At 42.5% G+C, this 269,095-nt stretch overlaps 1 protein-coding gene across 4 annotated transcripts; it reads right to left on the bottom strand.

Moving 5' to 3' along the window:
- Positions 1 to 56,636: 56,636 nt before the first annotated feature.
- Positions 56,637 to 231,164, bottom strand: PLEKHM3 (pleckstrin homology domain containing M3). Of its 4 annotated transcripts, none has more exons than XM_032859945.1 (8): positions 231,070 to 231,163; positions 208,227 to 209,150; positions 192,040 to 192,975; positions 165,620 to 165,765; positions 153,873 to 154,066; positions 128,753 to 128,816; positions 80,537 to 80,694; positions 56,637 to 56,857 (listed from the first exon to the last, which is right to left on the bottom strand). In XM_032859945.1, the coding sequence occupies exons 2-8, from the start codon at positions 208,825 to 208,827 to the stop codon at positions 56,680 to 56,682; spliced, it is 2,277 nt and encodes a 758-aa protein (XP_032715836.1). In that variant the 5' UTR covers positions 208,828 to 209,150; positions 231,070 to 231,163; the 3' UTR covers positions 56,637 to 56,679. The 4 variants fall into 4 exon arrangements, with proteins under 4 accessions (XP_032715836.1, XP_032715837.1, XP_032715838.1 ...); XM_032859946.1 differs by having other exon boundaries at positions 231,099 to 231,120; XM_032859947.1 differs by lacking the exons at positions 56,637 to 56,857; positions 80,537 to 80,694 and adding an exon at positions 112,354 to 112,416 and having other exon boundaries at positions 231,070 to 231,164.
- Positions 231,165 to 269,095: the final 37,931 nt, after the last annotated feature.

The following is a 269,095-nucleotide window of genomic DNA, read 5'->3' as shown; positions in this document are numbered from 1 at the left end:
CTCTGCGCTGTCCTCGTACCAGGTGAGCTCACGCTGCGAAGAGCGAAGGCTTCTTGAGCCACTACTGTATGTCAGCGCGTTAATCGTTCGTATGTCAGATCTTCACAGTTCTGTGACACAGGTACTCCCTACACAGGTGAAGGAGCGAAGGTTTTAAAACTTGACCGAGGCAACCGAGCTAGTACTTTCCCAAGAAAGCCGCAACAGAGGCAATCTTCAGCCCGGTACTCCGAGCTCCTGGCACACAGTAGGCGCTCAAACGGCAACTCGGTATTCGAACCCACGCAGCTACATCCCAGTGTTAACCCCCACCCACCCCAGCCATGCATTCTCCGTATCCCCCGGTCTTCAACCTTTACTTTAGCATGTCGTCACCAAATCTTACTGCGGTAAGAACGTGATTTTCTTCCAGTCTTAGGAAGACTCGAGAGATGGTGTAGCCCTTTATCAGTCGAAGTTTAAAATCCCAGCCAGTCCCGAAGTCTCCTGCAGGGAGAAGCGGCCGTGGCTCCCGGCTGGGTAATGGGAGGACGCCTGCCCCCCACCCCCCACCCCCGGGGACTGCCTGCTGTTGAGCCGAGCTCCCGCGCGCCTCTGGGGAGCCAGGTCGCAGGGAGCAGCCCCGGCCGGCGAGAAGACCCGCTGGGTGCCCCCGCTGCTGGAAAACACAGTGGCGCTCTCCAAATAGGTTATTATGCTGCAAGTTTTAAATGTCCTAAAAATGCCTCTTTTCTACGTGTTCTAATTAGGTTGGAAGACTGAGGTGTTTAGCATTCTTGAAATTCATTCACACACTTACCAAGAAGGTTTGAATTGTTTCCCGCTCCCCCACCCCTTCCTTCCCCTGGGAAGAAGGCGGAAAAAAAAGCGGGAGGGCCTGGGTACTTCAGGGAGTCAGGACTGGGCTAAGCAGCTGAGATAGATAGACCAGAGTCATTGTCGGTCTCCTGTCCTGGATCCTGTTTGTACAGAGACTGAATTGAAGAATAACCTTCTCCCTCTTGCTCATCAGCAAGGCTTTGTGGACAATAATGAAGAATATGTGCATTAATCCCAGACTCAAAGTTTAAAAGAATAAATACAATTGTTTCACAAGCATCAAAACTATGAATAAATATGTTTACAATGCACCTTACATCTTTCAGTCCCTGAAATTCTACAGGTGTTCATATTTAACCTCTTTTGTGTTTTGGAAACAATTGGCACTCTGGGTCAGCAAACATCCCAGGGTTGAAAGTAGTGGGAGTTGAAAAGCTATGGAATAGCAATCAAAAAGAAAGGGAAACCCTTAGTGGAAAGTATGTGCAGACTGTGAACATGCCAAGCAAGTGCTGTCTCATTCTGTGCCCTTTATGCAACGTGTGTATTATTGGGGATGGACAAGTGGTGGCTAATAATAAAAATTATTTGAAGTTGGAGAATGTTAATCACTCAGGCTGGAATTTGGCCAGAATACTTGTGTTATTTCATTTGGTTCTGATTCAAACAGTGTTATCCACTGGTCTGTAAACCTCTCTCCTCTTAATCAAGAGCAAAATGTTATTTTTGCTTGGAGGTCTCTAATAATGGTAGTAATAACAGCAGAAGACTTTCCCAAAAGAGACTTATTTTGTATTGTGTAGTTTCTTGGTATCATTTAAATTTTTGGCTTTTTACATATATTACTTCAATTTAAAAGCAGTTTAAAATATGCTGATTGTTTCACATGTGTTAGACAGGCTGCTAAGTAATTCATTTACATTACCTCATTGAACCCCTCACAACAATCAGAGGGAACCCGGAATCATAGCAGCTTGCTTGAGGTTGCCTATCTAGCCCATTGAAAGGATAGAAATCAAAATGTTCTCCTGAGTCATAATTTATTATTCAACAAGCTGGAAAAGACTACATGATCTTTTAAAGGTGCAGTTTGTTAGCACCTAGAACGTTGCCAAGCATTCTCTTCTATTCATTGACCCATCTGTCCTTTCATCTAGCCATTCATCTATCCATCCATCCATCCATCCATCCATCCATCCAACCATCCATCCAAGAGGCCAAATTTCTGAGTTGAAGACACAGCTGCCATGTTAAAGAGGTTTCTACAAAGCCAAATTCATGAAATTCAATTTAAATTACTGTCTGAGTTATGTTTATTAACTGATGAAAATACAGAGGACATTGCTAAACATTCCACCAAAGAAGTGTGTAATGTTCCCAAAGTTTCGAGGTACTGGCTTTGGATTTGGTTATCAGGGAATAGTTGGAGCATTTTTAATATTACTAGGTTTGTGTTCCTTCTATGAGTATTATTCGGTTGAGACACTTGAGAGTTCAATGCTTTAGGAAAGATAGGTAGACTTTGTGTACTCTTCAGTGTCTTTGTAATCAAGCCTGGAACAGTATGCTGCACATAGAGCCCTCAATAAATATTTATGAAATAAACTGGGGTGCCTGGGTGGCTCAGTGGCTTAAAGCCTCTGCCTTCAGCTCAGGTCATGGTCTCCGAGTCCTGGGATCGAGCCCCACATCAGGCTCTCTGCTCAGCGGGGAGCCTGCTTCCCCCTCTCTCTCTGCCTGCCTCTCTGCCTACTTGTGATCTCTGTCTGTCAAATAAATAAAATCTTTTTAAAAAATTTATGAAATAAATGGATGAGTGACTGACAACATGAGTGAGATTAACTTTCTAAATTTTAGTAACTGGCATTGAATCCCTATGACCTCTGTCTGTGAGGTTGACCATAACCTGTTAAACGCAGCATGAGTCCAAACCTTGTCTCTGCCTTTACTAGTCGAACCACCTAACAGCTCCAAGTGCTCTTTCCTTCCCTGTAAAATGAGATACAAATAGAGTTGTAGTGAGGGGTGAGTGAATTGATACGGTGGAGTGATTAGACCCTCGTCTAGTACCTGGTAGCTATGTAATAGGTCTTAGCCATTATTATTAGTTTCTACTATGGTTTATTCTACTTTTCTATTTTCCCAATCTTCTATATTTTCTTGTGTATATTAGTTTAATATTGGGGGAAAAGTTACACTTTTTAGATGTATTTTATGTATGAGCACACTCTCAGCTGTTACCAGCTATCTCCGGTACTTAGACATTAGCTAAATTTTTGCCAAAGCAGGGATCATTTCACTTGCCCTGAATCCAAGCGCGACCAGCCGATGAGTGTGCGAACATGCACAGGGCTGGCCCAGGAGAGACCCCGCCAGCCGACATGAATCCCACACAGGTGTTTCCAGACTAGCTCCTTACCCATCCTAGCACATTTCTGATCACTTCTCTTAGCAGATCAGACACTTCTAGATGAGAAACCACGTTATTGACCAGAAGATTAACAGGATGAGTCCTTTCTCCATGTGCATAATGAGAGTGTCTTGTTCACATTATAAGTGGAATAATTCAATGACAATCTTTAGTCCTTCCTCCTCCTCCAATGGTGGGGATTATAGCAAAGTAAAAGCTTTCTCTGCCCCCAGAGGAAATGGAGAAGTACTAATCTTTCCCACATTGAACCGTGGCTCTCAGCAGCAATTATGAGCATGTAGGGGAGTTTTAAGAAGCACTGATGCTTGGGCCCTATTAAATAAAAATCTCTAATTCGGGGACTTCTGAGATCTTGTTATTTTGGTTTTGTTTGTTTATTTATTTTTGCTGCTTTGTTTTTAACTCTCCAGGTGATCCTGATTTTCGGCTAGGGTCAAGAACGACTGACATAGATGGTTCTGTTACCTCCTCAGTGTCCCCTCCCAAGCTCATACCCAGTGGGATCTTCTGCAGAAGGGGTTAATCACATCCGTATGTAAATGGAACTCCTCGGGAGAAAGTGCCATCTAATTGCATGTGAGTCTGCCTGGGCTGTAGGCAAAACTGGGTGAAGCAAGAGGACTGTGATTTAGTGATGAGACCCTTAACAGCAGTGAGGACTATAATAACATTTTTACATATATAATCTCTTTTACCCCCAGGAAACTTGTACGGCTGATATTATTATTTCCATCTGATAGATGAAACTGAAGTTAGACAAGGAACTTGTTCTATAAGATTACACACCTTCCGACTTAGATTTTCCCAACTCCAAAGCCTCTGCTGCCATCAACTGCAGACCGCAAGTTAAGCCCAGCAGAGACGGTCCAGAGAACCACCAGAAGGTAAATCTTGAGATAAGCAAGTTCCCTTGTTCCTTTGCACCCCTCTCCTGGGGACCAGGATGAATCTTCAACTCTGGGGTGGTCTCTTATGGAGGGGCGCCGATGTGTGAAAACACGGAGGGCTCTGCCTTCATCTAGAATCCAGTGTGAATTGAGAGCCAACTTGTTCTTTGGGCTTTGCAGCCTAGGCATAAGGTGGGATGCCCTTTAGACTAGAACCTTCCTGGTACCTTGGCAGAAGAAACTCTGGTTCAGTAAATACTGATGGGGCACATGCTGTGGGCCAAGCATACGTGCCAGGGTACAAGGATGAGGAGGTGTGGACTTTCTAGGTAGGGCATGGTGGAAGCACAACAACATCCCGACCTGGTAGCTCAGGGAAGCCCCAGGCTGTGCCTGGAAGGCTGCATATGAGTTAGTCAATCTATCAGGCAGGGTTTGGCACAGGAAATAGAAACACTCTAGGTATTTGGAGCAGAGGAAGACAATACTGAGAATCAGCAGGGTCTTACAGAATTGTTGGAAGGGCTGGAGGGGCAGAAGTCAGCAGGCTACCTGAATTACGGGGTTCCAGGGACCACTGTAGCGGCTGTGTCCCAGAAGTGACAGGACACCGATTCCAGCATTCAGTGCCTCCGGCATCACCTCTTAAACTCTTCTTGCAGTCAGTGGCAGAAGCAGCATGGTGCCTTCTCCTCGCATCTGCCTGCAAGATCTCACCAGGACGCATCTGGTTGATGGCACCTGTTTCATATGCAGACCCAAGTTGCAAGAGAGTCTGAGAAATGTAGTTTCGAAGTGTCCAATTTCTCCAACTAGAAGAAAGGTCTAACAGAATCAGTTCCCAGTATCTGCTACAAGGGAAAAAACTGAGAACTTCCTAGACAGAGGAATCAGCACAAGGAAAGGGCATGAGGCCATGACAGAGCACGGCGCAAGGGACTTTCAGGGAGTAACAGAAGCACCTGAATCACAGTTCTTACCTGAAAGCCCATTCTTGTCTAATCAGTGGTTTTAAACTTAGATCCCTATGTATACTCTACATGTAGCACGCTTTCATTGCTATAGTACCTGACTTATTCAACTTACTACTAAAGCAGAAGGAGAAAGGAAATGAACTGAAAGCACAAAGAAGAAATAAATGAAAGTATTAGGCGGTGTTCATGCACAAAGAAAACAGAACCTTAAGCTTCTCCAAGCTTACGGTTGCAAACACTGTTGCTGCTTGAGGGCCCCTCCTCTTTCTCTTTCCTAACAGGACCCCAGGTTTTTTGTTTTCTTTTCTTTTTAATCTTTACTCTTTTGTGCCCAGCCTCAAGAAGTTACACGTGATTGGTCCAGCTGATTATGCTGCTGATCGATATTTAGGTGACACAGGTGCACAGGGCACAGTTCTGGCCAGTCTGGGAGTGGCCAATGTGCAGCAGGCTTCTCTCTATTATTTTGTCTGCAGGCAATGCCTGCCACTGTGGGCACCATCTCGTAACCATGAAAGAACTGAGCAGACACACGGGAGGGATGACATTGGAGCTGCCTGAGCTGCCTGCCTCCAGACTTCTTCCTACGTGATGGAACACACTGCTAATTTTTTTTAAGCCTGTTGAGTCAGTGTTTTCTATCACTTACAACTGAGAACAATCGTGACTACTCACACACAGTCCGTGGGTTTAGGATGAGGATCTGCCCACTTAAACTTGGCTAGTAGAAATCTCTAGAGGAGATTTAAGGACAAAAATTTATTCCCCCCACTTTTTTCTTCTTCTTCTTTTTTTTTAACCAGGAAAAACTATTATTTATCCTTCAGAAAGTATTCGAGACCCACTCAGATGTCATTCCTGTCTGGCTGAGTTATCATAGCCTGTATTCCCACAACCCTTCCACCACCCTGCTGTTGAAACATTTTACTCCTTCTCTTTTAACAAAGAGTTATGGAGTACCTGTTACAGGCTTGGTCATCTTCTAGGCACCGAGGATACCGCAGGGAACTAGAGGCATGGAGATTCTAGTCTAGCAGGAAGCAGAAAATGACCGAAAACATTTAAATGTCATAACTCTTATCAGAGGGGGAAAAATAATTCCATGGCAGCATTTAGAAGAGGAGGGGCGCCTGGCTGGCTCAGTTGGCTAAGTGTCTGACTCTTAAGGCTCCACTCATGATCTCAGGGTCTTGGGATCAAGCCCCACCTTGGGCTCCTTGCTGGACATGGAGCCTGCTTGGGATTCTCTTTCTTCTTCTCCATCTCCCACCCTCTCAAATAAATAAACAAATATTTAAAAAAATAAGTAAACGAGGAGGAAATAACTACACTGAAGTTTATTTTATCGTGCTGTAATTATCTGGTCATGAATCGGTTTTTTCCCACCAGATTGCATGTTCTTACAACCTCGTTCCTCCTCACCCCTTCCCTGAGAGATTGTGTTTTCCAGAGGTGGCTGCAAAAATATCTCTCATTCCACGTGTTCTGCGGTGTAAACCTGCTATTCCCCATGGGGAGGGAAGTAGGAGGTCCGACGCCCCCTCCCTGAGTCTCAGTGAGCTTGCGACAATTTTGACCAGCAGATGAACTTGGAAGTGAAGCTGCGGGACTTCCACGGAGCGGTCGTAGAAGACCATGCAGCTTCTACCTGCTTCTCTTGGAGCACCTGCTTTCTGAAATGTTCCTTCTCTGGAGCACCTCCTCTTGGAATCTATATGTAGATGCTCCAGGTGACAGTCCCAGCTGAGTGAGCATTCAAGTCATCCCAGGCCAGGAGTTGGGATACATGAATAAAGGAGCTTCCAGATGACTCTGGCCCCGAGCCTCAACTCCTCCCCAGCGGTTCAATTTTCCCAACGGAGGCCCCAGGTATCACAAAGCCGACCCAAGCCATCCCCGCTGTGCTTTCTCCTAACTTGTGATCTAGAGCTTCCATGAGCCTAATAAAGTGCATACTGGTTTACACCCGAGCGTGGAGGGCTTTGTTATACCGGGACGATGACTGGACTATCCAAACCTGCCTTCCTGTGAAAGCTTCGATGACCAAGTAGACAACTTTTTTCCTTTTTGCCTGACCCAGCTGGTGATCAGCTTAGGCACTGAAGCTGGAGAACTTTCATCCCGCTTTCATCCTGTTGAACCTCGCTGTTGATGATATGCATGTGAAATGTCTAATCTTTTAAAACACAAATCTTCACCATTGATCTTAATATCCTGCTGCAGTGAGTTCCCCAGGTCAATTGTGTGTAGTGGGGAAAAAAGTACCTGCTTTTATCCATTTTAAACATGCTTCCTTTTCATCCCATCTTGTCCTCTTGTTCTTCCCCAAGTGAAGATATTTCCATTTGGTGGCTACCTAGACACAGAGAACTGAGTTGAGACAATAATCTTGCTTTGAGGTGGTCACCCAGAAGGCCTCGGGTGTGCGGCAACATGGAGCAGTGGATTCTAGCTTGTGACTTAAAGGTGCTGGGGCACTCCATTCTAATTAGTCATAGGTTTAGTGCCAAGCTTTAAAAAACTAGTCTCTTAAAAAAAAAAAAAAAAGTCTCGGGGCACCTGGGTGGCTCAGTTGGTTAAGTGTCTGCCTTTGTAGGGGCACCCGAGTGGCTCAGTCCGTAAGTGTCTGCCTTCTGCTCATGTCATGATCCCAGGACCCTGGGATCGAGCCCCTCTTTGGACTCTCTGCTCCATGGGAACCCTGCTTCTCCCTCTCCCATTCCCCCTGTTTGTGTTCCCTCTCTCGCTATCTCTCTCCTGGTCAAATAAATAAATAAAATCTTTAAGGAAAAAAAAAAAAAGCCTCTGCCTTAGGCTTAGGCTCAGGTGATGATCCCCAGGTCCTGGGATCAAGTCCTGTATCTTGCTCCCTGCTCAGTGAGGAGTCTGCTTCTCCCTTTGCCTCTTCCCCTGCCCCCCCATAAATAAATCAAATCTTAAAAAAAAAAAAAAAAAACCGTAAATAAAATAGTCTCTAAATTCTGCTAGAGGCAACGGGTACCTTGTGGGGCTGGTAAACGGAGCACAGTGTAGTGGGAAGAGCATTGGCTAATACATGTGGCTAATACTTGTGAGCCAGCTGTGTGTCCTTGGGCATATCACTTAACCTCTCTGGACCTCATGTCCCTCAACTACAGAAAGAGAAATTTCAACCAGAGGGCTCTGCCACACCCTTTTGCCTCCAACATTCAATGAAGTCTGTGTTTTTGCCAGTCATTCTGAACCATCTACATGAATTCTTGAGAAGAAAAAGTCTGTACTCTCAACAGTTTTTCCTTTTTCGTTCTAAAGTGGGGCTGGGAGGACCTCTGTTCCCCCCGCCAAAAAAATCCTCCAGTTTTTGGAGAACGCACATTATCTTTTTCCAAAAACAGAATCTGCACTAGGCTTCCATGACCAAAAATAGATTCTTCCTGTATGGGATAAGCGACAGCTCCCTCAGCCCGCGTCCTCGGGGTGTGGCGGCCAGAGCGCCCCGAGAGCCACCTGCAGGCTTGCTTTCCAGGAGCCTGGCCAGTCTCACAGCTGCAAGCCGGTGTTGGCGCGGGCACAGCTTCATGCCCAGTGATGAGAAGGGATGCATGGGCGACGGCCTCTGCTGCCTGACCACCTCCGGGAGGAAAAAGAATATTGTCCAGTGAGCAGTGTAGTAGGAAAGATTCACGTGAATCCCAAACAATCTGAGATCTCTTCTTTCCCCAATCCTTTTTTCCATACAGAAGGAGGAAGCAGTCACCGTCTGGGGCGAAGGGGAAGGCCTTCCATCTCACTCAGCCTGGACTCACTGAGCTTCTTTTCTGGTCTGCAAACATGTCTTCAACAGCTGGAATACTTAGAACTTCATGGGCTCCAGCCCACTTCTTCAGCTCTGCATCTCATTTTCTCTTACTGAATGCTCACTTGCCAATCTCAAGTGAGGGGAACGCTTCTCATTGCTGATTTTTAAATTCATTTCAGAATCACCACTCTTTTTTAATTTTAAGATTTTTATTAATTTATTTGACAGAGAGCACAAGCAGGGGGAGTGGCAGAGGGAGAAGGAGAAGCAAGCTCACCAGTAAGTAGGGAGCTCGACGATGCGGGGCTTGATCCCAGGACCTAGGGATCATGACCTGAGTGGAAGCCAGATGTATAACAGACTGAGCCACCCAGGCGCCCCCAGAATCACCACTCTTGAAGGGCTACCGGGTTGGGAGGACAGACTGCTTCTCGCTGTTGGGTTGGCAAACTCTATCAATAGCAAGGAGCATCGTGAGAAGGCCCTGCTTATTTGCAGGGTTATGTAACCCCTGAGGTCTTTGTAATTCATGGGGTGTATAGACTCTTAGGTTTAGGGTATAGAGTCTTAGACTCTTAGATTTCAAGTAACAAGTAGCAGAATAACAGCAGTGAAAGTGATAAAATAATATATCTAATTCCTAGAAAGACTTTTTAAAAGTGTGAATTCTAGGGGCACCTGTGTGTGTGGCTCAGTCAGTTAAGTGTCGTCTGCCTTTGGCTCGGGTCATGGTCCCAAGGTCCTGGGATCCAGCCCAGTGTTGAGCCCAGTGTCAAGCCGTGCTCAATGGGAATCTGCTTCTACCTTTCCCCTGCCCCTCCCCCTCCACTCATGCTCTCTCTCTTGCTTTCTCTCTCAAATTAAATAAAATCTTCTTAAAAAAAAAAAGTATGAATTCTAGGGGTCCCTGGGTGGCTCAGTGGGTTAAAGCCTCTGCCTTCGGCTCAGGTCATGATCCCAGAGTCCTGGGATCAAGCCCCACATCAGGCTCTCTACTCAGCAGGGAGCCTGCTTCCCCCTCTCTCTCTGCCTGCCTCTCTGCCTACTTGTGATCTCTGTCTGTCAAATAAATAAATAAAATCTTTTAAAAAAGTATGAATTCTAAAGAAAAACCCTCCCCTATCTTCCTTAGTAACGTGTCTCATGTTCTAAATGATCACGCATACCCCCTTCCTGATCATCATCATAATCTGCAAGAATGTTTTGATGTTTTCATTAAGACCATGAAGGAAGACTTGCAAACATCCCAGCAACATCTATGCCAACACTCTCCGTTGTACCCGTGAGAAAACTGAAGATCATGGAGGATGCATTATTTGGCTATTATTTACTCTTAGGTTATTTGGCTAGACCACATCACAAGTGTAGCTGTTTCTTAGAATAGTGCTACCCCTGCTAGGCTGCCTGGGTGTGCCCAGTGACTCCTTGGTTGTAGCTAAAAGGGGAACCTAGTGTATCCAACACCACAGTCTGTTCCCCCTTCTGCCTTCCTACACACACTCTAGCTAGGGGATGACTTCGAAGGCTTGCTGGCGTCAAAGTCCTTCAGCCCAGATGGGCTAGGCTGCACCATTGCTTGCTGCTCAAAGACACACTGCAAAGATGGGTTCCTGTTTAAGTAAGCGGTACCTACAGAGCTGCTCAAACAGTGGGCTGCATTTTTTTTTTAACTAATAGACTTTATATTTTAGAGCATTTTTAGGTATACAGAAAATTAAGCAGACAATAGAGTTCCCAATATCCTCTCCTCCCACTCACAGCTTACCCTATTGTTAATATCTTGCTTTAGTGTGGCACATCTGTTACACTGATGAGCCAGTATTTATATATTATTATTCTAAGGTCCATAGTTTACATTAGGATTCACTCTTAACAAAACTAATGGGAGAAGATATTTGCAAATGACATATCTGATAAAGGGTTGGCATCCAACATATATAAACAGCTTGTAAAGCTCAACACCCAAAAAACAAATAATCCAGTTTAAAAATGGGCAGAAGACATGAGTAGACATTTTTCCAAAGAAGATGTCCAGATGGCTAACAGACACATGCAAAAACACTCAACACCACTCATCATCAGAAGAATACAAATCAAAGCCAAAATGAGGTGTCGCCTCACACTGGTCAGAATGGCTAAAAAGAAAAACACAGGAAACAACAAGTGTTGGCAAAGGTGTGGAGAAAAGGGAAACTCTTAACCTGTTGGTGGGAATGCAAGCTGGTGCAGCCACTCTGGAAAACAATAGAAGTTCCTCAAAAAGTTAAAAATAGAACTACCCCATTACCCAGCAGTTCTACTAGTCAATGTATGCAAAAATACTGATTCGAAGGGACACATGCACGCTGATGTTTATAGCAGCATTGTCAACAATAGCATAATTATGGAAAGAGTCCAAATGTCTATTAACTGATGAATGGATAAAGAAAATGTGGTATGGGGTGCCTGGATGGTTAAGCATCTGCCTTCGACTCGGGTCATAATCCCAAGGTCCTGGGTTGAGCCCCACGTTGGACTTTCTGCTCAGCAAGGAGTCTGCTTCTCCCTCTGCCACTCCCCCTGCTCATGCTCTCTCTCTCTCTGTCTCCCTCTCAAATGAATAAACAAACTCTTAAAAAAAAAAAAGAAAAGAAAAAGGAAAGAAAGAAAGGAAGACCCTGTCCTTCTTTAGGAAAAAAAAAAAAAAGATATGGTATATATGTACAATGGGATAGTATTCAGCCATCAAAAAGAATGAAATCTTGCCATTTGCAATAATGTGGTTGGAGCCAGAGAGTATAATGCTAAGTGAACTAAATCAGTCAGAGAAAGACAAATACCATATGATTTCACTATTATGTGGAAACAAAACAAATGAATATAGGGGAAAAGAAAAGGAAAGTAAACCAAGAAATAGACTCTTAACTCTAGAGAACAAACTGAGGATTACTGGAGGGGAGGTGGGCAAGGGGAGGACTAAGTAGGGGTTGGAGATTAAGGAGGGCACTTGTGATGAGCACCAGGTATTTTGTATAAGTGATGAATCACTAAATTCTACACCTGAAACTAAAAGAAGGAAGGAAGGAAAGAAGGAAAGAAGGAAGGAAGGAAGGAAGGAAGGAAGGAAGGAAGGAAGGAAAGGATTCACTATTTCTCTTGTATAGTTCTATGGGTTTTGACAAATACTTTTCATGTATCCACCATTATAATATCGTACAGAACAGCTCCCCCACCTTAAAAATCTCTCACGTTTCACTTAATCATTACTTGCCCATCACCCACCCCCAAACTCTGATAATCACCAATCTTTTTTACTCTTTACAGTTTTGCCTTTTCCAGAATGTCATATAGTTGATCATATAGTACATAGCCTTTTCAGAATGGCTTCTTTCCTTTATTAGTACACACTTAAGTTTCCTTCATGTCTTTTCCTGGCTTGATAGGGCTAGAAAGCTTATTTCTTTTCTTTTTTTTAATATATACTTTTGGGGTTTTTTATGTTTTTATTTTATTTTTTTACTTTTTTTTAAAGTAGGCTCCACGCCCAATGTGGGGCTTGAACTCACAAACTCACACAGAATTGTGTGTCCTACTGACTGAGCCAGCCAGGTACCCCCGGTGTCTTTTTTTAGAATAGTTGTAGGTCCACAGCAAAAGTGAATAGAAAGTACAGAGGGTTCCCATCTACTTCCTGCCCCCACAGATCCACAGCCGTACCCATTATCAACATCCCACACTGGAGTAGCACATTGTTACAATTAATGAACGTACCTGACACATTCTTATCACTCAAAGACCATAATTACTTAGGTTCACTGATGGTATTGTACATTTTATTAATTTTGGAAAATGTATAATAATATGTATCCGCCATTATGGTATCGTAAGGAACAGCTTCAGTGCCCTAAAGATCTGCTATGCTCCACTTCTTCATCTGTCCTTCTCCCCAAACCCTAGCAACCACTGATCCATCGTTTTGCCTTTTTTCAGAATGTCACAGTTGGAATCATACAGTATATATCCTTTTCAGATTGCTTCTTTCAAGTAGTAGTATACATTTTATGGTTTCTCCATGTCTTTTCATTGTTTGACAACTCTTTTCTTTTTGGTGGTGAATAGTATCCCATTGTCCATACATACCACAGTTTACCCAGTCACCTACTGAGGGACATCTTGGTTGCTTCCAAGTTTGGGGAATTATGAATAAAGCTGCTATCAACATCTGGGTTCAGGTTTTCCTGCGGACAGAAGTTGTCAGCTCCTTTGGGTAAATACCAAGGCATGAGCTTGCTGGATTATCTGTATGTAAGAGGATGTTAAGTTTTGTAAGAAACTTCCAGATGGTCTTCGAAAGTGGCTGTACATTTTGCGTCCCCATCAGCAAAGAATGAGAGTTCCTGTTCATCTACATCATAGCCATCCTTTGGTGTTGGCCATTCTAACAGACATGGGATAGTTCCTCATTCCTCTAATTTGCAATGCTCTAATGACATATTGTATGGAGCATCTCCTCAGATGTTTCTTTACAATCTGTGTATCTTCTTGGGTGAGGTGTCTGTTCAGATCTTTGACCATTTCTTTAAACTGGGTGTGTATGTGTGTGTGTGTTTTTTCTGGGTTATAAGAGTTCTTTGTATATTTGGATATAAAGCCTCTATCAGATATGTGGTTTGCAAATATTTTCCCCATATCTGTGGCTTGTCTTATTCTTAACTATGTCTTTCACAGAGCAGAAGTTTTTAATTTTTTTAAAAGATTATTTATTTATTTATTTATTTGACAGATCCCAAGTACACAGAGAGGCAGGCAGAGAGGGGGGTGGGGTGGGAAGCAGACTCCCTGCTGAGCAGAGAGTCCAGGACCCTGAGATCATGACCTGAGCTGAAGGCAGAGGCTTAACCCACTGAGCCACCCAGGTGCCCCAGAAGTTTTTAATTTTAATGAAGTCCGACATGAATTTTCCTTTCATGAATTGTGGTGTTTTATCTAGAAAGGTGTTTTAATGGCTGTGAAACAAGCCCTAAAGAAATCACTGGACTCCATGAAGCATCTTGAAAAATCTTGGGAGAGACATTGTAAGCTGGCCTTCTAGCATTTTGAGGTGACTCCTGGCTCAGCATCAGCCTTAACCAACTATGGCCAGACCTTCCCTGCCTCTCAGTCACTGACCGTGCCACTGCTAACTTCTCTCTCTAGCATGTGTGGACTTCAGCTTGGATTTTATGAGGAGGACAGATTTCAATTGAATTTTTGGATTTACCATTGCTCCTCCATCCGTGATGATTTACTAAATAAGTGATTTTTCTGAAGCTAGCCAAGTATTCAAATCTCTCTAACAAAATTATTCACTTGATCCCATCTTTCTGACACAAACAAGTCTAACTTATTTTTAAAAGATGGAAAGTCACTTCCTTTAAAGAAAACATTTTTGACTCTAACATAAGCATGAAACTTTAAATTGGTAGTGACATCATGCAGGAGAATGAGACAAAAATAAATAGTTGTAGCAGTTTTGTGGACAGTTAGATGATCGGTAATTTTCCAAGTATCCTTATTCTACAGTAGACCCAGCTCTTTCCTATAAAGCAACTTTGGCAGTTGTCACTTGTAGAATTTATCTTCTTGACCTCACATTGCTGTGGTCTGCTTATTTGCAAACTATACTGCAGAATGTCTGATAGCCCATTTTGTGCCAATATTATTATTTCTTAATAATTTCTTCAACGTGGGCCACTCTAAGGCCGTAATCAATGGTGTTCACAACCCAGCCCAGCCCAGAATCTTCTATGTAAAAAGCCTCTATAAGTACTCGTTGAATTAATTTGTTAAACCTTTATCCAATAATACTTACTAAATTATACTTGCCATAGTACTTATTCAAGAGAATTATATATATTTTATAATTTTATATATGAGGAACCACATATATAAAAAAATTTTAAGTGAACAACATTCAGGAAAACAATCCTAAACTCCTGAAATGTTAAAATATAGAACAAAGGAGGAAAGAAAAAGAGTATATTAATGATGTTCAAGTATATGAAGGAGTCATGTTGGGCAAGATCGCTCTTTATTTCCCCATAGACGAAGAGAAGAGGTAGGTACAATTGCAATAAATAAAATGGAGATTCAGGACGCATATAGGGAACAAATTTTTTTACTCTAAGATTCCTGGAAACTTGGTGGAGGTAAGTAGAAAGCACAGAGAAGAGAAATCAGTGTCTCCTCCAAAGGGATGCAGAGCCGAGTTGACTTAGGTAAGCCCCACCCAGATGCTGGAGACAGGGACGGCCAGTTTCCCGTCCACATGCGCTTGGTCTTCGCACTTACAAATTAATGTGCAACAAGCAAGTCATGGATTGCAATAGGAACTCAAATCAGTGCCTCTTCCTTCCTTATTGGTCCAGTACACGAAGCTGAGTGGTAGGAACAATAGTCATGAGAACATAAAAGTACTTACTGGGAGCTCTGCTGGGAATCAAAGGCAAAGACAAAATGGCTTTTTTTGGGGGGGGGGGGTTTCTTGTAAATTTGCAACATCTTGTAATAATAGCTTATTTATGGAGCCCTTGACATATGGGAGGACAGGGGGTGGACACCGATGTGAGGTAGGAAGTCCATTGTGAGCGCCAGTTAACAGGTGAGGAAGCAGCAATTCTGTGAGGTTATCTATGTGACTAGCTCAAAGTTTCTCAACCAGTGAGAGTGACAGAGCTGGACGTTGAACCGAGAGGTCTATCCAGGTGTCCCTGCTGTACTGCCCAGTGACCTCTGGATTTGGGACCTCCCTAAACAAATCCCAGGCCAGTCCCACCAACCCCTGGCTACTCCACAGGGCTTTCTGCTCTTAATGGCAATGCCAATTCTGAGACCCGGGCCCACTGCAGCCCCCAGGACCTCTGCGGTGTCTCTTAATTGAGGCCGCCCATGGCAATCACCTGGGAAGCTTTACAAAAATGTTGATTGCAGGGTCCCGCTCCTAAGGATTTTGCTTTAATTGCTCTTCAGGGCAACTTCAGCAAGGAGGTTCCTGTGTAACGTTTTATCGAAGTATATGGTGCATGTAGAAACGTGCACTGCCCTAAGTATACAGCACAGTGAGTTTTTACAAAGCACAGGCACCTGGGTAACCACCACCCAACTCAAGAATCGGAATGTCAGGATCACCTGAGAAGCAGGCCGGCTCCGGCCCCCAGCTCACCCCGCCCCCGGCAGCTAGCCTGCCTTCCGACAGCACGGTCCCCTTCTAAGCAAAGTCCCTCATTTATAAACAAGTTTGCTCAGCATTCACTTCTTAGGGCAGGAATGCCTGCCATCCTGAGGGCTACCGAAGTCACACTTACAGACCACGATCAAACACTGCGTGGAGCGCTTCCTGTGGACCCAAGCCCCTGCCTGACCGCTTTGCACACCCTCCCGCCCAGTCCTGGGGACACCCAACGCGCACCTTCTCGTATCCCCCCCCCCCCCCCGACTTTACAGATTGGCAAACGGAGGCGCCAAGAGATGACATCCGTCGCCTGCGGGCACACAGCTTGTAGCTGGCAGAGCTTCACAGGCAGAACCTTCTCGAGCCATCTCTCCGCTCTGGTTTTTATTTTAAGTATCTGTACCAACCGTCCTCTGCCCCTAAATGCCTGGACAGAGTCACGGCGCACTGGTCGCTCTCGTTCGAGGTGCAAGGAGCTGGGAAGGGAAGGAAAAAAAAATCCTTGAACCACCACAGGTGCTAGGATGAACGCTGACCAGGGTGTAGTCTTACCTCCCTCTTTTACTTTTTTTTTTTTTTTTTTTTGACAGAGGGAGAGAGAGCACAAGCAAGGGGAGCAGCAGGCAGAGAGAGAGAAGCAGGCTACCCACTTAGCAGGGAACCTGACACGGACTCGATCCCAGGACCTGGAGATCATGACCTGAGCTGAAGGCAGTCGCTTAACCAACTGAGCCACCCAGGCGCCCCTCCCCCTCTTTTTCAGAGGAGGAAAGAGCCCAAGAGAGATTTGGGGTGCCTTCAGCTGAATGAGGGAAAATTCGCGAGAGCGGGAAGCCTTGAGGCCCTGGCTGGGCAGCGGGGCACCGACTTCTCCTCCGAGCCCCAGATGCAGGAGTGCGCAGCCCTCGTTGGTTCCCTCTGCGGCCAGGGATGTGAGGTCACCAGCACGAGTTAACACTGGCCACAGGTTCGCGGGGAGTGGTGGTAGCCATGCAGCTAGCACAGTCCGTGCAGCGAGCTTCTAACCTAAACGAGACGGAGAACGGATGAGCACAGAGCAACTGTCGGAGTTGGAAACGGGGTCCTCTCAGTGTCCCCGCTTGTGCTCACCGGGTTTGGATTGAGCGAGGGCGCTCCTGGCCTTCATCCCGCAGGGGAAGGGGCCGGGCGCGTGACGCAGCTCCGCCAGAAGTTCTCCTTGAAAACGTGGTGTGCCACGTAGGCCTTATTCCTCGAGCACTCCCAGAAAGCAAAACAAGTCTCAGAAAACGTGGGCTTGATTGCCTTTTTATGTCCCTCCTCTAAGATGGCTTTGGCGTTTCTTGCAGATTTGTTCGCCAGCGCACGCCCCCAGAGGCCACGTCCTCCCGCGGGTCCCCACGTCTCCGGACCCTGCGTCTGGGTCAGTTGCTCTGGTCTTTGGACAGGAGACTTCCTTGGAGCCAGAATGCTCACTCTGTTGCTCTCTAATTTTTTTTTTCTTTCTTTCTTTCTTTTTTTTTCAGAGAAAGTTTTCCAATATAAATTACACCCTCAATTACTTCTCTCTTCCTAGAGCAGTGAATCACTCTCTGAGAGGCTGTTAGGGTGGGGACAGCTGGAGACAGAGCCCGGAGGTTCCAGCCAGTGCCTGCTTGTCGCCCTCCTTCTCCGCTTACCCTCCCCCCAGCCCCCACTCCGCAGCAGCCAGTGCGGCCTCGCACTGAAGTCACCAGCGACAGAAGCCCCTTCAGTGGGCACTCCTGCGCCCCCCTGTGCTCTGGGCACCTATGTGAAGGGGAGGTTGCTGCTTTAGGGAACTGGCCTCTGCTTGGAGGCAAGAAGAAACATCCTAGCTTCACTAGGATGGCTTGATATTTGACGGCCATTGTAGACTGCATTAGGGCCTCCAGGCCTTATCCCTTCCTCCGCAAGTATGCTCTGCCATGTGCCTCTGCAGCTCTTCCCATCAAGAGATGAGGATGCTCTCTGACCCACTGATTCTGCCCATAACACCTGCTTTGGCCAACAGGATGCCAGCAGATGGGTGCGAGCAGAGGCTTGAAAGCGGGCTTACGTGGTTGAGCTAGCTCTCCTGCATCTCTGCTCTTTCCACGACAGGCGCCTGCCTGGGCTACGCCACTGGTCCCAGGAGGGAGATGAGAGATGTGTGGAGCAGAGCTGTCCCAGCCGGGCCCGCCCCGCCCTGCCCTGCCCAGAGCAGTCCAGCTGCCCCCAGATGCTTGAAGAAACCCAGCCAAGATCAGCAATTCTGCCTACCCAGCCTTCACAGGAGCTGGAGAGGTGGGAGCTGGAATAGGAAGTGATTGTTATGGTAAGCCTCTGAATTTTGAGGTGGTTGGAACTCTAGCAATAGTGATGAGGCCATACCCTGTGAGACGATGACGATGATTATATGAGAAACAAAAGGACTTTGCAAATGTGAAGCCATGAGAAGTGAGCAGAGGGGAGAAGAGGGCTGTTGAATAAGCTCTGGGCCCCGAACCTGAAGACCAGAGTTAAAATCCACTCCCCTCCCGAATTCACTCTGTAAACTTGGGCAGATCATTTCAGGGTCTAATCATCAATTACAGAGTTGGCTTGCAAACTATGAGGGCTTGAGAAAATGTTGGAAAACTGATATGGGCCCTAGAACTTCATTGGTAGGGAGATAAGAGAGGGATGGGGAAGGTGGGAGAGAGGTCCCCTGCCCAAATGAAAGGGACAAATCTATTGAGATGGAAATTGGATGATTTTGGAGAATATGTTTGGTCTAAGCCTGGGAGCTAGATTTGGAGCCTAGATATAAAGTCTCATTTCCCCAGAGACCGAAGACACTGGGATACATAAACATTCCTGAAAATGGGGGGCTCTTGGGTGGCTCAGAGGGTTAAGCCTCTGCCTTCAGCTCAGGTCATGATCCCAGGGTCCTGGGGTCGAGCCCCGCATCGGGCTCTCTGCCCTGCGGGGAGCCTGCTTCCTCCTCTCTCTCTGCCTGCCTCTCTACTTGTGATCTTGGTCTGTCAAATAAATAAATAAATAAATCTTTTTTAAAAAATTCCTGAAAATGGGTTATAGAAGTTGACTTCCTGACAGATCGTCACTCAGAACAAAGCAAAGTTGGGGACAATTATGGAGTCTTTGGTGAGATGGAGAAGTAATAGGCCAGACTAGCAGTTAGATGTGCCTCTGTGAGCTCTTTTCTTGGCCACTTTAACTTTTCTTGGTTGTTTATTATCTGACCTTTGACAAGTCACGTATCCTGTGCACAAGCAGATGAAATGCAGGTCATTCATTTGTTATGTATTGATCACAGGCTACATTCCAGGAACTGCTCTGGGCACTATGGATAAATCAGGGAATAGGACACAGTTCCCTGGCTGACCACCAGCTCAGGCTGGATGAATTTTTTAAACATTCATTCATACCAAACATAGAATACTAGATCCTTTTTTGGAGGGGAAAATTATAGCTCAGAGAGATGAGGTGGCTTGTCCAAAAATCAGACAACTTGTAAGAAAAAGATGAAAAATGACACTTTAACCTTAAATCTGTGTCGTTTCCATTCAACTATGCTGACTCTTCCAGTTGGTTGTTTGATTTTATTTATAAAATACTTTGTGTGTGTGTGTGCACCTGTGTGTGTGCTATGTGGCTCAGTCAGTTAAGCATCTGCCTTCAGCTCAGGTCACGATGTTGGGTTTCTGGGATTGAGCCCCACATCCAGCTCCCTGCTCAGTGGGGAGCCTGCTTCTCCGTCTGCCTCTGCGGCCTCTCCTGCTTGTGCTCCCTCTGTCTTTCTCTGACAAATAAATAAGTGAAAATCTTTTAAAAATGTTATTTTTATATACTGTTTTAGAAGTACATCTCTGTATATGAAATAGAGTTCGGTGCTTGGATTTTTGTTGTTCTGTTCGAATTCTCTTAGTTTCCAGGACTATGAAAGTAGGTTCCTGAATTGAATAGAGACAAAGCTTAAATGCATAAAAAATAAGGGATGGTTTAATCAAGTGTGTTCTGCTCAATGGTTTACTTTGCAAACATTAAATGGGATGGCTATGTCTCAAACATTATAGGTGAGAGTTTAAATTGTTATGGTTCCTCCAGGCAATGTGAAAATACATATCAAAACTGCAAATGAATATGCTTTTTTTTCTAACAGTTCTCGCTTGAGAAAGTTGTTCTATAGAAGTATAGATCATGGATGTATGAAATTATTCAAGCAGCATTTTTTTTTCTAGTAAAATACTGGAAATAACTTGAATCCTTCTAATCAATCTGTACCAGCACTAATTGACTTTGTCTTATTTGGAAGGTGATCAGATATATTTTATAAAAGATTTAAAATGACACGTGGGAAGGTCCTTCTCATCTAGTACGGTCTAGTTGGGGTATACTAATCTTTCTATATAAAGACAGCCAACCATCAAAACCATCACATGATAAAGACTGAGTGTGGAATCAACCTTATGTTAGGATGAGGAGGAAGTGTGGGCTTGAGGGACTCAGAAGTCTTCAGGAGAATTTCATTTAAGTTAGGGAAGGGTTTAGATAGGACCAGAGGATTGCGGGAGCCAGGCAGGAGGCTCTCTTCACAGAGGCAGAGTCTGGAATGAGCAAGGCAGACTGGGGGCAAAGAGGACCTCCTTGGTGGAGAGGGGAAGATGAGCTTACAGAGTGACTCGGTGGTAAGACCAGAATGGTGAGTTGGGGCGAAACTGAGGAGGACGTTGGACGCCAAGATAAAGATCTGGAATTTTGTTTAGGTGTTTGAGCCAGGGGCAACATGCACAAAACAGTGTTTGGGAGAGCGTAATTTGGCTACCTGATACCAAATGGATTGTAGCTGAGTGTGTCTGAGGTTAGCAGACTCCTGGAGACCTCAAGCAGGAGTCCAGGGACCGGGAAAGGAGGCCCAAGCTAGGTTGGGAGCCGGAAAAGTAGAAAAAGGAAGCAGACACTAAGGTGTTACTCCTTCACCTACCCTGCCTGGACTTGATTTTGACATTCCCCTGGCAAGTCATAATTACCGGGACAGTTATTATCTTGGGTTTTACAGGTGTATAACACAGGCGATTGTGTAAGGATCTGAGGGTTACGGACCCAGCGTTCAGCTGCACGACTGGCTCTTTGTCTGAAGACTGTTAGGGATTGAAAACTAACATGGAACATGTTAGGCACCTAGCTTGCTGCTCAGAAAAACCATAAACACAAGTCCACTTCCCGAAAGCCAAGACTACAGGGTAAAAGTAGTTTTTAAGAGGTATTTTTCTAGTATTCAATCACAACTTTAACTGAGGTTTTCTTTTCTTTTCTTTTTTTTAAAGATTTCATTTATTTATTTGAGAGAGAGTAAGCTAGAGAGAGCATGAGCAGGGGCAGAAGGAAAGGGAGAAGCAGACTCCCCACAGAATAGGGAGCCCAACACAGGGCTCGATCCCAAGATCATGACCTGAGCCGAAGGCAGACACTTAACAGACTGAGCCCTCGAGGCGTCCCTAATGTTTCCATTTAAAAAGGGGGTTGCTAAAAGAACCTGTAGCTCTTAAAAAATTAAGTAGATTTTGAGTACAATCATGTAAAGAAGTCCATGCTTCATCGTTAGCTATTGGAAACTGCCTCCTGACAGTAACATCACACACTGCTCCTCCTAAAAGCATTGTATCTGTTTTAAGTGTGACGCCTGAGAGGACACCCCCCAGCAGGGGCACAGGGGATGTGGTGGGGGAGGGTGCAGAATGGCAAAGTCGCTTTTCTGCTTCTGAGTAGTTACAGTATTTTACAAGCAGGTTAGGGCTTGTAACGAAAAGACTCCTGCAGACATTTCGTACACCCCAGAGACGCACAGCTCCCACCTGCTCCCAACTATTAGAGGACAACAGACAAAAATGCTAGTGAGGGAAACAGAGGCGGGAGAGTGATAGTAAAAGTCTTCCTTGATCTGACAGATCACTTCTCCAGGGTGACTCCCCAGTAGAGCCTGGTGTGTTTCATTGAGCAAACTGTGTCCTCTAGGCTTCAGTTTCCTTAGATCTGAGTGAGGATGTTGCGATCAAACAAAATAAGATACATATAGCATTCCTTCACACACTGTGGCCATCTCTAAGCTTTTAGCAATTACTGGCTATTGTTCTTCTCCACTTGGCACCCCAAAAATCTAAAAATGACCTTGTACTTTTCCTTGACTCTTAAGTTATTTACTTGCTTGACCCATGGCCCCTACTAAGAGGTGCACTCCTTGAAGGTAAGGTGCTTAATTAACAGTTACTTTAGAGACTCCTGGGTAGCTCAGTGGGTTAAGCATCTGCCCTTGGCTCACGTCATCACCCCAGGATCTAGGAATCGAGTCCCACATTGGGCTCTTTGCTCACTCACAGAGAGGAGTCTGCTTGTCCCTCTGCCTGCCACGCTCTCTCTGACAAATAAAATCTTTTTAAAAGAAATTATTTTAATTGTTTTTCTTCCCTGCTGAAAAAAATAATATATTACTATGGTGTTGGGGGTGGGGGGCAACAACTAAAACTCTCCCTTCATCTCAACCCTAAAGACAATCATTGTAGACTCCTTTAGATATTCTAAAGGGTTGGGACAACACTGAGGCCCCATTACGGTAAAGGGCCAGAAGGTAAATACTTTTGGCTTTGTGCCCATAGGGTCTCTGTCACAACAACCGAGCTTTATCCTTCTAGCGGGGAAGTAGCCACACACAGGACCTAAACACATGGGCGTGGCTCTCTTCCAGTAACACTTCATTTATTAAAGCGGGCTTCAGCCCGATCTGGCCCCAGGACAATCGTTTGCTGCCTCCTGATCTAGAAGACTGCTTGCTCTCTGATAGAAATATAATGTGAACCACACACACAATTGTGCATTTTCTCATCGATATATTAAAAACAATTTTTTAAAAAGTAAAATCAATTTCAATAGTATGTTTTATCAAACCCAGTATATCCAAAATGTTATCACTTCAACATATGATCAAGATAAATAATTATTGGGGCGCCGGGGTGGTTCAGTCAGTTGAGCATCTGACTCATGATTTCGGCTCAGGCCGTGATCTCAGGGTCGTGGGATCGAGCCCTGTGTGGTGTGAGCCTCTGTGCTCAGTGGGGAGTCTGCTTGTCCTTCTCTCTCTGCTTCTCCTCCTGCTCCTGATCTGTCTCTCTCTCAAATAAAAACCTTTAAAAATAAACAAATATTAAATAACTATGGAAATATTTTGCATTCCTGTTTTTGTACTAAGCCTTTGAAATTTGCTGTGGATTTTGTACTTACAGCACATCTCAGTTCCAACTAGTCCCACTCCAAGTTTCATGGCTACCATGTGGACAGCTCATGAATCTAGACAGCCTTTGTATGTATATAATTACATATATTTAAGAAAATAAAATTAGTATGATATATAAGCTTTTTTTCACTGAGTAATCTTTCTGGATGATCTTTCCTTATCTTCCATAAAGATTAATCTTTTTATAGAACTATCATAAGATCCAGCAATTCCAGTTCTGGATATTTATTAAGAAGAAAATGAAGGGACACCTGGATGGCTCAGTCGGTTGTGGGGCTGCTTTGGGCTCAGGTCATGATCTCAGGGGCCTGGGATCAAGTCACGTGTTGGGCTCCTTGCTCAGTGGGGAGCCTACTTCTCCCTCTGCCAGTCCTTCCCTACTTCTTTGTGCGCTCTCTCTGAGAAATAAATAAAATCTTTAAAAATAAATAAAAAGGAAAAAGAAAATGAAAACACTAATTTGAAAAGATATATGCACCCTCATGTTCATTATAACATTATTTACAATAGTCAAGCTATGAAAGCAAACTGTTAATCAGTTGATGAATGGCTAAAGAAATTGTGTATATACACAATGGAATATTACTCAGTCATAAGGAGAATGAAATCTCACCATTTTTTTAAAAGATTTTATTTTATTTATTTATTTTTAAGATTTTATTTATTTATTTGACAGACAGAGATCACAAGTAGGCAGAGAGGAAGGCAGAGAGAGAGGCGGAAGCAGGATCCCCACTGAGCAGAAAGCCCGATGCAGGGCTCGATCCCAGAACCCTGGGATCATGACCTGAGCCGAAGGCAGAGGCTTTAACCCACTGAGCCACCCAGGCGCCCCTAAAGATTTTATTTGAGAGAGGGAGAATGAGAGAGAGCACACGAGTGGGGAGGAGAGGGAGAAGCAGGCTCCCAAGAACAGGGAGCCCGACACCGGGTTAGATCCCAGGACCCCGGGATCACAATCTGAGCTGAAGGCAGACGCCCAACCGACGGAGCCACCCAGATGCCCCCTAATTTTGAATTGGTATTTAAAATAGTTCAAGAATTGTCCTTTTACATAATAGTGTTGGCACCTGTCGGGTATATCTTTAAAGTAAATTCTTGGGAGTTGAACTGCTAAATTGAAGGCTCTGATGACATTTAACTTTCAGTAGCGGTTGCCGGGCAGGAAAGCTGTTGTTCTATCCTGTTTTTCTCTGTCTCTGGCATGTCGGCATTCAGTGAATAATTGTTAACTGAAGGGATATGTTAAAATCTCACACCATTGAGAGAGAGAGAAAGAGAGAGGGCAGAGGGAGAGGGATATTATGGCATAAAGTGGGAACAGTCAGTTGCACATTAGGGAGACAAGCGGAAACACGCTGACCTGGTATAAGGACCGGCGTTTGTGTAAAATTCAGTTAAGCTCCTCAGAACTCAGCCCAATTCCTCTGTCTTAGAAAGTCTCCAAGCCTTGGGACTTGGGCTCTGGGACTGTAGGTTTCACTGGGGAACTATTCCCTGCGTTTGCAGGCCAGTGCGAACCCCAGTCTCCCTGTGGTGGACAGGACAGAGTTTCTAGTTGAGGGTAGGGGGTGAGGGTGGGAGGTGGTTAAAGGTGCTACTTCCTCCCAGGAGTGTTGGGAAAACCCCAGCTCTTCAGGGATGGGACACGTTCCCGACATTGTGGAGTCCCCTCTGGAAATCTCTCATGCCAAACCCACTCCCCTTCTGGAATGAGAGGAGGCTGAACAAGCTGGTACCAAGGAGAAAATGAGGTTCCACCCTCCAATGGCCAAGGGCAGGCCCAGAAAATTTACGAAAACCTGAATTTATCTTGAGATCTTCCCTGTCCCCCTTCCTGCTAAGAATTCTCCTCTGGCCTGTCTCCCAAAGCAGCCCTCCGGCCACACTCACAGCTCTGCCTGGCCTGCCTGCCCCCACCCAGGCTCCCTTGCTCTCTGGTTCATCCAACCCTCCTCCCCACCCCGATGGGCAACCGCATCCTAAAACCTGCCCTCCGTAGCCGTCTGGAAGGCAGAGTCCAGCTTCTTTGTCTCCCCAGGGGCTCGCATGGTGCCTGACACACAGTTGGCACTTAATAAATGTTAGTTGAATAAAAAGACGAAATAGTCTCTAGACTTTTTAGTTTGCCGTCCATGGCATTTGGCCTTCTGTATGGAATAACTCACTGCACAAGCGTTGATCAGGCACCAGCCATATGCCCAGCCATATGCCAGGCATGGGGACAGGTGAAAACATAGGGGTTCCAAGTGCACGGAGCTCATGATCTTGGATCCTTTTTTGATTGTGTCTGACACTCCATGGCTCCCCGGACACCCACAGATTGTTCTGTCCTGTTATTTACTCACACAAATTTGTTTGAGCACCCATTCTGTTCTAGCACCATGCTATGTCCGTACTCTTTCATTCTATGTCCAAGACTCCTCCAAGGAAGGTAACACTAGCCCCATTTTATACACAAAGAAAATGAGATGAAATGATTCCATCAGTCTGCATATGCCCAGGAGTGAGCGGGACCAGCGATCCACACCAGGCGGGCTGTGCTCAAGGGCCACACCCTGTTTGTCCGGCCGCCCCGCAGCCTGGCTGGGAAGCAGTGGGCCCCTCAGGGAGGTGGGAAGAGCCCCTGGAGACTAGCGGGAAATCCCTATATGCAGGGGTGGGGGGGGTGGCCAAGGGCTGCTCTTTTTGCCTGGGACACCAGGCAGCAGGACAGGGAGAGACACCCCGGAATATACTGAAAGTCACCGATGGAACAGTTCCTTCAATTGCTTCTCTTTTCATCCCTAAACCTTGGGGCTCAGCTTCTGACTGTAACTTCTTCTACTTCTTTTTTTTTTCTTAAAGATTTTATTTATTTACTTGACAGAGAGAGAGCAAGAGAGGGGACACAAGCAGGGGGAGTGGGAGAGGGAGAAGCAGGCTTCCCGGGGAGCAGGGAGTGGGGCTCAGATCCCAGGACCCTGGGATCATGACCTGAGCCGAAGACAAATGCTTAACAACTTCTAATGACACACTTTGTCTTTAGGTCTTTACTCCAAGTTTCTGAGGGGACGCTCCCAGCTGGGAAGGCAGTTGGTTGTAGGGCGGCAGGACAGGGATCCAAAGAGCCTCAGCTCACTTTCCAGGTGATATTGGTCTTTTATTTTGTAAAGCAAAGTGAAAGTCAGTGGTGCTATGGCTGGTTGGGGGCTGTCCTCAGAGGGCACGCTGCGCTGCGCCATTCAGGAGGGAGAGGCAACCGATCTGCTCCTAGGCCTTTGCCCAGCACACAGAGGCCCAGCAGCCCCACAGGCCTCCTGCTCCCACACTTCTCACAGCTGCCAAAACGCCTCCCTCCCAAGGCCATGCTTTCAGGAGCAAAGGAAAGAAAAACAAGAGTAAGTCATTTTGATAAAATAAGACCTAATGGATCCAGGGAAAATTATTGTAATCAGAGCCACAGGCATGGCACCGGCCAGGAGGGGAAAAAAAAAATCTGTAAAATAATGTTCACATTATCCTCTTTTTCTCCCCCCTCCCCAAAGTTCTGCTTTGAGTGGTGTACTTTTAAACATCCTGAAGATGTTTAAAATCCTGCCAGAGGCAGGAACACAGAAGGGAAATATTCCTGCCTATAAACAAAGGGGAAAGTTTCATGCAAGGGACTGAGAATTTTGAGACTTAACTTGGAATTGGCAGTGGGAAAATGTAATGCTCTGGAAATAATGATCCCAGCATTAGGTCACTTGGGCAACGCAGCCGTCCTGCACAGCCTTAAAATGTGGCCTCAGCCTCTTCCCAACGTGAAGCTACAGGAAGGACGGGTCAACTCCTTTGTTCAGTGGTCAGTGGTCTCTGATGTTTGCAAGGACCTGGGAGAGAGTCAAAGTGAAAACACAGCTCCCCGGAGCTTCATACCACCTCACGTGAGCAGTGGGGAGACGTGTGTTGCCGGAGTAACTACAAGGTCGGGGGTGGTAGTGATGGGGAAGCCCCGGGACTGTCTCTCAGCCTGCTGGGCTGCTCCCCGGCAACCTCACGGATGGAACTCCCCTCTGCATGTGCTCAAGGGCCTCCCTGCTCCTTCCCACAGCACAGTCCTCTCCCACCAGCACGTGGATCTGGGTTTGGACCCCCGCTCTCCCGGATTATGGAGGAAGGAAGAAGAGGTGCAGAACCCAGGAAACTGGCCCTGGGAAGCTACGAGCTGGAGACCATACAGCACTTTCTGCAGCTGGTCCCTCATTCATTCTTCCCCAGCTACATCCGGAAAGCCCAGCACGTCACTTACGCTCAGTGATGGGGGTGCTGGCTGTGCTTTCCTGCCTCGAAGTCAGGGCAAGAGGTCTGAGAGTGACCCACCTACATTCTCGAAATCATCTGTTTCCACCTTCCATCTCTTTGCGTGATTGCTGCTGTTTTCTAGGGAGGAAACCGGGCCCCCAAGGGACTGATTTGCCCAATCACAGAGAGCTGGCTTGAGGCTGAGGCTTCCAAATCAGAGTCTGTGGCATCCTCTGTTCTAGAATGCCACATCCTCCCCATTCCAGCCCTACCCCCACCTCTCTGCTTCCAGTTCGTCCTGATCATGAGGTCCTGAGTAAGAAGGTGTAACATGTTCAACTATAATCCAGCATCTCTGCTCCCAGATATTTGCCTGTGGGAGAGAACACTCCTGCCCTCCAAAAAGCTTGGACATGAATTTTTCTGCACCTTTATTCCTAATAATAAAAAACTGAAAGTGGGCACCTGGGTGGCTCAGGCGGTTAGGCCTTCCGCTCAGATCATGATCCTGGGGTCCTGGGAGTGAGCCGCATGTCAGGCAGGGAGCTGGCTTCTCCCTCTCCCTGTGCCTGCCACTCCCCCTGCTCATGTTCTTTCTGTCAAATAAATAAAAATCTAAAACAAAACAAAACAAAACTGAAAGCCGGTGTTCATTGACAGACGACAACACAAACCGGGGTAGGTCCATGCCTTCGAATGTTGTTCATCAATAAAAAGGAGCAAATTGTTGATGTTATCCCAGATGTTATGCTGAGGGAGAGAAGCCAGACACAAGTACCTGGTGTATGATTCTGCTTATATAAAGTTCTAGAACAGGCTAAGCTGGAAATCAGATCTGTGTTTGCTTGTAGGGGCTGGAAGGATAGGGAAATGGAAGAGGTTGGGGAGGAGATTAACTGGGAACGGGCATGAGGGAACTATTTGGGATGATGAAAATGTTCCATGCCTTGGCAGGGGTCTGGATTACATGGGTACGTACATTTGCTGAAACTGATCAGTCAGTATAGTTAAGATCCGTGCACTTCAGAACTATAAGTTATGTCTAAATTTAAAAATAGGAAAAGAGGTAGGTAGTATGTGATTGTTGCAAAAGTTTATAAAGACGTAATGAAACAAGCAAAAACTTTTCTTACATCCAAATCTCATACTTCCGGGCTAACTGCTATCATTACATTATGTAACCTTCCAGAGACTCTTTCTGGGCAAAAGTGAGCTCCCCCTGCCCCTGTGTCCCATGACAATGTGTCCAGCTGAAGGAAGGCCTTCCAGCGAAAAGACTGAAACGGGTTATTTCTGAGTGTCAAACTGTTTCATGTTAAAGATGGTTTTTCCCCAGTCAAGAAATGGGCAGAGGTCATGAACAGACATTTCTGTAAAGAAGACATCCAGATGGCCAACAGACACGTGAAAAAGTGCTCCACATCACTCAGCATCAGGGAAATACAAATCAAAACCACAATGAGATACCACCTCACACCAGTCAGAATGGCTAAAATTAACAAGTCAGGAAATCACAGATGCTGGCGAGGATGCGGAGAAAGGGGAACCCTCCTACACTGTTGGTGGGAATGCAAGCTGGTGCAGCCACTCTGGAAAACAGCATGGAGTTTCCTCAAAAAGTTGAAAATAGAACTACCCTATGACCCAGCAATTGCACTACTGGGTATTTACCCTAAAGATACAAACGTAGTGATCCGAAGGGGCATGTACACCCCAATGTTTATAGCAGCAATGTCCACAATAGCCAAACTATGGAGAGAATCTAGATGTCCATCAACAGATGAATGGATAAAGAAGATGTGGTATACACACACACACACACACACACACACACACACACAATGGAATACTATGCAGCCATCAAAAGAAATGAAATCTTGCCATTTGCGACTATGTGGATGGAACTAGAGGGTATCATGCTTATCAAAATAAGTCAATCGGAGAAAGACAATTATCATATGATCTCCCTGATATGAGGAAGTGGAGATGCAATGTGGGGGGCGTGTGGGTAGGAAAAGAATAAATGAAACAAGATGGGATCTGGAGGGGGACAAACCATAAGAGACTCTTAATGTCACAAAACAAACTGAGGGGGGCCGGGAGGGAGGGGTGTAGGGAGAGGGTGGTTAGGTTATGGACATTGGGGAGGGTATGTGCTATGGTGAGTGCTGTGAGGTGTCAACCTGGTACTTCATGGACTAATAATACATTATATATTTATTTAAATTTTTTTTTTAATTTAAAAAAAAAGATGGTTTTTCCATGTTATCTTGCTTAGAAACAGTTTGTGGATACCATGAAAACATAAAAGAATGTCTTGGTGACATCGTGTTTTTCAAAATGGTTTTTCTTTTGGGGTACCTGGTGGCTCAGTCGGTTAAGTGTCTGCCTTTGGCTCAGGTCATGATCCTGCAGTCCTGGGATCCAGCCCCATGATAGGCTTCCTGCTCAGCCAGGAGTCTGGCCCCCCACGCCCCCCCAGCCCCTCGCCTCCACCTGTGACCACTCACATGCTCTCTCTCAAATAAATAATCTAAAAAAAAAAAAGTTTTTCTCTTCAGGGAGCCGCATTCTCTTAACCCTCCTACCACTGGTCCCAGACTCCCCTGGCCTCATCCTAGTCTCACGCTCTTCTGACCTCTTAGGTGGTGCTCTTTAACACCTTCTGCCTTTTTTTTTTTTTTTTTTTTAATATTTATTTGTTTGAGGGCGTTTGGGTGACTCAGTCGTTAAGCAGCTGCCTTTGGTTCAGGTCATGATCCCAGCGTCCTGGGACTGAGTCCCACATCAGGCTCTCTGCTCGGCAGGAAGCCTGCTTCTCCCTCTCCCATTACCCCTGCTTGTGGTCCCTCTCACGCTTTGTCTCTCTCTGTCAAATACATAAATAAAATCTTAAAAAAAAAAAGATTTATTTATTTGAGAGCAAGCGAGCCAGCAGGAGGAGGGGCAGAGGGAGAGGGAGAGAGAAACTTCAGCAGACTTCTGCACTGAGTGTGGAGTCTATCTCAGAACCTGATCCCATGACCCTGAGGTCATGAGCTAAGCTGAAACCAAGAGCCGGAAGCTTAATGGACTGTGCCACCCAGGCGCCTGCCTCTTTGCCATTTCAACTATGCAAAACACAGTCATTTCCATGGGCTTGAGCCCACCCCCCACCCCCCGGGTGCGTGGAGAAAGTGCTCCTCTTTCATAGTCTAGATGTGTGCTTTCCCAAGTGTGAGGACCCCTTCTTAAAGTCTAAACGCCCCAGAGAAATTCCCTATGACACTTAATATTTATTGAATGAGAAAGCTCATGGAAAGGAAAAGCTATTGACTAAATAGATTTGCATTTTATCAATGACGACAGCGTTTAAATGCATTAAAATAATAATACTAATAAGCAGCTAATATTTCTCGTGTACTTGTTATGTGCCAGGTATTTTGCTAAGTCCCCTATACAAATTGTCTATAATTCACCCCCCAACCCCATAGGTAGAAATCACTATCACCCCGCGGCATACATAAGGAAACTGAGGCTCAGATAATGTAACTTGCTCAAGTTCATACTGCCAGGAAACAGGCTGAGAACCGAGCAGGCCCCTTGATCTTGCCTCCTTTATTGACTTACTCTGTGCACAATGCTGGTGTGCCTAGGAATTCCCTAGCCCCGGGTTACGCTGGGGGCCTCCTAGGAGCGGAGGGAATCAGGAGGGAGGCACAGGCTATGCGGGGCACTAAGGCAGGTGCATTGTGCTTAGCCTGGACTCGAGGGCCGACGTGTTTGCTAGCCCGGGCCCTTCCTGAATCCAGCCTCATTCAACCCCCTGAGCAAGCCGTGACCGAGTTGGCATCTGTCCGGTCTGGCTTGTCCCCGGGTCCCCAGAGGCTGGAGGGGTTAACAGTTGAGAACCTGTTTGCAGACCATTAGAAACAATAATCACCTTGCCAGTAACCTGATCTACTTCCAAAGAAGGGTCTCGGTTTTAGCAAACAGATTAAGTGGCCCCGTGAAGTGGAGGGCGCGCCCTCATCAGCTGCCTAGACGGCATTTCTTCTGGGCCCTTGGAATTTGTGCGGCGATCAAGCCAGGCCCAAGGGCCATCTCTGGACTCACACCCTTCTGGCTGCTTCTTCCCCTGGAATTCTGAAAACTCTGAACTTCCTCTGGATCTGACACAAGCCCCCACGGGTCTGTTTTCCAGGCCCAGCCATGGGAGCAAGCAACTCTAATGAAGGCCCCGAGATCGCGTGTGTGCACTGAGTCCTCAAGGTGCGCCCCCCCCCCCCCCCCCCCCGGCCCCCCCCCCTCCGCCGTGGTCTTCCCTGGTTGGTGTGTCCCCTCCTCCCCCACTCTGCCCAACCCCAACAGAGTCTTAGCGCCCTGATGCCTCCCATTCCAGCGGAGAGACAGAGGGACAGCTGTGTGCAAGAGCCCGCACTGTTGGTTAAACCTTCAGGAATTTGGCAAGCGAGCGGTTAAACGTGGCCATCATTAACAACGAAATAAACCTATAATTACATAAATTATATTTAAAACAAAGGTAATAAGTACTCGAAAGCCATCACTTGCTAATTGCTTTCTTATGTTTCGTTGGTGTCTGTGTTTTGGGGTTATTCACGTGGGTTGTGTTGGAATAGCGGACATTCTGTGCTGCAGTGTGCTACCCGACGCGCGTCCAGGCCCTCCGTTTCCAGACAGCGTGTTGGTCCCTTGAGATCGGCCACAGCGGGGGTGTTGACGCCACAGAAATGGGCAAATGTACAAATCAGGGCTTGCGTTTCCCCCACGGCCTCTCCTCCCTCGAGAGCTGGTGGTTAAACATTCACCAGCGTCCCTGGGCTGAGAGAGGGTGACTAACTCGGCAAGGTCACAAGCCTGCCCCTGGACCCGAAGCTCACCGCCATGCTGCTCTACCTCTTAAAAAATAATAAACATTCTTCAGCACGTTAATTGCAAGAAAATAAAAGGGTTGAAGGAGGATTAACGATTAAAGATGAAAAAACGTAAAAACGTAATATCCCACAATCACAATATGTACCTTATTTGGATTCTGATTAAAATAAACTGTAAAAAAAAAAAAATGATGGCATGCATGAGGCACTTGGAAATTTGGGCCCTGACTACACAGTTGATGATATCCATGAATTATCCTGACTTTTTGGGTGTGATAACATCATCATTTTTTTAGAACACTGAGCATTTCAGATGAAATGACATGCGAGGCAAGATTAACTTTAGTAATAATAAAAAAAGGGGCACCTGGGTGGCTCAGTGGGTTAAAGCCTCTGCCTTCCGCTCAGGCCATGATCTCAGGGTCCTGGGATCAAGCCCTGCATCCGGCTCTCTGCTCAGAGGGGAGCCTGCTTCCTCCTCTCTCTCTGCCTGCCTCTCTGCCTACTTGTGATCTCTGTCAAATAAATAAAATCTTTAAAAAATAATAATAATAATAAAGTGAGTGCCTTATAGACTAGTGGTTCTCCATATGTGGTTCCCAGACCATCAGCATTGGGGAAAATGCAAATTCTCCCTCCCACTCCAGACCTACTGACTCAGAAATTCAGTGTTAACAAGCCCCCAGGGTGACTCTGAGGCCAAGTCCAGTTAGAACGACTGGTTTAGATGAAACAAGATTCACCTTGAGTTGATGATCATTTAGACTGGGTGACACGTGGAGGGGATGGGGAGTCGTATGCACAGGCAACATCTTCTCTAAAAGTTTAAAGAATTAATAGACACAGGGAGCATAGGTCTGACGGGGAGGGGTCAGGGTTGCACGAGACTAATGGATTCTCTCGGATGCCTTCACCGGGTCGCATTGATAGGCGCGCCTTTATTGTCTTTTGAATTAAAAATACAGGTTAATGGGTGCGTGGGCTCAGGGCTTGAAGCTGCCTCCTGCGGGCCCTCCTCCATCCAACCCCGGCTCCTCGGGTGTCTCCCACCTGTCCCGCCCCTTCATTTGAAGCTGTCTTGTTAATAAGGTTTGATCCTGAAATTTCAGATCTCTCAGCGGAGCAGCTATTTTACTTTTCAACTTCCACCTAAAGCTGTGTGACTTGAAAATCGCCCCCCTCTAGGCCTGCTTTATCAGCTACAGACGTGATGCAATTAATTAACTATATGCAGCCTCTGACCGTGCGCGCTGCTTAACTCCCAGCCCATTGTAGCTCTGGTTTACTTAGCAGATAGGGCCTAAGAGCTTGTGACTGTTTACCTCCCTCTGGAGGGCCTGTCCTGGGCAGACGAATTCATTAGTTGGTGTTTGCCAAGCGGCAGGAAACTGCCCCCCACCCCCGCCCCAAAAGCATTAGGTGAGTTTTTATTTTTATTTATTTATTTTCTGTGTAAAACGTTCCGAGAAACTGAGCTTACATCCAAGTTAACGTTGCTGTCTACGCTGCTCCGCTTGCAAACTCCTCCGTCCTCCCCCCACCCCACCCCCAGCCTCCCTTTCCTCCAGCCCACTTTTTTTCCTGTCTCTCATTTCCGCTATTTCTCCAACTGGAAAACTCTTTGGATTTTGTCCCAGAGGATGGAAAAGGTCTGCCTGTCCATTAGATGGGATATTTGAGGATTTTTAGTCTTTTTGGTTTAAATACCAAATGCCTCCCAAATCCTCGGCTTCCTGGTACTCTCCCACCCGCCCCGCCTCCAGGAAACTGTCCTTTCCTCCGCCCCCCCCCCACTTTACCTTTCCTCTTTCCCTTCCCTCCCCTCTATTCTTTTTAAAAAACAGTCCTGTTGAGGCTTTGTCAAGAAATAAGCACATTTTTTTCCCTAGGAACTGTGCTTCCCAAAACTCTGGAGAAGGACAGAGAGAAGGAGTGGCCATTTTCTTGCACACATGGGTGCAGAAGCAGAAGGGGGGCGGAGGACGTTTGGGAGCAGGGAGGACGTTTGAACTCTGCCTCACCTTTCTCAATTATTACTCCTAGAACAGGATTTCTTAAGTGCACTCTATAGGGCGCTGGCGGTAGAATGCAGTTTCCTGGGTCACACTCCAAGCCAATTGAATCAGTTTCTGGGAATGGATTCTGGGCATCTGTATTTCTTTTTCCTTTTTATTTTTATTTTTTTTAAGATTTTATTTGGGGTGCCTGTGTGGCTCCGTGGGTTAAAGTCTCTGCCTTTGGCTTGGGTCATGATCCCAGGGTCCTCAGATCGAGCCCCGCATTGGGCTCTCTGCTCAGCGGGGAGCCTGCTTCCCTCTCTCTCTCTCTCTCTCTGCCTGCCTCTCTGCCTACTTGTGATCTCTCTCTGTCGAATAAAGAAATAAAATCTTTAAAAAAATTTAAAAAGATTTTATTTCTTTATTTGACAGAGATCACAAGTAGGCAGAGAGGCAAGCAGAGAGAGAGGAGGGAAGGGGAGCTCGATCCCAGGACCCTGAGATCATGACCCGAGCCAAAGGCAGAGGCTTACCCCACGGAGCCACCCAGGCGGCCTGGGCATCTGTATTTCTAACAAGCTCCTCAGACCACGTGGGTTTTCACTGACCTTTGAGAACCCGGATCCAGAGGGGAAGGCTGGGGGGTTCTGTTTACCGAATGCTTTCTGGATATCACGTTCTGCACAAGGGAGAGAAATAGCTTGGCTTTTTGAAAGGGCAAACTCCAGGTACCCTTTTAAAGAAATGAGTATTTTGTTATTTTGTATTCATGGTATTTACTGGGTGTTTGGTATATGCCAGATGCTTTATAATCCGCACAACCACTCCCTATCTGTATTCTTGTTGTACCCATTTTACAGATGAGGAGAGATGTGGAAGAGGTAAAATAGTTTGCCTACCTCACGCCAATAACCTGTGGTGTCTTTCGACTCCTGTATTTCCGGCTCAAGGCTGAGTTGTCCCCTCCCAAGCCGAACTGCTGTGGCCCTATTTCCCACATGGGAAGCTGAAACTCACGACTTCACAGGTATGTTTTTATTTTTACTGACAATCGTTCGTAATACTCGCGATCTGAAAGGTCTTCTATCCTGGGCATGCGTTAGCCTGTTCTCCACCTTGTAGCATGTCCTTCCGGTCAGACATGGCGGCAGGCCTGGGCCCTCACTGCTGAGCTGCCTGGCAGGAGACTCCAGCCTTCCTCCCCTGACACTGGGGAGTTATGGACCTATTTTAAAGTTATTCCATGACAAAAGTTAATCACAAGTTCCCATTTACTCCCCCCACCCCCATTCTCCTCAGAAGCAAGTTCTGTGATCAGTGTAGGGTGATTCCTTGGAGACCTTTCCCCGGCTTGTGCACGTACGATAGATTTCTTTTTCTTAACATAAGTGGAAAGGTATTGTGTACAGCAACCTTTTTCACATCTTGACTTATCATAGACTTCTTTCTTTGCGTCCCTCGTTCTTCTAAAAATTGTTTCTTAATTTCTTAAAGGCTTTATTTATTTTATATATTATACACACACACAGAGAGAGAGAGAGATGGAGAGAGAGCACGAGTGATGGGGAGAGTCACCCAGGTGTCCTGCATTTTTTTAAAAAAAGATTTTATTTATTTATTTGAGAGAGAGTGAATGAGAGAGAGAGTGAGCACAAGCAGGGAGAGAGAGAGGGAGAAGCAGATTTTCCAATGAGCAGGGACCCGGACAAGGGGCTCGATCCCAGGACCTTGGGATCATGACCTGAGCCGAAGGCAAGATGCTCAACCGACTGAGCCACCCAGGCGCCCCACCCCTCCCCTGCATTTTTAATAGTAAAGGCACACTCAAGAAGTTCAATGACAGGGGTGCCTGGGTGGCTCAGTGGGTTGAGCCTCTGCCTTCGGCTCGGGCCCTGATCTCAGGGTCCTGGAATCGAGTCCCGCATCGGGCTCTCTGCTCGGCGGGGAGCCTGCTTCCTCCTCTCTCTGCCTGTCTCTCTGCCTACTTGTGATCTCTGTCTGTCAAATAAATAAATAAAATCTTAAAAAAAAAAAGTTCAATGACAGGAGGAGAAAGAAGGGTATTTTTAAGGCATAATTAGAAAAAAGAAGGATGATGGTGGGTTGTTTTTTGTTTGTTTATTTTGTTCTGAGGGAGAAAGAGAGCAAGGGAGGAGGGGCAGAGAGAGACCTTAAGCAGGGTCCATGCCGAGTGTGGAGCCCCACTTGGAGCTCAGTCTTACCACCTGGAGACTATGATCTGAGCCGAAATTAGGGGTTGGACGCTTAACCGACTGAACCACCGAGGTGCCCCTAAAGATTTTATTTTTTTAAGTAATCTCTACACCCAACATGGGGCTCGAACTTACTGGAGATCAAGAGTCGCACACTCCCCTGACTGAGCCAGCCAGGTGCCCCTAGAATGATAGTGATTTTTGAATCCAAGTTTGGAAATAACTCTTTTTTTAAATTGTGGTTAAATATCCATAACATAAAATTGGCCATTTTAACCATTTTTAGGTGTCCAGTTCAGTGACATCAAGCACATTCACATTCAATCACTGCCCCCTCCATCTCCAGAGCTCTTTCATTTTCCCTCCCCGCATTCTGCACTCATAACAGTGAAACAGGAGCTCCACCTCCCCCCCCCCCCCCCCGCCCCGCCTGGCACCAAACCAACCCCACCCCGTCCCACCTCTGCCCTGGCAACCACTCTTCTACTTTGTCTCCCTGAATTTGATTGCTCTGGGTCCTCCTCTGAGTGGGATCACGTGGCATGTGCCTTTCTGTGTCAGTAAATTGCACTTAGCATCATGTCTGCAAGGATCATCCCTGTGGTAGCATATGTCAGAATTTTCTCCCTTTTTAAGGCTCTCAGTCCCTGGTATGTATACACCACATTTTGCTTTCCCCTCTTCTATCAACCGTTCCCACCTTTGGGCTGTTGTGACTGATGTAACCATGAACCTGGGTGTGCAAAGGTCTGCTGGAGTCCTGGCTATCATTTCTTCCGTCGGTACCCACCTGTGGAACTGCTGGATCATAGGCGATCTCGTCCTCGCTCGTTCCTTCTAAGACCACATCCCATTCCACTGTATCTTTCCTGTGTTTACTGGCAACTTAAATTCACTTTTCTATACACTGCCCACAGGTATGAATTTTAATGGGATTTTAGACAATCTTTATGTAATTTGGATGTTTATTCTTTTATCTGTTATACACCTGGCAGAATTTTCACATTTAAAAACATCGTTCTACATCCTTCCAGATCCGAACACTTGTCCTTATCTCTGATTATTTAAGAACTATTTATTGATGAGAATTTTTATTATTTTAAAGATAAGAGCACACAGGTGGCCATCTGGACGAAGACCAGGCCTGCCTCACGGAAGGTGCTCGGTAAATGTTTACTGAACGACTGAATTACTTTTGGACAGCTTATGGTTCCATCAGTTTCTTTTTAAGGATTCACTGCAACCCATCCGATCCAGAAGCTCAATGAAATCCTTCATGATGACTCCTAGCACAGCTCTCCTTAAGTTAAACCAGTTCTACCAGGCTCGGGGGGCGGGGGGGAAAAACTATTAAGCCAAATTGCTATGAAAGTCACAGATCATTCAAGTTTCTGATACTTGAAAAGCACGGCAGGGAGTCGGTCCTGGGGTGGGCTTTGTCAAAATGAGGATAGTTAGTGATCAAATAACCCGTAGACTAGAAAAGCGTGGAAAAGGGACCGTAGCTCTTCACACAGCCCTCCTGCCTCTTCTCCAGAAAAGATTGGTATAGGCTTAATATGTACCAAATAATTTGCCGAACACTGCACATCTGTTCTTTAATCTTTAACATAATCCTGCAGCGGAATCGTAAACATGCACGTTTGACAAATGTGGGGTAGGGGGGCTTTGCTCAGGAAGGCTGAGTCACTGGCTGGAGAGCTCGTGGTCAGGAGTGGAGCTGGGAATTCATCCCTGTGCCTTTGGTGGCAGGTGCTGAGGTCTTGACCATTTTTTCATCTGTGTCCATGGTACTCCAAGACCGGACCAGGGTTCCTACTGGGAACCATGGCCAAGAGTGGGCGACCTTGCCGGGAGACATGCATGGAACAGGAGCAGGAAGATTTGCTCGTGCCCCTTGGCAGGCTGTGGAATGCAGGTTGGGGTGACTCTCTCCGTGGACCTCAGAGGGCCACAGCTTCCCTGGCTGACCCCTTCCCCCTACTGAGACTGCTTCCCTGAGAGGCTGCCAGGTTCCTGGGGTCGGAGGGGCCTCCAGGATGCAGCATGAACGCTCCAACTTGTCATCCCTGGGGAATGGCTCTGCTCGTCTGTGGGGTGACGCTGCTTCCCAACCATAGCCCTTAGAGATCCCTGCCTTTTGATCCTGAGCACGCAGGGAGTTTGCGACTCCCAGCTTCATACAGGGGTATGTTTGCTCTTGTATTGCTTCTGAACTTTGTTTCCTGTCGCACCAGACAAACGGTGACATCTCCAGGGCCAGAGGCTCTTCTCAAATATAGCACTGGACCCAGGTACTGACTGATAAAGTGTGTTTTCAGTGGACAACATTTCGGAGCCTCTGAGACCTTAGCGTCCACTGCAAATAAGTGGTATGAACAACTGTTCTCAGAGAAGAGAAGAAAGATTGAATTTTAGATTTCCGGAAAGAATGCCATGTGCCTGTTTGTGAATGCCATCAGTCAGACTTTAAGGGGAGACCCCCCCCTCAAAGTTCCTGCTGGTCTTTCCCTCGTGCTCATCCCAACATCCGGTCTTAAGTGTAGCTCTTTTCTAGAATTGCCGGCTCTGGGGCCTATTAAGTAGGAAGCACCCCTAGAGAACCTGGTGAGAGTGGAGGCAGCCAAAGTGAGAAGAGGACCCCCATTTTACTTGAAGGCATGAGAAAGTAATCTCTCCTTTGGATGACAATTTAAAATAACATTTGGAATTATCATTCCTACAGGGATATTGTCTTTTCTTGCAAGAGTGTGGATCATTTTATTTATTTATTTTTATTTTTTAATTTTTTTTAAAAGATTTTATTTATTTATTTGACAGAGAGAGACCACAAGTAGGCAGAGAGGCAGGCAGAGAGAGAGGAGGAAGCAGGCTCCCCGCAGAGCAGAAGGCCCGATGTGGGGCTCGATCCCAGGACCCCGGGACCATGACCTGAGCCGAACCATGACCTGAGCCGAAGGCAGAGGCTTTAACCCACTGAGCCACCCAGGCGCCCCAAGAGTGTGGATCATTTTAAATGCCAAGACACTGTGGGCTCACTGGTCTGTGATTCACCTGCACCTTCCTGATTCCCCACCGCCCAGATCTGCTGTGAGTTCTACTCCCCCAGCTGCTCTCATCTTTGAAATTGTCCCCGGGGGAGCTGCCATTACCTGCATCAATTACAGAGTCTTCCCTGAAAGAAACAATGCTCCTTGTAGATGGAAGCCTTTCTCTCTCCCTCTCTCTCACTTCTCTCTCTCCCACTCTCTTCCTCTCTCCCTGCTTTACTTGAAGTCTTTAACACACCAGCCGTCAGATGACCCTGCACTGGTTCACACCCAGACTGTGACCTTGGCCTTGTAGGCTCCTCCGCGGAGAGCCCTAACTAATGTTAACTGGAATCCTTTGACAACTTGGGAGGAAAGGAATGTAGACTCGTCTTCTTGCCCTGGGTAACCATCACAGAATCCCTTGCCTGGGCTGGGCATTCCCCTCCCACCTAGGTGTGGAAGGCTTCTCTTTCTCATTTTGGGGTAAGACCACATGTGGCTACTCCAGGGAACCCCACATCATGGTTGTCAGCAGAACGTGCATAGACAGAAGTTGGTGGTTTCCATCGAGGGAGACAGAAAAGCCTGTTTCCCCTTTCATTGGAAATCTTCCCCCTGAAGTGCTCAAAGACTATCATTTGCACAGATGTCCTTCTGCACAGACTTGCTCCTTGGCCACGGCAGGGACTGAGAGCATGAGGGAAGGCTGTGCTGTCCAAGCGACAGCTTCAGCCACCAGTGGCTGTTGAAATTTATACTATTTGAAATGAAATAAGGTTAAACATTCCTATTGGTAGTTGCATTGGCTATGACAGTTCAAGTGCTGGTGGCATCCATACGGGCCTCAGGACACTCCTCGCATTGCAGCAAGTCCAACTGGACCGCAGTACTCTAAGGCACGCCACTTACCAGAGGCTGCCCTACTGGTCCCAGCGGGGGTGACCTGCGCTGTGGTCCTGAGGGGCCCGCGTGACGCCGGAGTGAGGAGTGTCACCGTGAGAATGCACACCGAGCACGGTGTGGTCACTAGAGTAAAAACTTAATGATACTTTCAATCAATGTATTTCTTTCTCTCTCTCTTTTATTTTATTTTTTTAAAGATTTTTATTTATTTATTTGACAGACAGAGATCACAAGTAGGCAGAGAGGCAGGCAGAGAGAGAGAGGGGGAGGCAGGCTCCCTGCTGAGCAGAGAGCCCAATGCGGGGCTTGATCCCAGGACCCTGGGATCATGACCTGAGCCGAAGGCAGAGGCTTTAACCCACTGAGCTACCCAGGCGCCCCTCAACGTGTATTTCTTAAATACAGCACTTCATTTAAGGTTGCGCAAATGAGCATGGGAAATCCTGACACATTTCTGTTGCCTTGGAGTTCATTCATAATTTACATTGACTGAAATGGCCTGGAAAGAGGGCTAAAGACAAGAGAAGTGACAGAGGGACACGGAAGAGATACGTGGCGGTGAGCTTGGTGAGGGGACTCTGACTGGACAGCATGTGGGGTGTGAGGTGTGGACATGAACTCTGGAACTCATGGTCTTCAAGCTCTAAGTCCAAGTGGGCTGTCGTCCACTGACCACTCTTACGCCTCCTCCTTGGAAGGTTCTGAAATCCTGGGCTCCCGTTACCCCTCCCAGAGCACAAGGCTGAGGGTGGAGGGCGAGTGCCACCAGCTCCTCACCCAGAATACTTTCAGGGCACACTTTACCCTTCTTGCCCTCCTCCAGGTCTGGGGGACCTGAACCAGCCCCCCTCTCTACCCTAGAAGCAAGCCCTTAGGAGGCTCCATCCTCCTTTGCTCAAGCCTCCCTGGGACTTGCATTTCCTGACCTGCGTGTGTGTGACATGGCATGGGCCACTATCAGAGAATTTCACTTCTCATTTCCTGACTGAATCAGGACGTGTCCTTTTTGCAGGGGAGGGAGGTGAGGGAACCAAGACATCCACCCAGAGCCCAGAATAGTCCCCACGGCACAGCAGGGAGAGAGGAAGGAAGAACTAGCACGAGGGCACCGTGGGCAGCTCTTCTGCCCAGCAGACAGCGGGGAAGGAAGCCAGTGTGTGTTCAGTGCCAGGACTCCTCCCTCTGGATAGGATCTCTCTTCTAACCCTGCCACACTCGTCACAGCACCTTAGGGCCAGCTTAGTAGCCCCTCGACACACACACACACACACACACGCACACACACGTACACACGCACAGTGAGCTGGCCCAGGTCTACAGCCACCTGCCCCTGGCCGCTCCCATCACTGGGGATGTGGATTAGAACTCTGGTCTTCAAGTTCCTGGACATCCCTCCCACCAACCCTTCCATCCCAGGTAAATGCTTGGGAACAGCCCCTGGTTTTTTCCACTTCAAACACGGAAAAGCCAAAAAGAGGAGGCAGACTGGTTAGACAGTCCTGGGTAAATTCTGAAGGCTTCGTTTCTAAGTGGGGGGGGGGGGGTTGCGGGGGGAGGCGATTTTATTGAAACCTTGCATGGAGCGGAGGTCTTCATTAGCTTATTTAAAATACATTAATCGGAGTCTGGTCTGACCCGGGGCAAGGCAAAGGGGAGGCCGATTTAATGCCTTTGAAGGGAAATAACAAGCACGAATCCCAGAGTGAAGTAGGTACAAGTTATGAGTTGACTGCGTCTGGCTTCGTTGTTCCAAGAAAACTGTTAAAAAGTAGTAACCCGTGAATGTGCTAGTTCCCTGGCAAGTCCGACTGGGTGAGTCTTTGCACATTCTAGAAAATGTGGTGTGGGCTAGGTGGGAGATGAAAGGGAGAGAGAGGGGGAGGGAGGGAGGGAGAGACTGTGAATATGAATGCGAATGAACTTGGGCATTCAGAAGACCAGCCTAACTTTAGGGGGGCTTCTTTGTCTCAGAGAACTTTCCTTGTCCCTCAGCTCTTGTAAGCACAGAACACTTCTGAAGGTTTTAGGGATCAGTGAGGGGGAAGAGAGGGAGGAAAAGCCAGTGGGGGGGTTGTATGATCCGCCCCAGAGCATTCTAGCGCGGGAGTGAAGGCTGCTTTCCCAGGTCGGTCCTGGGTTTAAACTGGGATCTGAATTTTACAAGCAGAAAGGGCTCTGGACGTGAGTTTGGCTGACAGGAAAAGTCCACAGCCCGTGGGCCCTGGATGGAAGGGCTGGGCCTCTGGGGGCATCTCCCCGGCTGCAAAAAGGACTGGGCTGCCTGGAAGGCCCTTGAAACAAATAAAACAGTGACTCTAAAATGTACCCATATGCCACGTTCTTACAGAAAAATACCCTCTGTAATTAGTTACAAGCTTCAGAGAACAAAATCCAATTTACCTGTCAAAGAGAAAGGCTGAGCTGCACCCCTCCCAGGCTGCTGGGGCGGGTGGGGGGGGGCCGGAGTAGGGGGGGACACGGCTCGCAGGCCCTTCCCTCCCCATAGCCCCTGCTTTTCTCCCCCCGCCCCCTTCACTTGTGAGGACTGGAAAAAAAATAGGAAAGTTAGAGAAATCTTCTAAAGACACACGGTGTTCCAAGCACAATCAGGCCACTAATTACTGTTAAGCCCGAGCCCCTTTTTGTGTTCCAGGTTGGGGGGGGTGGTTCAGCGTGTGGCAACCACTCAGGTCTTTCATGAGTTCAGGCTAACTCCTGAATAGCAGATTTTTTCCCTTCTCTTTTCAACGTTCGCTTGCTGCCCTCCCTTCTTTTCCTAGGGCCTTCATCTTCAACTTCACATTCTCCTTCTGTTCTTTCTCTCTCTCTCTCTCTCTCTCTCTCTCTCTCTCTTTTGTGTGTGTGTGTGTGTGTGTGTGTGTGCTTTTTCCCCCCTCCCCCCACCACCTCCCCTTTATTCTTTTTGCTTTTCTGATAGCATTTTTCTTCTGGCGTGGTGTTTTAAGTCTCTAAATGAAACTTGACTGCCCCCACGGCCGGCTGGAGAAGCACAAAGGCCTCCCATTCCACTGGCTACAGTAACGCCATTGTGTGTCCTAACAATGCACTAATTGGTGGTGACAATTGTGGGGCTGGGAGGAAGAGGGGGGGCGCTCTTTTCCAATCAGTGGGCCACCAGGATAAAAGGAGAGGAGAATGAGGAGGAGGACGGGAGGCCCCAGGTTCCTGGTGAGAGGAGGGGGGACAGATCTGCAGAGGGGGCACACTACTTGGGGCTCGTGTTGGGCTTTCTAAATTAAAAATACAAATGAAGGAGAAAATAATTGTTATGGGAAAAAAGTAGACTTTGCCTCAGACAACTTCAGGGTCCTGGTGGAAGAGTGGGGGACAAACCCCCCTCAGGTCAACTGTGGGAAGGAAAATGAGCTGCCCCCACATCTCTGTCCAGTGTTCCAGCGTTTCCACTAATGGATGGAAAAGTGGGAGAGGCAGGTGAGAGAAGGCTCTGGGGGAAGCTCCGCATGGGATGGTCGAAAGGTAGGTGTTGAGGCTGCTGTGTGATTACCTCCCGTTTCCACCACATTTCTCAGCGAGGGGAGGAAACCAGAAAGGGAGAAGGCTGAGCCATTTGCCTACTGGTGCATTAGATTCTCACAAAGTCCGGGAGCTCTGGATGGAGACTCTGACCTTTAAACTGGTCCAGAAGCGGAGTTGGCCAGGATTGTAGCCCAGAACACAATGGTTGCCAAATGATGCTGCTGGAGAAGGCGCGAGAGGCCCCAAGGTGTCCCCCAGAGCTTGCAGGAGCCTCCCAGACACCTGGCTCCTGCCAACACCCTTCCTTTGCACAGAATGACTCACCTTCTGACACCAACGTCAAACATACCCTCTCCCGGAAGCTCCTCCTGGCCAGGTGGGGCCGGCCCACGCCCTCTTTCATGCTCTCGCCCTGCACCCTGAAAACCACAGGGCCTGACCTCTAGTCCTCTTTTCTGTGTGTGCCAGGCCCAGGGCTAAGTGCCCTTATCCACATCATTTCACCTAAACCTCCCAACAGCCCCAGAACTGGGGAATGATTTTATTCCATTGAGAAGGCAATGGGGAAACTGAGGCCTCTTAGCCTCCGTAAGAGGTTGACGCTGTCACCCAGCGTCAAAGCAGAGAGTCCAGGAGTCTATCTAATTGTTGCAACAACTGCGCTGGCTCCCAGGCCTTATTTGCTTCCATGCTCTCCTCCCCCGGCCCAACACCTCCCCCCCGACCCGCCACACTGGTCCCTGGAGGGTGGAGCCTGTGTCTTTGGTGTCTTTGCACCCCCAGTACCCAACACCGTGCATGGCATACACAGGAGGCCTCCAGAAAGGTTTGCTGACTGAAGGGGGAGGCAAGGAGGGCTGAATTTTTGGCGGACCTCCTCGAGGTTCCCTTGGGTCTCAGACTTCAGCCTGCATCAGAATCTCCTGAGTGGAAGGTTGCTCCAACACAGAGCCCTGGGGCCCAACCACGCCCCGCCCCCAGTCCAGGCAGAGCCCGAGAACTGCCTTCCTAAGGGCTTTCAGCTGCTGCTGCTGGTCCAGCTGGACAAGGGCTGCCCCAGCTCCAGCGTGTGTGATGCTAACTCTGCCACCGGGAATCCATTCCTTCCATTATCTTGGTCTTTTTGTGGCTGGAGACCAGAAGTTTTATTAGGGAGAAACTGAAGTTGAGAAGTTTTGATTATAATAATCTTGGGCTTCTGCCTGCTTTAAATAACGACCTTATCAAGTAGCCATTTATATCTGATGACAAAAACAAAAATAAAAAAGCCATGTGCTTAACCAACCACACTGCAGATAGCGGCATTTCCAAGAAATCCGGACTGAGGCTTTTATTGGGAGTGGGCCTCCTCACACGGCCCATCTCTCCCACGGGTGTTTTGTGCCTTTAAATTGTTTTTCCCCTGGTCTCTTATGCTTTAGAGCGAAATGCTCATCCAAGGGAGAATGGAAGGAGGAGATTTGAGCTCTTGTCTTTTTGGTGAGGGCATCAAGGGGTCAGGTGAGGTTTGAGGACCAGAGTGTCAGGTCAGCCCAGGAGCCAGAGTCTTGGGTCTCAGCATGTGCTGGGAAACCACAGATGGGGACCCTCTGCCACCCCTACAAGTCAAGGGTTCTTTCCAAACCAACCCTTTTCCTTGAGCTCATCGTTTCAGTTAGTCCGTTCCTCAGACCCTTGGTAAGCCACTAGCATTGCGTTGGGGATCACCTTCCGAACACAGAGGACAGGGATGGTGGCTCCTGACAGGTTTGTGCTTGTGTGTTCACGCTGCAGCCTCGGCTGGGAGCCTTGGCTGGGATAGGATGGCAAATGGACCTTGGAAGGGGACAAATTGTGATGAGCCGTTGTGTGGGAAAGGCATTGAGTGAGAAACCAGCTCTGGCTGACTTGAGGAGAGAAGCCATTGTTGCATAGTTGATAGAATTTAAGGAATAAAAACCGCCAGGTCTTTGGAAGAGCAGAGTTCAAGGCAGTTTCAAGGGAGTTGGATAAACAGAAAGCCCTTTTAGTGGTTGTCATCCGCAGGCACACTCAGCTCCTGTCAAGTTCACACTCCGGCTGGCCCAGCTCAGGCTCCGGGTCCCAACAGTCAGACTCTGACCGGCCACCGGGATGACCTGGAACGGAGAGTATTTTTCTCTGAAGGAAGACGGGGACACCCGTGCCTTAAAGAAGGTGGAAGCGAGGCACCTGGCTGGCTCAGTCGGTAGAACGTGTGACTTTTGATCTCGGGGTTTGTGAGTCTGAGCCCCACATTGGGTGTAGAGACTACTTTAAAAAAAGAATAAAATCTTAAAAAAAAAAAAAAAAGGCAGAAGGGAAGCTGAGGAGGAACCAGAGCCTTTTACAATTATCAAGCCTTGGGGCGGGGGCACTTCACGATCTTATCTTTATTTTGTAAAAGCTTTACTGTTTGAACAAACAAAACAACAAAAGATGTTTTTGAGATAATAAGATGAATTCGATTTGAAACAGTATCAGATACCAAGAAAACATTGTTAATTTTTTAGGTGTATAATGGCAGGTAGGCTCTGTAGAAAAAAATACACTTCTTTTTTCTCTTCTCTTCTTTTCTTTTCCCCTGCCCTCCCTGCCTACCTCCCTCTCCTCTTGTCTTTTCTTTCTTCCTTTCTTTCTCTCTCTCTTTTCCTTCCTTCCTTCCTTCCTTCCTTCCTTCCTTATTTAGAGAGAGTAGGAGAGAATCTGAAGCAGACTCCCTGCCGAGCACAGAGTCTGACTCCATGTAGGCCCAAGATCTTGACCCCAGCCAAAATCAAGAGTCAGATGCTCAACTGACTTAGCCACCTACGTGCCCCTAAAAATACAAATCTGTTTTAGAGGGGTACTAAGCCATGTGGGTGATAAAATGCCATTATGTCTGGGATTGGCTTTGTGATAGTTCCTCAAAAAAGTGAAAAATGGAAAACAAGGCTAGGTGAAGCAAACAAGGCAAAATCTAATAATTTTTATCTTGAAAATGTTTATTTTTATCTTTGAAAATCCTCATTCAAAGCATTCTGTGGTGGGCTGCGCGTGAGCTGACTGTTGGGTGCCAGGGGACTGGTGTGGGGGAGACTCAGGCAGGGCTCACTGTCTGTGGGACCACACATTGACACGTGATCATGACAGCTCTGGCACCTGGTGAACACTATCAGCCAGTGCGTGGCCTCTGCTTTCCCCTTTTCACCTTGGCGTGGACTTGAACGTCCGCGCGTGGGAGTACTTCCCGAGACACCTGTCACTGGGCATCTCCTCTGGACACTGGGGCTGCTGATGCTGCTTCCTCTGTTGCCTCGGTCAGAGGCAAACATCAAACTGAGCATTGGTGAGAAAGCTATCTGGGGAAGTTAACCCAGTTTAGAATTCAAATTCACTCCCTTGCCTATGCAATGGGGATTTATTTCCTCGCAAAAGGCTTGAATCTCAGCGCAAAATGCCTCTCGCTGGGCTTGGGTATGCGTGTGGGGATCGTCATGGAGAAAGCTCCTGGTTGATTTTCCTAACAGTGTGTACCTCGCGGTATCCTCGGAACCTGGCATTATTAAGAGCGTGTCGTCACAATACAGTACAGAAGCTAAGGCAATTTGGATGTCCTTGGGCCCCAAATTAATATGTGCTTTGTATAGTCTTGTAATTTGGGAGGCAATTTTCCGTAACACAGTGAGAGATGCTCCTTCATACATTTGAGATAATTTAGTTCAATGTTCATCTGAAAAAATTACTGTGCTAATAGCAGCTCTTCAGCTTCAGAACAACAGACCATCCTGGGAGAACAGGGAAGTCACTGAAAGTGATTCTCTTATCAGTCTGTCTGGGAGCATCAGCATAAGAGCTGTTGGAATTTCCCCCTGACCTGCAGCTGTCTGAGATTGTACAGTAGGATCGGAATTGTGGCATGAACTCCTGAACCCCAGCTGATTTGCATAAAACCAGGGGAATAGGAAATAAAGGTGGAGAAATGAGTTTCCCTGTTGTCCAGGTAAACTGGAAGTCACTGCCCATAAATCAGAATTCTTGTACATTCAGCTATGGGAGCACTTTATTTTTCCCGCTGGACATTTCTGCTAGGCTGTGAACAAACGATGCCAACGAGAAAGCATGAACTCTGTCTTTCTGCTGGGTGTGTTTTGCCTTGGGCTTCCTGGTTCTAGGTACCAGAGGCCTTTGTTATCCTGGGGGAGGAATAATTCTCTATCCCCAATCAGAATCCAATACAATATTAAGAGATAAATTTAAGACACCCCCCCAATCAGGAATGTAGTTTCTAATGATGCTGCTTTAGAACGAATCCCAGATAATGCCCTGGCAGACCCAAGTTCATCTCTAGTTGTACTCCTGCCCCATAGCACTACTTGCAGTCTGTAGTTGATTTTGAATTAAGTCAATGCTACTCTGGGTGTTTTCCATTTGATAACCATGGGCACAGAGGAGATGATAATTGTTGAGACCCTGAACCCTTTGGAAAAAATTACGAATGAGGAATAATTGTCATCAAAGTCACTGACTGCGTCCATTCACCTGTAACTGGCAAATAAGGCTGAAATTTGTCAGTTTAATAGGTGCCTGCGTTTGGAATGACTCTGGTTCATTTTCAGGTCCAGTCCTTCTACTGAACCAAGGCAAATTGGGACACAGCCTCCGATTTCATGAATTTCCCAGATCTTTCTGGGCAAGAGGCACGTGGTGCTTTTCCATTTGAAACACCACTCTCAAGACTTGTGAGGTCAAGTTCGCTGGATGGGCCTGAACTGGGAGCAGACTCTCACACGCATGTGTGTGAGGATAAGTGCAGCAGAACCAGGAGGAGTGAAAAAATGAAAGGGAGAATACAGGCTCTCTTTGTAGCCTGCTTAGTCACCTGTGGCCATAACCTGGCCACTTCCATTCACCAGGCTGTCTGGCGAGAGTATATACTGGAGAACTAGGAGCTCACCACACCCTGGAAGAAAATAAAGGGGGTATAAAGGTGAGGTTTTATGGAAACGATTGCAACCCCTGAGCGGCAATTCCGAAGTACTGTTCTCCTGTGTCTGCTGGGAAGAAGGGCGGCCACGGATGTTAGTTAGAGGGGAACTAAGGCCGTGCAGTCCGTCCACATCCCTGTGCCGTCCTTCCCACTGCCGACCACCAGGATGCCAAGCGAATGTTTATTTCAGGGCAACTTGCTTCATTTCATCTAGTGGTTCTTAACTTGCAGAACACACGAGAATCCCCCAGGGAGCTCTTGAGAAATAAACACTTGGGCCCCATCCGGAGAGACTCGGATTCGGTTGTCTGTGATGGGGTCCTGACATTTTGCTTTTGTTTTTGTGTTTCTGATGTGGGACCCGCTGATTAAAGCCATCATCTTGAGCTGTCATCAAAGGACAGGACAGGGGAAACAATGAGGGGAGGGAGATTCAAATCATCATCTCCTGGGGTGGGGACAGAGGAACAAAATAGCATCTCTTTCCATCCTTCTGAGAACATCTTTGCATCTCTTCCCTCTGATAATGCCGAACTTCTTGGAGTTCCCCGGCCTCTCCAGTTTACAGCTGGGGAAAAGCTAACCAGTGCCATGAATCCAATGAATCCCAGCTCCCACTAGATCGAATGTTGGGTTTGGCTCTGTGAAACATTAACTCATTTCTCTATCGCCGATTGTAACAGGTTTCTTGTGAGGATGAAGTCCAGTCGTTCCTTGGACAGAAGGGGTGTGAGCCCCAGTTGGTTTCCCGAGGGAGGAGGCAGAGAAGCTGGGTGTGAACAGGGTTAGGCAGGTCTTGGGGAGTGAGGCTCCGGGTTCACCTTTGGTAAATGTTTAACCAGAAGCACCTTTACTAGTCTTCACTGTCTTCGTGAAAGTGAGTTTAAAGGGCGTTTTGAAAGTCTACTAGAGGATAGCTGTTCCACTCCATGGCCTTTGTGGTGGCAAAGCAAGGGAACGCAGGGACTCGCAACCGCGTCTCAACACCAGAGGACGGCTGTCTTTCACATGAACACGACTCTGCTTCTCACTCTTTGCCCCCCAGATATGGTCTTTAGGAAGACCAGCATCCTTGCCTAGTGGCTCACTGCCTGCCCCTGGTCCGTCTAGGTGGCGAGATGAAAGCACGTCAAGGAGGCTTGGGGCGGAGGTACGTGTGGTAGGAAGACCTTCCACCATGAGCTCCGGAGGGTTTATCTCAGACCTCATGGAAATCATGCCATTTTGGCAAATAAGAACCATAATACTACAACCACATTTTTAAAAATTACACTGTATTCGTCAGAAGCAGAGGAAGGGCTGATGAGAGTATTGTGAGTTGATGAATTTAGAAAAAAGCAAAATCTGTAAGATTAATATTAAGATATTAATATTAAGATAATATTAAGCTCCTTTCAATAAAACTTAACTCTTCACTTTGAATTAATATCCAGAGCTCATCTTGGGCTTTCACCACCCCTGTGAAAACAGTATTTTAATGAAGTTGCTACAAGAACAGAAAGTACTTTCTCTATTGTTTATTGAGAGAGCGGTAACTTTATACATTAGGAACTGGTGCACTTAAATTATATGACAGATGACCATAAAAACTCGGGCTCTTGTCAACAACACAACTTTATCTTATATTATTACAGTTACTGATACTTAAAAATGATATAAACAAAAAGATGGATAAGTTATTCCAAAACAAAAGGCAATGAATTCCAGAAAACAGAAACAACATATACGTGTGTGTGTTTGTGTGTATGTTAGCGCATTCCGCTATTTCAAAGAGCTCAACACAGAGTGATATAATAGCCCAAACCCAGAACCGTAATTAATTCTGTACCGCGTGAGCAGAACTAAGGGAAGATGACACGGATCTGATCCAGGAGCCAAGCAACAAGCGGAACAGAACTCTCTGCACCCCGTTCAATGCTCTTCGTTTGCAAACAACATTTTCCCTTTTACTATTCCTTAAAGACGGATTTTTTTTTTTCCCCTCCCTAAATCTTGTATGGTAGGCTTCTGGCTATTCAAAATAAGATTGTGGTGGGTGACTGAAATCAGAACCTAGGCCTCCAGCAGCAAAAGCCAAATTTAATAGCTTGGTGGACCGGCCACGCCACCCAGAAACATTTTTATCACAATGTGTCCAAGAGGCTTCCCACTTTCTACTTGGAAAACAGGTGGCGAAGGAAAAAAGAAAACCTTTATACAGTGAAAGAAAACTCTGTTTCTGTAATTTTTTAACCTGAAAAAGGCTAAGTTCACTGACTTTACAGATTCAAATCTGGAGAACTGGTTTAATTCCTCTACGTGTTGGCCTTGGTGACATCACGACATACATTCCCCTGAGTTTGGTTAATGAAAGCAAGCAAACAAATGAAGAGTGATTTAAAAAAAAAAAAAAATCCAGCATTAAACAAAGTTAAAACATTATGTGGTTGTGTCTTTTGTATTTCCTGGTATAAGTGTCCACGGAGCTAGGAAGCCCATGTTTACTTTAACAATATGTTCCCAAAGGAATCTTTCCCTCTCCAGGTTAAGGCACCAGGTTAAACAAAGGTGAAAGGTCAGCCATGCTTGTGGAATGTGCGGTTCTGAGCGCATCTGTACAGAGTGGCCAGCAGGGAAGAAGCAAAGTGATCTGTGTTTAGGCAAAGGGCTTCCAGTGGGTCCACGGAGGAGACGAGAAGCACGAGGCAGTACTGTAAGGCACTCCTATGGGGAGAGACAGGCAAACCCAGCATGGAGGACGAGCGCAGGCTCCCGCGGTCTGCCTCCGGCTTTCTGGCCAGGAGGCCTGACACCGGCTCGGGAGGAGGGCGAGGAAGATCCAGGGGAATGGGAGAGGCTGGTCGACAGCGCGAGGGTCAGGAGAAGGGAGTCTTTGCTGTGCTAAGAGTTGCTGTAGCACCTGCCCTGGGCAACGACTGTGGCTTCCTTCCACGCCTTTCTAACAGGGTGGCATCTCTTTCCACAGGGAGGAACGAAAGCGAAATAGCAGTTGTCCCTTTCTTCAACCTGCACAATGCCTTCCATCACTTTGGAGGCCACTTGGCGAGGAAAGTGCCCCGTAACACGATCACTGGGAACCCGTTTTAAATAAAACCCCTGACAACCACGGTTGTGCTGAGGAGGGCATTCCACACTTCCGACTTTTACCTAGAGTTTAACAGTGACTTAGACTTGACCTTGGCCTGCACCCACTAAGACACACCAAAGAAGACCCTTCAAGTCAGAGGGTCTGAATACAATATAGAATTGTCTATCATGGGGAATTGCTGGGTGCTAGGCCTTAACTGTGCCCCATGCCAGAAACCAACACTTGTCTGCTTAAATTAACCGAGTGGGGCTTACTCACCCACCACCAGGCTCTACCTAGAGCAATGAGTTCTACTAGACGCGGGGTTAGAAGAATGGTCCAAGGTACACAGCACACTAACACCCAGCTGTTAGCAAGTACCAAGGGAAGGAAAACAGTACCTCTACGACTCAGTTCATGTCAAGGAGAGAGTGTTCATTTCATTGTGTTTCACCCTAAATTCTCTACTTTCTGCCATTATCTTAGAGTAACAAACGTATTGAGACAGAAAATTCAAGAAATAAGGGGGAAATTGTATGCATCTCTCCTTACTGGGAAAAGTAAAAAAAAAATAAATAAATAACCTCTGTATTGACTCTTGGCAGTATTAGAATCAAGAGCTGAAGACTGACATCCTAATCCAGTCACTTCAATAAAATGTGGTGGAGATGAATAATTCTGCCTAAACTTACGGACAGTGGCATTGGCTCCACCCTCAGTTGGGAGCAAAATGTATCTCGGCTTCCTCAGATAATGTCTCTCTTTGCATGAAGTGTTCAGTGGGGCATCCCGTCCTACCCCAATACAGTAATTTATGCATGGCGGGTTTTTTTGGCCAACAGGTAGAGAATAAACCCAGAGGTTTGGAAGCCAAATCTTTTCAAGGAGGCACAGGGAGAAACCCTCCAGTGTCAGTGTGCAGTGTGTACACACGCAGCGACAAACCAGAGGCCAGACCTCATCCAAGTGGACTCACTCTAGCTTTGCCAAAGTGAGGTCAACACCAGGGTTTTTGCTGCAGCCGGAAAAAGTCATGGCACAGTCCTTTTGCAGGAGCCAAAATACCACTGTTAGTTGGAAACCACAAATCCCCAACACTACCGATACTCCCTTTTTGGTGGAAACCTAGCCTAGTAGAATCAAAAAGCGATTCCCCTCTCAGCGAATCAAGCGGGCAAGCTCCAAACAGTATTACCCTGTAGTACTACAGATAGGAAAATAAGGGTAATACAGTGCCCTGAAAAGCAGGGAAGCAAAGGGGGATGACGAGTGTTGACATGGTTTTCATATAAAGAGGCTTTCAACGTTGGGGAAAATCAGCGCTGGAAAGAACACGATGCGATTCCAGTTGACTGCTCTTAAAGTACTTTGTGGCCTTCCCGCAGTGGTGCGAGTGAGGTCTATTTTGGGAACTGGCTTCTCTACTGCAGGGTTAGATGCCAACATTTTACCAGGGTTGGACGGTCTCACACATGTGTTTCTGGCACCGTTAGGAGGGATTTCCTCCAGTGATCCACCGGGGAATGGGCCTTTTAAGTGAAAAGTGGTTCCCCGGAGTCGGCCGCCAGCTCTAGGAGATTAATTGGCCATTTTCTCGGGTGTTTTATGTGCGAGTTATTTAATATGGGATGAGAGAGGGAATGTGAGGGGAAAGCAGGTATTAGCTTGGTCTTAGGGAGGTGGTAATCCACGGATTTGCTTTTGTTTCGACAGTTTCTAAGCAGTGGAACAATTACCTAACAGTGCACCAAGTCATTTGTTTGGGTGGAAAACAGTAAGGGTGTTCATGGGCTCTAAGGCGTTCTGGGTTGGAAAACGGCAATGTTGAACTCATGACGACCCAATTCCGAAGCTGGCTCCGCTCTGTCCTATCAGATTTGGGTGGTGGTGGCTGTGGGCCGTGTAGGGGCATACAAAAAGCAGAGAAAAGAGAAGTAGCCAGGAAGTAATTCTGCTTCTGGGTAGCCAATGGTGATTATATATATATATATATATATACACACACACATATATATGTATATATATGCATATATATGCATATATATACATATATACACACACACACACACACACATATATATATATATTTATTTTTTTTCTCTTCTAAAAATAAGCAGAAATTGATGTGGATAGAAGGTTCTCCTTAGGAGTTCCCAGGGAGGACCATATTTAGTGGGACCCTCTCCATGGGCACCGGTGAAGACAGAGGCCTTCAGAATAGGGATCCAGAATCGCACCCCCCTGGCCGCTCGGACGCTAGGTGCCTGTGAGGTGGGACAGGGGATTCTGTGCCGAGAGCCAGCGTGCTGGGAGGGGCGTCTGCACTTTGGGGCTCCAAATGCAGGGTGCGGGGGGACTGCCTCGCTGACAGTTGGGATCACGGATACATTAATTATGGTGAAGGCAGAAGTAAGCTACGGTGACAGGGAGCTGGGGGCGGAGGAAAAAGGCACTTTGCCATCGGAGCACATCTGTTTTATAATAAGCAGGTCTATAATTCTCTTGTGAAAGATCATGTTCTGCTATCTTCTCTGAGGCTGGAAAATATAAATACTGTGTTTCACGAAGGGGAGGAAAAAGGAGGAGAGGATCAAATTTGTTTGCCTGTTTGCCAAGTGCTTGTTTGAGATTTTTCCACCCTTTATCTTTTTGTGTGCAACATTCTCTGTAACTGGGGTGGGGGAAAAGTCAACCTGCTTTTCCAAGAATAAAAGGCTCCGTAAGGTCTCCTTGTGAAGGGAGCCTTGGCCTTTTAGCAAGTTTTTATGCCCTCGGTTACAGCTGCTGTAGGATCGGAAAATAAATGGAGCTTGTGGTCTGGGGCCCAGGAACTGGCAGTCTGCACAAGTCTGTCTGAAATGTCTGGCCTCTAAGTGGACGGAGGTATCAAGAGTTAGGATCTGGAGGGAGCAGGGTGTCGGGGCGGGGGGAGGGGGGCAGTGGCAATGGGGTTAAATGTATCCTGTACTTCCTGAGCCACTGAGGCTCTAGACTCTAACAGCAGTGAAACTACCAAACCTGGAGGGCACTGGAGGCATCTGCTCGGTGGCAAGAGAGTCTTCTTAGTCGCCTGAACATTGTTTCAGGATCAGTGTATCTTTCTGTTCTGGAAAGAGTTCTGGCGGGAGGATGGGAGCCATGATTTCCAGCGCTGTCCCATCTGGCATTCTGGTCACAGCCACTGGAGGCGGCTCCTGGGAGGGCCCCGCGCTGGGGGCGCACCACTCGGCCAAGCGGGGAAGCAGTTTCTTAGACTTCCTACTCCTGTGATACGATTTTAGCACATTCTGTTTCACTTTAAGGTGGCGATTATATGTGCGATTCTATATTTATTTAGACAATATTATTACATTGAATTCATTATATTTATAAGTTTGACACTATCTTCATAATCTAGCGTGGGGGTTTTGAAGTCCCATGTTACTTTGATTTTGTAAACAATTTTTAAAATTTAAAAGTGAAAGTGGAAGTGACAAAGCAAAGGTCCAAATGAAAGTGCAAACACGAACAATGAGAAATAAAGCATTTGAAATAAATGGGAAATGCCCACACAAGATTCTGTGAAAAGAAATTGAAGACCATCTCGTAGAAGGTATGCATTATCTCCGCCAGTCTGCAAACCGATGTATTTAACCACAGTCACAGGGAATCTCCTCAGGCCAGCACCATTACGACCTCATCAGTATTACCCATGAAACCCCGGGAAAACTGCTCTTCAGAAAGCTACGTTTTCAACCGACTACGGCGGGGGGCCAGCGGCATCAGGGGGCGCTGGGATTCATACCCGCAAACAGACCGACACATGCGGTCATTGGTCTCTGAGGTCTTTTTTCTCAGGAAAAAAACGGAGATGAACCTCAAACCCAAATCTCCTCATAAATTCGGGGGTGCATGCTTTCTGTCAGAGGGAGCACACATGCCTCATCTCTGAGCCGCGTGGCTCAGCTGAGGTGATCCCCACCTGTGTGGTAGAAACCGAGGTGACGGCTTCAGGGACACTGGGTCCTGGAACGATCCAGGCGTCGTTCCTGTGTCCTGAAGATTTTCATACAAAACAGACGGTGATGAGTATTTGCCTCAGTTACTCCGTCCTCTGCGAAGGCTAAAAATAAATAACATGAAAATAACCCGAAGTTCTGTGGTTCTGTAGGAGATGCTTCTTCCTGTGTCCTATGTACTAAAATGGCCCCTGAGAGCCAAAAAAAAAAAAAAGTCTGGACTCTAAAGCATTGGGTGTAAACCACGTTTTGCTTGGGAGCGAGCTGCTGAAATTCAAGGCTAAGTGTAATTCAGCTACTGGTAGTGTTCTGGAGCCACGGAGGCTTCACGACCTCTTGGACAGCGATTTGCACAGAACATACACACGGGACGTACTGGGATGCGTGGATATGCATGGGAATATACATCTCTATCTAGCGGAAGATGAGACATCCTCCTCTTCCAAAGGGATCTGGCTGGCTAGCTAGGAAGCCGCTGGCTCGGCGAGAGGTCAGTCCCTGGCCTCGGGCCCCCGCTGAGTCAGGTGTTCTGGTAGGACAGCTCGAACATATTGCAAGCCTCCTCCAGGCTCTCGTCCATGTTCAGCCTCCGCCAGAAAGATTTCTGCTTCTTCTGCAGCTCCCGGCGGACACACCTCGGGCAGGGGACAGACTTCTCTTTGCATTCGGAATGGAAAACGGCCCCACAGCTTTCACACCTGCAAAAGCCAACCACAGAGACGATGACCGAGGCGGGAATGAACAAGACACAGACACCTGACATCCAGTGGCCTCCGTGCAGCTCAGAGGACATTTGTTCTGGGGAGCCCTGCCACCGGGAAGAGAGATGACTCGTAGAAATGGGCTCTTTCCTTTTCCAAGATGTTCAAGATTGAATGTCACTTGAAAAAAAAAAAAAAAACAGACCTTTTTTTTTCTTTTTGATTAGAACTGGCTAGGGCGAGGCTTATGGCTTACAGTGGAGAGCAGTCAGCAGTCAACTAGCAATGGTGTGATCACGGGGACAATGGGCAGATCTCTGGAAGCTCTGTGGGTTAATTTCCCCTCCAATGGCCCTGGGGTAAAGGGGCAGAGAACGGGAGTGCTGTGTTCCACCAACTGCAAGCGCTCTGAACACCAGAGACAACCCCAGTGTGTGACCGCAGTGAAAATGTAGCTCCCCACTTATGTAAACACGGGGTAAGTGGGTCCCTGTCACTCCTTGCCCTCATTTAACAGTTTGGAAAGATAACAGGACACATTTTCATTTTCTGATTGTTATCCTCAGGTCTATTGTCCTTCTGAGTTTTCTTTCTTTCTTTTTTTTTTTAATTGGGAAAACCCCCACCACTGTAAGCCCATCTTTATAGCACAAGTGTGAAGGGTAAAGCACGGGAAAGTTGCTTAGAGAATAGTTTTAAAACACGCAGATACTGTAACTTATAGAGAGGAGGCATTCCAGGTGGATGACTAGTTCGCTGTCTGGCTTGGTGGAAGCCTGTGCAATAGTCCAAAATGGCTTGTTTCTGCTGCGGAGTCTTTAACAATGAGGAACTGACAAGCACAACGATGGCTGCCCAGGGGGTGGCTGGCCAGTGCGGATTACGGTGCCCATCCTGCCATCGCAGAGCGGCAAGCAACTATTCCCTCACCTCAGGAGCCCAAGGAATTGGTTTGACCAGCAGCAGTCCCAGGAGGGTCCAGCACTAGGCTGGGTTCAAAGACGACTATGCAGGAAGCAGTTCTCATGGCTCAGCTTGTGCTCCTGTTGCTTTTCCTCTGGCACCTTGGGCTTCCGTCCTGGGCATAAGATGGTCTTTGGAGCATCCTTCTCTAGTGTGCAACAGACTTAGCCTTGACATCATTTAGGATTCAGAAAGTTTGATGAAAGGAGGATCCTCCCTCCCACCTTTGTACCCAGGGAGTGAGAGACACTGGGAGTGGGGTGGCGTAGGGAGAGGCGCAGGGAGGAAGGCCATATTGATCAGCTGAGAGACCAAAAGACAGAAGCTTCACTGTACCCAGTAGTCTCTGCCCAACCTCAGCTTTCTGGGCAAGTAAAACAGAGAGGCAGTATGAAAGTAGGCATAGGGTTACTTGGCCTGACTTCAAATCCCACCTTCAAATCACTTTCTGGCTACATGACTGCTACGGACTGAATTGTATGGCCACCGTCCCACCCGGCCACTCAAGGCCTATGTTGAAGCCCTAACCCCCAGAGACACTGCCCGTGGAGACAGGGTTAAATCAGGTCAGGAGGGTGGGCCCTGATTAGTGTCCTTATAAGAAGAGACGTTAGAGGGCTCTCTCTCTCTTCTCCCCCCATGTGTGCACCCAGAGGAAGGGCCGTGTGAGGAGCACAGCAAGAAGGTGGCCATCTTGCAAGCCAGGAAGGGAGCTCTCGCTGCAAACCACGTCCTGCTGGGTCTTGCTCTGGGACTCCCAGCTTCCAGAACCATGGGCAGTAAATATCTGTTGTGTGAGCCCCCCTGGGCTGTGGTATTTTGGAGGACAGCCTGAGTAGTCTGTGACAGTGACCTGGAGTAAGTCATTTCACCTCTCTGCACCTCAATCACCTTGTCTTAACATGCCCCTCAGAGAGGTCGTGTGAGGCTCAAAGGGAATAACAAATGAAGTGTGTAGCGGAGTTCCTGCACAGGAATACAGCTAAAACTGCTCCTTCCAGGGTGAGCAGCCGCCTCCGGGTGTCTTTGGCGACTCTTCCTGCAGTCTGATGGCACCGATGTCACCACGGTGACCTGAGGACATCTTGGATCAACCCCCTCATGGCACAGATAAGAAGACTGAGATTCTAAGAAGGCTAGTGATTGTCTCGTGAGGACACACGGAGTTAGGTTGTGACTAGAACCCGGGACTCCGACAGCCCAACCGTGGCTTCCACGGAGGCCGAGTCATGTGAGTGAGGGGAATGCGCCATCCTGGAGGGAAACGTGGGCTTCCAGTCAGAAGACTCCTGTTCCGATCACAACCCTTTCTTTGAGTGACCTTGGGCAAGTCACTGACTTTCTCTGGTCTCATTTGTAAAATGCTGCTCACAGTGACCTCCTTCCTACTCACTGGGCTTCTGTGGGACACACATAGGTGACCGTATGTGGAATGAGCAGGTGAACGCGACATCACCTTTCATGGTGACTCTTGTCCCTGACTTCCTCGTGCTGGCGCCACACCGGTCAGGATAGCCGAGCTGGCAGAATCTTCTCCCGCGTCTCCCGGCTCTCAGCCCCTCCCTCCTTCCAGGCGGATGAAGGTTAGACCCGCGTCTCCTCATGCCTCTTCTCTGGGCCAGCTCCACCCCAGTGGCAATGGCTTTGTCCTCCCTGGGTCACACCTCTGTACCTTCCTGTCACTGAAGTGACACTAATGGTAGCCTTATCAAGTAAATTTCCTCCTTCTTGCCCCTTTGCCCTGCTGAGTAAGTGATTTACACACCTAGGGATATTGCCCTAGGGCAGTGATTGATAAGGAGAAAACCATGGGGTTCCTTCAGTACCACTCCCTTATCTCTGCTGATACTGGCACCCCCCACCCCTGCACCCTGCTCCGGTGAAGAGGTTGAGTCTTATTGGGTATTTCTGGTGCAACAAACACTCATGGGGTGGCCTAGGGGCTGAGTACACCTGCTCTTTCTAGCCAAAGGTCAGTAACTGCAAAAAAGTCCAAGATAAAAAATTAATGATTTCAGAATGTACCCAAGTCCTATTTTCTAACCATTTGTAAGCCAGCAGTCACTTTTGAACTGTATAATGGACAGACTGATCAATGACCTTCCCAAATTCAGACAATCTATTATTAACTTTCCCCCTGATTTTTTTTATAAATGAAAAGAATAAGGTCAGGAAAAGGAAGGAGGAAGAGAAACTGTTTCTTACATAAAAGTTATGGTGCTTTGTAAGAAAAATGTGCAGGAAAAATAAAGTGTTTGCCTTAAAAAATGCAATATATAGGCATGCTCCTCTTTGAGAATATTTAAAAGGCCCTTTCACTTTAAAAGAATTCACTGGCTCTTTAGTGTTTACTGAATTTCCTGACTGTATTTAAAATATGATTTTACAAACAACTTTTCAGGAACATAGCTTATATATAAGGTAAATTTACCAATGCAATCATCCATGCAGAAAATTTCAACAGATAATGAAAGAGAAATGTCCTTCAGTGTTCCCAAGTGATAAATCAAATGAAAGCCAGCCAGTTTCATCTTCATTTCTGAGTTCCCCACGCCCAGCAATCAGCAGTTTCGCTGCCTTTCTGCTGTTGGTTGTACACCACAGCGAACAAAGACCGAGGTCTTCCTTTCCAGTGTCCCAGAGAACGCAACTACAGGGAGACATATATTTGCTACTGACCAAAGCCATCCAGTGGGTTATTCCTGAAAACGTCTGTTGCTTCACTGAATCCAGGGATCTCAACCTCATACTGTTGGCATTTGGGGCCAGAGAGTTAGTTCTCTGTGGTGCAGGGCTGCCTGGCACTGCACGGTGTTCAGCGGCATCCCCGGCCTCTTCCCAGCAGATGCTGGTCACGATCCTTCCCCACCCAGGTTGTGACAACCAACGGTGTCTCTGGACACGGCCACAAGTCCAAATGCCCCCTGGGAGGGGCAGGGAGATCATCCCAGTTGAGAACCATTGACCTAACCTATCTGGAGAAAGCATCGTGGAGGAAGCACCCCGGGGGGACTGAAACAGCGCCCCCCACTCCCGGTGGAATTCGCAAGTGTCAACTGCTAGCTTATACCAACCAATAAGGCCCAACACAGTGTTACGGATTCATTTCATTTTCACAAATATATATATTTTTAATACATCAATCGGTTAAAATAGCTGAAACTCACAGGTGTTAACCACCCCATGGTTTTGAAAATTAATTTAGAACATCATATAAGAAGTCAATACCCACGACACAATTCTGTGCATGCCATGGGAACCCTTGACTTTCTATCAAGTCACTCTGATTTTCTGGTCTTCCTCAAAAGCCATCCTGGTGGTTGGCCCTCAGTCTTATTTATTTACTCCCTGGCCAAGAATACTGGGGCAGTTTCTCTGGAGTGGTCTTTACTTTGTTATGTCCTATGTAGGCCATCTAGCAAATCTAAACCAAAAACTTCTACTTGCCCCACAAAATAAATTGCTTTTATGTAACTGGGAAGCAGTTAGGTTCCAGCAACATCTACAATGAAAAGGAGGCCAGAAAATATTAAGGAGGACACTTACTGCAGAGAGGAGGGCTAGACTGGAGTGAGGAACCCTGAGTTCTTGGCCCAGGCTGGCCCCACTGTCCCTGGGGCCTTGGGTAAGTTACTTCATCCCTGAACCTCTCGTTCTCCACAGAAGTAAAAGGGGAGGCTGGATTATCTAAGGTCCTTCCAACTTGCAGATTTTGTGCAGGGCAGGGGTTTGGGGCAGGGAAAGGCTGTTCTGGGTCTTACCCTTCTCTTTTCACATTTTCTTGCCCCCAAGTCTGTGGATGGATGAGTGGGAATTCAGCCTTGCCGGCCACTCCTTGGAAAGCCTCAAACTGACAAGCTGGGACTGAATGTGAATGTGAAGTGAAGTGAAGAGCATTACTTTAAATTGTATTTATTTGCGGTGGTTAATCAAACCATGAAACAGCTTACAGACTAGTACATACAGCTCTGGTTATCAGGAATTTGGCTAAAAGGAGCTGACTCTGCCTCTTTCTCAGAACACCTCAATTAAACATTAAGGATTCCTTTTTAGGGATTTTCCCAAACCTCATCAGCACCCTCTCTCCCCAAGGAAAAAACCCAGAAGGGTTCAGCGCTGTGGGGTCTTTATTTTGGGGGTGGTATGGACACTGGCTAGAGGCGGCAGTCGTGTATCGCTCTATGCGGAAGACATCTTGTGTTTTAACCACTGGGACAGCCACGCTGGAGCCAACAGTATGAATATCAGCACCGCGCATGCCATATGACGTGGGATAAGGGAGAAGGAACTCTAGGTCTGTCTCTTCTGAAGCCAGGAACTGTCCACGTGTGCCCTTTCCTAGGGCTCAGGGCGGGGGCGTAGCACCACCACTGTGTGTCGGAGGGAATGCAGATCTCGTTCTCTTAGTAAAGGCATCATCACGTGAGGCTCTATACATTTCATGAACAGTCTTTGACCTAAACATTGCTTATTGACCTATGGCAAGTGACAGAGAGGTTCGTACCCTAGAAATCTAATAGCCACAGGCACAATGGTCTTACTCCAGCTCTCAAAACCGAGAAAACGAACCTGCTGCAAATAGAGCTACATATGTGCAGGGGAAAAGGGTTGCTTCTCTGATATGGCAAAGCGGCAAGAATTCCCGGCTGCAGACAGTTTCCTGTTCTGGAATGCTGATGATGTGAGACCAATTACAGACAGGCTCGATGGCTTTGTCTGTGTCTTCCAGATTCTAGCTGCACACAGGAGGGTCACAGGAAGCTGCTAAAGGCCCCTGCCCCAAGTTGAGGTCAGTGAAATGCCTCTGCTCTGCTCATGTTGGATTTTTCTCCTGCTGCATTTTTATTTTTGGCTCAGGCAATGACCTCAGATATTTCATTAGATTGAAAGTCAGCCTTGAATTTGGCTGGATCTCTGACAAGTGGAAGGACAGGCCTGCAGAGCAGGGCAGAGCTCTGGCTGATTTCCACTCTGCAGAGCCCACAGCGACGAGGGCGGGGTGCAGAAATCAGTGTACGCGATCAGGCATGCGAGTGCGGTGGGGCGTACGGCTACTATGTCAGGCGCCCCACAGAGCCACTAGCTATTACTGGTTTTTCCAAGAAACCGAGATGGTTATTGAAATCTCTTCGCTAAGGGAGGTAGTTATTGGGGCTGGTTATTTTAATGTTTTGGGTTGGTGTTTTCCCCTGTTATTGGGAGTGAGTGAATATAAGCCAGTAACTTATAATTTGCTTCCATGGGAAATCACATAAGGTGTATGTCTGTGTATGTTCGTACGTGTTATGTATGTACTTACTGTGTGTACACAGGTATGTATACTGTTTGGAAGAATACCCAGAACATGTAACTCAGCTTTCTAGAGTGAAATGAGTTAAATGGGACATAGTTGAACAGATTCTTCCTTTTGTGGGGAAACAGGGTTAAAATAAAGGATGGTCACACACAATCTCAGGCACGTGCTGATGGCTGGGGACGGTCCAAGTTTCACAGCCTCTGCCCGGAGCACCCCTTCCGGTGAAGTCTTCAGCCAGGATAACTAGAAATCTACACACTCCAGATGCCCCTCTCTTCCACCCCAGCGGAAGCAAGTGGAATGGGGAGGAAGAGAGCAAAGGGTCTGGAAATGTTGGATTACGGAACTGTTGTGGCTCCACGCAGAGTGAGAAATGGGACTACATTTGGGATTATTCATTGTGGATTTTTTTTCTTTTTTCGGCTGGGGGTAGGGAGGTGGGGGACCAAAAGGTCTCCATGTGATTTGATTGGAATTGAACGAGACTGGAAAAGATCTATCGCTCCTTTGGCCAAATGTCCGGTAGATTTAGGTGTGTATGTGCTAGTATGTAAAGCTATTCCAATAGTTTTGAATGGTAAATGCAAATACAGCCAGACTGATGTTGGACATTTAAATTAGGCAGCATCTGTATGCCTTTTGCCCCTGTTTTTATAGAAATTATCCTTATAATACCTCTCTAAGCTAGGTACTATTTGTTTTCCCATTTTTAATAAGTCAGTCAATAAATGGATAAAATGAAATGGGATGATAAAGTAACTGGTGGCTTCTTAGGTCCCTAAACTATTAAGTGTGTGATCGACTCTGGCCTTGATTCCAGCCTCCTGACTTGAAATCTGGCTCTCCTTCCCTTTCAGTTACTCAGCACAGTCCCAAATGCTTGCTAAGACTCAAATCACGGGAAGAACAATTGGTATGCCCTGCAGTGATCTTTTTATTTACCTTTTAATCCCCAGAGTTAATTAAGGAAGAGTTTTTCCCTGATTGCAGACCACAAAGCCTTTGGCTTTTACAAGTCTTGCACTTTTAGTTTGTAAACCAAGCTCAGTTAATAGCTTTAACAAAAGCTTTACTTAAAATCTTGGCTTTGAAAGAGAATGTAAACAAGGGTTAATTAATTCATTTGTTAATTTTGCTATCCCATTGGGAGCAGTAAATCACATTATCTTTAGTGCCAATGCTTAATAAATGCTTCTTGCTAATTTGTGGATGGTGACAAGAACTTCTCATTAATACTCTATGTATATATATGAAATCTTACTAGATTTGATCTGAGTGAAATAGTTATTTGGGGATAGGGAAAAACTAGTATTTCTGACACTTCTCAGTTTTTTTGTTGTTGTTGTTATTGTTTTTTATGGTTCATCTGGCTGTTAATATAATTCTCAACAAATGTCCATCTGTTCTTGGGTTTACTTTAGGAAAATCTCATTTATTATTAGAGAAAATAAAGAAACTGCAGGAAGATTTAAGAATTTTCTGTAATTTCCAGAAAAAGCTAGAACATATAATTGTAGCCATGAGAGAATCTTAAGTAGGAGCAGTGGCTTTCTGTAAAAATTTCTAAAGTAGTTCAAAACACCTAAGAGCCGAAGAGATGTTTAGCAATGTCTTGCTACATCTAAGACAAAGGTAGTGAATATAATAATATTTGGCTAATGTAGATTTTTAAAAAGCTTAGCTTATATATGGACTTCCACTAATCCAACAAGTCTACCTTTTTTATGTAAAACTGAAAAATTCAACTGTCAAGTTTTTGAAGTAAGCCTCTTTAGAAGAAATCATTTATAAGGATGATATGTACCTAAGACTCTGAATGGGATTTACTTCTACTTAACATATTACATATCAGTTCCTCAAAGTACTAAGACTTCTAATGGAGCTAAATAAAAGACAGTTTCGGGGATAGGTACAATGCAAAAAATTCAGAAGGTAAATCATATCTAAATTTATGAACATGATTGATTACTTAGGAATAAGTTAGTGATGTAAATTTAGAAGGAGAAAGACATTCAAATGAAAGACCCAAAGTGTTTTGTCATTACTTTTCAAATTAGCTCCCCTAATTTGTCTCCTCTCACCAATATAATTTTCTTAACGAGATGGTATCACATCATTTTCTAATACTCGATGTGTTCTAGGCCAGTAGTTTTCAAAGTGTGGTCCTTGGACCAGCCAGACCGGCATCCCCAGAGAATTTGGTAGAAATGAAAATTATTGGATGCCACTCCAGACGTACTGCATCATAAATTCTAGAGTGGGACCTGGCAATCTGTGTTTGAACAAGACCTCCAGAGAATTCTGATGAATATGAAAGTTTGAAAACTACTGCTCTAGGCCAATTGTCTCCAAAGACAGCAGGGCTGACATATGAGATAGCACGGTTATAAATATTTAGAACAAAAATATGGACTTTGCAAAATTAAAATGGAAAGTGGTATTAATTGTTTTTATATTGGGCTTTGCATTTCATATCTATTAATATTTTCTCATAGCTGATAGGTAAGAATCTCATTTTACTTTCTTTAATTGGAAGTGATATTAAGCTATTCAGATACAGGCCATTTGCATATTTTTCCAGTAAATCAGTTCATGTCCTTTGCCCATTATTTAATGACTTTTACTTACAGAGTTTTAAAGATTTTTTATATTCAGGAAATTAATTAATACTTCTGTTAAATGTGCTAAAAATATCTCTTCAAGTTGCCTGTTTACATTTGTCTTTACAGAACTTTAAGCATTTAACTTTTAAAAAATATATTTAAAAGCATTTTGCTTGGGGCACCTGGGTGGCTCAGTTGTTAAGCATCTGCCTTTGGCTCAGGTCATGATCCTGGGGTCCTGGGATTGAGCCCCGCATCGGGCTCCCTGCTCCTTGCAGGAAGCCTGCTTCTCCCTCTCCCAGTCACCCTGCTTGTGTTCCCTCTCTCATTGTGTCTCTCTCTGTCAAATAAATAAAAATCTTAAAAATAAAATAAAATAAAAGCATTTTGCTTCCATGGCTTCTGGGTTTGTGTCAAGCTTAGAAAGACCTTCCCCACTTAAGATTATAAAAATATTCACCCATCTTTTCTTCTAGCACTTCATGGGTTTTATTTTTACATCAAAATATTTGATCCATCTGGAATTGATCGCGATGTGAAGAGTATGGTAAAGTCCGGCATTTTTTTTCTTTCTCCAAATGGCTGTCCAGTTCCCAGTTTCTTTTAAGGAATGTTCCATCTTTTGTTTTGCTAATTTGCTGTGCATCTTTATCATGTACTAAATTCCCATATTACTTGCGTCTGTTTGCATACTTTCTGAAATCATCATGTTCCGTTGATATGTCTGTTTCCATGCCAGCACTGTACTGCGTAGTATATAATACATTTTTATAGCTAATGAAAACAGTCTCCCTTCATGTAAACAACTTTAGAGGTCAAATTCTATATTGAATATATTAGGAAAGTTTACTGCCACCCATCTGAATGTTAAATAAAAATTTTTTGAAATATAGATAATCAACTAATTTTAAAAATTTATAGTATAATTTATAAGGTTTATCTAAAATGAAATGCACCTGTGTAAACATCTCAGGGGGTCAAGGACTAATCCTGGCTTTAGATATTTGAGTTTTAATTTTTTTTCATCATTATGTAGTGATAAAGGTATTGTATAACTTTGGGAAGGTAAACTAACAGGCTGTTTACATGTTTATAAAATTAGGAAACACGATACAATTGTTTAACAGTGTATACACTCTTAGTAATTAAAATTATCCTACTTTGCAGGAACCTAGATATATTATCTTGGAAAAATAACTTAAAACATGGTATACATTATCATTGAACAAAGGAAGATGTGAAGAACAATGCATGTTTAACGGTCCCTTTCATTCAGTGTGAACATTATTTAGAACATTTTTACTCTGCATATGAGGAAAAATTGGATAGAAATGATAATCATGCTAAGAAAATAAGTTATGCTATCTATGTACACAAGCAACAAAAGGAGACCTTAACTACATTGTCAGGGAAGCTGAAGGAAGGAAAAGTCATCTTTCTTGCTAGCTGCTTTGACATTCATTTCTGTCCCTAAGTCCCTTGGCTTGTGCCTCTTTCAAGCATTGTATGAAAACCACGTTTCCCCTGAGGTTACCTCAGGCCTCACTATCGTTCTCCCCCCCACCCCCCACCGTCCTGCCCCCACACCTCCCCCATTGCCATGGAAAATTTGCTTATCTCTTTTCATTCTCAATTCTGAAATTTTTCTTTCAAATCGGTGATGTAAGCTGCTTTCCAGCTAAGTCTTTTAATTTAAATTTCCTTTCTCTCCATCATCAAGGATTCTTTCTAGAAAAAAAAAGTGTTAACTCCTCTTAAGAAGGGCTTTAATATACTTAAGGTTCCCACCTCTCAAGGCCAAACTAGATTTTTCAGTTGAAGTCAAGTCAGCTTAAGTTAGTGGCTTCCAATGTTGTCTTTGAATCAGCCACTGGTTCATGACTTACTGGTTTTTATAAAAGGAAATTCCCACATTTCTGTTTTTCACATGAACTACTACTTTTTAAATGCTATCTTTTTCTGTTTTCTCATCCAAAGTTTACAAAATTCTTCCCATTATTTTTGTTGAGAACCTCTCCCCACCATCCTACCTCCAACCATCACCAGAAGTGAGACTAGTTAAGGGTATGTGGTATAGACTTTTGCCCTCCTAAGGTTAGTTTGTGCATTCCCTCAAATTTTAGGCTAGTGCTGTGAGGACAGGGAGAGGCAGAAAGGGGACTGTACTGGAATTCAGCAGCCTGCATCTCCCATGAGCTATGGCCCAGGTGTTGGGTGGGGATGAGGGCTTCCCTGGGGAGGGTGAGGGGAGGGGGTGTATGTCAGGGGGTGGGAGTGATGGGCAGATGACTGCTAAGCTTCTCTCTTACTCTATACAAGGTCTATGCTTAGACTCAACATAATTGAGTCCAAGCGGCAACTGTGGTAGAGAATGAACATCTACAGACTGCCTTTTCTTTATTTTAAGCACTTTGAAAGCATTAGGAACTGGAAGATGATTATTAATGATAGGTATGGATAGCATATGCCAATGATTCCTGAGGCACCATTGAGTGGTTTAATATTCAGAATACTGAAGCGGTTTAATACAGACATGATAATATATATTAGTTGCCAAGATAAAAACCAAAAGAAATAAAGGACTTTTTTGAAGGCCAGTTTAACAAGATCTTGTTATCTGTAGTCCCATAATTCGTTAGGTGAAAAAAGTCTCACAGTATCGAAAACATATACTGCAAAACCAAGTTACTATTGTACCTTTTGTAATTCTGAAGCATAAAACAGTTCATTTCAGAACATACAGCTCAGGCTGCAGAGTCAACATTTTCTGTATGGAAAGGTAAATACTCCTGTCTTCCCTATTGTGTATTCAGGTTACTTATTTACAGTCACATGGGGAAAGAAAAAACACACACTAAAAAAATGACCAAAAAGTTGTTTTGAGAGCTAAATGATCTGAGTGGCTTAGCAAGACTCAAGTTTTTGACATGAATGTTTTCACTGGGCCAGAAAAATACATCTATCCCTAACATATGATAGAATGCTAGCTATCATTCAATGAAGTCATCTATCTTGGTGATGTCTACATTTAAGTAGAGAGTTTCCTTGAAATTGGTTTAAAAGTTATTTAAAATAAAAGAAAATACATGGAAAAGTGCAGATTTGAAAAACTAAAAATAAAGGAAACTTCATGAATTATTTATTGAGCATTTACTATGTGCTGTTCTAAATGCAGATAATTGAGCAGTGAACAAAATAGAAAAAAGTCCGTTTCCTCATGGAGCTATTATTTCAAAGTGGTAGACTGAATCACAATTTGCTTTTATATCTTAATCCCTATAGGTAAATTGTATCAAAAAGAGTCAACCTTGCTGAAAACATCATGACAAACTAGCAAACAGACTAATATAAAATGCTAAGCAAAGGAGCTGAATGAAGTGAAGTACTAACTTCTTTGTCAGTAAGAGCTTAAAACAGTGTCATATACCAGGTAGGCAAACCCAGAGGTGGAGGGTGGCTTGTCAAAGGTCACACAGCAAATCAGGAGAAGAGTTAGGGATGACATCTAGATGTTTGTATTCCTACTCCAGTGATCTTTCTATGGACTAGTCTGCCTCTACTTTTTAAATGGATCTTAATGATTTTAGAACCAATAAAATTTTCTTCCTGTTAAAGTAGCTGCCAATAAAAATCTATCTCTAAACTTATTTTGATATGATGTGATAAAAAAGCTGGATATAAAACTATGTATTTAATACATTGTCAATTTTTTTAAAAAAGTAGACATGCATACATATGTATGGAGATTCTTCTTCTTTGTACTTTTGGTGTACTCTTCAAATTTTCTATAATGCACATCAGCTTTATATGGTCAGAAAATTACAACATGGGTTAAACAATGATGAACATTACCGCCTCTACTCAACAAAAAAAGTTTGTCTGAACTGCTTAGCGATAAGATGATTGCACAGTATTAACCAGACACCTAACAAGAAGATTGGTAAGAAATGTGTCTAGGTGGAGATGACAGCCATCTATTCAAATGACCAAGTGACTTCAAGAAACAATGGCAGCAGCCTCACTGGTGAGGACTGTGTTTATAAATGCGCTGTATTTATAAAGGGATTTAATGGCATAAAGGGTCAGGTCAGCCCTGAGGGTTTCGCACCAGTCTTGACTGTGTTAGCAGACTTTCTGAAACATTTTGACATGTGAATATAAGAGCCACAGGCCAAGGTGAGATGTTATTTACCAAGTTACTCTTTGACCAAAGTTTAAAAGCCAAAAAAACTAGCATTGTGTTTGAGGGTTTTTTTGTTGTTGTTGTTTTTTGAAGTCAAGGAAAACCTTCGTTGACACAATAAATACATTTAAGAGCAGGCAGTCATAGAGCCCAAGAGTAGAACTGCTTCTTGGTAAGTCACCACTCTACTTCTGCTGCTCACAAAACCCATGAGCTTGACGGGCTTGAGTTTTCCTGCCTCCCCAAATGTCCGAATGTTCTCCACAGGCCTTTCTATCTCTGTGAATTGATGCTTTTAGAACACAGGCAGGGATCTCATCCTCTATCATCAGTGTCAGAGGACGTGGAGAAAGTTCCTCTTCAATACCACAGAGAGGAATGAACAATCATCAGATGGAGATGAATTGTTCCTCAGCGAAGGTACCTAGAAGAGGAGTCCACACTTTCTCTAGCTGTTTCAGGAATCCCACACCTCATCACAATGCGCACTGAGTGGCTGCTTCCCAAGAAAAGCCACAGAAAGGAAATATCATTAAGAAAGTGTCTCTGCCTTGGGGGGAGCTGTTCCCTTCCCTTAAGCCCGACCTCGCCAAGGCTGTTGTCTGTTGTCGAACAGGATGGAACAGGACTGCCAAGCGCGGCCCACAAACCTGCTAATTAGGTGCACTGACAGTGTTTGTTTTGGAACCATTTGCCAACAAAGGAATGTGTCAGGCTGATTTTAGTGAGAAAGGGGTGTGTAATGTGTGCGTGTTTGAGTCCAGATGAGGGAATAATCCAGGTATTTAGTCTGTTTGTGCAAGGACTGACAAAAACGAAGTCTGAACAAATAGGACGCCACAAGGCAAGACCAGCTTCTGGGCAGTGCTGCTCTCTCGTTCTCCTCTGGAGTTCCGATCTGCCCCCCAACCCCTGCCAAAAACTTCCTGCCTAAACATGAAACTCTCTTTCAAGACATGACAAACTATAATTGGTGCCTCGAAAAATGGAAGAGTCTTTGTAAGGCTGCTGGCAGATCTAGGGTTCGGTGAGTTTCTAGGCACCTAAGTAAGCGACGACTTTGGGCAAAGCCATCTCTGCTGTTTATCCTTCAGGGACAAATCAAAGGGAACGAGGGCACAGAACACACAGCTCTAAGTGGACTGCTCAAGTCGTGCTGAGAAGAACCATGCATCTCCGCATTTTCTAGGCAACAGGTGACCCATATTTTATAATAAAGCAGTTGCTTTCTCTCGTTTAAACAAACCTTTATAAGTTTGAGGACAGTTAGCGGTTTGGAAACTTCGTGTGTGCGTGAAGTTTCAGAAGGACAGACGTGCCATGGCAAAGACCAAGGACCAGGCTGCAATAAACTGAGGGGCTCAGGGACAGGGTTGTGTGGACCGCCATGAAATGTAAAATGACACAGCCCAATTCACAGGGGTTCTGGGACCCTGGGAGGAAGGAGCCTATGTTCTTCAGTACAAGCTGGGCCTTTCCGAAATTTGGCCGGGTGGATGAAAGCAACGGGGCTTGGGAAGCCTTCTTTTTCAGTAAGTTAATCTAACAAAATCGGTTTTTCAAATGAAAAAGGGGAGAGGCCCTGGTAGAAATTCACCTGCTATGGGTTTTCTATGAGGCCAGTGTTCATTCTCAATAGACATATGTAGGAAATGTTCTTGAAATGTGTGCAAATTGGACATGGTGTCAGAGTATGTGAACGCAACCGGTCTAAGAGTTTGGTGTTGATAATAAGTTCAGGGTTCTGAGCGCACTTATTGTTTCTTGGAGGAGGGCAAGGAGTGACCAACTACTGTATACAAAGAAAAACTGGCAAGTTATGCTCATTCTGCTTCTCCAAACCTTAGTGCTTCAAAAAACACAGAACCTTTTTAGAAGAGTAACCTCTGAGCTACAAATGACCTCCCCTCAATAGAAGAACACTTCCCCTGGATGCCTTCCCTGGGGCAAGTGCATGTTGGGAACCTGGACAGGCTGATGTTCACACACGGAAACACTTTCAACAGTAGGTCAGTTGCTTCAAGTTTTCAGGTAAAGCTTACGTATAACGTAGTGAACCCAGATTTTCACTGTACTCCTCTATCTTTGCAGTATGTCCCCTCAGTTTTATTGAGATATAATTGACGTTTAACATTTATTAGTTTCTGGTGTACAACACGATGAGTTGACAGGTGTATATATTGTGAAATGAGGACCACAATGTTTAGTTAACATCCGTCACCTCATGTGGTTAGAACTTTTAGGATCTACCACTGCTTTAGAAACTTTCAAATATATGATATAGTACGTTATCTTAAGTCACCATGCTGAACATTACATCCCCAAAACTTATTCATCTTATAACTAGATAACTATAACTTTTTACCTTTTGACCACCTCCACCCCCTGCCTCTGGCAACCACAACTCTGTGTCAACGAGTTTGGTTTTTTTTTTTTTAATTTAACATATAAGTGAGATCGTAAAGAATCTTTCTCTATTTCAGGTGGCGCAAGTATTTTAAATTTTCTTAACTAATCAGTTTATTTAAAAAACTTTGCCAGTGTTCTTAATGAATGCACATGATATGGTAGGGAGAACTGAACCAAACAGTAACCATTTATGGAATGCCCACTATATGGAACACACCAGACTCAGCGTTAAGTATAATCTTTTTACAGTATACCTACATGTAAATACAGCCCCAAATAGTATAGGGGTCATAAAGTCTTGAAGGGCAATATTTTCCATATTGGAAAGCTTGTGGGGGTGATTTGTATGTCACATGGAAGAATTAACAAAGCCAAATGGATCAGACAGAAAGGATGGAACTGATTTATGATAGTTGGTATATTTTGTAAGTTCCACGTTAAAATGCATGCCCAGTGTTTTTAAGATAAAGTATTTATGTACTTGTGATCTGGAAGCATTTCAGGATTCAGGAATGGCATCTTCACACAAATGTGTGTAGCAGGATGGTCTCTTCAGCAGCATTACGTCTTTAATAGCCAGAGAAGATTAGTGATATGCAGAGATGTCAGAAAGAAAGCTGGAGAGGAGGCAATTTAAGGGTTTAAAAAAAAAAAAAAATTAAGTCCTGGGTCACCATGTGGATATATGCGACTTTTTTGCTTTTATATTCACTGCTTTCCCTTAAGTTTTAGAGTGGTATCAGTCTACTCTGATGATTTGTAATTCGGAAGTTAGAGCTTTTATTTCTTACTCTCTATCAAGGAGGGTATGTGGAATTTTATTGCTGTTTTAACAGAATGTTTGTCTCTCTGAAAGCTGTGCTTTCTTTTTTCTAGGAGTGTAAATGTTGGATTAGGCTTAAGTTCTGTGTTCCTGGATCTTACTATTGTATTTAAAATCTTGTAACTTGGATTTTAGTGTTTTCCTATTTAAATCAGAGAAAGGTATGTGATTAATTTGTGTTGAAGAAAGACTACCTCAGTGTAAAACTGTGGGCTTTATCGTCTGAATGGAGGAGGTGTGATGGAGGTCTGCCTACTCAGCCCGAGTTAGGCACATTGTCAGCTCCCACAGGCACCCCTGGGCCTCGTGACCCGCCTAGCAATGTACAGAGTGGGGAGCTCCATGTGGTCTCTCCCCACACACCATCGGCCATTTTATCAAAGAAAGGCGTAGTATCTTACCCCCACCCTAATCGAACTCTGTCCTACTGCTCCAAGTGTAAAAACTTTCAGGATGGCACATATAGGGAGAACTCAAAATAACAGTTTGGGGGAGCCTTCTTTAATGACAGAGGGACGTAATATCTTCACAGTCTTTTAGGGGGTATACTGCAAAAACGGTCTGAAGACTGTAGGTACAGAAGAAACTGTGATGGCTAATGGAAAAAGCATGGATTTTAGATTCAGATGTATCTGGGTTCCAGTTTTGGCTTTATCTCTTGGGTCAAGTTCATTGCCTCCTCTGAACCTAGGCTTCCCCATTATCAAATGGAGGGGACAGGAGTCCCTCAGAGGACCGGCCTGAGAATGAAAGGATGAGGTATGTAAACTGCTGGCACCAGGACCAGTACATATTAGCGCCACGTCCCTTCAACCCCAACACTGTCTCTCGGTCTGTCAGAGACCATGCTCTAAAAATTAATACTAGGACTCTGTTGTTAAATGACATATTTATGAAGCTTCCTCCTGCATAACAATTAATTCAATAAGGAAAAGAAAGTCTACAGAGCGGACCTGTGTTTGACACATGGTCATAATCAATTATGCATGTTAGCACCCAGTATATTCTAATACTGAAGTATATAAATCAGTGCTTTCAAGTTCAACATAGAGCTCTCTCAGAGTTTTAGAAATCGTGCAACTGCTTTCTCACCTACAATGTCCATGACTCCTATGGGCGATGCCCCTTCTTGGAGATCCAGGTCCACCCCCTAGGCCGCGGCTCCTCCAACACTTCCACACAACTACCTAATGGCCCAGTGTCTCTTACTAGAGACTCACAACTGCTTGTGAGCGAGGAGCAGCCATGTTCACTGTGTGTCTCCAGAGTCCAGCCAATGTACAAACACAGCATGCTCAATACATCATTTATTCAAAGAATGGATAGTTCCAGTGCTTGTGGGTTTTTTTTTTTTGTTTGTTTGTTTGGTTTTTTTTTATCTGAGTAGCAGTTATGCTGCTCGAATGGTATTTAAACTTCTGAGGACACAGAGGTGGGTGTTGACTTTAGCAAGGTGGTCGAGGATATATGGTGAAGAATACACTAAATACATCGTATCTAAGATTTTTTATCGAAAGATTTTTAAATGTAATAATGGAAAATTTCAAACATATTCAAAAGTAGAGACACTAGTATAATAATCCCTGCATAGCTATCACATAGCTTCAACAATTATCTTTCATTTATATCTATTCCCTCTTCTCCACGGTCACATTATTATTTTTTTGCCACCATCAGATTATTTTGAAGCAAATCTCCGGTTTCACATTACTTTACCTATAAAAATTTCAGTTATGTGTAAATTTAAAAAATTACCCCATTATTCACATTTATTTTTATTTATCACATTTATTTATTCAGCATATCTTTATGGACATGTTTTTAAACTGCAATTTGATTTTTTTTTTTTTTTAATTGGAGTGGGCAGGGCAGAGGGAGAGGAAGGGAGAGAATCTGAAGCAGGTTCCACACCCAGTGTGGAGCCCACATGGGGCTCAATCTCACAACCCTGAGATCACGACCTTAGTGGAAATCAAGAGTCAGACACTTAAATGACTGAGCCACCCAGGTGGCCCTGCAACTCAACTTCTGATTAAAGTTTTCCTTTAATAAATCTTTTATTAGTGTTTATTTTTGTCCTTTCCCAGAGACTTGCATAAACTGTTCCCGGTATTTAACTGGAAACTGAACGCCAAGAGAAAGATCAATGAGTTCCTGGAAAGTATTATCAAACCTGGAATGCCAGGGAGGCTGGTGAGGACTCCTTTGCACTTAGACATTTGTCCAAGCTTAGAGAGCTGCATCTGACCAAGAGAGAAACAGAACATTCTAAACAGCTACATAGTCCTTCCTGCTCGGTAAAGGGTTCCCTGAATCCACAGATGTGCTAACGTGGTCATTCTGATAATAAGAATCTGGCACCTCTGCCTATGGTCATAGCTATCTTAGAGGAGTGATTCTTCTGGCTGTGATGGGGAATCACATGCGGGCACCTTTGAAGACAGATTCTCAGAGTATTAAAAAAAAATCCAATAAGTCTCACAGGAGATTCTGATATGTAGTCAGAGGGAAGCATCTCTCCCTTAGTCATGGGATGAATCCTGGGACCGAGGGCCTTGAAAAATGTGTGTGCAACCCAGCAACTCATGTTGGTTTCATATTCTCCAATAAAAGGAACCTGGGCTCCTTGGTGAGATGGCTACTTCTAGGATTAGGGCAAGAAATATATATGATGAGGCTGGGCCATCTGGTAGCACGAGAAGTACAGAAATGATCAAAATAAAAAACCCCACAATGATTTGAGTATATCAAAGTGATGCAGGAGCCAGCTATAAGAGCTGGATGGCCAAAGCTGGAATAGTCTGAGAAACAAATTAAGTAATCTTGGATTATAACCCAAAATGGAAAATAAATATGCATGTGTCCATGCTGGTACAAATAAATACTTCGAAAAAATAAATGGGAAGAAGAGACAAATCACACGGGCAGAATTCCAAATAACTTTGTATAAACTCCACTCCTGAGGGAACTGAAGCATTACCTTCACTCTTTAAGTGCTGGATAATATGGAAAAGGTTGGGGGGAAGAGTTCCTACCGTGGAGACACTGGACACAAACACTGCAGTGGTAAGTCACACTGACAGTATGTGCCCGTGGTCTGATGTGATGAGAACGGCACTTTGCGTCTGTGGTCTTCCTCCCCAAGCCCGTAAAACCCAGTCTGTTCATAAGAAAAACATTAAGTCCATCCCCACAGAGGGATTCCACAAAATGCTTGACTAGTCCTCCTCAAAACTGTCAATGTCCTAACAATAAAGTGTGAGAAATTGTCACAGTTAAGAGGAGCCTAGGGAGATGTCACAACTACATATAATGTGGTATTCTGGAACAGAAAAAAACCAATTAGGTAAAAACTAAGGAAATCTGAAAAAGCTATGGACTTTAGCTAATAATAATGTATCAATATTGATTCATGAATTATGACAAATATACCATGTTAATGTAAGATGTAAATGGGGAAACTGGGTGTGGGGTATATGGAAATTCTCTTTACCATCTTTATGATTTTTCTGTAAGTCTAAAATTGTTCTAATAAAGTTTACTAACATTGATCAGCTTTGGTATTTGAGTCAACTGTTCAGTTGAATGCATTGTGGGTTTTTTAATAGACTTTATTTTTTAGCACAGTTTTAGATTGACAAAAACGAGTAGAATAGTACAGAGTCTCCATATTACTACCCTCACCCCTAGTTTTCTCTACTATCAAAAACTTGCATTAGTGTGGTAAATTGGTTATGATTAATGAACTAATACTGATACATTATTATCAACTGAAGTCCACGTCTAAGGTTCACTCTGTGTTGTACAGTTCTATGGGTTTTGACAAATGTGTAATGGGAAGAATAACTTCACTGCCCTAAAATATTCCTGTGCTTTACCTATTCATCTTTCCTTATGTACTCTGGAGCCCCTGGTAATCACTGATTTTATTTTATTTTTTACTGTCTACGGTTTTGCCCCTTTCAGAATGTCATATGGTTGGATTCATACAGTAGGTAGCCTTTTCAGACTGGCTTCTTTCGCTCTGTAATATGCATTTCAGTTTCCTCTGTGTCCTTTTGTGGCTTGACAGTTCATTTCTTTAATCGCTGGATAATATTCCATTGCATGGATATACCAAAGTTTATTTATCCATCCACGCATGAAAGACATTTTGGTTGTTCCCAGTTTTTGGCGATTATGAGTAGACCCACTATAGACATCTGTGTGCAGGGTTCTGTGTGGACATAAATGATCAATTCATGTGTTATTTAGAGATATACTGTTAACCCCCAAATACGCTGGAATTTTGTAGGTATTGTTCTGTTACTGATTTCTAGTTTAATTACATTATGGTCTGAGAGCATACTTTGCATGATATCTATTTTTGTAAATTTGTTCAGATGTATTTTATGGCCCAGAACATCTTGTTAAATGTTCGTGTGAGCTCGAGAAGAATGCATATTCTGCTGTTGTTGGATGAACAACACGAATTGGCAAAGAAGTCAGTCAGAGCCAGTTGATTGCTAGTGCCTTTCAGTTTAATGATAAGCTTAAACCGATTTTCTGCTGCTGGATCTGTCAGTTACGGACAGACGGGTGTCGAAGTCTCACTAATAGTGGAGATGTATGTATAGTTGTGGGTTTGTCTGTTTCTCCTCGTAGTTCTATTGGTCCTTTTGCCGCATGTATCTTGACTCTGCTCGTGCACGTTGACTATTGTGTCTTCTTGGAAAACGGACCTCGTTATCATTAGGTAATGCCTCTCTTTATCCCTTTGTGAAGGATTGGTATTATTTCTTTAAATATTCAACAAAATTAATCCGTGAGGCCATCTTGTTTCTTTATGGGAGGATTTAAAAATGACTAATTCAGTTTTTACTTGTTATAGGGCTATTCATATTTCTATTTCTTCTGAGTCTATTTTGGTAATTTGTCTTTCTAGAAATTTACCCATTTCATCTAAGTTGTCTAATTTGTTGGAATAAAGTCATTTATGCTATCTCTTTATAATCTTATATAATGTATATAATATAAAATATAATCTTATATAATATAATCTTATATAATTATAATTATATAATTTTCCTTCCTGATTTTGAGTAGTTGTGTCTTTTCTCTTAATTTCTTGGTCCTAGCAAAAGAGCTATCAATTTTGTTGATTCTTTCAAAGGCCAACTTGTGGTTTCATTGATGTACTCTTTTTCTATCTTTCATCTCATTGATATCTGCTCTAATCTTTAGTCTTTCCTTTCCTCTGCTTGCTTTGGATTTAGTTTGCTCTTTGTTATCTAGACTCTTAAAGTGGATTTTTTTGGTAATGGATTTGAGACCTTTTTTCTTTTTTTTCCTGACATGTTTTTCATGATATGTTTATAGCTATAAGCTTTCACTCTAAGTACTATGTTAGCTGCATTCCATACATTTTGACCTTTTATATTTCATTTTCATTCATTTTAAAATATTTCATATTTCTCTAATTTATTTTTTCTCTGACATATAAGTTTTTAGGGTGTATTGTTTAATTTCCAAATATTTCTCAGGGTTTCTCAGACTTTTTTCTATTGAAGATCTGAATTCAATGTATCAGAGAATATACTTGGTATGGTTTCAATCTTTAAAAAATTTATTGAAAGTTGTGGGGCACCTGGATGGCTCAGTTGGTTGTGTCTGCCTTCGGTTCTGGTCATGATCGCAGGGTCCTGGGATCAGTTCCCAAATTGGGTTCCTTGCTTAGTGGGAAGTTTGTTTCTCCCTCTGCCCCTCCCCCATGCTTGTGATTGCTTGCTCTCTCTCTTGCTCTCAAATAAATAAATAAAATCTTCAAAAAAAAATTGAAACTTGTTTTGTGACCTAGCATATGGTTTATACAGTTGGAAGCATTTTTTAATTTAATTTTTTTTTTATTAAACACTGATTGCAATATATATATACCATATATATAGACCATAAAATTCACTCTTTTAAAGTATACAATTCACTGATTTTTAACATATTCAAAAGACCTTGTAACCATCACCACAGTAATTCCGGAACATTTTTGTCCCTCCTAAAACAAATCTGTACCCATTAGGTACAGAGTTACTCTCTCTCCTTTCCCTGATGTCCCTGGCAACTACTCATCTACTTTCTGTCCCTATGGACTTGGCTATTTGGGACATTTCATATACACAGAATATGAAATATGTGGCCCTTTGTGTCTAGCTTCTTTCACCTGGCGTAATGGTTTTGAGGTTCACCTACACTGGGGGCATGTGTCAGTCAGGTTCCTTTTCGGGCTGAACTGTATTCCGTTGTATGGATATATCACATCTTGTTTATCCATTCATCAGTTAATGGACATTTATGTGGTTTCCACTTTTTGGCTATTATAAATACTTCTCTGAACATCTGTGTACAAGTTTTTGGGTGGTGTACATTTTAAAGACGTTTATAATCTCGAGGCTATGAGTTGGGGACCTGTATTCAGGAAATGAGGTTGGAGTGTGTGTGTGTGTGTCTTTCTGTGTGTGGGGCCAACCCAAGTTCCTGTATGTTCACAAAGAGTCTTTGGGTTTACGAAGAGGCCAGAAGGGCTGAGTCAACTCTTAATATCTCCTCTTTACCCTACATGCTTCAGCCCGCCCTGGCTGTGTGCCTTCCCTTCTGTTCCGAACCACAGTGTCAGTGAGCCCTGCTGGGTGGGAAATGAGGCATGACTTCATGGCCAAAGAAGCCAGTGCACAGACACCTAAACAGTATGTATTTCTAGGATGCTTTTGGAATGAAGGGAAAAATGATATGTATCATTTTGTGATTCAAGAAAAGCAACAGTAAAAAACCCCACTCTCAAGTTAATGGGGGAAGAAGATCATCCATCAATCAAGGAATGTGATGATGCCCAAATATTACTTTGGTTAGAAAAACAATCCCACACAAACTCCCACTTCTCTCTCCTTTGGATCCTAAAACTTTCATCACCACACTGCAGCGCATCTGTGGAGAAAAGCATGTGGTGAGCCAGACAGCTGTTCCCCAGTGTCTTGTAGTTTTATTCCTGGCGGTCGGTCCAGTTTTAGCCTGACTCTAAGACTGTGATTTCCCATGGCCTATCACTTAGCCCTGAAGTGCTGTGAGGATTCTTCCTCCCTGATCTTCATTCTAGAAATGAACCTGAACACGCTTCCTTACCTAAGAAGGCAGAGATAGGTGACGTTTCTTTGTAACTCTTCTCTCATTCTGGATAAAGATAGCGAGGTGAGCAGGGAACAAACAAACATAGGAAACCAAAGGGTAAAAAATGTTCTCCAAGAATAAGGGAAATCGGCTACAAGGTAAGAGACAGAGATACAGTACTTGACTGAACGTTGTTCTGATCTGACCAAGTAAAACAGCATGTGACACATTCAGGTGTACTTTTGTAAGACAAGAGATTCTGTACCTGCTTGTTGAAATATCTTCAAAAGGGTAGAGGATCTCTCCATTGTTACAGATTTCACAGATGAACCCCTTCTGGCTACAAAGACTGCAGCTGTACACGTGTGAGGTGGCAAATTTAATGACCTTGCCCAAGAATGGAGCCAGCTTCCCCTCTATCACCTGCAGAAAGAGAAATGGGACAGGGAAGCAAATCCATTGAGAACCGAAGTCTTGTAGACACAGGAGGACTGGAATTCCTTTCCTTTACACAACAGGAAAACCTCTAATTATAATTTCTCAGCAACTGTGAGAAAGAAAAGACATAGTACTTTCACTCCAAAAGAACTGTCTGGTTTAAACCACTGGAGGTTGGAAAATGAAGATGTTGAAACTTCTGTATTCCTCTTTCTCTATAGTGTGATACAGGGAACTGAGGACAGACAAATGGGGAACGCTACTTTATAACCCAACTTACCGTTATGGTGAGGTATAAGTGGGATGTGGTGGATTTCCCCAAGTAGAAAACAGACAAGGTAAATATTAATGTAGAATTTTATTTTGTAAATTCAATAATATCTATCTTCTGATGAGTTAACAGTACAGCTTTTTTACCATCTCCCCTAAAACATGTAACAAATGTGGAAAAATAGGTTTCCTTTGCTGCTAAGTATGTGAAAATAAAGAGGCTGCGATCTGACAGTCTGAGAGCCACATTGAGCCTAAGGTTTTTTGTTTGTCTGTTTGTTTTAAATCTCTCAGTGTTTTAGAAAATGAGCCAATTTGATAATTGGGAGATTTTACAGAAACATTTAGAATTTTGGCTTCTTCTGAAAAATCATTAGATTTGACGAAAGTAGGCCTGAATTCCTGTATGCTGAGGATCCTGGCTGTGACTAGGGGCTGCTTGCTCCTACTAAGGCACAGGCTCTAAAGTCCGCCGTTGTCGCTTCTAGGTCCTGCTGTTTGGCGTCTGCCTGCCTCCCACCATTACCATGATGGAACCAATGGCTAGTCAGATCCCGCCTCACTTAACTAATACTGAGTAGGCCTCCAAGTCTTCAGCAGTTCAATACTAACAAGAGAAAAAATCTGCCTTCTCTCTCATTCATGCATACACGTATACATGCCGATTTTGGTATAAAACAATGAAGATTAATTTGGAAATAGCTGGACATAACTGGTAATATAGCTGGATACTTTCAAATAAATACAGAATTAAAATGACAACTTTACATAAAAATAACATCTGAGAGAAATGTAGTAAATCACACTTAAAGAGAAATTACGATGTCAAGGTGAATAACTAGCAGTAGCCGATAAAAAGACTATAAGGAATGTAATAATGTATTTTGCAAAAAATGAAGCTATACATAATACTGGAGACAAAAAACTCAAAGTGGTTTTTAAACATCATGGAATAATCTTACGATGTTTTAAAAATGAATGTAACAGCAGTTAACTCTAAGGAAGGGAACAGTTGGAAAACCAAGTCTTTCACTCTATGTATGTGTATGTATATAGCTTTTTTGCATTTTAAAAGTTGGTTTTTTTCAAACATTTTTGTATTAAGATGCAGAAAAATAAGGTTCACTGCTTTATAAGATTGGATTTTTTTTTTCTTAATAAAGGGGGTGGAAAGTATGCTGGCTGTTTTTTGAATCAAGCAAGTGCATTTTTCACCATTCTTTCATTTCATCTCCTCTGCACTTCCTTCAGGAAGCCATAGGTTGACCTGCTTTTATTTATCTTTTCTTAAGAACAATTAACTTCAATAAATCCCAGTAACATGGACTCCTAATACCACCACATGATACACACTTTCTAAGAAATAACCACTACCAAATCTTATACCAACCCCCGGTAAACACTTTCCAGTGTGTCATAGGGTTATTTCTAAATTGCGGTAACAATAGTGCAGCTGGGTTTGGTTTTACTTGTGTTACTCTTTCCTAAACAACCAATGTTAATGACACATGCTGAGATGCACTAACAAAATACAGTCCATTTAGAGGAAAACATCAGGATATAGAACAGTCCGGAAACCAGGTGAGTAACAGTTGTTTGGAGGAACTGAGGGTGTAAAGGGAAGACGTGGAGGAAGGCATGAAAGTTATCATCTAGGATCTAAAGGAGAAGACTGGTCATCTTATGCACAAAGGTTTTTTCTTCTTTAAAGATTTTATTTATTTGAGAGAGAGACAGAGAGAGAGGAGGGTTGAGTGAGAGGGAGAAACAGACTCCCCACTGAGTGTGAAACCCAATGTGGGACTCGATCCCAGGACCCTGAGATCATGACCTGAGCTGAAGTCAGATGCTTAACCGACTGAGCCACCCGGGCATCCCATAATTTTTTTTTTCTCTATTAGAGAACTTCTTTTGAGATAAAGGCCATGAACAATTTGAAGGCTTTTGAAATATCTCACCAAATTTATACTGACAGAAATGTAAATTTATTCTACCTGGAGACTTTAGTAAGCTTTAAAAAATTAATCTGGGTGGCTCAGTTGCTTAAGCATCTGCCTGGGGTTCTGAGATCAAGCTCTGGTCTCTCTCAAATAAATAGAAAAAATCTTTAAAAAAATTAATTTGGGGACTGGTATCTTTATAATATTTATTCTCCCTATCAAAGAACCTCACCTATATCTCCATTTTATTAAATCTTCATTTGTTATTGCTTAATAAAATTTTGTTTTTTTCCCCTCATATAAGCCACTCACACTATTATTTAGGTTATTTCAAGGTTAAACTTTTATCTAACATTTTTTCTTATTAGCTATTGTTGATATTTACAATATATTGACATTTGTGTATATCTTATATATATTACTGAATTTTCATGAATGCAAATTATTTTTAGGTGACTCTTTTGGGTTTTCTGAATGTAATAACTTGGTCCCTTCCTTTCTAATATTATATCTCTTACTTTTTTTCCATGGCTTTTTTCATCATCCAGTGATCCTAAAATAATTTTACGTAATAATAGTGTTAGTGGATATTCTTACTATTTCCATGAGACTCAAACTGGAAATTACGTAGTCTACAGTGAATGGTTCATTTTTCTCCATCAAACACATATATATTGTCATTCACCATATTTATTAATTCCCTCTCCTTTTTAATAACATCTTTGAGATATAATTCATGTGCCATGTAATTCACCTATGTAAAGTCTACAATTAAATGGTTTTTAGTATACTCACAGAGTAGTGTACCATCATCACGGTCAATTTTAGAACATTTCATCAACACTTGCAAAAAACCCTGTACCTATTAGCAGTTACTCCCTCTTCCCCTGTAACCTGTCCCCCTTCCCCCAAGCCCTAGGGAACCAGTAATCTTTTTTTTTTTTTTTTTTTTTTTGTCTCTATAGATTTACCTCTTCTGGATATTTCATATAAATAGACTCATACAATATATGGTTTGTTTGTGACTGGCTTCTTTCACTCAGCATAATGTTTTCAAGGTTCACGCTGGTTCTCTTTTGAATATCTCTGGTGCAAGTCTTTTCTTCCTATCTTGCCCCAGCTATTATCACTCCTCTCTAGATTAATGAAATCATCTTCTAGTTTTATTTTTGGATGCCAGTCTTTTCCCTTTGGCCCATCCAGCATATACACTAATAAGCTTTGGATATCATTTTTATCAAGTATCATCTCTTTTTTCGAATCTTGGGGAATTCTTATTTTGTTATTAGTAAGAACGCTTCACTCATTCATTTCATAAAATGCTATTGAGTGACTATGTCCTAGGTACTCAGTGTACGAGGGGACTGGACAAGACCTGAGCTTCCATTTTTGCTTGGTGTGCAAGTGTCTCCGTAAGCTGATTCTATACTACTTATCCAAGCTTATTTTCCATTTCTTACTATGTATCTTCCATTGCGAGAAAAATTTTCCCTGTATAGAATATGCTTCCTCTTTCTCCTGTGCCTCCAGTCATGTCATTTCCTCTATCTCAGGTTTCATTTAAATTTCACCAAGGCTTCGTGGCTCAGATCTAGTCAGCTTGATCTGGAAAGCCGTCGTTGGCTACTTCAGCTGTTACAGATCTCTTGTGTTTCGTATGATTTACTTTATATCATATAATTTAACACAGAACTTGATGCTGTTTTTACTCTTTAGTATTGTTTAACATGTGATTGTTTTGCTTATCCAACTAGACTGAACATAAAAAAAATACGACCTATAAAATGGTGATTTTATACGGAGCAGTCTAAGAATGTAAACTACTTGAGGGCAAAGACGGAGTCTCAGGCTTATTTTCAGTATCCTCTCTCTGCCGCAGACACGAGTTCTTGCTGACTGACCAGAGACGCCTTCCTGTGTTTCTGCCCGGCAGTAGCATTTGCGTGATAGGGCTGTCTTTGTGTCACAAATATTTTCAATCATTCTGCTGTGTGACTCAGAGAGGAGCATAAGGAGTGCGTAGAGCTGGTGGCTGCTCAGCTGTTCAGGAATTTCTTTCTTTCTTTCTTTCTTTTTTTTTTTTTTTCTGCTTATAGTTGATTAATTGTTCTTCCTATTTGTTAGCTTAGGGTCATGGCCATGTGCCAAAGAGCTGAAGATGCTGAAAGCTTTTCCTCCAGAAAAGTGAGGTAATAGTCTGTGCATTTATTTTAGAATTTATGTACAATTCTTTAATATTATAGAAAAGAAAACTTCATACTTACAATTTTCCAGAGGTACAGATAAATTTAGGAGGTTTAGAGCCTGTCTTTGAATAGAACTGCTAACAGCATTGGAAATAGAGACACTCTTCCGGCTTCTGGTCTAAAGGTTTCATCACTAAGAGAAGTTAAGGGCTAGGTGTGAAATCTCCTAGAGTTCTTTTTAAAAACTAGACATTATAGGGGCACCTGGGTAGCTCATCCAGTTAAACTTCTGCCTTCAGCTTAGGTCAGGATCCTGGAGTTCCTGGATCAAGCCCCGTATCGGGCTCCCTGCTCAGCGGGGACTCTGCTTCTCCCTCTGCCCTTTACCCCACTCTCGTGCGCACCCTCTCTCTCTCTCTCAAATAAATAAATAAATAAATAAAATCTTTAAAAAAGTGACCACATCCTTTAAAAAATAAAAATCAGGTATATCTTTGTTCTGGATAATTGCTTAAAAAGAAATCAAGTGTCCTGCCTCCACCACCTCCTGCCTCCGAGAGTCTTGCAGCTCTCACTCCCAATTCCTAGCCATCTTGGTGGGGGCTTGAGGTTAGGGACATATTCCATAAACATCACGAAGATGGTGGCCTCAAAGAAGACCAAAGCCTGAGGAGCCACTACCTTCAGGTTCCAACTGAGAACAACGTAGAAAAGAGCTGCCAGGTCGCCAGTGGACCTGGAAAATGACTATGGGTTGGACGAAGTCCAATGTCCAACAAGCCAGCAAGTTGGCCAAAAAGGGCAAAGCCTGAGAGAAGTCAGACATGAGAACTCTTCTATGTCAACCCCCAACTGGAGCTCCTGCCTAGGCAGTGTTACTGCCTTGAGAAACAGCCATCGTCGTCGTCAACAGGGCCCAGCAGGGTAAAAGTTCTACTAACTGTGTATTCAGATCAGAGTTGATCCAGGGGATTCTGATATCACTGAGAGCAAGTCAGGACTGATCAGGACAAAGTAAACCACAGAACTGCTTCCTTAATAAAACCGGCCAAAGCTTGTTTAAAAAAAAAAACAAGACAAAACCAAATCTGACTATCGTCGTTTTTGCTTCTTGACAGCTTGGCTGTATTTTCTGGTGTGTGGTAGCTTGATTCATCTCTCCCAGAGAGGCTGACATTACAGAGTTTTCCATACTGCCTCAGAACTTAGTTGTCTCTGGGTACTGGGAAGCAGCAGAGTGGAAAAGGCAAAGCTGATCTGAGTACAAATTCTAGTTCATCCGCCTTCCAGCCACGAGACGTTGGCAAGTTACTTAACCTTTTCAAGCCTCAGTTCCGCAACAGAAAAATTAGGATAATATCTACCTTGCAGGGTTGAGGATGGATCAGATCTAATAAAATGAAAGCACTGGACACAATGTCTAACTTAGAACAAGTGATTAATAAATAATTGCTTACGATTAGTTTATCTTAATCTAAACAGAAACTTTTATGATTTAGATTCATTCCTTCTTTCAAACACTTGAGATTTACAGCAGAGGGGAGGACAAATGGCCTTTTTTAAAATATGTCATTTTTAAAGGCTTTCTTTATTTACTAGAAAGAGAGAGTGCAAGTAGGGAGTGGGGGAGGAAAGGCCAAGGGAGAGGGGGAGAGAGAATCTCAAGCAACTTCCATGCCCAGTGCAGTCTGACCTCACAACTCTTGAGATCATGACCTGAGCTAAAATCAACAGCCACTTAACCGACTGAGCCACCCAGGCACCCTGTATGTCATTTTTAAGGCATCAAAGTGTCTTTCTGTTTGGATGGGTTCAGTAGAAATTAAGGTAAAGAGGTCAGTTCCATTCCCTTTAATACTGCTATGAATAAGAGAACGGGGCTTATATGGCAGGCAGAATGCTGGGGAGAGACATTTAACACATCTCAAGCTTGAGCTGAATCACTCACATAACAGAACACCTTAGCAACACTGGGAAACTGTCCTTCTTAATCTTTTCTTACTTGTAATTAGCACGGTTAATATAACTTTATAATAATCTGTCAAAAGTCACAAGGCCATTCCATGTTTAGCATGACAAAGAGAGTGGTTTTAGTTAACCATGTGGTCATTTCAGGATGTCAGGAGTGAAGGTGAACTAGACTGACATGAGGCTTATTTATCCTTCCACTTACTTTGCCCAAGTGGCCAGTCTACGTGAACAAAATCATGACAGAGTAATTAGCAGAAAACATCTGTAGCTCTTCCCACATCTCCCAACCCCTTGTACTTCTCCTTCGCCTTCTTCATGCCAAACTGCCCCCTCTGCTTGAGAAAAGGCAGATGCCCCAAAGAGGCAAAATGAGTTTGCTTCTGTTTTCCATTACGCTTCATTTCTTGTACTAAGGAGGGTACTAAGTCTGACTGACTTAGTTGGAGGGTGTGCATATGTGATTATTTCAGAGGCATTTTACTGGTCAGGTAGTCGAAGAATACACACTTTCATCTGTGATTTAGAATGATGTGTCCTCTCATCACATGCAAGGATAAGGACAAAAGGCAACAACATCAAGATGCTATCTTCTGCCTCATTTTGCTATTGTTTACTTTTGCAATCTTTCTATAAATTCTTTGCATGCATCATTTCAGGTACTTCTAAAACTCAGGGAGCCGCCCAGCGTCACTTTTCATCCTCCAGCTGGCTGACCGATATACCAACTATGCTGACCCTTCTTGTGTGACTGCAGCCCACGGAAGCGGCCTGCTTGAACTTCCAGCTCAGGGATACACACATTTTCCCCCCTTTCTATTCTGGTCAAGATGGTCAGCATTGGAATTTGAGGCCTATGGCTTTCTTGCAGACTAAGACAACAGACTTTATTTGATTTACTTTCTTGCAGACCAATCAAAAATTACAATTAAGTTAAAAAATAACCTAGTGCTGCCTTCTCCAAACCACAGTTTCAGAAACAGCTGCTTATTACTCATGTGTGGCACCAGGAAATTGCAGTGTCATGTTCAAGGTCTGTGGCCAATAGAGATCTGTGGGATTGGCAAAAGGGCACAAATGATTCTTTTATGTCCGTTACCTTCACTCCCTTGGCACCACCACACCATTCAAAACCTACGGGGGGAGAGGGACAGACCACTAGTAACTTGGGCAAGAAAAAAGAAGAAACTCTTTCTCATTGAATTTCTTTATGCATTGGCTCACTCCTTTCCCCTGATTTGTCAAGTTACCTTCCATTTCAATACAAGCATTCCTCAGCCATTGTGTAACATCTAGATTCTGGGCAACTGTTGGGAATACTGTGATGAAGAGGGCCGTTGCACTTGACAAATGGCCCCTCCGTAAAAATCGAACCAGAAGACCCCATTCATGGTAAGCAAAGCCACCTGCCACTCACTAGTAACAAGCTTGATGAAATGGAAGAACCAAAACTGTTACACACTATAAAATGATTTCAAATATAATTTAGTTTGCATATGCTCGGCCAGAGGACCGTGAAAGGTTGTGGTCACTATTTTTTCTTTGAGTGCCATTTCTCAGCATTAACACGTGGGTACCATGAAGTCTGTGATCTCGGTCAGGTGAGTTTGTGGAGAGCTAGGAAAAAACAGTCCATAGATTCTGCTCAGGTTTGAAAACCCTAACACTCATCTTCATTCAATTTCAAATTTTACCATTCTTTTTTTTTTTTTTAAAGATTTTATTCATTTATTTGACAGAGAGAGATCACAAGCAGGCAGAGAGGCAGGCAGAGAGGAGGAAGCAGGCTCCCTGCTGAGCAGAGAGCCCGATGCGGGGCTCGATCCCAGGACCCTGAGATCATGACCTGAGCCGAAGGCAGTGGCTTAACCCACTGAGCCACCCAGGCGCCCCTCAAATTTTACCATTCTTAATCATAAGTCCTTAAACATAGAAAATAAAAAGCATACCACCATATTATTTTTCTTAAAAATAGAAAATAACCAGGGGCACTTGGCTGGCTCAGTCAGATCATGGGACTCTGGATGTCAGGGTTGTGAGTTCACCCACATTGGGCGTAGAACTTATTTTAAAAAGGGGAAAAAAAAGAAAAGAACTAGTGTAATATTTTCCTATCTCAAAAAGTTTGTTAAAACCCCATTTTCCCATAACTAGCCTTTGAGCTCCTTTTGGTTTTCTTTCTAAAGAGAGACAGGGACAGCATGAGTGGGGTAGGGGCATAGGGAGAGGACAGACTCTGCTGCTGCGGAACTCAGAGCCCGACGAGGGGCTGGATCTCACAACCCTGATCATGACCTGAGCTGACCCCAAGACTGGGAGGCTTAACTGACTGAGCCACCCAGGCGCCCCTGAGGTCCCTATAATGGCTCAGGGCTGGAGGCTGGGGCGTAAACAAAACTCTGATCAGCTGTTCCCCACCCCTCTCACAGGACAGAAACTTTGGCTCATCAAGCACTTCACTGCAGGTGGATTAGGAGGTTACCAATTAGCTCTTATCTGAGCCTCTCCCAAACGGGACAGTTTCTACTTAGACTTTGTAAACTACGTGACAATTTAATCTGGTTGATGTAATTGGGTAGATTTGTGAGTGGTCATCATTTCCATCAAATCGCATTCTGCCTCCCGCTGGAAACAGTCTCAGGGAATAAAAGAAAAATAATTTCAATTTCATTTAATAGGTGAATGGCAAAGATGAATCCAAGAACACGAATTTCTTATTCATAAAAATATACGGGCTGGGACAGAGTTTTTCTGCACCGGGTAACGTGACTCCAGGGCCACTAGCTCGAGAACTTCAGTGGAAGCATCTGCAAAGGGTGAGTACAATTATGTGGTCCACGCGCCGTGAGCCCCAAGACAGGTCATGTGGTCTGACTGAGGTACACGTGTATTTATGAGGAAAATAGATTAAAGAATTTTTTTTAAAGATTTTATTTATTTATTTGACAGAAATCACAAGTAGGCAGAGAAGCAGGCAGGGGGGGGGGGGAAGCCGACTCCCTGCTGAGCAGAGAGCCCGATGTGGGGCTCGATCCCAGGACCCTGGGATCATGACCTAAGCCGAAGGCAGAGGCTTTAACCCACTGAGCCACCCAGGCGCCCCTAAATTAAAGAATTTTAAATTGAGATAGTCTCAGAAAATTCTCATGGTATGGTCAGCAGAATTTTGCTTCCCTATTGAGTTACTTAGTTGTATGTCTGAAATAAATTATATGCAGGTCTCTAATGTTCATTTTGGCTCTAGTTAAGATATTACTAACTCACTGAATAGTAATAAGGAAAAGCCCTAAATGGTCTTTTAAACTCATCTTCCTTACTTAATATCTGAAAAAACTGCAGCCCTGTGGTGATGTGAGCTGCACGAGATCACTCTGCAGGTTGGTGACAGATTCAGATCCCCCTTCCTCAAGGACCTTTCATTACTCTAGGAAGGGGCCTTTCTAAGGGCATCCGAGGTCAGACTGAAGCGTCTAGGTTTGGTTCAGCCTGGGAATTCTGAGGTCCCTGGGTGCCTACTGACCCACCATGTAGAAACAGAGGATTTCTAAATGAATTCAGGCCCGGCCTGGAAGCAAGATGCGCTGTCTTATATCTGCATCAACATCTACCCACAAATTTGAACCGAATTGGATCTGCCGCTGGTTTACAGGAAGATTTTTTGGTCCAACATATTCGCTCCCTGTATAACGGTATTTGGTCACATCTTGTGTTGTTCTCTGAATATGGAATATGATTTTAAATATTACATTATTCATGGTTAAACTATTGGGAAAATCACCAGTTAAAGCAGCCACCAAGTTCTGTGACAAAAATGGACTTAACATCAACTTAAAGCCTAGCCTACTTACCAAAACTAGAGAAGCAGCTTCGTAAAAGGAGAAGCAGCTACAGCTGGAAAAAGCAAAGCAAAACAAAACAACTCCCTCTATGCATGAACTGTGGGAGAAATAAGAGAAGGATGGCTTTTCAGAGAGACCACTATAAAACATCTTACCAGAAAACAACAACAGACTCCACATTTGAAGGGATACAGAGACACCGGGAGAAATAAAAGCAAAATTACCTGATCATGGAAGGATAGGAGAGTCAGAAAAGGCAGAAAGTAAAGAAGGGAAGGAAAAGTAGGGAAAGGATGGAAACAGAAAAGAAAAACAAAAATAGCAAGGGCAAACTGAAATGCTCACAGAAAGAACCAAGGACAGCGCTGACGGAGGGCTGAGCGGGGAGTGAGGCGTCCGGGCTTCAGTCCCAGCCTCGGGGCTGGTGAGCTGCCCAATACGTTTTGTCAGTCGCTTCACTTCTCTGTGCTCAGCCCCTCATCCACGGAATAAAGGGACGGCACTACGTCATTCGAAACTGCAGGATCAATCAGGATCCCTCTCAGTTTGAAGATTCTATGATTTTGTGATTAACCAACAGGGAAAACATCAAAAGGAGCTTGCTGAATGCCCCCAGGAATGTAGAAAAGGAATATCTGGGGAGAGAGATAAAAGGTGAGTTTAACCAGACTAATTAGAAGATAGCCAAGGAAATTTTCAAAAGAAGTGAAATAATGTCACCAGCTTTTTATTCCTCTGCTTGCTGAGTGCCATTCAAAGAGGGAGTTAATGCTTTTTAGGAATCATCCCCTCACAGGTGTGCAACCAGATATCAGTTTTCCTGAAGACGTCTGCAAATCCCTTCCTTTCATCAATGCATTTAATTAGTTAAAGTTTAGATAGCACTTACGGACTAAAAGCACAACGTAAGTGCTCACCATTATTATTACTTAACAGCTTTTATGAGACCAGCAATGCCTAAGATTAAATGAGAAACCAAAATGAGTTTTTGGGTAGAAGGCTGTGATCTAGTAAGCGGCTGGGTTACTGGCGTGAGGAAAAACAACCCTGCATATAAACCGAAGGAGGTGCTCTTTATTGGCTCGCGTGCCATTGTCTCAAGACGGCTGGTAATTTCTCTTCTTTGCCTCAAGGAGTCAAACAAGCAGTAAACCACCACTCACGGCACAGTACTTATTATGATTTCAGACATCCTGTTTTTCAAGAATATTATCTGCTGTGTTTGTGGCGTCCATATGCTGGACATCTGTATACCCAGGATACGGATTCGAATATACATGGGAACATACTATACAATAGAAGTGGGGAAAGAGAAGTTACTTAATAAATGATCCTGGGGTAACTCGTTAGATATCGTGGAAAAAAGTAAAACTGAATCTCTAACTCGTTCCATAAAAAAATAGCTGCAGATACACTGAAGATTTAAATGTAAAAAGAAAGCTCTAAAAGTATTTTAAAACTACAAAAATATTAGAGAAAAATGTGAGAAAAAGATTTACATGGGGCAAATATTTTATAATCTTAGAAGCCCTAGAAGAGAGAGAAATGTGAATAGATAAAATTTCAAAATTAGTAAAATACAAAACACCACTTACAAAGTGGCACGACAATAACAAACTGGGAAGGATAGTTCCCATCATTACAAAAAAGTGCCAATTTTCTTAATATAGAAAGAGTTCTTTTAAAATAATAAGAAAAACACCAATAATATAATTTAAATACAGGTTAATGAAATAAATAGGCAATTTATAAAAACTACAAATGGCAAATAACATAAAAAAGATGCTCAACCTTACAGTGGAAAAGCATACAAATTAATATAATAGTGTGAAGTTACTTTTTATCAGATTGGCTAGGATTAAAAAACTGTTGATTTAGACAATGCAGGTGTAGGAAAACACTCAAGATACTAAATGGAAGTAAGAATTGGTTCCACCTTTTCAGAAAGCAAGTGGCAATACTTCTCAAACTACAAAGCACATCTACCCTTTGACCTGGCAGTGTCGTATTCACTAATTTACACTACAGATGGAGTTACACAGGTGCTCAGGGAAATATATGAGGTGTTTACTGCAGTACTGGTTCTAGTAGAGAAAGAACGCACTGGCTAAAGACTAAGATAACTCTGGGTGGCTCCGTTGATGGAGCATTGGACTCTTGATTTTGGCTCTGGTCCTGATCTTGAGGTTGTAAGGTTGAGTCCTGCAGTGTGGGTCCTGTGCTCAGTGGGGAGTCTGCTTGAGATTTCTCTCCCTCTGCCTCTTCCCTGCTTGGGCTTTCTCTCTATTTCTCTAAAATAAATAAAATAAATTTAAAAAAAAATCAAGATAACTCTATACTATGTAGCCGGTTAACCTTTATCTACACAATGTGCACATGTGCCTAGAAGTCCACAGGATACTATTAAGTGAGAAAGGCAAGATGCAGGAAGGTAATATTACTTGATCCCATTTGCAAAAAAAAAAAAAAAAAAATTAAATTGAATTAAAAATTAACATTTGTAATGTGTAGAAATGTCTAGAAGACAGACCAGCTATAGTTAATGAAAGCTACCTCTACAGAGTAGTATGTTGGGGGAGAGAAGGGCAGACTTTAAAAACAGAAATCTGTAATGAAATATCAGAAAGGGAAATTAAGAAAACAATCCCATTTACAACTGCATCAAAGAGAATAAAACAGGGGAGTCTGGGTAGCTCAGCTGGCTGGGCCACTGCCTTCGGCTTGTGTCACGATCCTCAAGAGACCCAGATCAAGTCTTGCATCAGGCTCCCTGCTCAGTGGGGAGTCTGCTTCTCCTGCTGACCGCCCCCCCCCCCACATGCTTGCTCTCTCTCACTCTCAAATAAATAAAATCTTAAAAAAAAAAAGAATAAAATACCTAGGAATAAATTTAACCAAGGAGATGAAAGACTACACACCGAAAACTATAAGAAAAACTGATGAAAGAAACTGAAGACACAAATAAAGGGAGATACTCTGTGCTCACAGATTGGAAGAATTAGTATTGATAAAATGTCCATACTACCCAAAGAAATCTACAGATTCAGTTATATTCCTACCAAAATCTCAATAGCACTCTTCATAGAAATAGAAGAAAAAATCCTAAGATTTGTATGATAGCCAAGGCAAATCTTGAGAAAGAAGAACAAAGCTGGAGGTATCATGGTCCCTGATTTCCAACTATATTACAAAGCTATAGTAATCAAATCCATATGGTATTGGCATGAAACAGATACATAGATCAATGGCACAGAATAGACAGCCTGGAAATAAACCTACAGGTATATGGTCAATTAATTTATAACAAAGAAGCCAAGAATATACAATGGGAAAAGGACAGTTTCTTCAATGCATAGTGCTGGGAAAACTGGGCAGGCACATATAAAAGAATCAAACTGGACCATTATCTTATACAATGCCAAAAAGTTAACTCAAAATGGATTAAGGATTTGAATATAAGACCTGAAACCATATAATTCCTAGAAGAAAACATAGGTGAAAGCTCCCTGACATCAGTCTTGTGAAGATTTTTTTTGGATTTGATACTAAAAGCAATGGCCACAAAAGCCAAAATAAGTAAGTGGGACTACATCAAACTAAAAAGCTTCTACACAAAAAAGGAAACCATCAGCAAAATAAAGGGACAACTAGTGAATGGGAGGAAATATCTGTAAATCAGATATTTAATATACAAAGAATATAAAGAACTCCTACAACTCAATAGAAAAAAAAAATCTGATTGAAAAATGGGCAGAGGTACACCTTGGCCAGGGGCTGCACTGCCACCCTGGGCAACTCTGCCAAGGCTACTTTTTTTTTTTAAATTTTTATTTATTTATTTTTTTTTTTTTTAATTTGTCAGAGAGAGAGAGAGAGAGAGAGAGAGTGAGCACAGGCAGACAGAGAGGCAGGCAGAGTCAGAGGGAGAAGCAGGCTCCCTGCCGAGCAAGGGGCCCGATGTGGGACTCGATCCCAGGACGCTGGGATCATGACCTGAACCGAAGGCAGCTGCTTAACCAACTGAGCCATCCAGGCGTCCCTGCCAAGGCTACTTTTGATGCCATTTCCAAAACCTATAGGGCTCTCGCCACTGACCTCTGGAAAGAGACTGTGTTCACCAAGTCTCCCTATCAGGAACTCACTGACCATCTTGTACAGACCCACTTCTATGCAGAAGACCCAGGATCCAGCTGTAGGCATCACATAGTTTTTTTTTTTTTTTTTTTTAAAGACTGATTGATTTCAGAGAGAGAGAGAGAGAGAGAGAGAAGAGCACATGCACATGCGCAGGGGGAAGGGCAGAGGAAGAGAATCTCAAGCAGACTTCCGGTGGAGCCCAATGAATGGCTCAATCCCAGGACCCTGAGATTACGACCTGAGCCGAAATCAGAGTCAGACGCTCAACCAACTGAACCACCCAGGCATCTCACCACCACATAGTTTTATACAAGAAAAACAAAGTGAATTAAAGCTTGTTAAAAAAAGAAAAATGGGCAGAGGATCTAAATAGACGTTTTTCCAAAGAAGACATACAGATGGTCAACAAGTACATGAAAGGTGCTCAACATCCCCAATCACCAGGGAAATATAAATCAAAACCACAGTGAGCTACCACATTGCATTTTTTAGAATGGCTGTTACTGAAAAGACAAAAAATAACAAGTGTTGGCGAAAAGGAGAACGCTTGTACACTGGTGTGGGAATGTAATTTGGTGCTCCAGTTGGGGTCCGTTATCAAAGGAACGATACTGAGACAAAGTGAAAGTTATGCAAAAAGCTTTATTCTATGCCAAGCATTAGAAGTCAGACTGACCCGCCAGGGCCACCTCTGAGGAGAGCGACCCCCTCCCGATCTCACAGGCTGGTTTTATAGGGCATAACCGCAGACCCAAGGTACGTGGCTTCTATTGTTAAGGCGTTTACTCCCGGAATCGATGCCCGGAACCGACACCAGGAACTACTGGGGCGTTTATTCCCGGAATGAAGTCCATGGATGTAAACAACAATAGGGCTACCTAGGCAATATGGAGTCGCTCTAGCTAAGCAGGCCCTAATAGTTAAACAGCTTTTAACATTAAATCGTCCCTGACACTCCCCCTATGGAATATGGTATGGAGGGTCCTCAAAAATTAAAAATAGAACCACCATGTGATCCAGCAATTCCACTTCTGGGTATTTATCTGAAGAAAGTGAAAATACTAACAAGAAAAGATATCTGCACTCCCATGATCACTGCAGCATTATTTACAATAGCCAAGATACAGAAACAATCTAAGTGTTCACCAATCGGTAAATGGATACAGAAACTGGGACACATACACAGAGGAATATTACTCAGCTATAAACAAGAATGAAATCTTGCCATTTGTGACAACATGGCAAACCCAAACCAACTCAGGCTCACAGATATAGAGAACAGGCTGGCGGTAGTTGCCGGGTGTGGTGACAGTGGGGGGGGGGGCGGTGGTGATCAATGAAATGGATGAAGAGAGTCAAATGATACACACATCCCGTTACAAAATAATTAAGTTATCGGGTGTAATGTACAGCCTGATGACCATAATTAACACTATACTGCATATTTGAAAGTTGCCTTATAAGAGAGCAGATCTTAAAAATTCTCATCACAAGAAAAAATTTTTTTATCATCACATTTTTTTATCATCACAAGAAAAGAAATTTTATTGATAATGTATGGTGATTTATGCTGTGGTGACCATTTCTCCACACAGCAGCGCATCACGTTGAACACGTGAAGTGGATATAATGCCGTACGCCAATTACACCTCAGTAAAAAAGGAAAGAAATCTATCACAGACATTCAAAGGTGATAACTTCTTAGAAGTAAAAGAGGGATAGTAATAGTAGAGAGGGAAGAGAAATTTGGGTGGTAACACTGGAAAAACAAATTGGTGACTGTGTAGATGATGTCTGTAATACAGAGTTAAATGTTACTTTGATGTTTGCAAACAGCTTTAAGGTCCACACCTGCCTCTTCTTGTGCCCCCACACCTGGGCAAGCTGATGGACAGCCCAAGTGTTCTCGCTTTAGCACCTGCAACAGATTCAAAACACCCAATCTCCTGCTTCCTATGGGAATCCTCTCCCAGGCCCACCCCCCAACCACAATAAAAGCCTCAAGTCAGTCTGCTTTCCTTTCTCCTGCCATTTTGGACGCGTTGGAGGATGCTCTGCTTGTCCCCGAGGCCTCAATTTGTAAGTAACTAGCCTTTTCATACTTTCAACATGTATATATAGATAAAAATTCTGTTTCTGGATGTTTAAATAACACATGTGAGTTAACATTTTATAGTAAATGTTTAAGTTGGTAAAAAAAAAAATTAGTGACAGCTATATAAAGCATGGCTTTAGAAACATATAAAGGAAATTTGCATATGCGTATACATGAACATTGTAAAAATGTAGAAGACCTTCCTTTTTTGGTTTTGTATGGCCTGTGTTTTAACTTGTCTCCAATAATACGTTCATTTTCACAAAAGTTCTCGAAAACTGCCTATCAGGGAAACTGTCATGACTGCATTGGATTTAAAGCTTGTATCTAAGGAGACCTGTTTGTCTAATCAGAATGTTCCCTGACTTACAGGTGTTTTTAGGTTTTGGAAGGTAACACTGCCCCATTCAATTAGAATGACTTATAAGATATGTGGAGTGTCAATAGCCCTATCTAATACCAGGCAATTTAAGGTCAGGTTTTTGTTTACATAATTATCACTGAATTCTAGACATTTAATCTTATCTCCTTAAATACCTAACTGGGAGTTAGCAGGTAAGCAATCAGGATGCATACTGTGTTTTTGACGAATCTCACTTAAGTGTTTTCAGTGCCCTTCTGCAGCTCTGCTTCTTCCTTCCTGCCCTCTCAGAAACGACCGGACCCCAGGGCTCCCTCCCCCGAGGCACATTATTTGATCTTGATCACCAGGCTGGTCCCCAAACTCTTATAGATTTACATGGGTGTTTTTGTAGTCAATAGAAGGAGAAACAGTATTGATATCCTATTTTTTTATCCACTCCCCAGACATTCAGAGGTCACAATAATTTCATACCACCCAGGGCACTGTGCAGGGCAAGTTTGTCACCCAATTTGAACATTTTTATCATGTAGTTTGGTGTCAATCCAAGCAAAAATCAATGAACTGACTAGCCTGCCTTAGACTCGGCCTTAAACAACAAAATGAAAACTGATTTTACAACAGGTCGACATTTAGAGATAAGATCAGGCTCAAAGAGAAAAGCGTTTTTGAATGGCAGGCCCACATGTGACATGTTCAGAGTTACGGCAAAATCTAAATGGAAATGGGTCCTAAGAAAGGAAGGCCTGTAAGGAGCCAATTTCTCAGAGGGATGTGGGCAGACTGTCTGTGATCTGGTCCAGCACCTAACCTCCTTCTCCACACCAGTAGTCTGCCTTTCTCCCTTCTAGCATCTCTATGCCACTGGGCCAGAAGAGAGACGACTCTGATAGTCATTTGCTACAGCTGGTAGCTTTAGCCAAGGGAAAACTATCAAGCAGGTCATAGTTTTGAATGAGTTGTAGAGGTTTTGCTTTTCCTTAGGCTTTCTGTTCTCCGGGAGCATGGGTAACTGAAAAAGGATTTTACCTCATTCCCTCAGTCACTTTTATTTCTTAAAATGTATTTATTATTTTATTTTTAGTGACGAGCACTCAGCTAATTGGAACTCCAGGCAATTGTAGAGTCGCTTAGGTCAACTGTGAGAAGAGGCTATCTCTCATACATATATTTTAATTGAGGTATCACATATAGAAGATAAAGTGCACAGATCTTAGGTACAACTCAATGAACTTTTAAACATGTGTGTGAAACTACTATTGTCCTACCTGCTCTCCTGGTCTCCAGCCCCAACCACGCCAACCCATTCTCTACACCATCATAAAATACAGATTTGACCAAGTGATAAAAATGATATCAGTCGTTGCACCACCCCCACAGCAGTGACTGACTGTTGAATCTGTGCCAGTCCCCACCGAAGCTTTTTAATTCATTTTTTTTCTTTAAGCTAATACAAGTCAAGCACTTGGAACATTGGCAGGCACACAGTGAGCATTAAATAAGTAATTATTATTACATACAAGAACCTTAAAAGGTCAATATTTTTCCCATTACCAATTTGTAGATGATAAAGCTGAGGCTTAAAAGGCTTTAATTCATTTGCCCAAGGTCGCTCAGCTTAGATGTGTAGAGTAGGGAGCTGGACTCCCAGAGCCCAGTTGTAAACACTATACTTCAGTATGTTCTAGAGCTGGTCTGTCTTTCTTTCCTTCCTTCCTTCTTTCTTAAGATTTGAGAGAGAGTGTGTGTGTGTACACGCATACACATGAGTGAGGAGAGAGGCAGAGGGAGAGAATCTTCAAGCAGACTCTCCACTGAGCATGGGGCCCAACATGGGGCTCCATCTCACAACCTTGAGATCATGACCTGAGCCGAAGCCAAGAGCTGGACGCTTAACTGTCTGAGCCACCCAGGCTCCCCCAACTGGTATTTCTTTAATGAAAACCCCTTGAAACTTCTTCAGCCCCTACAAGGTAAGTTCTCAACTCCTTAGCATGCCCTCCAAGGTCTTCCCACAAGCTAGGTACATCCTGTCTTTCCAACTTGCTTCTAGTTTCTATCTACTGGGCATCCATCTCCTACTCTCCCGATGCCAACCTACCTTGTCATTCCCTGAAGAAATTTTGCTCTTAATAACTACTATTTATTGCTATCATCATGTATGAATTCTTGATGTTTTCTATATTTACCTCCAGTTCTTACTGCAACTGTCCAAAATAAGTAGTAGGCCACTCATTTTACAGTTAAGTAAACGGAGACAGATTCAGGGTCTTGTCTTGGGGTCAGAGAGCCAATGTGCACCAAAGCTGGAGTCTGAACTCCAGCCTGTATGATTTCAGGGCCTTGTCCTGCTCTCCTATGTGGCCAAATGTCCCCTAGTATCTAGGGCATTTTTGATTCTAGCTACCACTTAACCCCAACTTGCTCAACTGCCTTCCACAGATGTCAACAGATCACTTGTTAAGGAGGTTAATGCTCCATTTCCACTCCGGGCCTTCCCAAGTGCATTCAACCTTTGCATCCTAAAAGCTGAAATGGAATATTTCTGGAATATTTCTACTGCAGGCTCCAGGGCCAAACATTTCAATGGCAACTCTGCCCAAACAGAATGGCAAGTCTGTGACCAGATGAGGTTGTGGTTTAATGGCAAGAGCCTAGAGGGCAGAGGAGCTGCTGCCAGTTAAATACCACATACACTTCAGCACAGCCTCCAGGGGACATGTGACTCATGAACTCCCGGGACATGTACAATTCCTGAGGGATGAGCTAGTCAGCTTTCCAAACATGAGGACAATGGAGGATGGATTCTGTGGGCAGCCAGAAAGGCCAGACTGGGCAATTTTTGAACTGATCTTGAAAAGCATTTTGTCATTGGAATAGCTAACATTCTTGTTGATTATGTAGAATAAAAAATACTGAAGCATTTGAACATTTGGTACATGCTCAGCCCCTTCTGTACCTCAAAAATGAATATTAATGCGCAGTCTGTAAAAGTCTCATAACTTGACAGGAAGTGGCTGGCTCTGCAACTGTCTCCTGACAAGTTCTGGCCGCATTTGCTGGGAACATTCAATCATACTTGTATTTAAGATGATAAAATAAGGTAATTATTTTTTTAAAGAAACTATTTGTTTATTTTAGGGAGGGAGGGGCAGAGGGATAGGGAGAGAGGGGCTCTCAAGCAGACTCCGTGCTGAGCATGAAGCCTGGTGCCAGGCTCCATCTCACTACCCTGAGATCACAACCTGAGCAGAAACCAAGAGTTGGACACTTAACTGATGGTGCCACCCAGGTGCCCTTAAAATAAGTTAATTCTTTAGCTGATTAATCTTACATAAATTTAAACTACATGTGTTTCTTTTCAAGTCCGGAGCTAAGAATTCTCACTGTTAAGAAAAACTACAAAAATTCAACTTGGAATCAGTACAATTATAAAAGTAATTTAAAAAGTAAATTGAGTTGACAAGTTAATTCCAAAGTTGATCTGGAAGGACAAAAGGGCAGGCATAAGTAAGACAATTTTATAAAACAAGAATATGAGGATATATTTGTGCTACTAGATAGGAAAATATGAAATTCACATGACTGATACTGGCGATTAGACTTGGTACTGAGGAAATAGGAGTGATTGCTCAGAAACAGACCCCAGGATACACATGTAATTAGATTACAAAGAATATGGTATCAAAAGTCAGGATGGAAAGGACAGACTATTTAAAAAGGAGCTAAAATGACTGCTTAACCATTTTTGGGGGAAAAAACCCTTATAACCTCACTTATAGCATGAATAAAAATAAATCCCAGAAACATTAAATTATTAAACATACAAAATTATTTTAATAGATAAGAAAATGCAAATTATTATTTGATTCTGAAAGGCTTTGTGGGATTTAAAGCCACAGAAAAGCATCACAAAAGGGGAAAGTGGACAGATATGAACTCATAAAAGTTGAAAACTTACTTTTATCAAAACATCACATATAAAATCCAAGGGCAAACAACAAAACTAGGAAAAACAGGACACCTAATGTATAAGGAACTCATGCAAACAAACTGAAAAAATAGCCTGTCCCAAATGGACAAAAGATGTAATCATTTTTTTGGGTAAGATTTTATCTATTTATTTGACATACAGCGAGAGAAGGAACACAAGCAGGGGGAGTGGGAGAGGGAGAAGCAGGCTTCTTGCGGAGCAGTGAGCCTGATGCGGGACTCAATCCCAAGACCCAGGGATCATGACCTGAGCAGAAGGCATATGCTTAACAACTGAGCCACCCAGGCATCCCAAAATGTAATCATTTTTTAAAATGTAGTAATAGGGCGCCTGGGTGGCTCAGTGGGTTAAAGCTTCTGCCTTCGGCTCAGGTCATGATCCCAAGCTCCTGGAATGGAGCCCCACATCGGGCTCTCTGCTCAGCAGGGAGCCTGCTCCCCCCCCCAACCCCGCTCTCTCTCTGCCTGCCTCTCTGCCTACTTATGATCTCTGTCTGTCAAATAAATAAATAAAATCTTAAAAAATAAATAAATAAATAAATAAAATGTAGTAATAAACACACAAAAAATGTTTAGCTTTCCAAATAATAAAAAAAAAAATAGATCTGCAAAGTCAAATAATGATGAGGAACCTTTTTTTGGCCTCTAAAATTATCAAAGATCGGTGCACACGTGGTGTGCGCGCGCGCACGTGTGTGTGTGTAAAATAACAATGGCTGGGGCACCTGTATGTGCCTTAGCTAGTTAAGCGGCTGCCTTTGGCTTGGGTCATGATCCTGGGGGTCTTGGGATTGAGCCCTGCATGGGGAAATCCCTGCTCAGTGGGGGGCCTGCTGCTCCTCCCTTTCCCTCTTTCTTAAAAATAAATAAATAAATCTTAAAAAAAATAAAATAACAATGGCTAATGCTGAGGGGAGAACTTCCCATGTTGGCAGGTATTGATCTAGTAAACTATATCCAGAACTTTTAAAAAGTTCAAACCCTGACCATAATAATTCCTCTTCTGAATTTATCTTAATCATAAGCTAAATGATTTTATACAAGGATGTATATCCTAGTGTTATTTATAATATAAAATTGGAAACCCCTAAATATCTAATAAAAAGGAAAAGGCATTAAACTACAGCAATGGAATCCTCTACAAGACAAAAGAATTAGTGCCTCTGAAGATTATTTAATAAGTTAAAGCAAGATTAAAATTTATATACTGTAAAGAATGAGCCATGTTTTATACCTAATACATGCATAAAAAAAACTAGCCAGATGTATATATAATTATTAACTGTGCTGGTGGGCTAATAGTAATTAGTGATAGCAGCAGCAGTATCTCACCTTGGCTAGGTAAGTGATCTCATTTAACCCTCACATCATTGTGAGATCTTATGTCCCCTCACTGCATGTGAGGATGCTGAGCAGTGGACCTGGAACCCAAACTCTGGTCTGCCAAGGGCTAGGATCTGAAACTCTCGGCCATGCTGTCTGATGGTTACCTTCTCCCTAGTACTTGTACTTTCAGATTCTGTGACATGAATATACTTTAATAATCTGGGGGAAAACACAACTGTTAAAAAAGTGAATTAGGGCCAAGAAGCCATTGGAAGTCTAGTGTTCTGTGACGGCCTGTGGTATGGGAGACTGTGCCACCAGTGAGCCCTTCCACTCCTGCCCTGGGCTCTGAGTGCTCTCTCTTCAATTTCCTATCTCTTTCTCCTGCTGCTCTTTCCAGTGTACATCCTGGAGTCATTTGGTGATGGTGGGAAGCCCTTGATGTATGGTGATGCCATCCCAGAGCTGGTCTGGCCTAGTCCTTTTCTTTCTTCTACCTCTCTCTTTTCCTTCCCTTCTGCCTACCCTTAGACTTCCTAGCAGCTCCTGGGAATAAGCCTGGTTCAAAGTTCTGGTTTAACAAAACAAAACAGGGCATCCTGGGGTTAACTCGGCCTTTCACAGTTCTATGATTAAATTGCATTTTTCAGTGGTTCTGCCTTTAAACTCAAACCCTTTTAAAGAGAAATTTAAGGAGAGCAAAACATAGGAAACAGTGCCAAATGCCAATAACATATTTTAGTCGTTTGGGGAATGGGCAGCTTTAGCAACCGCAAATTCCCACTTATGCAAGGGCTACTTGAGCTTTTTTCTTTATTGCTTAGTGACAGAAGCCTGGCTTTAGACCATGGTCAGAGTTGTTCTCCCTTGTTTTCTTTGTCTCTCTTCCTCTGAAAACAGTTATAAAAAGCCCGAGTTATCACAATGAGAGTTGCCTAAGCCTAAAGCTCTAATCAAATAACAAAAATCATTTTCCATTGATGCAGTTAGTTTAGAGGAAAAGGCAGATCGGAGTCTGTCTTGGTACCTGTTATACCTGCTCAACAAGCTGTCCTTATTGAACCCTGCACTCTAAGCTTGGGAGGCTTTACACACATGACTTCACCACCAGCTGGCAAGGCTTTGGTACCATGTGCTCGGATAGGTGTTCGTCTCCTTTCTCCCAAAGAAAGTGATGAAAGGGGAAGATATGAATATTGTTTTCTGATTATGCTGTCCCAAACCATAGCTGGCACAATATAAAATGGAAAGATATCCTGAGAGTTCCCTTCTGTGACTATCAGGGACTGTGAACCCAAACATTAGAGTCCAATGTCATCAGAGCTAGATTATGGTGTGGCCCAGCCAGTGCCAGGACATGAACTGGTAAGTTGTATTACACTTGGTCACCAAATAAATTGGAAATAAGGTGCCAGTGAGCTCATGTTTCCATAGCTACTCCTTAAATTACTGGCAAATGTGAACTAGTCCCTCTAGAGAATAAGTAGATAGCAATGGAAATTTTAAGGAACTTTTAAAAAAAGATTTTATTGATTTATTTGACAGAGGACACAGCAAGAGAGGGAACACAAGCAGGGGGAGTGGGAGAAGGAGAAGCAGGCCTCCCACCAGGCAGGGAGCCTGATGCGGAGCTTGATCCCAGGACCCTGGGATCATGACCTGAACCGAAGGCAGACACTTAACAACTGAGCCACCCAGGCATCCCAAGAAACTTCTTTATATATTAAGTACTGAGCATTTTGGTGGTAAGCACATGTACAGAGAAACTGTAAGCTAGGGAAAGCATCCTGGAATGAAGCAGCTCATAGTCATCTGAGCAATCAATCAATACGGGTGTAAGATATTAGTTTCATTGCATAAAAGTCCGTCAACTGATTCTGTAAAAATTGCAAATAAAAATAAGAATTAAACAGTTGGAAAAAGATATAAATATCCTCAAAAAAATACTAGCCAGAAGCGCCTGGGTGGCTCAGTTGGCTAAGTGACTTTTGATTTTGGCTCAGGTTGTGATCTGAGAGTTGTGAGATCAAGTCCTGTGTTAGGCACTGTGCTGGGAGTGGAGCCTGCTTAAGATTCTCTCACTCTGCCTCCCACCCCACACCGTGCTCTCTCTCAAAACAAACAACAACAACAACAAAAAACCTAGCCAACTGAATCTAGCAACATATAAAAAGAATTAAAAACTGGGGCACCTGGGTGGCTCAGTGGGTTAAAGCCTCTGCCTTTGGCTCAGGTCATGATACCAGGGTCCTGGGATTGAGCCCACATCGGGCTCTCTGCTCAGTGGGGAGCCTGCTTCCCCCCACCCTCTGCCTGCCTCTCTGCCTACTTGTGATCTCTGTCTGCCAGATAAATAAATAAATAAAATCTTTAAAACAAAACAAAACAAAAAAACCCCCAACCTATGAGCAATTGGGATTCATCCCAGAAATACAAGGTTGGTTTAACATCTAAAAATCAAACGATGTAACAGACCATATTAATAGAATAAAGGACAAAAACAACAAGATCATCTCAGTAGATGCCCCCCCCTCCAAAAAAGAAAAAAAAAAAAAGCCTTAGACAAAATCCAACCTCTCTCTGTGATAAAAAGCATTTGACAGACTAAGAAAAGAAGGGAACTTCAACAGATACAGGCTATCCATGGAAAAACTCCGTCAAAAGTACATTTAATGATGAAAGCTCAAACGTTTTTAAGATCGGGAACCAGACAAGGATGTCTGTTCTCAACGCATCAATTCAACATTTTACTGAAAGTTCTAGCTAGGTCAAGTGGGCAAGAAAAAGAAAAACTGATAAAGATGACAAGATTTGGTATACGAAAAAATTGAAAACATTTTGCTGAGATGAAAGCCAGAAAAAAAAAGTACATTTTAATCAAGACTTTGTAATTATATCCATGTATGTTGCTTGTACTCTTGGAGGGGCTGTGACTAACATGAACAAGTTCAGAGTTACGGAAACATTTATCAGGAATCCCATTCCAAGTAAGGTAAAAAGGTAGTGCTGGTGTTAGAGCATGTAATAAATACTTCATTTCAAAAGCGAGAAGTATAATGTATTTTTATTGATAATGAGTTTCTCTCCCTTTTCCCTTATCTACTAAATATATTAAATACTCTGAGTATATACTCAAAGCATGTTGAAAGAGTACCAATGAGTAAGATGCCAGGATATTAGCCTGCTTAGGCATCCACATATTTCAGTCTGGCCCTGCTTTCTGCAGGTATGCTGGGTCATGGCTACTCCCAAGTGGAAAAAAGAGGACATTAGTCTGATAGGTCTGGTCCAGGTCTCCCTGTATTGGATCACGAAAGACTCCATATGGATATGGGACTTAGCATCAGATCAGATCAAACCATTGCCCTCTGCTGCTGAAACTGAGGTCCTTGGGCACATGAAGATGAGAATCTGGCTGTCTTTCTACAACAATTCTTTAAGGTACAAGCAAAGCCATATAAGGGACAGGGCTACTCTGACATCTTAAGAGTTCGTGAAGTAAAAACATGAAAGCCAGTAATATTCACCAAGTCTACAGAGTGATCCAGAGGCCTCAAACTGTCTCAGGTCTGAGAGCTCTCTAACTAGTTTATTTTCTTCCTTAGAGCACTGACTATGGCAGCTATCATGTTGATTTCAGGTTGCTGGCCAATGCTGGCTTTGAACTTGCCAGATCTCCCCTGGCTAACTCAGACCTATCCTGACAAATCATCTTAAATTTTGCTGGAGTCTTTGAACTTTGCTTCTTGTCTGTGCTTTAGCCTTACAATTAACCCTTCCAACTCTAGTCTCCTTGACATTGGGCATTTGGGGCCTCCTCTCCCTTTTACAACACTTTCTGCATCTCCAAATGGCTTCCTTCTAGGTCAGCTCTGAAATCTCAGGGTAAAATAATGTGTTGGTCAAAGCATGATATGAAAAAACAGAAAAATGACTTTTCTTCTTAAATATGTCCAAGATTTTTAGCTTCTCCAATCTCCTGAGTCCCAGAAACAACGGCAGCAACATTAAAGAAAAACAAACAAAAAACCAATGACTATTCAAGTATTTCTCAGTTGTGCTCTGAACTTTCCACTTTGGAAGTGCAAAATGAAATAAACATTTTAGCAAATATAAGTATTTCAGCGGATTGGGTGCTCATACTATTTCAGAGATCTCTCATCTTTGAAAAACTATTTTATTAATAATTAGCACTGTAGTCTTGATATGAAAACTATAAACCTGAGAATAGACACAAGTGAATTTCATAAGCAGGATCTCTTTAATAATTTCCCTGAAGAAAATGCTTGAAATTCCCTTTAGAAAGAGCTTGGCATGATTCCATATCCCCCTTCCTGAAGTACTCGAGACTGCTAGGCAATGAAGAGGAATCCTACCATGAATGGTGACTGAGCAATAGCACCCAAATTTCATGTTTTCTGGATCAGCACAACTTTTTTTTAAAGTCTCGAATTTTTTACTTCTTCTAAATAAGGATTTTAAAGACAAACACTCTCTTGACTATCACTATCATTTCACGAGAAAGTAATGGGATTTTAAAACTAAAAACATAGATATAGTATGATTTCAGAAAAAAAAATTTTTAGCCCATATGGTGGTATTAAAAATACCCCACATTATATTATTTTTCTCCTTTCTGTATGATCTAGTGAAAACTCCCCCCCCACCCCCCCCCAGATGAGCCCTCAATCCCTAGAGGGAAGGTGGGGATCTTTTTGATAAGAGCAAAGGAATCTCAATGTTTGCCAAACCCATTGCTTTAAAGTTAACTTCAAAATAGAAGAATCAGGACAGTGCTTCCCAAACTTCAGTCATGTGAAAATACTTTCACAAACGTTGTCATAGCTGCATTCCACCTGCGATATTTACTTAATGCTTTGTTTAGATGGAGTCATTTGTTGACTCAAGAAAGTTTATTTAAAAATGAAAGCCTTATATGAATACCATAAATGGAAACCAGTATCCCTTGAAATAAAATCAAGATAACACAACTGGCTGGAAGACCCTGAGCCTCCTGCCAACTCTGTTAAAAAAAATAAATAAATAAAAGATTAGCAGGTGTTAAGGGTTCAAGTCACAGCAGCAACAGAATAAATCTTTAATTTAACCTCAAGGACAGAAAGAGAATTGAAGGGAATAATTTTCGCATAATGCAATTAAATGTCCTTTAATGCCATGTCCATGTACTGTCTGAAGCATCTCTTGTACCAAGCAATATCGTTTTGGTAGAAATTCCATGGAATTAGAGGTGTCCTTGCACAGTAATTAAAAGCACTGGTTAAACTGGCCTTCCTGAGTTCAAACTCTAAGACTTTTCCATGTACTAACTGGTGACTTTGAGCAAGTTATTAACCTGCTCTGCCTAAGGTTTTCATCTAAGAAATGGGCTTAACCATAATACCCACTTCACAGGCTGGTTGTGAGGGGCAAATGAGGAGACACATGTAAAGCTGGCAGAACTGTAAATAGCACAGTACGAGCTCAAAAATGTTATTCTTTTTTTTTTTTTTTAAAGATTTTATTTATTTGAGATCTCAAGTAGGTGGAGAGGGAGGCAGAGAGAGAGAGGAGGAAGCAGGCCCCCCCCACCCACCCCCGCTGAGCAGAGAGCCCGATGCGGTACTCGATCCCAGGACCCTGGGACCATGACCTGAGCCAAAGGCAGAGGCTTTAACCCACTGAGCCACCCAGGAGCCCCCAAAATGTTGTTCTTAATATCTCACACTTTGAGGAATGCCAAATGAGGATATTGAAGGCCTATATTAAGTTGAATCAGAAATATAGTAATATAGCAACGTATTTCTGGAGAGAACAGAGAGCTAGGGAATAAGAATGACCATTCTTTAGTAATTTGGATTAAAAGAATAACTCTGTACACATGCATCTATGGTAATTTATTGCTCATTTGGCTTGTTTCCCTCCATGCCCCATTTTCTTGGCCAAGAGCACTGCTGTGTGATATATTTTTGCCTTTAAGGAATAGTACACAATGCCTTTGACACAGAAAGGTCACGCCACACAGAAAGGCTTTCAGGATCTTAACTGTAAGTCGCTACTTAGGTAAACAAGGTCACCTAAATATATGAGGCTTTTAATTATGAAATCAGTGTCCCCTCTATTTGGTGTAAACAATAGAATTAACATAGGATTTAACCCTCAGAGTGGCTACATGTCATGATTTAATTCGTATTGCGAAATATAGTGAGGGAAGACTTACTCATCAGTAAATCATCAAATAAATAAGCTAACATCAAAAAGCAGTCATTCTAGGGGGCTCTGAAGATGGATTAGTTGGTCCTGAACAAGAAAAGACCTATATTAACATATCCTAAGCTGTTGCCTTTCATGTGTTTCATCCCTTTTGTCCCTGGAACTATATTTAGTACAGAGGGAACAACAGTGCTGCCAGGGCAGTTGAATAGAAAGAGAGGGTATTAATTTAGTAGCTCTTGGTCAAGGTTAGGTAGGGCAAGAGATAGTGGACAAGTACATGTTGAGTTTGTTAAACTACAAGATAAGGTCATTTGGAAATTTATAGCAATCTCCAGACCCTGTGTTGGGTCTACCTTGATGGTGGCCTCATTTGCAAGGATCTGGATTTAAAAAATACCTGTCTGCTTCAGTCCCTGTCCACTTCCCAGGGAGGAACTGTTTCTTCCATCTCTAGGACCTGCTTCTTGATAACGCCTTTATTGCCCTTCCTCCTCTCCATTCAGCTCTGTTTCTTCCTCCAGTGCCCCAAGCTGAACGTGTCAGGTTTTTCCTTTTGCTGTCATCATCCCCCATTTGTAAGTGGCCTCCCTTTTCTCTACAGACCTCTGGATTGTTAGGTTTCTTCTGATCAGGCCAAGTCCTCATCCTCATTTCTTCCGCTTTTTCAGGAAGGTTGCTCAGCTTTTCTATTGAATTCTGCATCAAATGTTAACTATTCTTTCTTAAAAATGTTATCTGTCCTTTCCCACTTCTCTTCTTCCCACACTGTCGATGACAATTTTTGTAAATTCCTTCACTCTACTTTTATTATGTCTGTAAGCAAGAGAATGTTCCAGATGCGGAAGTGGAATGAAGTCACATCTTCTAATCTCTCCTTGCACCTTTCCCCTAGGACCTACTCCTTTTAGAAAGCTTGGCTTGAGTACTTTAGGGGAGACCATGAAGAGCAGAATAAACTCCACTGCAATACAGTAAATTCCTTTCCCCTTCCTTTACTGAGTTTGCACGGGTCTGGGTGTCTAATCGAAAAGTGCCCGGGGGCGCCGGGCTGCCTCAATGGTGAAGCATGCAACTCTTGATCTTGGAGTTATGGGTTCAAGCCCCACGCTGGGTGTGGAGATTACTTAAAAAATAAAATCTTTTTTTCCTTCCTTCCTTCTCTCCCCCCCCACCCCTTTTTTTAAAAGAGTGCCCAGGGTTGGAGCTTGATAAACCTTAACTACTAGCAGTGGCTCTAACTTTCAGTGAGTTATACACTTTATCTATAAATGGTCTCTATGTTCTGGAAATGAGCTATTTGATTATAATGATCTGAATGGCTCATTTATGAAAATATAGTAGTGTCCTAGAAACGTCACTTTACCACCAAAATAAGGAGCACAATTTCCACAGACATTCATGCAGAGTCTGCAACATGCCAGGTGGAGTTCAAGCGCTAGGGGTACTAGTGAACGACTTGGGCAAGGCCCGGCTCTTCTGGAGCAATGACTTCCTGTGAGTATTTAAAGGCCAAGGAAAATGATCGCCATTGTTGGTCAAGGAAACCAGGTTAAAGCCATCCTATTAAGAAGGTCCTTGGTGGATATGCCACTGTGTTAACAAAAGCTCCATCTCCCTGAACTAGGATACACATTTAAGAGTGGGCAGGTTTAAAAAAAAAAAAAAAAAAAAATCCTAACCCAACCCAAAAGATAATGGGAATCATCTGTTCTGTTCTCATGTGCAAACCTATAATTTATGGAAAGATGGGAAAGAGAAAGTCCCTGAGGAGACCAGGCCAAGTTCTGTGGTAAAAATGCAACTGTATTCAAAGCTCAGACTGGAAGAGGCGGGTGGATAGGAGCAAGAAGCCGCAGTAAAAATAACATGGCTGCAGGCAGTCAGCTCCCTTTCTTCTCCCTGTTTTTGACGCCATTCCTGGGCCATTCCTGGGCCATTCCTGGGCCAAGCTGCCTTCCTCCCTTGCCCCTGCCACCCCAGCCCTTCCCCATTCATAGGTTATTAATTTTTCCTCTGTGTTTTTCATTCATTTTTAAAGAATTCCGAACAAGCTGCAGTAATCACAATTGTCACAAGGTAATGTCAGGGGTATAAATTACAGGGCATCTTAGGAAGCAGGGAGTTAACATCACTTGAGAATATGTGTTAATGAAATGGAGTCACCAGGAATTTTCAAATTATGAAAAGGAGACCATTTCCCTAAACATATCACCGTGTATAATATATATTTGTACACACTTACATATAAAGTAATTTACTACCAAGAATATGCTATAAGACCTGATAATAGAAAAGGCTAACATTCTTAAGTGCAATGTTACTGGCAGTATCATTCCACCAAACTCAGATTTTTTAGTTTTATCTCAATGTCACAATAGCTACATGTTGTCTTTTTTTATACTTCTGTTGGCTGTTATCATTTTCACTTTAGAAACCACATTATAAAGCTATGAGTACTAATAAATCAACTATTTTATTTTTTATTTTTTTATCTTTAGAGCGAGGGAGAAAGGCAGAGCGAGGGAGAAAATCTTAAGCAGGCTCCACGCCCAGCTCATGAGTCCAGTGTGGGGCTTGATCTCAAAACCCTGGGATCACGGCCTGGGCTGAAATCAAGAGTCAGACTCTTAACTAACTGAGCCACTCACGTGCCCTCAATTACTATTTTAAATGTATTTTTTTAAATGCCAGTATTGGGGCACCTGGGTGGCTCAGTGAGTTAAGCCTCTGCCTTCGGCTCAGGTCATGATCCCAGAGTCCTGGGATCGAGCCCCACATCGGGCAGAGCTAGGCAGGGAGCCTGCTTCCCTCTCTCTCTCTCTGCCTGCCTCTCTGCCTACTTGTGATCTCTGTCTGCCAATTAAATAAATAAAATCTTAAAAAAAAAAAAAAGATAAAATGCCAGTATTAGTGGTTTCTGCTGGGCCATTTGAAAAGGCATTTTTATTACACTATTTAATATGCTCACATACTTCAATAAAAGTTCAATATATATATTTTTGATTGGCTCCCTTATCAGCCATGGAAGGTAAATTATTATCCATGTCAGAGAAGGAGAAACTGGGATCATCTAAACTAGAAAAGATTGGTGGTAGTGGTGGAAAGAGGATGTGAAATGTACATCAAATTGTCCAGGCAAGGAATTAATTCTTTCTTTCTTTCTTTCTTTCTTTTTTTTTTTTTTAAAGATTTTATTAATTTGTCAGAGAACGAGAGACCACACAACTAGGGGGAGCAGCAGGCAGAGGGATACGCAGGGAGCCCGACGTGGGGCTCGACCCCAATGTCCTGGGATCATGATCTGAGCCATCCAGGTGCCCTCCTTTCAGTTTCTAATGTCTGTTGAAGTGTTCTTACTATTCATGGATAGCTTTAACTGCTAGAATAAAACAGAGAAAGAAAGCACCCCGGACAGGGTGCGTGATAAAGCCTCATTACAGTGTGTAAATCAAGTGAATTTTGTTAATATGACTGAGGGACTTTTAACAGCACCCCCAGAGTACTCACTAACCACCAACCATTCCTCAGAACACTTGATGTATCTGGGACTCCTTTAATCTCACAATCTTATGTGGGGAAATACTTTAATAATCCCCACTTTATAGATAAGGAAACTGAGGCAAAACAAGTTTAAGTTATTTGCTCAAGGTCACACAGCAGGTAAGGGGCATGGCTAAGATACAAGCCCAGGCTCTTTGGCGCCAGACTCCACGCCCTCAACCATTACAGTACACTGCCTTTCAAAGCACATGCTTCAGTCCTCCAAACTCAGGACTAACCAATCCTAAAGAAAAACAAAAGATCAATTTAGTGAGCTCTTCAGTTCACAAATGCTCACGTATGCAGTAACACAGCTTGAATTAATGCACAGCCCCTTTTGAGCCTATTCTCATCCTTGTCTTCCTCTTCCTGTAACTGATTTATTCATTCATTCTTTATTTATTGGGCACTTCCTCTTACCCAGGTATTGTTTTTAGTAGTGGAGTCCAGGATGAATAAAGACTTGCATTCAAGGTTGAATTTTCCACTTATGGACTGTTTTTATTTTCATTTATTTAAGTGTGCAATACACCCAACATGGGGCTTGACCTCACAACTGAGAGATCAACAGTTGCATGCTCTACCGAGCCAACCAGGTACCCCTTGTGGATTATTTTTAAAGGTGGTTACAAGCAGGCCTAAGAACAAAGTCAGGTAACATTTTATTGGGGGGTGTATAGCATAGCCTTGGCAAGAATCTTACAATTGCACCCTGTCTGCTCCCAGCCTGGGAACTGGGCAGGCACCTCCATATCCTGGGTAGGAGGGGTAGCTCATTTTCTCCTAAATACATATCCTGTCCACTCAGAGGACCCCTTCAGCATACTGCCCACCTGGAATGTGTGTCTTGTCTTACACATATTTTTGAATCCACCATATCACAGCGCATAGTACCTAGCACTTACAAATACTTAGAAGGTCATGAAACACAGTCCAAGTCAAGAAGTGCTGGTGCTTTCCTGTGGTGCTCATAATCATTGTTTTTGAAAGAGGATAGCATTCTTTTTATTGTGGTAAATATAACATCATTTTTAGGTCTACCTCCTAATTCCTTTCGGTTGGTTCCACTTCACTGATTTCAGCTTCTCCTCTACTGGTAACCATTTCATGGGTAATAAAATCGCAACTGAGGCAATTAGTTGGTTTTCCTAAATAGCATATCTGGCCCCATTAGCACCTTGGGAAGAGATGACTTTAGTCCTTGTGTGTCCCCCCCTCCCCGCCCTTGATGGATTCAGAAGCTAGCTCCAAGGTCTGAAGTTTCTTTGCCTTCCTCATCTTAAGCAGCTGAAGCAACTTGTCTCTCCTCCCCTTTCGTTATCCCCTTCTGTCCACCCCATCAGTGGGGTGGAGACTCACAGCTTCTAAGTGTGCTGAAGAAAACCCCAGAGGCAGAAACGAGAATAACTCGCTCGTGCTAACAAAACTAACCAGAATACACAGTAGGGGCCAAGACCTCACAGTAGCTGAGTTCCAAATCTTTCCTTATCCCAAGGAGACAGACTGCCTGCCTCTATTCTAAGCTCAGGCAGTGTGGCTTAAGCAAACTCCTAGAAGGAATTCAAGCCTCAAGATCCATTTTCAGCTTTTCCCAGATCCCCATGTGCCTTTTTATCCTCGCTCCATCTTGTCCAGCCAAACGTGAAAGCTTGTGTAAAGACCATTACACGTTTCACTTTGAAAGGACTTGAATGCCCTTATGAACTAGCTTCTGGCTAAAACCTTTGGTCCCATGGAGACACAGAAAGCAGCAGCCAGTTGGAAAACAAAAAGAGTTGTTATCTTTATGTCAAATTAAACTCAGATCTGCTTAATATCTTGGCCAACTTATGCCACAACTATCTTGGCCCTTTCCGCTACCCCAAAGCCTTTTGTGGCCAAAATGTACCATTGTGCTGCTGTTTGACGCTGTGCCAGCAGCCTTCTGTGCCAAAGCCAAGGAACACCCTTCCTTCTTTGGGTTGTGGGGTAGCAGGGGAGGGTTTCTAATTCCTTTTGTGACCACTGACTAAGAGCTGAGCGGTCAACAATTTGGTAAATTATATACACACCTAAAATGTCAGCTGCATCAGATTTTTGTTCTCTATTCTTCCAGTAGCTGAAAGGAACCTTTAGGCTGAAGGCAATTCTAGAAGAGTTAGGTTTTCTAACCACATTCTGTGGGGGGGATGCTAGCAGAATTCCAGGCACACAGGATCTTGAGCAGCAAAGAATCACTGATAAGGACATATGCCAATGATTTAAACCAATGCCAAGGAATGGGAATTAGCCAGTTATGAACACACAAGTGCACACATACACGCACACAAAGAGGAAAAGATAGAAGCTCTACCACAAAAGCCCTTTTTGGAAGCAGACTAGCTATAAATATATAAACACCACTGACACAGGTCAGCCATAGCTATGGATCTAGAGTATGCTAAGTCCAAACTTTTAAAAAACAAAAAGCAAATTCATAGTGTCATAAGTCCATATGTAATTAGTATGCTTTCTCTTTGGGACTATAATACATTCTGTGTGTTATCCAGTTCTTTGTTCTGGAATTTTGCTGTTTTTGATGACTACTGGTCACTGGGCTGGAAAGAACAAAAATATCTTGACCATCATGGCAGTGGTTAAAACTGGCCTGTAGAAATTTTAGGGCCTAAGGACTATTTGGGGGAATCTGGGTAGGAAGCTGGGCCTGACCACTATGATTGCAGCATCTGTATGGACTCTCCTGGGCACTACTCTGAGGCTAGTAATGGGTGCATTTACATAGTTTTGTTCCCCTCTTTGCCTTCTATTCCCTCCTATCCAGTGGTAAGACCTGCCAGAGCTTCAGCAGTGGTACGGCTTGGCCTTGATGACAGGTGGGTCTGGTACCAGGATGCCTCTGGAAATAATGTTAGTGCTGGTGGGAAATAGTACAACGGCGTGGGTCAGAGTGTGTGCCCATTGGAGAAGGGGTCCTTCAACTGCGGGGGTAATCAAGCAGCTGGTCATAGTTGTTATTCTTTGGTTAGATAAGTCTGAAATATTTCCTACAAAACTGACACAAAAGAGGAAATGTGCTAAAATAGGGCAGCTTGGGTTTGAATTTCAGTGCCTCCACTTTAGATGACTTTAGGCAAGTTCCCCTCATGTGTTCAGGATGGGTAATAATAGTACCTATCTCAGAGGGCAACTGGGATTAAATGAGATAATCCATGTAGATTTAGAACAGTCTGGCCTAAAGTAAGCACTCTGTAATAAAAGTCACATTTTTTGAACATGTAATAAAAAATAGCTACGATTAATTAGTACAATGTTCTCATTTTATAAAGACTAAGCACCAGAGATATGTGACTTGGTAAAGGATGAACTATGGTCACCGTGGGTCATAGGTTTTCCCTGTCCTCCCTCCTTGACCAAGTGCATGAAATGAAAGGCCCCTTGCCCTCAGTGAGGCTGGGCCGCAACAACTCGGGGGTGAGGCAAGCGGACTGAGAGTCCTGGCCTTTTCTCTCTCCTTCTCTCTGTCCGATGATCAGTCCCTGCCCTCCAGCTGGCAACTGGCAGAGAAAGGAGAAAAAGATGAAACCCAAATCCATTGTTTTACTACCTGGGATTGCCTAGACCTTCTCTCTGCACCCTGACCTCTGCTCCAGCTGAGAATCCATTCAACAGCATCCTTCCCCAGATTCCCTTTTTCTTTCTCATAAGCCTTCCCTTATGACACCCAATTCTTCCACTGTCCATTATCTGACTCTACTTGTAGCCCTGACACACACGCCAATATCCAGTTCACCAGATAACCTGACTGATGTGCGCATTTTAGGAGCAAAGTCACTAGATGGCATATTACCTTCTGCACATTTTTACTGGCCAACTTTTGTGTGCTGGGCACTACTGTGCCACGAGATGTTAAGGTATTAGGAAGTTAATTTGTCTTTAAGGGCTATATACAATTAGTATATTTCACTTGTTTTGTAGGCTGTCCTTCAGATCCTATTTGTGAAAAATGCTTAAGACTGCTATTTAAGGATCTTTCGCAAATGGAAATCCTGACATTTATCCCTTGGAACTGAAGGAGCGGATATCTAGCTTTCATTCCAGGTTTCTTGTGATGCCCAGAGCCCAGTTATGAAAACTGGCAAGGAAGTCCTAGAAAGTAGATAGGTAAATGTAGAGTGGCTCCTACAATTTAATCACTTCTCAAGGATCATGCAACTAGGGTCCCAGAGCTGGGAGGGGCTGTTAAAATTGTTTAATTCAACCTTTCCCTTCACAAATAAGGAAAGTTAGGGCTCCAGAAATAAAGCAGTAAAGAGTATGAGATCCTCTTCCGAACAGATTTGTGCAAAGCCAAAGCTGGAGGAGAAAAGTGGTCAAAGTTCGATGTCCTGTGTGAAACTGTTATTTAAAGATGCCCTATATCTTTAATACATGGGTTATAACAGGGTTGAGAATAATCCCTTCAGGGGCTAAAAATCCATTAAAAAAAAAAAACAACCAACTCATTTTTGTAAAGCCATAAGAAGGGACAGGGATGGGGATATTTTCGGAGTTAAGCTGCGTTTTCACTCCTAAGATTTAATGGAACACATGCATCCAGGGAGATGCATGGAATTTAAACACAATTCAGCATCAGTTAATTCTAAGAGTAAAGGTCCTTCAGCCCGCTCTCTTCCACCTGCACGTTAAAGGAAGCTAGAAAGCCAATTACACTCACAGCAGGGCCTCTCTCCAACTGCAAAGGAAGAATGTACTGCAAATTCTCCATGTGCTTTACAAGCTAGTAAAACTATAATTGCAGGTGGGAAAGAAACATGGTTCTCTTCGTTTCTGCCAACAGCTTGGTCTGCTAAGCTCCACCCTCCTATAGCTACAGAAACTGTGGACTCCGTATTTTTTAAGCTCAAAAAGTGTATGTTCTATGATTCTACAAAACTTAAAGAATGAATTTTGTTAAAAGTGAAAAGATAATCTGTGTACAGCCCACCAAAATGGCATGCAGTCTTCCAAGAGACAGGTGCTGAAGGTGCCTACCTTTGGGGAAGCCAAAATTCAGCTTCTGGTTCATGTGCTAAAGGCCTCTTAGCAAGACCAAAGAAAGCTGGTGAGGCTAGACCAGCATGTGATTCTGACTTGTTCTATCTAGTCCAGCCCTCTAGGGAGGTCTCACCGCCTGGCCAGGAAAGGAGTGGGGGTGGGAGGCTCTGCAAGAGTAGTTCCCCTGTGGGGCCACTGGGGAGGTCCTGTCTAGGACCACACTGGAGGCAGGAGCAAGCCCACCCAGGCTTCCTCTGCTTTCCCTATCAAGGTGCTGGTCCATGCAGTGACTGGCTAGCTGCCGCTACAGCAGGACCCGTGGCTGAGTGCCCATTCAGGATCGGAGAGGCTAAACAGGTAGAGCAAACAGGACTTCTGTGTGATGGCTGCCTTCTAGTGTCCACAGATGTGGTGACTTGGTACCGCCTGAGAAAGCCACAGCGAGCCATTTACGAAAGGTCGCCATCTCCTAGCCAACGCTAACCCCAGCACTTGTGCCACTAGTGAAGCTGGTCGCTCCTAAGCTGTGTGTGTCCGTGTTTTAAGGGCTTTACATGTCTTCACTCCTCTAAGCCTCCGAGCAACTTTTGGGGGAAGGTACTATTATTATCCCCGACTTTGGAGGTGAAGCACTTCTTGAGCTGTGAAGAGAAAGGACTTGTCCAAGGTCAACTAGGGAGTCTGGAGAGAGCTGGCATTCGAATGTGGGCAGCCGGGCTCCAAGTAAATCACCCTGTACCATCCAGCCCCTCTGCAGTGCCCAACACCGGGTATCATCCCCCTTTTGGAGACCTTTGCTCCAGGCAGAAACTTCATTCTCCGGTGGCCTCACACTGGCCTGCTGGTCTCCTAAAGGCTCCTGACAGCCATCTTAATTCTGATTTCTATTTAATTTTCCACCTCACAAAGCAGCACCAGAGAGAGGGAATCTGGTGATAGCTTTTGAATATGATTTATGAACCAACAGCAGAGGAAATGGAGGGCCTCCTTGCTGCCCCCTGACCTTTGTCTTCGGCCTTCCTAATGTTTGCATTGCTGCCCTGACCTTGCAAAGTGACCTGGAATAGCTCGCCTGTTTCCTTGTGTGTGTCTACTTTCAGAGCCCAGCTGTCAGCCTGTGCAAGTCTGTCAGTTAGCATCTCAAGGGTTTAGGATGGGGTCTGGAGCCTTTTGAGAAGCACAATCTAACACCAACCTCCAAATTCCTTCTCGTAATTGAGCATTCATTAGTTTTGACGGAACAAAAGCAGGCATTCTCTATTATAAAGCAGAGGTCAAAACCAGTGGCTGTGTTTTGTTTGGCCTGCAGAGTGTTTAAATATTGAGAAATTTCACATAAAAATACGGATTTCCGGCTTCTCTTGGAAAATGAAAGAGATGACAACTCTGGGGCTACTGGAAAACAGCTGTCCCCTTCAGAGGGGGATGCTCTCTAGTTTCTCATCACGACCTGAAGTCTCCAGTTGGGCCTGCCTCGGGCAAGGATGACACTTGCCTGGCCCCTGCAGGAACCCTGTTCGAAAGCCATATGGGTCTCCTTTAAATGCAGAATGGCATGGTTAGGCTGCCCCACAATGTGCTTGGCATACCAGTACAGAACCAGGAGAGAATGTTCTCAGAGGGCAGGCGCTTTAATCCTGGCCCCAGCCCTGGCACAGTAAGTGCCTAGTACATAATATACCATTTATCACTGGCTTCTTGTATGGACAGATGAATGAATGGCTCTTGGGAAAGAACTGAATTTCTGAGTGACAAGAAACCTGTTCAACAGCTAACAGAAGTCTAGGCTTATTAATGCTTCAGCAGCTTTCTGAGTGACTTGTACTGCTCCCTGTACCTTTCCTTGATTGGTTGGGCTATAAAGATCTCCCCTGCTGTCAAAAACGATTTTAATCTTGTTTAAAATTCCCGGAGCAAATGTGTTGATGGTTCACTAGGATTTAGCCAGAAATTTAAAAACAAACAATAACAGAGGCCGCCCCAGTTAGCCTTCTAATTTTACCTCAGAAAGATGGAGGCAATATCACTTGAAAAGCACCAAGTTCCAAATGTAGACCAAAGTGCAGGCCGTGGTCACATGCGGCCAATGGTGTCGTCAAAGACACGTGCGCTAATGCTGTCTTGGGAGTCTGCCATCCTGCTCCAGCTCTGCAGCAACATCAAGTGAATGGACTTTGTGGAAATGCCAGAAACCTCCTTAGCCTTTAACACCTGGCTAGACAGCCTTCTCATGATCCCTCTGGGCCCTCGAGGACCAACTACAAATGTGGCAGAGTGGTTGGCATCGGGGGGCATCAGGGGTAAAATCCTGCTGGATGTCTTTAGGTTGAGCACAGTCATGGGCAGCCTCTACCAGAAGTTCTTGGCACAAAGACAAAGTACAAAGAGTTTGACCGTAACCAGGAAGAATCACTAGTCTTTTTCTGAGAAAATGAGCTCCCTCAACTTCAGGGCCAGCATAGCTCTGGGCACCCAGTGTGTACTTCATTAACATCTGAATGAATGAATAGGGAGGAGACACCCAGCCAAGCCTTTGGTGACTGAGAATTTGGCTCATGTTTCAGGAGCACAGGTGGGATAGAAAAATTATAAACTCCACACTCTGTGTAACTCTAGCCTGGAGACTCCTTCACAGATTTTTTTCCTTACATTCATTTCTGAAGAAAGTGATTCCATCATACTCATTCCACAAATGTTTGTTGAGACAATTTATCAAAATAATCCTGAAGCATGCAGACAGAACGTTCTTCAAAAATGTCAAAGTCAGTCATGAAAACTTCCTGCTTTCTTCCATGACAGAAACACTGTAGATTAGGTCGTTGCTGGGTTTGAAACTACCAAGGCCTAAAAGTTCTCTTCCCATTTTCTTCCCTCCATTTCTGCCTATAGGCCCCCACATTTCAACTTAGATCACAGCCTCTAGGAAACCTTCTAACAGCTGAGTTACTCGTGTTCCAGTAACCACTGTTGCACAACAATGTACCCCAAACCTAGTGGTGTAAAACGATCATTTTCTTCTCCGATTCTGTGGGTCAGAAGTTCAGGCAGGATGTAGTAGAGATGGCTTTGCTCTGCTCTGTTCCTGTTGCCTCTGCTGAGAAGACTTTCAGCTAGAGGTGGGAATCCTTTGAAAGTATCTTCACTTCATGCCTAGTGGTTGATGATGGCTGTCAGCCTCTCCTCTGGTCTCTGTGTATGGGCTGGTTTGGGCTCCCTTAAAGCATGGTGGCTGTTTCCAAGTGTGAACAGCCAGGCTGAAGCTGTATCACTTTTTATGACAGCCTTGGAAGCCACATAGCATCCTGGCATCGCTTCCATGGTTACAAGCCCGGCCAAATTCAGGGAAAGGGAACACAGACCCCACCTCTCAATGGGAGGAATGTCAAGAGTCACGATGCAAGGAGGGCATACGGGATGGGAGATGCTGTGCAGCCGTCTTTGCAAACTATGACTTACTTCAAATGTGAGAGAATGTGGCAGAAGTGATGGCTCCCTGACCTGTGTGCGAGGCAAAGACCCAGCCTGGCTTTCACGGGCTCAGATAGCTTACAAGGCAGCCTGTGGCGACGCCCAGGTGAGGAGAAGCAGAGGCCTCCCACCCACAGCCAGCACCAACTTTTGGCCACTGTGGAAGTAAGCCACCTTCGAAGCAGATCCTCCAGCCCGAGTTAGGGCTTCTTCCAATGACTGTAGCCCCGAACAGCATCTGGACTACAGTCTCCTAACGGAGTCCAAGCCCAAAATGCCCAGTTAAACTGCTCCCAAATTCCTGACCCACAGAAACCGCGGGGAAAAAAGGGTTTACTTTTGTTTCCGGTTACTGAGTTTTGGGGTAATCTGTTATACAGTGACACATAAGCACAGACTTATGCCCCACTGAGCAACCACCGGTGTGACTTCTCTGACCACGTGGCAGCTTAGCTTTGCTGCCAGTCCATTCTTGCCTGTTCCTAGGGACTAACAACATTTGTGTGTGAACTGGCAGGCTGCAGGGCTGGGCAGGGAGGGTCTAATTCCACCAACGGTAAAATGGACACTAACCTCACTCTATGTCTTTAAAATGTCTTTGCAAGTAGGCCCTTGCCTAGTCAGTATTCTAGCTGCATTTTTATAAATGGGAAACAACAACAATAATACAATCCCTAAATCAGCAACAACCAAAAAACTCGGATGGTTGGAAGCCAGAGTAGAAGCAGGGCCAGGAAACTGGATTCCAGGAAAGTGGTTTCAGCACAGACTGAGCACCAACCAGTTGTGCGGCTGCTACCTCATCTATTATCATGGTGTCTATGCTTAAGGGGCTCCCCTATGACTTCTGAAATCCCATCTCAACCAAGCTCTTTCTCAACTAGAGCATGAGAGTCTCCATCCAGTACTTACAACACACGGTTCTCTTTCTAGCCTGGGTTCCCAAGAAGAGCAAAACATTGCTTTTAGCTACCTCCAGTTTCTGCACAGCCCTCGCCCTGCCTACCTTCCCCCATGCTTTACTGTGTCTGTGGACCAGGTGTAGACAAAGACTAACCAGCTGGCATAAAGAGCAACTGTACCACCACCTTGTTAAGCACCTGCTTGCCTAACTGGCCCCATCACCAAAACCCCAAAAAAACAGCAGTCAAGACTCCAAAGACTGAAGGCCTCCTGCCGAGGAGTCAGAAGAGCCGGGTTCCAGCCCAGGCACTTAAGCAGCAGTCGCCACTTCCCCTTCCCCCGGGACCCGGACTGAGCACGAGGCCTCAACTATTCCGCAGCTGCTCAAGATACACCTCTCCGGAGAAACCTCGACTTTCCATTTGCTCTGGTGCCGGCCTGCCAGTTCTTCAAAGAAGAACGTTCAATTCCTTCCCTTTACCCCTGAAACACACGCTCACTTTTGAAAAATCTGCTTATTTAAAAGGCATGATTTGTGGCCCCCACCCAATAACTTATGGGCCTCTTTTCTAACTCCCTGATAAGAACAGCTCTGGCTAAAGTAGCTGAAAGAGATTTAGTGAGGTTTTAATGGAGGCCTCATTCCTACCTTGCCCCAGATTACCTCAGAAGTTTCTGAAGGCAGTGACGGCTGCGCCGGACACAGGCCTGGGCCATGGAACAACACAGGCAAGCTGTCACACTTTGTTTTTCTGCTTGTTAAGTCCGAATGCTCCTAATTAGTTACCCTGCCCGCTAACGCCTGGGTGGACAATGGCGCAGGGATCAGGGGTGCTGAGAGGCTATGAATACAAGTTCCTCGGGCTGCTGAGGCTTGGAGACTGGTGACTCGGTTGTGGGCACCGAGGCGCTGTGTTCCTGTGGACTGTGGATTCAAAGATGTCAGCCTCGTGTGAATAAAGGTCATCACCTGTTGCTTCTTCGGTGAAAGGGCAGCTGTGCTGGGTGCCCACTTAGGCTCGGCCTTTGTGTGCTGAGTCTGTGAATAGTGTCCACAGAGAATGACTTTCTCTGATGGTTTGCTTGGTGGGGCAGGGCTGTGCAAAATTGCTCACATACTTCCTCAAAGAAGAATTCAGCAAAGTCTGTTTTTAAAAAGTGGCCTTGAAATCTCCTAAGCATTGCCTTTTGGCGATTGTATTCACTAGCTAGAAAACTAGCTAGATAATCTTCATGGTGGGACCACCATTTGTGTTGGTTTTTTTTTTCCCGGTGCCCATTTTGATAAATGTGTAGGTCCCAGAGATGAAAACTTCTAAGTCCTATGCGTGTGAGGGACTAGTGAAAAAAATGAACTGAAAAGTTGGCTAGCTGTTCAGTACTATTTAGTGTTCGGGAAGTTTGCAACGATGAGCAATAGGACGTTATCCCAATATATAATAAGTGTAGATCTTTAGCTTTAGAATTCTGTGCATTGCTGTTTTACAGAGAAGCTCTTCTAATGTTGTGTTTAGGGGCTAACATTAAATTAGTTTGTTTTTCTTGGGGAGAAAGTGTGCTAATAACTTTGGGACAGTGTATGTATTCATCCTTACACTGAATGTTTACATGCCCAGTTGCTACGTGTTTACTGCTTTAGCATAGAACAAGCAGTTCAGACCATTCTAGGCAATTCTAGAAAGGTGGTACGCATTTGATTTACTTCTCTCTTTCTCTGTGGCTCTTGAGTGCTATGGGGCCTCCTCTACTAGCATCCTTCCCACTTCACATCTCGTAAGTACTCCAAATTCCAGACTGTTCCATCTTCTTTCATCATCACGTCTGTTGAAATTTATCTCCCCATGAATACCACCCTGGGCTTCTAACTTATTAATAAGACAAAAGAATTTGTGCCAAAATAATTTATTCTTCTCAGGTAGTATTTTATATTAACTGGAATCTAAATGCCTTAGCTGGAAGGTAAGGTCTAGTTTGGAAATTTAGGGCCCAGAGGAGGTGACTGTCCCACAAGACGGTGTGTATGTCGGGAGGTAGGTGGCAGGCGGTGGAGGCGGTGGCTAGGAGGGGCTACTCAAAGCAGCCATTTCACCCATGGGATCATCCAGTATCCTTTCTCATGAATCACATACGAATGGAATCATTCAATGCTTAGCTTCCATATGCCCCAAAGGTGAGTAACACCAGAAGATTTAGTCATTAAAATACGTTTTAGGTTTTGTCACAAGAGCACAGGTAGCCAAAACTAAGAAGTTAAATCTGACCTTTCCTTTCAGTAAGTAGAGGGAACTTGACAAGAATTCTCCTATCACTTACATAGTCTGAGGAATGAACTGTTAAACCAGAGTTCTGATTTGCTCCTTAAGAGCAACGATGACCTTTTGAACATTAACTTACATATACTAATGTATTCTACTGGTACAATGTGGAGTTTTCTTATCAGCGATGTAAGTAAGGAGATGCTTTGTCACATACTTCACAGGGAAAGGAGAGTGCGAATACAGAAAGCTGGTGTAGTGAGAGTTACGGTACTGTTCCTACTGTCCCAGTGGGGCTTATCTTTTTTATTGTATTCCTATCTTAAAGTCTTCTCGTGGATTTGTGATTAATACTGGATAATGAAATAACAAGACACAAATTCTATTGTACTTCCCCCTCCTGAAGTATCAAAGCAGGAGAAAGCTTATAAAAAGTGCCTCAGTTTCCCCGTTCAAAACATGCCTCAATACTGTCCGTTCGTTCACAGATGCTTAGTCCTTGTCTGCCATATCCTTTAGAAAGAACTGCTCTGTCAGTTACAAAACAAAACATTGCATTCACACCTCCTCCTCCAGAAAGTTTCTGCTTATGATTTTATTTTGTAAAAATTCAGTATATTAGATTTACATTCAAAGAGCATGGATTGGTAAGTTTTTCTAACAGTATCTACTGTGCTGAACAGAAATTCACCTGAAATTCTAAACTGAAGAAATAACAGGCTCAAGTCTGTGCCCCTCTGAGCTCCTAGGGCGTGGAGAGCCTCTGCTGCCACCTTTTGCCTTCTTTGGACCCGCTACGAGGCAGAAGGAGTACTTGGTTCTGTCTTAGGTGTTACATGTTATAATGCTGCTAACTGATGATAGGCAATGACTGTGTTGTTCAACTACTACCTTTATGAGGAGCTGATAAAACCCAGCGAGCAACTCAATGACCGGTGAAATAAAAAGACAATTAGGGACTCGGCATCAGCATCAGCTACAAATTTTGCCAATCAATGGCGCTCTCTGGCTAATGGCAGGCAACTACAGCTCCCAGAACAACAGGAGGGGGTTCCTTTTGCTAAGCATCATCTACTACTTGTTTCCTTGCGTCCAAGTGGACAAAAGCAAAGGAGAACACCTGCAAAGGGGCCAGTAAATTCAAATAATGAAAAGTGAGGAGAAAATGGTCTTGAATGTACCATCAGAAACATGAGGGTAGCTTGGAATCTTCAGCCAAACTGTTGAATCGGGCCTATCTCCCAAACTTTGGGATTGTCACTTACAAAAATGACAGCAGACATACAAGAAGGGAGCAATTTTTTTGGTATCAGAATTTTTTAGCATCTTTATCTTAGGTATTATTAGTGTTTTGTGTACCATATTACTTTAAGATTATTATAAATCCCCCTTTACCATGTGTAGTCAATTCTTACCTTTTTTGATTTTTGGAGAGGAAGAGGTCTACGTTTTGTTTTTTAAATGAAAGCTACTGGGAAAAAATCCAGTTTACTTAAGAGGAATTTGTAGAAAGCAATCTACTGCCTTTAGGAAGGATATTTATACTATCATTATTCAAGATCTATAACTCTTCAGTTACTTGTGTTAGCTTATCTTCTACTCCCTTGCAAAATTTATAAACAAAATTTATAAATTTATTTTTCTATAGTTATTTTATGTGATCTGTTTTTCTAGAGACCTTTATTTTAGGAGTGTGGAGGGCAATGAAATGGGGGTAAATAACTTCCTCTAAAACTCCTGAAGCTGACATGAAAGCGGACAAACCAGTGGTCAGACATTGGCCAAAATGGTACACGACAACACGGGGCCGGCAGCTGACTCCGTAAGTCAGGCTGGGCTGCCTGCTGTCATGGACGCGCTGTCACAGAGCAACAGTATATTTTTTTCCTCTCATGCTCCCTTCTTCATATTCACAGGAACAGTTCAGACTCAGAAAACATGCCTGACATTTACTCAGAAACCAAGGGAAAGTGGGGTGGAGGGGCCCTTCAGTACTGATAGCCTAGATGCAGACAGATCAAAAGCTAAATTCAATTTAAGCCACCTCGGGCAGAAAAAGTAATTGAATTAAACTTCCTCTAAATATGATAAGTTTGGGGGATCTTAAAACCAGGCACAAAGAACCAGGTTAGAGTGAGCTGTTGCGTATTAAATGAGTGCACCGAGCTCTAGCCGGTCCCCCTACCCCTGCCAGGGAGTTTGATGAGCTGCTGATTGCCTCTATCACTTTACTACTGAGGCTGAAAACTGCTTAAGCTGCTTATGGGGCTCCAGGGGCTAATGGGCTGGCCCACCAGGAATACTGCTGTCACTGACTTAAGGAAGCTGCGTGGCATATGGGGTTTGATTATTACAAGGGGGGAAAAGTCCGCAAGGCATAGGAAAGCTTTAAAAAGCAGGATTTATCACACCAAATGGATACACTACTTTGACACCCTAAAATGAATATGGAATTTCTCTGATTCTTTCTCTTCATCTGGCATCAAAACTCATTTTTGAAAGGCTTTCTCAAAGAGTACTCACTTTGGACCCCACCCATTCTGTTTGAAACCACCTTAAAAGAATACATCCATGCCTTTAAACATCTCAGGTGGGTCCTCAGATACTATGTCAGGTAGAGTCCTAGAAAATAGGTGAGTGTCTAATGGATATTTTAACTGAGTCTTCTCCTTGCATGCCACTGGGCAATAGTAATTAAAAATAAACCTTTCGGGGCGCCTGGGTGGCTCAGTGGGTTAAAGCCTCTGCCTTCGGCTCAGGTCATGATCCCAGGGTTCTGGGATCGAGCCCCGCATCTGGTTCTCTGCTCAGCAGGGAGCCTGCTTCTCTCCCCTGCCCCCCCCCCACGGCCTGCCTCTCTGTCTACTTGTGGTCTCTGACTGTCAAATAAATAAAATAAAATCTTAAAAATAAATAAATAAATAAATAAAATAAACCTTTCCCCACCCCAGCCAGCAGATCATTGCTGCTTGATTATGTAGTACAGGGTATGCGGGACTGGAGAAGTGGGAGGAGCTGATGTGTGCAAACACGTTAAGCCTGATGCACATGAGAAAATTAAAACACTACCGTTCTCTCAGACCTTTCCAACTAAATGCCCTAAAACCACTTGTACCATTTAAAATAACTTTCCTCCCTCAGGGTGTACAAAGAAAACACAAGTCTTAAGTTAAAAAACAACACTTAAAGTAGTTTTAAAGTCTTGAAAAATGACTGAAGCATCTGAAGAGTTTTTAAGCTGACCTCATTTCCCCGGGCAAAACAACCAGTGAGGAAAACAACAAACAACAGCATCGGAGCAGTAGGAGATACTCTGGAAGTTGCCACAATCGTTTTTTTAATTGACTCTTGAAAGAATAGATACATGGAAAGTACTGCTTTCATTTAGTGTCTAAAAGCTTCTGAGGGAGGGAGTTGTTGATTTAAATGATTAACCAAAGCTTAACATATGCAGAACTTTGGGCTGAACAGACAAGATGTTGGTTTTCTTCTTGGTTGCTAACCTGGTCAGTCATTAAAAGGACAAGCACTAATACAAGTTTTAAAAAAGGTGATTTTGACTCTTAGATGCTCTCTTATGTTTTATTAAACTTTAAAGTCCTCCAACTGTTTGACTTAAGCACAAGTCAAAGAGCTTCCTAGAGTCACTGCCTTTTAGATCTTTTTCTCCTCGTACAATTTTCCTGAGATATAATTCTCGTACCATAAAATTCACTCTTAAGTATACAACTCAGTGGGTTTTGGTATATTCACAGTGCAATGTGCACCCAGTGTGCAACCATCACCACCATGTAATTCCAGGACATTTTCATCAGGCCCAAAGGAAACTCTGGGTCGTTAGTAGTCACACCTTATTCCCTTGGTCTCCCCACATGCCGGCAACCACTCAGCTATTTTCTGTCTCTATGGGTTTGCCTATTTTGGACATTTCATTTAACAGAATCATAAAACATATATTTTTCTGTATGGCTTCTTTTGGCTTGATGTTTTCAAGATTCAGTCATGTTATAGCCTCTATCGGTACTTTGCTCCTTTTTATGGCCAAATAATATTCCATTGTCTGGATATACAAAATTTTGTTTATCTGTTCATCCACTGATGAACATTGGGTTACTTCTACTCTTTGGCTCTTATGAGTATAACTGCTCTGAACATCTGTGTACAAGTTTTATGTGGACACAAGTTTACAGTTCTCTTGGGTATACTCTAGGAGAGGAACTAATTACTGGTTCATATGGTAACTGTTTAGCTTTTTGAGGGAACACCAAACTGTTTTCCACGGTGGCTATACCACTTTACATTCCCACCAGTAATGAATGACAGCTCTAGTTTCTCCACATATCCTTGCCAACATCTCTTACTGTCCTATAGTATCTTTTTATAATAAGGTTTTCCCCCATTCTGAATAGAAACTGAGTATCCGGTCTTCTGAAGAAATTACCCCAATGATGGCAGAATTCAGTGCCTAGACCATAATCAACTAAGACACTTTCCCAGTGAGAAAGCAGAAATGAAATGGCCCTTCTGAGCACTCACCTGCTGCAGATCAGCGAGGGAATACAAGTGGATCTGTTGAAGGAGGTATTCTCTGGGGAAAATTCTGAAAACAAGGACAGAAACATAAATGAACTGCGGTGCTGCCACAAAGCAAGTTTTGTCTCTTTCAAGATCCCTTTCCACCAATACTTTTCTTCCCAGCATTCTCTGAGAAACCTGTTAACAACACCCCTTTTCTTTACACAGATACTAAGATGGAAATAAAAGTTTGATCTTTGACTTTTTTAAAAAAATTCCTAAATGAGTTTATTTCAGGACAAAAAGGAGCAATGCTCTGTTTTGTTGTTTTAACTGAATGAAGTTGACATACAATATTCTATTAGTTCCAAGGATTCAACAAAGTGATTGAATAGTTATATACATGAAGTGAACACCAAGATTATCATCAGAGTTGTAAATTAGCTATATTCTCTATGCTGTACACTGTATCACTGCTTATTTTAGAAGTTTGTATCTTTTAATCTCCTTCCCCTCTATTATCCCTTACCCCATGCCACTCCCCTCTGTCAAGCATCATATTATTCTCTATCTACGAGTGTTTTATTTTGCTTTCTTAGATTCCACATGTAAGTAAAGTATTTGTCTTCTCTGTCCTATTTCACTTAGTATTATACCCTCTAGATCCATCCATGTTGTTGCAAATGGCAAAGTTTCATTATTTTTTTATGGCTGGGTAATATTCCATTGTATGTATATGCTACCTCTTCTTTACCCATTCATCTACTGATAGATATTTAGGTTGCTTCCTATCTTGCTTGGTTATTGTAAATAATGCTGTAATGAATATAAGGATGCATATTCTTTTCAAATTAGTTTTTTTCTGTAGATAAATACCCAGAAGTGGAGTTGCTGGATCATATGTTTTTAATTTTAATTTTTTGAGGAACCTACATACTATTTTCCATGGTGATGGCAGCAAATTACATTCCCTTTTCCCCACATCCTCACCAACCCTTGTTACTTGTCTTTTTGATACTAACCATTCTGATAGGTGTGAGTGATATCTCATTGTGATTTTGATTTACATTCCCCTGATGATTAGTGATGTCAGCACCTTTTCATGTTTCTGTTGGCCCTCTATGGAGCAATGTCTTCAGATCCTTTGCCTATTTTTTTAATTGGTTTGTTTTTACGATATTGAATTGTGAATTCTTTATATATTTTGGATATTAATCCCTTTCAGTTATGTCATTTGCAAATATCTTTTCTCATTCAGTAAGTTATCTTTCCATTTTGTTGAGGGTTTTCTTCACTGTGCGAAAGCTTTTTACTCTGAAATAGTTCCATTTGGTTTTGTTTTTGCTTTTGTTGCCCTTGCCTGAGGAGACAGATCAAAGAAATACTGCTAAGACCAATGCCTAAGAACCTACTGCCTATGTTTTCTTCAAGGAGTTCCGCGGTTTCAGGTCTTACATTTACATCTTTACCCGATTTTGAATTTGTTTTGTATTTGATATAAGAAAATGGTTCAGTTTCATTCTTTGGCATGTAGTTGTCCAGTTTTCCTAACATCATTTATTGAAGAAATTGTCTTTTCCTTGTTGTATATTCTTGCCTTCTTTGTTGAACATTAATTGAACATATAAGCATGGATTTATTTCTGGACTTTTCTATTTTGTTCCATTAATTAATGTCTGTTCTTGTGCCACTGCCATAGTGTTCTGATTACAATAGCTTTATAGTATAGTGGGAGATCAGGGCATGATACCTTCAGCTTTGTTCTTCCTTCCAAGATTGCTTTTGCTCCTCAGGGTCTTTTGTGCTTCCATACAAATTTTAGGATTAGTTGTTCCGGTTTTGTGAAAAATGCCATTAGTATTTTCATTGGGATTCTGCTGAATCTATAGATTGGAGCTAGTAGATTTGGATAGTAAAGATATTTTAACAATATTAATTCTTCCAGTCCATGGTACCTCTTTCCATTTATTTGTGTCATCTTCAATTTCTGTCATCAGTGTTTTACAGTTTTCAGTGTATAGGTCTTTCATTTCCTCAATTAAATTTATTCCTAGGTATTTTATTCTCCTTGATGCAACTGTAAATGCAACTGTTTTCCTAATTTCTATTTATGATAGTTTTATTAGTGAATAAAAATCCAAGTGATTTCTGTATATTAATTTTGTATCCTGCAACTTTACTGATTCATTTATTCGAATAGTTTTTTAGTGAAGTCATTAGGGTTTTCCATATATAGGGTCATGTTATTTGCGAAGAGTCACAGTTTTATTTACTCTTTCCAGTTAGGATGCCTTTTATTTCTTTTTCTTAAATGTTTTCTTGAAGCTAGGACTTCCAATATCATGTTGAATAAAAGTGGTGAGAGTGGGTGTCTTTGTCTTGTGCCTGATCTCAGAGAAAAAGCTTTTAGCTTTTCACCACTGAGTATGATGTTAGTTGTGGGTTTGTCATATATGGCCTTTACTATGTTGAGGTATGTTTCTTCTGTACCCACTTTGCTGTGTTTCCATAAGTATATGTTTAATTTTGTCATCCTTTTTCTGCATCTATTGAGATATTATATAATTTTTACCCTTCTTTCTGTTGATGTGGTATATCAAGTTGATTGAGTCTGTGGATATTGAGCCATCCTTGCATTCCTGGAATAAATCCCACTTGATCACTGTGTACGATCCTTTCAATGTATTATTGAATTTGGTTTGTTAATATTTGGTTGAGGATATTTATGTGCATGTTCATCAGCAATACTGGTCTGTAATTTTCTCTCTTTTTTTTGGGGGGGGGGATGTCTTTGATTTTGGTATTAGGCCAATGCTAGCCTCACAGAGCGTATTTGAAAGTGTTCCTTTTCCTCATTTTTTTTTTTGGAATAGTTTGAGAAGGATGGGTCTTAACTCTTCTTTAATGTTTGGTAGAATTCACCTATAAAGCCATCTGGTACCGGACTTTTGTTTGTTGGGAGTTTTTTGATTACAGATTCAATTTCATAATTGGTCTGTTCAGATTTTCTATTTCTTCTTGATTCAGTCTTGGAAGACTGGGTGTGTCTAGAAATTTATCCTGACCTTTGATTCAAATATAATACAAGGTGCTATGAGTACCACGTAGTGGCCCAGGGATGAGGACCAGGGCATCAGGTTTCTTGCACCAGCTGGGTTCCTCACAAGCTGTGTCATCTCAGGCAAGTGCTTTCATAGGGATTCTGCTGAATCTATAGATTGGAGCTAGTAGATGTGGATAGTATGGACATTTGAACAATATTTTTCCAGTCCATGGTACGTCTTTCTATTTATTTGTGTAATCTTCAATTTGAATTATTTTGTATTTGATATAAGGAGCTAGTAGATTCAGCTTCTAAACTGTTTTATAAAGATGAATGAATACAATGTCTTCAAATATCTTTCCAGTTCTGTGCCTAAATTAACAGATTTTGGAGTTGAGAAAATTGATTGGTGTGGCAACCTGTGTATCTTTGTCTAAAGGCTTCTATGGCTTTCATTAATGGAGACAATGATGCTGAGTATCCCATTAATGAACTATCCTTTTACATATATAGTGATGAATTTTAGGATAGGTACAGATGGGAATAATGGGATGAAATATTTACATTGGGAGTCTCTGACAAAGTCTAATATCTTTAGCTGCTGTCAGTTCACAGCATCTGGATAAATAACACTGAATAGGAAACAATGATGAATTATGGGCAAGGAGATAGGTACCAAAGTGTTGACGGTCAGAACCTTCCCCCACCAACAGACATACATTCCCCAAACAAAACTCATGATGCTTGCTAGCATTTTTTTTCTGTTTTATATGGTACTATGCAATCTTCCTGTACTCTAAAGGGAAGAAGCAACCAATTTATTCAACTAACATTTATGACTGTCCACTATATACCAAGCACTGGGCCAGGCACTAGGTAGATAATTAGGAATAAGATAGTCCCAGTACTATGTTCAAGGACCATTAAGTCAACTGAGGAAAAGGTATATAAACTGATAACTGAGAATGATAAGTTATGCACATGATACATACTTTTAGAATGGTTTAGCATGTTGGATCCCAAACCTTGGCTGTCTATTAAAATCACTTGGGGGTGCCTGGGTGGTTCAGTTGGTTAAGTGTCTGCCTTCAGCTCAGGTCATGATCCCAGGGTCCTGGGATCAAGCCCCACATCAGGCTCCCTGTTCAGCGGGGAGTCTGCTTGTCCCTCTCTCTCTGCCCCTGCTACTGCGCTCTCTCTCTTGTGCACTCTCAAATAAATAAAATCTTCTAAAAAATAAAAAAATAAAATCAGGTTTTAGAAGATAACAGGGTATAAGCATGGGTAGAACCCAGAAATTAGTTGTTAAAACAAAACTTTGCTGGTGATTAGTGCAGCCAAGGTTGAGAACCACTGACCTAATATCTAGCTCATTGGGCAATTCAGTGTTTCAGTTCAGTATGCATTATTGGACAATCCCTAGAGACTAAATCATTCATTCCTCCATTCATCTTTCTATCCATCCAATACAGATTAAGCACACCTATGTGCCACCCCCTGTACTAAGCCACGGAAGAAAGGGCACTGAACCTATTAGATAAAGTCCTTCCCCCATGGACGCCTGGTGTAGGCATATGCTAGTTTGGAGTTCTCCTGGGAAGTATGACAGGCTCTGGAGAATTCTGCTGAAAAGCCCTGTTTCATCCACAGAAATGAGAACAAACCGAGTGGCAAGGCCCTTATACTCTGGGAAATATGGTACAGTACCAGGCTGGGCTCCCTTCAACTCTGTTGCTTCAGGGCCACACCTGTGGCAGGAAGCGGGCGCACATTCCAAGCCCAGCTAGGCAGGTTGTAGGGCAAGTGTCTACTCTTCCAAGTGAGAATAAGCTTCCCTACCACAGAGAGGCTCTCTGTTGTAGAAGGCAGACCACTTCCTTTTTCAACAACACACGTGTAAGACAGAGATGATCGAGAGATCTGTTCCTCAATGGCATCCTATAGTATTAAGCATCAGTAATAGTAATGGAGCCCACTGTGGGCTGGGCACTTGACACATCATTTCATTTGATTCTCACAATTGTCTTGCGTGTTAAGTACAACCTCCATTTTACATAAGAAAAAACTGATGCTCAGAGGCAAAGACTAATTTGCCAAAAGTCACAAAGCTGGGATTCAAGGCCAGGACTTCCTGCCTCCAAAGTCCTGTATTCTTTCCAGTTTCTTGAAGGTGGGGGTAGAGGAAGGAAGGAGGCAGGCTGGCCATTTAATTTAGCTATACGATGCATATCTCTCCCAGGTAGAGGTTTATATCTGTTTAGGCCAGGAGCAATATAGAGCCACTGGTGCTTTTTAAGGCAGGAAAGTGACACTGATATACTTTGTCATGCCCACTTTCTGAAGGCAACGAGAAGGTGGACAGACTCTAGGCAGGGATAGTGCTGACACGTATCTGAGAGTCTGTTCTAGGGTAACCACAGGAGGATGGTGAAAGGAGGGGAGGGAATAGATAACACAAGAGACCTTTTGGAAGAACTGACAATGTTTAGAATTAGTGAAAGAGGGGATGACTGGGGGGCTCAGTTGGTTAAGTGTCTGCTTTCGGCTCAGGTCATGATCCCAGGGTTCTGGGATCGAGTACTGCGTTGGGCTCCTTGCTATACAGTAGGCAGCCTGCTTCTCCCTCTGCTTTGCTGTTCCCCTGCTTATGCTCTGTCTCTCTCTCACTCTGACAAATAAATAAAATCTTAAAAAAAAAAAAAAAAAGAATTGGTGAAAGAGGAGAAAGGAATCAAAGGTGACTGAGATATCTAGCTTAGATGACAGGATGGTGATGTCAGTGGCCTACATAGGGCAGGCTGTCAGGGAAGGGGATAAAGAATTGAGTTTCATGTGTGTTGACTATGAAGTGCTTGTATGAGGGGCAGGAAGTATGGCCCTTGGAAATAGGGATGGAGAGATGTAGAATACTCAGGGGGCACTTCTGACATCAGCACAAAGGTGACAGTTAAAGCTGTGGGAATGGATGGGATGGACCTAGGAGGGAGCAGGAAGGGGGCTAAGCAGGGACAGAGGTTCTTTGTTGTTATTTGTTTACCTTGGGTTGCCTGGAATTCTCTCAAGTATACACTTTGGTGTTCTGCAATTTTTCTCCTGCTTGAAAAATTCTTGTTTTGAAAGTAACCAGGATGTTCACATGTACTTGGGTTTCTAACATTTCCTCTATTTGTGAAATGTTTGTATCCTCATACCCTTCACTTGGTTACCCCTAATGTTAACATCTTACACAGCCCACGGTGCACTGACCAAAAACTCAAAAATGAAGCATTATATAGATTATGGACTTTCTTCAGATTTCACCAATTGTTTAACTAATGTCCTCTCTTTTTATTTTTAAGATTTTATTTATTAATTTGACAGAGAGAGAGAGATCACAAGTAGGCAGAGCAGCAGACAGAGAGAAAGAGGGAAAAGCAGGCTTCCTGCTGAGCAGAGAGCCCAGGACCCTGAGATCATGACCTGAGCTGAAAGCAGAGACAAACCACAGAGCCACCCAGGTGCCCCTGTCCTTTTTTTTTTTTTTTCTTTCTATTCAAAGATCCAATCTGGAGATTTTATATATATATATATATATATATGTATATATATATATATATATGTACAATTTAAGCATTTGCAAGAAATTGAGTTTGTGCAGAACATATGTGCAGAATAGGAAACCTAGGGGAATCTTCGAGTAGGGCACCAAGGGTAGCAATGTACGATTATCTAATATGGGGACATGGGACATGTGAGAATGGTTTAGTGGGAGGAATAATCGTCCAACCACAACTCCTTAATAATGAAATCCCTTAAATAACGTACAACAAAAGCAATTGTGGCAGAAAAGCGCTAAGAAATGGAGACAGAGGGGGTGCCTGGGTGGCTCAGTGGGTTAAAGCCTCTGCCTTCGGCTCAGGTCATGATCTCGGGGTCCTGGGTTTGAGCCCTGCATTGGGGAGCCTGCTTACCCCGCTCTCTCTGCCTACTTGTGATCTCTGTCAAATAAATAAAATCTTAAAAAAAAAAAAAAGAAATGGAGACAGAGTGAATCAAGTAAGTAGGCTGGAAAACCATTCCAAGATTAGCTTCTGCCTCTTCTGCTGGTTTGTGCAGACGGAGGTCAGCTGGACACTGAGAGAATGAAAGCGACTGAAATGGGCTGCAGGAGGAACAAACTCGGGGTAGTTCTCGTAGGCCTCTGCCTCCTAGTTCTTCCTGCTCTAAAGTCCTAAAACCTCTATCACAGAGTACACAGGAGATAAAAAATAATTATAAATTTACAGACCAAATCACACTGGTACGCTCTTATTAGAGTACTACAGCCAGTCAGGTATCCAGTTAACATTTACTGAGGGCGTGAAATAGGCCAGGTGCCGTGCGAAGCGCCGGAGATGACCGCGTCAATGAACATGGTTGACGAGCCGCAAAGACAATTTCCAGATGCTCCTTACTAGGCTGGGTCCTTCCTGCTTCCGAACACTGTTCGTTAATTAACTCCTCTTCTCACAATAACTCACCAACTTTGAGCACAGTCTGCTAATGTTATCTATGTATTCATTTCATGTTTCTGCTCAAAATTTATTTCACATGTTTCCGCTGCCCCAGGAAGCACCTTATCTCTGGTCTCTCTACCATTTGTCCGTGTCTACCTCTATAATTTACAGGAGGTTAGTCATAAAAGACACAAAGAACTAGAAAATGCAGTATGTGTAGAAAAGATAAAGGAACTGAGCTTAGTGTGTCTGGAGAAGATGCAACCAGGAGATAGGGTGATGGCCCACCAGTACACAGGCTTTTAAGATTGGATAATGCCAATCAGCTTTTCTTTCCCCTGAGGATGGAAAGTGTAGCACAAAAGCACTGAAGTCAAATACGATAGTAAGTTTCCTGAGAGGGAAGACTGAGATATATTAAAAGGTATCTCTTGTAGGGATGCTTTTCACTGAAAATAAAAAAAGAAAATATCCTTCTCAGCTCTTTAGAGGTAGCAACACACTGCTTAGAGGAGGTGAGGGTTTTGGAGGCAGGGACACGCGACTTCAGGCTTATTTCCTGCCCTTGGTTAGCTCCTCTTTCCCACTGCCTGCCATCCTCAAGGCAGAGTTTGTAAGACCCTCTCCTACCATCTCCTTTAGGCAGACCATCCATAGCAGAAGCACAGGGTAAATAACATAAAAGCCAAGCCCAGGAAAGCACCTGCAACTACTCATCTGGCTGACGCCAAGGGCTTTTCCCTGCTGTGGTGGAGATGCACAAGTTGGCTCCTCCCACCAAGCTCTTTAGGAAATGGGGGAAACAGCAGGAACTCCCCGGGCAGTTCCCCTTACACGGTAAGTCTTAAAAGGGGTTGTAGAGAATCTGCACGCCCAATGTGTGCTCAGGGAGCACTAAATTGCTTCAGGCAGGACTGGACTCTGCAGGGGATGCAGAGAAGAATTCACAGCTACTCCAGGGACCGCTGGGGGTGCCATCTGTCTGGGAGGCGAAGCCCAACATCCCTTAAGATAGTCATGTCAGCATTCCTTTTATTAGTAATGTATTCAATAAAGAATAAATTATTTGCATTTTGTCAGAAAACACAACTTGTGATCAATGTATGAATTTAATGCAAATTAATGGATTTAATGCAATGAATTTAATGCAAATGCAATCCAACCTTCCCACCTCTGTGGCTCATCACTGTGGTAAAAACCTAAAATCAGAACTCAAATCCTGCACGTATTTCATTGCAATAAATAGTCACTGGGTCCATAGCATGTGACAGGCATTGTGCTGGACACCGGCGCTTTGGAGAAGACATGGTTTTTTAACATCAAAGAATAAGCAGACAAGTGGGATAAGCAGGCAGTGCGAGTGCTGAGATCTGCAGACACACACAGGCAGAGGTGAGGGAAGTCTGCAGAGCACGTGGTCAGGAAAGGCCACCAAGAACTGCCCAGATGTAATGTGAAGAAGTGGAAGGAAGGGTGTTCTAGGCAGAGGGAGCAGCATGCATAAGAGCACAGCGGCTCAGGAGAGTACCGTGCTTCTAGAGGACCGGCTGTATGGGCAGATGAAGAGAGCTGTGCATGTGTACAAATATATATATACAAAAATAGGGACGCCTGGGTGGCTCAGTCGATTAAGCAGCTGCCTTCGGCTCAGGTCATAATCCCAGTGTCCTGGGATCGAGTCCCACATCAGGCTCCTTGCTCAGTGGGGAGCCTGCTTTTCCTTCTGCCTCTGCCTGCCGCTCTGCCTGTGCTCGCGCTCTCTCTCTCGCTAACAAATAAATAAATAAACTCTCTTACAAAAAGAAAAAAAAAAAATATATATATATACAAACATATAGCCAGGCATGACAGGTCTTGAACGCCTTGCTAAGCATCTATTACAAAAGAGATGGGGTGCTGCAGAAGTGTAGGAGGAAAACATGGTTCCATCTGTGACTTAAAAAGAACAATGAAAGCAGAAGGCGAAGGGGGAAGAGGCAGAGGGATGGATCACTTTTTTGGTCAATTAGGTGAGAAAGGATGGGGGCTGAAGAGAACTTAAATGGTTCCTCTGGGGTTGTAGAGAGTGGGCCTACCAGGAGATCGATTTCTGTAGCAGAATCCACGGGTGATGATGACTAACAGGAAGTGAAGGCCAGGAAGGAGCTTGGGATCTTTCAGTTTCCAGCTAGGTCAGTAGGACAATGGCAGTTCCATTTACTGGCATAGAGAATAAGGAAGAGGAATTATCTTTGGGGAACAGGGACTTCAGCTGGGGCAGAGGACTGGAGCTGTCCTGGTAGAGTGTCCCGGTAGTCGTCTGTGAGTCCAGGTGGGAGATCTGTGTGCCCCTAGCCCACAGGTGTTAGGTGAAGCCACTAGAATGAGTCCTCGTCTGGGACAACACACATTAGCAAAGGAGAAAAAAACGGGACCCTGGCAGAACAGTATTATTTAGGGAGTAGATGCAGGAAGACAGGGAAGCAGCAGCTGATAGGTGGGAGAAACAGCAGAAGAGCCAGCATCAGTGAAGCCAAGGAAGGAGAGAATTTCAAGAAGGAAAAAGAGGGTCCATGGCATCCAAGGCAGCGGAGAGGTCAAATAATATGAGTATGGCTGTCACAAAGCCTGAGATGTTTCTTTTGATTTGGAAAAAGGGCATCATTAGTGACCCTGGACAGGATGATTTCAGGGGAGGAAGAGGAAAGCCAGACCACAGAGGGGTGGAAGACCATGGACTACTCTTTAAAGAAGTTAACCTTAACAAAGGAGAGGAATTGGGCCATGGCTAAAAAGGACTCCCTACCCCTTTTTAAAAATAAGAAAATGTACTATTTCAAATAAACTTTTTAATTGTAGTTAACATATAGTATCAGTTTCAGATGTAGGACAAAGTGATTCAGCCTTATATATGTCACAAAATAAACACTGCAAGTCTGGTCCCCATGCATAGGTATTACAGTACTGACTACTCCCTGTACTGCTCTTTATATCTCTGACTTCTTTGTAAATGGCAGTCTGTACCTCGTAAACTCCTTCACCTATTTCACCCGTCCTTTGCCCACCTCCTCTCTAGCAACCACCAATTTATTATTTGGGTCTGTTTTCATTTTTTTGTTTGTTCATGTTTTGTTTTTTAGATTCTACATACAAGTGAAATCCTATGGTACTTGTGTTTCTCTGACTTATTTCACTTAGCCCACCACCCTCCACATCCAACCCATGTGGTGACAAATGGCAAGATTTCATTTTTGAAATCAGGTTATGGCTGAGTAATGTTCCATTGTGTATATTTCGATCTATATGTCAGTTTCTTTAGTCATCCACCAATAGACACGTAGGTTTCCATATCTTGACTACTGTAAATAATGCTGCAATGAACATAGGGGTACTTATATCTTTTTGTGTTAGTATTTTCACTTTCTTCAGATAAATCCCCAAAGTGGAATTCCTGGATCATACGGTTTTTATTCTATTTTTAATTTTTGGAGGAACCTTTATACTGTTTTCCATGGTGGTTGTACCAAGTATGTTCCCCCCAGCAATGCATAAGAGATCTCTTTTTTCCTACATCTTCACTAACACTTAATTTCTTGTATTGATACTAGCCATTCTGAAGAGCGACCCATCTTACATGGCTTTGGTTTGCATTCCCCTGATGATTAGTGATGTTGAGTATCTTTTCATTTGTCTGTTTGGTTTCTATCTTTTAGAAAAAAAAATGTTTAATCTAGGTCCTTTGTCCAGTTTTTAATCAGGTTTTTTTTTATTAGCAATGAGCTTTTTTATATATTTTGAACATTAATTCCTTATTGACTATGTTATTTTTAAGTATCTTCTCCCATTCAGTAGGTTACCTTTTCATTTTATTAATAGTTTCCTTTGTTGGGCAAAAGCTTTTTGATATTGTCCTAATTGTTTATTTTTGCTTTTGTTGTCCTTGCTGAGGAAACATCCAAAAAAAATTTCTTCTAGTGTTGATTATAATTTCTCTCATTTCTGATTTTACTTATTTGAGCCCTCTCTCCTTTATTCTTGATGAGTCTGGCTGAAGGTTTATCAATTTTGTTTATCTTTCCAAAGAACCAGCTTAGTTTTTCGATTGTTTTCTTAGTCTCTATTTCATTTATTTCTGCTGTCATCTTCAATATTTCCTTCCTTCTATTGAGTTTTGCTTGTTCTTCTTTTTCTAGTGTCTTTAGGTGTAAGGACAGACTATTTGAGATTTTTGATTCTTGTGATAGGCCTGTATTGGTATGAACTTTCCTTTTAGAACTGTTTTTGCTGGGTCTCATAGATTTTGGAACATTGTTTCCATTTTCATTTGTCTCAAGGTATTCTTTAAATTTCCTCTTTGGGGGCACCTGGGTGGCTCAGTGGGTTAAGCCTCTGCCTTCGGCTCAGGTCATGGTCTCAGGGTCCTGGGATCAAGCCCGCATCTGGCTTGCTCTGCTCTGCTCAGTGGGGAGCCTGCTTCCCGCTCTCTCTCTGCCTGCTGCTCTGCCTGCTTGAGATTCTCTCTGTCAAATAAATGGATAAAATCTTTAAAAAAAAAATAAATTTCCTCTTTGGTTTCTCTACTGACCCATTGATTGTTTAGTAGCATGTTGTTTAGACTTTAAGTGTTCATTTCTTTCCAATTTTTCCCCTTATAATTGATTTCTAGTTTCATATTATTGTGCCTGGAAAAGATGCTTGATAGGATTTCAATCTTGTTAAACTTATTGAGACTTGTTTTGTGGACTAACATGTGATGTATCCTGGAGAATGTTCCATGTGCACTTGAAAAGAATATGCATTCTACTGTTTTGGGATGGAATGTTCTATATATATCTGTTAAATCCATCTGGTCCAAGATGTCATTTAAGGCCACTGTTTCTTTATTTTCTGTCTGGATGATGTATCCACTGACGTAGGTGGGATGTTAAAGTCCCCTACTACCACTGTATGACTGTCAATTTCTCCTTTTGTTTGTTAATATTTGCTTTATATACTTAGGTGCTCCTATGTTGTGTGCATAGGTATTTACAAGTATTATATCATCTTGTTGGGTTGATCCCTTTACCAATATGTAATGTCCTTCTTTGTTTAAAGTCTATTTTGACTTTAAAAAATTAAAAATTAGTCTATTTTGTCTGATACAAGTACTTGCCACTTCAGCTTTCTTTTTGTTTCCATTTGCGTGGAATGTCTTTTTCTATTCCTTCACACTTTCAGTTGGTATGTGCCTTTAGGTCAGAAGTGAGTCTCCTGTAGGCAGTATACAGATGGGTCTTGTTTTCTTATCCAATCAATTACCCTTTGTATTGTGATTGGAGCATTTAGTCTATTTACATTTATTCATTTATTTAGATAGATTTATTTGTTTTTAAAAATATTTTATTATTATTTTTTCAGTGTTCCAAAATTCATTGTTTATGTACCACACCCAGTGCTCCATGCAATACATGCCCTCCATACTATCCACCACTAGGCTCACCCACCCCCCACCTCCCTCCCCTCTAAAACCCTCAGTTTGTTTCTCAGAGTCCACAGTCTCTCATGGTTTGTCTCCCCTTCCGATTTCCCCCAACTCACGTCTCCTCTCCATCTCCCAGTGTCCTCCGTGTTATTCCTTATGCTCCACAAGTAAGTGAAACCATATGATAATTGACTCTCTCTGCTTGATTTATTTCACTCAGCATAATCTCCTCCAGTCTTGTTCATGTTGATACAAAAGTTGGGTGTTCATCCTTTCTGATGGAGGAATAATATTCCATTTTATATATGGACCATATCTTCCTTATCCATTTATCTGTTGAAGGGCATCTTGGTTATTTTTTTTTTTTTTTTAAAGATTTTATTTATCCATTTGACAGAGATCACAAGTAGGTAGAGAAGCAGGCAGAGAGAGAGAGGGAAGCAGGCTCCCTGCTGAGCAGAGAGCCTGATGCGGGGCTCGATCCCAGGGCCATGACCTGAGCTGAAGGCAGAGGCCCCAACCCACTAAGCCACCCAGGCACCCTGGGCATCTTGGTTCTTTCCACAGTTTGGTGATTGTGGCTATTGCTGCTATGAACTTCGGGGTACAGATGGCCCTTCTTTTCACTACATCTGTATCTTTGGGGTAAATACCCAGTAGTGCAATTGCAGGGTCATAGGGTAGCTCTATTTTTAATTTCTTAAGGAATCTCCACACTGTTTTCCAAAGTGGCTGCACCAACTTGTATTCCTACCAACAGTGTAAGAGGGTTCCCCTTTCTACACCTCCTCTCCAACACTTGTTGTTTACTGTCTTATTGATTTTGGCCATTCTGACTGGTGTAAGATGGTATCTCAATGTGGTTTTGATTTGAATCTCCCTGATGGTTAATGATGATGAACATTTTTTCATGTGTCTGTTAGCTATTTGTATGTCTTCTTTGGAGAAGTGTCTGTTCATGTCTTCTGCCCATTTTTTGATGTGATTATCTGTTTTGTATGCGTTGAGTTTGAGGAGTTCTTGATAGATCTTTAAATATCTTTATAGTTCTACAAAGATTTATTTATTTTAGAGAGGGGGAGAGCATTCTAGGGGGAGGGGCAGAGACAGAGGGAGAGAGAGAATCTCAAGCACACCCTGCTGAGCATGGAGCCCGATTCAGGGCGTGATCCCACAAACCTGAGATCATGACCTGAGGCAAAATGAAGAGTCAAATGCCCAACCAATTGTGCCAGCCAGGCGCCCCAGTCATGTACTTATTACCATTTTGTTAACTGTTTTCTGGCTGGTTTTTGTAGTTGTTCTTTTTTCTTCCTTCTCTTGCTCTCTCCCTTTGTGATTTGATAACTTTCTATAGTGTTATGTTTGATTCTTTTATCTTTGTTTTTTGTGGATCTATTACAGGGTTTTGGTTTGTAGTTATGACGGATTTCACATATAACACTCTTGTATATGGCAGTCTATTTTAAGTTGATTATCACTTAAGTTTGAACATGTTATAAAAGCACTACATTCCTACCTCACACCCCCATGTTTTATATACCTGATATATATATATGTTTTGCATATTTTTGTGTATCCCTTAATAATTATTGTATATACAGTTGATATTACCACTTTTGTCTCTTACGGTTTATACTAGCTTTTTAAATGGTCAACCCACTACCTTTACTATGTATTTGCTTTCACTAGTGAGATTTTTTTTTCCTTCATAATTTTTTTTTCTAGTTACGGCCTTTTCCTTTCCACTTAAATAATTCTCTGTAACATTTCTTGTAGGATTGTTTTAGTGGTGATAAACTCCTTAAACTTTTGTTTGTTGGAAAACTCATTATCTCTTCTTCAATTCTGAATGATAAACTTTCTGGGTAGAGTATTCTTGGTTGTAGCCTTCTTCTTTTCAGTTTACCTGCCTGAATATATAATGTCACACCCTCTGGCCTGCAAAATTCCTGCTGAAAAATCATCGGATAGTTTTATGGGTACTCCCTTGTATGTAACTGGTTGTTTTTCTCTTGCTGCTTTTAAGATTCTCTCTTTAATATTTGACAGTTTTAATTATTATATGTCTTGGTGTGGCTCTCTTTAGGTTCATTTTGTTTGGGGCTCTCTGTGCTTCCTAGACTTGAATGTCTGTTTCTTTCCCCAGGTTAGAGAGGTATCAGCTATTACTTCTTCAAATAAGTTTTCTGCCTCAAAAAGATTCTTAAAGTTGAGAGAGACTTGGGCACATTTACATGCTAAAGTGAATGAGCTAGTACAAGAGAAACTATAGATACAAAAGTAGGGATGACTGACAGAGCCTGGCCCTGGAATGGCCTAGAGAAAATGGGATGTGGGCCCAGCTGAAAGCTCTTTCCAATATACATATCTGCACACATATGCACACACACACACCTCTCCTGTATTTTCTTAATTGAATAGCTTCAGGTTTCTACTAAAATGTTATATTATAAAAGGTAGTTACTAATTTCTCCAATGTTCCCTCTAAAAGTCAACATACTGGGAACCAAATGCTACAAACTACCTGGAAGTAATCTAATTTAGCAGTCCTCTGGTAGACAGAATCTTTGCTACAGAAGGGTGCTGCCTTCAGCCTTCCGACAAGGCTGCTGTGTTTAGGGTTTTCTGTGATTAAGTGACCTTACTGAACTGCAGGGCTACTGACCATCAGATCTGACATCATTTCTCCAGCAAGCCAACCATCAGAAGAGCGCCGCTCATGCCAGTGCAAGTTCATCTGGTCAGTTCTGACATCAGAGCCAAAGGACGAATGTGTTAAGAGAGTCCACTCCACACTTCACTCATCCATCAAAGGGAACGACATCACTGGCAGGTAGCACTATCGAAATTCTCAGATACCAAAGAACAACGAAGAAACCTGCTAAAGAATCATGGAAATCAAGTAGCACAATCATTTCTATAATGCCAATGTTTTCTACTTTACCAAGAAGGTAACTTAGGCTTCATTTATAGATTGCTCAAATGACAGGTGAGAAACAGTGAAAATTTAAAAAGGAAAAAGTTCCTATATGATTCAGAGTCCTTATATTACGCAGCTGGTAGGTAGTTGGGGTTAAAAATGCAGAGATAATTTCCTATGAAATCAAAGGCTATAGTCTTTACAAAAAAGGTAGGGGTCCTCATTCCATTTTGTACTTAGGACACTGAGTCAAATAAATCAAGACTCATTTAACCCAACTAATTTCTGAGGACTTCAACTCAGCTCCCACCAAGCTCTGAGGCTCATGAGAGACGAGGGACTAGGTCAGACTCTGAACTAAGCAGACACTTTCCAGGATTTTGAAAGATTTAATAATATCACCATTTCCCTGAAGCTCAGTTCTTGGAGGCGCACAACTGGCATTTAAAAACCCAGTGACTAAAATGTGAAAAGAAGTTTATAATGGAAATATGTTAACACATGGAAGAGATAGGTTTGAAAGACCCACCTACACACACACACACCTTGATCACTGAAGGAAATCCTCCAATTTCAATTCTAACTAATAACTGTCTAAATGAAGAATATGGATAGAAGTACATAAAGAATAACTTTAAAAAGAAAACCATTTATTCATGCAGCGTTACTGTGTTTTCCACAAGATGTGGTCTGGGTTGGGTAATCTGCGGTGAGCTGACAGGCTTGCAGTAGCACCCACACTGAAATCAGTACAAAGCCCCGTGAAGCATCCCCGGGGAGATGCAATTTGGTGTTCTTGATATGAGCTGCAAACTCGTCCTGAAATCATTACATTAGGCTGAATGTGGACAGGAATCGTGTGTCTAGCCATGCTCCCAGCTAATGGAAAAACAATTTTAAATCAAAGGCAGATATTTCGATAGCAACCCATGTGGAAGAAACAAGCTTCAGTCATTTCTCTAGATACCTCATTTTGCTAATCTCATTGGCTGGAAAAGTAGGGAGATTGCATCAGACATTATATCTTGGCAGATAGTTATGAGAAATAAGGGCCTCTTTTACCTGCTCATTCAAAAATTGTGCTTAAGTTTCTTAGTAACAATCTAAAGCCCGGAGTAGGAATACTTGTGAAGTAATTTTGGTTGTGATTATTCTGAGATCTGATTGTAAAAGTGACAGACTATATCACAGTTACAGATCCTAGCTGAAAGTCTTACAGTATTTTTTAACAGTTCCAAGAACACAGAATTTATCTAACTGCACGGAGTTTTATTTTTTTGTTGTCCCTTAGAAAGCGATAATAGCCTTGTATTTAGATAATAGCCGTGTATTTCATTTCCTCTCAGAATAAAATCACTTTTTAATTTTCTGAAGGATTTCAGTAAATAAAAAGCTATATGTACATTATAATAAAATACGTAGCTTGCCAGAATTCTTTTCACAGTTATTAATCTGTTTAGTTCTGAATGACACTGTCTTTTGCAGACAGTCTGTAGCTCCCTTTTAGACTGCTGATATTGGAATATAATTTGCTAAATAAGATCTCTAAGAAAATGAGGGAAAGGGGAGCAGCTATTAGAGCAGGAGATTAGATGACCTGAAAACCTTAGATGTTCCAGAAGTCATCCAAGAGAAGGGGAATTCTTAAAGTAGAATGAGAACAGCCGCTTTCATGTGTTTTAGTAGTTTTGAAGTCCTGATAGATTCACAATTTGTTGAAACTAAAGCCCCAAATGCAGCTAATGACACTTTTAATCAGCTAAGTTGAAAAACAAAGCCACAAAATCTGGCTAATATTAAATCTTACAGAGAACAAAGAGCCATATTCATTTACTGAACCTAAGTGCTATTTATATACTTACAGTCCTGATAATGCTTATTCTTCTAAAATTCAAAATTAACTAGTCTTTGTTGGCTATCAATTGTACAATTAGATCTCAAATTTTGGTGACAGTCCTCACATGGAAGAGACATGTCAAGTCATGCTGTGTAGATTGTGTTTTAAGAACTAGCCTCCCCTAAGAGATATGTCCTAATAAGCCAGCCTCCTAAATTAAGTGTATTCAATTCCCAACAGCATGCAATCTTTTCTCTTTGTAACAGATAACCCCTACACCTAATATGTCTGATTTTTTGAGGGGGGAGGGTAGGGGAAGAGGATGCATTGCTATGAAATGATCTCTCTCAGCTTATTAGTTTATGCATGCTTTTGGGTACACCAAATAATATCCTCATTTACTTTTTCCAAGATCAATGGTACATAGGTATGCTCACACAGCACAGCACCATTTTGTTTAGTGAATCATGCTTAAGACATGCATAAGAAGATGTTCACAGTATAACAAGTGCAATGATTGGGTTTTTATGAAACCATTTTAATGGGGAAAAAATAATCTATGGAGTAAAAGGTCTGAAAAGATATGTACCAAAGTGGTAAGATAATGGCTGGCTTTCTTATTTTTGTTTTTTATACTGACCGATACTTTTTTGTAATAAGAAAAAAGCTAATAAAATAAGTTTGACCAAATTAAGTGGGTGGAATCTTGGTAACACTATTTTATTCAATAAGCTAATTTAGTCCATAAATATTGATTAGCCCTCGCTATACGTCAGGTCTAAGCCCTGGGGATAGAGCAGTGAACAAAACAGATAAAAAGCCGTGATGTTTTGTAGCTTAGATCTGGTGGGGAAAGCAGGCCACCGCATTCGGCTACAGAAATGGAGCAAAGCCCAAACTCCATATCCACGCGTGACGGCCCGAGATGGAAAGAGACAAAATACCATGTCATCTGGTAATAAGCAAGAAGACAGGAAGTGTGTGGGGGGAAGGGAAGTAAAGGATACTTCATTAAGGTGACAGTTGTGTAACCACCTAGAGGAGGTAAGGAAGCAACCCTGCAGTTACTGGGGAAAGGAAAAACAAGGACAGAAGCTCTCACAGGAGCCTGCTCAAAGACCAGAAAAGGCCGGTGTGACCAGAACAGAGGAATGAAGGGACAGGCAGTGGGAGATGAGGCCAAAGTGGTAACTGGGGAGGAGACTGCACATGGCCTTGGCTTTTACCCGCAGTGAGAGGTGAAGTCATTCCGTTGGATGAGGGGTGACGTCATCTAATCTACATGTTAGCTCTAGTTGTAGTTTGAGAACAGACTGAGGGGGGAGATCAGTTCCTGCACTAAGGCAGGGGAAAGAGGACAGACCTGGGTGGTAGCAGTGGAGGTGGTGGCGAGTAGATGTATTTTGAAGGCAAAGCAACAGGATGGCTAGAGGGGCGGGGGGCCCCTGTCAGCTAGATGCGGAGGTCTGCAGCAGGGACAGCTCGCAACAGCAGTGAGGGCAGGAAGATTAGTGCCGCTTTGGGTCTATGAAGTTCACGATGCTGGCAAATGGCCAAAGGACCTTTCATCCTTTGTATTTAGCCTCCCCTCAACTCTCTAGAAAGACCGCTTTCCCCGGGATTAACAAAGGAAGGAGTGGGAACAGAGTCTTGGTAAATCAGGTGACACTGATAGGAGCTGGGCAAACTGCTAAATCTGGCAGTGCCAGTCTGATAGGATACACACCCATACACTCATTTTTTTAAAATAATGTTAACAAAAATGAGATTCTTTATGATAGAAATTTCTCACTTTTTGGCAAAGCTGAAATCTCAATGAGAACTAATGCTGAATATAATTATAATTTCGAGGAAATGACCAAAGACCAGAAAAGGTGGCTTAAAGGTAGCAGAATCACATTTGGTATTCTCTTAATACTCTCAAGTTGAGCTGTTTAAACAAGTAGGACCAAATGTTCCATAATTCTGCCCTAAACAACTGGGAGAACAGGCACACTGTTCCCTATTGACGTCAACTAGTGTTGGAGAGAAAGTAGTTTTAAATTGGTATCACAATAGGAACTTTGGGTGCACTAGGTATCCAAGTCTCCAAATCACATTTTGATGATAGAGAATGGGAAACACTCAGATATCCACATTAATTTTCTAGAATGTCTTTCCCTGGACCGAATCGTGTACTTTAACTTCACTCAGAAGAAAATACAGGACTTAAATTTCTGAAAATCGAGTCCAAACAGCTGGTGTCAGTTTGATGTTTTTAGCAGTCTAAGGTAAAATAAGGAAAGCGAATAGAATGACTTTTAAAATCTATTTTTTAAATTATTTTTAAAAAAGTTGTTATTTATTTATTTGTCAGAGAGACAGAAAGCGAGCACGAGCAGGGAGCCTGATGTGGGGCTTGATCCCAGCACCCTGAGATCATGACCTTAGCTGAAGGCAGATGCTTAACCAAGTGAACGACCCATACTGTTTTAAATTTACAGGTCTGTAAAATGGGAAGGTCTAGCAAATGCTGACCTCGAGAAAATGTACTTGTAAATGTTAAGCCAGCTGTCAGGATGACTGAGCCACCATGAGCTTGGGAGTGCCTGTGTCAGCAGCCCCACCTTCTCCCTCATGGGCCATCACCATCTGCCACCTCCCTGCCTGCCTTTGCGCTCTTCTACACGACCCCGATCAAAGCTTTAGGAGAATTCGAAGTGGTTCCTTCTAAGAGTCTAGAGACCTGTGGCCATCACCACTACCAACAGCAAACGTGCTGGGGAAAGCGGCAGTGACCTGGTCCCGCGCCGGGACTCTGCTGCTAACCAGCTTTGTCACCTCGGGCCCGTCACGTAGCAGCCCAGAGTCACGGCTCTTTCTCTTCTTCCTAAATACCATCTGTTTTCCATCGAGAAGGACTGCTGCAAAGAACAAATGATATATTTTTTAACTGATAAAACCATAATTCTCTTACATGGGCCCAGGTACCACCACAAATAAATGAAAGGGGCTGGTGAGAAGCAAAACAGGGCCACAGCGTAATCTCCACTGAATGACCCTGGGTTTGGGGAGAACAGGAGCAGGTCAGACTCTGCGAAGTGGAGCGCCCGCGATCTAGTGCTGACTGCTACTAGCTGGTAAGGAGGGAGGCCCTGTGTCATCAGAGCTGCTGATTTCCTCAGCGACACCACGGAGCTTCACTGGGTACACATGAAAGCTCCTGGTTACTCAGCTGTTAGCAACTATTTCACAACTTTAAAAGCCAGGGGACCATTCCTGAAAGGCCAAACGAAACATGTCTGAGGGCCAAATTTGGCCCCGAGGTGCCTGTTGGTGACATGTGATATACACACACATCCTACTGTTCCTGTGTTTCAGAGGGATATATAGGGCTGGGACCCCCTACCAGTTCTTCTCAGTGTCCTTCCCAAAGACTACCCTATGGCTGCTCCTCACAGTGCTAAGATTTTCCAGAAAGTTCTTCATGTACCTTCATGTGTGGATACTGTAAACAACTCTTCTTGTGAAAAGTTAACTGGGCCTTGAACCAATCCAACAGGGTCACCATCTGGGAGTCCTCAGGAACTGAATTGTCAGTACTGTAAACATTTTAGACTTCATGGAAGACACTGACTTTTTCTAAACTAATCATCCCTGCCAGTCAAGATTTGCAGTATGGGTTCAAGAACAAGGCATTCATTTAACAACAATCACAAGAATATTGAGGATGAAGACTGGGCGGTCATCATAATGAAAGGCCTAAAAGCAAACTGTGACTTCCCAAATAAGGCGACGACCAAAGTTAGCTCTCTGGTGGGGAAGCACCAATACGATTAATCAGTCTGTTTTCAGTTTTCTCACGACAGCAATATTAACAGTTTGCTTTATTCTGTTTATATGGTGCTGACAGGTCTTCAGCACGTTGGGCCTACTTGCTGGGGATTAATGGCTACTCCTATACGGAGGTAAAAACCAGGCAAGGAGAAAACGCCTTTCACAACTAGATAAGAACTGGCTTCCCTTGCTCTCTTTTGTTCCCCTGCTGCACATCAACTCCTCTTTTAATTTCTATCAAGGTTACATAAGATGTTCTATCCAGTAGGTTCTTGTGTTTAAGTTTTACTTTAAATGTTGAGTTCCCAAGTGAGACAAAGGGAACCTTAAATATTATATCTAAGTTCATCATCTCTCCTATCAAGGGTGCTGTTGGCTAATTTTGTTTTTAAAATGCCAGACTCCTTATAAGGGTAAAAGGTAAGAGATGGCCTCTGGTGACAGGAATTTTAGCATATTTGGTGGGTAATGGTTCCCCTTTGACCTAGGGTTATTTAGTGCATACTTTAAGGCAGCAGAAATGATACTAAGTACGGCCCAGCTGTAAGAAGTATAGGCATCCCAGAAATAGTCCTATTTCAAAATAAAAAGATTTAAAATAAGACCAGCCCCGTATAAGTACTGCTTGTTATTGGTATCCTTTTCTCTGTGCCAGGATGGGAAGACATGGTAAACCCAAATGTTAACACCATACAAGTATAGAGAAACTAAGATAACAAATTTCTTAAAAAATCAATGTGCCTCCTCTAGGGTTCTGTAGGAATCTCATTCTTTGGTCTTAAGGAACCTCCTGCCCCACCCATTTTTATGCAACAACTGAATGAATAAGTATGCATCACATACCCAGGAACCTCAAGCCCTGTGGCCAGAGTGAGCTCTCTAACCCACTTCCTCTGGCTCACTGCTCTCCTGACCGAGGAACAGGAAAGGGACTGATTCTAGTCAACAGGGCATCAGCGGAGGCTTTTTTTTTTTTTTTTTTAAGATTTTTATTTATTTATTTGATAGACAGAGATCACAAGTAGGCAGAGAGGCAGGCAGAGAGAGAGGGGGAAGCAGGCTCCCCGCTGAGCAGAGAGCCCGATGCGGGGCTCGATCCTGGGGCCCTGGGATCATGACCTGAGCTGAAGGCAGAGGCTTAACCCACTGAGCCACTGAGGTGCCCCAAGCGGAGGCTTTTGAGTGGAAACTTCTAACTCAGACTTTTAAAGCCGGAGATAAGAACATTCTAGGATAGTAAAGCAGTATTGATAATAGTATTTATTGAATGCTTACTATGTATAAGCACTATTGTATGCACTTCAGTTGTAAAAAAAAAAAAATTTTAATTCCCACAACAGAATGCATTAAAGTAAGTTAAATCGTGTTCGAAGTACAAGATATTTGACAGGAGACCAACATACTGGAGTAGATTTGCATAGATCTTGAGTTCCGTACTTGTACTTAATAATTTACCTGACATGAAGATTCAATGAGGGAGGGAAGAAACTGACGTGAGGCTAGTTGGAAGGATACTGCAATAGTCCTGAGACTCCAAGCCAGGGTGTACATTGAAAGTGAAAAGGAGAGGAAAGATTTGAGACTTATGCCCCACAACCAACTAAATTTTTTTTGACTGATTTGTTTTTTAGTTCATCTATTCATTCAAGAATTATTTTTGAGGGTTGCAGATGGGTCAGACACTGTGTTAAAGGACATCTAAGGAAGAAATAAAATCCAAAGACTGACTCCCTCCTCAAAACTGGGCTATTAGCCATCATTCAGTGGTCTCAAGTGACACACAGTAGACATTTGTCCATCCCTCCCTCCTTTCCATCCTTCCATTCAAAACTTACTGAGTTTTGGTCATGAACAAGTGAGGAAAGAAAAATGAAGGAAAGGAAAGGAAAGGAAAAAAGACTGCTATCTTCCTTTTCATAGTCCTAGGAGTATCTTCTTTCTAGAACTTCCATTCCTTTTCTGGTGGTCTGGCCATAAGGCAAAACACAGTGGTAAACCACCAGACTTTGGGAACAGCATAGGTATTCTTAGTCATTCAAATGAAGAGAGGATCTACTTACTTTCTAAATGTATTCGCTGAAGTGGCATATTTATTCAAAGCAAAACATTGTGTCAGAAAGATATCTAGGGGCACCTGGGTGTCTCAGGTCAAAATCTCAGGGTCTTGGGATCGAGCCCTGGGGTGGGCTCCCTGCTCAGCAATGATCTGCTTCTCCCTCTCCCTATGCTTCTCCACCCGGTCTGTAATCACTCTTTCTTGCTCTTTCTCTCAAATGAATAAATAAAATCTTAAAAAAAAAAAAGGGGGAATTTAATATGATTCCCATGTGTAGATTTTAACACTGTCTAGAAGTATAGGCACAAGAAAAACTAGCTCTGAGCAAAGCCAAAAGTGAATAGAACAAACATACTTTGAACATTAAAAATCTTGTATCTCATTTAGTTGGTAAATTAGAGACATATAATCCTATTGCCTTCCAGGGAAAGCCCTGATCTTTTAAAATTAAGATTTGCCTAGCCTTTATAAGAATAAATCCTCAGCAATTTCTAATGCATTCTGAAAAACAACTAGGTAATAGAATGACTACCACTGACAGGTATTTTGTTTTATGGCAGCTGCCTTTTCATTACTATTTTATGAGAGCTTGTCTAGATATTATGTATTCCTCACTATCTACATTAAGTTCTTTTTAAAATGTCTTCTTCAGATGGCTGGAGTTATGTCAGTTTCTTTGGATCTAACCAGATCTCAAATAACAAACTATATCACTTTAGTATTTTCCAAAGGTTCTTTTGCATGTAGGCTCAACTCCAGAAACCATGACTAAGGTATGCTTTTGGTTATTTCTATTAAAACATTAAAAGGTATTTTTAGGGACCCATGAATACCATCAACAATTATTTCAAGTGTAAGCTCGTTCGTATATGCCAAGGGTGAGACTTGAAATGCCCATAAAATCTAACTGTAAAAGAAGGAATCTGATGAGAGCAGGCACATTTTAACTTCAGTTTTATGCTGAGGATCTGAACCTGGTAGGGACTTGTGTGTTCTACGAACTCTGCGACGATAACGAAGCTACGGAAGAGCAGCCTGCACGGATGGGGACATGAAAAGGCAGAATCCTGGGCCTGTGCACCTTCATCCCAGCCTCCACCGCCCACGCCACTTCCCATGCCAGTTTCTGTATGGAAGGTAAGAACTAAACCACCACCCACTTATTTCCACTGAAAGATGTCTTTAAGTTATGGTACAGTTCAAACACGCTCATCTTACAAATGGAACTAGGAAAAGTGTAAACACTCCGGAAGTGATCAGTGAGGACCCACCTGTAATTATCTTCTCAAGTGAACCTAAGGGGAAGAGCAGTTGTCACCGCTGTGGGAAACTAGTTCCCTGCATGACAAGCCTTCAGTTATGCTGAGATAATTACCTTCATTTTTCTGGGCTCAACCAGAGAGGACTTTGGAGGAAAAAAGTCAAAGATGAGCCCAGAGGGAGAGGCGCAGAACTCGAGAGGGTGCACACTGGGAAGGCGGGGAGATGATCTGAGCGCCGTCCCCGAGTGAGAGGCAAACCCAGTGGAACTGCCTGGCCCGGTGACCTTACCTGCGGCGCAGGTCCTCGGCCACGGCGGCCCGGCAGCTGAACAGGTAGGCTCGCAGAGATTTCAGCCGCTGCCGCAGCCGCACCACGGTGGCCAGTGGCTCGGCGTGCCGGTACAGCATGGGGTTCTCCTGCTGGATGTCGATCAGGGGCTCTTCGTACACGTACTCCAGAAACTCTTTGGCCTGCTTCGATACCTACGAAACAAACTTCCTCAGTCAGTCTGGCAAATCATCCATCTTGCCACACCTCCTCCAAGTAGGAACCAGAGTTTAAATATCAAAGGCACATTATTTTCTGAACAAGCCAAGAGAAAAAGCCCATAATTTAACTAAATATGAATTGTGTCTTTTCTTTCTCTCTTCCGTGAACTTGTAGAAGTAACCTTGGCATGGAGAAGAATTCATTAATTTTGAATCTTGATTATGGTGGTGATTACACGAATCAACATGTGATAAAATGACACAGCACTATATAGACCCACGATACCCATGGCCACTTTTTTTTTTTTTTTGGATATTGTACCATAAGTGATCTAAGATGTAACCAATTGGAGAAACTGGGTGAAAGGTACACAGGATCCCTCCTTATCTGTGCAACTTCCTGTGAATCGATAATCATTTCTAAACACTGCTGTTAAGAGTCTTTTAATTTTTCATTTTAAAAACTACACACACGTATATTCTGTACTACTTTTATAAGTAGCCTTTTTTAAAAAATAGGTAAATCATGTACATATTACAAAATTCAAAAGGGATAAGAGGATCGCTTAAAACAATCTGCAGAAAACAGGCTGAAAAAACACACTTTGGTGAGCAGAAAGGAGTGCTCTTAGAATGACATTGAGCCAGGGTTGACTGACTAATCTATCCATCCAATTCTATATCCACTTCTGGGAGTAAACATCAAGACTATGAAAAAGTGAAAATGTCATTGTCATTAGAGTAGAAACACAATGCATCTGAGATACAGAAGGAGTAGCTTAAATAATATGTAACAAGTAGGGAATTTGGGGGAATCTTTACATATCAATTCACTGATACCAGATGTGGATTGGCTAATGATATGTAGATTTGGCTTAGTTTCTATTTAGGGAAGGTAAAGCCTCTCTAAAAAGTTTCTACCAAAACTGCTGTAGTTCTGGGAGTAATGGTAGAGTTCAACATTAAAAAAAACTTTGCTTATTAAAAAGAAAATTGAAAATCCACTATGCCTTACATTCCAGGCTAGAAGTATATTAATGAAGATAAATAGGATATAGTCCTTACCCTTAAGGGACTCACTATTTAGTATCAGAGATAAATATTTAAAAGAAAAACTGCATGTAGCACATAGCCTGGCCTCTACTACAGAAGAAATACGGATGAGGCCCTCTGGTAGCTTAAAGGAAGGAGAAATCAGCTCTCTTGGGCAGAAGGGAGCCCCTGGCAAAGCAGGCTATACTGCCTCAGGGACTCGAAGGATAAACAGAAATTCACTTGATGGGCAAGGGTGGGACAGAGGGGATGACCACTAGCAGATCCAACCAGGAGAACCCTTCGATATGAATAGGTGATAACTAAATGTACGGCTATCATATGTTGATTAAAACACATTTGTGTAATTTAGTATTTTGTAATATAAAATAGAACTCATATAAAAGTTTGTTATAAAGAGATACAAAAAAGCACTGTTTTTTTTTCCGTAATAAAAGTCACGTTTTTTTCTTTATTAGCATTTTTTTTTTTTAAGATTTGACAGAGACACAGTGAGAGAGGGAACACAAGCAGGGGGAGTGGGGGAGGGAGAAGCAGGCTTCCCATTGAGCAGGGAGCCCAAAGCGGGCTGATCTCAGGACCCTGGGATCATGACCCGAGCAGAAGGCAGACGCCTAACGACTGAGCCACCCAGGCGCCCCTCCTTATTAGCAATTATTTTTGAGGTACCTGTTGTGTGATCCTTTGGGGGTCCTGCAGTTATGTAGGTGGTGAAGTTTACAGTTTCTGAAAATCAGCTTACAAAAAGGCACCCAGAATTAGCCAAAACCTTCCACTACTTAACTGGACGGGAAGTAACTGTTGGCAGGGATACATAATGCCTCACTCTGAAGCACGGAGACACAGGTACATGCCACATAGATACGACAGCAGGCATCAGTGGAGAATAAAGCAGTCATGGCCCTCTCCTCATGTAGCTCAAGGTTTGGTGGAGAAAAACAGAATTGGTTCAAATATTTTATCATGGCTAAATATTTGCTATATTTAAATATCTTAAGTGGGGGGGAAAAACCTGATGGTGTTCTGGGAAATGAAGTACAGTCCACTTGAAACTGTTGCTGAAAATGATGTATTGTACAATTCAATTAGTCTTTCTAGCTCTACTGAGCAGTGTTTATACTGAGTCACGGCCCTGCTGAATTAGGTTAACAATACTACCTTTTAGTAGGTGAACAGAAGGACAAAGGGCACCGGCCAGTCTCCCAGGCCTGAAAAGGCTTCGCTCTCCAGGTGGTACTTAAGCGCAAAAGGGAAAAAAAAAAAAGTCTTTTTCAAAGACAGTAAAAGCAGTGAGACAAATGGGACAGCAGCTAACGACATCAGTGTTTATAAGGTGAAATTACTAAAAACAAAAACAGAGCTAGTATCAATAACGTCTACGGCTCTGCTTCACGAAGTTATTACCGGTGTTGAGAATACAGAGCATACCGCGACCGCCGCGGCCGCCGGAGCGGGCAAACAAATCCTCGCAACACTGAGCCATGTTTTTGGCAACACGGCTGAGCACATGCTCACTTTTGAGAATCCACCACTTACAATGGTAAGAGAATTTTTGACAGAGCTAAGAATTTGGCATAAAATGCTATTTTTGCAAAAGAGAGTGCTGTATCCTCACTGATTTCCTAAGTTCTAAATAACCCTGCATACTGGTATAAAGCTTTTTAAGAAAGATCACGTTAAAACATATATAGATACTTAGGGAAGGAAGCCAATGATATTCTTAGGTGATAAAGTTTATATGAGAAACTTTCTTTCCTGTTAACAGAAATATTACATAAATTACATAAATTATATGTGAACACCAAATATATTCCACCTAAGAGCTACTGTCCTATTTTCTGCCAGCCAAATTATGAAAACCCTGAAAAGCCCAAGCGCTGTTTCGGATGTATATAAAAAGTCAGCTCACAGGTGCAGGTAGATGGACCCAATACATCTTAAAAAATGGTGTTGGTTGGCATTCTTTTCCATGATCCCACTCCACATCAGAAACAACTTTTGTAGGGTCAGTAGTTCATTTTTCAAACCTACTCATCTCTCGATATTTTACTAACACTTAATGTTTATTAGTAATTAATATAATTTCTTACTATAGCTTTTTTAGCTTAAAAACAGACTAAGCTATAAGAACTCAAGTCTGTGACTTGATTTTGCCAGTTTGTGAACTGGTGCCCGCTTCACAGCGCTGCAGTCTGTGGGATTCAAGAGTTGAGGAGGAGGAAGTCAAGGCAGAAAGCGGCTCCTCCACACCTCACACACGGGTGTCGTCGTCGGAGGAAATAGCAAGTGGGTTATAATCAGCTTCAAATTATAAGGACCAAATGTGCTCTATAAACATATGTATTTATAAGTAAACATATTTGTTATTTGAGAAGTAACCATCATTGGTACAGATTTAAACATAATACATCTTTTGTTAAGCTGGTGACAGCTACCGCTTAAAAACAGAATTCTCAAATGTTCAGGTTTACGTAATTCTGAGAAAGAGGTTCTGGAATGGTGTCCTGGTATGTTCCCCCACAAAAACAGCCCCGGGGGAGAAAGCAGTGGAGCAAAGGGAATGTTTAAGCAGAGAGGGCAGTTTGGAGATGATGTGGTGGGGGTGGGGAGAGTGAGGACTTCAGCTGTTGTAAGGAAGGAAAGAAAATGCATTAGAATAAAACAGATGAGACCATAATTTTAGAATAACAAGAATTGGTGCAAATAATCTAGTTCCATTTTTCTCAGCCTGTGTTCTAAGGAATACTGGTCCCACAAAAATGGTGCTCTGAAAATGCCACATGCCACATTCTTCGCTTAGTGATTCAGTGCAGCATGTCCGCCTACGAAAGCCTGCGGACATGCTGTCTGCTTCGCCTGCTTAGCCCAGCAATTTCCCAAACCTAGCTGCAGACAGGGCAGCTGTTCAGTGTTGTGCGGGCCTTGGGCAGGGGGCGGTGGGGGATGAAAGTCAGTTAGAGGCCCCTACCTGTCTGGAGGTAGGGGCCTCTAACTCCTTCCATCCTCTTGCCGTGAGCTGTGAGCTCCCAGGGCTGCATTCTCTTGAGGCGTCCTGTTCCAATTCCAGAGGCTGTGACCCTCCTATAGAACCCTCTTTTTGAGCAACACCTATTAACAAACATTGAATCCAGAGAGCTTAAGGAACTTAACTGCTCAGATCTCTGGATACTCTATTCTGTGCTTTTTAGCATTTACATTCACAGTGTTTTGTATTCTTTAATAACTCTACCGTAAACTACCCATTTGTTTACTTGTCAAAAGAGGTGATCCCTGTCCACGTTCTGTCCTTCCCTTTCCCCAAATACAAAGGGAGACTAACTGATGATGTAATTTGGCAGTATGCTGGCCATTTGATTTGAACTATGAAACAAAAATTAAAGTCCAGTAAACCATCGTTTATCCAGAAGGTACTTATTTGTGTATTTGTTTATAATCTTTCTCCCTCCGTTGGAATACGAGCATTCACTATGTCCCCACTGCCTAGAAGAGTGAGCGTGCTGGGTGTTCGACAAACACTTGCTGAAGAAATGTACAAGGGCTTTATGATGCTCTGGCTGTGACTCTGAACCACACACTCTTACTTTACACAGACTTCTAAAGGCTCGGCTGTTTGTTTCTAAGCTCACCACATCTTTAGAGTTGAGAGAGTAGACAAGGGGAAGGACAGCACAGTCACACCAGAAGTGACAGCAGGAATCCTGGTACCAAGGAAGAAAGGGGCCTGCAAGGAGCTACAGGTAAAAGTGCAGCACACGAAACTGACTGAGGACAATTTAGAACGTGCAGCAAACTCAAAAATGTACAAATCTACATCCAGGAAGGTGTCCTCAGTCTCACTCGTGAATGAAAGAACGTACATTCAAAACAATGTATCAAGTTATGCATTGAATCATTACCTGTAATAGCAAAAGACTGAAAAGAAAAAAAAACAAAACCAACAATCCATCCAAGAAAGGACTGGTTAGATTGTCATGTGTGTGTAAAAACGTGTAAGATTCATGGTGGAATATGGAGTGGCTGCAGAAAAGACAAAGCAGGCAAGCCCTGGAAGAGGGATGTGATCGAAACGGAGGGGCGAGCACTCCAAGAGCAGTGTGTAGAGACCACCTACCCTCACTGCTGTGTGAATAAGCACACGTATGTAAATTACCTCTGGAAAGCCGGGTAAGAAAAGCGTAATCTAGTTGCCTGTGAGAAGAAGAAGACAGGTGGGAGGAAGATTATCTACGTATGCATGCCCTTTGTACTTTCTGAATCTTGAAGTTTGTGGAAGTATATTATATTTGAAAATAAAGAAAGAATAAAAGTATAGCACTGCAAGGCAGCTTCCTTTGGAAAAAGTAGCCTCCTATACCACATTAAACCACACCGAAGTAATCACAGGACAGAACAATCATATTTATAATTCTGGGGCATTAAAAAAGGCAAATTCCTATACATATTTTCTGAAATAGAATATATGGAGCTAAGTGACAGTTAACAATTTTAAAAATAATAAAAGTAACAATCACATTACCAAAAATTTGGAGAATAAACATCAGGAAAGAAAAAAAAATGTATCACAGTCTTACCACAGTAAAATAACCACTTACTGCTTTGGTATAATGTTTCCTTCCCTGTATTGTCTCCCCCCGCCCCCGTGTTCATTGTGGAAAATCGTGGCAAAAGTCTTACTAAAATCAATCCCAAGCATAATACTTCTTGATCCTCTTAAAATAGGCAGTGGGGGCTAACGGAGGAGGAATCAGGAGATCTTAAGGTTAATTGCAGTTTGTTCACAAAATCTCCAAATGACTCTGAACAAGTGGTTTTTCCCAACAGTGAGCTGCTCTCCAGCTCTGCGAGAGCAGTACAGCTTGCCCTGAATGCCTCTCAAGATGTAGAGATAGGAAATAGTTTATGTAACATGGAAAACCCCTAGCTAAATGGAATGTGAATATTCAGGCTAGGACATAAAAATATTTTTTAAAAGCACAAGAGAAGGGAACTATTTAGGAAGATCTGAGGCCAAGTCTGAGGTCCTCACCATCTCTTTGTCATGCTTGATACTTCTGAATGGGAGGATGGAGAGTAGGGGGAAAGTTGTCTTCAAAGAGTTTCATTAGAAAATGGCTATAGAACTCAAGGACAAGGTTTAGGTGCTGTGTAATCCTGGAGCTCAATTTAATTTGCGAGATGCATACTGGAAAATGGATGAAATCGTATTTTAAAAATAATTAGGAGTATTATTACTCCAGAGAGCAGACAAGGAAACACTTCAGATGACAGATTTCAATCTGCTCTGCAAAATCATTTTTTCACTCTCTTAAATGGATATTCAAGCCAGTCACGTACTTATTAAGGATAGGAGGCAGATCTAGCAGAATGAGGTCTGGTCTTGGAAACTGATCAGTCTGAATTGATCCTCACAATTAGAAACATTAAGTTAAATGCTGGTGTCTGAACAAAGACAGACCGACCCTGGACTAAATGAAATATAGTTACTTAATGTCAGCAAGAGATGATCCGATAAAATCGACCAGCTCTGTTCTTGCTTTAAAATCTTCCCTGGTCCACTGACAACCTGGGAAGGAAGGTCTGACAAAGGAGATTCTCCTCATGTACAACGTGGATGAAGCAAGGGTACCCAACACGTTCAATCAGTTACTTACCCTCTCAGCATCAAACCTTGTCATTTGAACGATCAGCACGGCAAAATGTCTGCTCTAGAGAAAAAGACTGCAAGCATCAGTGATGGTTAAATTGGTGGCTTCAGTGGCTCCCTGCAAACAGATCTGGATCTCCTCCAAGTCCATCTTTGTCAGCCACGCCCGGTTCTCAGACTTTCTTTCTCTGGTGCCACCTCCTCTGTTATAACTCCCCAGAGTGCTGCATATTCTGCTGGCAGGTGCCACCAGCCTAAGCTCTGGGTGGGCGCGGGGCCGGGACTGCCCCCCTCACTTGCTCTCTGTACACCTCTCTTAGCTGTCAAAGCCCTGCTCTAAGCAGATTAATCTAAATAATCTAAACCAAACTCAACTCTAAATACACTTTTATCTAATACACACATGGCAAATATATTTATAGCCTATATTCAGAGTGTCATGTACAAGATGCAGAGGAGAGACTGATAACTGTCTGGGAGAGGGGAAGGAAAGAACTGGCAGAGGAAGTGAGGTTTAAGACAGGCTCTCTTAGGGTCTGCTTTGCTGAGTGAGGGCAAGGGGACGATGAGAGGTGTGAAACAGCACGGAAGGACTGAGGAACAGGAGGGACTGTGACCTTACTGAGGATGCTCATGGCAGGGGGCATGAAGGGACTAGAAGAGCAGGGACCAGAGATCACAAAAGATCCTAGTGTCAGGTCAAGAGATTTGTGTTTATCTTCTATATATTCATAATAAAAGCTAGCATTAACCAAGCACCCGTGTGCCAGTCATGGTGCTAGGGGCTTTCTGCGAATCATCCTTCTAGGGCAACAGCCATCTGACGGAGCAGTTGCTATTATTATCATTACCACCTCCATTCTAAGGGTGAAGAAACAGACTGAGGGCACAAAATTTACCCACAGTGAGATTAGGGTTTTCTGAACCACTGCCCGGGCAAGACTCGCAGGCAGGAAGCACAGTTAGGAGGCTACCAAACTCTGTCATGGGAGTGACGCCCAAGGTTTGAGTTTGTGAGGTGGGACGGCAGGTGCAACAGCGTGCAAATCCCGTGGTTGGGTTTTGCTAACTGATTAGATGGGGTGGGGGTGGCAGAGGGAAGAGCCCAGGCTGTCTCCTGGCGCTGGCAGTGGGGACTGGTGGTGCCACGGACATTCCAGAGGCACAAGTGATGGGGGTGATAAAGCCAATTTGGGAGTACCAAATTGGAGGGGCCCATTCCTTACTGATTCAGGATATATTCTTGTTACCTACTATGCACCAGAAACTGTGCTAAGACATGTTCCCTGTGCCCAGGGAGCTCACAGAGAGGGGCAGCATAACTATGTCTTAGGCACTATTCTGTTTACTTCACATGCATGAACCCATGTAACTGCCAGAGGTCCTATGAAGTGCTACTGTCCTCATTTTACAGATGAGGACACTCAAACACAGAGACACTACATAACTTGCCCCGGTTAGACAGCTATTAAATGACCAAGACAAGACCCGAACTCAGGCAGTCTGGATTCATTTTACAAATCAGTAAACAGGTTCAGGAAAGTTCAAGTGATTTGTTTCAGCAAATCAAGCCCCAAATAAGAGGTGGAGGTGGATAAATACCTGTTTAACCGCAAGCTCCTACTACTTACCCCTTAAGTAAGTCTAATTATAGACACACACACACACACACACACACGCACACACGCGCGTGCACATACGGCACGGTGGCGGCACGAGGGAGAGAGCCAGCAGTGCAGCAAATAGGGTAGGGTGGGGAATACCAGAAAAGGTGTTGCCAACGAGGATATGCTTTTATCAGCTCTGGAAGAATGAAGAGGGGCTCCCAGATGGAGAAAGGTATCTATAGTACATGTGGAAGGATGATCTCTAAACAAAAGAAAGGGCTCTTCTTCCTATGATAAGAGGGGAAGCAGTAAGCCCAGGTACAAATATAGATACATTTGTAGGAATTCATATCCATATCTTACAGTTTCAGTGTTGTCCTTGAAGTGGTGGCAAGGTCATATGCTGAGAAGGATGGGCATGAGGCACCATGAAGACAGTCAAGATGTGAATGGTTATTGGATTGACCAGGAGACAGACCTACCCAGGGATACAGAAAGGTACCAGCCAAATGGCCCCTCACAACTTTCGTGTTTGTTTTAGACTTCAAATATTACAGGTAGGTGACAGTTTGGGGTCCCTTGCCCAACTACCTTGTTCCCAGGTGATACAGTTACATTGACACCAAGTCTCAGACACCTATTAGCAAAGAGGTACAAAAGCAGTCTTACAGACTATGTTTGGACAAAACACTTTGTGTGGAAGGTTCATTCAAGGCAGATGTGACAGCATTGTGGCAGAAGGGTCAGAGAAGCTTCTAGTCACTCAGGTACCAGAATTTTCTGTTCTGGCAGAACACAGGACCATAAACGAATCCTAAGCCTAGAGTACTTCAGCGGATTAGATTCCCCAACTTGCCAAATCCTACCGCAGGACAATCCCCATATCTTGAAGACTATTAGGTTGAAACCAGAGCTAAGATGCCATTTGGCAGTTAAACCCACAGATCTCCCTTTTAGTAGCAAAAATGGAGCTGGAGATAAGCGTAGGAATCATCAGGGAGTTGAAACTAATGAAAAGAAAGAGAGAATGCAATAAAGTGGGAAGAGAAAAAAAAAAAATGAAGCGAAGGAACTGCAATATTAAAGGTGTAGGCAGAGGACAAAGAACCAGGAGTGACCGAGGAAGAAGAGAATTTGGAGAACCAGGAGTGACTGAGGAAGAAGAGAATTCGGAGAACCAGGAGTGTGCCTTCCAAGTCAAGGCAGAAGAATTCCTGGTCCAACACTGTATTCCGGAGAAGTCCAGTAGAATAAGAAACTGAAAAGGGTCAATCAGATTTGGCAAAACCGATGGAAGAGCTAATGAGCAGAGGCAGAAGAACCTTCTATAGGAGGAGTGATGTTTCTTCTCTGGGTGGAAGGAGGACAAGGAGGATGGATGTAGGCGTAGACAAGTTTATAAAAGGGCTGGCAGAATTATTGCCTAATCACTCCTATATCTCTATGAAATAGAAGGTAAAGGCACTTCCCGAGTGACCAGGGCTGGGTCTTTAATCTCATTTTAGAATCACAGGTGCTGGGGTGCCTGGGTGGCTCAGTCATTAAGTGTCTGCCTTTGACTCAGGTCATGATCCCAGGCTCCTGGGATCAAGCCCCACCTCGGGCTCCCTGCTCTGTGGGAAGTCTGCTTCTCCCTCTCCCACTCCCCCTGCTTGTGTTCTGTCTCTCTCTGTCAAAAAAAAAAAAAAAAAGAATCACAGGTGCTGAAATAAATCAATATGATGACAGCTACTGATATAAACGGAAGGGAACTTCCCTAAGCTACCCACTGGCACCTATACCCAGACTGTGCCTTTTCTCTTACTTCCTGCTCCAAGCAAAGGCCAACCCCCCACCTACATGATTCTTTTCACTCAACCATATCATTCTAGCAATTCTTTCTCTCCTAGGTAGTTCACATCAACATAGAAAACATGCTGTTATTTCTTCCATTAAAACAAAAATCAAACTTCCCCTCTGGTTACTCCCCATCTCTCTCTCCACGCCCTTACAGCAAAACTTCTCAAGAGTTCTCTGTTCTTGTCACTTATTTCTCTTCTGTTCCATGTCAAACTCACTCCAATCAGACCTTCTCTCCCACTGCTCAATTCAAATTGCTCTCATTAAGGTCACTCATTACCTCCACATTCCTATAGCCCATGATCAATTCTCAGTGCTCATCTTATCTGACCTACGTATCAGCTTATGTCAAAACTGATCTGAAGACACATTCTTTGTGTGGCTTGTTGAACACACTAGGGTCCTCTCCCTCACTATGCACTCCTCCTCTGCTGGTTGCTCCTCCCCTCTCTACCCTCTTAGGGCGAATGCCCCAGTGCTCAGACTTCCTCTCCTCCTCGGTTGACTTGCATTTTTATAGCTACCAAGTCTGCTATTTGTACTTCTGGGATACCCTGCTAGGTTGTTAGCAGTTACTCTGCAAAGCGTGCTTCTCTCTTCCTTCCTTTTTAAAAAATAAAGAACAGTCCAGCTGAAGGTCTAAGGGTGGCTCAGTGAACTGCTCCTTGGTGTGGCCATGCACCCAGAAATCCCCTTAGCTTCTCGTCAGCTTCTAGTTACAGGAGAGATGGACCTGCTGGAAGACTGACCTTCACATGAGTAGGAGTAGTCCTACTCAAAATAAGAAATACCTTGATTACATAAGTCCTCTCCTTCAAAAGTCACTAGTATGCCTGTGCATGCGTTATTTTCCTTCTTTTTTTTTTTTTAAGATTTTATTTATTTCACAGACAGAGAGATCACAAGTAGGCAGAGAGGCAGGCAGAGAGAGGGAGAAGCAGGCTCTCTGCTGAGCAGAGATCCCAATGCGGGGCTTGATCTCAGGATCCTGAGATCATGACCGGAGCCGAAGGCAGAGGCTTAACCCACTGGGCCACCCAGGCACCCCTATTTTCCTATTTTTACCCTCTGAGAATATTGTGATTTTGGAGGTAAGAGCTAATTAAAAAACAATGAGACCTCTCTATCTATCAGAATTCCTTTTTAGCACCCACAGTTAATTATCAAGGCCCAGAAGTAGAAACTGCTATATTATCTTTTTAAGTGAGGAAATTAATAAAAAGTCGTAGTTAAGACGCCTTTAAATGTGAGATATTTAAGAAGCATTAGTTAAGGTCTCGTAGCTTTTATGAGACTACCTAGTCAAGGCTGCTTAAATTCTTAACACCATTATTTCTTAATCCACATTACAACAGCTGAACACCCACCCTGTGATTATGAGGTGAACTCAGACTCTCTGCTTACCTTGTATTTTGAAGTATCCCAGTTGTGGACTATGCGTGCCGGGATGAGAAAACTGTCGTCCACATGGCAGCCGCTGCAGTAATACCACCCACTGTAATTGCACACCTTGGCCTTCCCATTGGAGAGACCTATGGATCGCTGGCATCCTGTCCAAGCACAAGAATGAGTCTCTGATTAGTGTTGTACTTTTTTTTTTTTTAAGATTGTATTTATTTATTTGACAGACAGAGGCACAGCGAGAGAGAGAGACAATAAGCAGGGGCAGTGGGAGAGGGAGAAGCAGGCTCCCCACCGAGCAGAGAGCCCAACGCGGGACTCGATCCCAGGACCCTGGGATCATGACCTGAGCACAAGAAGGCAGACACTTAACGAATGAGCCACCCGGGCACCTGTAGTGTTGTACTTTTAACACCACAGAACAGGTTACACAACCCTCAAACAAAAGTCCGCAAAAGGAAAGAAAAAGAAAAAACTTCAGAGAATACATGTATAGATGTGTCCTTCTCTTCCTAGCCCTATATCCTCAACCCCTTACCTTCTACGGGGCTGCCATAACTGGAACCTAATATGGTCCGGTTTCCGGTCTCTTCTGTGTCTTCTGCATACAGTAGTCAGAGATCAGCCTCTCTACAACCCCACTACTAGCACTTCACTTGTTCCTCATAAGCTCTTTCCACCACCAGACATTTTGCTGGGGACTACTCATAAAGGATCTTATTTAACGTGTACAACACATCTGTGAGATGGTTTTAGCCAATCTCAGGTCACCGAACCTGGAAGAGGTGGAGTCTGGATTCGGCTCTAAGCTTGTCTGAGTTTAAAATGATTCTAAAAACTGGTACGCAGTCTTCCTTTACTTACCTAGTCAATGAATCCCCCGACTGGCCCTATATCACCTTTCCAACTCTCTACTCCTACTACTCTCCAATGGAAATATAACTTCTTTACTGCAATAAGAGAACTCTCCTTGCTATTCCCCAAATAAACAGTGTGCTCGCTTGACCCTCCACACGTTGGTGCATATTACGTCTCCTTACACAAAACCCTCTTCTCTGATTTCCACTTTGCCAAATCCTGCCCATTACTCAAGACCAGTGGCTGCTGGCAAGTCATTGCTAAGGCCCGAGGAAATCCATGTCCAAGGAAATCCATGATTCTGCGAGCATTGTCCTGGGACTCTCGGGGGGACTGGTAATAATCTAGGCCCTGTCACAAAAAAGCCATGCTTTTTCTTCAGGTAGGAGGCACTACATTCTCTTGGTGAGTACAGAAATCCCATCAGAACCCAAGGAACTAAATCAGGGCAGCCCAGAACAGGTAATCATGATTATACAAAGAGCAACATCATCCTGGCATTTCTGATCAACCGCTTTCATTTCAGAAATCTATTTCTGGATCATGGCTGGATCAAGAACTGCACTGACCAAAGAAATCTCACATTAAGCCTATTTAATGATAACATCATCACCCCCCTCCTCATCATCATCACCATCACTGTGGAACCTCATGTCCATTAAAGGAGCTCTGAACAGTCTATTTAACAAACTGCTAACCTAAGAAAAAACTAATTCACATGAACTCCATGAATGAAAATATCACAAAAACTCAAAGGACTTTAGTTTTCATCACAAATAAAATGGTATCAGTAATCAAGCAGTCTAGCTATGCATTCTCCGGGAAGAGAATTAGATCCTATTGCTTTAAAGACAAGAGGTACTAAAAGATAGTACGTAAGGGCATAGGTATTACGCTTCAAAGGCTGCAAATTGCTCCTTCCTGGAATGGCTGTTTCTTTACTGTTGAGTAGCAGCAAAATCAGAACAAGCTCCTGTTTTTCGGACGGGCTGAGCAATGAGATGTGTGCGACAGACAGAGCAGCAGCAAACACACATGCCGCTGCTGTCACTGAGGGGAGGTGCGGTCGGTCACAAGGAGCGGGCTGTGAGCTCTGGAATGTGTTTGCTGCACTCATTGCAGTACTGTGCATCTGGCATTTAGCACACGCTTCCGGAAACTACTGTGCCTTTTTATGTGCTTGTCCAACAAGAACCACACTAGAAACTCCTCAAAGCAATTTCTTATCCTCAGTACTTAACACAGAGCTTTACATACAGCAGATCATCAATAACTGTTTATGCAGAAAGGATGGTAAATTGAATATTACTTGGGCACACATACACCTGGATATAAAGAGATTCTAATTTCTCAAAGCTCTTTCAGAACCAATTCCCCTAACCAGGTCACCTGCCTCTTAAAACAGCATTCTTTTGTTAATAACCCCGTGAAAAATATGTTGCCCATTCTAAGAATTACATATTGCTCATGTGATCATATATGGACTGTGGAGCAGAATTCAGTGGAACTTGACACATCCTAGACACTGGGATATTGCTGTTTCCAAAAATTCGCTGATGGTCAAATTGAACACTGAAATGACGATGAATAAAACTCAGTCTTTTCTAAGGATTTAGAAAGTGATCATGGTCCTGCAGGAATTCCAGGTCATCACTATAGTTTAAACTCACCACAGAATATAGCAAAAATAAATTTGGGTCACTTTAGCTTTTTGGTTGTTTGAATTTTAGATGTACTTAACATTAGCAAGCATTTGCTGGATATTTATATATGCTTTAGTGGGTACTATTGTGTATATCAGTCTATAGTTTTTAATGACTTTATTATAATTTTTAGATGTAACATACATAAGCAATATTAAAATACACAAATACGCATTTTTAAGAAAGTATATGTTCTAAAAATGTGTATCTTAACCAGGCACGCAAGTCCAAAGCCTAACACACTGGGGGTTCAACTACACGGGCTAACTAAATTAGCTAAGCATTCTTACCACCTGTGCACTGGTCTCCAGGCTCATCAAAGAGAGAAGGGCTGACAGAGCATGGCTAGCGCTCACTCAGGCTTTAGGTTAGACAGAAGCAACAGTTCTTGGGTGTCTTTACCTTCATACCTTATTTAGAACGATGCTCTCCTACTTGCCAAGCTGAAATCACCTCTAATGATCCAGAAGTAGGTCTGAACCTATTTGCATGCTTAGGACTGTTTTGGATACATGGTGTACAGACAAGCACAAGTCCAAGTTAGAAAGCCCATTCTTGCCTAGGACAGACTGTGAATTTGACCCATCAAACTCTCTAAGTCTGCTTTCCACACTGCAAAGGAAGGGGCCATCCTAAATCAGTGGTTTGCCAAATTCAGTGAGTGTCAGAATTTTCTGAAGAAGCCTGTGAAGGGGCACCTGGGTGGCTCAGTGGGTTAAAGCCTCTGCCTTCAGCTCAGGTCATGATCTCAGGGTCCTGGGATTGAGCCCCGCATCGGCTCTCTGCTCAGCGGGGAGCCTGTTTCCCTCTCTCTCTCTCTACCTGCTTCTCTGCCTGCTTGTGATCTCTGTCAAATAAATAAATAAAATCTTAAAAAAAAAAAAAAAAGAAGCCTGTGAAAAATGTAGACCCCTCCCCCACCCCAACTCCCACCCATAAGACTTTGATTCTGTAGCTCTGGATTAGGGCCCAGGAACCTGTATTTCTCCCCAACCCGCCAACTACCACCAGAGACACTGGTGGGGGAAAAGCTGAGGATGGCTCCCTGGTTTCCAGGTGGCTGCTAAGGCCCCTCCAGGCTCTAAAATTCTAATTCTATTCAAGCGCAGAGGGTGTGCAGCCCCTCAAATGAAAACCTTGTAAATGGTCATGTAGTATACTCTCTCAGCTTCCAAAATCAACATTTCAGGTTCCCAGTCAATTTCTAAAAATCTGCTATGTAGAAACAACCTGAGTTCATTTTACCAGTGTTTTCCCACAGCATTCACGGTCTCCACTAAGAAGCATCTTACTTGGTTTAGAATTAAAACTTTTAATCTCCAAATTCAATGTAGTATTTGTTATTGAAAGAACACAGGATGGTCAAAGAAGATTAGAGGCTAGTGGCCTAATGCAGATTCATTTTCTAAAAAACACCACTTACCATTTATTTGAAGAAGGAAACACCTATTTTTTCAATTGATTTTAAGATTCCTTCTTTAATATCATACTAGCAAATCAGAGACTAAAAATGTCTAAACAATTCCCCTAAAGCTATATGATCTGGATTTTACTTTATCATTGTGATGTTTTCAACAGAGCAAAAAATGTGTTTTCGTAATAACGACTATGACAAAAACATTTTTGAAGGGTGCCAAAGCTGGACTCTGACAAGAGACATTATGGGGAGAAAAATAGAACCGCAAAGCAGAGACAAAAAATAATTAATTGAAATAACTAATTAGAGCTTATTTACATATTATATTTTTATGTACTTTCAAACAGACTTTTGAATAATACTTCTAAATTAAGGGGTATTTGTAGTAGGGAACCCTCCACATATTGGATCAAAGCAAATACATTCTTTCCAGTCTCTTTTTGAAACTTTTCAGAGGGTGTTCAATTCATAGGAACAAAAAACTATCTCACAAGAGAACTCACTGGCCTTTTTTTTTTTTTTATTGCTTCCCACCCCACTTCAAATCTTTAATGAACACATGCTCTGAAGAGCTTAGCTTCCCCCCTGGTACTCTTTTGGAAACAAATGTTACCATTTAACTGAAATCCTATTTGCTGCATGTACAGTCCATTTCCCAAATGGCCTTTCACTAAAGAGGACCAAAAGAATCTGTTGCCAGGGGTTGAAGCAGAAATTTTGGCATAATTCTCCACAAAGGCACAAGCTTTCTTCTAACAAGTGTACCTAGTTAGCTCAACTGGCGGCAATGTGGCATTATTGAAGCCGAGATCTTGAGGAGAAGCCAACCACCTTCTCACTGCCTCATGGCTACCAAATCTGCCCTCCTTCCCCTGACCAGCAGCTGGAAAATTCATGGGCATAAGAGGAAAATGACATGAGCTGTGGCTAGATCCAGGTGGATCTCCCTAAGGAAAGAACTCACACAATGCCTTCTAAGTGTGATCAGCCACACTACCTCCTTTACTCAGTTTGGCAAAGTAAATTTGGTATTTTGTGTTTGGAAGGTAGAAAATTCTCTAAGAAAAAAAAAAAAGGCAAACAAAAAGAAAGAAGAGAAGGGGTCTTTATAAAAAAGGGAGGAAAAGAGGTAAGAGTAAGAGGATAAATTTCCATTTTCTCTGTTAAAAGTGAAAAAAACTGGCAAGTTTCATACCCTCTTTTACTGTATGCACACAGTGGAGGGAGAGGTGGCCACAGGAAGGGCGAAAGGACTGTCCTTGCCCCCTCACCCCTGCTGTCCAGTGCCCTGGTGCGGGACAATGACCTGTGCTAAGCACTTTGTAAAATGGGGATTGAAGGCCTGGACTTTGTCCATGTCCAAAGCTCTACAAACCAGATTTTCCAAAATGAAGGAAAACAGAAATGTGGGGGGCAGGTTTTCAATGACTTGCTACTTTATAAGAATCAGCAGGAAAAAGGTCATACAGAACTCTGTTTTCCTAGCTTACAGTCTACAACCATTGACTCACTGTTGACTGAAAATACAGATAGCACCCGGCAATCCCATGCAGCTGTCTCTCGCTTCCACAATGTTTGCATGAAACAGAGCTGGGGACTACCCCTTCTTTCAACCTCCAACCACCCCCAACCTCCTTCCCAGGTGCAACCATCCTTTCTTGACCATCCTCTGCCTCTGGGACCAGCCAACACTGTTTTTTGTGGTTAGCTCCTTACTTCCCACCAACCTTGAGCTCCTAGATTCATCAGAATTATTTCACCAAAGTAGAGGCTGCTGTCAACTTCTGGGTCAACCTACATCTGCAGGCTTTCCACACCTACCTCTCTTTGGGCTTCTATTTTTGGCCGCAATGATGTGGCTTGTGCCAGCTCTTCTGCCAGGTTGCCCAGGGGAAGCAGGAGGGTGCCCAGTGTCTCCTGAAGATGCAAAATCAGGGCAGAGGAGAACTGACCTGGGCCCTTTAGGATCATCAAGGCGGTTCTACCCGCACAGACCTCCATTTCTATGACTTCCTGGAGAGCCACTTCCTAGATGAGGAGGTGAAACTCATCAAGAAGATGGCGACCACCTAACTTCTGCAGGCTGGGCTGGACCAGCATCTCCTGTAAAGACTCACCCTCAAGAAGGACTAGGAGCCTCTGGAGCCCAGTGGTCTTTGAGGGGTTCCTCTGTATTCCCCAGGTGCCAGGGTATCTGTTTCCTGCAGCCACTAAGAAGTTTCTTTAACACCCTGAAGCCCCCTCCTCGGCTGTGGACCAAATGGAAACGATAAAGTTTTTACAGAAAAAAAATAAAAAGAAAACATAAAGCCTGTCTATGATGGATAAAAGCTTTAATGTTTGTTTACTCTTCATAGAATGTTTTACTAAGATTACAAATCATATGAAATACATTAATAAATACCAAGTAGATTCCAACTCAAGTTGAGAAGTGTCAAGATTCATTGGTCTTTCAGGTAAACAAGATTGAGAGACTAAAGTCAATATTTAGTCAAAATTTATCTTGAAAGGCAATAAATCTTGATTTTTGCCAAGGCAAGTAGGTAAATATGTGCACTATTCTAGAGATTCTGACTGCTCTTCTGTCTACTAAATAGCTACACTGAATTAAAAGTATCTGTGACACAGATTTTCACTTCCAAAGACATGGTTTGGAAGATGTTTATGATACGGTGCGTCAGTACCAATATTATGGTAATGTAAGGTCAGAGAAGGTTAACAATGAAATTGTTTCTCTATCTAGTATATTTAAATATTTAAATTAAATCTATCTAGTATATTTAAATATCTAGTATATTTAAATTTAAATCTAGTATATTTAAATTAAAAATACTAAACTTAGTATTTTTTTCACACTTGTTTTCTTAATAGTTTATGACAAATTTTCTCATTAATTTCTGTGCCTGTTGGCTCTTTACCCAAGACTCTCAAGAAAACAGTAAGTAATTTTAAATGGAAATAATAAATAGGTAAATGGATAAACAAATACATAGTACTTACTATATGCCAGGCACAGTTAAAAGTACCTCACACACACACATATTAATTATCAATTCTACAAGGTAGGTATTATTCCCATTTTATGGATTAAGAAACTGAGGCAGAGTGTGATAAAGTATTCTGTCCGTGGTTAAACAGTTAAGAAAGAAGACAGAGCTTAATAGAAGTAGCTGATGTGGTACTTGATGAGAAACGCTAATATATATATGGATGAATTTCCATGTAGCTATTTCCTATATATAAAAGTATTTAAAAATGATCTCTTTGTATATGGCAATACGATAAGTACAGGAAATATAAATCAATTATACAAAAGAGCATAAGTTACTTTGTCAATGAATTAGCCTAGGACCTCACAGCATTAGCATCACCCTGAATATGAAGGATGAAGGGGACAAGAGTACAAATCTAGATGGTGGAAAGCTCAAGATAGTAAGAGATAAGCCAAGGAGGAAGCAATAGCTCTAATTGTGGAGACAGGGAAAGGCTGTGCAGGCATGGGGCATTTGAACTGGGCCTTGAAAAAGAAGAGATTTTGGAAGATGACAGCTCAGAAAAATAAGGGCATGTTTGGAAAATGTTGATTACTCCAGATGTCTGAAGCTCCCTGTAATGAGAGAGGTGTTAGGAAAAAAGAACTTGGAATCATAAACTATAGCTGGAACCTAAGAATCCTGAATGTTTCGGAGGAGGAATCCTTACTAACCAATAAGATATAGGAAGAGCTAGAGTTGTTTGAAGTAATCTGAGCTTCGGAAAGATCAACTGGTAAGGAAAAAAAAAAAAAAAAAAAAAGGAAGGGGACAGGACAAGTTGATAAGTTATTGCACCAGTCTGGGCCTAAGTAGGCAGAGAGCTTGGGAGCAGGAAGGGGAAAGAGAAGGAGATACTACGGAGATGAACTGAAACATTTTTGGTAACTAATGTGTAAAGGACTGGGATTGTCAAAGATGCCCGTGATATTATATGAGAAATCCATCAGTCAGAAGGGGCAGGTGGTTTCAGGGAGAAAATGCTGTTTGTTTGGGGCGTTAAGACCAAAAGACAGAGTGCAAAAATTTTGAGCTACCAGATCTTCTGATTCCCAAAGCTCAGCTGACTGAGATTCATTCCCCATTACTGTACAAACCAATTTGAATTTGATTTTCTGTTATGTGACTGAGAGCATCTGATGTATTTGATACTGAATAATGGCTGGTTAAGAGTTCTCTTTATGTAACCTAATATTTTTACCTAGAGCTACCCATTAAGATGCTAAGGTCTCATTATAAACCATTAGGTGGTGCGATATAATCCACATGCATTTCCATAGAAGACATTTATTTCTTTATAAAGAAGTAAGTAAAAGACAAGTGAGGAAGAGATGACAGCACAGTGGTTCTCAACTTTGTGACAGCACAAAGGGCAAAATAAGAGGTCCGAATATGGACCCTATTAAATCACTTTTCCCTGCAAGTAACAGATACATGGTCTATCATGGGAAGGAGGAAAGCCCTTTCACCAGCTCTACTTTCTTAGCCGAAAGAAAAGATTAGTGCCACTACGTTCGTTTAGAGTAGAGAGGTATCAAAGAGAAGCCTTATCCACACTGTACCATCATCTCCTCGATTACCTGCCAGGAACACTGGCTCTTTTCTTCATGAAGTAATCCTTCTGGTGAAATACTTGCAACCAGTAACTCTTATTTGGAAAACTGCAGAAAGGGAAAGGGCTGAACTAATCTGATTATTTTAAACATAAATGTGGTCAGCAGTGGGAATATTGTCCCTCTGTCACAGTCTACTTCCCGCTGCCAGTTGTCTCTTAAACACAGGAGTAGCAGGATTCCCCATATTGTACCCTGCAACCCCAGACAAGGAAGGGAGTTCAGCCTCACCATCCTTGTAATAAAGCAAATGCTGGTCTGGGCTACTTGGAACTTACACACTGAAAGCTTTGGGGAAAGTTGTCTTACTTAATCAACAGTCTTGGGTGCTTGGGTAGCTCAGTTGGTTAAGTATCTGCCTCTGGCTCTGGTCATGATCCCAGGGTCCTGGGATTGAGTTCCACACCAACCTCCTTGCTGAGTGGGAGTCTGGTTCTCCCTCTCCCCCTGCTCATACTCTCTCTCTCTCAAATAAATAAACAAAATCTTAAAAAAAAAAAAAAATCAATGGTCTTACTGGAATGTTCCTCTGAACCAGTGCCAAGCCATATACAAACCCGAGACAAAAGAAAAATTCAGTCATACTGATCCTATCTCTAAAATTTTACATTTTATTCATCATGGATTTTTTTGACATTAATTTAGACTTTTAAATGATGTTACATGTAAGATATTATTTATCTCAATACTGAGTGGTTGGGGGAGGCATCCTCTTAAGTTGTATGCCCAAAGCAATTGCCTCACTACCCCTACAGGGTTCAGCCCTTTACTGAACCCTTTTGCCTCACAGAGTTTGCTGTGTACCCCAACGATCGTCTTCCTACAGTGATTCTCCCTGATCTTTAACATTCTATTATTCTATTTAACATTCTATAACTCTCTTTTTGTGGCACAGCACTTTATAAAGAAGTGAGGAAACCTGAGTGAGGAAGAGAAGACATAGTTGGTAGGCCATGTTTCTTGACAGCACAGTGGTTCCATCTCTATTTCAATGGCTTTGAAAGGTCAATAACCTCTTACTGGCTTAGAAGTTCAGATTATCTTTTTGGTTTCCCTGAGAAGCAAGCTGTCTTTCTTTGGTCTTTCTCTGGAACCTATGTTTCCTTCCGGCTTATACGCAGAAGTCTCTGTGTACACCAGCCTCATCTAGCCTGTCGCTTCTGTGACAAACACTGTCCCGGTAGGGGCTCCTCAGACTTCTCTTTCACGTTACTCCCCACTCTGAATGCCTGCTCCTCTTTCCTTATATTTTTTTGTGAGTCTCATCCCTTTGAACTTTACAGGGTCTTTACAACACAACCTTCCCTCTTCTTCGCTAAAACCCTCGAAAAACCCTGACAGCATCTCTTAGAGTAATTTCTACTTGAGCTATTTTAGTAATGACAACAATTTGATAAAATTAAAGTCATGAGAGTGGATCCAAGTAGTACTAGGAACAGTCTCAAAGTGAAAGATATCACTTTCATCAGCTTCCCTTAAACCCATGCTTGATTTTTTTCCATTTTTACCCAAACCAAATTCTTTATGTTCTAGAAGATTTAGGGACTGCCTTGGTGTACTCTCTTCCTTGACCCTTTTTCCTATGCCTTTTTTGTCTTCTTACCAAGCTTTTCTGTCTTTCTAAAAGCACAGATTTGTTACCACCTCCAAAACTAACTTTCAACTGTATGTGTAGTATCTGAAGATAGACTGCTTGAAGCTAGAAGGCAAGACACAAAAAGACATCTACAAGCAGGAAACTCCCATTCATTGGCCCTCAAGTTCCCATTTGAAAGGAATTCCCTAGAGGAGTATTCCCAGCCATCTCCCCCCTTTGCTTATCTGGCCTCCTCATAGATGGAGACATCAGCTATCTGACTGGTGACTTTAGAAGAACCCTGGCATGTTCAGTCCAGCCTTCAGGAAGCAGTTTTCCTGTCTGCTGTGGCAAGAAGACATGGCCTTTGGGACTCCAGCTGTGACCATGCGAGTAAGTCCCTCTAATGTAAAGGGTCCATTATATAACAATAAGTGTGATTGATATGCAATGCCTGTGATGTTTTGATCTCCATCTTCCTGACCCCTGGGAGCAGAATGAAGAGTTATGATACTTAAACTCTGTAAAGCCCCTATCAAGATGATGGCTCAGACACATAGCATCTACCAATAGGAGTGGGAAGGAAAAAGGAAGGCAGTCAGGCAACACATGGCAGTGGGTGACGAGGATCATACAGGAAAGCTGGGCTCAGCGTCTTGCAAGGAAATCCTTTGCATTACCGGGCACCTTTCATTCAATTAGAATTCTTCATCTTAACAATGGATGAGAAACATCATTTTCCTAAAGGTTTCCCATCTAGTATTAGGCCTCAATAAGACTTCCACTCATCTAAGAACCTCTTGCATATGTTCTGGGGGGAAAATGCAGTGATGTACAATATTACTGAATTAAATTTGGCACTTTTGGTTCTGGTGGTATTTTGTAACCTACGAACTGCACACAGTCAGCAGTTTAATCTCCCTCAAGTTCGAGTGTCGAAGATGCTGGCCAGCAGGACGACTAGTGCTGGCCGCGGCCCTGTAACACATCCGTGGCAGGGCTGCAGACAGAAGACCAAGCTCTTCTGCCCCTAATGCATTACTTAGCCCACTGAGTCTACACACTTCCCAGCCACCAAATCATGTGTATCTATTATTCTGTCTGGTCTCTAAAAGCCTGGGGGCTAAGAAGAGTATCTTTATTGATAAAGATGGAGGAAGAGGGGTGCCTGGGTGGCTCAGTTGGTTAGGCAACTGCCTTCAGCTCAGTCCATGATTCTGGAGTCCTGGGATCGAGTCCCACATCGGGCTCCCTGCTCAGCAAGGAGTCTGCTTCTCCCACTGACCTCTCTCCTCTCATGCTCTCTCTCATGCTCTCTCTCTCTCTCAAATAATTAAATAAAATCTAAAAAAAAAAAAAAAAAAAAAAGATGGCGGAAGAAACCAAGACTTTCAAATTAAGTCTGTCCTCTGTGTCAGAGGTAGAGGCTTGGTGATTTGACAGGGAAACGATTTTCAGTAAGGCTTTTGATTTAGCCCCACATGATTTACTTACTTCACTGAAAAAAATCAGCAAGATACAACCCTTGGTATATTGATACATACCTGGCCAGAATGTGATTTTCAGCACAGTGACTATATTCAACAATATTCTATTGTATACCTGAAAGTTTCTGAGAGTAGATCTTAAAAAGTCTCACCACCCACACTCCCGATTGGTAACTATGTGAGGTGACAAATGTGTTAACTAACCTAATTGTGGTAATTACTTTGCAATATATATGTATATCAAATCGCCACACTGTACACCTGACATTTATACAATGTTGTATGTTAGTTATATTTCAAAAAAGCAGGGCAGGGGGGAAGTGAATAAATTCTGGGGATCTAATGTACAGCATGGTGACTACAGTTAAGAAAACTGTCTTGCAGGGATGCCTGGGTAGCTCAGTCAATTAAGCATCTGCCTTCAGTTCAGGTCATCGAGCCCGGCATCAAGCACTGCATCTGGCTCCTTGCTCAGCAGGGAGCCTACTTCTCCCTCTGCCTGCCGCCCCTCCTGCTCATGCTCTCTCTGCCTCTCTGACAAATACATAAATAAATATTTTTTAAAAATACTGTATACCTGACAGCTGGTAAGAGAGTAAATCTTAAATGTACTCACGACAACAAAAAAATGTGAACTGTGAGGTGGTGGATGTCTTTACTAATCTTAATTGTGGCAACCATTTCAAAATATATATGTATACCAAATCATCACAGTGTAGACCATAAACTTACACATTATTTGTCAATTATATCCCAATAAAGCTGGGGTAAAATAAAAGAATGTGATTTTCAATCTTCTGGAAACTCACACAAGCCTCCATGTCCTTGGTTTTGGAATCCTAGTTCTCTCCTAGAAGTGGTATATAACATACACTAAATTAGCTAAAGCTAATAAATGAAATTAATTTTCCTGGTCACCTTTATAATATCTATTTAAAAAGAAACTATTTTAAGCCAAGATTTGAGAGTATATCTGGGTCAGAGAGTGGGATCACAAAGTCACTGGACGTGCACATCATCCCACCACTGTGAGGGCTCTCACCGGGCTGGGCAGACCAGGGCCAGCTTCCTGGCTGCTTCTGAAGCTGCTTAGTCCCAGAAGACCTAGGAAGATACCACTAGAAAGCTCCCCTCCCGAGTGAGTGCAGTCAGTGCTAGAAGGCACCCACTAGCAGCAGACTGGAAATGAGAGAACAAGGTAAACAGGCCAAGGCCGCCTCCTTCTCTGAGGGGCAGCCATATTTAGCACTTTTCCTCCTTTCATCTGGATCGCATTTTTGCTGTCTGTACTGTTGTATAATAGAGAATTGTCTCATCTTTCTCCCTCACTCTTACCAGGGAGTTTCTAAAACTCTTGGAATTTCCTGAGTGATACCAGGGTCTTTATTATTCTTGAGCCTCCTGGATCACAAGTGACCTTATGCTACTGAGGTGGCTTATGGTGGGCCACCAAATAGCTTCGGATAGAGGGTGCTCACCAGAAGGACCAACTAATCACTTGATTAGAGGGTTTAGACTTTGAGCCAGCCTGACCTCTCAAGAAGGAATGGGGACAGGGACACCTGGGTAGTTCGTAGGTTAAGCATTTGCCTTCGGCTCAGGTCATGATCCCAGGGTCCTGGGATCGAGTTCCACATTGGGCTCCTTGCTCACCTGGGAGCCTGCTTCTGCCTCTGCCTGCAGCTCCCCCTGCTTGTGCCTTCTCTCTCTGACAAATAAATAAATAAAATCTTTAAAAAAAAAAAAAGGAATGAGGGCTAGAAACTGAGTTCAATTACAAGGTCGATAATTCAATCAAGCATGCCTATACAATGAAACCCTAATAAAAACTTTGGATACCGAAACTCTGTGGAATGATTCATGAACTGGTTCACGAATAAACTGATATGCTAGGAGGGTGACCTGCTCTGATTCCATGGGCAAAGAACACAGAAGGTCTGCATTCGGAACCCTCCCAGACCTTGCCTTCTGAGTCTCCTCATTTGTATCCTTTCTAATAAAATAGTAATTATGAGTACAGCACTTTCTGGAATTGTGAGTTGTTTCAGCAAATTATTAACCTGAGAGGGCTGTGGGAACCCCCAGCTAGTCAGTCAGAGGGTGGGTGGCCTAGGGACATCCTGAACTTGTGGCTGGCATCCGCAGTGGGAGCAGCCTTATGAAGAACCAAGCCCTTCACTCATGGGGTTTGCGCTAACTGTGGGTAGCTAGTGCCAGAAATGAACTGCAGTACACCAGCTGGAACTGAAACAATATGAGCATATGAGAGGAAACGCTGACGGTACAGTGCCTGGAGTAGGGGTTCGCACCATGTGTTTGAGGAATCCTAGTCCTACAAAGAGGGGGTCAACTAAGTTTAGAAATGTTGCATATTTATACCTCATGTCAGTACAATAAAGGCTCTAAAAGGTTACATAGTAAGAAAAAAATTTTTTTCTGAGTCTTATTTATTTAAGTAATCTCTACACACAACTGTGGGGCTCAAACTCATGACCCTAAGATCAAGAGTCACACGTTCTTCTGACTGAGCCAGCCAGGCACCCTGTAGAGTCAATTTTTTTTTTTTTTAAAGTCCCTGGAAACCTTCAAAATCTTAACTGGCTTTCCAAAAGGGTAATGATTAGAACTGTTTAGTGCACACCTACTATGCACCAGATGCAGAGCCAGGGAGACAGCAATGAATAAGACAACACAGGCAAATACAGCACTAGCAGTCAAGGGGAGGAGACAGGTATTAAATGAACAATTACACAAATGACACTATAACATCAACTATGACAAGTGCTAGAGTAAGAGGTACTAAACCAGCATTACAGGGGAGAGAACTAAATAGGTCCCAAGTCAGTCTGGGGGATTGGTTGGAGAAGGTGTTCTAGAGAAAGTAATGTTGAAGCAGTGATCTGAAGAAAGAGTTGGGGGTAGAGGAGATGCTGGCAATATTCCAGGGAGAGGCAATTGCATGTGCGAAGGCTCTGAGGGGAGTGGGAAGGAAAGGTATATTAGAAGAACGTGGTGAAGTCAGTATGTCTGGGACTTGGTGTGTGGGAGGAAGTGTCAAGAAGAGCTGAGGGTGAGGAGGTGGGCAGGAGTCAAATCATGCGGGGTCATTTCAGGGATCCTGGTCTTCATGCCAAAAGCTGTGGGAAGCTACTGAAGGACTGTAAAGAGGTCTACCAGGATCAATCTGCAGTTTAATAAGATCACATTCACTACAAGACAAGGTTGGGAAAGGTTAGAATGGAAGCAAGAAAGAAGACTGGTTGGGAGGTCACTGTGGTTGTCTAGAGGAAAGATTACTCTGCCAGTAGCAAAGAAATGAGGGAGGTAAAGGCTATCTCAAAATTCAAATACCAAATATGCTTATCAAGTATAAAATAGAATCTAGGCATAACATTAGGATGTACTAAAAAAGATGCCAGAATGGGAGTAAAAATCTTGAATTATCTCTTTCTTCATTTGTATTCTTCACTAAATAGAACCCTGTTAGAACACCATGGTAGTTTCCAGAATGTAAGGAAGACATGGAAACCTGGGGATTATCAGCAGTTGATACCTCAATGGTTAAAATGCTGGACATATGTAGAAGAAACAGCTGAAAGAAATGCACTTAAATAACCTAGAGAAAACTGAAGTATGGCTTGATTCATTCACTAAAAACATTCTATGGGTTAGGGCAGTGGTTTCTCAAACTTTGTATACATGTAAATCAACTGGAAAGTCTGTTAAAATCTCCAGACCCAATTCCAGAGTCCTGACTTCAATAGGGCTAGGGAAGTGTCTAGCCATGTCTCCCCTCACCACTCTCCTGATTCTGATGAAAATGGTGCTCTGATCACTCTGAGAAGTGCGGGGGTCCTGCTTTCAGAAAAGTCAGGCACACATCATGGGACCATGACAAGAGTTCAGGAGACTGGGGTCATGTAGGAAGAATGTTCAATTCTACCTGGGGGATTAGGGTAGGGTAGTCAAGGAAGGCTTATAAAGAAGTCTTTAAGAGTATAAAGGATTTTTTACACTCAAAAAGTCTTCAATAAAGCGTAATACAAAACTGTACCCAGAACACTGCCTGTAACTCGATATCGGGGCTCACTATTTTGCAGGCCTCCTCCATTTTGCTTCTGAAACATGGAAAGGAGTTTTATGCTCTTCATTTCTTATTAATGTGATTTAACCAAAACATTTCCTGTTGACATATTTCAAGATATAAGCACCGGCATAAGCACTATGTTGTCCACCTGAAACTAATATAACATTGTATGTCAACTGTACTTTAATTAAAAAACAAAACAAAACCTGCATATAGTCATATTTTCTACTGCTAAGATTAACTTTTTATTTACCCCCACACCTCAATTTCTGGAACTGTATGTGGCCCATGTCTGTTGAATGAATGAATGATTGGATGAAAATAATATTGCAAGAAATAAATTGGTATTATTCTATTACTAGATTCCCTTACCGAGGGATGCATTTACTCATTTCATATGTTTCTGCTTTTAGGCAGTATAATGAATTTTAGAAAACCTCTCAAGTTGCTCTTACATTTAGAGGAGTCCATGAAAAACTTAGTTTTTCCAGGAACTTAGCTAGAAATTAAGAATACAGACCTATCCCTAGGTAGGATATCCCAGCCTATCCTAAAATGACACTTAGACCAATTTCTGTCCCAAAGCAAGGTCAGTAAATAGAAACTATTAATTCAATGCACAGTCTAATAGTACATTAACACTCTCTTCAGAAGTTTAGCTGGAAATGAACACATGATGAGAACAATGTTAACCATAAAGGGAGCTACAAAAAGGGACAAGAACTTTCCAGACCAAAGTATAGCAACAAAGACTGGGAGAAATGAACAGCTTTAAAAAAAAAAAAAGAGAGAGAGACAGCACAGCTATGGCCTATGAAGTTCAGGAAGGTCTATCAAAAGATCCGTATCTTCTGAAATTCAAAATGATTTTATTCTTCTGAAACATATCAAAGACCAACATGTGACTTCTATGATGAGATACCAGGAATAAATCAAAAAGCAAATTTATATCCTATAAAATCAAACAGCCTACTTATATAAAGTGATCAAATCTCTCTGAATTTTAGAATGTGAAATAGTTCAAAACCCAAACTATAGAACATTCTTTTTCCATAGTCATATTACTACTTCGGTGTGTATTCAGATTCCCAATGTACATTTATTTTTATTCAAAATCATTTCCTAGACCAAAACATTCAGACTGCAAAAAAGGGTAAAAGCAAATTCATCCAATGATAAACATCAGAATCAGGAAAAAGATGCCTGTCTCCTGTCTTCTTAGTCAAGTGATATTTCTACTGGTTTAAAATATCTTCCCCAAAGGAAAAAGGTATTGCTTATTAAATGAGGTTTAAATGAAGGGACCACATTAATCTAATTTTCTCTAATCTTCTATAGACATTCAAAGAACCACAGAATGAGAGATAAAAGGGACCACATAGAGCAAGACTGTTCCCTCTAAAATATCTCAGACAGATGGAAGTGTTGGAAGGAAATTCAAAGACCTTTGAGTTCAACTATCTGCTATAATTACTCATTTGTCTGGCCTCCAATTTTCAATTTCTGTGAAGGCAAATAATGGGATTATTCTGTTCACCAAGGATCAAGCACAGTACTTAGAGCATAGTAGGGCTTCCACAAACAGAAGAGCCAAATCTGTAAATCTTTCTTTTGCAGATGAGAAGACTGTAGCTTAGACAGGTTAAGTGTCTTGCCTTGAGGTCACAATTCCAGTTCTTCCAGTCTCACTGGCCAGGGCTCTGGACACTCTACTAATTTTCACCTATGGCCATCAAATTTTAAATAAGGGAAATCCATTCCAATATGGACATATCTGTTCCCTTCATCTGGTAGAGTTACCCAGAGTAAGTCTATTTTCTCTTCTCAGTGGCAGCCTTCAAGAACATAGGGACAACCACCTGTGTCCTTCCTATTCCAGGTTACGCGCGCATGGCATGGTTCACTAACCTACCACATGTTGATAGATGTAGTTGTTCGTTCTTCAAGAGCAGGTGCTGTCAATGAAACTTCCAGATGTGATCTGGCCAGCACAGAACACAATGAGGATATAACCTCTTCTTTCTGGACTTGTTTCGTGAATGCTTTTGAAGTAAACACAGAAGCATAGATTCTGGTCTCCCATTGCTTCATTTGTACATTCACATGAGCTGCTATTAGATCAAGCGTCCTGTGCCTTCTATCTTTGTAGTTTGTTTTCCGAATATAAGCATGGGACTACCTATTTATCCCTACTAAAGTCACATCTTATTTGGCCCATTCCTCTAGCTTGCATTTCAGAATCTGGATTCTGTCATTTAACATATTAGTTGTCTAACCTAGTTTTGTGCGAGTTGCAAATCTGATTATGTATGCCTATGTTATCTTTATCCAGGTAATTATTGTCGTATGTAGACAAATAATAAAAGGAGCTACTCCTTATATGCACTTACTATGTGCCAGGCACCGTTCCAAGCCCTTTTACCTCATTTTATTCTCACTACAAACTGATGAGGTGGATGTGATTGTTTTCTCACATCTGAGGTTAAAAAATGGAGATGCAGAAAGGTTAAATAAGTACACAGGGTCATACAGTGAGTAGCAAATCTGGAAAGCCAGTCTGATTCCGGAGTCCTTGATCTTAACCGTTAACCACTAAGTGAGGCTCATTCTCATTATTATCATGCACCTTTACCAACAAACAATGCTCTAGGCTGATCAGGATCCATTAGTCAGCAATCCTTGCGTAAAGTTGCCGATCATTCCCAAAATGACTGAAACATAATCTCGGAAAACTCATGCTTCTCTGTCTTAGGGATTTTGCCAAATGCTCTTCTTTTTTTAAAACTTTTTAACAGAACCAGCCTTTTAATTCTTTTTACTCAAAAAAGCTTCATTTTATAAATTGAGCTTTCTACTCTGTTCTGTGCCTTCAACGATTCCACAATTTTCTGCTCCCCAATATGGAAAGCATGCTGGATCCTGTCATGAACACACTTAGCACACATGAAACCACCATAAGCCCTGCTGATGTATTTTTTTTCATTTTAGAAAACCTCCTAAGAACTGTAGATCTCACAGCACGAACTTCTCAGTCAGCCTGGGCACATACCACAGGTGGAATTTGGTGCTTTCCCAACCTTCTTCATATAAAGCTAAACGATTCTATTACCAGGGGTTTCGGACAGCCTTGTCGGGTTTGAGGCTGTTTTTATACATGGCAAATTCTGGACCATTGTGAATACCTATAGATGCAGTCCCCAGAAGAGGGGGGGGGGAATAAAGCCCAGATAATGTTCTGAACATTGTCATATGGCATGGACCTGACCTGTCTAGTAACCCCTCATTTTCCTTTGTGCATTCACAACCAGACTATAAAATGCAGGGGGTCCAGACCATATCTATGCTTCCCTTGTATCTCCCACAGCACCAACTACACAATGAGTACGCAACAGAAATTCAAGTTTTATCTTTGATAGACGGGTAGTAAAAGCCAAGGAGATTTCCCTGAGTTTAATTCTATAGGAAATCTCAGGATGAAGTTTGGAATGGAGAAGTGGGAAGACACAGTACTTTAGCTCTTTAGCTTTCAAATTCTCTACAACAGGGATTCTCTAGCATAAGCAGAGAGGGGATGTACTGGTCTCCAAGCCAGGGGCCACGACAGCCCAGCCCCTTACCTCCCAGTCCCATTCTCCTACTCACTCTCTTCAAATTCCCATATCCTCTTGGAGGGGATTCTGTAAATCTTCCAAGAGCACAGCCCGCATAAATTATCCCTAACTGTGCATCCCGAGATGCCTGGCAGAGCATGTGTGTGGCACACATGAGGGGCTTAATAAAGGCTTGTAGATATGAACCCTCCACCAAAACTCCACTTAAAGATTTTACTATCAACAACCCCTCCATGGTCAAATTCAAGGTTGGGGAAATAAAACTTTGCCTGTCAGGACACACACACACACACACACACACACACACACACACACACGATTTCTCCTCTGGGAGACAACAACCCAATACACTAAGAAACAAAATGACAGACAATGCAAGGTAAGAAAGCAACAACAAACTAAAATATTCTCTCTTATTCAAGCTGTTTATATGTTTTGAGGGGAATATCTAAGTTTTTCTTTATTGTCCTATTCTCCTCCAATTGGCTATCTGCTTATTCTTAACTCAAATAAATCTTCACCTTATTATCATTCCTAGCAAGTGAAAGACAAATTTGAAAATAGTACTAAAGATAGGAATTGAAGATGTCAAGGAAAGTCAATCTTTTTATTTCTGTCTCTCTTTTCCTTAGCAGATACTGTAACTTTGGCTACTAGAGGATCCCCTAATTTTCCACATGAGAATCAAAATAGATTTTGACTACGCTAGAAGTCACACCCCCACCCTCCCAACCCCAGAGCATAATATATGACTTCTCTTCTTGGCACTTAAAAACCTACATATCTTTCTTTACCTACACTCATATGCATAATCAGCTCCCAAATTCAATTTCTCCTCTTCTTAAGAATTGCTATTTTGTATGATTTACTTTAAGGCCAGTAAGTAACTATGCCTAACCCAGAAATATTTCTTACTTCCAGAATGGCAACTATTTAATGAATAATTAACCACTCCATACTTTCTATCAGGAATGCTTGCATTACCAGGGTAAAGGTATCCCTTATGTCTAAGCGATGTCATAAAATAGGCCTTTGCCAGAAAGACACCTTCATTTATCATGCGAAATGCCATGCGGTAATTAACAAGGTCGATTCTGTTTGTTTAATATATTTTGCTTTCAGAGGGGCTTGAAATGATTTGTTTTTGCAGCTGTAACGGAATTAAATTAGGGATTTAGCTTCTGCTCAGCTAGTTGAGCATCTATAACCAACGGCTATTAATGATCTGCCGCTAGTCATCTTCCCACGACTTTCAGAATTCTGGGGGTACTGAGTTACACCACCAGCAGCCAGAGTTTACCCTTGAATAACCAAACCTGGCTTCTCAGAAACTGAGGGAAGATGAAATCTTTCAAATTGTTATTTCTTACTCCACAACCACCCTCACCCCAACATGTAAATGTTATTAGTGCACAGATTTTTAAAAAGTTGGGTAAGCAATTTAACTGAAATATCTTAGTTCATAGACTAGTTTCAGACATCCATCCTCACAAAATGAGAAACAACAAAAAACTTTTGTGATCCCAACGTGCCAATAATCAGCCCCTTTCCCCTTTTCTCTCTTCAAACACCACTGTTTTGTCTTAAGTAGAGCAGGGGGAGAGGAAGTTTGCTCCCAAGATAAACTTGTCAAACGCCTACACTAGGATTCTAATTCCTCTCTACCTGTTTTTATCAGCTGGGAGCAGCCACTGAAAAGCTCTGAGGGAAAAAAAAGCAAGGGGAGAGAGGGGGAGAAGGGGAGAAAAAGGGTGGGGGCAGAGAAAAACTGGAGTGCAATTCAAACAAAAATGAAATCACGCGCATGCACACACACAGACACAGACACACACACACACATACACACACTCAGACACACAAAGAGAGGGGAAAAAATGCTCCCCCCCACCTCAGGTCCTAACAACATACTTCTTTATCAGAGGTTCATTGTCAATCAATTAGCTGAGGCAGCAGGGGTCCGTGAGGTGGGGGTACCCAGGGAAACAATGGGCAGCCCTGTTGTATTACTATTTAATCACTTTTGCTAAATAAATAGAACAGCCCCGAGGTGCTGTCATGTCAAGGGAATTTATAACAAAAAAAAAAAAAAACTTCATTTCTCCTTGGTCATTCCTTTTTTTCCCTTCAGGACAAGAGAGGGTTATTACTGTAGCCTTAAGTTCCATCTTTGTGTTTCTTGCCTTTGATTCCCACTCGGACCCTGCCACTTTCTGGCACTAATTTGTCAGGCTGAACAAAGAGAGGATTTGTACCTCCCGTAAGGTCTCAATTAGGAGTGGCTTCTGCTGTATTATGTGCCATTCAGGAAGGACACAATGCCGGTAATTACAGGAATTTGCACTAAATGGCTGAAGAATTCACAGCAAAACTCCCCCCCACCCCTCCTTGGGTTTACTCCTCCCAAGGACTTGGGGGGAAAAGGAAAGCAAAATCTCTTAATGCCAGAGAGATGTAATTACCAACAGCAGTCCCAAGAGGTTAAACAGCAGCCAAAGGAGTAAAACCATAAACCTGACAGTGTGAAAATAATAGAGGGGATCCCCTCGGCTCAATATGTTTCTTGCTATCTCTTCTGTTAGCGTTATTCAACTTCAGTCCATAATCAGGAGCACCGTCCCACAGTGGCCATCCGATAGCACTCCCAGATTACAAAGCAGGAACAGAAAGAACGCTTTAAACGGTGAGCTTTGCAGCTCCCTCAGCACCTAAACGAGGCCCTGAGCCTTTTGATTATAGTACTCAATTGGTAGGTTTCTCGATTGCCAGGAAATTACAGGAAAAACAGCTGTATGTACTTGTGCCAAGAGAACCATGCATCCATCTACTGAAAGGAAATAGGTATGACACATATCTAATTCCAGAAGAAAACAGGACTGCTGCCCTGTGATATAATTTATACAGCATTTTGTGAGCAACTTAATTTAGAACAACTTACAGGTATATACTTCATAAATATTTTAATAAGCTGCATAATCATTTGTTTTAGTATTAATTTTTAATTCCACAGGTGCCCCATTGCCAAACCAAATTTTGAATCCCAACCAGTAACTTCACTAGAGAATCGGACCTCATTTTCTTCCACAGAGGTGTTCCTGAAAAGCTGTACTAAAGCAGCACCAAATTAATTGTTCTGAAATACCAATTGCATGCATCATATGCTCTCTCTGCTCAGGAACCTTCTGTGAGGGGCACCTGGGTGGCTCAGTCGGTTAAGCCTCAGCCTTTCGCTCAGGTCATGATCCAGTGGTCCTAGGATGGATGCCCCCCCCCCATTGGGCTCTCTGCTCAGCAGGGAGATGGCTTCCCACCCCCACCTCCCCACCCTTGCTCCCCCACCCCCGCCTACTTGTGATCTCTGTCAAATAAAATAAAATTAAAAAAAGGAACCTTCTGTGACTTCAGGATCACATGTTCAGTTGAACCCTATCAAACTCCTTTTGCGGGTCAAAAATGACTAAATAGCTGCTATTTCATATAGTTGTATTGCCACCACCTAACTCTGTCACAGTGGCCATCTGACTCATGACGTGCTGCTGTGATAAATGTCGGGCTCCCTGAGTAGACTGTAGGTTCCATGAGGGCAGGGACCACGTCTGCTTTCTTGTAGCACAGACTTCTCCAGATGCACCTGGGTTTTTGGCACATGGGAAGAAACTCAGCCCGTGATAAACAGGAGAAGGAAGGAAAGAACTTCATTTCCAATGGCATGTTTTCAGGAAGAAGGAATGCAAGTGCAAAGGCCCTGGAGGCAAGAATGACCAAGGTAGGTTCCAGAACAACAAGATGACCACTGTGGCTGTGGCTTCCTAGCATGAGGCAGCCATGGAGCTGAGAGGAAGCCATGGAACAAACCACACATCATCAAATACAACTATAAAAAGTTCAAGCACATGTTAAGAAATACACAGTTATATATAAGCATGTATTTTCAAAACCATAACCTCAGGCATTTTGGGATGGTCGTGGTCCATTTTCTCTGCAGGGGCTCCTTAAGTTTCCAAAAAGGATATCAAAAATTCTTCACCTACAGAAAGAATTTGGTGAAAGAAGGCCAACTGCACTATAATGTAGATTTAAAAGCCAACATTTGTAGCTCGCCCAGATAGCAACCGAATGACATCATAATAAAAAGCTGCTCAGGGCAATCTTCCACTTCTTAAGTTTTTTCCCCAAATATATTTAAAGGGAATAAATAAATAAATCCCCCAAAAAAATATTTAAAGGGGGAGGGACTAAGTGGACATAAAAACTTACATTCTAAAGACACTCATTACAACTGTGAAATACTCTGAATTAGTTTCTCCTTAAAATAGCAGATAATGCCAAGTTCAAATAAAAACAATTTAGTTAGCATTTTGATGCTTTTAGAAGGTAAACATACTATGCAACTAGATTTTTCACCAAATGGGTATTTTTGTAAGGATGAAAAGTTAGGGGGCTCAAATACTAAATGCATACAACAGCTGGTTTAGATTAACTGTGTCTGTGAGAGATCAATTTTTAAAGTCCCATCTGCTATAATAATCTTTAATATAACGAACAAGCTCTCAAGTAATTTTAAAAAACATTCAGAGGTTTGCCTAACAAGTTTTAGCCTTTTTCTTTTGAGACTCTGCCCCCTACAGGAGATGAAGTATTCCTACCTGGGGTAGGAAACCAGTATTCAAGCTGCAATTAAGGAAAATGAAAAGCGACCATGTGTAGCACGAAGCAATTGAATGTAGCATTTTCCAATGGAAGGGGTACTAAAATGAAATTTAAAAATCTCTACTTTGGAATCCACCATACTACACAAATTAGGACTGACCTCTCCCCACCCCAGATTAGAAAACTACCTGCGCCTTACAGAACTCCAAAACAGAGCATGAAGGTAAGAGCTGAGCAGAGCAAATGAGTTTTAGATTTCATTTCTCCTGCCTCCTGGGTTCCCTATTACCACCCATCCCCAGCCAGGCCAAACTGAATGAGGACATTTAGACAGCAAAGGGAGATACCCTACCACATGGAACCTAAAGCAGTAGCCAAAAAGTTCTATCCCTGCCCATTATGTAATCCTTCCCTCTTTTTCTCTACTTAGTTTCCTTCTCCCTGCCTCTTCTCACCTTTGTCTTCTTCCTGTTTTCATTTCTCCAACTGCTAGTATGTGATGGACCTGCTGAATGCTACCTCTACTTGCATTTCTCCTTCCACTGAGGGCTAGAAACGCTGCTAATGTAGTCCAGAATGTGGGCAGTGCACACTCCATCAGGAAGCAAACTTATAAGAGCAAGGTGAATTAGGGGTCAACTATGTGACAATACTTGTGTAATCCCTGAGACTTTTCTTCCTCCTTTTACTAGACAGTTTCCCAATTCAGCTATTCCAGTCTCTGCTTTGAAAACTAAGCAGAGCTATTTATTCTCCTTGACTCCAATAACACAACGGATTTGTTGACCCTATCAGCAATCCAAACCCACAGAAGTGTATCATAATTCCAGAATCTTCACAGAGTCAGCATCAATAAATTATTGTTGGATGACTGAACTTTGAAATATATGCACTGATATAAGACACTAAAGGAGAGCCTGGGTGGCTCAGGGGGTTATACCTCTGCCTTCGGCTCAGGTCATGATCTCAGGGTCCTGGGATCAAGCCCCATATCAGGCTTCCTGCCCAATGGGAAGTTTGCTTCTCACTCTCCCTCTGCCTCTCTCCCAACCCATGCTCTCTCTTGCTTTCTCAAATAAATAAATAAAATATTTTTTAAAAAGAACACTAAAATGTCAATAATTTCTAAAAGCTGTGGTAAAGCTAGTATTCCCTTATTTCGAAAAATTTTGCAAAAGTAGCTGGCTGACTTATCACAAGGTCATTCACGCCCGCAGATACATGCATATCACCTAGGAAGGCTTCTTACCAGCTCAGAGTTGCTGGTGTCCCCTACCCAACTCTGCAACTTTCTGCTTCATAGTAACTGCGGCCATCCAGAGAACGCACGGATGATCCGCTTAATTGCCTCTTTAGGTATATTATTTGTCAATAGAAAAGGCAATCATCCCAAATAACCTAAACTGAAATTTGCATCGTGCCACCACTATTTGGGTTTTAACGCAGAGACAAGCAAAAACTGAAAATTTGGTCTTGGCTGGTGGTGAGCTTCCTCTTCTTTTTTAAAATAACATAATTAAATCTGATACACTTGAATTAAAATCTTCCAAGTCAGGTTTCCAGTTAAATTACCTTCGTGGCAAATTTACCTTACAGATACACTTCTTGTCCAAACTGTGGGGTTTACTGAAAGCAAAATAATTTCATTTAGTTTATAGTAGATATATAGATTTGGTTTAGTGAGGGTTTTATTGTCTAGTTTACTGGTTGGGGGAAAAATGAAAGGAATGGAAAGTAGGGGAGAGAAGCGATAATAGGGTTTTAAGAAATAACAGATGACTGGCCGTGAACTCTACTTTGTGCCTCACCCTTCCACAGCAATTCTAGAGGCCCTGGCTTCCCCAGGATGAGGTACAGGCCTACCGTGACTCAGAGGTCATCTACTGAATCATCATCTACCCTGCTGTTAGCCACCTCCAGATTTTCTGTCAAGGCTGACTCTAGATTCTACCTTAAGAGGATTTGACAAGGTCATGATCAATGACAGTCACCATGAACATTTTTCTTCCCTAAGGAGTGTCAGCAGACAGCTTTGGGCCTGGATATCTCCTTTGAGACAATTTGTGACAGCCACATTCCCTGTGACCTTTATTTAAGAAGACAGAGGAAATGGAATCATGGCAGACACAAGAAGCCTAAATTCTAGGCTGATTATACTTCAGCGAAGTCATTTTGACTCAGTGGGGTATATCCTATCTGCTTCTACTTACGTCACCAGATGGCATAAAGATAGATGTTTTGATGTAGCGAACTCCTTGAAGGAGATGCCTTTTAAACAAGAGACCCACTGAGGGCTGTGACTGGCCCACTGAGGGGATTTCTAAAGTGAATTCCAATGGTGAGATTCAGGATTGTTCTTTAATAAGCTTTAGACTAAACCTTTGCGTCATACCTGCACATTTGAAACTCTGAGCAGTGAGTCCTCGCTCCAAAGACAAAGTTGTGAGAATGCTGAGGAAGCTGGTGGTCACAGACTGACGTTTGTTCTTCCTGAGTTCGTGCCCACCCATCTGATCCTTGGGTTTGCTTCTCAGGGTGACTTGCAGGTTTTGCTCTGAACTCCTCGCCACATTGGCTGCTGTTTTCAGAGCCTCCATCCACTCCTCGGCCCTCTGCCGGGTCTCTGCGCGGAGGCGGAGCACATCTTGAGGGAAGATGACTTGAAAGCAAGAGTCACAGTCGTCCAGGTTGTCCACCTGGACAGCCAGACACACGTCCACGTGGTAGCTTAGCAGGGGGTCCTCATCTAGCTTGCCGGGCTGGAAAGCCATAAGGTAGGCTCTGCTCAGCACGAAAGTAAATGCCTTCCAGTTGTTCTGGACAGTGAGCCTGTACAGCGTCCCTGACTTGACGATGTTTTCGTATTGTCTGGGGCTATCCAAGACAGGGGATGGTGCGAGCAGCTCACTGGATTTCTTCTGTAAACAGTGATTCTGTGTACAGTCAACGTGATGACCAAGTCCCGGTGAGTTGGCCGGCTCATCCTGCCGCCCTACGTAACCAGGCACGGTGGCGTGCACGACTTCCCAAAGCTTCTGCCCCCAGTCCAAAGCCTCCCACGGTGATTCTGCCTTTAACTGCAGCTGGGTGTTGTCATACAGAACGGTATCCACCAGCCTGGCCTCGAGGCTGCCCAAAACAGATATGCTCTGGAAGTGTGAAAGCTGGTAGGTGGCACAGAGGGCTTGATTGCCACTGCTGTCAAGGCTGTAGAAGTACAAGTTGTAGGGGGAGAGCTCTGCGTAACAGCTGTGCCAGTAACTGTCATGGTCCTTCCTAATCTCCAGGTACCCCTTCTTCAGAATGTTTGGGAATGCCTGCTTGTGTTCTAGAAAGGAAAAAAAAAACAAAGAAGCAATGTGTAGTAATTTATGAATATGAATGAACTCGATGAGATGAAAAAGCAGGCGCCAGAAACTAAAAAGAGATAGGAGAAGGACATCTTTCTGTTTCAAAGCAAACACAGTAGAAGCAGTACAATTTCAAGATAGTACAACTGACAAGCTGTAATTGGGGGGAAATTTCAGGTCTAAAAAACTTCACAAAGGTGGAAACTTGAAATTTAATTCAAATGTTACAATGAGTGTAAGATTAAGTACAGAGGGGGGTTGGTTTGAAATATCAGTGTGACATGCGGAGGTCTGTGTGGAAAACAGAAATACAGGAATAACTAGGATTATCCCCCATGGGCCCATGAAATAACTGTACTTCCCCAGGATTCCATGTTTTCTAGGAAACATTCTACAGAGCACCAAATACATAAAAAGGACATTTCCTCCTGTCACTTGACCTAACCCCTTGCTAATATTCCCATCTTTCTTTGGGTTAGGAAAGCCAGGAAGGGTCAATGGAAAGGACGGAGTGACAGAGCAAGAAGTGCACCACTGATAAACTCCTGTTTCTCAGACACCCCATTAGTCCTCAAGGCCAGTTCATGAGCCTTCTGTCTTATAACCACCTCCCCAGGCTTGACTCAACCGACTTGCTTTAGGTCTCTGCTTACATAGCAGTTCTCTCTCACCTCTGAGCCTGGATGGGCTTACACGGTTCCTGCTGCTTACAGTGTTCCTTCCCACTGCTTCCCCCAGCTACCACACACTTACCCTTCATCACTTAGCCATCCTCTCTTTCAGGAACAGAGTCTGTCCTGACTCCCCCAATCCCTCACCTACAAACACACAGCCCTGGGTCAGTAACAGGTATCCCTATCATTCCTCTCCGATGGGTTCCTGTCAGGCTGTAGTATAATAGTGTATTTAAATATCTGAACAATTAAAATGAATTCTGAAGTGTTTGAAGAAGCCTGTCCTTCCCACTGGACTGTAAGCTCTGCTGAGGACAGAGGAGATGTTTGTCTTTCAACCTTATTATCATAGCACATAGTACAATGCCTAGTATACAGGAGGCTCTTAAAAAGTACTTGTTGAATGAGAATTATAGCTCCTAGCACAATGCTCAGCATATAGTAGGTATAATTTCTTTCTCTTCCCCTGTTTCACAAGTTTATCTGGTTGTGCCATCTTTAATCAATACTTAGCTGCAATGTATGCAGGTTTAGTACTTTAATAGAAGGAGACTGTCATTTGGGAGTCATTTGGGACTTCCTGATACTTTTATCAGGCATGAAAATGACATCCATGCAAGAAGCAGCACCGCTCCCTGGTAGAGATTTCCATTTCTGAAATTTTCATTTCATTCTGTTTCTTAATTTCTTTACTAACACACATCAGAGGCAGTCATAAACTAATTGAGCCATTCCCTAAAGAAGACAAATCATAATCCCAAAGGGTATAATATCTGATCTTGGCTTTGGGGGGGGGGGGGAGGTAACACAGATCTAGATCTTAAAATAGCAAACCAAATGAGAAAAGGAGAGAAATGAGGCAGAGAAAAGCCAATTTTACCTGCTTTACATCTCCAGTCCTGACATTCATTAGTATTTCTGTGATAACTCAAAAGCCATTAATTTCTTGCAACCTACACTAATCCCTTTGTAGAGAGATAATGGATGCCTATTCTCAGTTATCTATCTTTTCTGATAATGCAATAAGGGAGGTAGTGCTGTTAGAGTCACTGCTGCTACCCCTCCCCCTCTCATTTCCATTAAGCGCTGATGGTAGTTCAATCTTTTCCATAATAAGACTCATAACCATGCGTCCCTCCATCCCCATCTGTCCTGTGACCCAATGGCTCAGCTACGCATCCCTGAGTAAAATAAAAACTACCTTTCTTGCTTTTAGCTAGGAATTTTTCTCTCCTTTTCCTTCCTCCCTGTAAGCTTTCTATAATAGCAAGCATGAATTAGAAATTCTGCTTTAATTGGGTCCAAGCCAGCAGCAGACCTGATTAAAAACTCATCTCTCTCTGGCTGTCCAAGCTAGGGTGGTAGCTGCCAGTTTGGGTGGACCAGGTTAGAAGTCCTGCCTGGGTGTCTCAAAAGTCCCCTCACCTTCTCAATGCAGAGTAAGGGTAGAGTATGTATTGTGTTTCCAGATTTTTCCCCCACCTGGCTCAGCCCTCTCTAAAGAGGTACATTAAACTGAGAGAGAAGAGATTGGTGCTGATCATAGGAAATGGCCCATTTTATAGGCTGCAGTCTGTAGCGTTAATTTCTTGAAAAAGAACAGTCAAGAAGAGAGCAAACGGGATCAGAAAGCTATCCTCTGGGGTGTGTGTTCCTCTCTGGAGGGTCTAGTTATATCAGACCTTACTAATATTTCCTGTGGGAAGTACTGATGTCTTTGAAATGTGGAGGGCGGAAGAACGACCATTTCTCTTTAGCCTCTAACAACTGCTACTTTCTGTTTCTATCTTAAGTTTATTTTTAATATTTGGCTATAGACAAATCACAAGGTATATATTTAAATCTAAGCTTTCATTAATTTATAGTTCAACTTTTATTTCCCCAGACCACATCATTTCAACTCATTTAATTAACGTCCCACACATTATTGTAAATTGTTCAATTTCACAAATGAGTAATGTAAAATCTATCTTAACTAATATCATAAATGATTCCGATGGAACCACTGACAAGGATTATCACTATTTCCTCAATTAAATAGGAAAAGCTGATCAAAATGAAATCACTGTACCCAAAAATTTCATATTGAAACCATGAGTAATTCCTTGTGAAAAAGAGGGAAAAAAACCCCGACCCACCCCTGAATTCATTTCCCCACTGCGTTCCACTTTGGCTGGTACAAAGACCCGGTCCAGGTCCTCTGCAGTGAAAACCCCTTCTTCCTCTTCTCGACGTCCTGCAGTACCAGTGCCGCAGTTTAAGGACAACTGCTTTACTGCAGAGGAAGGAGGGCACTGTCCCTATCATGCGCCTCATTCATCTCTGTACGGCCAATCTGCCGGAGTTCCTCTTTTGCTATTATTTCCTCTACCTGTTCTCAGAAAAGTCTCCTTTCTCATGGCCACCACCTTAATCAAGGTTTGCTTGTTTGTTTTTTATTGTGGTATAACTGACATATAACATTTTATTAGTTTCAGATGTACAATTCAGATGTAATGATCCAATATTTGCATATATTGTAAAATGATCACCACAGTATGTCTAGTTAACATCTACCAGCATACATAACTACAAAACATTTTTTTCTTGTTATGAGAACTGTTAAGATGTATTATCTTAGCAACTTTCAAATATGCAATACAGTATTAACTAGAGTTGCCATCCTGTAATTTACATACCAATGACTTTTTATTTTATAACTAGATAGTTGTACCTTTAAGACCTAATCCAGGTCTTAAATGAGCTCCTTCCTCTAGTCCTCCTCCTTCCTGGCCATCTCACACACTGTTACCAGCATCATGCACAGCCCCTCCCACCCAATAAAGTTCAAACTCCTTAAGACATTTTATTATGGAAAATTTCAAACACACTCCAAAGCACGTAGAAGAGTAAAATAAACACCCAGGGACCTATCCTTCAGCTTCGGAAATCAAATTTCTGCTATTCTTGTTTCGTATCTCCCACCCTTCTCTGACTCTGGCTTTTTTGGTTGTTTTGGCTTCAATATTTGAAAGCAGATTGCTAACACTTTACCATTTCTAGTGTAAATACTCCAAGGGGTATCTCTAATCTGACAGATAAAACTTGAATACACACACACACACACACACACACACACACCCCGCTTTCACACCCAACAACATGAATAATCCTCATCTAATCTACAGTCTATATATGATATTCCCAGATTGTCTAAAAAAATTTCTTTATACAGATGGTTTGTTCAACTTAGGTTCACACATTGATTTGGCTAATACATCTTTTAAATCTCTTTAAATCTATAACAGTTCTCCTTTTTTTTTTTTTTTCATGCCACACATGTTTATTGAAGAAACGAGTTCACTTGTCCTGTAGAACTTCCCACATTCTGGACTTGGCCGAGTATATCCTCGTGGTATTGTTCAAATGTTCCTCTGGTCCCCCTGTTTTCTGCCAACTGCTGTTTAGAACTTGAGGTTCATTTAGACTTTTTTTTTTTTTTGTCAAGAACATGTCACAGGAGGTCGTCCCACTTCTAGGGGTATTAAGATTGATTAGGGGGTTCAGAAGATGTTAGTCTGATCCCTCCATTGTAATTTTCCCCAGCGACCCTTTCACACAATGCAGGTACTTTTCTCCACTCCCCCATATTCCAGCCAGATGACCTGATGCTGTTTCCAGCACTCACCCCTCCCAACCTTTGTGCATGCTCTCTCACGGATCTCTCTGTCTAGATCTCCCCTCACGTCTGCGTGGGTGTGTTTTCCGCACACGAGGGCAAGAACAAAATCTTACCTACTCTTTTTTAAGATTCTACTTATTTGTCAGAGAGACACAGCACACATGCACACAGGCAGAGGGAGCAGCAGGCAGAGGGAGAGACAGGCTCTCCGCTAAGCAGGGAGCCCACGTGGGAGTCGATCCCAGGATCCCGTGATCATGACCTGAGCCAAAGGCAGACGTTTAACCGACTGAGCCACTCAGGTGTCCCAATATCTTACTATTCTTGAAGACCTTCTTCATTCCCTCTAGTTAAAAACAACTGTCTTCCCCTGAACCCCCAAGGCTCTACGGCTACACTACTCTGATGACTCAGATTTCAGATACTATTTCACATTTATCACGTATGTATTAAATTATGTAACAAAATTATTTAAAAAATCAGAAAGAAATGTAAAATGCAACAACAAAAAGTTTCTGCCTCCATACTCCAGCACCCACAATCCTCCTGTCCAGACTATATACTATTTGATATGAAGCCCTCAGACAACATATGAATGTCATAATATAAATAATAAGGGGAGGTATATTATATTTACTTACATAATTATATAATTGTTAAACAGTTACATACTTTCATTTTTATTACTTCATGAATTTTTCTCTTTTTAAAAACCAGCACAACCCAGATCGCAATACATGAAAGAAATATTGAGGTAATCTAGTTTACCAAGAAAATCTGGACTGCCTTAGTCAGCACAATGAATGAAAGTCACAAGAATAGGACTGCGAAGATGGGGAAATGATTACAATGAAAGACAAAGAGCAACATTTTAATGTTTTCAAAGAATTCAAAAGCCCAATGTGGTGCCAATATTCTAAAGCAAAGTTATCTAGGCAAATTTAAAGGACACATTTAAATTCTTATTACAAGATTAATAAATGTGAAAGGAAGCCAAAGTGGAGAGTGAAGTGAGACTAGCCACACACTACAGTGTAATACCATCTAAGACAAGCCTGAAAGGACTGCCTTTCAAAGTCTGGCAGATATGTTACATTTCTTCTGTGGTGGAAAGGGCTGGGGGCTCCTTTGGGTCTCCTGTAAATAAGAGCACTAAGACCCTCATGAGTGCTCCATCCTCATGACCCATGCGCCTCCCAAAGGCCACATCTCCTGATATCACCAGTTTAGAAGACAGTTCAACGTCTGAAGTTTGGGAGTGACATAAAACATTCAGACCATAGCACCAGTCAAACAGAAACTCATGGTGCTCAATTTCTATCACATCTTTAGTCCTGACTATTCATTCTTTTATTCATATAGTGGATCCCAAACACAACCCCCACAACAATTTTTCCATACTTCCTTTACTCTTCCCCAACACCGAATCCCACTGCCTCATTTTGTGCACTGCAGGGAGCTCCTTTGCACATACTATGCTCGGCTTCATGTCAGTCAGCGTTGCGCTACCCGATATCCTGCACAAGTGCTCCGGAGCACAGTGGCTAAGGCCAAAGGTGTTGGAGCCAATGAGCCTAAACTGAAATCATAATTATGCACTTACTGGCTTGAGACCATGGGCAAACTACTTAACCTGAGTCTCAGTTCTGTCATCTTTAAGATGGGCTATCATAATAGTACTCTTGTGAGAAAGAAATGAGTAGCTCTTAGAACAATGCCTGATACATCGTGAGTATTCAAAAGATGTTTCTTATTTTGGTCATCTGGTCTCAAAAGAATATTCTTGCCTCCTTGTTAAAGCTAACCCTTCCACCTCTACTCTGTGCCTAATTCCTTCCCACCTCTTTAGAATCTCTTCCTCTGCAATATCTAAGTATTATCCCTCCCTGAATCTCTTTTCTTCCTGTCTTCCAATACCCTAAGCTTTGTTGTATCTATTAAAAAAGCATTCACTTGATCCTACCTCTTGTCCAGCTCAATCTGTCTCCTTCCTTCAGAGGCCAAATTCTCACACTGCCTCCATGTCCTGTTCCACACAATCTGGGTTCTGACTACTGCTGTGACCTCATCTCACATCATCTAACATCCCTTCTCTCATTCCAGCCACATTCTTTTATGTTCTGTGAGCAAGCTGAGTGCAATCCACCCTCTGAACTCTGAGGCTGCTGTGTCCTCCATTTGGAACTTCTCTCTGCAGCCCCACTGACTTACACGCCTCCCAGTTTTTCACCTCAAAGGTGCCATCCTCAGTGAGGCCATCCTTTACCGCCTTCAAGAGCCCCCTCTCTATCTTATACTTTGCTTTATTTCCTTCAAAGAACTCTCTCCTTCTCCTTGAGGGCAGAGACCTGGATGTCTCTCTTACCCCTGTATACTCTGTGGCTGTCTCCATAAATATTTGTTGAATATATGTACAAAGGACTCTGCTAGAATCTGTGGACACCAAATGAATCAGAAAAAGGTCCTGTCAATAGATCTATGGCCCAATTAGAGCCCTTCTTTTTCTTTCTTTTTTTTTTTTTTAAAGATTTTATTTATTTGACAGACAGAGATGACAAGCAGGCAGAGAGAGAGAGAAGCAGGCTCCCTGCTGAGCAGAGAGCCCAATGCGGGGCTCGATCCCAGGACCCCGAGATCATGACCTGAGCCGAAGGCAGAGGCTTAACCCACTGAGCCACCCAGGCGCCCCGAGCCCTTCTTTTTCTTTTCGCAAGTCCCACTTTCTCTTTGGCCCCAGCCACCCTAAGTTTGGACCTTATCACTTCATAGCGTGAAAACTGGCCGAGTCTTCTAATTGGTTTCAATCCCTTCCATTCTTTCCATCTATCAATCCATCCTATACTGGGTTGGGGGTAGGTAGGCTGAGGGGAATCAATAAATAGCATTCCTTCACTCACCCAAGTTTTAAACCAATTGAGATTGACGGATATTGTCAGACCCATGGAGAACATCAGCCAGGTGGAGGATGCAGCTTAGGGATCCTCCTACCAATCTGACCCCTAGGACTGTACCTACTTACCTCTGAGTTATAAGCAGTACTGATTACCACAGATTACCCCTCCTGGGGACTGCCTATGAAAGGCTGATGGGTGGAGAGGAGCAGGTCTGGAGGAAGAGACCAGAGCCAGTGCTTTGCTGTGAGAGAGGCTGAGTTATACATACCCTGTTCCTCTCCGAAACTTGCCTGTAAGTTGCTATTCCCTGGGGATGGAGTGTGCAAAGGGAAGGAAAGACGCCAGGAGTGTTAGTCTAACTGATATCCCTTTACACAGACATAAAACTTATAGGAGAGGAGGTTCCCTGGTACCTACCCCACTACCCCCTCAACCCTGTTGACTTACATCCTTTTTATAAAATACCCCTTTAATTTTGACTTTCAAGTAATTTTCAAGTGCTTCTTTGCTAAACATATCACACTAAGTCTGTCTGTTTGGCTTTGAAGGTCCTCCAGGACCTCAGACTACAACTCGCAAGAATGCAGCCATTTCCAGTTTAGCCTCCCGGCCATTCCACACACATGCCATGTTCACCTCCATCTTGGTCTTGTGCTCAACCCTCTAAGCTCAGCCAAAGCATCCTTTCCTCAACGAAGACCTCTCTGACATTCTAGATTGTCTCTTTTCTTTATATTCCTAATTAACAAAACACAGTCTTTCAAGTCTTTGTGTTTCATGTTATAGTTTTCAACTGTATTTAAGCCAGAAACTAGGGGGAAAAGTTTTAAATAGTTGTAGGTTTTTGTTCTCCTCATTAGAGGCACACAAGGGAAGTGACACAGCCACAAAATACTGCAGGAACCAAAAAGGGGCTGTGTCTTGACATCTGAAATATGCTGCATAGGCCAACACAGCCATGGCTCATGGATACTTGTTAACAAACATTTATGGTAGAAATGAAGTAGGCTCAAGTGATGTCTTTTCTGAGAGCTACTTTGGAGACCTTTCTTTACAGGTAAAGGAAACTATCCCATTTGCTCTCCCTTCATAATAAACCCACGGAAAAAGATATATTATTTGTGAAGGCTCTTGTAGAAATAGACCTGTAACATATCTGGCTACATATTAGCTAGACAGACATACCAACTTAGGGATCTTTTCCATCTAAGTTCTTTGCTATGGGCAACGGTGATAAGAGCATTAGTCCATACAGTCCTGGTCAATTTCACTTGTAAGTGTGAACCCCACTAGGAGATCACAGACCCAGCTTCTTAAATGCAGAGGCTTTCTGCCTTCTGTGACAAGGGTAATCCTTAGTCTTTAAGAATTTTGTGACCCAGAAAACAATTCCAAACCAACTTTCAAGCTATCTCATTCACTGCCATGGTGGGCTTTTACTGTGTTTCCCTAATCTATAGGAATTAAGTACAAAAGAATCTCCCATACTTAGGCCAGCAGATTTTAAGGTAAATGGCATTTCATTAGAGTATCTTTGGGTTACATTCTAGAATCATGGCAACTTAGAGTCGGAAGGACTAGAAGTCCGAGGTAGAACTTGTCAGTTGCTTACCTCATTAACTAGTCCTCCCACTGCTTTACCAACAGAACCCTAATCTTGTTCAGGTATGGTGGCAGGTACTCAAAGGAGATGTCCTCTCCCTTACCCTATGGAAAGAAGCAAGATTTGTTAAATCCAATCCCAGAAATGCTATTTTCCTTTGCCAGGCTTTGCTTTAGGGGTAAACATGTGACTCTAGCTACTGAGGGTGGTGTTACTGGAGGCCACTGGAAAAAAGACCCAGAAGAGGTGCTCTGGTTTTCTTTCCTGACTTTGGCTATTGATATGTAAGAAAATGGCTCTTGGGACTACTGTAGCTATTTGTACCAATGAAGATAAAGAAAAGACATTACCAGTATACTGAGAAGCAGAGCAAAAAGATGGAAAGTGCCTGGATCTTTGATGACCCTGGGACCTCCTACATCTGGACCTCTTAAGTGTTTATTGCAGAGAGTACCTGATATTCACTAAGTGCTCCACAGCTACATTGAGATGGAAGAGAATGGAAGATGATAAATGGCCTTGTTATTTATGCCACTTTTAGGTGGGTATGCTAGTTAACTGCTTCTGAAAATATTCTTAACTAATTTAACAGATTTAGAAAGAGATCCCAGGAAGCAAAATGACTTGGCCAAGATTATACCACAAAGTGTGCAAGTTGAGAGTAGAACTCTAACCTCCAAACCTGGAATCTAGATTATACCATGTTTATTTGTGGTGGAAAGAATGACCTAAACTTCCTTGGGATTGAGAGACAGCATTATTGAGTGATTACGCGTGGCCTCTAATGTCAGGCCTGGCTCGGAATCCTGGCCCCCCCCACATACTACTGCATGGCCCTGGTGAGGTCAACTTCCTTAAAACTCAGTTTCCTCATTTGTAAAATCAGAACAGTATCATCTATCATATTAAACTATTATGAATATTAAATAAGATATCACACACACGTAGCACAGGCCTGAGTGTCAAGTTAACTCTCATTTGATGACAGCTCTTACTGATAGTATTAATAAACTTCATTCAACTGAAGTTAAGGCAAGAGAGGCCATTTCTGTTTTGGAAAACAAACAAAACAAAACAGTACTGTCCTGATGTTCTGAGTGCCCAACACGTAAAATTTAACCAGACACTTCGCCTATGATCATACTTGGTATAAAACAAAGTTTTCTATGATACAGTTTTTGGCATCAAAAAACTTCCAACCTAATGTGGGAGATGGATATACAAGCAATTACCTATCATTCACAGCAGAATTAAATGTGCTGTGAAAACATACAGTGAAAGAAAAAAAAATTTTAATTGAAAAAAATATAGAAAGGTCTCAGGGAGGACATGGCATTTGGATCAATCCTTGAAAGATAATAGTGGCAAGGAAGGTAATCTGGAAGAAAAGAAAACCTGAGCAAAGTCTCAAGAGCTTGAAAGGACACGGCACGTTCAAACATGGCACATAGGTGGGGTGAGAGAAGGTGCTAGTGATAAGGCTGGGAAGATACCTGCACGCTTTATAAAATTTACACTTGATTTTGTAAAGAATGGGGAACCATTATTCATTTTTGGGAACAGAATAGTGTGAACAGATTCGTGTTTTAAGAAGGTAACTCCAGCAGTCTGGAGTTTCTTTAGCCAAGAAAGATAAACCGTATTAACAGAGTAATCACAGAAATGTTAGAATGAGGGTATGGGCTGTCGATGAGGCATGTTGGGTTTCCAATAGCTTCCACAGGCCAACATTTAATAATGTAACCAGTGGAAACTATACAACCATATAAAATCAACTTTCTGTGACCTATTTTAGCAACTTCTTTGTACTGACTAATCTTGTTAAGGATGAATCATAAATTCAGCAAGAGACCATGTCCTGCTGACCTCACTTGTTCTAAACCCACAGGAATACTCCCACCTCTATTGGCTCCAAGGCTTTTGAGAAACATCCTAATTGAAAAAGCAGTCATTTTAGTGTAAGTCCCAAACTTCGCTTTTTTTTTTTTTTTAAGTGAAAGATAGGGAAAAAGGGAATGGAAACAGAGTAACATAAAACTCAAGATAAAAAAAAAAATCATACTGCCATGGTCTTTCTAGCTCTAAAGAAAATCTCTGCTTGAGACCTTCTCCTAAAGTACTTAGAACAAGAAGATACAGGCATAGAAATGGTACCAGGTCACCGGAGAGTGAGACCAACTGACACAAAAGCCCAGCTGACCACTGCCCTTGCCAAGCAGATGAAAATGTGAACACAGTCGGGGGGGATAAGGAAGTCAGACTCTGGCAGTCTGTTGAGTTTCAGAGCTCCATAGTTAATGCAAAGGATTTCTTAAAAAAAAAAAAAAGATTTTAAAAATTGCAACCACAGCAGTTCACCCAAAAGTAGAGTTAGTTACAAGGCACACAGAAATTCTTCTGTGTTAAATAATTTCAACCATACACATATTTCCATGATTTACCAATCTGACTATAGTTAATTAGCTCCTATACAACCATGAGTCAGGGTCAGTTCAAATATATCTTAAAATGATATAATTTTAGATTTGGGAGGGTCTTAGAGACAATTTAACCTGCTTCACTCGGTTTTTAATCAAAACCAACAGACAAGTGATTTTTCCAAACCTACACAGTGAGTCTTAACTGACTGTTCTTTCCACACACCCCTCACCTTCCTTCTACCATGTGTATATGTTTATAGGTCTAAGTCTGTGTGTATGTGTGATCTATCTTTCATATTGATAACATATCTAGCATCCGCACGTTCATATGACTTTCTATGTTCTTACCTTAATTCATATTTACATTTGGATTATAATTCTAAGATGTTAGGACCCTGTCTTCTGGTCTCATGGGAAATTTGCTGCCACCTATGGCTGTATTATTACTCATTGAATAAGAACAGGATGATAGTCATATAAAGGGGAAAGGGTTAACTACAGATATTGGTCAGAGAGTCTGTGTGTACAGAACAAAGATCGGTGCTAGGACTAGCAACGATCCATCCTGATGGGAGAACTAGGACTGTCCCCCAAGTCTAGTTCCCTGTCATACCTTGCTACGGGCTGCCCAGGGCATGGCAGTAAGGAAAGGAGCTGACCATGAGGAAGCTTTGTGTCCACTACCTGTCCTGAGAATTTTTAGAAATAACTGCTTCTGATGTCAAGTGAAGGACGTACTAACTAACTAGACAGGGAACTCCTTCTACAAAGTATATGTATATCAAATCATTCCAACATACACTTTAAATAATGCCTTCCAACTTTGCAAATTATACTTCAATAAAGTTGGGGGGGCCCGCCTCTGTTTCCATCTTGCCTTAGATCTCATGCTTCCCAGTGATTTATAACCTAACCTTTTCAACATTACTATCCCTTGCTCAGATACTGCAGACAGTCTTTGCTGGGTTGGATTCAAGCCACAATCCATCAACCTGGTAGACCCACTGACCATAACCTTCATCTACTTAGCACTGGCAACATTTCCTTGTAAAAAGCCTGTCCTGGGTCTGTCAGTGCCTGAGGCAATACAATTTCTAGAATACATCCATCCATAGGCTTCTAAGTAAGACTGAAAAAGATAGCCAAAGATCAAACAGAACCCCAAAGCCCTCTTTCCATAGTTACAAATCCATGGGGTCACCTCACTTAAGCTCTTCTGTATAGTCAGTGTTCAGGAGTATGAAGGGAAAGTTACAGTCTTCCTTCCATGGACTCACTGGTCCCCTAAAGCACTGTGGCCAGTTCTGCAATGTCCATGTACTTTAGTGAATTTGTTAAAAGCAAAAACGAATCCTTGTTTAGCTAGGGTGCTTTGTGGTTCTTGGTCTTTCCTCGCTGGTGATCTCCTGAGGGACTAATTTTAGTTCCGTGATCATCATCCAGGTCTCTCTTCCACACCACTTCCCATCTTCTACATCCCCAGGCCTGACTGCTAATAAGACTTTCAAAGCAGAGGGTTCTGGAGACCAAGAACTACTGGCTTCCAATGTAAAGGTACAGCTCCAGCTTAGTGGTTAAGAGCGTGGACTCTGGAGAGGCTGCCCACATTCAAATCAAGGATCCACCCCACACCAGCTATGGGACTCTAAGCGTATTACTTAAGCTCTCTGTGCCTCACCATCTCTGTATTTCACCACCCTCAAAATGGGGTCAGTAAAAATATCCATATTGCAGGAGTATCATATGAATTAAATAAGCTGCTACTTGTAAGGAACTTAAAATTAGTCAGTGCCCACTGTTATTGCCACCATTTTCTCCTCCTCCTCCCGGAAGTGGGCTCTCTCACTCCGAGGACAACACACTGGGTGCTTAGGTGTTGGTTCTGAGAGTGACAAGTAGGCTCCTAGTCTGTTTGATGTGCTCTGCTCTTATATATCCCAAGCAAGAAGCTAGGGAAGAAATGATCTTCAAATCCAAAGCAATCATTTTCTTTAAAGAAACACTATTGGGGAACAAGGAAGAGTTGAGGAATGATGCAAAATTACTTCAGAATTACTTCAAATGATTGCCAACTTCAGAAAGACTAAAGGGCAAAGCCCAATTATCACACCAGGCTTCGTGCTCACCAAGCAGCAGTCAGATTCTTCCACAAAAGGGAATCCTAACTGTACCCAGGCAACCCAGCAGTCTGCGAGGTATCTGGATACTCCTCCAAGGCCAGGGAAACATTCTGCCAATGGGAGGGGCCACTTTATAAGCCATATCTGTTTGATTTTCTCTTATCACAAGGATAGTGCAGGGCAGCCTTTGAGATGAAAGCAAATCTTCATTTTTCACTGCTGCTAAAGAGCTCCACAGAGGGGATGTGCAAGGTGTGAAATGCTAGATGATGGCACGAGGGTGGAGGGAAAAGAGGGTGGAGTTTTTTTCTAGAAAGACGCAAACTGCCTAAAGAAGTTATTGTTGTTAACTTATCAGCTTATCAGAATTACATTCATTTCACATTTTAAACAATTTTTTTGAGCAGAAACTACGTTCAGAGCACCATGTAAGGTACTGAGGATAAAACAATAAGAAACAGTCCCTTTCTCAGTGATCAGTAGAAGACAGTAAACAGCTGATCACAAATCAGAGTGAGGGAGGGAATGAATGGTTTACTTCCCACTAACAAAGCCATTCATGAGAAAGCATACTTCAGGAAGGCCAATTTAAGAAATACTTACTGTGAGGCCCTTTTATAAAAGAGAGTATGGCAGAGAAAAGTAGGAGTGATTGGTAGTGTCTCCTTGATTGTCATGGATGATTTTCAAATTTATTTATTTATTTATTTATTTTTAAGATTTTATTTACTTTTTTGAGGAATGAGAGAGAGAGAGAGTATACCTGAGTAGGGGGAGAAGCAGGGGGAGAGGGAGAAGCAGACCCCTGGCTGAGCAGGGAGTCTAATGCGGGGTTGATCCCAGGATCACAACCTGAGCCAAAGGCTAACACTTAACTGACTGAGCCACCCAGGTGGCTCAATGAGTTTCAAATTTAATTAGCAATAGTAATATTATTAAATATTTAAGATATCTAAAAGAAAACTCTCGGAGAAATGACGAGATGGTTTGTCACACCTCACAGAATTCATGTACATATGTATGTGCATGAAGTATGAGGGAAAAAAAGAAATTGAGGGCCCCACACCACAAGGTCTGAACCAACCTCTCCCACCTTTTCCTACTAGCCTCCATGGGATCCCCTGTTACCCCCTGCACCTCTCATCTCTTCACCTCGGTTCCCACTATACTCTTGACCCAGTGTCCTCTACCGCAAACCCCTTTCTGCATCTTTGTGTCTTTCATGGGCCAGCTGAAACTCCATAAACTCTCATAAGCCTTTCCTAACAAACCCAGCACAGTATCTTCCTTCCTTCCTCTGTCCTCTCACAGTCACTGTCACTTGCTCATTGAAACAAGTTCCAACAATATAAAGTAAAACAAAAGCTCCCTCACAAATATTTCAGTTGATGTCTATTTCCTCTCACTCCTGGTACCTTCCTGAGTGTTTGTTAGTGTCTGATCCCCTTGCCTTAAGTGAAAAGTTCTTTAAGCCAGGGATGGTATCTTTATACATTTTTAATCGCGTCGTAGCACAAGGCCATGCCCTGTGTGTCATCAGATGAACATCTACTGATGTGAACAAGCACTATCAAACTTTGGACAAAGGCAAATACTACATGAATTATGAGCCCACGCAGATTCTAACATACACAGTTAGAAAGGGAGAGTTAACCACAGTCATCTTTTCACTCAGCACTTCTTATGAAGACACCAAGAATGAGGCTTCAGGTAAAAGGTGAAAGCAAATTGAAGAGGGAGCTTATTAAGTAAGCAAAACCGGACAGGGACATCGGAGATATGCCGCTCCTGAGGTAAAGGTAAGAAAGACAAAAGAAAGTCAACCATCGTTCAACAGCATCAGATATAAAAACATACCAGTATTCCCTTGAGCATCTTCGACCTTGTTTGGTGAGGACGACAGAAAAGCGGGCCTGCTGAAATGAGGGCCCCGGAGACACGATGGCTGCTGCTGCAGAGGCATGGTTTGGAGGACTAGCCTCCAGTCCACCTGGGTGACATCTGACCTTGACCGAGTATGACCCGGCTTAAAAGTAGAGGTCTCATCCAATAAGTCATTGACGGAACGAGGCCTGTCCCGCCGACGCTGACACACGTTGAAAAAGTTAAAGGTCGATGCTTCCTTTTGTTCCATCCAGGAAAGATTATCTGGGGCTGTCCCCTTCTGAACCATAAACTGTTCTTTGGCAGGGAAGACATTCTGAGCTTTGGTTTCTAAGAGCCTGCTCTTACAGTGGTCCCAAAGCAGGCCCCCCTTGCCCAGGGACGCAACATGTCTGATAGCACCATTGTCTGTTATGTTAGTGAGTACCTCGTGCCCCACCAATTCAGGGACTTCCTGAATCCCATAAACCTCGGCTTGCTGCACAGCCTTTTCTAGCTTACTGTCAAAAGTACTAAAGAAATCCTCAGTAACTTCCAAGGCTGGGCTGATATCATCCACTTCCAAAGCTTCCATGTCGCAGGCTTCACAAAGCCTAAGGCTCCTCCGCTGGCTCAGGAAAGGGCTTCATGAACATTCATTCACCCAACAAAGAGAGCGGTGCTTCAGCAATAGAGTTCTGGAAACAACTGAAAGAAACCTTCATTTGACTGCCTAGAGCAGGCTGAGCACAAGGATAGTTGATGTTTTTTCAGTCATTAAAAGCATTTGCTAGCAGCTAATGGCCATTAGCAGAAGTACAGGAAGACAAATGCTCCTTCGAGATTATTCTTCATTGAGATCTCCGTAAAGGTAACAGGAAGTGCTTGTCAAAGCAACGGCATGCAATCCTTGATTTCCTGGAAGAAAAGAATAGCACAACATTGACACATGGTTCACTGTATTCTATGGTACACGAATATGCCCAGCAATTTCCCCATCTTTACATCTCTTCAATGGCAGACATGCCCAGAGGTGGCCAACACCTACACAGGAGTTCCATTGTCAAGAGTACACATCACTACCCGCTTTGTGTTAGAACCTACACAGAGCAGGGTAGAACACTTGATAAAGGGAATTAAGGTCAACAACTTTTACTCATACAGAAAAGCCTTTGAGAGCAGTTGTGAAAAGACTGTCCTGGCAAGTCTCTGATATGCGGACCTAAAATGTAAGCAAAGAGACTAAGAAATCTGTGTCTGGGCCTATACCGTAATCAGTCTAAAAGTCACAAATACACGAGTTCTTTCACAAACTTTGAAAGCACTGATGGTTTGTCAGGCTAAAAAGCACAAGGGGGAAGTACCCAGGGAGGCTCTGCCCTTTTATTAGACCCAAATGCTATTGTGTTTGTGTTTCCCAGGCTTGGATTATGTAATACCTAATGAATGCCTCTGGACTTCAGAATTCCTCCAGTCAGCTTGAAAGAAAGGCTTCAGGCTCCAAACTCCCAGACGTTTTGAGGATTGGTCTAGGAGTACAGGTTGAACCTCAAAGTTGGGCAGCAAATACCCTTCATGAGCACTAACTCGTTATCTCTGGGAAAGATGAGATCTCCAAGTTCAGGCCTAATTAGCACAGACCTTGACAGTGATGCTGTCCAATAGGGTAGACACTAGCCATATACAACTATTTCAATTTATAATAAAAATCAAATGAAGTTTCTCAGTCACACTATTACAATCCATGTGCTCAACAGTCACATACAACTTTGTGTTTGCACCCAAAAAAAGGAACCAACAAAACAACTATGCAAGGGGCTTTTTTGCCCTTAACTACTTACAAGTAGGTAATATTAGGCAGTTAGCAACAGCTCTGCATGTTCCTGCGAAGGTTCATAGATGTGCTTTTTTCTGTTTAAAACTGCACGATCTTATGGTTCATTAAAATCATTTTTAGCACTTAGGTCATTAACCATTACATTTAAATCAACAGTACCAATCTACATCGCTTAATATATGTAAATTAAACTAGTATATATAGCCCTTCGTTTTAAAATGTGTCAACAGGGGTGCCTGGGTGGCTCAGTGGGTTAAAGCCTCTGCCTTCAGCTCAGGTCATGATCCCAGGGTCCTGGGATCGAGCCCTGCATCGGGCTCTCTGCTCAGCAGGGAGCCTGCTTCGCCCTCTCTCTGCCTCTCTGCCTACTTGTGATCTCTGTCTGTCAAATAAATAAATAAAATCTTTAAAAAAAATAAAAAAATAAAATGTGTCAACAGGTTTGCAGTTTACAGGAACTCTGTGGTTAACCTCTTGTGAAGTGATAATGACTATGAACTTGTCTACATTTTATATTTTGATACTTATTATGTTAGCCCTTATGCAATAAGGCACTGATTGACTTTTAGAGATAAACATCAGTTATAATAGTTGCAAACAGGGTTTCTTTTCCTGTGTTTACAGTTAAGCCCTGAGCCTCTTGAATTGTGCAACAGGGTTTTACTACTTCTGTAATTTTGAAACATAGGATTTTTAGTTTCATCTTCTACATTAGAGGCTATGAAAAAGAAATACATAATAAATCATAAAACTTTCTTTCTTTACCAAAATTTCAAATAAACATAATAAAGTGTAAGCAATACTACTACTAATAATAATGATAATGGACTCAAAATGGAGTCACTTGTGCAAAGCCCCACATCAGCAAATCAAGATTATACCTAATCTCAGCCTCAGTACTTTTAGCCTTTTGTGGGACTGTGACCTTTCACCAATAAATCTGGAATTACCTAATCAGCACTAGTGAGGTAATCTGATTGATAGATCCCTGCCCTTTCCCCAAAGAAAGGTGACCGTGCTTCCACCCCTCCTGCCTATAAAAGAGTTCATTTTGTAGTGCCTTCTATTTACTAGATGGGATGTCACCTGATTCATAAATTGTTGAATGCAGCCAAACTGATCTTCAAGTTTAATCACTCAAATTTTGTTTTTTGTTTTTTTTTTAAAGATTTATTTATTTATTTATTTGACAGACAGAGATCACAAGTAGGCAGAGAGGCAGGCAGAGAGAGAGGAGGAAGCAGGTTCCCTGCTGAGCAGCGAGCCCGATGTGGGTCTCGATCCCAGGACCCTGGGATCATGACCCGAGCTGAAGGCAGAGGCTTTAACCCACTGAGCCACCCAGGCGCCCCATCAAATTTTTTTTTTTTTAACATAAGTTTCCCATTTTATAGAAGAGGCACCAAGGTGCAGAGCAGTTAGTTATTCATCTAAGATTGTATCACTCATATTCCTTTCCTTACCCCGTGCTTAAAATTCAGTCTGTAATCATAATAGAGAGAGTACATACTTCAAAGTGATTTTTTTCTTATTTTAAATCAAAATGTCTAGAAATATACTCTTTGTGCTCTCAGCTGAAGTACTCATAGGCTGGTTAGAAGCATATAACCACTGATGGCCATCGCTGCTAGCTTGTGGGACACTGTTACCCCACACATCCTAAACCAGACACTGTTAGACAAGGAAGGGAACTCTGAAGTCATCCCTCCAACTCCAACCTTTCACAGAAGGGGACATTGAGGCCAAGGGATTATGAGATCACAGGATCACTTTTGTAAGCATTAGGAAAGTCTTCAAAAGAAGGTGCCCTTTGGGGGCGCCTGGATGGCTCAGTTGGTTAAGCAACTGCCTCGGCCTAGGTCATGATCCTGAAGTCTCGGGATTGAGTCCTTCTTCTTCCTCTGACCTCTCCCCTCTCATGCATTCTCTCTCCCATTCTTTTGCTCTCTCTCCCTCTCTCTCAAATAAATAAATAAAACCTTATGAAAAAAAAAAGTTGAGTTGAGTCTAAGAAATTTAGAAGGTATGGGCCTGAAAAGCTAGGAACAAATTAGAAAGAGTAAGTTACTTTTATTAGCAAGGAATTTTCAAGTTTATTATAAGACTTTCCATAGGCGATGTGGTGAGCAATATAGTGGAAAGGTCTGAGCTCCAGGTTTAGTTCTGGGTTCAACTCCCAATTGTCTCATATGAGCTACGTGATTTGGGGCAAGATTTCCCTGACCCACACCCACTCCGCTCCAAGTCCTTCTCTAGGCTAACCAGTACGTCCCATTATAGGAATTTTAATTTTCACTATTTAGTGCTTTCCATTCCCTCTGTTTGGAACTTATGCAGCTATTCCCCCTCCTTTCTGATAGAAATACGCATTTAACCTTCTAATCATCACTAGTGATGATCATACCCTAAAAATCATACCCTAAAAACTTCTCCTCTTTTCCATGCGACCCAGCATTTTCCTGACACTCTTTCTCGTCTTCATCCACTCAGTCACACGGGCCTTTCAGTTCTTCCGAGAGACTCTGAGGTTTACCTTTTTGACTTCCAGTCCTGTCCACAATGCTGTTCTCCTTGCTGGAGGGGTTACCCTCCCTCTCTCTCTTTTATGTATCTAATGCCAAATTATCCTTGGACCTAACATCAAGTGACAGAGTTGTATTCTCTAAAGATGGCCACAACAAATTCTATGCCACATGCTTTTCTGCAATGAGATCTTGTTCCTCTTCCGTCCAGAACTGACTTTATTTTTCCACTCCCTTGAATCTGGGCAGGATTTGTGATGTTGTGATCAATAGAGTGTGGCAGAAATGATGCTGTGCCCATTTGAGGTACAGCCCTTACCTGGCCTGGCAGCTTCCTCTTCCTGTCTCTGGGAGCTCTAAGCTGTTATCTAGGAAGTAAGGCTGTCTGCTAGAAAGAGAGGTCATGCCGCAGCAGGTGGGCATCAGGCATGTGTGTGGAGAAGCCGTCTTGGATGACAGCCCAGTCTAGCTTGCAGAGGATTCCAGCCCCAGTCAGTATCTAACTGCAACTCATAGGAGATCCCAACTGAGAACTGTCCCGATGAGCCTAGGCAGCCCAGAATGGTGAGTGGCAATAAACTGCTTTAAGACACTAAGTTTGGGAGTATTTTGTCACAGGACTTGTTTCTTCCTCAGGGACACTATCTGGTTAAATGTCCTTATTTAAGTTTCCGTGGCACTTGCATATCTGTAAGTTACATACTTTACACTTGGAATTACCAGTTCCAACGTCAATAGCCCCTCAGGCAGCAACTGTGTCTATTTTGCTCACCCTTGGACCTCCAGAACATCGTCGCAATTTAATAAGTATTTTTTAAGTAAGTTAATGAATTATTTTCGAGTGGCTATCTTTAGGATCATTAAGTTGTTTTCTTCTCCTCTTTTTCCTTTTTTGCCATTACCTCTGACTTACCACAAAACTGTTTCCCGCAATAAACAGTAAGGATAGCTGCTGCTTTAACAGAAAAAAAAAAAAAAAATACTCTTTAGTGTAATAAATGAATTGACGGACCAGTGTGAGAGGTCCAGCTCTTTGCCTGTATTTGCACAATACAAATTAAATAGCTAAAAAGAGTCATTGAGAGTTACAGTGATTTATTCATTCGATAAATATTTACTGAAGCAGCTCCTGAGTTCTAAGCACAGGTGATACTACAGTGAAGAGAACAGATACAAATCCTGCTCTCGTGGAACTTACATTACTAGAGTAGTGAACTCTTACTGTATGCCAGGCACAGCTCTAACTGCTTTCACTGCCTTACCCTCGGGTGGCAGGTGTTGCTTCGAAGGCCTCCCGAGAAGGAGGCACACCCCCCCATTCCCTGCGTCTATCTGATCCGTCCTAGCCCTCTTTGAAGTCTTTCCTGAGGACTCAGTCCTTTCAGATCTCTTATTTCCCTGAATGTCTGACCCATCACTGAACAAGTCAACTCTGTAAACCACCTTTTCCCCCTCAATTTGGCTAGGAGCTTCTGAAGGGCCCCACCTCTACACCTGTGTCCCTGTTCCCACAAGACCAGAAAGATCTTCCTGCCTCTTGCCTTCCTCCTTCTAATGCAGCCTCCACATCATTTCTTTCAACCCTTCAGAGTCTCCCCAGTAGAACAAGAGTCAGCAAATATTTTCTGTAAGGAATAAATAGCATTGGCTTTAGGTGCCATACAGTTAGGTTTGCTACTCCTCACCTCTACCGCTGTTGTGTGCAGAAGGCAGCCACAGACAAAATGGAAATGAATGGGCTTGTTTGTGTCTGATAAAATTTTACTGACAAAACAGGCTAATAAACAGACTGTGGTATTTAGCTGTGCAACAGAACAGTATTCAGTCTTTAAAAAGCAAGGGAATGGGATGCCTGGGTGGCTCAGTGGGTTAAGTGTCTGCTTTCGGCTCAGGTCTTGATCCCAGGGCCCTGGGATCAAGTTACACATCCAGCTCCTCACTATGCAGGGAGTCTGCAGGTGGTGTTTAAGGGGTATAGATATTCAGATTTGCAAGATGAAAAAGTTCTGGAGATCTGTTTCACAGCAATGTGAATACACTTAACACGACTGACAGAAAAAATGGCTAAGATGATAAATTATATATGTGTTTTTTACCACAACTTAAAACAACAGCAACAACAACAAGCAGAGAATCAGATCTTCTTGTGGTCAGTAGTCTCCTTGAAGATCTTGTCCAACACGGAAGGAACTACAGCTCCACCAATTACCAGCAAGGGGACTCCAGCAAGTTATTTCCCTCTTTAATTTCCGTTTTCTCATTTGCAAAATCAGCAAACCAATAATACTTCTCTCTCAAGAGAGTTGAGAGAACTACATAAGACAATGGCATGGTTCCTGGCACACAGTACATGACTAACTTTGGCCTAAAAGCCACCTCAATCTGCTCCACCATCCCTCCTCCATGAGCTCATACTCTCCCTACTCCCAACCCTCCCTCCCACCTGGCCACACTGGGCTCTGGGTGGATTCGCAAGCTTGTAGGCATGTTCTCACCTCAGGGTCTTTGCATCAGGTATTCCCTCAGAACCAACATGGCCAACTTTCTCCTAAAGTGATTGTTCATGTCACCTTTTCAATGAAACCTACCTTGGCCTTACTATTTAAAATTGTAACATACATCTCCACCCTGGACTTCTGATTCCCTTTACTCTGCCTTTTTAAAACAAACTTATAATTTTTAAAGTTTTATATTTACAAAATTACTGCAATGATAGTACAGTGAGTACCAACAAACCCCGCAGCCAGTTTTTTTTCCGTGTGACATTTTACATTAGTATGGCACATTTGTCACAATTAATGAACCAGAATTGATACATTATTATTAACTAAAGGTCATATGTTATTGGGATTTCCTCAATTTTTTCTAATATCCTTTTTCTGTTCCAGGATTCTAACCAGGATACCACATGAATTTAGTTGTCATATCTCCTTAACCTCCTCCTGGCTGTGAGTTTCTCAGACTACTTGTTTTGTTTTAAAGATTTTATTTATTTATTTGACAGAGATCACAAATAGACAGAAAGGCAGGCAGAGAGAGAGGAGGAAGCAGGCTCCCTGCTGAGCAGAGAGCCCAGATGTGGGGCTCGATCCCAGGACCCTGGGATCATGACCCGAGCCGAAGGCAGAGGCTTCAACCCACTGAGCCACCCAGGCGCCCCTCAGACTACTTGTTTTTGATGACCTTGACAATTTTGAGGAATACCGACCAAGTATTTATAGACTGTCCCTCAACTGGCATTTGTTTGATGTTTTTCTCACGATTAGACTGGTGCTGTATGTTTTTAGGGAAAAAAAACCCACAGAGGCAAAGTGCCATTCTCATCACGTCATATCAATGGTAGATACTATCAACATGACTTATTACTGTTTTGTTAACCTCGATCACCTGGCTTGACCCTTTCTCCTTATGCAATTACCATCTTCTAAAATGCCACTTAATTTACTTATTTATTTAATGTTTAGTGTTTCTACCTAATAAAATACAAGCTACTCACGGGCAGGAATTTATGTTCACTTTGCTCAATAAGGTATCCCAAGTGCACAGAATAGTGTCTGCCATGCTTAAAAAAAAAGGCACTAACTATTCATGTGTTATTCTTCTGCATGACATTCATGCCCTTTCATGACCCATCCACCTCTCCAATTTGTAGATGCTAACCAATATTTGTCTTGCTGTTTTATTCCTCCATGTTTTGCTCCAAGTTGGGGAGGCTTTCCCAATTGCTCAGGCTCTCTCTTCGCACCCTGGGTTTGCCACGCTGCACTGAAATGATCGACAGTCTCTATCCCACGTATCCCACTCTGCGCTCTACGTGACTAGACACCAGGCAGGGTGCCTTACTTAACCTCCTTTATAATCTTTGTGTCTTCATCCTTTGGGGCTCCATTTTTCAACAACCTCATTCTTTTTAGAACCTCATCTTCTCCCTAGGATATATATGCCTCAAATTCATGACAATACAAGGATGTAACGCCAAGTTTAGTCTCTACAAGTAAACACCTCTTCCTAGCTCGCCTCATTTGGTTTTGAAATTAATTAGAAATAACAATAGCATATTCAGACAGGTCAAAATATGAAGATTATGTTCCTTTGACAAAGTGAACTAAGTAAAATGAGTGTGTGAGTGCAGTGTGGTTTGCCTCAGCACAAAGCTGGAAATTAGGAGCTAATTAGAACTGTGTTCTAAATCTGGCTCAACCACACACACGTGCTGGGTGGCCTCTGGCAAACCATTTAACCTCCAGGCGCTTTACTTAGCTACCTGTATCCAATAAAGTTGCTAACATCAAACTGCTACGCCCGTGGATCACTCACTAGGTAGCTGTTCCAACATGCCTTTAAAAAATGTAAACTACTCTATAATTACGGAGCGCTCCACTGGACCTCACCCATTCAACAACCACATGCTCCTAGACTAGACCTTCAAAGATATGTCAGCCCAACAAAGGCAAAGTCAGCAACGAACTACTTATAATACACTACTTTTCAGCCAAACTCAATGATCTACAGATATCTTATTTTTAAATAAAATACCCTTTCTGTAAAAAGGGTTATTTCTCCTATTTAATGGATTGACAACCAGGTCCGTTTGTCAGTGCGGTAATAAAAGCTCAACCCAAGGAATCCCCTGCATGCATCAAAATGTAATAGGATGGAGAATCAGTGTATTGCTATCTTCTAACAAGGAAGTCTGTTGTTTACATGCTCATTAGGCCAGGCTAACTAACAGGATGACTACGGCAATCCTCCCACACGGAGGCAGAAAAGCAGATATAAGCAATAATACCCGCCCAACCCACACAAAGGTGCCATGTTCTCCAAGTTGGATGGTAAAAGTGCTGACTTCCTTCCACTTGACTAAATGCCTTACAACTAGAATTGAATGAGTGCTGAGAGGGTGTCTGAGGCCAGGCAGTTTTAGAATTAGCCGGACTAGAAAGAAAAGGGCAATGCCAAAGACACCTAGGGTGAACTCTTTCTGCCAATCCATTTTCAAACATGAGAATTTAGAGGGCTCACCAGGACAGTCAGCACATGTGGCTCTCATGTGTTCTTCACTTCAGTTAAGGCTGGAGCTGACTGAAAATTTTCTAAGTTATATATAATGTAAAGAACCCACCACAAACCGATTTGACCCTAGTAAGATGACCTTTCTGGACTATGAGGCTATAAGAGATAATGATTCTGTCATGGTGTTTTTACATAAAAACAACGCAGGCATGTGGAGGCAAGCCACAAATGGCAGATAAGGACATAATGTCAGTGTGGACCTCATAAGGAGTTTGGGGTCTTTCAAAGGAAAAGGACAGCTAGAAACACAGATGGAATCCCATTTCATAGGCCTAGAGGAACCTTAAATGACTACATTCTATACAAGTTTTAATAAATGAGAAATCTAATGCTATGTAACACATTAGGAGAATAACATTTTAAAAAATAAGTGGTATGGTGTTTTCCCAGTTTTAAAAGCAATAAATATTCATAGAAACTCCAGAAAATACTGACAGATATGGCAAAGCAAATAAAAATCATTCATGATCTTGTAACTCAGAATAGTTAGGTGTGTTTTGTCTAGTATTTACTTGGAATCAGATTATATATACAATTTGGGCACACTGTCTGTTTATACATATGCTCAAAAAGCAAATATTACTAACCTTGAAAAAAAAAAATCCAACCAATGTGCCAGAATGTGCTGTGCCCACTTACACCTTCAACCTGGCACAAGGCTCCACTCAATGGAAACTCCTTTCTACAGCTCTCCAGAGATTTCCTCAGTACACAACTGCCAGTGTTCTTCCAAGTCCTGACCCTCCTTGACACTATTGACCAGTCCCTCCTCAAACATCTCTGTGGTTTCACAGACATCACACACTCTGACCTTTTCTCTCATTTCTACTGCGTCATTCTGGGTCTCCATCTTCCTCCCTTCCTTACTGACCCCTTCAACAAATGTGGCACTGCCTGAGCTCTCATCTGTAACTATAGCTACATATTCTCCCGGGTCCATTTATTCACACTTGTCAATAATTAGTTTGTATTCACACCTTCCAAATGCCTGATGTCAGTCTCAATCTCAGGCCTGACCTCTGTTCCTGGGTTCCCAACTATTCTTAAGACTTTTCCATCTGGCTTATCTCATGACAAAATTAAGCTCAATTTGTCTAAAATCACGATCAGTTATTCATTCAGTAAATACCTGCTGAACGCTCACTACGGACTGGGCACTGTTCTAGGCACTGGGGGGACAGTAGCAAATAAAATCCTTCAATGAAGCTTCTGTTGACAACAAGGTCCAACTTGCTCACCTGACACTCTAAACTTTCACAACCTTGGCCTGGCTTGCCTGCCCAACTGCTCACTTCTCTTCTATGATAAACTTTTCCTCCAAACTGCAATGCTATTGCTCAAATTTTGTCTTCCCAACTCCAAAACTTTACTTAACACAGTTACCTCTGAAATACCCTCTCCCACCTCTACCTATGAAATTCTATCCACTCCACAAGCTTCAATGCCACTTCTTCCGCAAGCTTTCTTTAAGCCTTGATCCTAAAACAGTCTGCTCTTTTCTTTAAATGTCCACAGGATGTCTCTGGTATTGTCCCCACAACATATACTGCACGCTGCCTGTTCTTTCTGAAACGATGACAATAATAATTATAATTTATCAGAAGCCCATACTGTGCCAGCTACATTGCTTGGAATTTTGTATCTCTAAGCCTCACAATGTATAGTGTGAGTATTAATACCTCCATTTTATAGACAGAAAATGGAGGCTCAAAGACAAATAATTGGCCTGAGGTCACACACCTACCCAACTGGACTTACAGCAACTTGAGAGTGGTGATTTTAATCTATTTCATTTTTAATAACCCCCACTGGGCCTAGAACTATGGCTAGTACACAATAGGTGCTCAATAAATATTTATTGAATGAGCAGCTGGATAAAGAGTAAGTTTGCAAAGCACTGACATCTGTAAATATAAATACCGCTCTGATTTTCTGGCAAAAGTACATTTGAATTCATTGTAAGCTCATTTAAGTAAAATCTGACAAAACATATGTTGACTTGAGCTTTTAAGATTTTCTTGGTAAAGAAAGCTTCTACACTATAGAAACCAGGTTTAAAAATAACATGGCAAAGGACAGGCAGCCAAGACCTCACTTAGACCTTTTATAGAAACAAAAGCACCCATGCAGCACTAGGGAATCATTTTGTGAACCACTGCAAATCAGTAGTTGGGTTGGTCTCATTTTCCACTGATTTAGAGCTCAAGTTCTTTCTAATACCAGTAAAGAGACATTTCCTTTGAAATACACCAGACAATCAATTTAAAGCATTTTTCAGTACATCACTGTCCTTGCTTATTGTTTGCCACTCAAAAATCATTGAGACATTTGATGCCCCAAGATGTTTTCCCAGAAACTAAACTAAATATAAGCGTGGCATTTCAAATCTCAGATTGCTTTGCTGTTGAAGGCAGTAATGTTACTATGCCCCCATGTCAACCACTGGACTGGAAATCCACGGCTCCTGATCGGGAATCCCATTTCATAAAACCACCAGAGTTCCAATATGACCCAATTTAAGTAACCAAACAGACACAAACTTCAGTTGTGTGTCTAAAAATGCAGACTCAATTTTTTCCACTTCCCTTTACCTCCATGGCAATAGAGATTAAAAAACTAACAAAATACCCACTCAAATTATCTAGGAATGAGGTGAAGTAGGTGAAAACTTCCATCATAAACATCACAGCTTGCTATAGTCAGCCTCCAACTGCAACAGGGAATATCTTCCTAGCCCATGCAGATGCCATCTGAGCCACGCCAGTTGGCAAAAGCTGAATACATGACAGATCATAAAAATGAAAGCCACAACCGCCAGGGAGGTTCACTAAGACCCCGATATGCAAGCTACCCAGAAAGAACCAGGAAAGTAGCTTTAAAGATGTCATCAACTCATAGAACCATCTGGCTCTACTGAGAATAATCATTTTCATGTGTATGGTTTAGAGTATGGTTTATAAAGTGCTTGATAAGCTTCTTGATTAAAAAAAATAGTAGTAAACAGAGAGAATTAAGAAAAAGTAGCAGGACTATTTTTAAAGATGATGAAAGAGAAACCAAGATGACTCATCTCTTGTCAGTCAAAGGCCCTATGGAGATCAAAAAGAGGTTCCTGGAATCCCTGTCTAATCACTGGGCCAACCAAGTCCAATTAGAAGGTCCATAAACTGTAAGTAGACTGACCAACAATTTGCCATCCGGGTTGTTTTTTTTTTTAATTATTTTATTGTGTTCTTTTAGTCACGATAAAATACATCATTAGTTTTTGATGCAATGTTCCAAGGTTGTTTATGTATAACACCCAGTGCTCCAGGCAATACATGCCCTCCTTAATACCTGCCCCCAGGTTCACCCACCCCCCACCCCTAAAACCCTCAGTTTGTATTTCAGAATCCACAGTCCCTCATGGTCGTCTCCCCCTCTGATTTCCCCCAATTCACTTTTCCTTTCCTTCTCTTAATGTCCTCCATGTTATTCCTTATGTTCCACAAGTAAGTGAAACCATGATAATTGACTTTCTCTGATTGACTTATTTCACTCAGCGTAATCTCCTCCAGTCCCATCCATGTTGAGGCAAACGTTGGGTATTCATCCTTTCTGATGACTGAGTAATATTCCATTGTATATATGGACCACATCTTCTTCATCCATCCGTCTGTTGAAGGCCATCTCAGCTCTTTCCACAGTTTGGCTACTGTGGACATTGCTGCTATGAACATTGGGATACATATTCACCACCTAGTTTTGAGTTTGTTCAATGGGACAGAGGTGTTGCAATGAGAACACAAATTTCTGAGACCAGAAAGGGTTAATGTCCCAGCACTGCCTTCTAAGCTGAAGGACTACAAGCAAGTCAGGCTGATTCAGGACTTCCAGGCCCTCCTTATCTGCAAAATGGAAATCCTGCCAATGCCTGCCCCTGTCTACCTTAGGGAATTGTAAAGCACAAATGCAGATAATGTATGTGAAAGCTCTTTGTAAAATCTAAAGCAATTACTATTCCTATTAGAAGCTAGCTAATTCCTAACCATAGAACCATTTATACTCCACAAGCCTTTACAAGGATGGACTAAGAACCCAAACACTTGATAGAGGCTAGGGAGACAAAACCAGAGCTTCTGCCCTAGAAGCGCCTAACAGCTAGTGGGGAAACAACATAAAAGTGTAAACAGTGTCTTAATAGAAATACTCAAAAGGTGTTACAGGAACATAAAAAAGGAATCCTTAATAATCAAGAGGTAATAAAGAGTTGTAACAACTGAACACAATTAAATGATGTAACAGTCTACAGAGAGATGACTTCAGTTGGAAGAAACCAAAGACAAAGGAAACAAACAACCAATAAAACCAATCATACTTGCTCTAAAAATGATGCTGCTTCTGGCATGAAGCGGTCAACCTATGGTAAGAGCTTCAAAGGCTCCACCAAAGGGTAAGCTCAAAGTAAACTAACAATGGCACAAATGGAAGGCACCAGTACAGAGCGCTCTTCAGCAGCTGCCCAAGTTTTTCTGACCCACAGAAACATCACTGGCCAACAGAAGGCCACTGCTGCATGGCTGAGATGTCATGGAAAACAAATAAATGCCTCATTTCCTATTGACTTTAATTCCTTAGGTCACTGCAGCTGATTAGCAGAAGGGAAAATACTTACAACTTTAACCTTCAAAACAACAATCAGCCTATGGGTTAGCACAGATTCACAAAACCAGCTCCTATGGGCATGCGGGGTAAATGTACATCAGAAGTAATTAAATGACTTTTTCTTTCTCTGCTACAACTGAACTTGTTAAAAAGTGAGCCTGGGTCTTTGTTCAAATGGCATCCCGAGAGTATCAGACCTGTGATAAGGTCTAAGCAAAAGGACGGGCTTACTCAGTGCCCATGAACAGCATCCATGACCCCTCCCTCCCTTTTTTACTTAATCTGTGACAACAACCTTGACTACCAAGCAGCCTCTTACAGTTTTGTCAGGAAATAAGCAAGGCTGGCAAAGGCAGACAAAACAGTCTATGACCTTCAAAGATAAGGACAAGGTAAGGTAAAATAATAGGATGAATCGTTGTTACTTTACTATGTCCAGCATGAAGGTCAGAAAAAACTCTGTCCATCAAACAGAAAAAATATGAAGGAGAAGAACAGTAGAAACTGAATTTTCATCTTCCATTCTGGATTTAGATTTCTTTTATTATGGACTATATCCATGAATATGGAATAGGATTTTTAGAAAACAATGCAGCAGCATGTAAACATTCTGGAGTTCTGATTGGTCCATATTTCTTTAACTTTTTGAGATTATTTATTTATTTGAGAGACAGAAAGAGAAAACAAAGTGGGGTGATGGGCAGCGGGAGAGGGACAAGCCCCATTGGGTGTGTAGCTCGACATGGGACTCAATCCCAAGATGCTGGGATCAGGACCTGAGCCAAACGCAGATGCTTAACCAACTGAGCCTCCCAGGCATCTATCTTTTTAGCTCTTTTGATTGGAAATTAAGATGATAGCATATGATAATTGGGACTCAAATAGCTCCTCATCATCCAAGACTACCACTACTAAACTCATTTAAAAAGCCCTACAAATGGCTCATTCACTGTAGACAGACACATTTAAGTGTGGAATGATGTATTTAATGTTTAAAAACAAAACAAAGGCAGTTCTTACTAGTAAGCCAAGATCAAGATTAAAGTCATAGCTAATATTTCTGAGTCCTAATTAAAGGGCAGTCATTATTTAAGCCCTTTATCTGCTTCATGTTGTTAAACCCTCACAGTGACCCGATCAGAGGGCTGCTATTTTCACCACTTTACAGAAAAGAAAACTCAGATTTAAACAGACGAAGTTATGTGTCCAAAGTAATACAGCCAGTGAGCGGAAGTAAGGCTCTAAAATGCACATACAGCTTTGTATGGCATTTAATAGCAAATTAATTACCCTGGGATAATATAGCTAAAATTTTACAAAATGGTGCTTTGCATTTTAGTGTCAATCATCAGCAACCTTAAATTACTTATTATTAATAATTATCTATTTGTTTTAAAATCTTTGTTAATCCCACAACTCAAAAAAGTTAAATGCTCAATATCATCTTTATACCCAGAAAACTGTTTATACTCAATTTATTGAAAAAAATCATGTCTGTAATACTTGTGTGTCATATGTAAGTTCTCTGTGGGAATGGTGGATGAGAAGTCCCCAAACAAACAGGGTAAAAAGCTGTTCTCTAACTAAACAGCTAACCTCAATTCTCTTAGTGACCTTGAACACATTACTTAGAAAAGAGTATAATAACTGTGACTTCATTTAGGCCAAATAAGTGCTTTTGCAAATGTTGACATAGTCCTAACTGCCCAAACCTTTCACTAATGTTTCCCTAAGACATCATTTTTCATTTAGCCGATAAATAGAAACACTTGTAAAAATATTTACTTAAAAAAAAAAAAACTCTGCTAATAAGTGTTTCTGTCAAAAGAATTAAAGAAATATTTTCAAATTAAATGTGACTATAGATAATTCCAACATATTTTAACTATTAAGGCATGCCCAAATAAAGTGCCTCCTTCTAAAGCCAACTGAACTTTTTTGGGGGAGGAACAGAGGTAAGAATATCATTGTACATGGGGTTCAATCCAAATAACAAAGTTAACCCACAACCTTTAGTCTTGTTTCTTAAATCTACTGAAAGATAGTAAGCTCAGGTTTCATAAGACCACACTACTAGGAATCCACAGACATCATATCTAATATTTCGGTAAGTGACAATCACTTTGGGACCATCAGACCTGGAACTGGAAGACCTCAGTTTCAACATTCCATGCACAACGACCGGAGGTGTGATTCTAGGCAAGCCATGTGAACCTGAACTCCAGTTACCTTGATGCGGGTCAAATAAGGATACCTATCCTACCCTCTTCAAAAGTTGTCTTGGAGAGCAAGTCAAATGACATAATGCAGTGCTCTGTGAACTCCAAAGCAGGGTACAGGATGCCCGTGGGGGTTGTGTGGTGCCAGGGAAAGGGTCCACATGGTCTCTGATCTCCTCTCATTATAAACCAATGAACTGGTACAGAGTGGAGACAGCAATCACTTTAGGAAACTCTGAGACAGGTTTATAATCTACTCAAAGAAGGCCAGCAGTGTTCAGGGCCACAGGAGTTACTGTTTCCACTTTTCTGGTGGTCTGGGAGCGAGGAGATTCAATAGTACAAGAGCATGATGATTCAAAAGGAGTATCTCTCCTCAAAGAAGAAAAACCAAATAAGCAAAACCCTCCCTTGTCCTCCAAGCTCCTCTACAGCTAAGATATTTTCTCCTCCTCCCTTTTAATTCCAAGTTTCTAGAAGAAACTTGCTCTCTTTGCTTTCTGACTCTACTCCTCACCACCCATTCATTCGTACCCCCAGAGGAAACCCGGTTCTGCCAGAGACAAAGGTCATCAACAATTTCCTTGTTGCTAAACCCAGGAGACTTTTCACTGCAAGGCCACCCTGACCCCGCAAGCAGTATCTGACCTATGGCACGCCCGCTCTGCATCGCTCTCACGAGCACACGGATGCAGCCTCTTCTGCTATTTCTCCTTTATCTCTGGATGTTCAGTTCAGGCCCCACTATGAGTTCCCCTTCTTATGCTCGTATCATAAATGCAGGCAGTCCTCCATTTTCCCCATAACCCTCTTGTTTAGTTCCTCTTCTGAGTGATCTTGATTTTTGTGGGCTTCAGCTGCTGTCCATGTGGTGGATGAGGAACAGATCACTCCCGAGCTCTAGACCCACAAACTTCCTCTTGGATATCCCCTAACTCCTAAATGTGCACTAACCCAGCTCTTCATCTTACGCTCAACTTGTCCCTAGACCTGGTATTGTCCATACAGTGAAGGACACCAGCATCTGCCCCAGAAAGTGAACATTACCCTTGACCCTTCTGTCCCCTTCACCGGCAATCACTCCAAATAGCAAGTCGTATTAATTCTACCTCTACCACATGTGTCACATCTAGCCCTTCCTCTCTTTCTTTATTGTCTTAGTTCAGACACCACCACCGAGTCTCCTTCCCTTCAGTCTTTCCAGTCATCACACTGCGATCCAAGTGGGCTTTCTAAAATTAAAACCCTGCTGTCTTCTGGAAAAACCATACACTCCTTAACATTGCCTGTAAAAGCCCATGGCCACTTGCTTTCCTGGGCTCATCTCCTGAATCTCTCTCTTTACCCCGAGCCCACAACACACAGGGACACAACTTGGCTAATTTAATTTAGCCTTTGTGTCTGTGCTGAAGTATTACTTCTTCCCTGACCTCCCACGTCCATTTTAGTCTTCCCTCTTATGTGTCCCCAGAGCACCCTGATCTTCTCAATTATAATGCTTTTAATGCTGTGTAAAATGACCTGTTTACTTGTCTGTCTCCCCCACTAGACCGTAAGTTTCATGAAGGCAAAGACTACGCCTGTTTTATTCAAAGTTGTACTCTTGGCTCTGAGTACAAGAGCTATGTGTCACTGTACTGAAGAACTGCTCAGCTCTTGTCAATGAATCAATGAATCCCTGAGGATAGAAGAGAAGTTGTTCTGGAAAAGCTAAAGTGCTGACTCGAATGGATCAAGAATACATGGGAAAATATCATTTAGTTCGTTTCCTGGAGCATAAAAACTGCTCGTTACCTTTCTAATGTTTTCTAACCTGTATGTGCCCTGCTCTGTGACTAAAACCTCCATTTATAATCATATAGACAAGCCACAAAGTAAAGTGGATATTTAGCAATTTCCCTGTTAGATAAATGTCCACAAGTGAACTGGGTAACACAGAGCCAGGCAGCTTCAGTGTGTACTGAATTATACATTGGCTACACTAATCAAGACACCTAGACGGATAAATCTCTCCAGTACTCACGAACATGGCATAGAATCAGAGAATCCAATTTAAAACATGTAACTCGAATAGTTAATGTGTATGAAAAAGAAACAAAATGTTAATGAAAACAGCATGCCTGACATCTCAATACAACGGCGTCTGTATTTTAACTTTAGTTTTGCTCACAACTCACGCTGCCATCAAGACTAATTACATCCACAGACCAAATACAGTTCTCACCTTATTGTATGAAGGTAAATTATGTGGGCTTTTTATTGTCTGTCCAGTAATGTCCACAGTAGCGAATGAAGGAGAGCAAACATAACGCATGGAATTTACTACTGGTGTCATTTTTAGCATAGTGTCACTCAGTACTCAGTTCTCAGAATTATTTAGCTTGCACTAGAAGCTCTAAGCTAGAATATGGTTCAGCTACTTATGAACCAAATACAAAATCACATTCCTCATGAAGAAAATCACCATTTGGCTAATGCCAATGGAGCAACAGACACTCTCCGGACATTTCTCGTACGTGTGAATGAGTAGAGCAAAATGAAAACCGGAAAGGGAACCAGTGTGGAAAATGAAAGCGTATCAGGGATCTCTGCTCCTGAAAATTGTCCAGAGATGGAGAATCCTAAAAAAATCTGCCCAAATGATTTAATCTTTCCCAGGTTCCTATTAAAATCAGGTCTTCTGAAACAGGTAATTAAAGTAGTACCCATCTACCTACCAGCTTCTTACATATGTAAATGCATAGCTTCACTTGAAGTACTATAGGAAGGCTGCATACGTGATTAAACTGGAACAGAGAATGTCACGTATCTGATAAATATTCAATGAATATTACCACTGGGTGTTTTGTAACGCAGATGTTACCAGTCTGGGTCCAGCTTGGTTTTGCTAGCCAGAACAGGCACATGTCTTTTCTTTTTGCAAATGGTTACATATCCCATCACAGTTCTTGGTTTTCCACTTGTATAATTAACCTAGGTCTAGCGCCTAAAGCCTAAAATCCATCAATCTATGAGAAAACAAAGCTACATTAAGCATTTATGAACATTAACTGTAAAAATATTTCTAAGCTCCTTTGGATTGACTGCTAGGAGTTTTAGGTCAAGGGGTAGGAGCATTAGTGAGGCTGTTCATACATGCAGCCAAAGAGCTTTTCAGAAAGGTTATATCATTTGCTCACCCCTCACAGCATTTGAGAGTATCTACACCACTGCACACTAACTAAGGTGAAGAATTGAAACGGTTAACAATCTATGTAAATTTAAGCACTGGAAAAATGGAACCCTGCTGTTGTTCCAATTTTCATTTCTTTGATTAAAGAAAAGGGAACATATTTTCATATATCTATTAGCCACTTAATTTTCTCTTCTATGGATAGTCTGTCCTGTCTTTTGCCTACTTTTCTGCAGGAGTCTGTTAGTTTTCTACTGCAATATAACAGATTTCCCCCAAATTAGTAATTTAAAGCAACGCCTATTTATTATTTCACAGTTCTGAAGGTCAGAAGTCTGGGTAAGCTTGACTAGGTTCCCTGTTCAGGGTCTCTCTCAAGAGGTCAAAATCGAGGCGTTGTTGGCCAGGCTGGACTCTCATCTAAAAGGCTCTGGTAAAGAATCCAGTTCCAAACTCATTCAGGTTGGTGGCACAGTCTAGTTCCTAGGTTGTGCCCCCAAGTCTGAGGCTCCAGTTTCCATGCTAGGCCACCCCCAGCAATTCTAGGCATCCTGCATTCTTCAAGGCTCCTCCATTCCTCCTCAAGTGTCACCTTCACCCTCAAAACAGCAACAATATATTGTTTCTCCTCAAGCTTCAGATCGTTTGGATTTCCCCAGCCAGAGAAAGCTCTCCACTTTTACGGGCTCCTGTGATTAGATTAGGACTACTCAGGTATTTTCCCTGTTTTAAATTCAACTGTGTCCTGTAACATAATATAGTCAAAAGAGTGATATTTCATCATCTTTACAGGCTGTGCAGATTAGGGGATGCAATCTTGGTAGGGGGACATTTTTAAAATTCTGCCTGCTATAGAATCATAGGTGTTCTTTCTTATCATTTGTTCATGCTCTTTATGGTAAATCTTAATTATATGAATTTACAAATAAATGAATCTTCCTGATGACTATAAGAAGTTGCATTTGCACAATGGCAAAGTTAACCGGATGGGGCTACTCTATGCTAATAAGAATTTTGAGGGGCATCTGAATGGCTCAGTCAGTTAAGCCTTGATTTTGTCTCAAGTCATGATTTCAGGGTTGTGAGACTGAGCCCCATATTGCACTGGGCATGAAGCCCACTTAAGATTCCCTCCCTCCCTGGGCACCTAGATGGCTCAGTCAGTTAAGCATCTGCCTTTGGCTCAGATCGTGATCCCGGGATCCTGGGGTCAAGCCCTGCATCAGGATACCTGGAGTTTAGCCTGGAGTCTGCTTCTTCCTCTTCCTGTGCCCCTCCCCCAGGCTTGTGCATTTTCTCTCTGTCAAATGAATAAATAAAATATTTTTTTAAAAAATTAAAAAAAGATTCTCTCCCTCTTGTGCCCCTCCCCCTTCTAAAAAGAATAATTTTTAATACCTAACTTTGCCACACTGATTTTTTTAATTGTGGAAAAATATCTACATATTTGCCATCTTTGCCATTTTCAAGTGTACAGTTCAATAAGTACATTCACACTGTTGTGCACCAATTTACAGAACTCTTCATCTTACAAAACTGAAACTATACTCATTTAACAAAACTCTCCATTTTGCCCCTCCCCCAGCTTTCACAGCCACCATCCTACTTTCGACACTGGTTTATTTTTATTACACGTATTTTTTAAAAATCAATGAAAGAGGGGCGCCTGGGTGGCTCAGTGGGTTAAAGCCTCTGCCTTCGGCTCAGGTCATGATCCTAGGCTCCTGGGATCGAGCCCATCATCTGGCTCACTGCTCAGCAGGGAGCCTGCTTCCCCCTCTCTCTCTGCCTGCCTCTCTGCCTACTTGTGACCTCTGTCTGTCACATAAATAAATAAAATCTTTAAAAAAAATCAGTGAAAGAGTTTATTTTTTAGTAATCTCTACACTCAACATAAGGCTTGAACTCATGACCGGGAGATTAAGACTCACATGCTCTCCCAACTGAGCTGGCCAGGTGCCCCTTATGTATTTATTAACAAACATGGATACAGCAATTATTACACATGCTGTTTTTAATGCTTTAAAAATACTAATTCATTCAATCCTCATAACAACCCTATGAAATCAGTACTATTATTAAACCCATTCTACAGATTGGGAAACACAGCAGGTAACTTCCCATACAGAAAATGGAATCCTGGTAGTCTGGCTTTATAGTTCTTGCTATGAATCATTACATTGTGAAAATACTCATTTTAAAGACAAACTCGTAAGGCATTAATATTATTTCTTTGATGTAATTGCTTTCAAAACACTTTTTTTAATTTTTAAAAAAGATTTTATGTATTTATTTGACAGAGAGAGACCACAAGCAGGGGGAGTGGCAGAGGCAGAGGGAGAAGCAGGCTCCCTGCTAAGCAAGGAGCCCAGTGTGGGGCTGGGATCATGACCTGAGATGAAGGCGGACACTTAACCGACTGAGCCACCTAGGGGCCCACAAAACCCTTCTCTATGTGCAATTTAATCTAATACTATTCTACTAATTAAAAGCTAGACTATGTGATGGAGACATGTCTATGTATAGCCCAATTTTGGGCGAAGGCATTTTCGAAGTTAATGAAATGAAAACTGCCTTATATTTGATTATAGGTACAACAATGAAAACTTACATGTAGTCAACTTATAATAAAATACCTTATGAATGAATACAAATCGCAATTCACTATGACTCCTGAAATTGAATTATTAAAGAAAAGAGTTTCTCTTTTCCAAGGAGGAAAAACGAAGGGGAAAAAAAGTTCCAAATAAGTTTACAACAGCATAGCTCAATCTCATTTTAACCTGTTAAATTCAAATCTGCCCTGCTTTACAAGCTACAAATCTAGACCAATCTCAGTTCACGGTTCGATTATCTATCTCAGCAGACATTTTTTTCATTTCCCGAGTGGGTCTGAAATTTCCCTATCCTGGCTTTGTAGCTTAGTTATCCTCTCATAGAAGACCACATCACGCTTGTCATCAGCCACACCGTATCATTTACTACACCTTAAAAATGATCGGAGTCCACAGAGGGAACCACTGCCGTTTCTCTAGGCGCCCGGCGTGATGGGAGGGAAGGCTCTGCTGAGACTTGGTTTCTAGGACCCAGAAGCAGGGAGACTAGAAACAACGCACAGAACGGGATCAGCTATTTCAAACTGCTTTCTACTTATTTACCCGATGTATAAAAATAAGCAGACAACGCACCACGCCATCTCCCCTCACCCTTTGTCCGCAGTCTCCGGCACGAAATCAAAACCGGAGAAGGCAAGAAACAGCAAAATCATCGCCACCCCGGGGACACCTCGGGTATCTCTTACAACATTGTCATCCCCACACCCTTCCCCCACTGGCCAGCCAGGCAGCACGGAAGCAGGCAGGATGCTCACCTGGCCGCCGGCTGGGGCTCTCCCCTCACCTGCGGGGCCTGCAGCCTACTCCCGGCCGGAGCTCGCCCTCTCGGCAAGCCCGCCTCACCGTGACAGCCCGCCCGGCCGCCGACGGTCCCAGCCCGGCGGTCTGTTTACAAGCGCGGCTCGCGGTCCCGCTCTTAAATGCTTCCCCCAGACACCCGGGAAGCGAGACCCGGACACACAAGGTTCCAGGGCGCAAGGACTGGTCCTTTTTTGCCCCAGGACCCGGCCGCCAGGCAGGGCCTGACTGCGCACAGCCGGGCCTTATCTCTGTTTCCTTCTGTTCGGGTTTTTATCACACACATTTTGGAAACAATGGCGGGTGCCGCAGAGTCTCCTCACCGCTCCTCCCAACGCCCAAATGGATGTTTGCAACTGGAAAATTTCACTTGGCACGTACGCAGGATTGGACCCATTTTTAGCAGCTCCCTAAGAAAATTACTCCGATAAGTTCTTTCTGAAAATGGGACTATTACAACCTGGAGGTTGCTTCTCATTTCGGGTTTGGAAGTGCGGAGAAAATCCATTTTCACTGTCCTTTCATGTTGTAGACAGCAGGTTGAAAGGGGGTTGGTCTTCAACCCCCATTCGGATTCCCAGGAAAGAGAGTGGGGTGGTGTGTGTGTGCATGTGTGTGTGTGTGCGCGTGTTGTGGTCATATACGCACCGACTGGCCCCTGGGTGCTCGTAAGACACCCCATCCCACCAAACCCACAGTGATTTGGGTCACTTTCAAGATCTGCTGGTCTAGCTGGATAAGCTTTTTCTTGAAGTTTTCCCGCTCTATTTCCTATCACAGCACACCTCCTAACCATTTCCTCAATTTATAATTATGCGTTTATTTTCGTATTTTATTGGCTCCTCCACCCCTACCCCGCCTCTCCTATAAACTCCGTGAGGGCAGGAACTGTTTCTTTTCTCACACCAGGCGCACAGCACCATTCAAATGAATGAGTGAAGAAAAGGCTGTCAAACAAAGAAACAAACAAAAAGTTGTCCAAGGAGGCTAGAGAAAGCAGCTTTATGAAAGAACTGGAAAATCTGATCCCAGCCCCCTTCCCTTAAACATTGATGAAAAAAATCTTTGACCATAGAATTTTTCTTGGGGCACCTGGGTGGCTGAGTCAGTTAAGCACTTGCCTTCAGCTCAGGTCCTGGGGTAGAGCCCACTTCCTGGGGCTCCCTGCTCAGTAAGGAGCCTGCTTCTCCTGCTCCTTCTCTCTCTCTATCGAGTAAATAAATAAAAATCTTTAAAAAGTAAAAAAAAAATTTTTTTTTCTTAAAATTTATTAATTTTGAGAGAGAGATTGTACCCTTGTGAGTGCAAGTAGGGGGAGAATCAGAGGGAGAGGAAGAGAGAATCCTCAAGCAGACTCTCCAGCTGAGCGCAGAGCCCTTGGGGGTGGGGGGGAATGCTAATTCCAGGACTTTGACATCATGACCTGAGCCAAAATCGAGAGCAGGCTGCTCAACGGACTGAGCCCCCAGTTGCCCCAACCATGAAATTTTTACAAAATATCTCCTTCCATTGATGTTCAGAGTTTAAGTAAGTTAAAAACAAAAACAAAACCAAGACACTCCAATTTGAGGTACACTTCTTCTTTCCTAAACAAAGCAGCGTTCTCTTTGCCTCAGGAGTTTTGTACAGTGGTTTCCTCTGATGAGACCTCTCACCGTGGTCCCATCACGTTAGCCTAACTCCTTGCTCTTTAAAAAGTGGTTGCTATCACACGTCTCCTGGAAATCTCTGACAGGGAAACCTGTTCCTTTTATGGACATCCAGAGGAACTCACATGTTCCTTTGTGAATGCACTCATCACATTGTTACAAAGTCACCCATATACTTCAGTATATAACAATCTTCCAGAAAAGTGCTTCTCAAACCCAAACGTTAATATATGAGGAGGCTGTTAAAATGCAGATTCTGATTCAGGTCATCTGTGATAGGGTTCTCTGCCCCTCTAAGGCGCTCCCAGGTGATGCCATATTTTGAGTGTCAAGGTTCTCAGATACCTGTTAAAAATGCAAATTCGTGGGTCACATATCCACAGATTTTTATTCTGAAGGTCTATAACAGGGTCCTGAATTTTGTGATTTGCACAACTGCCTCAAAGTGCTTTCAATGTAGGTGATCAGTGGACTACCCTTGGAGAAAACCTCCACGGTTCTTTAAAGTTTCAGGGCAAGAGCCTGTGCATTGTCATTGTTTAACCGCTGTGCGTTAAGCACGGGGTCTGGCACATAAAATGCATTAAAAAGTCACATTTGCAGAATGTCTGGATTTATTCACTATCACTAATACACATCCTCAGCGCCAAACCAAGGGGGTGATCCCAGAAGAGCGATGAAAAGTCAAAGGCTGAGAACAATCTTAGCTGGGCAGGCTCTCAGGCCTCCATTAGGTCAGCAGGGAACATTTTACTCCTTTAAATGTAAAATATTTAAGTTCATGTCTCCATTCAAATGGCTGTCTGCTAACAGCAGTCCCGCCATCTTTTCTTTTCTTCTTCTTCTTTTTGAATAGACTTTATTTGTAGAGCAGTTTTAGGTTCACCCAGAAATTGAGAGGGAAGTACAGAATTTCCATATCCCCCGCCCCCACACAGGCACAGCCTCCCCCACTATCAACATCCTGCAATAAGGTGGTACATTTGTTACAATCGATGGACTTACATTGACACATGTTATCAACCCACATCCCTAGGGTCCGCCCACCTAGTTACACCTCTTAGGCCTCACCCTTATACCACAATTACATCAGTTTGCTGGAGGGAGCTGGAGCTGGTTTGTGTCTCTTGAAACTGAAAGCTTCCTGAAGGACATTCCACCTTTTCTGACTTGTCTCCTGCGTAGTCTTTTCCTCCCACTCTGTACTCCAGACACATTTTTACCACTCCTGAATGAATACTCCTCCTTTCCATTTTCCTGCTTTAGGCTCCCCTATTATACCGCCTTCTGCCTGCTCTGAAGGTCAGGGACTTCGTCTTATTCGTATTTGTATGTTTTACAACACTTACCTTTGTATCGAGTAAATGATCTCAATGAATGTGCTTTGAAACAAAATGAAATACCAAATGACATGTCAGGAGATTTGATTATTATATCTCTTCATTAAATTTTTTTCCTTTTAGCCTCCCATTTTCTGCAGTGATGGTCAGGCCAGGATTCAGTAAAGCAATGCTGTCTTCCAAGAAATGAAACAATAGTCTGATCAAAAGATGTTTTAAACTTAATCAGAGAATTTGGAGAGCTACTTATAGCTTAAAGTTTGCAAGCCAAGTATACATCACTCCCATCTCCCGAGAAATGTCCAATAAAGATGATTAGGATATTCATTGAGAACAATATAATTTGTCTCCTCAGATAAATTAAAAGCATTTGAGATATAGAATACTAAAGTCATAAAAGGAGTCACTTGTTGAAAGTACAAATGGGCCTGCTATTCAGCTAGCAGACATCCACAAGCCCATACCTGGTGTTCAAATACTGAAACAGTTCCATACAGGATGGTAACTAGCTTCTGTCCCTAAGCTTCCTAAGTGTCCCAAGTCTCTTTCTGAAAAGTCTCCTCCCCACCCATCCTAAGATCCAACACCCAAAGAGTTAATACCTGACCCTATTCTGCTGGGATGATGGGTGTCAGAAGGACCCTGCTCTTGCTTTAGGGCCAGAATTCTTTCTGATTAGTTGATGGTCTGGCCATACATGTTTTTACATCTTTTGACTATCACTTCTACAGAAAGGTAAACGGGGGGGGGAGTGAAAAGCACTCAACAAAGCAAAATATTCAATAATCCCCCACCTACCACCACATACTATTCCTTTTTCAACAGGAAAGCTCAAGAATTAGTGATAGAATCTTACAGAAAAACTTCTCTTATTGAGCAATTTGAATGTGGTTCATTTTAGTCATTCAACAAGCATGAACAGGAATTAATTGTTCTCTAGGTAGGGGGTTCATGGTGGCTTGTGTAACAGTAAGTACTAACCAGGGCCTCCATTAAGAGCTTACTTCTAGGGCGCTTGCTTGGGTGGCTCAGTGACTCTTGGTTTTGGCTCAGGTCATGATCTCAAGGATGGCGAGATCAAGCCCTGTGAGGGGGCTCCCTGCTCAGTGAGGAGTCTGCTTGAAGATTCTCTCTCCCCCTCCCCCAACTCATGTGTGCGCGCTCTCTCTCTCTCAGTAAAGAAAGAAAGAGAGAAAGAAAGAAAGAAAGAAAGAAAGATTTTTTAAAAAAACACAAAAGAGCTTACCTCTTGAACAACATCATTGTCATTGGAAAATTAAAAATTGAACTCCAGCTTAGAGACCGCCAGGAAAACCTCAGGACTGATAAAATTAGATAGAGAACTGACAGTACTAGGTGAAACATATTTGGCAGAATCTATTGAATTTGAACACAGAAAAACCTAATGATTCCATATGTGCACTAAGAGACAGTCATGAATGTTGATAGAACCATTTCTCATAATAGTCTCAAACTGGGAACCACCTAAAATGTATATTGATAATCAAATGTATACACTCCTGTTACCATCACATAATCCAAGTAATAAGCATAATTGTTGCATATGTCACAACTCACTAATTAGTATACATTAATTGTGTGCAGGTTTTTATATATTAATTATACCTCAATTAAGATGAAAAAAATCAAATGTATATAGAAATTGTGGTATGCTTGAGCAATAGACACTCTCTTTTTTTTTTTTTTTTAAGATTTTATTTATTTATTTTGAGAGGGAGAGAAAGAGAGCGAACATGCAAGCACCTGCCAGGAGCAGGGAGAAGAGCAGAGGGGGAGGGAAAGAGAGAGAGAGAATCTCAAGCAGAACCCACTCTCAGCGTAGACCCTGACTCAGAGCTCAATCCCATCCCCCCACTAGATCATGACCCAAGTCAAAACCAAGAGCTGGATACTTAACAGACTGAGCCACCCAGACCACCCAAGCAATGGACACTCTTAATAGTTACATTGTATAATATTATACACACCAGCTTCGCCAAGCTGTTGAGCAAATGAAAGGCGACCAGTCAGAATTGAGATGTACTATCAGTGTAAAATGCACACTAGGTTTCTAAAACTTCATATGTAAAAAGAATGCAAAATGTCAGGGACTCCTGGGTGGCTCAGTCTGTTAGGCACCTGCCTTCAGCTCAGGTCATGATCCCAGGATCTTAGGATCAAGTCCCTATTGGGCTCCCTGCTCAGCAGGAAGCCTGCTTCTCCCTCTGCCTGCTGCTCCCCCTGCTTGTGTGCTGGATCTCTCTCTCTCATTCTGTATCAAATAAATTTAAAATAAAAATTTAAATTTAAATAAAATTTAAATAAAAATAAAATTTATTTATTTATAAATAAACAAAGTCTTTTTAAAAAAAGAAAGAATGTAAACTGTCTCAGTAAAAAAAAATTGTAGTGATTGCATATTGAAATGACAACATTTTGGATATACTGGAATAAATAAAGTACCCTTAAATATCTCCAAAAAAAAAAAATTAAAGGCTTGTTTAAGAAAAACTGTCTCCATCTTGACGTGGGCCAGAACCTTTTTGTATGATATATTCTCAGCTTCCTTCTGGGAAAACCTAGCATTCCTGATAAAGGGCCTAAGCAATCTGCAAAGCTTAGATAAACTTGAACAGTGTGAGAGATGTTGCAGGATGAGTTCCCCAGAAAGCAGACTTTGAGAGTTTGGCGTGCAGAAAGTGCCCTTGGGATCAACACACGCGCCTGGGGTGGGTGAGGGGCTAGGAGCGGAATTGGGCAGAGGGAGAGGTACAGCTCTGAGTCCCCAGAAAGATAGCCTCAGCCACCCTCACGAACACCTCTGAGACAGAGGGGCCTTTCAGAAGCTTCCGGCGAGTCCTGAGTTGGGCTGAGAACAGGAGTGTGCCGGCAAACTGACTCTCAGAAAAACCAAAGCCCTCATCTGTCTGTGCGTTTGCCAGTTTCCGTGCAGCAAGTACTACACCATGCTTAATTTTAAGCTCTGGATGTCATGTCACTGAACATGGAGTTCACGACGTGCACCATCCGTGGAAGCTGGTCCAGCACACCGCAGACCAAGATGGCCAGGTCCTTACACTCCCACATCCCTCAGTCCAGGGATATGGGCCACTCTGGGAGAGAGTGTGGCCTTGGGCAAGTGGCTCTCTGCCTTTGGCATAGTCCCTGAAGGGGCCTGCTGCTGGAAGCAACATGCTGACAGCACTCCCTTCTGGAAGCTGGCGCCACAACCCTTTTCCGGTGGGGGATTTGGCAGCTCATCAGAGTCCACCTGGGTTTCCATTCTGGGAAACCAAACACCTGCCCACTCAGCACACTGACAGGGAAGGGTCCCGTCATCTTTCACTTCTAGATGGCAGAGCGTGTGGGGAGATTTCCAGCGTCTCCAACAGTAGGTATCCAGAGAGTGAGGAAGGCCAAAGAAACTCCAGGAGTTCAGAAAATTGGGGGGAAGGATGCAAATGCTCCGACGGGCCTCTCCAAAAGAGCGAGGGCTTGAGCCTGCCTTGCAAGGTTAGAGAGCTGAGGTGGAAAAGCAAGGGAAGTTGAATAGAAGTTGCATTGCCTATGGTTAGAATCCTGGCCCTGGCACCTACTCGCTCTCAGGCCTGCGCAAATGACCTGACTTCTCTGTGCCTGTGTTTCCTCATGGGTAAAACAGGGATGATGACGATGATGATGATTGTAATGATGTTATCTACCTCAGAGTGTTTTTGGAATAAGTGAGTTTCAAGTAAGGGTCTATAATAGTGTTTGGCAATATTAGGCCCCCAATAAGTGAGTTGTCATTATATGGAGCAAAATGTGAAGATACTATATTGCAGACACAAACACACACACACACACACACACACACACACACAATATATACACACACACACACACATATAAATATATAAAAATGTATATATAAAAATCCTTAGTTGAACCATAATTTATAGACTAGCTGTGTGTGACACACACACACTTATATATATATTTTTGAATTTGAATTTGATTTTATATATGTGTATGAATATGTGTGTGTGTTCATTCGTTCACTCACTGGAACCAGGCAGGCATAAATGATGTTTCTAGGGTCAAGAGCAAAACAGATGGTTGTCCTTACCTTCTCCATGTCTTGCTCTACGAGGCCCCACATGGGCATGAAGACACCTCTGCCACCAAGTCCTAACATCCAAAGTCATATCATCTACTGCTTCCCTAGCTGTAGCCACTCCTCAGGCCTAGGAGGACACACTGCCAAGTGCGGCAGGGAGACAAGCTCTGGGGGAAAAGTCTGTGCAGTTCTGGAGGCAGACTCCCCAGGAACCTGATGAGGAGGAGAGCGCTCCAGATAGCCAGGGTGAGATGCAGCCAGAGGAAGACCTAAATCCCAGAGCCTAAGACAGAAGCCCAGTTGCCCACATCTAAGGACAGTCCTCTCCTGGGTAGTTCTACTGGGGATCAACAGTCTTAATGCAATATTTTGTCTTTGGTACATGATGGATTATGAAAAGGTAATTGTGTTGCAAGAGAGGCTTTGTTATACTAGAAAAAGCACTGGATTAGGGGTCAGGAACTCTGAATGATGATCCTAGCCACAAAATCTAAGACCACGGATTATACATATTATACTTATTATGCCTTACAGCACTACGCACTGTGATGGTGCGTAGTAAGATCTAATGAGCAATTTATATTTGTAATATCCAAGATTACTGAGATTCCAGAATTTAATTTGTTTTTGGAGAGCGAATTTTTAAGTTTTTATTGTTTTGTTTTGTTCTTTTAAAATTTTAAAAATTTTAATCTTTTTTGTTTCATTCTTTTTTTAATGCAGCCCAAGTTCCAAGCCTGTCCCTAATAGCTGGATTCCCTTTTCCATGTACATGATCAAAAATTCACCTTCCCCCGGGAGCCAGGTGGCTCAGTTGGTTAAGCATCTGCCTTTGGCTCAGGTCATGATCCCAGGGTCCAGGGATTGAGCCCGGTGTCGGGCTCCCTGCTCAGTGGGGAGTCTGCTTCTCCCTCTCTCTCTCTGACCCTTCTCCCTGCTCGTGTGCCCTCTCTTGCACACTCTCAAATAAATAAATAAAATCTTTAAAAATTAAAAAAAAGATAAATTCACCTTTCTCAACACACCCAAATGAACTTTCACACTATTCAATCCTTTTCTCTTGATGGGGATCACTGACAGAGGAGCCTAATGCCCAAAATAATGAGCTTGTCCTTTCTTATTTCATGCGTTGTAACTAATTATTATGCAAATGGAAGTGTTTTTTTTAAGATTTTATTTATTAATTGATAAAGAGAGAGAGCTCAAGTAGGCAGAGCAGCAGGCAGAGGGAGAAACAGGCTCCCCATTGAGCAGAGAGCCCAATGTAGGGCTCAATCCCAGGACCTTGGGATCATGACCTGAGACAAAGGTAGACGCTTAACCAACTGAGCCACCCAGGGACCCTTACAAATGAAAGTTGTTAACCAACAGGTAGGTTGTTAATGGTGCAGGTATAAGAAACTAACATCTCTCAGATGCTCTTTATGTTTTTGAAAATAAATAACATCAGAAATTTAAATTATATAGAAGGAGCCCCACCCATAAACCATTCAGTTACTAAAATGAAAGTTAAAAAAAAAAAAGTGAGAACTGCATGGAACATCCTCTAGTCTTCCCAAGTAGAATATTTTTTGGCGTCTTTCTAGAATTCAGAACCAGAGAGTGGTTCCTTTATCCTGTTAGTCATAGTGTGATCATTCTTTCCAGAAGTTGTCATATGTGTGTGTGTGTGTGTGTGTGTGTGTGTGCGTGTGTGTGTGTTATGGGTGCTCTGTGATACTCACTGAGATGCATGTAACTCACTTTCGTATACTTGTATGAGGTCACCCACTTCCTTGCGCTGGCCTGTTTTCACACTCCGCTTGTTCCAGAACTGTCAGATCAGACCATTGTGGAAACCTGAAAAGGTCTTCCAGACAGAGGTGGGCTAGAGCTGGTTCTAGCCAGCCTGCATTCACTATAATGTTTCTGAACATTGTTTCACACATTTTCATAACAAAGTTGCTCATGCTTGAACTTACTCACTTCCATAGAGAAGAATGTGACCCTTCTCCAAAAAAGTGAGGTTGCCCTTTTTCCACATACTCAGCCAGGATATAACCTGTCTTTAAAGATAACTTTGCAGTCTAATCACCGCAAAAAAGAGCTGACAGCATTGGGAGAGAGGGCCACAGAGGAAAGTATTCCAAGCATTTCGGCACTCCTCCTCTAGGTTTTGTCTCCTACACTTTTCCTTCCACATTTATAAAAGTTTTCACATTTTTCAACTCTGAGCAGTAGACAAGAATTAGGATGGCTTTATTTTCTTTGCATTATTGTGGTTTGGGACTTGAAGTTCTTCAAAGGCAAGGATAACTTAAGATCATATCCAACCAAGAGATGCTTAGTAAATAAGAATGAGAGGCCTTTTCTGCAAGTATCTGAGGGTCGCTTGCCATTTTTAGGAATCGATTTTCACCGGATTGAGGACCTGGTAGACATAGTGGTGCATTTGATTCCTGGGAAGGATGAGTTTCCAAAGGAATGGTGGAAAAGAGAAAAGAAGCAACATTTAAAACTGACCCCCACCATAAGCTGAACTTCTCAACACACACACACACACACACACACACACACACATTCATTGGCACACAGACACACACAGAGTTTGCTATTCTTTAGCTAATGGGATTGGCACCGCTTAAAGCAGACTACTAGGTCATTGTCTGAGAACACAGCAAGAGAAACATTATTTAAAGGCCATTCAGACCCGAAATGTAGCCGCTGAGCAGAGTAATTATCTGAGACTCTCCATTAACTCGGGCATCTTTATTCTTTGTCTGCATTGGTTTAAATAAGGCCCGCTAATGGGACTATGGGGGAGGGGCTCGCTAATGGTTCTAGAAAAGCCCCTTCTTGGCCCTTTTATCACTGGGGACTGTCCTTCCAGACGCTAACAGTAAAGCCAGAAGTTATCATACTGCAAAATGACCTTCACAAAAACTTGATTAGGACCCCTGCCCATTAGGACTCAGATTTCTCAAATTAGGAAACATCTTTGTTTTTTTCTTTTATTCCAAGGTGTTTTACTCCCACTTCTCTTGCTGGACCTTTGATTTGGGGGGGTGGAAGTTGTCATTGGAAACAGCAGCACTCAGTGGTAAGAAAGCAGAATGACACTCCCGACCAATTTTGCCTTCACCTTGCTGCTTTCACTCATGGTCCCAGTCTACTTCTCTAGAAATATTGCCCGGCCCCCCTTATTTCTTTAAAAATTTGAAGCCAGAGTCAATTGCACACTTATACGTCAAACTGCTGTCTTAATAATCATCCAGCTTTATAAACAAGGCCTCAAACACTCAGGTTTCCTGGAGGTTTGCATCACACAGAGGGGGACTCTCATGAGTGATTAGTTTTAGCTAGAAAGTTGCCTGAGCTGTTCTCCTCTCATTTCCCCTACCCCAGCCCTAGACCAAGCTTTCATCTTGTCTTTCCTGGATGACTGCAATAGTCCCTTAGCTTGGCTCATCATACCACCATCAGCCCTTTCAACCCATTCCCTTTACAATAGCCAGAATGAGTCTCTCAAAGCAGAAATCTAACTAAACAATTCAATGGCTTCCTATTACCCATCGGAATTCTTAATGTTGTCTCTGAGCCCCACACATGGTCTGACCCTTTCCTCCTTTCCAGTGACATCTTGCATCACACTCCTCCCAACAGTGTGTATCAGTCACTGGGGCTTTTTTTCAATGAATGAACATGTCATGCCATTCCTGCCACAGGGCCTTTGCACATCTTCCAGGCTGAAACACTCTCTGTTCTAGTAGCTTCCATTCATCCTTAAACTCAGCTCAGTACTCAAATCTTCAGAAAAGCCTTCCCTTACTGCCCTGGCTAGGTTGGCAACTCCTATTTCATGCATTTAAAGCACCATGTATTCCTCCTTCATAGCACTTACTTTAAGTATTTACATTTGTTTGAATGGTTTATGTTAATAATAATTACCTAATAATGACTCTCAAGAGACTGTGTCATGAGAACAGTCACAAACTCCCTAGGCAGTAACTACATCTGTGGGGGGTCTCATACCCTCAGTGCCCGGTATAATTTCTGTGACCTGAGGGCATAATAAATATCTGTCATGGTTAATAGTGGCTCAAGATACTGTACCGTACTTCTTCACGCCTGTTTTCAATTTATCAACGAAAATTTGTTTCCTGAAAGGTTCCCATGACTACTCCATTTGGAAACTACCTATATTCCATATTTTCCCCTATCTTCCCACATCAATGTAGAGGGCCAGGTCTCCTTTCTTAGGCAATTAAAGACTACTTTTCTAGTTTTACAGGTCTAACTAGAAGCACATTCTTATTCCCTGAATGACTGGACCTTTATGTAGTAACACAGATTCACAAGCTTTGTGATTCCTCCTGTCTTCTCAAGACCTGGTGGGAAGGAGAAGCCAGCATTAGAGTTTCTCAGCACTCCAAGCACACTGTACAAAGACCAGGGGGAGGAGGGGAGGTGGTTCCAATCGTCAGTGGCTCCCAAGAAAGTTGGGGACTTTCTCTTTTGGTTGCTGTAAGAAGGGTGGGTGCCAGCAGGTGCAAAGTGGCAGGAGGGATTGGGTGTGTGTTCTGCTGCTTGGGGCTATTCTGGAGAGGTGACCATCAGCTCGGCCCTTATGGCCCAGCTGAGTGTGTGCACAGTGACTTGAATGAGTGAGGCCAGGCGTTCATACAGTAAGCTCACCAAGTTTGGTTATCCCATCTCCACTTGAAGAAAAAAAATAATAAAGCTAGAAGTCATTGGTATGCTTGCATTTCACACGTAGTCATGGCCGCCCAAGTTCAGACTACTCTAGTATAATTGAGCTGCAACAACCAGGCTCAGGATTCCACTAACATAGGGAACAGTCTAGAAAAACAAAGAAAGAAAGTATTTAAAAAAAATTTTTTTTTTACTTTAAGTAGGCTCCACACCCAGTGGGGGGCTTGAACTCATGATCTTGGAATCAAGAGTCAAGTGCTTTACAGACTGAGTCAGCCAGAAGCTCCTAGAAAGAAATTCTTGGTATAAAATCGTGTTTTCAGAGACTCTGAGTCCCCAGAGAGGAATTGTTCTCTGAGGTATGTATGGACATTGTCCTTCAATGGACATAAAGTCACTCGGCTGCATGCAGGGGTTCATGACACGTTCAAGTTCAGAACAAGGGCCAGAAAGTTTTCTGGAGCTGGTACTAATGGAAGAGACAGGGGCAAACGCTTACATAATCTTCACCACCATCTGCGTTACGGAGAAGCGGGCAAACTCCCGAGCCTCAGGTAACATGTATCCTGTGAACAGCTCTTGGTTTTCGAAATGCAGAAGGTACAGAAGAGTGTAAAGCGGGGTTCCTACCCACAAGTTGCTGCCCTTCTAGTGGAAGGCAAGACGATACCTTGCAAGGAATGGGGTTTTGGAAAACATGTTGCGCAGAAACCATGAATACATATATATGTGGATATATATGGAGATGTACATCTATCTATATCTATGTATACAGAGATGCATATAGCTTTTGCTGACTTAAAGGTAGTTTTTTAAATAAAACCATAAAATAACAGAGACACACATCATTTCCCTGCAATGTCCATTTCCTTAGAAATATCTTTATGCCTAGTCTAATCACCTCGTTCCACAAAAACACCAGGCAGAATTCTCCTCCATTTAGAAAGCTTTGCAGCTTCCTTTGCTCACGTCACAATCCACTCTTTGTATCTGTGTCAGTCTGTTAGTCCTAATGACCTGCCTCTTGCTTTTTCATGGCCCCACATACTTCATCGCATAATAAGGTATCAGCTAGTGAGGTACCATAATCCACTACCGTCGGTTCTTATGCTGGGATGATAGCAGGTGTTTTACAATATAAATGTAAAGGTGGCTGTGTATGTGGTATGCCCAGACTTTAAGAAGGTCAGCTAGAATGGAGGTCTCGGTGCTCAAAGTGACCTGACAGCTCTGTACTTGGAGGGAACCTTTGTCCCCTCCATCTGTGTCTATGTCCAGAGGTACACGTAGAGCTACCTCTTTACCTATATCTTTATATGTGTATCTATCAAACATTGAATCACATACAAAAGCAAAATGGAAGAGGCTGGGGCAGACTTCTTGAGACATGTTTAAGAAAGACCATTCTCGGCTAAAAATTCGAAAGATAAGAAATAAGTGACGCAGAGGATGCAAAGAGAAAGGAAGCCTGATGTGCTGTTGTTGAGACGGTAAACTGGTGCAGCCATGGTGGGAAAGAGTATGGCGCCTCCTCAAAAAATTAAAAATAAAAATGTCATATGATCCAGTAATTCCACTACTGGGTATTCACCCGAAGAAAACAAAAACATGAATCTGGAAAGACAGATGCACCCTTATGTTTATTGTGGCACTTTTTATAATACACAACATATGGAAGCGGCCCAAGTGTCCATTGACTGATGAATGAATAAAGAAGATATGATATATATATATATAATATATATATTATACATATATAATATATATATTATATATATATATATATATATAATACTCAGACATGGGATATTTATTACTCAGAATATTATTCAGACATTAAAAAAGTGAGGTTTTTGTTTTGTTTTGTTTTGCCACTTGGGATAATAGGGATGGACCTAGAGGGTATTATGCTATGTGAAGGAAGTTAGACGGAAGAAGACAAAGAGCACATGATTTCACACATATGTGGAATCTTAAAACAAAAACATGAACAAACAAAAAAAGCAGAATCAGACTTAAAAATACTGAGAACAGGGTCACCTGGGTGGCTCAGTTGGTTAAGCGCTTGCCTTCAGCTCAAGTCATAATCCCAGGGTTTTGGGATTGAGCCCTGCATTGTGTTCCCTACTCAGCAGGGAGCCTGCTTCTCCTCCCCCTGTTTGTGTTCTCTCTCTCTGTCTCCATTAAAAAAATAAACAAACATCTTAAAAAAAAAAAACAAGAACTTGAAAGATGAGTGGACAGAAAAAGAACAATGTTTGCCTTTATAGTCACCTGTTCCTGGTTTTCGGTCTCCAGACCTTGTGATATTTATTCAGGTGATTGAATATTGAATATGATAATACACTATTTTATCCTTTCTTGGTCACACACACAAAAGAAAGTAACACAAATGGAAAAAATCCTAAGCTACAATGTACAAAAATACCAAAATACAAAAAAAGTAGAAACTGAAGTAATTTTGGCCCAAAACAATTCGTCTCTACGACATCAGAGTTAAGCTTCTTTCTTAATGGATCATCCTTCCGGCTGATATAATAAAACACTGCAGACTGAGTAGCTTATAAACAACAGGAATGTATTGATCATTGTTACAGAGGCTGGGAAGTCCAAGATCATAGAACCAGCAGATACGGTGTCTGGTTAAGGACTCTTCCTCATCGAAAACACCTACTACTCCCTCTGTCCTCAGATGGTAGAAAGGGCAAGGTCGTTCCTTGGGGTTTCTTTGATAAGACACCAATCCCTTCCCTGCTGGGGCCTCCACCTCCCTGATCTAATCACCCTCCAGTGGTGACTGGGATCGCCTAATCACCTCCTGATATCACCATCTTGTGGGGGAGGATTTCTACATGAATTTTGGTGAGACACAAACAGTTGGACCACAGCACGGATATTTCTCATGTAACAGCACTGGAAGGACTTAAATCGTAGTGGTCCTCAGCCATAGGTTTCTCTTTATGGGGAATTCAAGTACACCCCAACTGCATTTCAGTACCTTTCCAGCAACTGAAGAATTTAATAGCTTTAATTTCCAGCAATTTACCTAACAATATCCATTCCCTCATCCCAAAGGAACCCCAATTTTACGTGGGATGACAATGCATCGAGGTAAAAGAAAAAGACTTTATTTTCCACTATTTCCCACTCCCCCTTGTGGTTAGCAGCAGCCAGACGACAAGTTCTAGCCATGGAGAAGTAACCAGAAATTCGGTGGAGACGTCTAGGGAAGTTAGTGTTTTCTTCGTAAGAAGGGACAGGTTTGGTTTGGGGAGCATTTTGCCCTGGCGTTTTGTGCTACATCTGGCATACCATGTCAGGAGAGGAGCTTAAGGTTGGACAGCTGTTTTGTGAGCTTAAGGGCAAAAGGCAAGAATGTTGGTGCAAAAAACCAGAAAGAGCAGGGATCCCCGAGAGCAACACACAGCTGTTGTACCAGCCCTGAGCTGTCAGTTACACAGAAAAACCATTTCCCTCGCTTGCTTAAACCTTTCTATTGGCTTCCTGACACATGCAGTGAGAGCAGAATTCTACTTGATCAGACCCCAGTCCTCTCTTTGGAAGATAAATAGAAAATAGAGAGACCTACCATCTGGCATTCAGTTTCACAGCTGATTGACCAGTATTAGTCAAACTAGTGGGAGACCAAGGGCAAAGTCATGGGAATGACAATGAAACCAAGTGACGCTGTCGGCCCTTTATTATCTCCAGGTGCCAGCAAATGTCAATGACGTCAACCATTAAGCATTTCTCGCTGAAAAAACTTTGGCCTAACTCTTCAACAATTGCTGAGCTTACTGAGTTTAAATAATTTGCATGAAAACTTGAACATTGCACATTTTATTATGACTTATCCTTTAGGGAACATCATGTTCTTTTTTTAAAAAAAGAGATTTTATTTTAGTTATTTGAGAGAGAGAGAGATTGCACACCAGTGGAAGAGAGGCAGATTTGAAATAAGTAATAACAACAGTGACTACGAAAACAAGGAATCAGAACACGAGTTCAGTTCAGCTCAGTTCACTCTCCTAGCCCAACTCTGGCAACAGTGTCTTTCCCAATGTTCTGAGTTTTTCCTAAGGAACACCAGGTGACCCTCTTCTTGGCTCTCTAGGCTCCTTTCTGTCACCTTAACTCTTCCGTCTCTTTGCCCTCCTCTCCGTACTTTGATAGTGACTTAACTTGGCCTCTATGTCACTACAGCATCCATTTTGCAATGTCTCTGATGTTTTCTCCCTTAATTCCAGCATTCTGTTTTAATTTCCTTTCCATCAAAAAAATAGTAATATTAAAAAAAAAGGGGGGGGCGCCTGGATGGCTCAGTGGGTTGAGCCTCTGCCTTCGGCTTGGCTCATGATCCCAGGGTCCTGGGATCGAGCCCCGCATCCGGCTCTCTGCTCGGCGGGGAGCCTGCTTCCCTCTCTCTCTCTCTGCCTGCCTCTCTGCCTACTTGTGATCTTTCTCTGTCAAATAAATAAATAAAATCTTTAAAAAATAGTATTATTAATTTCCTTTCCATCTTTGCTTATCACATCGTCCTTCCTTTAAAAATCTTGCTGCATTTTTTTTTTAAGATTTTGTTTAAGATTTTTTTTGAAGATTTTGTATTTATCTGACAGACAGAGATCACAAGTAGGCAGAGAGGCAGGCAGAGAGAGAGGAAGGGAAGCAGGCTCCCCACTGAGCAGAGAGCCCGATTCGGGGCTCGATCCCAGGACCCTGGGATCATGACCTGAGCCGAAGGCAGAGGCTTTAATCCACTGAGCCACCCAGGCGTCCCTCCTGCTGCATTTTTATTTCATCCAAATGTGTTCTCATTTTATTTTCTTCTTTTCATAACACATAACCCTTCCCTTGTTAAGCGTCCGCCTCGTGCCAATGAGGGCTATAAGTTCCCTGAAGTTTTCTTCTATATCTTACAGGGTACAGTTCCTGGTGCAAGCTCTTCCTGGGAGTCTCCTCAAAGTTGTTTCCTTTCTTGGATTCTGCAGAAGTTTTTTTGTGAGGCTGTCGTGTTTTGTCCTCGTCCTTCCTCGTCCTTGAGTAAAGCAAGCTATGTCCAGACTGAAGCTTTACCACTGGGCACATTCTTGAATCCATTCCCTGTGAAGCAGAATAATGCTTGAATCCTCTCCCCAGATACAAATGGAGGAGAGATCACACACACAGCTCTCACATCAATTTCCAGGCTTTCGCTAGCTTTCACCTGTGCTGTCTCATAAGCGACACCTTTCCTGGGGGCCCAGTCCTTGATTATGTCTCAACCCATTCCATCCCTCCCCTCCCCTTAGAAGGAACACTATACCAACATTTCTCATAAACCTTTCCTTACTTTAATTTCTATACAGTTTTATCACCTATGGGGTAATGCCTCCCTAAACAATTGAATTAGTATCGGCTCTTATTAACTTCATTGGAATGGAAGTTTATATTTTTTGTGACTTGCTTCTTTCACTCGATCTAATGCATCAATCAGTACCCTCAGTCACGCAGGCAGACACCTGCCGTTGACAAAGTTGGGTTTTTTGTTCATTATGGGGAGGGAGAGCTCACGGGAGGAAGCAGGAAGAGAGTTTCTGATTCCTTATAGACACTGAGCTTGTGTTAGGTGATTTGGGGGAGAGTTTAAGGAAGTGGGGATTTGCTCTGGTTTGGAGAAGCCTGATCAGGAGCTAGGGTTATTCTGCTATTGGGTATCACGCCAAATCTCACCTCAAAGAAAAGGAGACAAAACCGAGGGTAAAGCTATAATTGGAAAAGAGGCAGCAGTCACTCCTATCCATTCTAAGAAGGAAAATTTGGTCATTGTTGTGGTTTGGGCAATATTCGTGTTTTGCTGGAGGTCGGATAGGAGAAGAGAGTACTGTTGGTTTTGTCTTGATCTATCACAGTCACAGAGTGGCGTCTTCTGACATCGTCCTGTGCGAAATTATTTATGTTCCACAGCACACCAAGGAGCGCGTCCCTGTGAGTGGCTGAAAGCACCAGGCTGGCTCCTGGATATCGGGGGCTGCTTGTCCCTTTCTCAAATGTTGATGGGATGGGTCTGTGTCATTATGTGGAGCTCCAGTTTCTCCGTTTTCACCACTCAGGAGTGTCGCCGCAACGCATCGACGTGGATACAACCATATTTCATTTATTTGCTGTCGATGGACATTTGAGGTGTGTATAAATAGGGCCGTGACAAATAACACCCCACCGGCCCATAGCCTGGTTTTTCTGACGCTTTAAGCTTAATGGGGTGCATGGGGACACCAAGCCCCAGAATTCTCCCCGCCTCTTCCTCTTTGCTCCCCCGTCAGCACTTGACTTAGGGGAACCAGACCTTTCACGGGGCCACACGCTTTCTGTTTCATTTATAAGTGGGGATTCTTGAAAAGTTTTGAATGGAGCCCGTAAAGAGTGAGAGAATAAAGACAGAAGAGGCAGAGAATGATCGATAGGGTCCTGGTCAGGTGAGAGAAGACGACATCTAGAGCCTGTGTGAAGGCACTGGCCTCTCTTCCACTGTGAAGTAAACCACAAACACAGGAATTCCTGGAGGAGGGAAGGGGAAGTAATTGTAATTGCTGTATTGGGCTGGGGTGGTCAGGGAAGGCTCTAGGGAAGATGTTGGGTTGAAGTTGGATCTTGAAGTAAGACGGTGATAGAGAAGGGCAGAAAGGAAAGGGGACAGGCTGATCTAGGGATGAGGCAAAAATGGTGTCTATCAAACAGTAATGCAAGTATGGAGGGAACCTTATGGGCAGGAACAGTGGAAAGAGATTTAGGAAGAGATTGAGGAAGACTTGACCCCCAAGCTAATGACAAAGTCTTCCACCCTCAGGAGAGCTGGAAGGCATTTGTGCAAGGAAGTGATGTGATGAAACAAACCCATGTTAACCCATATTGATGTGGCACCATCAATAGTGTTTCAGACTAGATTGGACTAGGGTCTGGGTATAAGCAGCCTAGTCACTGGTGAGTAGAATGAGAAAGAAGGGTCGGTTCCTAGGTACCCTCACGGCTTCAGCCAAATGCTTTCAATCAACAATGGAGACTGTAGACCATGCAGCATACAAACGAAACACCCACCGACCGCTCTTCCTCCCCCACAAAAACCCTACCTTATTCCATAAGAGTGGTTGTCCATTTGCCTTCTAGTAGCCAATCAGGAGGGAGTTTAGTATGGTGGAAAGAATATTTGTTAGAAAAATGAAAACCTTCAAATGTACAGAAAAATATAAGGACTAATATAATAATACATTTGTGCCCACTGTTAGAACTAACAAATGTTAATATTGTGTGATATTTGCTTTTGATATTTTATTAAGAAAATATTATAGATTAAACCTAATTCCATTCTCCTCTTTGCATCTTCATAGGCAACCACAATCACACATTTGATATTGACCCTTTCTTACGATTTTTAAATAAAAAAATTTAAAAATATCTAAGATATACAACACAGTGATTTAATATACATATATGTAGTGAAATGGTTACTAAGTCAATCTAATTAACGTATCTCACAAGCTGTTTTTTTGTGGAGTCCCTGAGATTTCTAAATATCCACTTTTTATTTTTAATTTTTTAAAATTTTTATTAATTTGAGAGAGAGAGAGAGAAAGCGCACATACATGAGCAGGGGGAGTGGCAGTGGGAGAAGCGGACTGTCCTCTGAGCAGGGAGCCCGATGCAGGGCTTGAACCCATGACCCTGAGATGATGACTTAAGCCAAAGGCAGACGCTAACCAAGCCACCCAGACACACCAAATCCACTTTTTAAATTTATGCAAAAAATTCTGTTTCTACCACTTAGTAGCTATGGAATCTTAGGCACATTACTTAATCCTACCTGTGTTTTTCAGTGCCATCATCTATTAAATGGAGGTAATAATAATACCAAAAAATATAGGGAGGCAAAGAGGATTAAGTGGGTTATCACATGTAAATCACTTGAAAGAGTGACACATGGCAAGTGCTCAATAAATGTTATTTTTATTGTTTTCTTGGAGATCTTTCCACGTCAGCCCATTTAACTCTATGATATTTTGAAAGGCTGTATAATACTGCCTTAAATGGCAACCTCCAGAGTTTCTGATTTTCCTGTTGCACACAATGTTCTTCTATACGCAACTTGCCAAATTTGTGCAAATATATATATGGTTCAGTTTTTGAGTTTGAATCGCTGAATTCATTTACATTTTGAAAGGTATTGCTAAGTTGTTTGCCAAAACAGTGCCAATGTGCACTTCCATCATTATTAACTGAGCTTTGTAATCTGATAAGCAAATTCATCGATCTCACTGTTTTCTTGAATAAGACTTAGAAAAACACGGTTTTATTGAATGTAATTCACATATCAGACAACTCACCATTTAACATGCACCATTTGGTGGTTTAAGTGCATTCACAGAATCGTGCAATTAATATTGTGTGATATTTGCACTCAATTTTCATGACCTCAACAACAACAACAAAAACCTCTGTACGCATTAACAGTCACCCCTCTTTTCCTCTGATTCTCAGTCCTCCAATCCTAGGCAACTACTAGTCCCGCTATATTTATCTATTCTGGGAATTTCATGTAGCTGGAATCATACAACATGTGCCCTTCTGTGTCTGGCTCCTTTCACGTAACATAGTGTTTTCAAGGTTCATCCACACTGTAGCATTTATTAGTACTTCACTCCTCTTTACAGCTGAATAATATTCCATGGTATGGACACACCACATTTGGTTTTCTATTCATCAGTTGAAGAGCATTTGGATTGTTTATACTTTTTGGATATTATAAATAAATCTTTTTTTTTTTTAAGATTTTATTTATTTTTTGACAGATCACAAGTAGGCAGAGAGGCAGGCCGGAAGAGAGAGGAGGAAGCAGGCTCTCCACGGAGCAGAGAGCCCGATGTGGGGCTCCATCCCAGGACCCTGGGATCATGACCTGAGCCGAAGGCAGAGGATTTAACCCACTGAGCCACCTAGGCGCCCCTAAATCTACTTTTTTTTAAAGAGCGCGGGAAAGCATGATGGGGCAGAGGAACAAGCAGACTCCCCACTGAGGACAGAGCCCCATGCGGGGCTGGATCCCAGGACCCTGAGATCATGACCTGAGCCGAAGTCAGACACTTGACGGACTGAGCCAAACAGGCACCTCTAAATAATGCTACTTTTTATTGTTAAATAATATTTTTGTTGTATGGATATACTCAATGTATTTGATACATAATTATTATTTTTTAAAGATTTAATTCACTTATTTGTCAGAGAGAGAGAGAGCGAGAGAGAGAGAGCATGAGAACAAGCAGGGGGAGTGGCAGGCAGAGGGAGAAGCAGGCTCCCTGCTGAGCAAGGAGCCCGATGTGGGACTCAGGACTCTATCCCAGAAGCCCAGGATCATGACTTGAGCAGAAGGCAGATACTTAACCGACTGAGCTACCCAGCCATTCCTTGACATGTAATTTGTTAATTGTGAAAGAGATGAAGATTTTAGTATATTTGACCATTTTCCTCCTGATTTGATTTGATTTATTGAGTTGTATCATGTGTTTTATATGAATGATAATTTCTTTGTCAAGTGTATTGCAATAGTTTTGTCCAGTTCGTATGTGTTCAAATTTGTTTTTCTCTTTCTTTAAGACTTTAGGATTATGTGTCTTAGGAAGTATTTTAATATGCCAAGATTATCCACCAAATAATAAATTCACCAAAATTTTCCATTACTAATATTATAACTTTATTTTTTTATGTTGACCATCTTTAAGCCTTCTGAAATTTTTTGCATATAAAGAGTATGGTAAAAGACCACTTTATTTTATTTTTTCATTCCTAGTCAGTTTGCCAGCCACTACTTATTAACTAATACATCTTCCCTCCTCTTCACCTTCCATAAATTTGATCCATCTACCTTTTTTACACATTAAGTTCAATACATATTTGGACTTATTTGTTTCATTCTATTCTATTCTATTCTATTCTATTCTATCTAGCTATCTCTTCTCTAGAATAAAATATGTTGATTATTATAACTTTATAAGTCATTTAAAATATGGTTGTACTAATTATTTCTCCATTACTCTTTTTCCAGGAATATTTCTAAGTACCCATTTCCATTTCCTAATGAACTTCAGTACTATTTTCTCAACTTATAAAAAATCACCTTGGTGTTTTATTTTGTTCTGCATTAAATTTATAGATCGATTAAGAAGTAAATGGGTTTATAATTGTGGAGAGTCTTCTCTTTCACTGCTATAGGCAACAAGGGAGAAGCTGAAGTGGAAAAGGAAGAGGAAGAGGAGGAGAAGGAGGAGGCTAAGAAGAGACATTTGTCCTCATACTTCATACTTACAATATAATAAATTGCATTTTCTCTCAGATTAGCACAAAACACTTTCAAAACATCACCTCAGTCTCTAAAATATCTCATGCAATTACCATTTCTAATTTATAGACTGAAAGTTCAAGGCAGAATCTTGGGCAAGTTCTTTAAGTTTTATATATTTATTCTTAAATGATTTCCTTTCTTTTGAATATTTATGAAGAACTGAGTATAAATCTTTCCTGCCTTTAGGTTTTTGGCAGCGTCTGCCAGAGTAATGTAAAATAATGGATGGGGTTAATAGAAAAGCTATATATATACCCACACGCATGAATCTAATTGATGGGGACTGTGCCCTGATTTAAGTTACTTTCTGTAGATTTGGGCTTCTATTCCAACTTTGACTCTTATCCTACAGTCAAAATTATTTCCAGATTATCCAAAGTGATAGGTAATAAACAGAAAAATAAACTAACGCTCCTTCTCAGCTCCTCATACCTCTTCATTTTGAACAGCTTCCTTTGGAGAATCATAAAATTAAAGGTTATTTTCTTGTAATGTTTTCTCTCCTAAATATTTGGATAACACACTGGGGTGACTAAATGGAGAGTTCAAATCTACTGTGAAGACAGGCAATCTGTAAAGCCAAGCTAAGAATGGAGACTCCAAATGCACTTGGAGTACCTGGAAATTACACCTGGCAGCCCACAACCTTTTGTGCTTCTTTGTTGTACCATATTTTCTGGCAGCAGGCTTTCAAGGGTACCTTTATTTCACTGATTACTAAATTAGTGTTGGATTTAATGAGGGAGATCTGTCCTTTTATTTGTGCCTTTTTTCCTTCTTCTTCTTCTTACTTAAAAAAAAAAAGGATCAGCATCACAAAAGCTTTGTACATTTCTAGTTTGCTTTTGATGATGTGACCATTTGCTCCCATCTATCTCCATGGTAATAAGCTTCCTCCACCCCCACGCTTCGAAGCCTCAGATGCTTAGGAAGCTTCGGGACTGGAGTAGAGTTGCATGCTAAAATGATGCAGGGAAACAAATTGTCTTTGTAAATAGGCCCCATCTTCAAAGCATTCGAACATTCTTCAAAATGTGATCCATTTTTTCCTTTGCTTGAAAACAGGTGTATTTTAGATAAAATATTCAAAAAATATTTGAAAGTAAAATCTTGTATCTTAGGAGATGCATGGCAATAAGTGCCTATATTCGACAACAAGACTTGGACAGGATTTTAAAACTGAAGAAGCCTCAGACTTCATCTAGGACAGGATTTTATTGAACGTTTGAGGAAACTGAGGCTTAATAAAGGTCATTGTCTTGCATCTAACCATAGCTTGGGGCTGGGGCTTTTGTCTGCCAGGAACTATGCTTTTCTCTGTTACCCATATTTCAACAACAATAATTAATAACAAGTATAATTAATTGTTAATAGTATTATTGTTATAAATGATATTAATAATAGCTATCAGTAGTATTAATCAGAAAATGCACAGAAGATGAGCTATAAAATGCAGCTAACTATTATTATGTCTGAACTAGGCAACTTTTCCCTATAACGTGAAGTCTGTTATGAGTTGATCCTTCAGATTTCAATCATGTTCTTTTTTGATAAATTCATAGAAATCAATATTCCTAAAAGGATTTATAGGCATATATATATATATATGCATATACATATGTCTATCTATATAACATATAGATAAAATATTAACAGTGTTGACTTCTGAATAGTAGTATAGTTATTTTTAATAATTTTCTGAATTTAAGATTTTCTGTTAAAATATATTACTTTTAAGAAAAAAAAGTCTTTAATATTCGAAATAGAATTTATGCATTTGATGCTTAAGAGATAAATCATTCATACTTGGCCCAACCCCACTGTACTTTCCCTACAAAATGCAAAACAATTTATGGTTCACAATTGCTGAAGATACTCTGCTCTGCTCTCCCTTCTAAGACTCAGTGGGGCCTGGGATGGCTGCATTGTCTCATCATTCACAAAATACCTGGGATTCTCACTTAGCCCGGAGAGAACAGCCTAGAGAAACCAAGATCCTTATAAAGAATAGGCCCTTCACAGCCTTTTTTTTTTTTTGGATCCAGATTTTGCTTATCATTTTGCTTAAGAGCTATGTTTAAGGTAAAGCTGATATTAATGGCTACTGCAGAGAGCTTTTCTCCTGAATACCCAGCGGACTTCAGGGGCTTTAACCCATTTATGATCTCATTAAGGTATGTATTTGGTCTTAAAGGCTCATCATGGTTCTACAAACAAACCCCAAACAATCAATTGCCTTGTTCTCTCTCTGAGAACAAAGAGGTGTTTAAGGAGGACGACAGCAGCGCATGATGTGACACAGTGACAGTCCCCAGCACAGTGCCCCGTGTGTGACAAATGCTAAGAAAATGTTCCATGGCTAAGTGGCTCGAATGCAGAGATTTTATCAGGCCTTGATTATCCGGGAAGGCATCTGCGCCCCAGGTAAGCGCTGCATTCTGATCATGCACCATCTGCCTGAACAGAGCCAGTGGCAAGCTGTAAGTTCATCTCCGTCTCTGACCATGCAAAACGTGGCAAACAACTTAGTTTAACCTCCGTTCATTTTTAACCCCCTGCTTGATTACAACTGAAATCAACTTGACCCAAACATCCTTTATTACCAACACTAATATTGACTAATTCCTTTGAGAAATGGTCAAGTGCTCATTTACCATAGCTTCTTTTACATCTGACTTAATTGTTTTCCTGGGAACAACTCTAATTGGATACTACAGAAGAATGAGAAAGGAGCATAGAACTTATACTGAGATATTAAAAATTAATGGGAGTAACCAAGTATTTTAACATAATTATTAACCAAGTATCTTGAAATAATCCAAAACATACTTTCAGATTTTTTTTTTTTTTTTGGTCCCAAGTTGGCTCCTTCTCCAGTAGTATTCCTTTCTCAATATATGGCACTGGTATTTGTCAGGTTGCTCAAGCTAAAAACCACAGAGACACCCTTGGCTCCTGACTTCCCCTCACTCCCAAAGTCAATCTGTCAGCAAGTCCTGTTGGCAAAACTTCTTAAAAAATTCCTGCATTTCTGTGCTTCTTTTCCTTTCCACGGCTCTTCACTGGTCCAAGCCACTTGCACACGAGCAACACCAGTGACTCCTAACCAGTCCACCACTTCTGACCCTCCCTATGACCTGTTCTCCCCATGGTAGCCGGATTGAACACATAGATCAGATCATACAGGTCGTACCTCTGCTAAAAGCATCTCTTCTTACAGAATAAAATCCAAACTCCTTGTTGCCCAGAGTCCCTGACTCATCTGGGCACTGCCTACCTCAAGCCTTTCCTTCCACTCTCTCCCTGGCTTTACTTTCCAGCTGTGCCGGCTTCCGTGCTGTCCCTAGCTCTACAGACGCTCCTCCATGCCCAGAAAACTCTTCTCCAGGCACCTTCCCATGATTTGCCCATTCACACCATTTGAGTCTGCCCAAATGCTTTCTCCTGGGGAAGGCTTGCCCTCACCATCCCATCTAAAATAGTATTTCTCTCTTTCTCTTCTTGACTTGCTGTACTCTTCCTCTGGCTCCTATCACTATTTGGAATGATGTTACATAATTTAACGTGTTTGTTTTCTGTCTCTGCTATAGAATGCAGTCATCACAAGGAGGGATGTGGTCTTTCTCGTTGTCCATTATAATCTCAGCTCCAAGAGCAGTTCCTCACTCATTCAGTATCATAGGGTGAATGAATCCTTTCTTCTCTGGAAGAGAGCATTTGTGGATGTGGATCCATGCTGGAGGTGATCAAGGTATCTGGAGAACAATTGATCAGAATGTGACATATACAAGAGCAAACACATTGTATTTCTACGTGAATGACGGTAGACCCAAGTGAGTACATCACACAGCTATTTATGCTCTAGATTCCTGTAGCTCAGAGAGGTGCTATCTGAACAGGTAAGCATTAAATGCTATGTAAGTCTCGTTGTAGTCATTTATAAAAATTGTCATTTATGTAAGTGCTTATCGCCCCCTTCAGGTGGTTATCTTGAGGGCAAAAACCATGGCCTGTTCATCTGCCTGTATTTTCTGACAGCAGTCTGCAAACAGTAGGTAATGTGTAAATGCTAGCAGAATTGAATGAAATTGGCCCTTTCAAAAATTTGCATGAAGTTGTAGATTCTGGTATGTGTATGTCTGTATTTACATTCAAACTAAAAATATCTATTTGGAAGTGATTGGATTTGGACGACATGTCACTTCTCCCTAATTCAATTTATTAATGATCACGATCCCAATAAAAATAGCAATACGTGTTTTTACAGGATCAAATTAGCTGATGCTAAAATTTATATGAAAAAATAAACAAGCAGGAATAGTCAAGTGAAAGAAAAACTGTGAGTGGGGATTAGCCCCACCAGATATTAAAATATTCTGAAGCCTTATAATTAAAACAACATCTTTTATCCTTGGGTAGGATGACCCAACACTGCAGAGATTTCAATTTCTCCTAAGTCAATTTTTTAAGATTTTGAAATTTATTTTTATTCTTAGAGAGAGAGAGAGACAGCAGGGGGAGGGGCAAAGGGAGAAAGAGAATCCTGAAGTAGACTCCCTGCTGAGCACAGAGCCCAACTTGGGGCTCGATCCCAGGACTCTGAGATCATGACCCGAGTTGAAACCAAGAGTCCGACGCTTAAGCAACTGAGCCACCCAGATGTCCCTCCTAAGTCAATATTTGTTATCACAACCCCAATGAAAAAGCTCTTTTGTGGAACCAGACAAGTTGATAATAACATTTATGTAGGGAAAATATGAAATATCATCAGGAAAACAATTTAAAAATTCAGGGAAAGATTGGATCTGCAAGTTAAAACATACTATAAAGCCTTTATAATTCAAACAGTGTGGTATTGGCCAACGACTAAACAGACTGATGGAATAGAATAAAAAGCCCTGAAATAGAACAAAATCCGTCCAGGAATTTAGTATATGAAAAAAACGGCATCTCAAACCACTGGGGAAAAGATAGACTTCTTAATAAATGGTGCTGGGACAATGATACATTTGGAAAAAGATAAAATTAAACCCATACCTAATACCATAGTAAAGAATCAATTTAAAATGGCCAGGGATCTAAATGTAATATACTAAATCATAGAAGTATTAGAAGACAACATGAGTGGGGGCGCCTGGGTGGCTCAGTCAATTAAGTGCCTGCCCTTGGCTCAGGTCATGATCTCAGGGTCCTGGGATCGAGCCCCGAATCGGGCTCTCTGCTCAGCAGGGAGCCTGCTTCCTCCTCTCTCTCTGCCTGCCTCTCTGCCTACTTGTGAGCTTTCTGTCAGATAAATAAATAAAATCTTAAAAAAAAAAAAAGAAGAAGAAGAAGACAACATGAGTGAATTCTTTAACACTGGTGTGGGGAAAGCCTCAAAATCCAAGAGCAGTAAAAGAAAGTATTTAAATATACTTGACTATATACAACATTTTTAGAAAGAGTTTTTCTTTCTTTTTCCTTTTCCTTTTTCTTTTATTTATTTATTTTTATTTTATTTTTTGCATGGCTAAGAACCCCAGAATAAACAAAGTCAAAAGACAACCAATAAATTGGGAGAAAATATTTTTAAGTTATAGCACAGATAAAGGGCTAATATCCTTAATATGCAAAGAACTTTTAAAAATGGAGAGACAAAGGACCAAAAACCTGATAGGAAAATGCGAAAAATACATTGATAGACAATTCTGGTAAGAAAAGTAGAAAAACAGTTTTAACTTATGATTAAATAAAAAATAAATCACCTGTGAAGGAAAGAAAAAGAAAGAAAGAAACCACCTGCTTCAGTCTCCATCAATAAACAGAAGGCCCAAATCGGATAACTTAGGAGAATTTAATAGAGTCATTCTATAAAGAATGATGCGTGCCCTAGAACTAGCAAGAGCCAGGAGGCCATTACTACTCTAGGTCTGCCAGAGGAGAAGGCCCCTTGGGGAGCCAGGGAGCCAATACACAATGACTCAACTGGGAGGAGCCATAGGAATAAGCACCAGGATTTCATTCAGGGCCTCCACCCAACCCCCATTGACCTGCTAGTATCGCCTAGAGGCTGAACTCCACCAGAAGCCTCCTGGAGCAGAGAGCAGGTGAAAACAGGTAAAGACATCTGGAGAGATGAATGGGAAATATTCCGATCACCACATATTTCAAACACAGTGTGCACCATAGGCAAAACTTAGAGTCTCAAATAATCACAAGGGAGATCTCTGTAGAAGATAAGAGCTTGAGTCTGCTCTCCTTTAGGAATGAGAGCCGGACAGGAGTTGAGTTATACTTGAATTTCTGTTCTCATGAATTTTACTATAGGTGTTATCATAGCCCCAGTAATAAAAGTGTGGCAGATGAAGATAAGCAGGGATTTTTGACTCTAGTCCTATTGAGAATGAGACTACGTCTTCTCTCCTTGACTTTGGTCCGGCTATCTGCTCCAACTATGGAACAAGATGGAAGTGTGGTTCCAGGCTTGGTCTCAAGACACTGCATCTTCCCATCTCTTGGGATGTTGACTGGGGTCCTGAGGTGCCATGTAGGAAGTCTGACTATCCAGAGGCTTCCATCAAATTAGGAAGCCTACACTGTTGGCATAAAGAAACCCTGTGGAGGGAGAAAGAGGGAGAGATGGAGAGAGATGCCCAGCCAGCGTCTGTGCTCCAGCACCCCCACCCCAAGGCATTCAAACTCATTTCAGATGAGGCCCCAGGCATTCTGGAACAGAAATGAGCTCAGCCTTGCTGTGTCCAGTCCAAATATCATAATAGTAAGTTCTTGTTTCAAGCCACTATGTTTATTGTACATCAATAGGTCACATGAACAGAATTTGGTATGTGGAAGTGGGGTGCTGCTGTAATGAATCCCTAAACCATGTGTCATTGGCTTTGGAACATGGTGGCAGGGAGATGCACAGAAAGCTGTGAGGGGACTGCTGGTTGCGGGAGGGGGCTGTGAAGGACTGTGAGAATGTTGCTGGAGGCTGGAGAACACAGACCTTTGTTATATAGTGGCAGAAAGTGTGGCAACATTGTCATCTGTGATCTCTGGATGGTTGGTTACGTAATAACTCCTGGGGTCCGCCAGGGAGCCGGGCAGGCGGAATGCAGCAAGTGCCTTCTGGCTTTTTCTAGTTGCCTATGATAAGCCGTGAGACCAGAGCGATGATCTAAGGAAGAAACTGATCAAGTGTTTTGCAGCATTGGAAGGAAACACGAAAAAGCAGGATTTACAGCGTTCTAAAATAAAATTGTTTCTCATCTCCAGTCCTTCTCATGAAAAGATTCCCACATGAGAAATGACTTTCCGGGCTAAGGTCAAAGCCAGAGTGTGGCTGGGAGGAGCTTTGCTCGAAGAATGCAGGGTAGCCCCCGCAGTACTTCTACGAATCTTCAGGGTGCGCTGCTTAGACTGACTCGGTAAATAACAGCTTTTAAGAATTTCAAGGGTTTACATTGTAAACAGTGAACCATTTTTCTGTGATAGGGTTATACTATCTGAAGATTTCTGTGCAAAAGGTGTTAATAAGTGCATGGTTTATTATTATTATGAACCTATATATTGGTACAAGATAATAAATTTCAGTGACATGTAAAAATAAGTACTACCTGATATAGACCTTTGATAACAGAAAATATTAAAAGAGGGGCACCTGGGTGGCTCAGTCAGTTAAGCATCTGCTTCTGCTCAGGTCCTGATCCCAGGTCCTGGGCTCCCTGCTCAGCGGGGAGCCTGTTTCTCCCTCTGCCCCTGCTCCTGCCCCGACTTGTGCACACTCTTTTGAATAAATAAATAAAATCTTAAAAAAAAAAGAAAATATTAAAGGGAAATATAAACATAAAACAAATCCCAAATAATTTAAAAAATTGAAAAATACAATTAAATTTTAACTTCTTGTTCTTAAAATGAAATTTAAAAACCTATAAAGCATAAATTGCCCTAATGGTCTTGCTCCTTGTTTTATGACAAATATTCCAGATGTAGAAAGATCTTCCGTTTGTGTTGACATGAGTTGAATTGTTGAGAGTATGTCTAGAAGCATCTTCAAGTTGGTCATTAAGGTACATGTTGCTTATTATGGATACATTTCCTTTTTTTCCAACAATTAAAATATTTTCTTCTCTGATTTTGATCTTGCCCTTGAAGTCCATATTGTTTCTGCTAATTCAGACTTTATAAAGTTCAGTGTCAGACTTCACGATAGAGAAACCACAACACTTCTCTTTGCATTTCTTCTCATAAAGCAGTTTCCTTCACAAGTCTTTCCATTAATGATTTTGCTAATTGAACTACTTCATTCTTGCTTGCCAAACCAAAAAAGCTGTCCACCTCATATAAACTACTGACGATGCTTAAAAGCTTAATGAAAGACATTAGACCTTTATTCTGCATTAAGCAATTTGACTCTAATTTCTTTTAAAAGCATACTGCTCAAAGCAGAATTCTGATTTTGCTTAGAAGACGTTGCATTGTGGTTATTTCACGCTTCAACTGCTAATCAAACTGGTTTTAAGAAATTTCAAGATCTCACAATTTCAAAATATTCCCTTTCCAAAAGTATCCTAGTTTCAGTGGACAGAAAATATTTTTTTTAAATCAGATTTAGAGTCTTTGAAAATCTTTCAATCCTTTTTTTTTCCCTTTTAGTTTATTTCAAAGTGTTTTGCAATTCAAAATGACCTGTATGTTTTTTTTTTTCTTCCCCCATTCTTGTTGCAAAAAGAGAATTTCTCACTGGAGAAAATTCTGAAAAGTTTTACCATTTTTCTTCCAGAAATTGCCAGGAGGACATCATCTTGCAGTTCATAGTGACCGGCACCAGCTACATCATCCGAATCGAAATTACTTGCTTTCATCTTTCTCAAGTTCAGAATCTGCTCTGCTCACTGTTCTTGATGCTGTCTCTCAGGTGTTTGAGTGACACACTTGGGTTACCGCAAAGTGAAGTAGAGTAACTGCTGAAAACTTCATTTTTTTTTTTTTTCACTGTATGATCGGTAATTACAGAGGCTGGTGGAGTCCTTCAAATGAGTAACATCTCTATGAAAATATTTAAACATTATTTCTTGTGGGAAAAATTATTATACTTTCCTCAACTAATTTCTCAACAGATTCTTCCCAGAATTCAAAACAACACCAACTTTCTGAGAAACTCTGGGAGGGAATTCCTACGTGGAAATATCATGCTGTTGTAGGTGCAGGGGGATAGAGAGACCTGGATCCTGCCCTCATGGAAACATGGGCTGTTTCAGGGAGTGAAGAAAAGAGGGTGGTATGTCCAGGGATGGATGTAGTATACTTATTGAGTATTAAGGTGTGGTGGCTTAAAAAGGAAAGCTATGAGTAGCAATGATTTAAAGAAACAGTTCATTTCTCTCCCTCGTAAAAGATACCTGGAGGCTGATGTTGTATGCTTTGTCCCCATTCCACAGTTCCATTAGTTTCTCTGGCTCCTATCTGTCCCTCATCACTGCCATCTCAGGATACAAGATGCTTCCCGAAGTTTCCGTTATTACATCTGCATTCTAGATAGTAGGAGGAAGGCAACTAGGAAGAAGGGCTTGTCTGCTTCTCTTCAAGGAGGCTTCTAGGAAGTCCCACTCCACATTTTCACTTATATCCCATTAACCAGAAACATGGCTACGTCCAGCTGCTAGCGAGGTTGGGCAGTATGGACTGTATCCTGGGCAGCAAAGTGCCCAGCTGGAGGGCAGGATTCCGCCGGGAAGGGCGGGTAGGAGTGGGTGGTTTAGGAAATCTTTTCCTAGGAAGTGACAATTAATCTGGAACTTGAATGGAAAGAAGCATCTTGTTAGATGATGGGAGCAGAATATTTCAAGCAAGGGGGACAGCAGTGCAGAACTTAGGTGATGAGGGGTGCCTGGGTGGCTCAGTCAGTTGGGCATCTGCCTTCAGCTTGGGTCATGATCCCGAGGTCCTGGGATCAAGCCCTGCATCAGGCTCCCTGCTCAGCGGGGAGTCTGCTTGTCCCTCTCCTCCCTGCTTCCCCTCTCTCTTGCTATCTCTGTAACTATCTGTCTCTCTCTCTCACAAATAAATAAATAAAATCTTAAAAAAAAAAAAAAAAGAACTTAGGTGATGGAAAATGCACGATGTGAGGAAGGAAGGAATGAGAGAAGAAGAGCGAGTCCCGGAGGTAGGCAATAGCTAGACCACATAGGCTTTGACCCATTACCATGAGAGTGTCCCATTCATTTCTAAAAATTTACTAGAATGCTTAACTCTAATGAATGCTAAAGAAATCTTAGTGTCAAATGCACTGGAAATGTCTTGGTCTAATCCTGATTTCATCCTAGATTATTTAACAGGATGTGGCAAATTATTGTTTGTTCTGCCTTTGATTTGTCTATGGGCAACATGTGTAATTACACTGGCTCCTTAGCTGCCTCAGTGAGAAAAGCATGGTGTCACGTAGCAGATCTATCATGGAACGCTTTCTGTAGGGGTGTGGGGTGCAGCAGAAGGAGGGACATGGGCGTGGGGGGCACTAACAAATTAGAAATAGCACCATATCTATGATTTGTGGTTGGCTCTTTCAGGATGTGTAAAAGCCAAGAAAAAAGATATTTGAAAAATCACTCCTCTTCCACTTTTTTTCTTCCTTCTTTCTAAGGTTATGAACATTTGGTAGGAATTTATATCCTACTGTCGGGCAAGGCTCTACAACAACATTTACATATGTAAATGTTCACTTGAGTTTTTGGTATCTGTTGAGCATTTCGTGTTCAGGGAAAAAGGAAGCTAAGTAAAAGCTAGAGACTGAGCCTTTAGGGGAATTGCCACAAATGCCTGTCTGTGGTCTCCCTCTAGTGGACTAGTTAGGCATAATATTTAAATGCCACCTGACAGCCTTTTTCTCCAATATTCTCGTCTGCCAACACCTGCTCACCCTAAGGGAGAATGCAGCCGGGTTTCCTAAGCCGAGCACAAGCTCCCATATGCTTGAACAACCAAAGAAATGAGCTGTAAAGATGAGCTCTAGGTTTTTTGGTAAAGACTCAGATCCTCCTACTCTTCCTTTTAGTTCATTTTATTCCAAAGTGTTTGGCGGTTTTTGTTCAAATGCTTGGCATTCTACCCTCATGCCACATCCATCCTTGGGTCCCCTGAATTTTGTCTTCTTCCTAATAGTCTTCCTGTCTGTTTGACTTCCATGCTGTACGTGTGCACGCGCATACGTGTGTGTGTGTGTGTGTGTGTGTGTGTGTGTGTGTGTCCCACCACAGTCTTGAAGATGGGTGGGGCTTGAGATAAGACTGTGAAGTTGAGTGTGTTGGGGCATGAGGGAAGGAAGTGAAAAGGGGTCCAAACTTTCCATTGAAGGAAGTGAAGCTGGCAAGATTCCTTTGCAACCTTTTTTTTTTCCCCTTAACAAAGGTGAAATGTATAGACATGGAAATATACTTTGAATGTATTGTGTGTGTGTGTGCGTTTTCTTTAAACATTTTATTTATGTGTCAGAGAGAGAGAGAGAGAGAGAGAGCAAGCAAAAGCAGGGGGAGCAGCAGGCTTCCCACTGAGCAGGGAGCCTGATGCGAGACTTAATCCCAGGACCCCAGGATCATGACCCAAGCCAAAGGCAGACACTTACCACTGAGCTACCTTTTGGTTTTGGTGAAGATAAGTAAAATAAGTTAACAGTGATCCTCCTTGGTAAAGCCTTAAGGTTTACAGTAAAATAATTATAATAGATGACCTAGAGTAATACAAAATGAAATTTACTGTATCACAGCATTCCCAGTAGGAAAGGAAATAGACAAGGCTCCTTCTCCGTGTGGAGGTGATTAGGTAAGTGAAGGCAACACTGATATTGTCTGAAGCCATTGTCTGGAGCCATTTGGGCATTTCTGGGGCTTTGGGCAAATCACGCACCCTGAGTCTCATCTGTTAAAGTGAGGATATTCATGCCCACAGGGTTGGGACAGGGATCGAGTGAGACTTTGAGAAAGTCCTTTGTAAATTGTGAAGCCCTAATCAAACGTGGCATTTTATTATTATCAAGTAATGCTATAGGTACCCCTGTCTTTTTTAAGGGGAAGAGGAGAGGCCCTGGATATTGAACCCGAGGACAATACTGATGGGGTAAGTAGCTGGATTAGATCAAGTATTTACGTAAATATTTCCTGAAAGTTCTGTGTAAGCTGCTGCTGATTGATCCCCCACCCTTCCCACTAAAATTTATTAGCTCAGAGCCCAGCAAAACCGGCCGCAAATGTTATAATCATTACCGGCCTTCAGTGTTTCCTCTCACCAACCTGTCTACAAAGCCAAGAGAGATTTCTAAGAATTACTTAGGATAGTATTACTTCTCTGCATAATCCTAACATGGGAGCTCCTTTTTGTCTATAGAACAGAGGCCTTAATATGCTTCTGAGGCTTTTCATGAGTGGCCCCCAACTTCTCTAACTTCATAGTCTCCTAATCTGGTCTTCTATCCAACGTGGCAGGTTGGATCTGGGCCTCCGGTAAAGTACACAATAGTGTCTAAGAAGGTGGGCCATGGGCCAAGCTGAAGAAGTCAGATTGAGTGGACAGTACAGTTGGAAATGGGAAGCCGACCAGAGGTCAGGAGCCGGGGAAACTCAAGATCATCAGGAAGTGATGTATGAGGTGGACATGAAGCAGGAGGGTGGGAGATGGTGACCTCAGTAGGACTGGGCCAGTAGGAGCTGCTTTTACCGGACGCTGATGATTTGGCACATGGTACACTGGCTGGAGTCAAAGCTGCGGATGGTGGTCACACACTCAGCCCAACGAGCCTGCCCTCCTCTTTGTCTGTTTCTTAGTTCTGTCCTACTGCTACACGGAGAGCTCTGGCTCTTAAGCCCTGGCTAGGGGCTTCTACAAGGCATCTTGAGTTGTGCATGGAGAGTCAAAAGACCGGAGCGCCTATCAAAAGATCGGAGCCCCTCTCTGCATGTAGAACTTTCCCCTTGCAAGGATGTGACATTCCCTCACAGACCAAGTCGCCCCATGGCCGTAGAGCCCACGAGATACACACAACCTTATAGAACCGGTTTTGAAGTTCTGTTGAATTGACATCTACAATGTCTTGGGGTGCCTGGGTGGCTAAGTCAAGTGAAGCGTCTGCCTTTGGCTCAGGTCATGATCCCAGGGTCCTGGGTTGAGTCCCACATCAGGCTCCTTGCTCAGCAGGGAGCCTGCTTCTCCCTCTGCCTGTCGCTCCCCCTGCTTGTGCTCTCTCTCTGTCTTTCAAAGAAATAAAATAAAATCTTATAATGTTTTGAGATTAAGACATTATAAGAAAGAAAACTATTTGAAATAGAAAGAAAAGAAAGAAAACTATTTGCAAAGAAAACAATTTTTCTTTGCAAAGAAAACTGTTTGCAAAGAAAACTATTTGCCTTGTGTGCAATGGTGGCAACTGTTCAAACACTTTGTCCATGGGGCACCTGGCTGGCTCAGTTGGAAGAACATGCAACTCTTGATCTTGAGGTTGTGAGTTCAAACCCCATGTTGGGCATAGAAATTACATAAACAAACAAACAAACAAACAAACAAACACGTTATCCAGAAAGCAACCTTAGTTGCCAGTTCTGCCTACACATTAGAATTGTCTGGAGAACTTTAAAAACATTAGGGTGCCTCAGCCCTGCATCAGAATAACTCAAGTCTCATCTTTGGAGTGAAGCCAAGCTTCAGGATTTTTGGAAAAACTCCCCAGGTAATTCAAATGTGCAGCCAGCATGGAAAACCACTGGTCTGGTAGAATGTCTCAGAGTGATGGGCTGAGGGGGTTTGAGAAGATGCCGTATTGATGGTTTGTGCAGAGAGGAAATAAGTAAGAGGAGATGGCGGAGAATTTACCAGACAATGAAGAGGGATATGTACCCCTTAAAGAATTAAAAACTCAAGATGGAAAAAAAATAGCAGCCAGAAACCATACACAGATTAAAAAAATACTGTCTCAGGAAACATTTTCACAATCTAAGGGTAAAAATTGATGAATTACAGAGAAAGAAATGAAAACTCACTAAGCAATTCATAACTATATTTATGAAAGGAGAAAATATGATTGTTTCCCTAAAAGGCAGGGAGGCTAAGCTTTAAATGAACTTCTATCCACAGTTATTAAAATGGTCAAATATGAGTGGCTGCTCACTTGGGGGAGAGTCCAGGGATGCGTTTGACGTTGAGTGGCTCCGTAAACAGCAGTTTTATGTAGACTAATTACATGTGTCTGCCCCTGCGATGAAGGGGAACAAGTTCCAGGTACATATCAGCTTCTGGAACATTATTGCATTTGCTCCTCCCAAAAAGCCCATGAGGCAGATAGGGCAGGAATTGGTGTTGGTATATGATGGAAAAGGAAACGGAGGCTCAGAGGGTTCCATAAAACCATGCAACTAACAAGAAGCATATTGGGCTCTTGTGACCCCAAATCAAACCTCTTCTCATCATACACTCCCACTGCTAGTTATAAGCGGGAGCTTTACAAAGCCTTGGTTGTAGAACTTTACAGAAGTTCCGAGTCTGGTTTTCAAAACGAGATAAGAGATTAAAGGGCAATATTTAGACATACGGTTGTGGGAAGACTTGGCCATTCAAAGGAATGGGATTACTTTGCAGATCACTCTCAGACTGGCCTTGAAGAGATCAGCAAGGCCATTGACCCTCGTGTTTAGACAGTTTGTGGTAGAACAATCTTGCAGATGTACACATTAATTCCATTCCCGGGTCCACTTACTTTCATCAACAGGAAGCCCTTACTTAACCCTAAGTTCTTCCAGGATCATGTGAAAAACCATTCTAAATTCCAAGGAAGAAGGAAATCATGTTCTACTTCATAAAGTTGAAGTTGACAGGGTGTTGACCTGAGAAATTAGGATGTTATCAATAGACTTCAGCATCTGTGTTCCTCATAGTAATGGAGTGGGTAGCTAGCTGGCCCATTGAGTAGCTGGGGTACTTGCTACATGCTGTGACATAAAACAAGCTCCTGACCAGGGCATCTGGGTGGTATAGTTGGTTAAGTGTCCAACTCTTGGTTTTGGCTCAGGTCATGATCTCAGGGTCCTGAGATCTGGAGGTGGCTTGGGGGTTCAGTTTAACTTAACAAGCCAGTTGAGCATCTGCCTTTGGCTCAGGTCATGTTCTCAGGGCCCCTGCTCAGTAAGGAGTCTCCTTTTCCCTCTGCACCTCTCCCTGCTTGTGCTCTTTGTCAAATGAATAAATAATAAAATCTAAAAAAAAAGAAAGAAAGAAAGAAAGAAAGAAAGAAAGAAAGAAAGAGACTTTCTGGGCACCTGGGTGGCTTAGTTGGTTAGGTGTCTGCCTTTGGCTTGGGTCATGATCCCAGGGTCCAGGGAATCAAGCCCCGAGTCAGGCTCCCTGCTCAGCAGGGAACCTGCTTCTTCCTCTCCCTCTGCCTGCTCTTCCGCATGCTTGTGCTCTGTCTCTAATAAATAAATAAAATCTTAAAAAAAAAAGAAAAAAAAAAAGACTTTCTCTCCCTCTGCCCCACCTCCCACTCTCTCAAATGAATACATAAATCTTAAAAAAACAAAAACAAAAGAGTTACTGACTTTCTTTGGATTTTGCAGTGGGCATCACCTGGTGGCAAACATCTTTTTTTTTTTCCTGCCAGGCATCCACACCAGTTTCTAGTGCCCTGTGTTCTTTAGGTGAATGCCCCTTCTTCATTCTCATTCTGCATAGCTTAGGTCTCATGGGCTCTATTCCCCACCTCTAGGATTTAGTTCAGGCTTCCTTTTCAGCCATCCAGAGCACCCTATTCCACTGACCCCAGTGACTGCCTCAGGAAAGTAGAAATTAACTCAAGCTAGGCCGGTGCAACTCAATGTC

The sequence above is a fragment of the Lontra canadensis genome, unplaced genomic scaffold (assembly GCF_010015895.1).
Source record: "Lontra canadensis isolate GAN:19392208 unplaced genomic scaffold, GSC_riverotter_1.0 scaffold18, whole genome shotgun sequence".
Classification (NCBI taxonomy): domain Eukaryota; kingdom Metazoa; phylum Chordata; class Mammalia; order Carnivora; family Mustelidae; genus Lontra; species Lontra canadensis.
This window is presented reverse-complemented; position numbering and strand designations above follow the sequence as displayed.

Coding starts and splice junctions, on each gene's coding strand:
- PLEKHM3 (XM_032859945.1), bottom strand. CDS start 208,827: ATGGAAGCTTTGGAAGTGGATGATATCAGCCCAGCCTTGGAAGTTACT. Junction 154,067..165,619: donor GGGATACTTCAAAATACAAG/GTAAGCAGAGAG, acceptor TTTGTTTCGTAG/GTATCGAAGCAGGCCAAAGA. Junction 80,695..128,752: donor CCCTCGCTGATCTGCAGCAG/GTGAGTGCTCAG, acceptor CTCTTTCTGCAG/GTGATAGAGGGGAAGCTGGC.